We start from the raw sequence: 243,793 nt of genomic DNA, 5'->3' as shown, positions 1-243,793 counted from the left end.
GCAAGCTCGGTCAGCGCTTCTCTGGGCTACGCAGGGACACTCTCGTTATGATTTATCGTATCTACGTTCGACCCATATTGGAGTTTGGGTGCGCTTTATTCGCTGGTAGGCCAGCATACACGATTAACCCCCTCGTTCTTCTGGAGCGAGAGGCTCTCTGGATTTGTCTTGGTTTGCCAAAATTTGTTGCTGATAATCTATTATATCAAGAAGCCCGATTACCCACACTTGTTTGCAGATTCCGCATTTTACAGTAAAAAACCTACTTAAACATTTACGCATCTTCATTGAGACGATCGCAGTATGCATTTGTTAAGGAAAGATCTGCGTTTTTGAAGAAACATGGTCTCGTCTATACAATCCGCAGGTTCTTTTTGTGCATGCACGACTAGAACCGTTAAAAATTCAGATACCCAAGATCATTCACCTAAAAAAGACGCGTACATGCTATTAGTATTGAATTTGACGACACATTTCCTTCCAACGCTAAACGCCTGCCAACTAGTTATCCAAGCGGATTATTACACGATCATTTAGCGCAATTAAAGATCGATAATGTAGTAGCGACGGATGCATCAACGTGTGAAGAGAAAGCGGGTGTAGACATTTTTTTCTGAGGTGCTATCCCGGTCGTATTCAATGCGACTTCCTGGTTTTCCACCCTTATTTCAAGCAGAATTGCTTGAATTCGTTGTCAGTGTGCACAGCACTCACCTCATGATCAAACAGTACTGTTTTGAATGAACTAGAAGCATTAATCACTTCGACCTTGCGTCTGTTGCGCTTGATATGGATACCAGGTTGTGTGGCTTGCTTTTAAATGAAATGACCGACACACTTGCACGCACATCTCCAGATGGACCAGTCCTGTATTTTCTGCCGATTTCTGCTTATATCACCTGCGGCTAGATTTAGAAAATTATCGCTTTCAAAATACTCTGCAAGACAGACATTACAAATAAAAGACTTAAACCATTAGCTGTATCTTGGAACAATCAATGGTGTCCCACATATAAACTGGAAATCTCTTTCACAAAATTATGATGCCGTATTCCACCACTAAATCTTTATCTACACAGGTCTGGCCTAGCGCTTTCCCCTCTATGTCGCTTCTGCAAGGAACCTGAAACCATTGATCATTTTTATTAACATGCCGCTGATTCGAAATATAGAGAAAGAAATACCTCGAAATTTCATTCCAACAATTAGGCATTGCTATAAACACTGAAAACATTCTCTCCTTTGGGGCATCAACGTTGAGTGTTAGCCGCAGGAGCGTATATGCAGGGCCGTACGCCAGTTCCTTGGTGACGCAAGGAGGATACCTAGTCAATTTACTGATCTATTATTTTCTGAAATTCAAGTTTACGTTAACCTACTGATTGATTATTTATTAATTGAGAAAATTATAACTATATAGATTGATTAAAATTTATTACCTCCTAGCTTAGCTTGCTCTCCTTTCAAAAACACGTTTTCCTATAACCGTCTTTCGTTTAACGGCCGGCTTCTTGGCCAATTCCCCGTAGTGGGTACGCGCCATAGTATAGAAAGCAAGCAACGTCGCTATTGGAAATGACAAATAAAAGCTTCAGCGCGATAGAAGTTACAGCTTGAGTTATATTGTGAACAAACATTAGGAAGAACTCGGAAGCAATATTTTTGTAGCTTGTTTGGACAGTAACTAGCGTATGTAATGCAGTCATGTACAAAAGGTTGGGAGCCAGAGAACGCATTTTCTTAAGGTTTGAGTAGTTGGCCGGATGATTATGTTTTGTTCTCGCAACAATGCGCGAATACCTAGACCATCAGCGTGAACAATACCGAAGACTTATGAGCTGGTACTCTCGCACCTCTGCGAAGGCGTGGATGACGGACAGGCCAATTTCTGATCCTGAGGTACTGGGGCTGGCTCGTACGTCCATCAGGAGGCAAAATGGCAGCTCTCTTATTGAAAGTGTTATAATAGAAGATGGCACAGAGAGCGGTGCGAGGCGAGATACCGAAATAATTTTTGGAACTGGTTCTCAGACGCATTCTCATCGGAAAAGATTTACAAGGCACCACTTTTGGCTGAAGAAATTTCATATTTTTGCGATAACCTACCTCAAGTGGAAGATACACAAGGCAAGAATTTATTGTCTCCAACAAATCTGCAAGAAGTTTTTGATGTTATACGATCTATGAACAGCGGATCGACATCCGGTCCAGATGGTTTACCCGTCGAATTTTACCGCTGGGAGGAAGTAAGCATGGCCTTAGTGTCACTCCTTAACGGCATTCTTGCACGGGAAGGCATTCCTAAATCGTTTAATTGGGGCCGCGTAATGCTCTTGCCAAAGCCAGACTCCAACCTTGCAAAACCCTCATCCTGGAGGCCTTTAACGCTGCTTAACACAGACTATAAGATATTGACAACCCTTCTTGTAAATCGCATGAAGATATCATTGCCGAAAATAGTCGGTGTACGTCAAACATGTTCCGTGCCTGGTCGGAGTATATTTTCGTCTTAACGAAATATATCGAAATATATATATCGCATTAACATGCGATATCATACAATACACTACAGCGCGTGAGGCTTCAGGAGTATCAGTAAGCTTGCACCAAGCCAAAGCGTTTGACCGCTTAGAACACCAGTACTTATTTGAGGCTTTATTTATTTATTTATTTATTTATTTATTTCAAGTACCTGCAGCGCCCGAAGGCATTATTTCAGCGGGGAATACACAGTGTACATAAGCTCGACAAAATACAGAAGTGGTCAACCAAAAAATAACACAATAGAAATGTTCACGCCGCTATAAGTTCAGCAGAAATGCTCTGAACGATGATTCAGTGCGACAATCAGCAATTGCCTGCGGTAGCTGATTTCACTGTGATATTGCGTGTGAAAAAAATGCATGCTTGAAGACGTTTGTTCTACAAATAAGTTCCCTTATTTTTAAAGAGTGGTCACTTCTGTGAGATACGAAATGAGGAGGTAAAAGGTAAGTTTCTCTATCTATTTTAACCATACCGAAATAAATTTTAAAAAGCTTTTCTAATCCCATGTTTTGTCTGCGTGTGCTTAATAATTCCCACCCCAAGTTATCCTTAAGTGCTGTAATACTAGAAGTAAATGCATAGTTATTACAGACAAAACGGGCTGCGCGGTTTTGTTCATGCTCGAGCATATTAGACAGAGTTTTGGTTTGTGGGTCCCAGGCCATACAGGCATACTCTAATATGGGTCTTACGTTCGAAAAATAAAGTAGTTCTTTAATTTGGGGAGGAGCTAACCGGAAGTTGCGTTTAACAAAATTTAGCGTTTTACAGGCTTTCGCTGTAACATATTCAACGTGCTTAGTCCAAGTTAAATTCGATGAGAAATAAACACCAAGATACTTATACTGAGTTAGTCGCGATAGCTGGACATTGTCTAATGTATAACGAAATAGATATTAATTTTGTTTGCGTGTAAATGACACGTGCTGACACTTACTGGGGTTCAAAGACATTTGCCACCTAACACACCAGCGTGTTATACAGTCCAAATTGCGCTGCAAGCACTCGTGGGCAGTGACAGACCTAATGCAGTGATAAATCACACAATCATCCGCATACAGACGTACTTTGCTTGACACAACCTGAGCAATGTCATTGATACAGACCAAAAACAGCAATGGCCCCAAAACAGATCCCTGGGGAACTCCCGATGTAACAGCAATATAATCAGATTGTGAGCCATTAATTACAACACGTTACATGCGTTCTTGTAGATAACACTTAATCCAATCAAGCAATGAAGGAGAGATACCGAGGGATGATAGCTTATACAACAGTAAAACATGGGGAACAGAATGAAATGCCTTTCTAAAATCCAGAAATATACAGTCAGTCTGTACACCGAGATCGAATAAATGAAAAAGATCGTGGCTGAATTCTAGGAGCTGTGTCGAACAAGATCGACCAGACCTAAAACCCTGCTGATATTCGCTAAAAAAATTATTGTTTTCTAGATGTTTTATTATGGCACTGTATACAATGTGCTCCAGTGTTTTACTACACACACTCGTTAGAGAAACTGGCCTGCAGTTGGAGACAACATTTTTGGGCCACTTTTAGGGATTGGTACGACGTTTGCAACTTTTCACTCCTTAGGTGCTATGCTATAACTTCCCTGAAGAGTTTTTAGATATCCAGCGGATGTTGTATTCGGGAACAACAGCTGAACTACTACTTAATAGCATTTCGACACATAGGTTTGATGTGACAAGGGGAGTGTGGCAGGGCTGTTCTTTGTCACCCATATTGTTTGTGCTTGTGATTGACCCGTTGTTAAGGCGTTTTAGCGAGAGCCCGCTCGTAAGGGGTCTTCCTATGCCCGGAACAGAGTGAATAAAAGTATCAGCGTATACGGATGACATCACTTTGTTCTTACGGGATGGGGACAGTCTCGTAGAGGTATTTCGTAGTTATAATCAATATGTTTCAATGTCAGGGGGCAAAATAAATATGAAGAAATGTGAAGCATGAAATTTAGGTTGCGCTGCGATAACATTACCACGAGACATTAAACAGACCGAGTATATGCATATACTAGGCATCAAATTTTTTGCAAGTGGTGTTTCACCTCACACGCGGCGAGACATTGTCAGCTCCATTACGGAACAGTCGGAAGCATTGACTGCGTCGCCACTACCGCTGGCAGAAAGGGCTTTCTTTATTAAGAACGTATTGTGCAGTAAACTGTGGTTTGCTGGAAGGGTAGCTCTCCCGCTTTCACCAACAGTACGCGTAGAAACCCACTTATTTCCTCATGGCTTTGGCTAAACAAGTCGCATTACGTAGCGCAGCAGTCTTTTCGTCTGCCAAAATCCAGCGGAGGATGGAGCTTGCCGTGCATAGTTACATTTGGTAGACTGCTGTGCATTAAGAGTACATGTGATCGACTTGATTATGATAAGTACCCGGGTAGGCCACTGCTTCTTTATTGGCTGGGCCAAGTAAGAGTTGTCGGACGATCCGACCGCTGGCATACAGTTGTAGGAGTTGTCGGACGATCTCGCCGCTGCCACCATTTGTAAGGGTTGAAGGTCGTAGAGAGGAACTAGGTGAACAGGGTTTATCTACAGTATTTACATTTTAAATAAGAGATACATCGACAGTCTAGCGTGACTCCCAAATGGAGCCCGTAAGACGAGCATACAGCAAACAAGCACACAGCTCACGAATACGATCACGAGTACATTGACGAGCACAGACGAGCACAGACGAGCACGAGCACACCGTAGCAGCGACAAACAGCTGCTTATAAACACTCCGTTCGACGTCATCGTTCGACGTCATCGTAGACGACCCGCCCTTTTGGAGGAGGAGGGCTCACACACACTCGTACGCACTTTCACTGCCCCCCCTCCAAGGGCAGACGACCTTCGCAGCACTCGGAGCTGACCTTCGCAACGCGGCCGTCGTGGTGTCCATTGTCTTGCGTCCCCGTAGCCAGGTGGTCACGCCCGGGCCCACCCGGCGCCTCTAAATTTCAGAGCTGCCTTTTTCCTGTAGTCGCCACGTGTGTCAGCAGACTGTGGCGAATCCTGGGGCCCCCGTACCGCAAAGCACCCTTTTGTCAGGGAAGCTCTTGTTGCGATTCTCCGAACTAGGCGCCTGGTGGATTGACGCTGCCGTAGTCCGCAGTTCTCTGAAGTAAGTTCATGGTTGGTTAGCGCTGTCCTCGCTGGTTCTCCGAAGGGCGCCACCACCCCGGTCGATCGGAGCACGTGCAGCGGGCTGAAATAGCTTTGCAGAGCAGTACCCCTGCAGGCCGATTCTAACAGCCATTACCGTCGAACGCTTACGCCGCAGAGTATAGGCAACTTGCTTCCGACAGCGATAACGCCAGCACCTCAGTATGCGGCGGTTGCGCGCTTGCAAAGCCAGCTTGTACAACTAAGAATTACAAAGTGGCGTGCGACGCCAATTTCCAGGCTTTGTGAGAAGTGTGAGACAGCTGTACCTCCATGGACAGCTACTACACAAACATGGACAGCCGGGCTTTCATATGATTTGCCCTCTGAAGTGAAGGATTTGCACTGGAATTATCAGTGGGGCATTCTACCTACAAGAGACAGGCTGGAACGCTGACAAATGATAAATGCATGCATTGCACGCAGAGACCAACGCGCATGTAGTAAAGGAGTGCGTTGTAGCACGCACCTTCTGGAAGCTAGTTGCAAAGATGTTTGGAATATCCATCGTGCGTCCACTACAGTGCCGTGATCGGTTTGCGAGTCTTGTCTACTACAGCGATAGCTACGTTTTGTGGGGCTTCCGCAACATTGCAGAACGATCACGGCAGTCAAATAGAGCAATGTACCCCAGAATGCGCAAACTACGGGTGATAGTATGGGGTAATCTTGAAGAACAGTTGTTTTCGCCGAGTTTCTTCGCCGCTGGTCTACGCTGTACCTAACCGTCTCCCGAGGCAAAGTCTTTCTACAGCCAAAATAACGCTCAAATTCTGTTTGCCTGAGTTGAGACTGTATTTGTATGTGCCCCGGGTGTCTTTCATAAATTCGAGGCTGACAATAATGCTTTTGCGTGTAATTGTTTTATTGTTGTTGTTGTGTGTAGCAAAGCAAGTGTCAAAGACACCATTTATTATTTCATTTGCTGATCTGTTTTGTTTATATCAAGTATGATGTATTACATGTGCTATCCCTTATATTGTACTTTACGTTCATACCACAGTTGTAAGCGTGCCTACGGATGAATCAATTTCCTTGTCAACTTTCCCGGATGTTCTCGTTTGAGTGCCCGGATAACGGCTCTGGCGTTTAGTTGAAGGTTACTTGAAGGTCGTCGACAACGGAAGATAAAAGCACTTCATGCTTAAAAAGGTGCGGCCTGCCGCGTCAGGCGAGCTGCAATGGGAGCGAACGAGGCAGCCATTTTGCATTCTCGACCGCTTGGCTGGGCCGAACGGCGCTAGCTGTTGAGGATGGGACGCGTCGGGTTCCACGGCCGAAGGCGTTCCAAGCGCGTTTTTGAGACATTTTATATGCCGATACCAGACAACAGTCCCTTACTGGTGGCGCCGCAGCGGATGACGGCGTTTTCGATGCACGTGGCAGGCCGTCGTGGTACGGGATACTCCGAGGTGGCCGGCTGTTGGGGCATCGTAGATCTGGTGGAGAAGAGTAGAACGGATGGTCGTAGGTACCACGAGCAGAAGCCCGGTGCCGTCGGTAGAGAATATTGTCACAGAGCACGAACAGCTGAAGCTACGGGTCGGAGTGATTAGAGCACATGCGATCGACGATGGACTGCAAGTTTACATCGCTGAGCTGTTGATTGCGTATGTCACACGAGTCGAAGATGGCGAGGGCGCAGGTGTCGGAATCATGGGCCGTGGAGTCGGTAGGGCCCACGGAATGACGTGACAGACAATCGGCATCCTGGTGCAGGGCGCCCGACTTGTAAAGGCCATCAAATCTGTATTCTCGAAGCTTTAGCGCCCAGCGATCAAGTTGTCCAGTTGAGGGACGAGAGCCAGCACAGCGCGTGGTGGCCTGTGATGACCGAAAAGGTACGGTGAAATATAGGCACGGTCGAAACTTTGCGACTGCCTAAACTATAGCAAGGCATTCGCGTTCAGTGATTGAGAACTTGCGTTCTGAAGGCAAGAGGAGGAGACTGGTGTAGGCGATGACACGGTCTTGGCATTGTTGCCTCTGGGCGAGGACAGCGCCGAGGCCGTGCCCGTTGGTGTTGAGAACTTCTGTAGGCACTGTGGGGTCAAAATGCGCCAAGATGGGAGGCGTAGTAAGCAAGTTGGTGAGCGCGTGGAATGCATCGGCTTGTTCAGAACCCCATGGAAATGTGATTTCCTCCTTCAGGAGCTTTGTTATCGGACGGGCAATGTCGGCGATGTTCTTGACAAAACGCCGGAAATAACACAAGCCAGCAAAGCTCCGGACGTATTTGGCAGAACGCGGCACACGGAAATGTTTCACGACACAAATTTTCTCAGGATCAAGTTGGGCGCCACGAGAACTCACATGTTCGCCTAGGACAGTAATTTCAGAATGGCCGAAGCTGCATTTCGAAGAGTTCATATGAAGGCCAGCTCGTCGGAAAACGCCAAGCACTTTCGATAGACGAGTCAGGTGACTCTCAAATGCTGGCGAAAAGAATATTGCATCATCTAGATAACAGAGGCATTCGACCAGGCACGTACAGGATATTTTTCGGTGGGGGGGGGGGGGGGGAGGGGGCAAACCAAGGTAACTTTTCTATGCAGTAGAGGGGGGAGGGTGTTAACTTTACTAGTACAGTTGTGACTAATGCCCACCGTTAGCCATAGAGACGCGTAAACCCACAAAAGAGAAATGAAATAAGGTCTATACACCTCTCATTTTCTTGACAAACAAGGAACCACATCAAATGGACTCGTGCAGGAAAGATGCGCAGGAAGAACACTGGCAAGAACAGGTAAACAAGCGAAAGCGTCAAATAAAGATTTCTAGTAGCGTTTTTTGAATTAGCTTTGGAAGAATTATATAGAAATATATATTTGCGGAACAATCACAGTTTATTTGGATCTCTCTTTTACTGCTCTACTAAGTGCCAAAACCGACTCGTATTGTTATTTGGGAAGTTGCGTAACGGTGAGTGGCCACTAGTCCCGTACAACCGCGTAGAGCGCAGAAGACTGCGGTTCTAGAGGTACTGCACTCACCGCGGAAGGTTAGAAAAACACCTACATAAGCATAACAGAGAAGTGGCTATGTCAGGCGGCCTGACCGATAACTGTAGGAGCGCCATTCAAAACACACGGACTCATTCTCCACTTCCGGCGGCGTTTTCTCTACTTCCTATTTAAATAAAAAGATGTTCATCTATAAATATTTTCACGAACAACGGTTCAATTTGTTAATTTTCGCTTTGCCTTCCTGTTTGGCTGTTGCCGCGGCTCTCTCCCTTAGTATGTCGCTTAATTTCTCAACTCCTTGCTACTCTTGTTTCCAGTTGCCAATTTTGCCCGAAAAGTGCCGTACAATTAGGGAAAAACCAGACGAGGTAACGGGTGACAGTCATATGCTTATGATTTTAAGGGTTATTGCAAGGCTTTATGATGGACACTGTCTCGCATTATTTTATTTTCGCCCTTATATAACCCATATCGCGGGCATATGGTTCCGAGGATCTGCCAGCGTCGCGGCGAGCCGTCAGTCGAGGAAATAATGAAGCAAAAGGAAAAGTTAAACGCAATTGGCGTTTTCTCCGGCAGTAACTCATTCCACGAGCATACAGACCAGATGACCACGAACCGAATCCCTTTCCTGGTCCCTGGTTCAGTCTAAGCAAAGAAGGTTCAACTAACGAAGCAACAGCGATACACGTGACCGTTGCAATAAATGGTGACAACTGAACGCACCTCGAGTTAATCGCGCGGGCACAGAATCGACGAGGAAGCTGACCTTCACAGCCCGGGTCAAGCTGCGAGCGGGCGTGCAACGTTCTGGGTTCTGGGTTCGTTCGGATCGCAACAGTGAGCTTTCGGGGTTTTGGCTAAGTGTCGGGCGGATTTAGTCCAGCTTTGTAGATACCAAGCAGGGTTTTAAGATAAATTTACATTGTCTGCTACGGCGATAGAGCCACAAATGTCTAAATGTTCTCCAGGGGACGGCTTGGGGCGATCTCCGCCCTGGTCGGCCTCGCTACCACCTGATAAAATGCCTCTTGAAGCTTTCTTTCGTAGTGGGGTGAGCAGCATTCCTGTGGCGCTGGTGCCTCTGCATGGAGGAGACATCCGGCTCAACAACCCGAAGGCAGTGCAGGCGGAACTTCAGGCGGCAACGCATCACTACTTGCACATCACTGATGTGCGACAGTTTGGCAGAGGTGGGATTGTTTGCCGTTCGCCAGACCAGGCGTGTGTGTACGACTTACTTAAGTGCTCATCATTTGGATCGATGCAAGTGAGTGCCTTCATTCCCCCGCATCCTGCCTGCACTAAGGGAATAGTTCGTGGTGTAGACTCCTCCTTAAGTCTGACAGAGACTCTAGAAAAGCTCTCCGCGACTGGAGTAATTGCTGTTTACCGGTGCAACAGAATGGTGGACAATACACGCGTCCCTACTGAGTCAGTAATTGCCACGTTTGCAGGTACGTCTTGCCCTACAGAGATAAAAGTCTGGCCTCTAATATTCAGAGTGGACCCGCTTGCCTCGCGTCCATTACAATGTCGAAATTGTTGGCGCTATGGTCACAGCATGGGTGGTTGCAAATCCAGCCTTCGTTGTTGCGTCTGCGGCGGGAGCCATTCCGCTAGTAATTGCTCGGCCGAGTCGGACTCTTGCTGCCTCTGCGGTGGAGCCCACAAAGCTGATTACTCAAACTGCCCTGCGAGAACTCAAGAAGTCCAAATAATGGAGGTTATGGACAAAAGGCGCTGCTCACGTCAAGAGGCAATTGCGGCGGTAAAAGAAAGAGCCCATGGTTATGCAAGTGTGACAGCACGAACCCAAGCTGTCGTTGATGGAAGCCTGTCGGAGGTAATCGCACAAGCTATTGAAAAGTCTATGGCTAAAATTATGGAGCGCATAGTAGAAAGCGTCACGGAATGCTTCAATGGACTGGTTACCTCAAGGTTAGAAAAATTATTACCGAGTGTTACTGCCCTGCCATCATGCTCTGACATGAATGCTTGTTTAACCCACTCTCAGGAAAATGGAGCAATTGCGTCCGCAACCAATATAGAGCATGTCAGGTCTGTCGCAGGTGCCTCAACCAAGGCAACTAATAGCCCAGACAACCCTGATCATCCAGATACCTCAAACATGGAAATTGACGTGAGGGCACATAAAAGGGGGTGTTCTCCCCTTGAGGCTACCACTTCACACTCAGTTAGTAAATCCAAGAAAATCCTCCCTGAAGTCAACCCGAAAGGTAATATATTGGAGGAGGCTGTGGCCTCTGCGGTGCTCTCATCACTGGAAGGTAGATGAGGGTATTGCAGTGGAACTGCAGATCAGTATTCGCTGGTTCTACAGACTTAAACGTTCTATCGTCTCAAATTTCTCCAGATGTAATTTTACTGCAAGAAACCTGGTTATCCCCTGAAAAACAATTTTCTCTGCGCAATTTTAGGTCCTTTCGCCTAGCTCGCCCATCGAGAGGTGGGGGACTGTTAATTATGGTCTCAAGCAAGTTTTGCCACAGGGCAAATATATCATTCCAGCTGATGTCTCCAGAGTGTGAAATTCTAGCAGTAGAAATTACTCTCCCTGGCAGTAGGCCTTTCTCATTAGTCAATATATACTTTCCCTCGGGTGTGCAGGATACACACCCACTGGACTCGGTTATGGCGAAATGCGGTAAAGATATAATTTTGGCAGGTGACTTCAACTCTCAGCATGTATCATGGGGATCCAAGACAGACCCGTGCGGAAAGCGTCTATGGGACTGGGCAATCACAAATAACTTTTTGTGTCAAAATTCGGGATCAGTTACGTTTCTTCGCGGACAGTTCAGATATGTGCTGGATCTTACATTTTCAGGTCCAGGTATTCCCACATCCGCATGGGAAACGGTGAATGTCGGGACGACAAGCGATCATTTGCCTGTTGTGTTTGAAGTGGTAGGTCCGCAGTCCACCGTGCAGGCTCGAATCCACTCTTTTGTGGATTACCGTACATGTAAAAATTGCTTGCGGACTACTTTCAAATCAATGGAAAATTCTCCATTGAAAGCCGAGGATATTTGCTCAATAATTGATACTTCGCGCAAAAGATCAGAGTTCCAGTTAAAGGCATGTAAAACACTGCTGCTACAAATTGGTGGAATGACGATTGCTCGCGGGACTACAAGCGACGCAAGGCTGCATGGAAACAACTCACGCATAACCAATCTCCGTAAAACTGGAAAAACTATAAATTTATTGCTGGAACATTTAAAAGAACGGTAGGTAAGGCAAAAGACGATTACAATGTCTGACATTTCGAATTCCTTTCGAAAGCAAATAATAAGCGTGCATTATTTCGGTTTTTAAGATCCCAAAAAATGATTCCACGCCCCTTGAACTGGGAGTCGGTAGTTTTAACCACAAGTGAAAAAGCTGACTCCCTAAATGTAATCGCGCAAGGGTTAGAGACCCGCTTCGCTGCCTCTCTTCCCTTCTCTCCTTACGCGCAGGGCACTTCAGAAAATTTCGAAGAGTTTTCCATGGCAGAATTGTCCCAAGCCGTTTCCTGTTTACCAGCTGCAGCCCCAGGTCCCGATGGAGTCACTACCAAGATGATTAAACTTCTCTTTGAAGTCGCTCCTAACGGCTTGTTAGATACCATAAATTACTCAGTACAATATGCATGGTTCTCTCCTGTGTGGAGAATTGCGAAGGTGATTCCTCTGCTGAAAGACCGAACCAAAGGGTATGTCCTAGACAATATTCGGCCTATTTCTCTAACATCAAATTTCGTAAAATTAATAGAAAGATTATTAAACGCACGTATGGTTCAGTTTGTGACCACAAGAGAATTATTGAGCCCCTGCCAAATTGGATTTAGACCAGGGATGTCCATTTGGTGCGCACATATCGACCTAGAAAGCCGAGTTCAGTTGGCTCGTTACCAAAAACAATATGCTGCCCTAGTCACATTAGACATTTCTAAAGCATACGATAGTGTGGAATACCCTTTATTAATAAAGAGGATGCAGGATATTGGATTGCCTGACTACTTCGTGACGTGGACTGCAGAGTTCTTGCAGGGCAGGGAGTTTTACTGTGCACAAAGCGGAATTTCATCGGGAAAATTCAGACAAACACGCGGGGTTCCTCAAGGGGCAGTTTTGTCCCCGCTGCTATTTAACATCCTACTCAGCTCCATTCCTCATCATCAAAATGTAAGCACGTACGTTTACGCTGATGATATAGCGTTTTTTGCATCAGCAAGTGATATTCAGTCACTGTACGATTGCTTACAGGAATACTTATGCGAGCTAGAAGCATGGCTAGACAATATTCGCTTGTCCCTTAATGTGAATAAGAGTGCCGTTCTTGTCTTTCCTCTACAAGACCCAGTTACTATATCCCTTTCATACCGTCACTCCACTATCCCACAAGTGGAAAAGGTCAAGTACCTTGGAATTATTTATGATGGTAGTCTTGATTGGCGTCAGCATATTGAACATATAACTTCAAAAGCTTCTCGTGCAATGGGGATATTACGAAGGATAAGTAATTATCGATGGGGCATGCGCAGAGACACACTCATAATGATTTACCGCATGAATATTCGACCTATACTAGAGTTCGGTTGTGTGTTATTCTCCGGCGCCGCGGCTTACAAGCTACGCCCACTAGTTTTGCTGGAACGGGAAGCGCTTCGCTTATGTCTGGGGCTACCAAAGTTTGTAGCCAACGCTGTGCTCTACAAGGAAGCACGATTACCTTCCCTTGAAATGAGATTTAAAATACTTACCGTTCAAACATTTATAAGGCTCTATGAATCCCCACTAAGAAGATCCCAGTCCATCTTCATCAAACAACGAGTCCAATTTTATGGAGTCAGATGGCCACGGTTTCACACGCCACAAGTCATTCTATCGCAATCGTTATTGAATCCGTTAGACGTAAATATAAATGATATAATCACGGAAAACAGCATCTCAAATTCACTAGTTATTACTTATGATGACCTATACCCAAATAATGCAAAGCAGCTTCCCTCGCATATTCTTAACGGCTTACTCCAGGATCACTTGAATCAACTCCACACTAACGTAATTATAGCAACGGATGCTTCGCAGAGTGAAGAAAAGGCAGGAGTTGGAATCTTCTCATCATCATTGGACTGGTCTTTTTCTATTCGGCTTCCCGACTTCACTCCAATATACCTAGCGGAATTCCTAGCTGTTGTCCTAGCTTTACGAAAGCTACAATCTTTCAGGTCAACGGCGGTAATAATCACAGATCCTTTGTCGCTGTGCACCTCACTTACTGCTCCCGGCGAGACACACATATTGAAAACTTTGTACTCACTGGCTCCAAGTCATTTGAGAAGTTTACGATTAATATGGGTACCTGGGCACAAAGGCATATTTATGAATGAGGTGGCAGACAGCTTGGCCAAGGCTTCTATCAGCGGCCCAGTGCTTCCCCTTCTTCCAACGATGGGCTTTATCACGTCCGCCAGGTTCAGAAGATACATCCTTTTAACATCTCAATCGAACCTCAAATCATCCTTGGAACTACGCCACTTACAATTCTCTTGGAGCAGGAAGTTTTGCAAAACAAGACAAACGGAAGTTACATTAACGAGAATACGTTGTCGAGTCCCAGCTCTAAATTTTTACATGCACCGATTTGGTCTGGCAATATCCCCATTGTGCCATTTTTGCAATGCATTAGAGGCGATTGAGCACCACCTATTGGAATGCCGGCGTTTCTCCTCCATGAGAAAAATGACATTAGAAATTACAGTGCGACAGCTTGGCCTGCCATTGAACACTTCGGTACTACTGTCTTTCGGAGCGTCTGTGCTTGGGCACTCACACAGGAATGTGTGCTTCGCCTTAGAAAAATTTATTATTGAATCAAACCGATTTCATTGATGACCGTATTATTCTATTCATTCCTCCTCTATTGCCTCATTGATATATTATAGATAACTATTTTTTTTCCTCTACGTAGCATGACAATCTACTGAACCGTTTCGATTTTTCCTCACATAAATTCATGTAACAAAATTTTAGATTTTTACCTCATTTTCTGAACACATAAGCAAAGTCTGCCCGACTCTTGGCCAATCCCCGCGAGTGGGTAAGCGCCAATCTCATCAAGGACATCATCATCATCATCAAATGCCGATAACTACCGCCCTCCAAAAGGAGGGAAAAAGGTAGCAAAATGTTGACCACTGAATAGCTGTGAAGTCTCAAGGTTGATTTGGCGGCGCTTTAGGAATGCGTGTGAAGAGTGGTGGCGTGCGCGGGGGAGGGGGGGGGGTTATGCCACTTAATTTTTTTTGGCTCCCCTACCCCCTGGGTACGTGCCTGCATTCGACCATTTGTAGCCATGAAGCAGAGAGTCCATCATTCTTTCAAACGTGGTGGGTGTGTTACGTAAGCCGAATGCGTAGCTTTAATTTGAAAAAGACCGTCGGGTGTAACAAATGCGGTCTTGCGGTCCAGGTCGTCGACAGAGATCTGGCAGCATATTGAGGACGATGGTTGAGAGTAGGTACAGCCGCGAAGACAGTCGAGGGCATCAACCCACGGCAGTGGGTAGACGTCCTTACGGGAGGCTTTGTTCAAGTGATGGTATATAGTCGACGCAGAAGCGCCAGCATGGCGTCCTTCGTGTTTACTAGGACGATAAGTGATGCCCAGGGACTACAGGAAGGTTCAATGGCGTTTTGGTGAGTATCTTGTCGACCTCGCGCTGGATCACTTGCCGCACAGCATGGGACACACGATAAAGACGTTGTCGGTTGGGGCTGGCGTCTCCGGTATGAATCCGATGAGTTACAACGGATGTCTGCTGGCCCAAAGGGTGGTCATCGAAGTAAAAGATGTCGCGATAGCACATCAACAGGTACCGGAGATCGGAGAACAACAACCACGAATGTGCTTTTTCGATCGTCATTTTCGTCGGGCTGCTGAGCGCCCTTTCCAGAATGCGGACATAGCCTGTCACAATACTGCATACATCCCACCCGCGTTGAGTAGAACTTGTTGCTGGGCGAGTTGGTTGGGATCTAATGAATGCATTGTTGCGCCAAAAAAAAAAAAAAGGGGGATAACAGACTTGGGAAGGAAGAGTACGAAACGACAGATTGAGCGCTGAATCTGTCGACATTGAGTCATTGAGCGCTGAACGACGTTCAGCGCTCAATCTGTCGTTTCGTACTCTTCCTTCCCAAGTCTTTTTTTATTCCTTTTTTTGGCGCAACAATGTATTCATTACATCCGACCCGCGTTTGAGTTGTCATTCTTTAAGGGAGTAACTCGCACATTCTTCTCCGATGACCTTCCCGAAAGTACTTTCTGGGGAATCCTGTGGTAGGGTCCGGGCGATTAGGACGTCGTGCGGGAATCTCGGAGTGTCACGGACCCTCGACGTACGGATATCACCCCAGTCTGGTCAACAAGAAATGGCTAGACAGACGGAGCGATTGAAGATCGGGAGTCCTTTTCCAATGAAATTTATTATTTTGTTTGTCTCTTTCCTCTACAGCGATCCATTTATGACTTGCAGAGGTTTACGCGGTAGTCCGCGAAGTTAGTACTTCACACCAATCTGTTTAAGAATTTCATCCAAAACGGACGCAATAAGGATCGAGTCTTTGTGTGGCATTAGCGGGCTCTCCTTGGCGCCTGCGGGAAAAGTAAAAAAAAATGGTTTAATTACCAGCTTTACAGTGAAAGTTTTCTGCAAGTACCTTTAGTGGTTTCTTTACGAGTTCAGAAAAGTATCTGTTTGCAAGAACAAACAGGTCAGCTTCATGCGCCTTGAAAGAGATTGGCTGTATCTAAACTAATTTATCAATGAAAGAACGCTTTGATAGCGGTGCTAAGTGTAAACAAAGTAGAAAAAAGCGATTAACTTCAATCTTTACTTAACCTCTTATTGCCTTATATAGGGAAATACATTTTACCTATATTTAATTTTTGTGTGTGTGTATGGGATTGCTGCATTTAAATTTGCTTTACATTTGCTACTCTATAGATGAAGATCGCGGGATTTCTGCGAAAAAGTGTGAAATGATATTATATTGCAGAATAATGTTCTTTTAATCTCATGGTTTCATGTCCTTGAAAAATAAAGTATAACTGTCGCTCGTCGTGAGGCAGAATGTAAAATAGTTTGTATCGCAGAAACTACGACTCCAGTTTGAGCAGCTGAAATGCTGCTGACACGCACGTTGCTTGAAGTGTCCAGCTTAGTTGAAAACTTCGTGTGCAGATCATTGTTTCCCAAGCAAGAGATGGTGACGCGCTCACATCTTTCTGCAGGACAACTATACATAATGCCAGGCACGGATTTTGTTTAGGCGTACTTTTTGTTTTATTTAGGTGCTCGTAATCTGTATGTCGTGTGATTGTGATACCCGGTTACAGGAAAGTGTTTTACCCTATAGACAACCTGATAAGTGCACGAATGAAGACAATGGACGCAAAGGAGGACTGTAATTTGACGTGAGGATCACTCATTCATTGTAAAGGAGTGCAAACAGACGGACTCAGTGTTAACACCCGGACACCACAAGCACTGCTGATACTGGTTTATTCGAACGATCATCATATACGTATATACAGGAAAAGAGCGAAGCTGCAAGGGAGTAGCTGAAAAAGAAAATGGGAAAATTGACATATGTCACGTGCCGTTAAGGAGCGAGGTTTCGCATTCTCAAAGCGATATGGATGGGCAACTCACCCATGCATCGCAGCTCTCGTTAATAATAACAATAAAAAAAACCTCAGTGCCCTTCCACTCAGCGAAGAAGCATGACCAGCGAAGCTGTGCATGTGGGCCCCTTAATGGCGAACTGCACTTCCGCCGCTGGTCAGCCCGGCACTGTACTATCTTCGGGATCGGCCCACGTATGGGGAGTTCTTACGGCTGCTTCACCCCCGCCTCGGGTAGGCCCGGTATTTCACCATCTTCGGGATGGGCCCACGTGTGGGGAGTGCTTAACACCTGCTTCACCTCCGCCGCAGGTCGGCCCGGCATAGCACCACCTTCGGTGTGGGCACACGTATGGCGAGTGCTTAACGCCTGCTTCACCCCCGCCGCGGATCAGCCCGTCATTGCACGATCTTCGGGATAGGCACACGTATGGAGAGTGCTTACGGCTGCTTCACCTCCGCCGGGGGTCGGCCCGGCATTGCACTATTTTCGGGGTCGGTCCACGTATAGAGAGCGCTTACGCCTGCTTCACCCCCGCCGCGGGTAGGCCCGGTATTTCACCATCTTCGGGATGGGCTCACGTATGGGGAGTGCTTACGGCTGCTTCACCCCCGCCGTGGGTCGGCCCGGTATTTCACCATCTTCGGGATGAGCCCACGTATGGGGAATGCTTAAACCTCCGACGCGGGTCGGCCTGGCCTAGCACCACCTTCGGCATCGGCCCATGCATGGCGAGTGCTTAACACCTGCTTCACCATCGCCGCGGGTCGGACCGGCATTGCACTATCTTCGGGTTCGGCCCACGTATGGGGAGTGCTTAACGCCTGCTTCACCTCCGCCGCGTGTCGGCCCGGTATTTCACCATCTGCGGGATGGGCCCACGTATGGTGAGTGCTTAAAAATCCGACGCGGGTCGGCCCGGCCTGGCACCACCTTCGGGATCGGCACACGTATGGCGAGTGCTTAATACCTGCTTCACCTCCGCCGCGGGTCGGCCCGGCATTGCACTGTTTTCGGTATTGGCCTACGTATGGGCAGTGCTTAACGCCTGCTTCACTTCCGCCGCGGGTCGGCCCGGCATTGCACCACCTTCGGTATGGGCACACGTATGGGGAGTGCTTAACGCCTGCTTCACCCCCGCCGCGGGTCGGCCCGGCATTGCAGCACCTTCGGGTTCGGCTCACGTATGGGGAGTGCTTAACGCCTGCTTCACCTCCGCCGCTGGTCGGCCCAGCATTGCACCACCTTCGGGATCGGCACACGTATGGGCAGGACTTAACGCCTGCTTCACCTCCGCCGCGGGTCGGCCCGGTATTGCAGCACCTTCGGGATAAGCCCACGTACGGGGAGTTTTTTGCTTACCACGCCAAGAACAAGAAAATTTCCTTGGGCGGTAGAGGTATACAGCTTCGCTGTAAAAATGGTTCAGCAACCTCCCTGCCTCTCTTGTGATTGTTAGCATACAGAACTTATGTGCACTCAAATGACGGAACACATCCACATTTTGCGCAATGTGCTTACAAATGTAATCGCAGCGCTGCTTTCAGCGCATTGCAGTGCTCGCGCAGGCGTACTATCGGCGTCAAATGAAACGCGAAAAGCAGAGTGCGTGGCTGAAGCATAACTGGGGAAGGTATATAGTCATCACCATTGACAGGCGCGCACATTCGTTTTGACAGCACTGCGCGATGATGCTGGCCCTATACTGCGATATTTTCGTTTCTTTTCCGGTTCTGTTCTATTTAAATGCTAGAAAATATAAAAAAGGCTCGGTAGTTGTTACACTCTTGTAACACAGGAAGGCGAAAGCCTGCTGTACATTTGGTAACATATGAAGTTAATCGCCTTCGACTGAACGTGGCATACAGGAACAATTATCTGTACCGCATAGGACTTACCACTAACCCATACTGTGATAACTGTCGGAACTTAGAGACAATTGAGCACATATTACTAGAATGTCCCGCGTACCGCGACGAGAGACAATTTTTTGAGCACCAAATGGACATGATTTGCCACGAACCGTTAACGTTACCGAGCATCTCAGGTCCAATGCCCGGCCCTTCAAAACAGCGACGGCTTTGGGATTTATTGTTCAAATACCTGACAGAAATTGGTCTAATAGGGAAGCTTTAGAAATTGCACGCTTCCTATACAAAAGCCTAAATTTACCCGCCATGTCACCTGTATATATTAGTATCAGGTCCACTCGGACATTTCATATTTATTTTTATCCTCTTTTTCTCCCACTCTCTTCTGGAATCTTTTAATCCCATTCCCCATCCCTATACAGAGTAGCATGCCAGCGGTTATATACGCGCCGGCAAAATTCTCTGTTTTTCTAATAAAGAGCCCTCTCTCTCTCTCTCTCTCTCTCTATACAATCGGGGTTAGACTTCTTTGTAAGACACATTCGTAATGCATTAAGGCATACTATCAGGGCTAGACTCCTTGCAAGGCATAACGAGCCGCATCGGGAAGCACACGTGCGGCACTAGCGCGACCTCCTCACGGCACGCGCTTCTTCCGCAGTGGCGTACTTGCGCGGCCGTCCTCGCGAGCCGCAAGAGCGTGCACGCTCCTGCATCGCTCGCCGCCGACAACCGCCGCCGCCGCCATTACGACTATGACGTCAATGGGCAGAGCGCACGTGCCCGCTTTTCTGCGCAACACCTGGTGCGACAGCATTTACTAAACATAAAACTTGACCGACATTGAGGACTGTTTATATGTGGTAATGCGAAAGCGTTATACCGCCTGTAGACCTTGGAACGTCATCAACGCGCTCGTTTTATACGCTCAAAGTGGCGCTACCTCCTCCGCACCGTCACGTTCACCGCCCAATTGCGCACACACTATAGTCAGCGAGATGGCTGCGACGTGACGCGTGCAATCAGGCACGCAGCAGGCACACGTTTGGCAAACCGGACTCGAGGAACAGCCGCGGTTTCAGGGAAGCGTGCGCGTCTCGCACCCCGGTGGGCCCGGGCTCGATTCCCACCGTAGACCGAAATGTACCAAATTTTCTTTTCGAAGCAATTCGTTTACATTATTTACAGGAACCTCCCTGAGAAATGTGACGTCAATCCGAGCATTTCTAACGTGTTTGTACTCTTAGCGGCATCGACCATTTTTCGTCACGGCACAGTTTCGCCAAGGGCACCGCAAATATGGTAACCTGAGGCCTTCGCCTTAATAAAAGAAAGCATAAGCTAAAATATCGCCAGTTCTTATGGCGAGTATTATTGAGAAGTGCGGCGAAAACCATATGTGCTATCGGCGTCAAATGAAACGCGAACAGCGGTGCGCCTGCTACAATTTGCGCCGTCATCTTTTCTCGCTTTCAAATACAGGAGCGCGAGAATAGAAACGAAAATATCGCAGTTTAAGGGGAGCATCATGGCGCAGTGCGGCCAAATCGGGAGTGCTGACAAGGAAATTTATTGACCCGTAGGCACGCTTACAACTGTGGTATGAACGAAAAGTACAATATAAAGTACATCACATGCAATACATCATACTTGATGAAAAACAAAACAGATTAACAAATGAAATAATAAATGGTGTCTACTTGACACTGGCTTTGCCACACACAACAACAACAACAACAAGAACAACAACAAAACTCATTACCGCATCCACGCAAAAGCATTATTGTCAGCCTCGAATTTATGAAAGGTACCCGGGGCACATACAGATACAGTATGAACTCAGGCAACAGAATTGAGCGTTATTCTGGCTGTAGAAAGACTTTGCCTCGGGAGACGGTTATGTACCGCGTAGACCAGCGGCGAAGAAACTCGGCTTCACCGAGTTTGAACAACTGTTCTTCAAGATGACCCCATATTATCACCCGTAGTTTCCGCATTCTGGGGTACATTGCTCTATTTGACTGCCGAGATCGTTCTGCGATGTTACGGAAGCACCACAAAATGTAGCTAGCGCTGTAGTAGACGAGACTCGCAAACCGATCTCGGCGCTGCGGCGGCCGCACGATGGATATTCCGAACATTCTTGCAACTAGCTTCCAAAAGGTGCGTGCTACAACGCAGTCCTTTACTACATGCGCGTTGGTCTCTGTTTGTGCGCAATATATGCATTTATCATTCGCCACCATATGCCAGCGTTCAAGCCTGTCTCTTGTAGGTAGAATGCCCCACTGATATTGCCAATGAAAATCCTTCACTTGAGAGGGCAAATCAGGTGAAAGCACAGCTGTCCATGTTTGTGTAGTAGCTGTCCGTGGAGGTACAGCTGTCTCACACAACATTTCAGAAAGCCTGGAAACTGGTGTCGCACGCCACTTTGTAATTCTTAGTTGTACAAGCTGGCTTTGCAAGCGCGCAGCCGCCGCATACTGCGGTGCTGGCGTTACCGCCGTCGGAAGCAAGTTGCCTGTACTCTGCGGCATAAGCGTTCGACGGTAATGGCCCAGCCAATAAAGGAGCAGTGGCCTACCAGGGTACTCATCATCATCAAGTAGATCACATGTACTCTTAGTGCACAACAGCCTACCGAATGTAACTATGCACGGCAAGCTCCATCCTCCGCTGGATTTTGCCAGACGCAGAAATTGCTGCGCTACGTACTGCGACTTGTTTAGCCAGAACCACGAGAAAATAAGTGAGTTTATTACTCGTACTGTTGGTGACGGCGGGAGAGCTACCCTTGCAGCAAACCACAGTTTACTGCACAATACGTTCTTAATGAAGAAAGCCCTTTCTGCCAGCGGCAGTGGCGACGCAGTCACTGCTTCTGACTGTTCTTTAATGGAGCTGACAATGTCTCGCCACGTGTGAGGTGAAACACCACTTGTACAAAATTTGATACCTAGTATTTGCATATGCTCGGTCTGTTTAATGTCCCCTGGTAGCGTTATTTCGCCGCGACCTAAATTTAATGCTTCACATTTTCTCATATTTATTTTGCCCCCTGACATTGAAGCATATTGATTATAAATACGAAATACCTCTACAAGACTGTCCCCATCCCGTAAAAACAAAGTGATGTCATCCGCATACGCCGATACTTTTATGCACCCGGATCCCGGCATAGGAAGACCTCTTATGAGCGGGCTCTCGCTAAACTGCCTTAACAACGGGTCAATCGCAAGCACAAACAATATGGGTGACAAAGGACAACCCTGCCGCACTCCCCTTGTCACATCAAATCTAGGTGTTAAAATGCTGTTAAGCAGTAGCTCAGCTGTTGTTCGCGAATACAACATCCGCAGGATGTCTACAAACTCTTCAGGGAAGTTATAGCATCGTAAAACCTCAAATAAGTACTGGTGTTCTAAGCGGTCGAACGCTTTGGCTTGGTCCAAGCTTACTAATACTCCTGAAGCTTCACGCGCTGTTGTGTATTGTATGATATCACGTGTTAAGTTGAGAGACGAAAATATACTCCGACCCGGCACGGAACATGTTTGATGTACACTGACTATTTTCGGCAATAATATCTTCATGCGATTTACGAGAAGGGTTGTCAATATTTTATAGTCTGTGTTGAGCAGCGTTATAGGCCTCCAGGATGAGGGTTCTGCAAGGTTGGAATCTGGCTTTGGCAAGAGCATTACGCGGCCCCGATTAAACGATTTAGGAATACCTTCCCGTGCAAGAATGCCGTTAAGAAGTGACACTAAGGCAGTGCCTACTTCCTCCCAGCAAGATCGGTAAAATTCGACTGGTAAGCCATCTGGACCGGGTGTTGATCCGCTGTTCATACATCGTATAACATCAAAAACTTCTTGCAGATTTGTTGGAGACAATAAATTCTGGCCTTCTGTATCTTCTACTTGAGGTAGGTTAGCGCAAAAGTCTGAAATCTCTTCACTCAATAGCTCTGCATTATAAATCTTTTCCGATGAAAATGCGTCTGAGAACCAGTTCCGAAAAATTCTTTCGATATCTCGCTTCGCACCGCTCTCTGTGCCATCTTCTATTATAACCCTTTCAATAAAAGAGCTGCCATTCTGCCTCCTGCTGGACGCACGAGCCAGCCGCAGTACCTCAGGGTCGGAAATTGGCCTGTTGGTCATCCACGCCTTTGCAGAGGTGCGAGAGTACCAGCTCATAAGTCTATGGTAGCGTTCACGCTGATGATCTAGGTATTCGCGCATTAACTGTGTTTGGGAGTTACCGTCTCGTACTATTCTTATCCTTCTCAGGCACTCACAAAGCTGTTCGGTCTCTTTTCTCTTTCTTTTCCTGCTAGCTGCTATGCATACTGACCTCCACCTTTCCTTTAATGTATCCCACGCTTCGATATTGCATTCATAATCGCAAACTGTTGTAGCTACTGACGCTTTTAGTTCGGTTAGAGTCGCCTGGTCACGCAAAGAAGCAATGTCTAGTCTCCACATGTCAGTGCGTTCACCTGGCCTTCCTTCGAGGTTCAATATGACAGCGAAAGGGCGATGATCTGAAATGTACCCGGCGTCCGCGGGGAGATCGAGGATGCTGCACTGGACAATTTGCGTTGTTAATTCAGGGGGGAAATACATTCGATCTAGACGACATTGCGATTGCCTTTGCTGCCATGTGGCGCCAAAACTTCCGCCATGCATATGGACCCAGGCATCCGATAAATTGTATTCTTTCACTATACGAGATAATTCAGTTGCGTGCGTATTGGAAGCGTATTGTCGTGGCCCTCGTGAGTCGCGCATGGGGTCGAGCACACAGTTAAAATCGCCAACGATATAGAATGGGTGGTTGTCTAACAAAAAAGGGGAGAGTCTCGCAAAGAAGTCATTGCGGTCTGACCGTACGGCGGGTCCATAGACATTCAATGCCCGAACTTTTCTCTCACCCCAGAAAAAATCAAAAGCTATTACACGACCTTCCAAGTCAAAAAGGCGGTGACTTCCATGTAGAAGCACCCTACGAAAAACTACCACTCCTACACCACGACATCTCCCGGGGCTATATGAAAGATAAGCTTTAACAGAAAATTCATCGCAAAATCTTTTAACTTCCTGCTTGTTTCTCAAGTTACACTCCTGAAGAAACAGGAGGTCGACTTTTTTCTCGCGAGCGAAATGAATTACTTCCCTCTGCTTATCTATGCTACGAAATCCTTGTGCGTTAGGTGTCATTATGTGCAAATACATGGTGAGTTAGTTGCGTACAGAAATAGACTAAGACAAATGGCTTACCACATGCTAGTTGCGAACTGAATCGGCGTCCTGCATCAGTGCAACAACCAGAACACGGCAAAGTCAGCAATTACTTAGGAGTATCACAGCGGCGAACGCGAAACGGGCACTGTTCATGTTCTTCACACAAGTTAGCCGGAAGCAAGCTGATTACTAAAATACCGAGGTTGCAGACGCTCGCACAGGGACGGGAACGTGATGTCTGCGCCAAACACCGTTCCGTCAACGCTGCCTGAGCTTCGTAGCGGGGAGTAGAGGAAAAGCAGCCCTTACGGGCAGCAGAAGCAGTGTAAGGCGCCATTGTTAGTACGTCTCCGAATCGGAGACAACGTCCATGGTAGTGGTGTCTCGTGGCATTTTCTTGCATTTCTTGGAGGGTGTCGCCATTGGTTCTGATGACGTAGAGCTCTCTGAAGAGAGCATTCTCTTGGCTTCTTCAGACGCTGTTTGCGAGCGCGTGCGTCTCTCATTCACCGCTGTACTAGTACCACTCGCAAGCGCGGTTGTTGTCTTGGCAACAGGCGTGATCCTCGACGGACCGGCCGAAACTTCGGGGAGACCGCGATGGCGTCCATCCGCGTTCTCGCTAGCGTTCGGTGTTGTAGCACATGCAAGGAGCCGTTCCCGCTGTGATAGCGTAGACTGGGCGTCTAACGTAGGCTCCTCATCATCTTCCGTGGCAGACGACGCCAATGTGGCAGGTGGCGTCTCGTTGCTCTCTTCGTCAGTAGAGGGAGAAGACGCAGCGTCGCTGGCATCGGGGGACGCAGGCGTCGGCGCCTCTGGGGCACTTCCTTTTCCTGCTTGATCTGTGGCTTGCGTCTGTACTGCGTCTTCAGATGTATTCTCTCCCAGTCGTGGCTGGGCGGGCGTCACTGGTTTCACTGCAGCAGCATACGAACGTGGCAACACACAGTCAACGGTGGCGTGCTCGCCATTACAACGTCTGCATGGCGCGTTGCACGTTGCAGTCGCATGGCCAAAAATGGCACATCGGGCGCATCGAGCTGATGTGCAGGTGGCCCCAAAATGACCTTCTTCTCCGCACTTGGAGCACACTCTCTTCATTCCTTTGTATTCCAGCATTACCCGAAAGCCAGTCACCATGATGAAATTCGGTGGGGGTTTTACCATCTCGAGCTTGACCAGGCGGCTGCCATTGCTGATGTCCGTCCTGTCCTTGAAAACAACGTCGGAAACGCCTCGGCACTTCCCATACGGTGCAAGTGCAGCAATCAGGGCGTCGTCACTGACACAGGGTGGAAGACGATAGACCGTCACATAAACCACTGGAGTGCCCATGCGTTCCAGCGGTACGACCTTGTTGGCGAGCAGCAGGGAGCCTTTTGCCGCCATCTTGGCTGCCTGAGCCGCGGAGCGAACAGCTGCCAAGAACTTGTTGCCGCCGTGATGTTGCAGATACTGCAACCCTCCGGCACCTACGACTTCTTCGATGGAGTCGATGATGGCGTCAACCGGCGTCGAAACCGGTACATTGAAGAGAAAGCACTGGGCTTTCGTTGGACGCTGAGCAGGCGCTGGTTTGTCCATAGCTGATTCACCTAAGCAACCACGACGCAATGCGTGGCGCCCAGGCTGATGACACACACGAAAAAAGCACAGACAAGTTGCGAGAACAAAATCGCTATCGGCGTCAAATGAAGCGCGAACAGCGGTGCGCCTGCTGCAGTTTGCGCCGTCATCTTTTCTCGCTTTCAAATACAGGAGCGCGAGAATAGAAACGAAAATATCGCAGTTTCAGGGGAGCATCATGGCGCAGTGCGGCCAAATCGGGAGTGCGCGCGTCTCGATGGTGGCACCAATTCAGTTGCGCTTCGGCCGCACTGTTCGCGTCTCATTTGACACCGACAGTAAACCCAAGCAGTGCGAGGTCTGCCCGATGTATACCTTATTAGAGGACAGAAGATTGCAGTAAATCACTCTGCATCAGGAGTTTGTCGACTTATGGAGTTGTCAGTCCATATCGCTTTTAGAATGCGAAATCTCGCTTCCTAAATGCACGGGGGATATGTAAAATTTTCCCCACTTGTTTTTTGTTCTCTTCCTCTCTTTCGGCTTTGCACTTTTCCTGTATATTTATTCCTCGTTCAAATAAACCAGTTTCAGTAGCGCTTGCGGTGTCTAGGTGTTATGTGTCCGTTTGTTTGTGCTCTTTTACAATGAATATGTACCAAATAGCCCAGCTTTCTACTGTTTTGCAGTGGGGATCACTGTTGGGGGCAACAAGTAGTGAGAAACGCGCAAGGAAGTCCGGAGGCAATTTACGTCAAGTGCCAGCATTATCTGTTTTCAATAAAAGCGTCAAGCACTCGTACACACGCGTTCGGCGAATAGCAATAAGCGAGTCCACCTGATCTCACCACGTGCAAAAGTAAAAAAAAAAAAAGAATATCTTATATTAGATGCAAGAATTCTAGTGAATCGCAATTTAACTAAACGCAGATCAAGCCCTGCGATCTTCTCTCCTATGCACGCACGAACTGACACGCGGATGCACAACAACGCACGTGCGTTACATATAAACCGTAATTTTACTATATGTCTTAAAGGCTTTGGGCATAAACGCCAACTTATTCAATCACTAAAAGAAAGAGAGCATTGGTGCGGGTTTAATTAATGCGTTGTTTAGACTTCTGTAAAAACATTCTGTGTGCGCTGAGTAGACCACGAAAGCTATATAAACTGCGATTTCACCTCGAAGCAAGCAGCTTCTGACTTCTTCAGCCTCGTAGCGAAGTCCCGCGCTGAATTCGTAGATTAGTGGCATGCCGACAGGCGCGAAGGGAAAGTCCATCCGTCCAGCCGGCGTCTGCATTCCTCTCGGAGACAGGCTCGGCGGATCCAACTTGAGAGCGACAAAGAGAACGACACAGGATATTCAGCACGAGAGCTCAGTGCGACGCTTGCAAGATCAGCGTCATTACTATAGCCTTCACGAAGCTCCTCTAGAAGCGGCGACTGGAATAGCCGCCAAATGTGTTCTTCGGCTGAAAGCAACCTGAATGAGCTAAGTGGCGTGTCTGCTTACAAGTGATCTATCCTAGAAGGAGGAGGGCAAGGAAGGAAGGAAAGATAGGAAGGTCAACCAGACACACGTACGGTTTTCTACCCTGCACGGGGGAACAGGTTTAAGAGAAGAAAAGAAAAAGGAGAGGGAAGGAAGAAGGCACTCTCAGTGTGAACACGGGCTGTTGTCCATCACTTCACGCCTACAATTGCATGGTCACTGAGGTCAGTTGATTTCATGAATTGTAGCAGCGCCTGCGTCGCTTTGTAAGCCTGCGACGCGTGCGGCCATGGTCCGAGAATCTTAGTCTCTGAACATGGTCTGTTCTCTAATCGGTTTAACACCCTCCGAAGAACGTTGTATTCGACTTCATAGAGGTTACAAAAACACAGCGCGTGCTCGATTGCCTCTTCACAGTTGCATGAGTCACAGATATGTGTGTCCGGCATTCTAAAAAGGAATGAGTAGGTTTTCTTAAAAGCCACCTCTAACAAGAGGCGGCACAGTAAAGTTGCATCACGGCGGGAGAAGGTCGATGGAATCTGCATCTTCAATATAAGACCCAGCCGGTGGAGAGGGCAGTTGGAGAAAATCTGGGTGTTCCACAAAGTTTCAGTGTTTTGAGCTAGTAAACGAAGACCCATCGCAGCGTCTGTCCTTAATAAGAGTATAGGAACTGTCAGGGTTTCCTTATGGGCGGACCGGGCGGCCTCATCAGCAAGGTCATTTCCGATGATGCCGCAGTCCCCCGGAAGCCATGGGAAGATGATTTCATGCCCGTTTATGAGGGCTTGGTGGAGAATCTCTCTGGTCTCAAACACCAGTTGTTCATGGGTCTTGCGTCGTAAGGCTGACTGCAGAATGATGGGCTGCCTTGGAGTCACGAAAAGCGGCCCGATTTCAAGGTTTTGCTTGTGCGGTGTAATTAACAGCGGCACGTAGGGCGGCATGTTCTGTTGCCGTAGAGGTCGTAATAAAAAAAATTATATGTGGGAAACTATAAACTTAATTGCGACTTGTCAGGCCGGGATGATAACAGTGCCTGTTGAGCTGGTGGCTGAGACAGATCTATCGGCGTATGGTATGGTATGGTATGAAGAACTTTATTTAGGTCCTGAGGGATCAGTCTGGGACTGATGCGGGCCGCTCCCACGTCGGTACAGAGAGGCCGAGCCCCTCTGCCGTCACACGGGCCCTCTGGACAGCCCTGAGTTGGTCCGCCAGCACTTCACTGTGCAGCATCCGCTGCCGCCACTGTTCACCTCGAGAACCATCACAGGCCAACGCCAAGCAGCGCCAAAGCATATGTTCTAAATCGAGCAAACCCCCACACTTACTACAATAGACTGAAACCCCGCAGTCCGGATTAATTTTATTCATGATGACCGGGTTAGGGTACGTTCGTGTTCTTTATTCAAAAGTTTTTTTCAGTGATGACCGCGTCAACTGACGTAGAACCACTGTTGAGTGACGGGCCTTCGTAATTCCCGGAATCGTGAGGCATACTTGTGGCTGTTGTAGGCACCACAGGGGTAACTGTGGTCTTGCTGCTGATGTAAAGCCCGACGGAAGGTAGTCTTAATGTGTCGAAACAAGTTTTGAAAATGTGACTTGAGGTCTTTGTGCTGGCCAATCAGCAATATAGTGACTGGGTACGCGACAAAGATGTCGAATGTGTGCTCTAAGGTTGTCAATCGTTAGAACCAAGTAGACTCTAGCAATTATGATAGTCACATGAATGGAGGCGCATTTTTGTACTCCAAGACATGTCCGTAGAGCCTGGCCTTGCAGGCTTTAGAGTGTACGAATATTGGTTTTACACGTGTTCGCCAAAACCGGCAAGCTGTGTCGTAAAAAACCCAGAAACAGTGCTCTGTACAGCTGCAGCATGGATCGTACCGACGTGCCCCCGGTTTTTCCGCACAGGAACTTCATCATATGTACAATCGAAATTAGTCTCGCCTTCAGGTAGATGCAGTGGTGGCTCCATAAAAGGTCCCTGTCAATAATCACACCTAAGAAGTGGTGAGACTTCTGGTATGTGATAGCCTGGCCATTGAGAGAAACAGGGTACAGTGCCATGGGTTTGCACGTAAACGTGATTAACGCGCATTTTTCGATGGACACACTAAGGCCTTGCTTGCGGGGATACGAACAAGTTAGGGTGGCTGCCCGCTAAATTCTTGCGCGCTCTTGAAGACGAGTCACCGCAGAAGATCCAGGAAAAATGTCATCAGCGTACATTGATGGGTGAGCTGTCTTGGGTAATATTTCAGCAAGGCCAACCATAGTTAGGTTCAAGAGAATATGACTCAATACCCCGCCCCGTGGGACCCTTCCGCACGTATGATAGTTGGCATGCGGGCCATCTTCGGTCTGCACAAAAAGGATCTACTGAAACATTCGGCCACCGATTCCAACAGCCTCCAATGACTCGAGGATCGCTTCGTGCGTGACATTATCGTACGCCCCTTTCATATAAAGAAAGAGCGCGACTAATATGAACTTGAGGCATTTTTGTTGTTGTATGAACGCTGCGAGGTCAATAACATTGTCTACTGATGACCTGCCTCGCCGAAAGCCTGTCATGGAGTCAGGATACACAATGTGGCGCTCAAGATGCCATTCTAATCGTGTAAGGATCATATTTTCCATTACGTTCCCTATGCAGCTTGCCAAGGCAGTAAGGGGGTCGAAAGGCGGCTTTCCTAGTTCGAGTAGTGGTACGAGCCTACTAATCTTCCATTGCTGAGGAACGATGCCGTCATGCCATGAGCGGTTGTAGTAATTCCGCTGTTCTTGCCTGGCCTCTTGTTCAAGATCTGCAAAAACTGCATAGGTGAGGCCGTCGGGCCCTGATGAAGATGAAAGTCGAGAAACAGCCAAAGAGGCGTCCAGTTCTTCCCTAGTAAATGGAATTTTGATTACTGGAACGCGAGACACAGGGACGACACTCCCGGCTTCGGCGTTGGCGGTGATACACACGCCAGCAATCTGCGCACAAAAATCATTCGCGTATGACAGTGATGTAGGGCTAAGGCCATGAAAGGATGCCCCTGTTGCAGAGACGAGCGCAGTCCACGAACAGTCTTCCAGATGTATGAAAGCGGTTTACGAGGGTCCAGTGATTAGCAAAAGGACTTCCAACGTTGTTCCTGCGATTGGTCCAACTGGCGCTGGATTTTATTCTGTGTTCTCCGTGCCATTCTCAGGTCACAAATTGCCTTCGTGCGCCTGTATCTCTTTAGCTCGTCGTCGAAGAGCATTTAGCCTTTCCAGCTCTGAGCAGAATTGGGAGCGGTTCGCTGTCAACGTTAGACGGCATGAAGCTTCTTTCATTGTCTCTGTGATTGTATCCTCCAGACTACGGCAATTGTCTTCTCTGCTTGCATTTTCTATGTGCAGCTTTAATTTAGTCTAGTTGATTCTTCGTACTTCATTCGACGAGGAGGAATTGTTTAGCCCACTTATCTGCAAGTATGTAGGCATATGGTCACTTCCATGTGTTTCTATGTTCGAAAACCACTCAACTTGCGAACTGAAACATCGTGATACCAAAGTGAAATCCAGGCAACTGCTGTACTTAAGGCCTCGTAGGTGTGTAGGACTGCCATCATTCATGACACAAAGTTCGTGATCAGAGGCGAACGACACCAAATTCCTGCCTCTGGAATTGATGGCAGAGGTACCCCACAGTAAGTGATGCGTGTTGAAATCTCCCGTTATAATCCAAGGACCACTGGTCTGTAACAATATGCCTTGAAGTCTATCGCGTTCAAATCTTCCTGACGGGGATAGGTAGACACCAGTGAGGGTGAATGACACTTGCTTCTTCTTACACGTAGGCAGACATTGATTGTTATCATGTGGTTGTACTGCATGGTGGGTATACGTAAAATACGTTCGCATGTACACTACAACTTTGCTGCGCTCCTCGCACGCCGCCTAAAGAAAAGGTTCGTGTCCTGACAATTTAATGTGAGTAAGTACGTTGGGTTCGCAAATAACGATTATGGCAAATCCGATTTGCGACAATATATTGACGGAAGGATGAGATGGGGAACCTCAATCCTATGGTGTTCCACTGTAAAATCAAAGCTTGTCTGACCTCAGTGCGAAATGACAGTATTGGATGAGCCATGGTGTCTACGAAAGGCTTGCGAATACTGGACTTAGAGAATCCAGTACCTGAAGTGCACTCTGAACTGATTGCGTTGTTAGCTTATTGAGGAGCACGCGAATGGCGTTCATCAGTGATTGAAGCATTACGATCACTTGTTTGTCCTCTTCAGGTAGTTTGTCGGCGGGAGGTTCATAATTCGAGGTTGCCGATGTGCACTGCGAATTTGCAGGTGGCTGTGGCTTTGACAACATCGTCCAAGCGGCATCAGCCGCAGCCTCGCTTTTTTCAGCATTCTGTGCTCACTTTCTCCCTTTCTCCTTTTTATATTCCCCTTTCCCCCACCCCCAGTGTAGGGTAGCAAACCGGATACTCTTCTGGTTGACCTCCCTGCCTTTCCTGTCCTTGCTTTCTCTCTCTCTCTCTCTCTAGTTCGTGTCAGCGGCGACCTGTCTGGGCGGCAAGGGAGGTGGAATAGTAATGCATGCGACGGACGCGGTAGAGCTAACGACTTTCTTTAACGAACGTCGGCGTCGATATCGCCGCTTTCTGATGGTTTTACCAGCCTCCAGATGAGACGAATGGTCTCTCGCCATTTTTTTAAGAGAATCAGTTCCTTTTTGATGTTTGTGCAATCCTTTGACGAAGCTTCATGAGGCCCATGACAATTCGAACATTTAAGAACAGTGACCCCGAAATCATCCGCGGAGTGGGTTTCAGCGCAGCAAGAACACACTACTGTATTCTTACACGCGCTTTTCACGTGACCAAGGTTCATGCAATTGAGGCGTTGTAGTGGCTTCGGTACGAAAGGTCGTACATGATGTCGAAAGTGGCCCAACCTTTACATATGAAGGTAGCGAGTCAGCCTTGAATACTATCTTCAAACAACTAGTGTTGCCCAAGCGGGTAACGCTCGCAATGAGAGCAGCTTCACTGGCTGGTTTTACGAGAACTTCCAAGTCGGAGCTGGGAATCGCAGCGTCTACATCGTAGATGACACCGGTGACGACGTCAGAGGCCAGTGGGATGTGGGAATGAACCTTCATTCCGTCCAGATCGGTAACGTTGCGCAGGGTATTCATCCAGCCGCATGCGTGACATCAATCGCCAGTACGTTCTCACGTGTATTCACTTTGATGTCAGTAGTTTCATTCTGCACCAATCCCTCCAGCACCTCCGAAACATTTTGCCTGTGGAGGCGTTTCGTGTTCCTGTCGGGCACAGTAGGAACGAAAAAGATGGCATTGGTCATAAGCCTCCGTTGTGGTCTTTCATTCAATGTGCTCGAGGACGAAGAGGTGCTGGTGTGACGTCTCTTGGCCTTTCGGCTCATAACAAGTTCGAAGTCATCGTTGGAGGGCTCCTCGCTGCTCAGTGAGTAGATTTTCTTTCAATCAGTATTTACTACAGACAATAACATTATTCCCTCCATTCTAACCAGACAGGGTGTAAGCATTGGCAAATTTGACATTACGGACGCTGGCATACTTAATCTTCTGCTTAATATTGACCCTAAAAAAGGCATTGGTCTTGACAACATACATAATGACTTTCTGAAAAGGTATGCGGAATGGTGCAGTAGATACCTCGGTATAATTTTTTGTAAATCACTCACGACTTCACAACTACCGAACGACTGGAAAATTGCAAAGATAATACCTATACATAAATCAGGCGACACAGCAGAAATTTCAAATTTTAGACCCGTTTCATGAACTAGTACTTCCTGTAAGCTTCTAGAGCACATAAGTTTAAAGCACATAACGGTTTTTCTAGAGAGCATTGGCTTCTTGTCTCCCTACCAACATGGCTTTCGCAGTGGTTTCTCAACAGTAACCAAACTAACAGAACTAGTCCACGATATTGCATTTACTGTCAATCATCGCGGCCAGACTGACATGATTTTACTTGACCTATCTAAGGCATTTGATTGTGTATGCCATAACAAGTTATTCGCTAAAGTTGAAAGTGTTGTTGGGAAAGGGCTCCTTTCAGCCTGGATAAAAGAATTTCTAGCCAATCGTTCACAATTTGTAGTCTACGAAAAGATGCTATCTAACACTGTTGCCGTTACTTCCGGAGTTCCCCAAGGCTCAGTTCTTGGGCCATTACTCTTCCAAATCTATATTAATGACATCACAGCTAACAATGGTTGTGATATAAGACTGTTCGCCGACAACTGCGTTATTTATAGTGAAATCACAAATTATATCTACCACATTGCACTTAATACATCCCTCAACACTCTAGCTATTTGGTTCTCTAATTGGCAGATGTCAATTAACGTAAAAAAGTCGATGGCCATGACCGTAACAAGGAAAACAAGACCATCTAAATTTACATATGAGATTAACGGCATACCACTAACTAAAGTTGAACAACATAAATACCTGGGTGTTACATTAACCTCAGACCTCAGGTGGGTTAAACATATTTCGAATATCACCGCAGGAGCATTACGTAAGTTACTCTTCCTCAAAAGAAGCCTTGCGCTCTCTACGACATCAACGAAGCTACTGTCCTACACAACGTCAGTTAGGCCAGTTCTCGAACGTGCAACCACAGTCTGGTTTCCTCATACAACGATTACATAACAATATGAGAGGCAGTACAAAAAAAGGCTATAAGGTTCATTCACAACAAATAGAAACGCGCTGACTCACCGACTAATCTTCTAACGCAGTCTGGATTTCAAACGCTATCTACCAGAGCAAAACACGCTCGCCTGAAGTTCTTGTTTCAGCTTCTTAAAAAGAACTATAAGGTAGATGTGTCCAGGTACATCTCATTTTCTGAGGATCAAAAAACACGTAACAAACATGCGTACACTTTAACAGAATACACATGCAACAACGACACGTTTAAGTATTCATTCTTCCCCCTTACAGTAGCTGAATGGAACCGACTTGATCCTGCTATTACCGCCATCGAATCGTTGTCCGAATTGACCTCACAAGTAGAATCTGCAGTGCGTAAATAAAATTATTTATCATCGCATGAATCATCGTCACAAATTTTGCATTGTGTTGCTTTCGACGTCCCATTTTTCTTTTTCCCTTTCGATTCGTTTCTTCTCACTCTCAAAGTGTATATGCTTTAAGCGCATCTCTTCACACCACTTTAACATTTCTTGACGTGTTAAGTGTTATCTTTCAGTTTGCTCCTATTTCATGTATAACTGGTTACTTGCGTATTCTTCACTGCTAGTATCATGTTAATTAATCGTCATGTGAAAACATGCATTCTTGTTCCTAAACTCGGCTTCCTTCTTATATTGCCATCCTTGGGCAATTGTTTTCTTTTTATTTTCCTTTTTTTCAATTAACTATTCTGCCTAGATGTGTGCTGATATACATGTATACTGTATCGCCCAACTGCCACGCTCTCAAATGAGAGTAGCAGTACTGTAAATAAATAAGGTTGTCCTCGCTGTCAGAGTCACTATGAGGGCCAGTCGGCTTTCTTGACGCGACCGCTGACGTCGCCGAATCTGGCAGACGCCCGAGGTGGTGCACGTCCATCGCCGATGGACAAAGAAGTGACGCCTCAGAGGTACACGTATAATTTCAAAAAAAGAAAGAAAGAAAGAAAAAAAGCAAGAGATACTCAAACAACGTTCTGCCAAGCAGACACTTCGTCGTCGTCCGATTTACCTTAAGTGACTATCGACCTGTATGAGCTTGTTCACGTTAATCGATTATTATTGAACGAATAATGGTTGATCACAGTTGTGATTTACGATGTGGACACCTTTATTACTAAAGGGAGCATCGAGGAAGGAAATACACAAGTTTCCTCAAAGTCCTTATGTTTTAGCTGTGTATGGAAGCTACGCAACGATGCAACGTACATGACAGATATATGAGAGTCATGTTCCGTAGCATTCTGGCACTGAGTTAGCGCTGTTGCGACCAGTCTGCCCACATCTTTTCATAAACCACCATCATCATTATGCTATTGCTACGGAGATTGAACGTGTTGAATGCATGTTTAGTCAAAGCATTGCAGACGTCAGAATAGCATATCTAGCCTTTCCGATTCGAGCTTCAGTTCAAACGTATCAGCAGCTTGTTTTTTTGTTATTATGGGGTTTTACGTGCCAAAACCACTTTCTGATTAGGAGGCACGCCGTAGTGGAGGACACCGGAAATTTCGACCACCTGGATTTCTTTAACGCGCACCTAAATCTAAGTACACGGGTGTTTTCGCATTTCGCCCCCATTGAAATGCGGCCGCCGTAGCCGGGATTCGACCCCGCGACCTCGTGCTCAGCAGCCTAACACCATAGCCACTGAACAACCATGGCGGGTCAGCTTGTTGTTTGCTTACTGTAATGGTTCCATTTGTTCCGACGATTTCTGCTGTCGATGGCATGTTAAAAATAGATGATATTGCGAAAGTGGCAAGGCGGCCGCCGCTGAACATCATTGTGCCGGCAACGACAGTGTCCACACCTGCGAGTACATAACAAAATGTCGGTTGCGCTTTGATGACTTGGTCACATGGTGAAGTACTTATGGCTCCTTCACACCGGCGACTTGAGGAGGTCGCACGACCATTTGCGACTCGCGATCAAAAAGCGACCGAAGGCGACTGATGTTCACACCGGCAGGCCCGGCTGAGCATGACCCGCAAGTCGCAATCCCGGAGATTATCGTTCTCAGCGAGAACTCTCGGAATCTACGCGGAATTTGCCGCGAGGCGGGAGGAGGCCGGATGTAGACGCATGAAAAACCACTTCCGGTGCGCCGCTGATTGGTTTATCAGTTTTGCGACCGTGGTCGCGCGACTGAAAAATCGAGCAGTGAGTGACTGGCCCAAAATGGTCGCTTTTCGACAAAAAATGACCATTTGCGACCATTTGTGACCATTTTAGACTGGTCGCTTTGCGACCACCTTGGTCGCGCGACCCCTGTCAGTCGCCGGTGTGAATGCGCCATTAGAGCTGGAAGTCTTGGTAACGGGAACTCTAATGTGAAAAGACGAGTGAATCAGCGTAGTTTATCGAATAGTGCTCTGACTCGTTACAGTAAAGCCCCTACATCCACGCGGCGGTGGCGCGTAGATGCAGGGGCTTTACGTTACAGTAACAGATACTCGAGGCAAGGGCTCGAGATACGCTACGTAAATTGTGGCTGGTTGCTAGCGTGTACTCTTTGTGCAGATTCCGTGACTTAAATTCTGTAATATAAATGACGTACCGCTATTGAATGCACTTTCAGCGCTACACTTTGAAGGGAAAATACTTTATTTAAAAAAAAAAAAAAACACTCATGCAGGCGCTTCACTGTTCTCGTTTCACAGTACGAAATTTCTCTAGCGTGTTGTCTCTGCAGGTGTTTGTAGATTCTGGTTATTTTTTTGTGTGTGTGGTGGAAAGGGGAGGGTTACGAAAAATGTGGAGCGGTGCTGTTGGTAAGGTTGAAAGGGCTAAGCGCTCTACACAACTTACTCCCAGTATCTTGGATCAAAGTCAACACAGATTAATATCTATAGTTGGCCAACCCAGATATTAAATTTTTTTTTTATTGCGCCTATCTCAGTTTACCAGGTAACGTATATGAAAGGGGCAAGTAATCTCGCTAATGTATGCAGCCATAAAAGGAGACGCGTTAGATTGCGTTCATTTGCATCATATGGTTCATAAGCTTTGGTTCTGCTCCTCACATTCCATGAGCTCTCAGCGTTTGTTGCGAGAACAATGGCGCGCTTTATAAGACGCACTAAGGGTCTATGCAGCTGCACCTTAGGCTGAATATAAGCAAAAGTAGTAATTTTATAAGCTGTACCCTGTCGCCGTGGAGGCGACCGCTACAGATAAATGCCAGCCTGCTCCTGGTGTGGAATGATTTCTTGAAAATCTATTTGATAAAGAGAGAGAGAGAGAAAGGAAGGAAAAGCAGGGAGGTCAACCAGATGCGCATCCGGTTTGCTACCATACAGAGGGGAAGGGGTGTTTGTAAGAAGAGGGAAATAAAACAAAGAGAGACAACACTGAAGGGTGCCGCTTCATGCGGAGGTGCACATCGACACAACAGTCTGTCGCCGAGGTCTGTAGAGGTCTGTAGAGGTCAGTTCATAGGTGCTGTTCTTTACATGGGGCTACACCGCATGGGGAACATATCTGAGATCTATGAAGATATAAGCGAGCACTTTTCTTTTGTCGCCGCACGTAGAAAGGGAAGTGCAAGGACTATTTCTAAGTGTGAACAGGCACTCGTGTTGCCTGTACTTTTTGTGCATGTGTATGTTGGCGCCTACCGTCCATTTAGCAGTACTTCTTGCTCGCAGAGACTCATTGCCTGTCAGTATTCCTGTTGGACGGTATTTATGATTTCCCAAGATGATAAATGGTGGTGGTGGCTGATGTTAAGAAAAATATTGGGGGTGTCAGGCTTCTCCTATAGGGAAGTACAAGGGTGGGGCGTCGGGGGCTGGTTGGGGTGTTATGGGGCTGCGTATATAAACCTCTGTGTCTCTGTGTTGCTGCCAACCACGCACCTTCATCGGTGAAGTCTCCGCTTGCGGTAATTTTAACCGGAAACTCCGGACCAAAAGCCTGCAGGATGAGGTTTGTGGTGTACATGCCCATGGTCAGCACTGCGGAGCCGCCTAAATCCTTGCGGAACACCCGTTGCAGCCCTTGCATCGGGTAGCCTGCGGTCACGTGAACGTAGCGTGGCTCGCCGATAGAACCTCGCTCCAGCTCTTCCTGCAAACGCCGGTACGTCGGCAGGAAACGGCTCCACAGCGCCTGCGATTCGTACGTCGCAACATACGATCTCATAGCGGCTTGATTTTGCCCTTCGACATATGCGCACGTTATAAATCAATTCTTTAGTGTACAATGTCAGAAGAAGTTGCGTACAAAACTATTTGGACCAATAGCCTTTTCGGCTAATATCTGGATATTGTTAGCGAACGGCACAACGCTTAAAACGTATGAGATGTCAGTGGTATTTCCTGTCAGATTAAACCGTGACATGGCACAGATTACGGCAACGTAGTATAGGAAGCGCTTTGCATTACCTCGGAATCACGACTTTGACCGCTCGAGAAAACGGGCGCTCGCTCGCCTATATCCGTACGCAGCAATGCTGCCCTGGAAAGCGTTCGACAGAATGAATTGCGCCTCACCTCCATGAGGAAGAGCCCCTTCTCCTTGGCCACCTCGCATAAGGCTTCGGTGTCTTTTCGGCTGCTGGTCAGCGGCTTCTCGCAGAGCACGTGCTTGCCGCTCTCCAGCAGCATGCGCGAAGTTGCATAGTGGTCGGGGTGCAGGCTGCCCACGTACGCCACCTCTGCCCAAGGCGAATTATGCGGCTGATAACCATGATATGAATATGCGCAGTGGCGTAGCCAGGGAAGGGGGAGCAAGGCACGTGCCCTCCCTCCGTCCCCGGTAAAGTGCGTGCCCAGCCCCACCTTCTCACTCCCACCCCCCAAATTCCTGGCTATGCCACTGAATGTGCGCACTGCATGGGCATGCGGGCAAGTTGTTTATTCACAGTGGACACGTCACAAGCCTCGCTTAACAAACCAGCTGATAGCTCTCGATAACGGCTTGGAAGAACGGGCGATCCTTAATCACATTATCGAACGAGATATAGCGCGGGCGCCAGCAAATGACAGATGATTTTTCTGAATCAAGGACGCTGGGGATACGGTCCCTGGTTTTCTATGTCTACAACAGGGGTCGCAGAGGAGCTGGCTCATTCTAACTGGACACATCCTCACATCCTGCTCAACGGGCCTGTTTCGTTGCAGGTCACACTACGCCGAAGCATGCGGCGCACAAATTTGAATAAACCGCATTAGCAGTCATTGCCCCTCGCGTTGGTGTGGCTCGTGGCATTATACGAATCACGATCGGCTGCCAAAAGCCCCATTGCGTTTACCGCACATTTCAAGTGTCACGTGAGAACAGCTGGAGCCTGCGAGAACTTGATTGCGCTGGCGTTTGCTCTGCAGAACTTTAAACAGGAGGCTTTGGCTCAGTGCAGTTGGCGCTATCTGCACACTGCTGGAACGCACGTATACGAAAAAGTCAAGGCTTTGTTGGCTTTCACAAGTGGCGACGACGTGCTGGCAACTGTGCGGAAGTAGCCAGGGTATATTTCGCAGATGTGCTTATTAAAACGTGAGTTCGATATATATATATATATATATATATATATATATATATATATATATATATATATATATATATATATATATATATATATATATATATATATATATATATATTCACATCGTAAGAAGCCAACAAACACTGACACCAAGGACAACATAGGGGAAATTACGTGTGCTTAATAAATGAAACGATAAATTAATGGAAATTAAAGTGGATGAAAAAACAACTTGGCATTTCGCGAAGGTTGTGGTAGCTCAAGTGGTAGAGCATCGCACGCGAAATGTGAAGGTTGTGGGTTCGGTTCCCACCTGCAGCAAGTTGTTTTTTCATCCACTTTAATTTCCATTCATTTATCGTTTCATTTATTAAGCACAAGTAATTTCCCCTATGTTGTCCATGGTGTCAGTGTTTGTTGGCTTCTTATGATATGCCTAATAAAAATCGGGCCCCTCGGTTAACCCCCTTTTCTTCTCGTTGTATATATATATATATCAATTTTGGAAGTCTTTAGTGCGGCGAAAAGGGCCAAGCAATCGGCTCAGGCCCACGGCATCATGGACGAGGGACGTCGCCCACCTCGGACGATTCCCCCGTCGGCTCATTTACACAAATAAAGTTTATTCCTCCCCCTCTTCCTGTGTGGGAGAAATAGATACCAAGTTCTTACCAACGTCCGGGTCTAACGCCAGCTCTTCGTAGCTGGAGTACGCTTTGCTGATGCTGTGGAGGTCTGCAAACTGTTTAGCCTTCTCGAAGTTCCTTCCTGCAACAGCTACAACCTGGTGGGCGTAGACGGGAATACAATGACTGACATGCTTCAAGCTATTATTGATTGGCACTCGCTGTGCAGCTCCCTGTTCATTCCCGTTATCGAGCACGAAAACCTACGTTAGGACAGCGTGGTCAGTTGTCAGGCAGCACAAGAAAGTCGTGCCTTACTTCTACACGGGCGCTGTCACTCTGAATTGTACATCGAGATGCACAAGTTTGATTTGATTTCTTGATGAATATTCAGATAGGACATTAAGATAAAAAAAGATATAGATAGGCATACACATTATAAGACAAATGAGTCCCTTTGTGGGTTTGCCCATCGCCAATAATGGTCATCTGTCTCGCGTCATCTAAACATTTATAACGATAACTTGACTCCGAAGTAGAGATGAGATAGCATGAGTCACACACACACACACACACACACACACACACACACACACACACACACACACACACACACACACACACACACACACACACACACACACACACACACACACACACACACACACACACACACACACACACACACACACACACACACACACACACACACACACACACACACACACACACACACACACACACACACACACACACACACACACACACACACACACACACACACACACACACACACACACACACACACACACACACACACACACACACACACACACACACACACACACACACACACATACACACACACACACACACACACACACGCACGCACGCACGCACGCACGCACACACACACACACGCACGCACGCACGCACGCACGCACACACACACACACACACACACACACACACACACACGCGCACGCACGCGCACACACGCGCACACACGCGCACACACACACACACACACACACACACACACACACACACACACACACACACACACACACACACACACACACACACACACACACACACACGCACGCACGCACGCACGCACACACACACACACACACACGCGCACGCACGCACGCACTATAGACTAACACTTGAACACATTAGAATAGAAGCAGAAATTATTGAGAAGGCCTGTCCGTTTACTCAGTGCCTTGAGTATGTTTCTCACGACAACATGAGTTTGTAATTAGCGCTCTTCCGGTGCTAGATTCCGCATTTACATTCTTTCTAATGCACATGCGTGTCTAAATTCTCGAATCTTCGCTACCATATCTTGCCCTGATGGGTGTTATCGGCTCACTTTAGTCGTCCGCCGCCGTCCGTCACCGGAATCGTTTGTGAGATATTTATAAGGAAACGAAGCCACAGAACTACAGACTCGCAGAAGGTTGCGAAAGTTGCGGGATCGTTCCCCACCTGCGGCCAGTTGTTTTTCATCCACTTTGATTTCCATTAATTTATCGTTTCTTTGTTTCATTTATGAAGCACAAGTAATTTCCCCTATGTTGTCCTTGGTGTCAGTGTTTGTTGGCTTCTTATGATAGGACTCACAGATTGCCACTCGAAGATTCTTGACTCAGCCACTACGTCTTTGCTACAGCGTGCATTGATTACGGCGCCTGTAGAGCGCGCCCGCGTGTCTACGATTGGCTGACGCCCGCTTCGCTTCTCCTCCTCTCTACTAGATGGAGCTGGAGTCAGCGCCTTCTGTATTTTATGTCAAGTACTGGGCATTTGAAAGTGTGAATGAACAACCCAGAGTCATCAAATAGGAAGTGTCAGAAAAAGAGACGGCAAGCTGAATGAAAAGGATGGACACGAAAAAGACCACGGAGATTTACAAACACGAGAAGAAATAAATCAGGAGGGAAGATCTGTATGATAACGCAAACGGCCTTGCTATTTGAAGCATGAGCTGTCTGTCCGAGGACAAAAAAGCACCTGAGCAAATATTCGCAACAAAATATGGCAGGTGTCTCCTGCACAATAGTCCGGAAAGGACTCGGCACATCGTAAGGAATGCTAAGGTATTCACCCGGCGAAACTTGTAGGGAACTAAGGTGACTGTTTGTGCATGTTGGTAGGACATGAATGCAGCTTCTTGCGACGAGGACGTGCTCGTCCTGTGCGCAAAAAGCTGCATTCTGTAGCGAACGTCCACTTTCCAGAAGCGCCGGGATCCAAAGGGAATAGAAGCGTCAACTGGTTGGCAGTCAAGCTAAGCAAGATGCGCTTGTAGCGGTCATGAAAAAAGATATAGCAGGGAATAGAGTGATAAAAACTGAGTCGCTACATGCACAGGTAACTGCAGAATATAGAGATAGAAGTTTTAATGAAGAATGAAAAGATGAAGGTGAGATAGGCAAAACGCCAGACTGCGCTAGATCTAGTAAAACCCGATTAAATCAAGCAGGCTCGGTGATTATACACGCCATACACTCAAAGTTCTTCGATCGACCAGTCGCGCGGCAATTTCGCGTGCATTTGCGGGCTTCTTTCACGCTCGGAAAAACACTTTTATGTAGCACGTATAGAGAAACAGAAAACTATATCGGGAGTTTTTCATGTCGCTTTACAATTTTCTCATTGACACTTTTCATCTCACTATAATGTTTGAAAAGCTGATTAAGTAATTCAGACTAATTATCTAATTAGGCGGAAGGAAAAAAATAAGTTGAGTATCTCCAAGCAACGGCAAACAGCATTACTTTGGTTCTGTGCAGCTACGTGGCATTCGCATATTTTTAAACTCTAACTAAAGTTAGCTGGGACACCCTGTATATTCAACAATTACCCACCAACGACATGAGAGATTGCTGATGGCATTAACGTCGCCAATCATCCATGAAGAATGGATACACCACCATTTTCTTTGTCAGTCACAACCGTACATGAAGAAACAGACAACAAAGCCCGACAAAGCCAGAGCTGAGGCTTCAATTATAACGCCTGCTTTGTTAAATTCAGTTTTACATTGCAGCAATATGAAGCATTGCGGTGAAGGACTACCGTGCATGCACTACAGGCGCCGCCTAACTTGTTTACTTGTAGTATTGCCACACATTTAGCAGTTTAAAAGGCACTGCGGCAGCGTATGGCGCGCTTTGCAGGAGAAGGCTATGGAAAGGGCGTATACCTTGTGCTCTTCTGGCGACATGCTACGCAGGCAGACAACGAAATCGTGGCTGATACGACCAGCTCCAACAACACCCCATCGAGTCGGATTACTCATGATTTCTTCCGTTCACACTACACTGTGCTCCTTTGCGAAGCAAAATACGCGAGACGTCGATGTTTCGCAACAGGGTCTCTGCGGTTGTTGCAGGCGGTACAGTAATATGGACGCAAGCGAAGCGCCTGATAACTTTATCAGCATGGGCTGATAGCACTACAGAGGTGCTTCCAGTAAAAAAAATGCATGGAACTAAAACTGTTTATTTGCACTGTTATGCCTTTAGCGCTGCTCTTATCAAGTGCATACCTTCGTGTCTCCTTGCCAACGGCACTCGGAACGACTTCTCCAACGTTACAGGCTAACTTTAAAGGCGCGTACACAAACACACGCACAATCACACGAAGCAAGGAGAGGCATGGATTGTTATTTTAAATGCGTGCGTGTTACATTTCATTTTCACATAACTCTACAGCTCCCGGATTTGTCTCATTACGCGTTCGTTTACCGAAAATACTGTAGAAGAAACGGGGATATATTTCGTATTTTTCTGAGCACTTGTACTCCGACCTAATACGGCATTATTATTGTGAAGAGGGAATTATGGGACACTGGCCCATACCGACTTAGCACAGAGCGCGTTGAACAAGTTGTCGCACACATGCGGACTGACTGAGAAATTTGAGCGCTTTCTAAAGCGTGTCTGTTCTCATGTTTCTTTTATTTCTTTTTAAATTTCAACTCAATTTTTATCGTATTTCATTGCCACTTCATCACAGTACGGGGGGCTCAGCAGGACCTTTACTTGGCTTGATCCTCGCGTTTCTCCCACAGCACACGTCATCAAGGCACCGTTATCTGCAAGGCGCAAAGAGGTACCCTTCCTACCCCAGCCTGCATCCACCTTCACTGAGGTCTTGCAGACTGCATACACTGCGCCGACCGCTCGAGCACTTATCATATCCTGTAAATACGCCACCCTCCACCTCCTGCACTATATTCCACCTCCATATCCTTAACCCCCCCCCCTCAACTCTGCGCGGCTGACTACGGCCGCCACACTCCAGGAGCAAGAATACCCTGCAGCGTACATCTCATGGAGTACGCTGATGAAGTTCGCCGGGACCGAGGGCGCCTGCTCATTAATCTGATGAGCAATGAAAAAGTTTTATTCCTCTCTTGCTTGTCATTTGAGATTGAAGTGAGATCTTTCTAAAATCACGATATTTTCTCCACCTGCCGTCTTTTCCAAGTAAAGATATTGCTACGGGGATGTTGGGAGTATAGCTACACTGTATTTACAATATATATATACGGTGCAATATATATAATTGTGGTAATTTCAGGAAGTAAACAGATTTCCGGTTTTTCGAGTGTGTAGTTTGCGCGCGAGGTCGAGGGCTGCGGTGGTAAAGAATGCTGGCTCTAATGCGACTATGCAACACAGACTTCATGCCAACTTATACCACGCACACCAGATCAGAAAACTGTCCTGTAAAGAAGTGACGAGGGCAGTCACTTCGGCTACCAATGCTAGATGTAGTGGACGCGTTGAACTTCTTCGGAATGCGGCAAGAATACACTCAGACTCACCGATAAATTGTGCTTTACGAAGATAAGAGGAACACTGTAATTATGGTTCAGTAAAAACGTCAGACATTACGCACAGCGCAAGCAACTTGAGAACAACGCTTCATTTAACTGAAATATTCAAGAAATTAAGATATTGCATATTGCGCACGTTTATTCACACAAAGGCTAAAAAAATATACTGCACAGTAAGCTAAACATTTATAGCAAAGCACATCGCCGTAATTGGGCTTAGAGCAGATAGGTACGAGAGCATCTCTATACACCACACGTAAACAACAGTAAAACCTATTATTACAGATACGCTACAATGTACCTGTGATTAAGCAAAAAGGTAGAGAAATGTTCGCGAAATCATTGTTGTAAATGTTTCTTGTGTCGAATCGAGAACGGCATGTGTGAACGACAGAGTGAGAAATACAATGTAAGGAAGGAAGGAAGGAAGGAAAAAGTGGAGAAGGAAGGCAGGGAGGTTAACCAGTTTTGCCTAACCGGTTTGCTACCCTACACATGGGAGGGGGATGGGGGGGATGAAAGATGGGGAGAAGAGATAGAGGGCACATAACACGGCACACACATCGTTGGTTACAGTCTGTCACTCTTGTGTGGTACGTGACATCACTGTCACAGTCGCTTGTCCAAGCCCGTATCCTTCATAAACCGAAGTAGTCCCTTCGTCGCCTTCAGCTGCGATGTCTTCAGTCGGCGATATGTGAAAATGGTTGCAACTGACAATGGTCTACTGTCAAGGTGCGCTAGAACGGACGCCATGGACTGTCTCTGAACATTATATTCAGGACAGTCGCACAGAATGTGTTCCAGCGTCTCCTCGCAAAGACAGGCATTGCAGAGAGCGTTGTCGGCCATTCCAATGCGAAACGAGTAAGATTTCGTGAAGGCCACCCCTAGCCATAAGCGATAAAGCAGGGTGGCCTCACTTCGGCGGAGTCCGGTTGGCATACAGAGATGCATCAAGGAGGGCAGGTCGTGTGGATGATCGCTGCGGTTGGTCTGGCTGCTTGGTGTGCACCATAGAGAGAGCGTGATCTCCTGTGCAAGCACTTGAAGTCTGCTGGCTGCGTCGGAACGTGAAAGTGGTATGGCCTCTTCCTGTGTGTCTTCAAGAGCTGTCCGAGCGGCTTTATCGGCGTCTTCATTTCCGATGACGCCGCAGTGACTTGGCAGCCACTGAAACGTCACGTGATGTCCTTTCTCATGTGATGTATGAAGTAGGCATCTAATATCGAATACGAGCTGTTCAGATGGCCCGCGACGCAGAGCTGATAGTACAGATTGTAGGGCTGCCTTTGAGTCGCTGAAAATTGACCATTGTCGAGGTGGTTCCCGATTGACAAAACAAAGTGCAGCTCGAAGAGCAGCTAGTTCCGCAGATGTAGATGTCGTTGGGTGGTCAGTCCTAAAGCTGATGGTAATACCTCTTTCTGGGACGACTGCAGCACCGGACGAACACTGGATGTTTGTGGAACCGTCAGTATAAATATGTGCACTGTCTGCGTACCTCTCGTGCAGAAGAAGCAGAGACAGTTGTTTCAGCACAGGCGACGACAGCTCAGACTTTTTCCCGATTCCTGGCACGTTGAGATGGACTGTGGGGCTGACAAGGCACCAAGGGGGCATCGATGGTTTAGATGCAGCGGTGAAGCCCGAGGGAAGTTTGTCGTTGTACTTGACAATAGTTTTTGAGAATGATGCTTGGTGCCTGTCTGAAGGTAGTGTTGCAAGGTGGTGATAGGGGGCCCGTGCCAAATGTCTGATATGCGTTCTCAGGGTTTCCACCGTGATGTGAGTCTGCATTGGATGGTCCCGAGCAATCGCAATAGTTGCCTCAGTTGACGTGCATCTCGGCAAACCAAGACAAACTCTGAGTGCTTGAGCTTGCGCTGCTTGCAGAACACGAATATTTGTCTTGCAGGTGTTGTTCAGTACAGGTAGACTGTATCTTAAAAAACCGAGAAAGAGAGCTCTGTAGAGTCTCAGCATTGCGTCTACTGACATCCCCCACGTCTTTCCTGTCAGGTATTTAAACAACTGGGAGGTTGCTGTTAGGCGTCGTTTCATGTAAGCCACGTGCGGGCTCCAACAGAGGTCTCGGTCGATAATTACGCCTAGAAATCTGTAGGTTCTGACATAGGAAATGGTCCGCCCGTCGATTGAGATGACATAAGGCGTCATTGGTTTGCGAGTAAACGCCACTAGGGCGCATTTTTCTGGCGATATGCTGAGACCTTGTTCACACAAGTAGCTCGCTGTCAAAGTAGCCGCTCTCTGAAGCCGTGCACGTATCTGAGGACGTGTGACTGCCGAAGTCCAGAGACAGATGTCGTCTGCGTATACTGAAATTTTGGTGGTAGTTGGCAAGTGTTCAGCAAGCCCAATAAGAGCGAGGTTGAATAGCGTCGGGCTGAGAGCACCGCCTTGAGGAACGCCCTTGCTGGTATAGCGTCGCGTAGTTGGGCCATCGTCAGTTAATACATAGAATGATCTTGCAGATAGGTAACTTGCAATCCATAAAAATACTCGGCCACCTAGGCCAACCGTCACAAGAGCGTCGAGAATAGCCTCATGCAATACGTTATCGTATGCCCCTTTCACATCTAAGAATAAAGCTGCAGATAAACGTTTACGGGATCTTTCGTGCTGGACATATGAAACGAGATCAACTACATTGTCGATGGAAGAGCGGTCACGTCGGAAACCAGCCATGGAACTCGGATAAATCTTGTAGTGTTCAAGGTACCATTCCAGGCGGCCAAGGATCATCCGTTCCATTATCTTTCCTACACAGCTGGCCAACGCTATCGGGCGGTAAGAGCTGAGCTCTAGTGGGGATTTGCCCTGCTTCAATATTGGCACCAGGCGGCTCACTTTCCATTCGTCAGGAACGTTTCCCTCCTGCCATGAGGTGTTGTAGAGACTCAATAGTGCTGTCCGTGCGGATTCTCCGAGGTAGCACAAGGCTCGGTATGATATACCATCTGGACCCGGAGATGATGAGCGCCTGCAGAGAGCTAGTGCCGCCTCGAGCTCCTCCATTGTAAAAGGAAGGTCCATGCGGCAATCTCGGGAATGGGGGACATCATCTCGGGCTGGAGGATCTGGGCGTGTCGCTTGGTCTGCCATTCGCACACAAAAGTCTTCTGCGACATCGATGTCTTGCCGCCCTTGGAAAAGCGCGAGTGCCTTGAATGGAAAACGCTGTTCCGGAAGGCAACGCAGACCTTGCACCGTTTTCCAAATGTGAGACAGCGGCTTGCGGGGGTCGAGTGTTTGGCAAAACGTTGCCCAACGTTCCGACGCTAATCTATTCATTCGACGCTGAATCTTCTTTTGTATCCTCCTGGCTGCCCTAAGGTCATGGATTGATCTTGTACGCCGATATCGACGTTCCGCCCGGCGACGAAGTGCGCGAAGTCGCTCTAATTCTATGTCGAAGTCGTTTCGCGTGTGAGAGATCGTCAGTATGCGAGTGGCGTTCCGCATCGTATTTTTAATTGTTTGTTCTAACCCAGAGGGCAGGCCCTCGCTGCAGGCATCTTCCATATCAGATTTGAAGTTGGCCCATTGAATCGTCCGAATGGTATTCCGTGGGCCAGATCTAGACATCAAGCCTTTGATGTTCAGATAGGTGGGAATGTGATCACTCCCATGGGTCTCAATATCTGGAAACCACTTCACATATCTGGCGAGAGAGTTGGAGACAAAAGCAAGGTCGAGGCAGCTGCCGTAGGTCACGCCTCGAAGAAAGGTGGGGCTACCATCGTTCAAGAGAGTAAGGCCATAGTTGTAGGCGATGCTTGATAATCTTCGTCCTCTTGCATTTGTCTTTGTACTTCCCCATGCTGGATGGTGTGCATTGAAATCTCCTATGATGACCCATGGAGCGGGGCAAACACTCAAGATATCCGCTAATCTTTTAGTGTCGAAATTGTTGGAAGGCGATATATACACGCCTATGAGAGTAAACAAGAGTTTGTTCTTTTTAACTGTGACGCATATATACTGATTGTCGTCGTGGGGCGCAATCGGTTGCAAAACATAGGTGAGTTCCCGACGAACAAAAATGATGATTTTGCTGCATGCACTATTTGTTGATGACATGAAACATTCGTACCCTGACAGTCTGATTGGTTTCGACAAGTTGGGCTCACAAATGACGATGAGTGGAAACACATTGGTGTACACATACTGACGGAAATCTGAAATTCGTGATTTTAGCCCTCTGGCGTTCCACTGCATGACGGACGCTGCCTTGACTTCTTTTCGGAAGGATGGGGTATGGGTAGCCATCTTTCTAGTTGAGGGATTCAAGCACTGGGCTTAAGGCGTCCAGCACTTTAAGTGCGCTTCGAGCAGACGGTGTCCCCATCTCAACTAAAATCGTTCGGATGGCCTCCATGAGGGAACGTAGCACCGAGATGACTTGATCTGTTTTAGGTGAATCATCAATGGCCGGAGAATGCTCCGGTGGCGCCGTGACCTTCTGAGGTTCCTTAGCAAGGGAGCGGCTCGGTAGCGTAGGCCATTCCTCTAAAGAAAGAGTCTTATCTGATGCCCTCGTGGAAGTGGTGGGCCCTATCGCGTCGCGACTAAGTGGTACCGTAGTGGAGCGGGTACTATCGCTTCGCTCATGCGCCTTCTTTGAAGACTTACGACGGTGCCGACGTCGACGCCGACGCCGCACTACTTCGGCTGCCTCCCTGTGGGCCGAATTGTCTCTGGCCATTTGCTTCAGAACCGCGCGCTCCCTCTTGATGCGGGGGCAGTCTTTCGACGAGGCTGCGTGAGGGCCGCTACAGTTGGCGCACTTCAGAACTGTGGCACCGCAGGTCACTTCTGCATGAGGTTCAGCGCAACGGGGACACAGAAGCGAGTTCGGACACACGCCCTTTACGTGTCCTAGCCTGAAGCACTGATGGCATTGAAGCGGCTTCTGGATGAATGGTCGAACTGGATGTCGAAAATGTCCGACTTTAACGTGGGAGGGTATGCAATCCCCCTTGAAGATTACTTTTACGCAGCGCGTATTCCCAAGACGGCGCACTTGCGTAATGATCGTGCCCTCGTTTGCCGGCTTGATGAGGCTAGGTAAATCTTCATTGGGAATGGCAATGTCAATGTCGTAAATTACACCGGCTATCGATGTGTCGTCGATCGGGATGAAGGGGCGCATTTTGATTCCGCCAAGCTCCGTGATATCTTGAAGTGTTCCAAGCGCACTCGCGTTGTACACGTCTATGGCGAGTATATTCTTGCGTGGGTTTATTCTGATGTCTTTAATTTGATCCGGCACCGCACGTTCCAGAAAAATGGATAGGGCTTGCCTGTTCAGCAACCGTAGGTTGCTTGACGGTTCTTCCGGCATAAAGATGATGACGTGTGGCCAGCGCGCAGGCCTTGACTTCATAGTCGTAGTGCTCGCAGGAGGTGACGGCGCTGTGTTGGCGATCTTTCTCTTCGCCCTCTTACTCCGGACGGGTATGAAGCCGTCGTCGGATGAGTCGTCTTCCGACATAGAGTACAGCTCGGTGTCCTCGGTGTCGCTGGGGGAGCCAACTCGCTTCCTTGCGGTTGACAGCCGTGATGACTTCTGGCCAGGAGGGCCTGTGGCATGCTCCGCGTCCATGGTCGCAAGACGGGGAGGTAAGGCACCCCGAAAGGCAAAGAGTTCACCAAAAATGCAGAGAGCACAGAAACAAGCGTTCTGTCAAGAAGACACTTCGTCGTCTTCTTCCAATACAATGTAATATTTCTGAAGGAACTAAGGCCTTGGTAGGCTTATGCCTCGCCCAGCATTTGACGTGATGCACGGGAAGCGGCTGCCATAGTTTTTAAAGCTTTCATGGGGAGGCGGGGGGTGGCCCACCCGGGAAGTCGCAAACAGCCACGATGAGCGACAAAGATGCTACTGAAGTTCCTTCGGTCAAATGACCTAGATGAACGGTTCTGACACTACCGTGTACTTTTATGTCTATGGATGTGTACGTCTTCTTTAAATATGTCTTTCTACGTTCAGATATCATTTTCATCTTTCTGCCTCTCCTTCGCGGCGGGAGGAAAAGCGCTTTGCGCCATTATTTTTTATTTACAATCCTGTAAGCCTTGTAGGGCTGTTACGGTAGCGGGGAGAGCAGTACTACAATATACAGAATAACATATGCAGAACTTTGTTCCCCCAAAAGCTAGGTTGTCACGCGCCAGAAAATATTTTTTGTTGGTTCTGTGAGAACAACGACCCTAAACTTTTAGCTAGGAGTGTAGGAAAATGCAAAAATGACTCTCTCACCGTTTTGTTCAGGGTAAGAACGCCCAAATCGGACATTCTTTTTAGGGCTATAGTTAGCGAACGTGGCACTTGGCAACTTGAGTTCAGTACGTTTACATTAAAGCACCTTAAGTATTTAGAAGTTAACGATTCTTTCTTTGGGGCCTACTCTGATGAAATCACAAGTTTTTTTTCATGGCAATCATAATATTGGCGTTGCCTTCTCTTTTGACGTAAACGGTTTGTTTTATTCCATCCCACATCGCGAATTGCTTGTTGCCTTCAAGTCACGTATCGATACGAGAGGTAAATCTGACTTTTCTGTTAGTCTGAGCGCTGATTATTCTGTGACTTTACTGTATGCTTGTCCGAATAGCACTTTTATCTTTTTTGACGACCAGCTGTTTTTCCAAAAGTCGGCATATGCATCAGTTCGTGCGTAGTACCTCTGTTTTTGTGACCTATTTTTTTCTGAAATGGACAGAACTCTTGACGACTGCTTTCGAAGGCACACGTTTTTAGCTATGTGGACGGTTTTTTATTTCTTGTCAACTGACACCTCTTTTAACTGATTATGATGCGATTCCGAAGGCATCAAATCTTTTTCGGCTTCACGACAATGGCCTGTCTTTCACACATTAGCTTCCGGCTTACTTGAACTCGATCCCTCAGCCACCTCCCCTCTTCCCCTTTTCAATAAAGTTTATCACCACCACCACTGCTTGACAACTAGCCTGCAGTGTCTAGAGTAAAATATGAAGCTTTTAAACAAACATGTTTGCTAGTGTTATTCACCGAATGCGAGAAAAAAGCTTTTGTCCTATGACTCCGTCCGCTCTAAGACTGTGAAAAAGAGGCATTGCAGCGATCAACTCAGAATTCGCACTTAGAGCATCGTGTATTCACCATCTAAAGATTAGCTTTGATAAACAGCTCCAGCGACCTTTAAAGCTTTCCTTGCTTGGTGCTGACGTCAATGGCGGAAACCTTGCTACAGGAGCTCAGAGAGAGCAAGATACCCGACAACGGCTTAGAATTCAAACGCAATACTCGAAAAAAAGAGCGGGAAGCGATGAAAAAGAGCCGAGTAAAAGGGCCATAAGAACGGCGTGCACTCAGCAGCCAAGGTCACGTAAACGAATGCTACAATAAATGTAGCGAGCTGAAAAGCCTGCCTTCTCACGTTCCACCCTGGGAAAATGAGCTCGTGGCAGGCACGGAGCCCTTGCCAGGTAAGGCGAACCGACGAATGCACTTGCACCAACGGCGAATCGGACATGTATGACTTCGAATGCCGAAGATCCTGCACTCCGCGTGTACGTGTACGTTGACAGTTCTTGGAGCCCCTGTACCTAAACGGCGGTGGTCGCGGATTGCTGCGAAAGCACGCTGTACGAGAGTGATGGACTGAAAACATGACCCAGTGACGACAGAACTGGAACTTCACACAATTTCGGAAGGCACTCATCTGGCTCGGTCAATCATCAACAGAGGATAAGTGCCTGTGCAGAAATATTATCCTCTACTAGGACAACACTGTAACAGTGCGCGATAAAAAGATACCTAATATAAAGGTTATAAGGATACGAAGGATGTAAAGGCACCACGGCCTACCGCATCAAGATCGTATGCAGGCGTATTTTAAAGAGCACAGAGAGCAAGAATGCCATAAAGTGTGTGCCAAACCCTGCTGAAAACCCCGACATCGAGCGGGCCCGCGAGCTGGTGAGCCGTGGTTCGACTTACTCGCAGCTCCGAACTGATCTGCTCATACCCGGATACTCAAGAGCAAGGTCCGGAAGAGGACCTCCACAAACGCCCCAGAGAACACCTTCTGGCTGCGATTCCCTATCTAAACGACCGTCTTCCTAGAGGACCCTCTCAGGAGCCCAAGTACTTATAAACAAGACAAGAGCAGGTTACGCCATGACAGACGACATCATCGCCTTATAGCAGTGGCGGCGACAGTGCGATGACCCCGACCGCGCGCAATCACCTTCGCAAGTAAAATGTTATGTAGGTTCATGGAAGGTAACTGCAAATGATCATCACCTCGTGTGGGGATGTGAAGGACTAAAGTAATTCCAGGATATGTACCGACCTAAGCAGGTGACATCGTTCAAGGACTAATTACGACCATGGGCCAACGTCGAACAGTCACTGAACTCACCATGAGCCGTACTTGGGGAACCAGGAACCATAAAGAGTGGGCCATACTTAGTCCTGTCCCATTTACTTACTTCCCCAAATGGGCCTATAGAACCATCATTTCGATAAATTATTATATTTCTCTCTCTTTTGAAGTGAAAATCCTGGACAGAAATAAAGATAAAACTGCGCGGAAACTGTGAACAGCATTTAACCTTAAAATCACAGGTCAAGATTGTGCCAACCAAACCTCAGTTTCTTTATGTAATGGCGAAATGAGATTCTTAAGTTCCTTGCACTGATACCTTCTTCTGCTCTTTGTAGCCGCTTCTTACCGCGCGTTCGCTGTTGTTATTGTAAACGAGGCATTGTTAGCTTCGCAAAAAAAAAGAGTTCTAAGTGCAGCGCCTGTCTCTCTGGCGGCTGTTCCATTTCGCTCGTTCTTCTTTTTTTCTAAAATTTTAGACTACAAGAGTGTGGCGTTACAGTAAACACCAACATACCCAAGAAAAGTTATATTGCTTGGCATGGCTGGCTTGGCAATGCGAAGTTTGCGTTTCATTGCCGGTCATGTGGGTGCAGCGTAAAATTCAATGAAGTCACCATCATTAAGAGACACGCAGTTCGGCGAGCACGCGAGGTGATCGTGTCCTTTACCATTCTCAAGCGCGGCCCTTCTTGCGTCAGTGTAGCATCTATTCAATTATCGGACAAAAAATGACCAACCCTTCCCCTGCTGGAAAAGGGGGTAAGCGAAGCTTGTCCTGCGTGCACCTGAACTTTGTCACTGTTGAGTTACCCACAGGTAACGGTGACGGATTGCTTTGGCCTTTCGCTCCCTCACCTTGGAATCTTCTCGTTGCTGTCGGATTGTCTGGGCTTGGGCGGCTCTAACGGCTGGATCTGCGTGCCGACGGCGAGGCCTTTGACGGTCGAGTTCCCGCCGCGCTCGTCGAACGCTGCCCGTTCCTCCGGCGAACGCACAACGTGTGGCCGTCCCATCCGTTCCATCGTGCGCAGTGCGCGCGAAACCCTTTCCTGGCCTTTCCCTCCCCGGTGGAAGCGAAACGGTTCTGATTGGTTGCGCGCGTAGCGTGAGCACGCGCCTATGCAGCTGGAATCCTTGCTATTGACTCATGCTCTGGCGCCGACGCAGCTGTCGACTCGTCAAACGACCCTTTCCCGCAGCTGCTCTGCTATGGGAGCAACAGGGTTTTTGCGTGACCACGACAACACCATTTGTGAGCCAATACAAGCTTCGCTTGAAAAAAAATCGAATATCCGGATGATTACCCCTCCCTCCCTCCACCATAAAAAAAGTTCACAAAAGCGGCTGCATATTCTTTCGGCAATGAACTATTCGAGGCGGGGATGGGGGTTCAGGAACTAATAAGACCTTTATTTACTCGTGTTGACTAACGAAGAAATATTTCGCTTCAGTTAACTATAACGCTGTGGTGTTTCGACTGTATCACATCCCTGGAGTGACATAATTGCGTCACCTTGACAGCCATCCTAGGCGACTTGCTGTGTTGAGCACGCTTATTTAGAATGCAAATACTGTGTTTGAGCCGTACTAACCTTTTTCATGACACAAAATTGCAAAATCAAATTCTAGGACCCTCCCACAAGCTTGGATAATCTAAAGCGAAACTTCAGCACAAGCTGTATGCCTGATCTTCACTACTTCATTGAGCACAGTAATTTGTACTACATTAAAAAATTTTAAACCTTGGATTGTAGAGCTGTCATTTGTGAGGAAGAAAAAGAAAAAAAGAAAGTTGGAAACATTTGTTGCAGCTGCATATCTATATCACTTTCTCTCGAAAATATACTTTTTTTCATGATCATCGTCATCATCACACCCTCTCTTTTTGTTTCCCTTCCCGATTATCCCAACACTTAGTAGCAGGCTCAACAGTAGCAACACAGTGGTTCGGAACGACATCTCAAATGTTCAAGACAAAGGCTTTCTTGCAAATTAACCACACTTCTCCGTATCGGGTATGTTTCTAGCTTCTTTTGTGGGCCGATTCCGGAGATAGTGAAATCTAAAAGTGTGCACCCATCCCGTAGATCTGGTACCGGTGGTATCGGCGCTCCCGGTAGTGTCGGAACCTATGGTACCATCGTGCGGTGCTGGTGGCATTGGTACCAGTAGTACCACCACGTGGTACGGGTGGTACCGGTGGTACATGTGGTATGCATTCTGGCATTCTTCCCTCGTGGCAGCCACCGTTTTGATATTGTTGTAGAGAAGCTGTGCCTCTGGTCGAAGAAGCAGACGCTGTCGTATGAGATGCTGCGGGTCTCTCGGAATAAAATATATGGTTCACACACCCCACTCTCACCCTCAACTCGCTCATCGACTTCAACTGTAAAAATAACTTAGCAAGGGAAAAGCTTGGGCCAGGTGATTTATCATCCTAAAATCCTTACAGCGCGAGACCATAGAGAATAAATACCACGGACAGCGCTGACTTCCGACTGAATACAAGATTACGCTTTCGTGCCGCAAATACTACGTGCCGCAGAGCTGGAATGGCCGCCTGCGGGAGCATAACAATAGTGTGATGCAAGGCGCAAAAGGGCACTTGGCAGTACACAACAGGAAGTGTGGTTGCGGACCGGCTGCGTAATTGCAGGCAAGAATGGCGCAAGAAATGGCGCAAGAGGGACGGCAGTACAGCAGCGATCATGTCGTTCAATCATGCCTAGATTATTCTGCAGATGGTGCCGCTACTGATGGCTACCGAAGGAGGAAGCGACGGACTTCCAGTGTTGCCTGATTAATGCCCGTGCCCCGTGCATAGGGGGCACGTTAAAGATTCCGTGGGGGTCAAAATTAATACGGAGTACCCCATTACGGCCTGCCTCAAAATCAAATCGAGGTTTCGGTACGTAACAGCCCAGAATTCAATTCAGTCTTGCTTGATTCATCGTTCCCAGGACACTACCACATCACCGACAGTAGCCCGTGGGAACGCCTAAACCGAGGCACGTCATCCGGCACAGTGGAAGCGACCCTTTTTGAACTCGTATTCAGTGGGAAGGGGCAGTGCAGCAGCGATTATGTCGTTCAGGCATGCCTGATTATCTTGCAGGTTGGATATTACATTCCTGTATCATATTCTCGCTCAAATAATGTTTTCCTTCTTATACTGTCGTTCCCTGTAATTATTTTCGGAATGTTTAGCGTTTCGTGGTCGCATTTCTCTATTCTACCTTCAGGGGACGTCGAGACCAATCCGGGACCATCAAAGGAACAGCTAATGCAACTAATCCTGGATAAGCAAACGCAGATGGAGGCGAAACTGTCAGGTATCGAGGGCAAGCTTGAATCTCTTCCTGAGCTAACCGCTAAGCTAACAACCCTTGAATGTACGGTCCAATGCTTTCAGCGTACAGTTGAACAGCAACAGCAAAGACTGACTGATATGAAAGACAGAGGTCGAAGAAATAGCCTTGTTGTTTTCGGCGTCCCCGAGGGCAATAACAAAATAAGAAAAGGTATTAAAAAAATGTGTTGGAAGAAATATTCTCTGATACCTTTGGCGTCACCGTGTCCTTGGTAAATTCACCGGATTGGTCAATTGAAGAAAAAGAATAGGACATAGGCCAGTAATTATGAGGCTCTATCAGTACAAAGAAAAAATATTTATATTCAATAATTGCAGCAAACAAAAAACTGATTTTAGTGTATCCGACGACTACTCACCTGAAACACTTAAATAAAGAAAGTTGCTTTGGCGCTCTGCGCAGGAGGTTAAAAACAATGCTGCCAAGGTAAAGCTAAACCGCGACAAACTTTATATGAACCGCCTTGCTTACACATGGAATTCGCGGGTTAAGATTGCAAGCAGTTATAACGATGCTTCCTCCTACCTTGCGTGACGTCAAAAGCCGTGTGAGATCACACTAATCAACGTTAATGCACGAAGCATTATGACAGTTTGGTATTACTACATGAACCTTATCTGACTGCTATTACTGAGACCTGGTTGTCTCCTGACGTAGCGGACGCCGATGTGTTTCCTCCTTCGTACAACGTACTTCGCAGGACGGGCAGACGAGGGGCGGTGGCGCTGCATTACTAATTAGAAGAACACTGAATTATGAGCCACTACTAAGCTCCCACGGATGTGAAAATGTGTGGTGCCGATTATTCATTAATGAAATACCGTTAATTGTTGGCGCTATTTACAGGCATCCAGGAATCTCATTGGAGGTATTTGATAAACTTGATGGCCACTTATCAAATGTCACGAACAGCAGAAGTAAAATAATTTAGTAAGGGATTTTAACCTACCTGGCATGGACTGGGGTGCTCGAATTCCAGGATATTTGATAAGCTGCATGCTGTAAGCATGTTCGAAACAATGTCGAAGTACGACTAATTACAGACTGGTTAACAGCCAACACGAGTTCAGGGGCCCCGTCAGTCACTACTTGGCTCACTGTTTTTATCCCAAGGATCCTTTCGGCATGAAAACAGCGTCGAACAAGGGATCTCGGACCGAAAACTTATCTTAACTACCCTGAAACTCAATAACAAGCGTTTGGTGCGCTACCCGATCACAAAAGTATACAATTTCTATGGTGCTGACGACACGTCCATTTTAGATTGCTTAGAGATAGCGCTTGACGCAATTCCTACAACAAATGATATCGAACAGCGTTGGAATTACTTCGAATCTACCGCACAAGATTGTTTATCGCGTTTCTTCCCCCAAAGAACAAAGCGCTTAGAAAAAAAGAACTAACCCGTGGGTAACGCGGAACATGTCCATCTCAAACGGCGACTGCGCCGTGCGCATAAGAATAAATTTCAACGTTGCCATTTGTTGGGCGTGTTGGTAAACTGACTTGGAAAGCATATTTAGCGCCAGCGAACAAGAACAGACGGGAGGCGCCACCACAATGCGCCACCGAGTCATTTTACCAACACGCCCAACATAGCGCATTGTGGTGTCGTCTTCCTTCTCTCCTTGTTCGTTGGCGCTAAAAATGCTTTCCAAGGCATAAGAATAAGCCAAGAAATACTGCAGTGACTGCAAACTTAAGTTCTCAGATGAGAAGTGAGCTAAACAAGGCTCGGATGTTATTTGTGACTAATACTTTATCCACATGTATGGCAACGTCACCGCAGAAGTTTTGGCGGCCCATGAGTGATTCCAAAAGTGCGGTAAAAAACGTACTATTGAAACGTGTAGTGAACCTCAACTGGGTAAAGAAGCATTTAACCTGTGCTTCACATCTGTTTTCATTCCATAAATTAAAAATGCTTCAGAGCTAACTAGACACTCGGGTGATAAAAGCAACCTCGGTATTTCAAAAGAAGGTATAATGGCACTGCTTCTCAAATTAGACACTGTTAAGAATGGCCCGCTGAGGTGCAAGTTTTGTCAACCAGTTGCGACAGCGGCGTCGACTTTTCCTGGAAAGCCACCGTCATACTCTAGCCAAACGGCGTCACTAAGTATACTGTGTACCAAGGACAATGTGCCGCGTCCGCCACTCTGCGTCGTGGCATTGCCGAAATGAGTTCGATGAACCAGGCTTTGCGACGGAACACGCCACCGCCGACCCGGTCTGCTGTGAGCAAGGGAGCTCCCGAGGGAACGTAGTTGCAGGCTTCTTCCCACGCACCGTTCCTGAAGTAAGCCCGGGTTTTGCGAAGACCGTCTGGCCTCGGTTGGGGACCGTGAACCTGTGCGGAAGTGTGTAGCCCTCTCGCAAAAAGGCGGCTCGTCTACTAGTCGAACGCTACCCTCACCTAGGGATCGAGGGAGGACCGAGTGTTTATAAACCGCTGCTGTGCGGCTGCTCAGGGTACTTTCTCTAGCAGTCATGCTAGACTGATGAACTGCAACGTCCTTATGTAGATACTGTAAATAAACCCATATTCCTCGTTCTCGATGAGAAGCAGTCCTTCCCTTCAACAACGTCCTCGGCGTGGATAAGTTGGACGACGGCATAAGCCAGATACCATCTAATTCATGCCCGACTCCAATCTTGACAACTGGTTACGAGCGGTGGGATTGACCTACCAATCCTCACAACACCAAGTAATCCCCAGGTCCAGATATGATACCGAATGAATGAAACGCTACTGTGACTGGGTATCAAAGTTGTTGGCTAAGATTTTGACTTGTCACTCCGCGAAGGAAAAGTATCATGCGACTGGCTACTAGCGAGAGTGGTGCCTGTCTTAAAAACAGGTAATAAGCTCCTTGTGGATAATTATCGTCCCATTTCAATAACTTGTACGGCATGTAAAATTCTGGAACGTGTGATTGCAAAGCACTTAGAATATATATAGAATATATAGAATATATAGAATATATAGAATATATGGAAAATAACGTGTTTTGCAGCAGACAACACGGATTTAGGAAGGGCTTGTCGACAGTAACCCAACTGTTTGAAACACTACATAGCTTTGCAACAGCCTTTAATTCCCGGCAGCAAATAGATTGAATAGACTTCTCAAATGCTTTCGACAGGGTGTGCCATGTCAAGCTGATTGAAAAACTATGTGACCTTGGTGTTGATTCTCAGGTAATTAAATGGGTTCAAGCTCACTGCAATACCTCTATCAATTTGTGGAAATATGTGGAAGCCATTCATCAACATTGCCCGTGTTGTCGGTGTGCCGCAGGGATCAGTTTTGGGACCTGTGCTAATTTTATTGTATATTAAGGTTATTGCAGTTGATGTCCATCCATTGGTTGACGTGAGATTGTTCGCGGATGGCTGCGTTTTGTTTTGTTGCGTGAGAAGTGTCGGTGACCAAATAATTTTGAATGAGTCTTTCAAAGCTATCAGCGACTGGTACCCGGCGTGGTTGCTTAGTGGCTATGGTGCTGGGCTGCTGAGCACGAGGTCGCGCAATTGAATACCGGGAACGGCGGCCGCATTTCGACGGGGACGAAATGCGAAAACACCGGTGTACTTATATTTAGGTGCACATTAAAGAACCCCAGCTGCTCCAAATTTCCGGAGTCCCTCAATACGGCGTGCCTCATAATCAGGTTCTGATACATAAAATCCCATAATTCAGTTTTTAATCAACGTCTGGTGTACTGCACGTGAGACGAAAATAATTTTCAAAGACTACCTGTATGAAAATTACAAATAACAAATTCCTCCTGCATTATTCATATACTATTAATGAGAAAGAAATCAAGCGTACAAAGCATGTAAAATATTTGGGAGTCACTATTAACGATAATTCGTGGTGGGACAAACGTATTGAGTACATTTACGGATCCGCCCGACGTAAGCTTTGTTTCCTAAAAAGAAGGCTACAGAAGGCTACTCCTTAGGTCAGACTCGCGGCATACAAAACTGTATTAACGCCAGCGCTAGACATGCAGGTATAATTTGGGACCCTAACAGTCGAACGGAAATGAGTTAATTGGAAAGAATCCAGAGGTTAGCGGCCAGGTTAATTTTTTTTCTTGCTACGACAGTAAACAGTCTGTGACTGCACTCCTTGACAGGACCGTTCTTACACCGTTGTCTCAACGAAGAAAAATAGCGCGGCTGAAATTCCCGTACGAGCGTTATAATAGGAACTTGAAAATCAATCCAGACGTATATCTACGATGTCCAATACGAGTATCAGCTCGTACCAATCACCCTCGTGCCATTCAGTCTTACACACCAAGGGTTGACAAATTCAAATGTTCATGTCTCATTCGAACTATTGGTGAATGGAGCAGACTCAACACCAATGTGTTCACAGGATGTCACTCAGCCGAACTGTTTCGCAGAGGCTGGAAATGCTCTTCGTGTAAATATCTCTGAAATATTTTTTTCTCCCGCTCTAAGAATAATAAATAAATAACCACTAGAGATAATTGATGCTGCCAAGGTGATGCTATGTGCTATGTGATGCTTAACACATTCATTGGCTGAGCGTCTGATTCGAGACATTGGCGCTACTCGTAGTATTTTGTCGAAAAAAAAAGCGTGTCTTGCAACTTCTGGACAAATCTACGTGAAATGCCAGTGTATTTCTTTGTATATGTGGGGAAAACAGGGGAAAGCGGGATATGGAAATTCAAGGCGATGAGCAAAACGAGAACAAGGTGAAAGCACGAGCCGGCGTTTCGACAAGTGCTTTCCTCGGCACGGTATATAGGGGTAGAGTTCGCCTAAAGGGGAGAAGGGGTAAAGCGGGTGGGTGCGGCAACGAGTGAAACTGTGTCAACGGCGAGGGCGTAGGATTGAGAATAAAGGAGTGCTGTGTACAAGGCCGGTGACAGAGCCGTCTGTCAGTCACATGTGAGTGGCCGTGTGTCTGTCGGCGTGTCAACGGCGTGCGGTCAACCTGTGCAACTTGTGGAATGGAACAACTTGTGGTCGTCGGCTATCTTATATGTGAAAGAGATAATAGAACGACGGAAAATGAGCGCTGAGGAAGACACACACGAACAGCCAGAAAGACACAGTACAGGCACTTATTGTCTTTCTCGGCTGTTCGTGTGTGTCTTCCTGTGCGCTTATTTCCCGTCGATCTGCAATGCACCATCTAGCCCGTCTGCAGGTGGAGATAATAGAAGGAGTGGCAGAAACTGGTGCTCGTGAAACAAATATAAACAAAAATATTGAGAGGAATAAATAAATAAATAAATAAATAAATAAATAAATAAATAAATAAAAGAAAAAAAGGCAGGAAGGCAGAAGAAAACAAAACAAAACGAAAAAAAACATTAAGCAACCAAACTAAGTATTAAGTGTTGTTGCTTATAGCTTGAAATTGAGCATAGCGAATAGATTCTAATGTACCCTTTGAAACGTTTATGCCTATTGGTTGCAATGTCTTGAACTTATGGATGAGGTATGATTCTCTGTATTTTCTTTCTCGTTCAGAACGGAAATTTGACTGTAAGATGTAGAGTTTAAGTTGATCAAAGTTATGACCTGGTTGGTTGAAATGCTCGGCGACGGCTTTAAAAACCTTTTTAGCTGTGTCCGCACGATGTCCGTCTAATCTGACGTTCATTGATTGTCCCGTTTCGCCGATATATTGTTTCTTACAGAAGGAACATTCAAACACATAAATGACATCGGAACTGTAGTGTAAGTAAAGCTATTTTTCACTTCATGTGTATAACTATTTGCTGGGCTTTTAATTTTAATGGCACTTTAAAGGTGCCTAAAGGTTCTGCGCCTGCGGCGACAACATGCTTTTGTGGCGACAACATGCTTCGCTGGTTGTCGCACGCATTCGATTTACCCCCTGTTCCCTTTAGAGAAAGCCTACCGATATATACTGTGCCGAGGAAAGCATATGTCGCCTCGAAAAAGACATGTCCACTTGTCGAAACGCCGGCTCGCGCTTTCACCTCGTTGTCATTTTGCTCATCGTTTTGTACATGTTGGGTAGATTATGTTTCGTTCATGAGAAAGAGATTTGTTGGTAGTGAGAACTCGCAATATTTCTCGCGAACCGCTGTTCAGATATCATATAGCAGCGATACTGATACCAAAGGCAGGGTGTAGTTGGTTGCCAAATATTCAAATCAAAGTCTGCAAGCGGATATCATCTTTAGAAACAAACGCAACCAACCGCTTGTATCGTTGTTTAAAAGCAGCCCGAAACCTTCGACCCGAAAATCCTACGCAAGAAACCTGGCCCGCTCGAAGGAAAAATGCAGTTCCCAGATGATATTCTGACATAAGTTTTCAGAAATGGCTGAGTTTGGGGAAACCAATCAATTTTTGTTATTATACATGACCTTGACCTAAGCAATGGCTATTCTAATAACCTTTAGCTCACTTTCCTGGTCTTGCGAACAAGGGTTGCACATCAAAACAAGTCCGTGGCGCCTTGAACATTCAGCATGGGCTGGACAAATGAAGGCAAAAATATACATCAAGCTCGTTTTTATAAAGAAAAAAAAAAGAGTAACGTAGGTATCAACAAACGCAAGACACCAAGATTGGGAACTGTAATCTTGCAATCGACTCGTCGAAGGTATCAGGCGGAACAAGTCACCGTGGTGTGCCCCATTGATGTGCGTATGCCTGCTGGGCGGGAGCGGCGCTTGATCGACATCTCGAAAGCGGCAACACCACCACCTTTGCTGAGCCGTATGTGTAGTTTTGTTTAAAATCATTGAATCGATTCGACACTTTTTCTTTGGTCATCTCCGGTGGAAATAGTTACTTGTTTTATTTGGAACCGAGTCCTACAGCGCGCTCGAGCCAATCGGGTGCATGCTGCTAAAAATAACGCGTAATCGCGTGCCTGCGAGACACTTCGTGACGAACACCGATTTGACCGTTGCCGCGGTAGAGTGTCGCCATGGGCTGTTCAGGCGCATCAGACGTGGCGTGCGGGCCTTTGCGGACGGGAAGGCCACTGCGGAGGTGGCGGCGATGGGCTGCGCAGCGCTGGCGGTGCCGTGTGGCGCTCGTCGCCGGCGGACCGGCCCCGCGGTCGACGTCGCCGTCGGCAGCGAAGTAAGAGCGGCTGTCGCGTTGCCTTCCGAGAAGAGGCTCATCCTTGTCTTTGGTGAGCGAGCTTGGGCAGTTTATACTGACGCTTGCTACTGCAATCATTTATTACCGCTAGATCGCTATGCGGCCAAATTTGACTGATCTCGAATTGTTCACTTCCAGAAAAAAAAAAAAAAAAAAAACGCGGACACGATTGAAACTATAGAAGTGTTTTTCATGTAAAAATTCGTAGGCAGACTGCTTCAGAAGTATACCGTCGTAATATAAGCCCGTCTGCAGGTGTAGATGTTGCAAATTCTTCATACGTGAAAATGTTGAATGTATGCGGTATGAGCACAGAACGTATAATTTATTTGCGCATACGATACCGCTGTTTGAGTTGGCAATGTAAGGCGGTCTTCGAATGGTCTCGAAATTAGAAACATTTGGTACAGGCTTGCTCACTGCGCCGCTGCACGGAACATCGGGACCTTTATGATTCAACATTTTTGTGATAACACAAACACGGACGTCCCGCTCCCCATGGAAATACTAATAACGTTATTGTACGCGCAATTCTCTCTACGCTTCCACTCTCGGCAATTCCCAGTTGCCGTGATTAAACGAGGCTGTATATAGTTTGTAAATGCGGTTTCTAAATGTATAAAGGGAAATTCGAAAGCAATGTTAACGTTTAGAACGTGTATGCGAATTCAAGATAACGTACGAGAGAGTGATTCAACAAGGTGATTGCTAGAGTTGGTTGGTAGCGCATTTTTGTACACGCGTGATTCATCCATACTTTAGGTCTTGCTTCTAGGTGACGTAAACGTGTGCGATAAAATATTGATACATATTTATATCGACCGCCCACTAACGCGAATTAAACACTTATTTAATTCGCACTTCGTACAGCGTTGTCTTAGTCGCCTCACGTTTGCTGCCGACGCTCGCCCATCTTGCCATTGCGCAGGAGGCCCCGGCTCCCGCAAAGGCCAAATAGTGAACGACTTGGCGAACTGCTTCGGCTTCGAGATGGTCAGTGCCGAGAGGCTGGTTCTGGCATACTTTGCCCGCCACCTGCACTTGGACGAGGAGACATCGGGGCCCGTAGAATCGACTCAGCACGTCGAGGAAATGCTAAAGGTACGTGCTCGAGCACATGAGCGACATTGATTTCTACCGGTTGCAAGTTTATGTTTATGTAATTTCGAAACTGCTTCCCGCGCGCCACCACGGCTGTAAAAAGTACATTTGTTGTCTTCGCGAAAAAATATTACCGGTTCCCCAAAGACAAAACCACATCACAGGTATTTCCGATGTATTGACAGCGTCGCGTAATCCGGCGCCGGCGCATCCTGCTTAGGCTGCGCGGTGATCTCGGGCGAGAAGTGCTCTGAATCGGACGCTTCGGGGCAGCCAAGTGCGCTTGGATAACAGCGTGACTATTAGGTGGCGTATGATCAGCGCACTGACGCTGCGTTTCGTCATTGCGAAATTACCGCGCTAATAAGCTCAACTCAGTAGCCGCATAACTCTATAGATGAGTACGTGCCGTTAATTTGATCTCGGATAATTCAACTTTCTGCTTAATTACAACTCAGTAAAAAGCGCCGCTGAGAAACCACGCATTGCTATGAAAAAAAAAAAAAAAAAAAACTCGTTCAGTTTGAATTGAAAGCATGCCGTTTCGGTTAGCTCGATCCACACCGACCCCTCCGGCGTCCCCTCAGCCGCGTAGCGATTGCTATAAGATTGAAAACACAAGAAATTCAGCAGAAGATGCTACTGTTTATATAGGCGTGAATCTGTTTTATATAAATTTATTTTTAACTTATATTTGCCGACGCTCCTACTGCTTGTGAAGCAACCCGTTACCGCACCCCGTGACAATTTACAAAGACATCACCCAAATGTACAGAGGCGGCAGATGCTTCCCCGTCCGCATCCGCAACTCAGCCGAAGGCAGCAAACGATCGTGCGACGCGCGCAAGCGGGGTCGCTAGCGCATCCCATGCTCTTGCACAAGATGTTCCCAGCAGAGCATGACACTTCATGCCCGTTTTGCAGACGATCGGAAGGCACTCTAGCACGCATCCTTGCAGAGTGCACTAAGCATTCACATAGACTTTACCTAATTGTTAGCCTAAGACGTTTCGACGGCTTGCGCTGCTACTTCGTGCACCAACAAAGAGCAGACAAGAGATAAGAGAAATTCGGCGCGCCTCGTACGCACGCTGCTCTTCAGGAGTCTTCACTGTATACGTGACCTTCCCATAGCACTGTCACAGTACAAATCACTCGCTAGGGGGGTTCTTCTTTTACACATGAAAGTGTAGTTACGTTCCTCCCTGCTTCATATGCTACATCAAGTTGCCGTCGCCGTGACAGTTTGCTCAACACTAATCTTTACCTAGAAACATATGCGGGGAGCGCTACGTGCTTCGCATTGCATGTAGGCACAGGTGCGCCTTATCATCAATTGTGTGGTTCGGATGCTTGTTTTGAGCTTGTTCTTTATTGAAACGTATGCTGTTCTGTATATTGTAAGCGTGATTCCAAAGAAACGTGTGTACTGTTCGATTCACTTTGCTCAGTGAGTGAGTGTAGCCTCTGCCTTAAGGGGGTATGAGCCATTGCATTTGGGAGTATGAGCCACGTCGACGTTACGCCATGAGAAAATCCCGAGGTCCTAGCCATAGACAGCTTCGCTGTAAAAAAAAAAAATCATCAACGATTACGATACTCCCTAACGCGAAATTTGAGCGCAGCTCTCTACGTGTTTTCATTTCGTCATATATTGGCTGGCGCAGACAATCTGTCTCGTGCGGCACATTGCAAATGGAATGAAGAGTGGCGCGACTGCTTCGCCAATCGGCAGATCGCGAGAAGCAGCCCGTGGGTGACGCGTGGGCGCGATTCACAACAGCCGCCGCAGCCAGACCTCCGCTCATGCCGTGCTTTGTTTCCATATATGGTATCGCTGAACAAACGACGCACGCTACTTTGGCGCCATCTCGTAGCTGTCGTCTCCGCAGAGCCCGTCTTGTGCGGTACTGCAATTTTCTTCTCACGCTTTCGCCGTAACCTCCTCCTTCGTCTTGCTCCTCGCGCTCTCTTCACTACGCAGTCTTCCATCTTCCCGTTGCGCCTTCGCTCTTTCATGCTTCGCTGTGCTCGTTCGCTCGTTCGCTCGCCGACGTAGGACGTGGAAGCCGACGCCGGCAAAAAATGCAGAAACGGGCGCCTAAGAGCTGCGCTCTAAAAGTTTAAAAGCATGGTGCAAGATACGATCCCAAAAGTCACGATGTTCAGTCGTCACGCCTCTGACAACCTAACACCGCAGGCGTTATAATTGTATCTGGCACCGCGTTTTCTTAATCTTTGGTTTCGTTGAGCAGCCTGGCTAACGTTAGCTGGGACATATGGTAGATTAAAAATGCGTTTTTATAGATTGGGTTGACTTGAGCTCGCGGTGCTGATGCGTGCCACATGTGCTCCGCACTTCCGGAGCACAGGTGTTCCTTACACATATATCACCGCGACTGTTAGAGCAGTGAATTCAACACCATAGGGAGTCATTAGGGAGAGCGAGTGATTAACTTGTGTCTGAAACTAAGCGAAAATGCATTGAATGAGTTTATTAGCAAGACATAAATATTTGAAGAGCATGTAACGCAAAGGCACTATTTCTAAAGAAAGCTTTCTTTGCTGCGAAACTGATCTATTTCAAACGCTTAATGCACGTGCAGTTTTATGCGCAATTTTTAAGGGAATGCATTGGTTATTTGTGATAAAATTTTCTAGGTATGAGGAGGTGTGACATATGCCCACGTTTATATCACTAAATGTGGTATGTGTCTTGGTTTTCACTATAGTTAGCGCTTCCCATATTTACTCATTCTCCGTCCTGGTGCTTTTCTTTATAAGCATCTAAGCATGTTACAAGTGCATGAGTTAGACATCACCATGCAGCCGGTCGTCAGTTGCAGGTGCACCCGAAAAGAACAGCATATGATTCACGTGTAGTACCTCCCATATAGAATAGAACTTTCGAAAATGCTCCTTGCACGAATTTCGCTGACTATCCAGGGTGACCCGAATCTTGTGAGCTTGTGGCTTCTACTGGAACTGCTGGGCCAGGAATTAGATTCGCGCTGGCAACCAGGCACTGTGTTCCTGGCCGATCCGGTGCCAAACCTTCGATACATGCTGCCCAGCAAAAGCCAATTGCGACGCTGCCAACGTGACATCCAGCTCTTCGAGAAACAGGCACGTGTGACGGCGTGCATTGGCGTGTCTTGCCTGATACCCCAGTTGGTGGCACACAACCCCGAAAGCATGTTGCCTCCTTGATTTCATTCATGTGGCAGTAATGCTAGTTTTGAATGCGAAAGCATTATATGCCCCATTACGTGAAAATCCGTCGTAGTCGGCGTGACCGAAAGATGGTACCAAAAATGGTCGACGGCGCAAAGCGTAAAAATACGTCAGAAAATGCTCGGATTGTCGTCAATTTTCTCAGGGAGGTTGCTGTAAACAAAGTAAATTATTGACTTTGAAAAGAAAATTCGGCACGTTTCTGTCTTGGTGGGAATCGAGCTCGGGTCTCTGGGGTGCGAGACGAGCACGCTTTCCCGACACCATGGCGGCTCCATGGTTGTGTCCGACTAATGGTGTGCCTAGTGCGTGCGTCATTGCCACGTCACGTCGCACTGACTAAGGGTGTGGCCTAGTGCGCGCGTCCTTGGGCATATCATGGTGCAGCCAATGGGAAGAACGTGGCGCCACGTCATCAGTGTATAAAATGCGCGCGTTCATGACGTTCGGAGGTCTACAAACGATATAATGCTTTCGCATTGCCACATGTAAGCGGTCTTAACTATATCTGCCAAATGTTTTGTTTGCTGCATACTTTTGTGTGTCTGTTAAGGAAGTAATGATCGAGAAGAAGAGGAATCGAGGTGCTTGAATTTTCATTCAACCAGTCAAACCTTTCTTTCAATTTTTAAAGGGACAAAAAAACAACCGTTGTTAAAATAAAAAGCAACTCTTGTCGACCATTTGAGAGGCCTCATCAACCTATTGCAACAGGAGCGACGCCGTGTAACTTCTCGAAACTTGCCGCCAGTGCAGGGAGCTTAAACCGCACCTTATACATGGTATGATGCAGGGTGTGGGCTCGGCTCCCGCCAGGGTTAAGTTGTTTTCTCGCTTATTTTTATTTCGATTTATTTCTCGCATATATGCCTTCCTTGGCTTGATTTTCTGTTACTGCTCCGTATTCTGCCCGACCTTCCACGACGTTACTGCACCATTCTAGTCCGTCTATGGCTTGGAGTCGCATGTTCAAATGCGTACTCTTTCTTATCGGAATGGCCAACAGCCCGCTTTGTGACTTTTGCGGGTGCAATGAAACAATCGCGCACCTTTTTTGTGAGTGCCCTCGTTTCAACCCGAAAAGAGCAATCCTCTCAGCCACCCTAGACAAACTGGGCAAGCGCCCAATAACATAAAACAACATCCTTGGAAACTGGCCTACGCGAACATCAGCGCGATCCGCTATGAAGGCGCTGTTGCGGTACTTAAAAGACACGGGGCTTTCTGACAAATTGTGAATGTACATTTTGTGGCGTAGGATTGTACGGTGACACTGCGTAGCACTAGGAACGCCTTCGCAGACTGCATGACAGTGCCCACACACAGAAACAGTTAGTCTGTATCGTGTGTACGTGTGTGTTTATGTTGTGTCACTTATGTTGTTGTTTTGTTGTGTCACGATCCACCCGGGTTCGTGAACAAGGGAGGGCTTGAGGCACCCTCCGTTAGACGGACGCTCCGCAGCGTGGTGGTGTTGAATGATGACTGACCCCGAGCAGCCGTGCTCGTCGGTGTTTATTGCGGTGGGGTGACCAATGTTGCCTGCCGAGCTTGGCAGGCCACCGAGCCTGGCGGCGAACGAACATTATGCCTGAGGGGGAGTCACATGCTTGCTGCATGTTGTTGGGATTTTTTTCAGTTTTTTGCTTTTCTCTATCTCACCTATCGCATCCCCTTGCCCCTCCCCCAGTACAGGGTGGCCAACCGGAGATAATCTCGGGTTGACCTCCCTGTCTTTCCTTTGCCTTTATCTCTCTGTTTCTCTCTCTCTTTCTCCAGTGTACCTCGACGCAAGTACATTTATTGTGATGCAGGGCGTGTGTCCTCTCACAGATTTTCCGTTCTGTTCGAACATTCTTGAGTTCTTGAACGGCCGCTAAAGAATCAGTGAATATCTCCCAGCGTCTCAGTTTAGGCAGCCTATAGAGGTAACATCCTGCACAGCGTCGTGGATGGCTTGAAGTGCCTTTACTAAAGCGCTGGCCTCTGTAGATATGTAACGCTGGCAATTTCTGATGAAATCGTGCGTAGGGCTAAGAAATGATGTCCCTTCGCCGTCTGCTAAGGTAGCAGCATCCGTATAGACGCGGCAGGAATCAGCCCATTCTGGGTTGATGATGATACGTTTACCGGGGACATCTCTATCGCTACTTCGAAACTTTTTTTTTTTTTTTTTTTGTATTGACGACGGGGAAATTTTAAAGGAAGCGTTGGCTCGGGCTGATTGCCCATTCGAAGGCCATGTTGACATTGTGAATGCAGCGCAGCGACAGCTAAGACAAGTTGCTTCTTTTAGATCGCGCGCTATTTCACGCCCAACACGAATTTTATCACTGTGCGGTAAAATAAACATGATATTCTGAGTATGTGCTTTGTAAAGTCGGGCGGGATTTTGGGTAATCGGTGCATTGAGACCTCTGTGCATGCATTGTGCAGTGGCCGTGCCTGTTCGCTCTGAGTCTGTGTGTTCCGGAGACCCGGCTGCGCCCACCTGCCTCTCATTCCCGTGCGCCCAAGCTAGGTGACGAGAAGGACGTCGCAAGGACAAAGGTCAAGAAGGGTCACATTGGCTCCTTGCATCCCCGCTGTCTTTCGGGCACAGATTGCAGGAGACGTACCTGATTATAGTGGCCTTGTGGACATGCCTCCTTCAAAGGAAAAATCGAGTGCATGCGCGGGCGTGTAGATGAAAAGCTAGAAACGGCAATACGATATTCTTGCAAACGGCCCAAAGCAGCAGTCGCTCTGCCTATAAGCTCCCTCCCCCCATCTCATCTCCCATTTTCCCCAGCCGCGTGACAGTTCAGGTGCCCGCGCAAACACGAGACAGTTACGATGCCCACGGCCTTTTTCTTCGCACTCAGCAAACAATAAACATTTGTATACTTCGAACGTCTGGACATTACCGCCTATGGTCTGGCTTAACGCAAGCGCAATGAATAAAACAATCTCGTAACCAGTGAATAAACCAACATTGTAATAATTGCACTTAGTAGGGGCTTAAAAACGCCGAGTCTTTTACTCGTTGTATCCGTCTGTGCTCCCGTGCATTGCTGCCTGTTTCTGAATTGTGACGAAATCCAGGCAAGGTGGCACACGCTTGTTCCCCTCACCGCTGCTTTTGGGGGCTTTTCATAGAGCATGCCTTTATTGCGCCTTGTGGAGTGAGTTGGTGTGCGTTGCACAGGTTATCTTCGGCGCAACACAAACGAACACAAAGACGATGACAAGACAGTGCACATTGTGTTGTCTTTCTATTCGTCCTTGTAGCTAATACGAGCATACCTTCATTCGCCTTTTCCATGTATTCGCTTTTGTCAGAAACCCAGAACGAGTTCATGTAAATGAAACGTGCATTACATCAAAGCAGGTCATACCATAGGCGGACAATTTTCATTTTTCCGGGGGGGGGGGGGTAGGTGGGGCCCGAACCCCCATATGTATATATATATATATATATATATATATATATATATATATACATATATATATGTTAGTCATATCATGAGAAGTCAACAAACACTGACACCAAGGACAACATAGGGGAAATTACTTGTTCTTAATAAATGGAATGAAGAAACGATGAATTAATGGAAATTAAAGTGGATGAAAAAACAACTTGTCGCAGGTGGGAACCGAACCCACAACCTTCGTTGACAGCTTCGTGTGACCTCGAAGAATTGTGCACTGAAGTGACGGCCTTATACGAGAATTTACAAGACCTCATAGTAGGAGACAGCTTAATTTACAGTCTGAGTCCTCTCCCACCACCAAGAATCTGGCGTCTCTCGGTGGTGGAATCTTCCTTCTTGTAATTGTCTTATACTTAGCTATGACTAATGCTCCTTCGCCTTCCCGGCGAAACTGCAGCCTCTCTATATGCTTTTTTCTTCTTCTGCGGGTCCGAAAATAAGCGCGCCTGCGCATGACTACTGTTGATTCCGACTTCAAGTGAATCCTGCTTGGCCTCATTTCGGTTACTGAGTGAATTATACAGGGTGCCCCAACTATCATGCACCAAGACTTAAAAAAAGAGCAGTTACTCGAAGAAAACTTAGTGCACATTGTTTCCAGTACAGCGGAGTATCCGCCAGTAATTCTTTCGTTCTTTAAATTTAATTAAACAATGGGAATTAATTATCTAATTCAAGAAGTACTGCCCTAATTATGTAAGTGTCAACGAGGCATATGTGGGGACCCACAAATGGCATCTAACTGGTGTGTTTTCAGCGACGAATTTTTTTCTGACTGGCAAACAAACCTCGCGAAATATGAAAATACCACGTGACTGCGCCCCCCCCCCCCCCCACCGCATCGTAAAGCAGCGCCCTCAAATAAGTTGATGGAGAGCAACCATTTAGCCTGTCTCAAGCCCACAGCGCATCACGCTGATAACGGTACGGAAGGAGCACCAACGGCAGGTTTCCCGGCTTTGCAGCTATTCCTTCTTCTCTACGTCATGCTTACTATCCGTCTCTCAAGGCCGACTGATCACATTGATAAAATATCCCCTTGATATTTCTCTAGCGCCGGTCCCCTAGCGCCGGTCTGACCACGCACGAAATGCGAAAAGCAATGTGCTAGGCATAGCATGTTTCAAAAGCCTGGCTTTGCTCGCACCGTATCGACAGAGTGCGACAGAGGCGAGAAATTTGCTTCCGATCAAAGCCAAATTAAAGTGACGGTTTTAGTTTTCGTGAGAATGCATACGTGTTGAAAAAACACGCACACACGCGCACACACACACACACACACACACACACACACACACACACACACACACACACACACACACACACACACACACACACACACACACACACACACACACACACGCACACGCACACGCACACGCACACGCACACGCACGCACGCGCACGCGCAGACACACAAAAACAAAAAAAAAACGCTTCGCAGTTCTTTGGAGGACGACGCGACGACAGTAAAAAAAACATGGTTGTTTCACTAGTACACTTCACCGTGTAAAACACGGCATGAGGCGGACGACATGTACAGTCTCTGCGCGTGGTAAACGGCGCTTGGGCGATGGCAGGTCTCCGTCTGGAATCACTTCATAGTTCACGTCGCTTACACGCCTTAGTACTGTGTATGGTCCGAAGTACTTGCTCAGGAGTTTCGCGCTGAGACCTCGCCGTCTAATGGGTGTCCAAACCCAAACTTGGTCACCAAGCTCATAGGTAACTTGTCGATGGTGGAGATTATACTTTATTGCATCTGTACACTGCTGCTGTCTTATGTGCACACGGGCCAGTTGACGCGCTTCCTCGGCGCGCTGAATGTACTCCTCGACGTCAGGAGCTAACTGGTCGAGCTGGTCGGTATCTTCATATGGAATCATGGCGTCTAGCATAGTTTGGGCATCTCGACCATAAACGAGGCGGAATGGCGTGAAGCGTGTAGTTTCCTGCGTGGCAGCGTTGTACGCAAACGTTACCTACGGTAGGATTTCGTCCCACGTTTTGTGCTGCACATCTACGTACATAGCGATCATGTCTGCCAGTGTTTTGTTTAGTCTTTCTGTCAAGCCGTTAGTCAGAGGGTGGCATGCAGTGGCCTTTCGATGACTCGTGTAACTCAGCTTGAAGATGTTGTCCAGAAGCTTCGCCGTAAATGCCGTCCCTCGGTCAGTGTTGCTGAATGACGGTGCGTCATGCCGAAGCACAATGTGATGCATAAAAAACTGGGCAACTTCAGATGCTGTCCCGCGTGGTAGTGCCTTCGTCTCAGCGTAACGCGTCAAGTAGTCATTTGCGACAATGATCCACTTATTGCCGGAGGAAGCCAAGGGAAATGGTCCAAGAAGGTCCATTCCAACTTGATCAAACGGGGTACGCGGAGGGTCGATGGGTTGTAGACGGCCTGCAGGCTTGAAGGGTGGTGACTTACGGCGCTGGCATTCACGGCATCCTTTCACGTAGCGTTTGAAGCAAGCAGTCAGTCTAGGCCAGTAGTATAGTTGCCGTACCCTGTCCAGAGTCCTTGAGTGGCCCAAGTGACCAGATGTCGGCTCGTCGTGGCAGGCTAGTAGGATGTCGTCGCGAAGGGCTTGAGGTACTACTAGAAGATGTGGTTTGTCGCCGGCACCTGTGTTTCTTTTGTATAAGATGCTCCCTCGTAGGCAAAATGACTACAACCGTCGCGAAATAGGGTGAGGAATGGACGCGATGCCGCCTTCTAAGTGATCGATGATGGGTCTTAACTCAGCGTCCGATCGCTGTTTAGCGAGCAGATCTGGCCCGCTGAGGGCTCCCAGAAAGGCGCTGTCGTCTTCCTCGTCAGGATTCTGAGATTCAACAGGTGCTCGTGATAACGTGTCAGCATCTTCGTGTTTTCTGCCTGACTTGTAAACGATGGTGATGTCAAATTCCTGGAGTCGCAGACTCCAACGTGCCAATCGTCCAGAAGGGTCTCGGAGGTTGGTCAACCAGCACAAAGCGTGATGGTCGGTCACAACTTTAAATGGCCGCCCGTAGAGATACCGCCTATACTTTGCGGTAGCCCAAATAACCGCGAGGCACTCCTTCTCTGTGGTGGAATAATTGGACTCTGCGCGTGACAGAATGCGGCTCGCGTAGGCGATAACTCGTTCAGTCCCGTCTTGCCGTTGCCCCAGGATAGCTCCGAGACCGATATTGCTGGCGTCAGTGCGTACTTCTGTGTCAGCATCCTCATCAAAATGACCGAGCACGGGAGGAGAAGACAATCGACGTTGTAGCTTCGTAAAGGCGGTCTGTTGTTCATCAGTCCAGAGGAATGGCGTATCGTCACGCGTAAGGTGAAATAGCGAATCTGCAATCTTCGAAAAATTTTCAATGAAGCGTCGATAATATGCACACAAGCCCAAAAATCGTCAGACACTTTTCTTATCGGTTGGAGCGAGAAAAGCTGCTACGGCAGCAGTCTTCTCGGGATCGGGCCGAACACCTGCCGCGCTTACGACGTGACCAAGGAACTCCAGTTCCTCGTAACCGAAATGGCATTTTTCTGGCTTGAGTGTAAGGTCAGCCGATCGAATGGCTTCGAGTACATTCCGAAGGCGTCGCAGGTGCTCGTCAAAAGTTTCCGAAAAGACAACGACATCATCGAGATAGACGAGGCAGCTTTTCCATTTGAGGTCAGCGAGAACGGTATCCATCATTCGCTGGAATGTGGCTGGAGCGGAACAGAGGCCGAAAGGGAGTACTCTAAATTCGTAAAGGTCGTCCGGAGTTACGAAAGCAGTTTTCTCGTAGTCACGCTCATCTATTTCAATTTGCCAGTAGCCACTTTTCAGATCGATAGAGGAGAAATACTTCGCGTGCCTCAGCCTGTCCAGAGAATCGTCGACACGAGGCAACGGGTACACGTCCTTCTTTGTGAGGTTGTTTAGCTTCCGGTAGTCAAGACAAAATCGAGGCGTGCCATCTTTCTTTTTAACAAGAACGACTGGCGATGACCAGGGACTGCATGAAGGCTGGATTACGCCGTCTTGAAGCATTTCCTTCACCTGCGCTTGAAACGCATGTCGTTCGGTCGGGGAAACACGATAAGGCTGTTGCCGTATGGGGGGCACGTCGTCATAGGTGGTGATACGGTGTTTCGTAATCGATGTTTGACGTATCTTCGACGACCGTGCGAAGCAAGAGTGGAACTCAAGCAACAGCTCGCGCAGGGGTTGTCTGTTCTTTTCAGGAAGCGTTGGACTAATGTCGACGTTGCGTAGAGGTGCTTCAGCAGTGCCGATTGCCTCGGAAACAAAACACTCAGTGACATCGGCGATCGGGCCGGCGTAGTCGATGACAGTACCGGGGAAAAGGTGCCGGTGTTCGTAGCTGAAGTTGGTGACAAGAACCTCACAGTGGCCATCGTGGAGATCGACAAGGCTTCTTGCTACGCAAACACCACGAGAAAGCAGGAGAGAGCGATTGCTTTCTGCGACCGCTTCACCGTGTACGAGCCTGTCACATGCCACTTGAACCACGACACTTGCACGCGGTGGTAACGTGACAGCGTCATCGATGACACGAAGAGATGCTCGAGGGTGGATGGTGTTGGTCGTCGCTGTGGCGCTCTTTGTCGAGAACGTGACGAGGCGTTGTCGAATGTTGATGATAGCTCCGTGCTCCCTGAGAAAGTCCATGCCGATGATTAGGTCTCGAGAACACTGAGGGAGAATGCTCAAACTGACAACAAACGTAGAGCCGCGAATCTGTATTCGTGCCGTGCACATGCCGAGTGGCGTGACGATGTGCCCGCCAGTTGTACGAACTGGCGTTTGATTCCAAAGCGTGGTCACTTTCTTCAGAAGGGTAGCCAGTTTTTCGCTGATTATAGAATAATCCGGTCCAGTGTCCACTAAAGCAGTCAATTCACGACCGTCGAGCAGTACAGGAATGTCCAAAGACATTCTTCTTCCGTAATCAGCAGGTACTGTCGTCGTCAATGTATCGTCGGTCCGTGTACGCGTCAGTAGGGGTCCTTGAGCACGTCCAGACTGAGCGGCCTCGACCCCAAAGGTCGCTGTGGTTAGTTTTCCTGTCGTGGACTGGGCGACCGACCCTGCACCACGCTTGAATACGTACGGCGAGTCGGAGAAAATCGCCGCGGCGAAGGGGAGCATGACTGGTGTCGAGCTGATGGAGATCCGCACTGCTGGGCAACGCAGTCTTCAATTTCAGGAGGACGCTGGCCGAACCTAGGTCGCGGCGAGTTCGCTGAGAATCCGCGTAGTCTGAGCTCTCGATAGGAGCACTGTCGGTAGACATGCCCAGCTTCGCCACAGTGAAAGCAAAGGGGACGGCGATCAGGTGCCCGCCACACGTCTGATTTCCTTGGGGCCTGTCGGTGGTCCTGGCAATACGAGGCAGCTTGGACGGGCTCTAGCATGGCCGGGCGCGCGGCACGAAGCGGGGAGGGAGGTGGGGCAGGTTTCCTCAAGGCTTGCGAATATGACATACGGGGGCTGTCATTTCTTAGCGGTCGAGCTTCTGTGTTGAAGGGTGGTTCTCTTAGCGCATGCTGGAATTCGTCACGGGGAACGCTGGACAAGGAGCTGAGCGTCGGCTGTGAAGGTACCGACAGTTTCTGGAGTTCTTCGCGGATCACGGAACGAATGAGCTCTTGAAAGAAATCGACGTAACCCCCGAGAGCTCCGAAGAAGTCCGTAGGTGAGGCAGTGTTCACTTGGCGTTCGTATGATGGTGTCCGCTGGCGAAGAGTCTGCTCCATGGTGATGGCCTCGGAAAGAAATTTTGACACAGTCTTAAGAGGACTGCGCACGAGACCGCCGAACAGCTGCTCTTTCACTCCGCGCATCAGGTACCGCACCTTCTTTTCTTCCGACATGCTGGGGTCGGCTCGTCGAAAGAGACGCGTCATGTCCTCGACTTACATTGCGACACCTTCGTTCGGCATTTGTATACGGGACTGGAGATCACGCTCAGCTCGCTCTCGCCCATCAGGGCTCGCATACGTCTCAAGAATCCGGCGTTTGAATTCTGCCCATGAAGTTAGGGCATCTGCACGGTTCTCATACCAAACACGTGCGCCATCGTTAAGGCTGAAATATACGTTTTTCAGTTTGTCTGGGTCATCCCACTTGTTGAACGCGGCAACACGTTCATAGTGCACCAGCCAATCTTCAACGTCCTCATGTATGGCACCGTGAAAGGGATTCGGCGTTCGCGGATTGAGTAGCGTACAATGAATCGGCGTTGTGCCTTCCATACCGGTTGGGGTGGTCGGAGCTGCCATTTTCTCTGGGAGGAGTCCAAACTCGGGGACTTGTCCACGGGTCCTTCTGCTGGCGCGGTGTACAGGCGTAACCACCGGTACGGGGCTGGAGCTCCTGCTGCCCGGAGGGGTTTGGTGCATAGATTAGATTATCCCGCACCTCCACCAGTTTGTCACGCGCTAAGGCAAGAGTAAGCAGCAGTATCAGCAGCCAGACACGAAAATGTCAGACACAAAAAAAGGACGGTTCTTGTCTTGTCTTGTCTTGTGTCCTAGACAGTGGCGCGTACCCACTATGGGGGATTGGCCAAGAAGCAGGCGGTTTTCCGTATGGTTAGAGGTCGAGAGAAACTAGATTTGTATAGTGGAGCTTGGGACGATAGCACTGTAATTTAGAAGTGTAATTAAATGTTGTTAGGAATTCCGATAAAATAAGTAAACGTAAGGAAATGACATAATATAAATTATGGATAATTTTAGAAATTCAGCAAGGTACTCTTTTTGAGTCTCTAATAAAGTTGTAAACTGCCAGAAAAGCATCCCTGTGGTTGGATCCCAGTGAAGTCGCCCCAAAAGAAAGAATGGTTGGCGAGGTTAGCGAGATGCCAAGTTTGGTAAATGAGTATTCTAATAGTTTTCTTTGTCTTAGAAAGCGGCGGCACGAGAGAAAGTAATGTTCTATAGTTTCAGGTTCACTGCAAAAAGAACAGAGGGGACACTGCGAGACCAGACCTGCGTAAGTAAAACTTTAGAGGAGGTATGCGACCTCTCAATTTTGTAAAAGAAACTTCCAGTTGCCTTGAAGGACACCAATTAGTATTCCATGGGAAGCCAAGATGGTGGAAATCAGAAGACGGTGTTAGCATGGATATTGCAGAGTTTTGAGATATAGCGAAATTTCTGTACCTAGCCGCGGTGACATAAGCTGATGTCGGCAAAACAGATATGATAGGGCCGTTCAGGGAAGCTCGTGCGAGTGAATCAGCCGTTTCATTCAAGTGCAACCCATGATGTTCCGGTACCCAAAGTAAACGTGCTTTTCGTAAGTACGGAGGCACCATCGAACGAAATGTTCTTTCAATTGCTGAATTTAAAGATGCAGTTAGTGCTATGCATACAGATAGCGAGTCGATCACAGTAACAGCTAATGGGTCATTTTGGGGCAGTTTTCGTAATGCTAATATAATCGCTAATAATTCTGCCTGAAATATAGGTGTGAAGTTGGGAAGGCGAAGGGAGTAAGACCACTGAAGAGATTCAGAGAAGATCCCAACTCCTGCCTTCTCATTGCACAGAAGCGTCCGTAGCTATTACATTGTCAGTGGTTAGCTGCATGGTGTAAATGGCCGTTTAAGATATTAATTAAATCACGCCTTGGTAATAATTTAGCATGATTTGGAAATATGTTATCGAGCTGAATTTTGAGGTCTGGTGAGGCATCATTTGAATGGGAAACATGGCGTAGGGACACATCCAATTTTTGTTCTTGTACGAATATTACCTGAGGACTGTGGAATCTCGACCACGATACTTGGAAAATCTCAGAAGGTTCAGTGATAAATATATATTGCGTACGCCTTTTTAAATAGTCATAAATTTTTAAAAATGTCTGAACCGTAAGTATGCGGAACCTGCAATCTAGGGTGGGTTTATGAGCTTTCTGATAAATAACAACGTTGGCAACAAATTGAGGTAGCCCAAGGCATGACCGTAGAGCTTCTCTTTCTAAAAGTATCAGAGGTTTAATTTTGTAGGCGGGGCTACCGGAAAGTATTACGCAGCCGAATTCTAATATGGGCCGAATATACATTTTATAGATCATCAGTAAGGTATCCTTGCGTAGTCCAGAGCGTCGGTGGCTGAGCCGGCGGAGCATAGCTCCAGCTGGCGCGAGATCTTTGACTTCATCGTCTTCAATCGCCGTTCTTGCTGGGCACACAACGCTGGCTCAAAACACCAGGTGGCAATATCATTCACGTGCATTTCACACGTCGTCGATAAAAGACTGCCGAAGGGGTCATTAAGTCTACAAGTTTTTTTTCAGGGTCAAAAAAGTACGCAAAGCATTTTGAAGTGAGGTGAACATACAGCAACGTATTCATTCTCTAGGTATCAGTTATCCATACTTTTAGAAATCATTGTTAATTGGTTACCTCCTTCCTTTTAGAAATATAATAAACTTTGTCCTGTGTGTGCATATAATTGTATTGTGTATGTGCATGGTGTTTACAGTGTAAATTTAAAACAATGTTGAAGTGAGAAAATACGGATGAGACAGCCGCCGCTAGTGCTTCTAATGCGCTTGTCCACCTATTGTCGGGATTTGCAGAAATAAAGCAAAGTATGAATTAAAATCCGTGCACGTTCGTGACAACAATGATGCAGTAAGCTATTAGCCACAATAAAATTGTAAGTGAAAACGTCTAAGCAAGTCAAAACAAACCTCAAATGATGTGGGTGACAAAATTCTGGCAATGACACGTTAGGTGGTGAGGGGCTAGGCATCGGCATCCCCGGGAGGGGGGAGCAGCGCCCCCCCCCTCCTCTCCGGCAGATTTTGGAGGGGTCCTCGGGCCCCGGATCCCCTCCGTAGTCGGCGCTATGCGTCGTACTATGATTTCTGCGCGCAGGAGGAACAAGGGGAGCCGAGTGACTCGATTTTCGTTAGTTGCTACCATATGAAACAAACATACAGCAAACAGGGAGTGACGCTGGCTAACGCTCCCAAGACTAATCTCGCACACATACACAAATACCCAAGAAAGTTTACAGGAAGATGGTCGCCGCGGTATAACTTAATAGTAAAACACCGCAGGCGTAATGCGGAAGATGTGCGTTCGATCCTCACGCACCCGCGGCAAGTTGTCTTTTGAGCCACTTTAATTTCTGTATTTCCCTAAAGAATAGCTTTTAATTTCCCTCGTGCTTTCCCTGGCTTCATTGTATGTCGCGCTCTTGTAACTATGAGTTATGTGTTGATCGTTCTTGTAGAAGCGGTACCAGGAGTACACGGAGAGTGTGCACGACCTGCTGCAATACTTCAGGGATGCCAACCGTCTCGTCACAGCGGACGTGCCTCACGACGCGAGCCTTGTTTCGGAGCGACTAGTCGAGTTCCTGGCTTCGCTCGGATTCGTACCTCGCTGCACTCTTGACCCTAACCTCGTCTTCTTACCCGGTACTGCAACAAGTGTGTCACGAACGAGACTTGTCGCGTTAGAAAAATCAAGTGCTTGTCAAAATATCGCTCGGTTCTTTGAACATGCTCGCGTGGCACTAGGTCAACTACTGTTTTGTTTATCTTTACCTGAAACTATAGGGGGAAGGAAAAAAGGTTATTTGTATTGACATTGATTATTCATTGGTTAAATTCCTAACACAAATTTACTAATCCATTTAAAATGGGAAATACAACAAGCAATCTCTGCGAAAAAATAATATTATATGCTCTTTTATAATTAGGCAGCTCGCCTTAGTATTCTTGAAAACTGCTGGCTTCCACTGAGACACAGTTTGTCTTGACATTCTTGTTTACGCTTTGTCTTAAAGCGAAATGCGAGAACACCCATGTAAATTGATTTAGGTACACGTCAAAAAACCCCCGAGTAGTCCAAATTTCCGGAGTTTCCCACTGCAGTGTGCTTCATAATCAGATTGTGGTTTTAGCAAGTAAAACTCCGTAATTTATTCTAATTTAAATTTTAATTTTTCTTAAAGCGCCGTAACTGAGTTGTGTGGAAATCCGCAAGGTCAGCAAGTGGAGTCAAAATGGTTGTAATTGGAGAGCCTTGCTGGACTTCCTGTACGATGCAGGGTTGCATTCGCATTTTCTTTCTTGCTTTGTTTTGATACTGTAAGGCAGCCATTCTCAAAATAAAATTAAGGTGTAAAAACCCGCAAGGTTGGTAGATAGCTTATTGAAAAGATAAATTGTAAGCTCCTCGGTTTTCAGAATGTTCTTTTTAGACCAGCTTTCGTGGTGCGTGTCTTACACGCGACCGCTCAATTGCCGCGCAGTGGCAAAGAGAAAACGGCGGCACAGTCGCTCGAGTGTCATCCTTTATGGCAGCCCTAAGCAAGGTGCCGCATCACCGGTGGGTTCCCCAGGTGAGTGTGCGCGGTGGTGTGCCATTCCCTTGATTGTCCACGCAGTACGCCTTGTTGTTGCTACTAAGTGTGATCTATCCGATGTTCCATCGATGACTGCATCGGCCATCGCTTGTCAGTAGTACAGTGAACATGTACGCTTACAGATGCGCTAGTGTTGGTTTCTGTATAATTGGCTGGAATGTCAAACGACTTAGGTTCTTCATGAATTATACAGCATAGCCTGCCTCCCAAAGTACGTGCCATGCTAAGCTGCTGCGTAAATCTATTGGCACTCTTATTAATACATCATCAAACATAGAAAGGAAGCAAGAAAATGAAAGCCACGCACACAATGAAGGACAGAAAAAAATTTTTGTTGTTCATCACCTGCTACAACAAAACATAGGAAGCTATCTGCTTGTAATCAGTTTGCATATTCATACATTCAAATTTTGTTTATTTTGCAAGATTAGATTGGAGAAAGTGCATTGCTTTCACCCAAACTCTATTGGGTGTGACTAAATGCGTGGCCACAGGAGTCATTCCTAAGACGTTAAACAGAGAGCACGACAATTCACAAAGTACTTTTCAAACTTGCTGACTGATTTATGGTTAGCGTGTTCAATCGCTTCTGTATGTCAGTGGAGAAAATTAAAAAAATTCCTACGTCTGGGGTTGCACAGTTACTTTAACGTATATGCTTCATGCTGGACGCAGCTCATTCCAAATGTCTAATTAAGCTGTTACGAAGCGCTTAAAATAATATTGATAATTATTGCACTTTATCCAACGTGCAGTGTCACGGTAGCTAAAACCTGTCTTGTTTTTAAATTGCAGTCGACCGGGCTGAACCTCAAGGCTGCAAGTGCCTCGACGTCATTCACGCCGCCAGCAAGGTAGGTTTTCTGTGGCCAAGCCACCTAATGATTGCTTTGTACCAGAGCTCTGGGCCAACAGCAAACCTTGTGAAATGTTGGAGCTTTATTCGGATGTCCACAGGAGACGCCAAAAGACGATAAATATGGCCATTGAATTACAAACAAAAGGTGCTCGCACGTGCACAGAAGTGTTTGTAGTGACGCTCCGAGTAGCCGGTTGTATAAGGCAACAATTTGGATTGTTAATAATGATGAAATGACTGATATGCCGTTTATGCCATTTCAAGCTATCGCAATTGTTTAATAGGCAGCTATGTAGACGTCACATGTGTAACTGCCGCGTCTTAGATGTTTCGTCAGTCGCCAATTACACGTCTCACAACTATAGGCTTCTGAGATGCGGCCAGCTTGTTCGTTATTCTAGAATGCTTGGTTTTGGCGCGTGCCGATCGATATATAATTTTTTTCGTGCTTCAGTTGATTCTTTTTGTGAAGCTTACGGGAAGTAAGCTTCACAAGAACGACTTCCCATTTCGGACGTTGTACGTGTATACGCTCGTCCCATACTTCAGCGCTCTCCGCTGCAAATATGATTCTGTACCGGCTAGCTTGAATTTATTCTCTCATATGTGAAGCTCACTTGGTCTTCAAACGAGGAAACGCGAAATTCGGAGTGGCAAGGTATGTATTATTGGACCGTACGGTTACCGCATGGTTCAGCGAACAGCGCATCGTGTGGCGGAAGTTTCAAGTGTGCACAGGAAGCCAACGGTGCGTTTGAGAAAACTGCTGAGCACACAGCGCGATGAGCATCTTCTGTTTGACGGAGCTTACATTCCTCAAGAAAATATATGAGGACACCTAAGGACTTCTTATGAGTAGTGAATGCGAAAACATTAATGTCCAATTGGACGCGTTGAGCGACGCTTCGAGTTATGAACTCCTCGCGGGAAAGCGAGTGCGCTGAGATACTTGGCCAACTCCTCCTAGATAGCACAAGGCCGGCGCACTTCGATCCGTGACGTCATGCTACCTTGCCTGACTTCCATATAACCTAATGGGGCTCCCGAGTAAGCCGCGGTGATTTTGGCGGCACCGTTTTAGTCGCGCCGGGCTTGGCAACGGAAATTTCGGCCCAACCGACCTGGGAAGCGACTACATGATCGTAAAAATACACGTCCCGACGCCGGACAAGGAAGGCGCAGGGCGGTAAGCAAAAATTCAAATGGACCGAATGGATGGATGGATGGATGCAAAACTTTAATAAGGTCCTGAGGTACGAATGGGAACATTTTAGAAAGAAACGAGACCAACAACAGTCTTAAGGAGATACGATCACTTACATCGAAGCCTGGACCCGCTCGCTAGTCGCGGACCCCAAAGCGACAACGAAGACTGCCAAAACCGAGGTCGAACCTCACAAGATGGACAGCCACCTGGCGCATCTCATCGAGGCGAAGAGTTCGGTCCTGGCCAGAGGGAAGGGACCGAGACTCAATGGGAGACTTAGAAAGAAAACAGCGGAGATCAACCGCAACATCGAGGAACACTGCCGAACGCACAATCGCCCGCAATGGAACGAATTATGCAATGTCTTCTGTCGGCGGCATGTGAAAATCGTGTCAACAGACAATGGTTTAGGGTCAAGGTGTGCTAGAACGGATGCCAGCGACTGTTGCTGAACATTATATTCAGGACAGTCGCACAGAATGCGTTCCAGCGTCTCCTCGCAAAAACAGGCATTGCAGAGAGCGTTGTCGGCCATTCCAATGCGAAATGAGTAAGATTTCGTGAAAGCCACCCCCAGCCATAAGCGATAAAGCAGAGTCGCCTCTCTTCGGCGGAGTCCAGTTGGCATATAGAGATGCATCAAAGAGGGCAGGTGGTATTGACGGTTGCTCCGGTTGGTCTGACTGTTTGGTGTGCACCATAGAGAGAGCGTGATTTCCTGTGCAAGCACTCGAAGTCTGCTAGCTGCGTCGGACCGTGAAAGTGGTATGGCCTCTTCTTGTGCGTCCCTCTTCAAGAGCTGCCCGAGCGGCATTATCGGCGTCTTCGTTTCCTATGACGCCGCAGTGACTTGGCAGCCACTGAAACGTCACGTGGTGTCCTTTCTCCTGTGATGTATGGAGTAGGCATCTAATATCGAATACGAGCTGTTGGAATGGCCCGCGACGCAGAGCTGATAGCACAGATTGTAGGGCTGCCTTTGAGTCGCTAAAGATTCACCGTTGTCGAGGTGGCTCCCGATTGACGAAACAAAGTGCAGCGCGAAGAGCAGCTAATTCAGCAGATGTCGATGTTGTTGGTTGGTCAGGGGGTCACTTGGGTGGGAATGCTGCGACTACCAGGCGAGAATACGAAGAGATCAGACTACGGACGAGAAACAGAGCAACCACCCGATAGTGCAGAGAATAAGGGTCCTCGGCATGATAATCGAGGCAAACGGCGTCAACGGTGAGACAATTACTAAATTAAAGCACAACGCGGCTAACGCCATGAGAATTCTCAAGAGGGTCACTAGCAGAAGAAACAGGATGAGGGAGGCGTCTCACACGACTCATACACTCTTTCTTCATGTGCCATATTGCGTACGTTGCGGCATTCCACAACTGGTACAAAGTAGAAGAAGTCAAAATCAACGCCGGCCTCATCCGCAGGGTGTACAAGATAGCACTGGGTCTACCCGAGTCTACCAGCACGCACCGCATGCTCCAGCTCGGGCTTCACGACACGCTTAGCGAAATCGCCGAGGCACAGCGCACTTCACAACTGGAAAGATTAGCGGGCACGAGAGCGGGACGCCAGATCATGGAAAACCTCGGCATCCGTTACCACGCACAACAAGGCCAGAAAGTCGCCGTTCCAGACGCGACCAGACAAACGCTAAATGTCGACTCGATTCCACAGAACGTCCACCCAGAACACAACCCGGGAAGAAGAGTGGCCAGGGCCAGAGCTCTTCTTCACACCCTCGCAGACGAAATGGGGACATGGTTTGTTGGCGCCGCGGAATACGCAGAACGCTCGTGATTCACGGTTGCGGTCGTCGGTTCGAGAGGCAAAGCGCGCATATCGGCAAGTGTAGCGTGCGAGCGCGCAGAAGAAGTGGAGGAAGTGGCGGTGGCACTCGCCCTCACGGGTCGCCCTCACGTGCGCGATAGTTCTCTGCGACTCGAGACAAGCGGTGAGAAACTTTGCCAAAGGATGGATCTCACGAAGAGCGGCCCGAGTCCTGAGCAATCGCTAAGTCTAGTGGGAGGTAGAACTTCAAACCAGAATCCAGTGGTTCCCGGCGAACATGGGAGAAGTATCGGAGACACGTTGTAACCGAAACGAGACGCACAGGCCAAGGAGCGCGAGCTCACGAACCGCGCCGGCCACCGTCGTGCCGCCACCGTCGTCCATGGGACATCACCAAAGACTGCTTGACGAGCTACAACGAAATTACGAAGGCCCTCTGCCTGACCCTCCGAACCTTCCCTCTGCCCAGCGACAAGCTGGACAAGGCGCAGGCAGCGGCCCTCAGACAACTGCAGACGCTCACGTACCCTAACCCGGCACAGTACCACGGGCGCTACCCCGGTAGAGAGAGAGAGAGATGCAAATGAGAGAAAGGCAGGGAGGTTAACCAGACTTAAAACCTCCGGTTTGCTATCCTGCACTAGGGGAAGGGAAAGGGGAAGTAAAGACGGAAAGAAGAGCGTAACAAAAATAATAGCGTGAGAAAAAAAATATGAAAAGGGATGAAATGGGGTCATTATAGTCTTTCTAATAGGCCACTGTTACGTAGAAAAGTCAACAAAGCCTTGACAGACTTTTGCTACGACGACAGTTCACGTCGGCATTCCAAAACTGACTGTTCTGAAAGTGGCCTGTCGTTAAAGCGTGCCAACGCGGTCGCTAGTGACAGCCGGTGCGCGCTGTATTGAGGACAGTGGCAAAGCACGTGTTCGATGGTTTCCTCGCCGCCGCAGTGTCTGCAAGCCGCGCTGTCGTCCATACCGACTCGGAAGGCGAAGGATCTTGTGTAGGCGACACCAAGCCACAGTCGGCAAAGTACTGCTGTTTCGAGTCGAGAGAGTCCAGATGGGGGTCGAAGTCGAAGGGATGGATCCAGTCGGTGTAGACGTGTATGCTTTAAGCTTGGTGTGTTCCATAAAGTTTTGATGGCTTCATTTGCAAGCACACGAATTTTCGTTGCAGCGTCTGTTCTTGAGAACGGAATGGAGTCTTGCACGCCCCCCTCATGTGCAGATCGTGCTGCTGCGTCGGCATGTTCATTGCCCATTATGCCACAGTGGCTTGGAATCCACTGCAACGTGATGTCGTGTCCTTGCTCGACGAGGTGGTGAAGCAGCAGTCTGATTTCTAGAACTAGTTGTTCGTGGGGTCCTCGGCGTAAGGCAGAGACCAAACAATGAAGAGCAGCCTTGGAGTCAGTGAACACGCTCCATTTCTTGGGTAGTTCTTCAGAAATTACACGAAGTGCACAACGAATAGCAGCAAGCTCCGCGGCAGTCGATGTAGTCTGGTGAGAGAGTCGAATCTTTATGGTGGAAGGTATTGCAGGAAAGATCACCGATCCTGCAGAACCATTCACCGTGGTTGAAGCGTCAGTATACAGATGATGATGCTCGTTGTACGCCTCGTACAGCAAGAGCAGTGAAAGCTGCTTGAGTGCTGGAGACGAGAGTTGGGCTTTTGTTCGTATTCCTGGTACTATTAGTCGAACCTTTTTTTGCTTGAGCCAAGCACCATGGTGGAAACGGAACTTTCGCTGGAGCTGTATAACCTGATGGAAGCTATGCACGATAGGGCAGGACTGTTTCACAAAAGGAAGCACGTGGTCGATCCTCTGGCACTGGGGCTAGATGATGGGCAGGGGCTCGAGCAAGGTGTCTTACGTGTGCTCTGAGCGCTTCCATGACTATATGGGTCTTGGCTGGGAAATCGTGTGCAATGGCAATGGTTTCAGCCGTTGACGAACACACCGCGGCAATCCAAGACACACTCTAAGTGCCTGGGCCTGGACGCTTTCGAGTGTACGGATATTACTTCTGCAGGTGTTGGTCTGCACAGGCAAGCTGTATCGCAAATAACCAAGAAAGAGCGTCCTGTACAGTTGCGTCATTGCATGTACTGAAGTACCCCAGACATTTCCTCCAAGAAACTTAAACACATTAGAGATATCCGTCAGGCGCTTCTTTAGGTAGGCCACATGAGGACTCCAGCAGAGGGCGCGATCAATGATTACGCCTAAGAATCGGTGCGTCCTGACATAAGGTATGTTTTGACCGTCGATAGAGACATCGTATGATCTCATTGGCTTTCGGCTAAACGCGACCAATGCGCATTTTTCTGGCGAGATCTTGAGGCCTTGTTCATTTAAGTACGCCGATGTTGACGTGGCAGCTTTTTGAAGCCTGGCGCGTACTTGCGGCCGTGTCACACCAGATGCCCAGACGCAGATATCATCGGCATACATTGATATTTTAACTGTGTTCGGAAGTCGTTCCACGAGACCAATGAGTACAAGGTTGAAAAGCGTGGGACTCAAGACACCGCCTTGTGGAACTCCATGGTGCGTATAATATTGCGAGGTTGGGCCATCTTCAGTGTTAAGAAATAGAGACCGCCTATGTAAATAACTGCGAGTCCAACGATATAATGGACCGCCTAGGCCCACCGATTCCAATGCTTCAAGTATGGCGTCATGAAGAACGTTGTCGTAGGCTCCTTTTAGATCTAAGAACATTGCGACAGATAACCTCTTCAGGTCTTTTGGTGTTGAACATAGGTTACCAGATTGATAACGTTGTCGATAGAACATCGGTGACGTCGAAAACCAGCCATGGCGTCCGGGTAGATTTCATAATGTTCAAGATACCACTCAAGTCTGGCGAGGATCATTCGCTCCATTACCTTCCCAACGCAACTTGCCAGCGCAATTGGTCGGTATGAAGTAATCTCTAAGGGAGACTTGCCAGGCTTAAGAAGCGGTACCAGGCGGCTGATCTTCCAATCTTGAGGAACTTTGCCCTCTTGCCAGGACTCGTTATAGATATTAAGGAGCGCATTTCGTGCTCGTTCACCAAGGTGACATAGCATGCGGTAAGATAGGTCATCCGGACCAGGCGACGACGTCCGATTACATAGGGCGAGCGCCGCGTCAAGCTCTTGCGTCGTGAAAGGCAGATCCATGCGTGAATCTCGTGAATCTGGAATACGGTTCAATGTAAGCGAACCTGTGCGAGTTGGCTGGCCCGCAATCATAGCACAGAAGTCTTGCGCCAGATCAATGTCTTGTCGACGCTGGAATAGTGCTAGGGCCTTAAACGGGAAACGCTGTTCCGGAACAGAACGTAGACCTCGCACAGTTCTCCATATTTGAGATAGCGGTTTGCGGGGATCTAGCGACGCACAAAATTTCGACCAACGCTGAGCCTCTAGTTTATCCATGCGGCGTTGTATCTTCTTTTGCATTCGCCTGGCTGTTCTTAGATCCTGAATTGACTTAGTGCGTCGATATCTTCTTTCGGCATGACGGCGAATCGCACGAAGCCGCTCCAATTCCAGGTCGAATTCAGAATACCTTGGAGAACACGTGAGTGTGCGCGTGGCTGTCTGTGCCGTTTTCTTAATAGCTTGTTGAAGTCCACAAGAGAGGCCTTTGTGACAAGCGTCCTCAATCTGGGATTTAAAGACAGTCCAATCTATTCTTCTTATTGTGGTGGACGTATACGTGTTAGACATTCCCTTGATCTTGAGGTAAGTGGGGATGTGGTCACTTCCGTGCGTTTCAATGTCCAAAAACCACTTAACATGTGTGGCGAGGCGGTGGGAGACGAAAGTCAAATCGAGGCAGCTGCTGTACGTTATTCCCCGCAGGAATGTTGGACTCGCGTCATTCAGCATGTAGAGACCATTGCTGGAAACTAATGAAGCTAGTCGTCTTCCCGTCGCGTTAACCTTTGAGCTTTCCCAAATGGTATGGTGAGCGTTGAAGTCCCCGGTGATAATCCATGGACCAGGTTGTGTTTTCAAGATGTCTTCTAGCCTTTTGGTGTCAAATCGACTTGATGGAGACAGATACACCCCCAAGAGTGCAAACGTGACTTTCCTATTTTTAACAGTCATGCACACATACTGATTGTCGTCATAAATACGACGACCTTGCTACTTTTGATGTCGCTTAATGAGAATATTGTCTCGTAGCCGGATAGTCTAATTGGATGGGATAATCTTGGTTCACAGATGACAATGATTGGAAATCGGTTAGTGAGAACAAATCGACGAAAATCGGCGATGCGAGATCTTAGACCTCAGCGCGTCGAGCACTTGTAGTCCACTTCGAGCAGATGGAGTGTCAATGCTTGTCAGCATGGCCCTGATGACATTCACAATGGATCGCAGCACCGGGATCATTTGGCAGTCGACTGTTGAAGCCTCACCAACAGAAGCGGGCTTCGATGGGAGCATCAAGCGTGGAGGCTCCTTAGAAGACTGATAGCTTGCAAGCGCCGGCCACTCTTCCACGGGGGCAGCCTTTCCCGTCTGAGGCCTCCTTGTGCTCTCGGGCGTTCTATTTGAAGATGATGGCGTTGGCGCAAGCGGCGCACAAGCTCCACCCTGTCTTGAGCGTTTCCGTCGATGACGACGTCGACGCCGGATCTTTTCTTAGGCTTCTCTATGGGTTGAGTTATCCCTGACCATTTGCTTCAGAACTTCGAAATCCTTTTTGATTCTTGGGCATTCTTTAGGCGTCGCTTCATGGGTGCATTCACAGTTGCACCTATAGTTTGTTGCACGGCAGACATCTACCGTGTGTGACTCCGCGCACCGGGGGCACATTGGGGAGTTTGCGCAGGCGCCCTTAACATGCCCGATCTTAAAGCACTTGTGGCATTGAAGCGGCTTTGGGACAAACCGTTGTAAGACATGTCGGAAGTGACCGACCTTTACGTGCGACCGACCTTGCCGAGTCGGCATACGTGCGTGATGACCACTCCTTCGTATGCCGGTTTGATCAGAATAGGCAGGTCCGAGTTCAAAATAGCCAAGTCAACATCGTAGATCACACCTGCAGTGCAGGCCCCATCCATAGGTATGACCGGTCATACTTTTATGTTGCCCAAATCTGTTATCTGTCGTAGCGTCTCCAGCGTGGTTCCACGGGTTGTGTCGACAGCTAGAACATTCTTTCGTGTGTTCAGCCGGACTTCCTTGATTTCGTTTGGCGCCTTTCCCTCAAGAAAAACAGAGAGCGCTTGCCTGTTCAATACTGGAAGGTTGACGGAAGAATCCACTGGCATGAAAAGGATGGTGTGCGGCCAGCGTTCACTACCTGCCTGCATGGTTGACGTACTCGCTGGTGACGACGCCTTGATAAGCCTCCTTTTAGCCCTTCGGCTCCTCACCGACACGAAGCTTTCATCGGATGAGTCGTCACCTGTGATTGAGTAGACCTCTGTGTCTTCGCTGGTGCTGGACCAGGTGCCTCGTTTTCTTGAGGAACTTGTCAATGTAGTGATCGGGCCAGACGGACCGGCAATAGGCTCTGAATCCATGGCCACAGGAGTAGGAGTCTCTCTTGAGCGTTCACTGGTGGTTGACCAGGTGCCTTGACTCATAGAAGAGATTGCAGTTGCAGACTTCTGGCAGCACCAGCCTGCGGAACGTTCCGCGTCTATCGCCTCAAGCTAGGACGCGGAAAGCGCCCCAAAGACTGATGAAAATTTGACGAAAACTGGCTAGCTAGGACAGGTGCGTTCTAGCACTGAGTAACTTCGTCGTCGTCCACCCCGGTACATACCCGACAAATATATGCAAGCTCTGCCACACTAATATAGCCACTTTAACTCGCATTCTCTGGGACTGTAACAAAAATCCGCATGGTGCCAACTCCGGAACCCTTCCGCCGCGGAGGGCCGCTGCCTTGCGCAGCCCGAGCCTCGGCGACCGACTCTGGACCGTCCAGCAGGCCCGCGAGGCGGCGGCGAGGCAACACCTCATGACCTGACGTGGGAGACCTAAGGCCCCGTCGGCGAAAGCTCTGCAGGACAATAAATAAAGTTGTTACCAAGTGGTATGATGTCACAAAGCAGAGTGCACAGGCCTGATATCTAGGAGGCGCTGGTTTACCCCGCTAGGTAAGACACTGCTTCTGAGCGTAGGATCGTAAGTTCTAAAACTCGCTTCCACCAACGTTTCTTCTTTCGAATTTATTCTGTTTTCATACATTAAGTACTTTATAGCGATTACCAAGACTAAGTAGAACGCTTGCGCTGACAAGGAACGCGCGGATAACACACTCCTCCGAGAGCGAGGGTGACGCGGCATAGCTGCGACGCCCTCTCTCCTCACGCAACACCTGGAGCGCCAGAGCGGCAGCAGGCGTACCCTTTCGCCCGCTCTGCTCTGTCGAGGCGCGCATGTGACGTCGCGTCGCAGCCAATGAGAATTTAGGTGCCACTTCTCTACTACAGACGCCGGCTTTTTCGCTCAATGGACCAGTTGATGTTTTCGCATCAATATTCGTTTGAAGCTTTGATCATAATATAATCAATACAATTTATTTCAGTCTTGATCACATAACATGTGCGAAAATCGCTGTCACAAATATTTACGCACTGTAAGAGCAAGATACAAGCAAATGTCGCAATTGGCGAGCTCACGGCGGACGGGGGACGGAAAGGAACGTCCGCTTGCACTATGAATTATTCAATGATTGCACATTCAGTATCTCGTTTACGCGTCTTGACGGGGTAAACACGAAAGCAGTGGTGTGGTAGGAGTTGGAAGCGCTTTAATGTTTAATTTTCGCAGTGTTTTTCCTAATAACTGAAAAACGTTTAAAAAGACGGAGATACACCGTGGGCATTGCCTTATTCTCTTGCACTGTTGTCTGGTTCACATGCCATGGACAGTGCCTGGGCATGCGGCACTGTGCGCTGACGCAATGGTTGCTGCTTACTGCAAGAACCTGGTTTCTGTACGGTGCTTGCACGAAGCTGGACATTCAGTCCATGAGTCAGGCCCGGCGTGGTAGCTTCAGAGGCTATGGCGTTGCGCTGCTGAGCTCGACGTCGTGGTTTCTATCCTGGTCGTGGGGGAGGAATGAAGAAACGGTCGTATGGTTACACTTAAGTGCACGTTGAAGAACTCCAGGTGGTCAAAATAAATCTGGAGTCCCAACTACTGCGTGTCTCATAATCAGATTTTGATACTGGCACGTAAAACCCCGGAACTTAAGAGGAAGCTTTGGCTCGGGTGCTCCTATCCAAATACATGTAAAAGGAGAATTCGTTTTTCTCGGCAACCACTGCACCAAATTTCACGAGGTTTGTTGCATTTAAAAAAATACTTAAAATCTAGTGACTGTTGGTTCCTAATTTTCCATTTAGGTCGTCAATTTTTTATTAAATATTGGCAAAAATCGCATATTTTCAGAAAACGAAGCTATCAAGTTTACAGCTCTTTAACTCAGCAATGAAAAATGATATCACCATTCTGGGAACTGCATATTATAGTATATCTAAAGCGCACACAATCGATATGTTACACATGAATCTAAAAAAATTTGGTAATATGAAAATAAAGCTTTTGCAGACCCCTTGTACACAACGTAACGAATTCACATAAGCAATAAATTGACATATCGAATTTGTCCGCTTTGAATGATCTAATGGATGCCATTTACAGAATCGCGATATCTGTTCTTGATGCAGAGCTATTAATCTGTAAATTTTCTGCTTCTTCTTTTTTCGAGCTTTAGAATTTTCGAAAATCCTTTTTAAAACTTCAGACGTTAAATCGAAATTCCGCTTCCAAGAGTCACTAGAATTCAACTTTTTCTTTCAAACGCAACAAATTTAATTAAAATCGGTCCAGGGATTATCTCAGAAAAACGTTTTTGCATTTTACATGTATTTGAATAGGCCGCGTCGGAGTTGGGCCCGAGCGAAAGCTTCCTCTTAATACATTTTTAGCCGGTTACTATGCATCGAATGTTAACACGTGTCATACAGATACATACTAGTAGTTAGGAAGGATTGAAGTAGAAGTGACCGTATGTATTGTAGGAAGGGCAGCAGGGACTTCTGGGAAGACCGATGCGGCTGGCGAACGAGCCAAACCGGCGTTTCTTCACGGTGTGCTGGAATCGGGAGAAGCCGGCCGACGACGGCGGGAGAAAAGAGCGTCAGGTACGTTATGCAACTTGGGAGTGAACTCTTAAGGCAAACGCGCTTTATGGTGTCAGTTCTCGCTTTCTTTTCATCAGAAGTTCGAAGAGGAACTTACGGCACCGCTGACGAACGTGTGATTAACGTGCTATTTTGATTGTTGTATTGTGATAGTCGTGAGGCTTCCCAGAAAGGCTGCTAATAAACAAATCGTCCTTCTAATTCATTACTGGATAAGTGAGAAGAAATGTGGGCATATGTGAAAAACAAACAAACAAAGAAACACAGAGAAATAACAATGACGTACAATGCGACGTTTCAGCAGAAGAAGCTTGGAACACGTGAATCATGAATATTGGGTGCACTACTTGTCTACAAGTATTCGATCGAGTGACACCCACTGACACATCACTTGCGCCAAGCAAATCAATTAAATCACGTGACTAACATTTCGATTCTATTAATCAAGCATGCATTCAACTAACAATCCCAGCTCATGAAATTACGAGTTACTGTCAAAGATACCCAAATCAGTAATATAGGCCTTTCCTACTATAATAATAATTATTGTGCAAATTTGACAAAGGAATTTGCAGGAAGCCAAAAGGAGCGGTATACTTCGAGGGGAGAATTTTTCAGCGAGTATGCGGGCAGTGCGAGCGACTATATAGAACGCTGTTTTAACTTTACAGTTCAGTGCCATTGATATCAAACAAACGCATTCAATAAGAATTTATAATATGCCAATGATATTATTTATTTATTCAAATACCTTACAGGCACATTGGAGGCATTGAAAAGGGGAGTAACAGTTTCTACAGAATAGAAAAGCGTTAGCACCAAATAAAGAGGTAACAAAACAAAGGTTGTGCATAGTACAGTGGAACATCACAATACAATATTATGAAATAACGTATTCAGGTTATCACAAAAGTTTTCGCAGCTTGACATGGATGCCATGTGGTCCAGAAGATTGTTTCCATGTGCAATAGCACGAGGCAGTCATGATGAGTTAAATGAAGGTGTTTGACCATGTGTGCGCATGAAACTGAGTGTCTTGCGAAGGCCTTGTGACGTGCTCACAGGCACATGAATCGGCGAACAATGATATTTATTGATATAAATATACCCATGAAGGAGACATAGAAGAGCGATCACGCGACGAGCTTGCAATGACTTAAATGAAATGCCTTTATTTTTATTCGGGTGTGATTGAAAGATGATCGTAATTAGCGAGATGAATCTGGCTGCTCTATTCTGAACAGCTTCCCACATGCTGATAAGGCACTCCTGATATGGTGACCATGTGAATGAAATGAATTCTAGTTGTGGACGAACATAGGTTAGATATGCTAATTTCCGTGGAATAGAAGATGTGCTACGCAAGTTTCTACGCAGATAACCGAGAGACTTAAAAGCCTTAGAAAGGATGGTTGCTACATGCGTAGCTCAGGAAAAATCAGGTGTAAGGTGGACGCCAAGATATTTGTACGATGGCATATTAGGAATTATTGTATTATTAATGGAATAGCGAAGCCCTCAGCTAGTGCATTTACGGCTAGAAGGAATTAACTTACGTTCAGAGACGTAAAGGGACATCTGCCAAGCTTTTCATCAATTATAGGTTAGGCCAAGGTGATTTTGGAGGGTAGAATGGTCATCGAAATATTTAATAGTGCGGTATGTAATGCAGTCATCAGCGAACAACCTGATTGATGATGATCTGTTAGCGGGTAAGTCAGTAATGTATATTAAAAAGAGTAGTGGACGGAGGACGCGGCCTTGAGGGCCACCGGACGTGAGGCACGCCGCCGTGTTCCCGCGCCGGCGCTCGCCGCCGAATGTTCATCAAGTAAGTTCGCTCCATGTGGGTCGGCCTTAAGCGAAAGCAAAAAGTGGCAGTCAGTTTGTTCGCTAGCGTTCATGTTAAACTGTAGGTCGGTCGTGAATTCAAATAACAGCGTGTCACATGAGTAACCTTTCCTCAAACCATGCCAACAAGAGAAGAAAAGTAATTGGATTCAAGGTGACTGCAGGAGGAGGATGAAGAAGAAGGAAGGAAGGAAAGGTAGGGAGTTGAACCAGACGCACATCCGGTTTGCTACCCTACACAGGGCAAGGGGGTTTTAGGGAGGAAAAGAACGGAGAGGAACGGAAGAAGGTACTATCGCTGTGAATACGTGCGGATGTCCATAATTTCCCGCCTATAAGCGGTCATTGAGTACAGTCGGTTTCATGAAACGTAGCAGTGCCCGCGTCGCTTTGTAAGCCTGCGACGCGTGGGGCCATGGTCCGAGAATCTCAGTCTCTGAAAATGGTCTCTTATCTAATCGGTTTAACACCCTCCTAAGAACGTCGTGTTGGTTAGCATAAAGGTTACAAAAACACAACACGTGCTCGATCGTCTCTTCACAGTTGTACGAGTCACAGATCGGTGTGTCGGACATTCCAATAAGGAATGAGTACGCTTTCGTAAAAGCCACCCCTAACCAGAGGCGGCACCGTAAAGTTGCATCACGGCGGGAGAAGTTCGATGGAATCTGCAGCTTCAATGTAGGATCCAGCCGGTGGAGACGGCAGTTGGAGAAAATCGGGATGTTCCACAAAGTTTCAGTCTTGGTTTGAACAAGTAAACGAAGACACCTCGCAGCATTTGTCCTTGATAAGGGTATAGGAAGTGTCAGGGTTTCTTTATGGGCTGACCGGGCGGCATCATCAGCAAGGTCATTTCCGACGATGCCACAGTGCCCCGGAAGCCATCGGAAGATGATGCCATGTCCGCTTATGAGGGCTTGATGGAGAACCTCTCTGGTCTCAAACACTTGTTGTTCATGGGACTTGCGTCGTAAGGCTGACTGCTGCCTAGGATCACAATAAATGACCCACTTTCGAGTTTTGACTTGTGCGATGTAATTAACAGCGGCACGTAGAGCAGCAAGTTCTGTTGCCGTAGAGGTCGTAAAATGGGACACGTTTAACGTAATTGTGACTTGTAAGGCTGGGTTAATAACATCGGTGTAAATGTGCGTTTTTTGTTCATATGCCTCGTTCAGTAATGACAGTGTGAACTGACGTAGAGCCGCTGTTGAATGACGGGTCTTCGTAATTCCCGGAATCGTGAGACGTACTTGCGGTGTCGTAGGAACCACAGTGGTAACAGTGGTCTTGCTGCTGGTGTAAAACCCGACGGAAGGTAGCTTTGATGTTTCGCAACAAGTTTGGAAAATGTGGCTTTTGCCACAGCTTGCCAGCACAAAGACCTCTTAGTGCTGGCAAATCAGCAATGTAGTGACTGGGTACGCGACACAGAGCTCGAATGTGCACTCTAAGGTTGTCAATAGTCATATATGTTGCAACCAAGTAGTCTCTAGCAATCATGATTGTTGCGTGAGTAGAGGCGCATTGGGGTAGTTCAAGACATGTCCGTGTAGAGCCTGGCCTTGCAAACTTTTGAGGGAAGGAATGTTTGTTTCACATGTGCTCACCAAAACCGGCAAGCTGTACCGTAAAAAGCCAAGAAACAGTGCTCTGTACAGCTGCAGCATGGGCCGTACCGACGTGCCCCAGGTTTTGCCGCACAGGAACTTCATTATATATGCAATCGAAATCAGTCTCCGCTTCAGGTAGAGGCCGTGGGGACTCCATGAAAGGTCCCTGTCACTAATCACACCTAAGGAGTGGTGAGACTTCTGGTATTTGATAACCTGGCCATTGAGAGAAACAGGGTACAGTGCCATGGGTTTGCGCGTAAATGCCATCAGAGCGCATTTTATTTTTTGATGGACATATTAAGGCCTTGTTTGCAGAGATACGAACAGGTCAGTTTGCGGAGATACGAACAGGTTAGGGTGGCTGCCCGATGAATTCTTGCGTGCACTTAAAGATTAGTCACCGCAGAAGACGAAAGACAAATATCGTTAGTGTACATTGATAGGTGAATTGTCTTGGGTAATATTTCAGCAAGGCCAACCATAGCTAAAAGAGAATAGGGCTCAATATACCCCGCCTTATGGGACGCCACCGTGTGTAAAATAGTTGGCAGTCGAGCCAACTTCGGTCAGCACAAAGAAGGACCTTCTGGTGAAATAGTCGCGGATCCACTGAAACATTAGGCCACCGATTCCAACAGCCTCCAATGACTCGAGGATCGCTTCATGTGTGAGATTATCGTACGCCCCTTTCACATCAAGAAAGAGCGCCACTGATATGCGCTTGAGGTATTTTTGTTGTTGTATGAATGTTGCGAGGTCAATAACATTGTCGATTGATGACCTGCGTCACCGAAAACCTATCATGGAGTCAGGGTACACATTCTGGCGTCCAAGATACCATTCCAGGCGTGTAAGAATCATCTTTTCCATATCTTTCCCTATGCAACTTGCCAGGACAATAGGCCGATATGACGACAGGTCGAAAGGCGACTTTCCTTGTTTGAGTAGCGGTACGAGCCTACCAATCTTCGATTGCTGAGGAACAATGCCTTCATGCCATGCGTGGTTGTAGTAATTCAACAGGTCTTGCCTGGCCTCTTGTGCAAGATGGTCAAGGGCTGCATAGGTGATGCCGTTGGGCCCTGGTGAAGATGAGCGTCGAGAAGCAGTGTTCCATAAAAACGGAATTTCCATTTCTGGGACACGAGACACAGGGTCGACACTCACGTATTCGACGTTGTGGATGACACATACGCCAGCGACCCGCGCACAAAAATCATTCGCCACCTCAAGTTGCGTCAGGCATTGATGTAGGGCTAAGGCCATGAAAGGATGTCGCTGTTGCGGAGACGAGCGCAGGCCACGAACAGTCCTTTTGTGAATCACTGGACTCACGCAAACCACTTGCATACATCTGAAGGGGACCGTAGATATGAGAAACTATAACATGTTCAGGTAATTTGCAGCATATGCATGCTAGTGAAATATGTCGATAATTACTTGGTGTTCGCCTGTCACCAGATTTGAAAAGAGGAACTACCTTAGCGATCTTCCAGTCCTTAGGTAGTTCACCAGATGATAATGATTGGTAAGAAAATGGGACATAGTTTATGTTATCAATACCAGATCAAGAAAGAGCTTTGACTGGCAATCAGGTTAGAGATTCCTTCGGTAATGTCATGTGATTCCTTTTGCAGTGTGGTTATAATGTTCTCCCAGTGCGATCGCTCGGGGCGATAAACGTTCTACCTGAAGTATAGAGTCTGGCGGTAGGTCAGGCCATGGCATGCGTGCTGCCCCTTAACGCTATATACTTAGAAACCTCTCATAACAGATTGGTTTGTTTAATGTTCCTTCGTTCGCACACAAGGAGAAACTTACAAAGTTCTCATTATAGAAAAATTGATTGTTGGGCTAGTTGACTTTGCACAGCTGAACAAATAAATTAGCGCAATAAAAGACACAGACACAGGAAAGGGAGACAAAGACAATCGCTTGTCTTTGTTTTCCTTTCTTGTGTTTGTGTCTTTTATGCCGCCAATTTACTTGTTCAGCTCTCATTATAGATTTGTTCGTTTAATATTTTTTTCGTTCGCTCACAAAGAAAAAGAACAAGGGCGAAGTGAAAGTCAGTAAATGAAAAGAAACATCACAGACAGTGCCGGCGCTAAATTATATGAGCCCCTCTTCTGGCAGTCTTCTAATAACTCCCTCCTAGTAGAGAAGTCATGGGGTCGCCTAAGGCTATTTTGTTATTGTAAAGGCACTTGTGGACACAGGTACGAACACCTAGCGAGACAAGCACGAGCGCTCGTATTTTGGTGCACGTGTCCATAAGTGCGCTGCCTTCCTGAGCCGGAATAGCGTAACGATTCTTTTCGCTCAATTGTATCTCCCTCTTATCGTCCACCGTTAGCGACCGGCTTACACCAGTGATAACGTGGGCAGGGCGACGCTCTAACCATTGACGAAGCGCGAAGTCACCACCTCCCTGTCCCGTCGTGGGCGGAGCCACCAACTTCATTGCGGAGCCTTCGATTCCCCCAAATCAAGTTTCTCAGGACACTTTAATAAAGTTGTTGTCACTGTCAATCGGTACATTATTCTGGTATTAGTGTCTTTCGCCTTATACGCGTGATTTCATTGCTCTTTAACATTTTATGCCACTGAGACTGCACTCAGTAACATTTTTTTTTTTTACAGCGACGCTGTATACCTCTACCGTACACGCAAATTTTCGTTTCGTTGTGGTAAGCGAAAAACTCCCCATACGTGGGCCCATCCCGGAGATCGTGCAATGCCGGGCCGAGCCGCGGCGGAGGTGAAGCAGGCGTTAAGCACTCCCCATACGGGGGCCGATCCCGGAGATAGTGCAATGCCGGGTCGATCCGCGGCGGAGGTGAAGTTTGCCATTAAGGGGCCCACATACACAGCTTTGCTGGTCATCCTTCTTTATATAGTGGAAGGGCACTGAGTTTTTTTTTAATTCGCCATAGTTCTTGTACTTCGCCATTGATTCGTACAGAGTAGCGTGCCTGTTACTGTGAGATGAGATTCATAGTGGGACAGATGATAAGAAATATGTAAAATCTGACGAAAAGAATCCTTATAAGATTCTGTTTTGCGCTAAGACTTGCCGTTTTGATTGTGGGCAAGAAAGTTTCTCGTTTCCAGAAGTGTCTGAAGCATTCTATCGCACCATATATGGTGTCCCAGCTAACGTTAGCCAAGCTGTCTGAAGAAAAAAAAATGTTCAACAAAACGTCGTGCAAGGTACGGTTTTAAAAACCACTGTGAGTGCCGCCCCCATCGATCACTTATACCTTGCCACAGCCCTCCGTGGACTATTTGGGGATACTTGCCCATATTAATAATCTCGAACGTCCGCGGCTACAACCAAAAACCTGTTGTGGACATGTTCTGGGCTAAAACAGATCCGACGGCAGCACCTACAAACAGTGGGCCTTCGTACCACGAGACCCCTGCACTATGATTTTTGGCTCTATGGGGGCAAGCACTATTGATGTGCCTCGCCTAAACCAGCATATTTAGTAGCTTATGCTGTTGGGCAAGCTTTCGTAATTATTTAGTAAAAAAAAACTACCTGCGGTATTTGGTCGTCAGACGTCTCAAAACTTGCTGCAAGTTTTATAATCGTATTTTGTACAGTGATTATCAAATATATTTTTTTCTTTAAAGAGCTTGACTAATGTTAGCTGGGGCACAGGGCGTGATGCCAAGCTGACAGTACTGTCTGTTGTGACAATGTGGCAGGTGCTGTTCAGCGGATTTGAGAAACTGGGCGGAGACACGGCAGCGCGTGCCGTGGCCACAGCGCTGGGCGAGACTTACCTGTTTCCCGAGGACACGGAATTGAATGCCTGCCGTCAGGTGGCGCTTCTGTGCTCAAAACACCTGCGCTGGCAGTGCATCGCCGGTGATCACCAGAACGGAGCAGGCGTCAATCAGTCCTGAATCTGTGCCTTTTCGTTAACACATGAAAGGACTGCTGTTCTGATATGCCGCTGCTGGCGAAGCTCTGACGGAGGTCATGCTACATTTTTTAGGTGGACAAAGAAGGCAATGAAGTGGTTTTGGTAGAATAAAATAAGTTTGCACAACTACCAAGAAAAGGTTTGTTCAGCGCAAGTACCTACACTACAAGTACGCATCATACATAACTCGTTTCGACGGTGGCAAACGTTGTGTCACTATAGTGGGTGTTTCAGCTAACACTTCCGAAAATCTTTAAAAATTGCCTGTGGTAGATAGCATAATTCTAGTCCATGAGCTGGTCTGCTCGTACAGGTGCACATTACTTGCACAGAAAATTGAAATGCATATTCAACTAATGAAAGAAGTCAAAAATTTAGTTCTTAATTACATTATGGCACACATTGCAACTTACAAATTCTAGTCGGAGAGTTGACAAGGCGGATCCACTTGGAACGAATTCTCAGGATGACACCAGTTTCGAGATATTAATTCCCGAACTTTGCGGAGAAATGCATTGGCGTTCCAGTTACCTTTGTGTTTCAATGCATAAAATGACATTTTGTTAAAAAGTGAGTGGAACGACAGTGCGTTTTTACCGCAAGTTTGACGGCGAATATCTCGTGAATGGTGTCGTCCACATAATTCTTTTCAAGTGGATATCCCTTGCAGTCTCACCAGCTACAATTTGTAATTTCCAATATGTGCCATAAGGTGATTAGTCACAACTTAATTAGTCAATTTCTGTTAATTAGCCGATTATATGTTTCATTTCTTGTTTTGCTAGTAATGTCCGCCTCGTTGAGTAGACTAGCTGACGGACTAGAATAGTACTATCTTCCACTGCCAATTTTAAACAAATTTTGAAAATGTTTGCTGAAACATCCGATATAATGATTCACTGATGAACGCATTACCGTCGACAGTCTTCGTGAGGTGGGTTCTCCCGAACTGTTTTGTTTGTCGTCGGAGAGGCGGTATGTGTGTGCATTGTACTGACGAGGATGCTGCCATCCCTGCCCAGGGTTTGTTTTGTGTTAACTCATTCGGCCCGTCGGATTCCTCGAACAAGCGGCAGGTCGGCGCAGGCGTCTTCGGTGACACTGTTATATATGTGACGCGATTCTTGTGGGGCGTTGGAATTCAGTGAAGATGGCTAACAGTGTTGTATGGTTCTGTGGGGCATCGTGCCTTTGGAGGAGGCTTTGTTGTAGCTCCACGCGGGTTGAGCCGCATTAAAGTGTCCAATGACGACGAGGCTGTGATGTTTAACCGTGGTGATTGTTTCAGTAAATAGGTGGTGGAAGGGTGCCTTTGGCGTCTCTGAAGGGGTAGGCGGTTGGGGATGAGGAGTTCTAAATGTTGAGTATAAGCAGGCTTTGTGAACCTTTCTTGCTCGGCAGAATTTCGAATACATAGCGATCAATATTGCTGCCGTCTATTCTCTATAGCTGTATGTTATCGTTGTCAGTGTCTTGAAGGCGAGTGCCGCGACAGGCTGTCGGGCGTTGGTTGGCGCGTGTAATAGCCCGACTGTGTGGGCACTGCTCCCATCTCTTACGGCGGATCGGGTGGAGTCTAGGTGTTCCCTGTTTGCGTTTGTTCCTGCGGCGATCCCATTACCAGACGGTGAATGTATGTTTCGTTCTTTTATTAGAATTTCCCTTAATTCATCTTTGCTGAAACAGAGATCTGAACGGGCTTTCAGGGTACGCACTCTCGGTAGTGTGAGGTCAGCGTCACTTGTTTTCGTGAACGGGAAAAAAGCCGCTAACACGAAGTCGCGTTGCTCCGCTTGATACTCGTGGACACGTCGGTCGCTGTCTCAGAGGTGTGGCGGGGTGCTCTTTGATAAACGTAATTAAAGCACTTTGACGTGAGTGAAGCTCTTTGATAAACGTGTTTTTTTGTGCCACTGTCGTGTCGTATCACTATTAGTTCATAATTTCAGAGAAACAAATATATATATATATATATATATATATATATATATATATATATATATATATATATATATATATATATATATATATATATATATAAGCCGCGGTCCGCAGTGCTCTACGACATCTTACCCTCCTTAAGCGTATCTCGCTAATAATGAATTTTCGCGCCTTAGTAGTGGAGGTGAGTCACTGAAATGTAATGTGCATGATCATGACTGATAAGAGCCATAAACCTGGCACGCTTCAAGCGTAATTACGTTTCTTATCAAGATACAAGCAGTAAAGTAATAAGTTGAGTCCGGACGTGGTCATGGACTCAGCGCAAGGAGTGCCATTATTCTTGCAGGACAACCGAGAAACAACAGTGATGTGGTTGCGCCAGTGACGGGTAGCCGCAATAACAACAGGCACTACACTGCACTTGTGATTTTCCAATGCACCACTTTTGTTACGAATATTAGTCAATTCAAATACAAAGTTGTGTGGATAATAGCGCCGAGAAAAAAAGAAGACAGACAGAATTGGTCTGGGCGTGACGACACCGACGGAAGAAAACTTCAAGTTCACTGGCAACGTGAAAGTATCCAGGTAAGGTTCAATTTGTTTTTGTGTCATGGTGATATAATGAAGATTGCATACCATGAAATAATAAAATAAGAAATTTAGTTAACAAATACTCAGAGTTTGCAGTTATAGTAAGCTTTACCATACAATGGAAAATTAACCGCCTCCTAGCTTTGATGCAAGCTCCCCGTCGGACGTATCCTACTGGTCCTTTTTAACAGTGAAACTGTTAGCCTCTCAGGGGTCGGCATTTTTCGTGTCCGTCCGTGAACAAAAATTATCATTAGCAGCAATGACTCATACCCCCCCCCCCCCTTAAGCAAGCATAAATGGAATGACTCATCATCCTCGTAATGCAGAGGCTACAAGAACAGCGTATATAATGATTGGAATCGCGCATACAACGTACGAAACTGCGTACGTTGCAATAAAGAACAAGCTCAAATCAAGCATCTGTAGTCAGCAGCAGTGGCTCATGCCCATGTAAGCCAGCAGAAATGCAATGGGTCATACCCCCGCAAGCAATGGCTCATACCCCGTAAGCAAGCAAAAAATGCAGTGGCTGATACCTCCGCAAGGCAGATGCCACAAGCGCTCAGCAAAGGAAGCTAACACATTCGCTGAAATCACCCATACAGCACCCAGAACAGCATACTTTCAATAAAGCCCCAGCTCAATACAAGCAAGCATCCGAGCCACCAATGAAGCATCGCACAGCCCCCTCAGCAGTCATAGTGATAGGAGTCAACAATATTTTTCGGCACTAAATTACGAAATCAACACGTATTTTACATAGCGATGTTTACTTAAGATAAGCTGGAGTATGGAAGCTACTTTTGCGTGATAGTTGCTTTTGTTCTCACAAGCCTTATACTTCCAGGCATTCGCCAAACATCTCTTGAAAAACTGGACAACATTCCAAAACTGCGTAGGGAAGTGACGGTGCGTCCCGCACCGTGATAACTAATAGAGATGTTTTCAAATTCATAATATTTCAAGTTTATTGTACTTCACACTACGCTTTACCTCTGGAGGTGCCACATATCTATGTGGAGCTGACGAAGCAATTCATCAGGACCGATTAATAAATGAATGGCTGGAGAACCATGAACCACGAATAAAAAAAGAAATCGCACAAGAACGAGGAAATCGCTTAAGCGAGTACGCTATCGCCCGTTGCACTGAACTGGGAGAGGAGAGAGTGAAACAAACGATTATGGTCAGACAGACGCGATCTGTATGTGCTTTCTGGTGCTATATATATGTGAATAGAGAGTTAATTTCTCCAGTTCATTCGGATAAAAGGGCCTCTTGTTCTCCTAAGCACATAGATGCACGTTACATCAATACATACATACATAGATACAATATTACATGGCGGTTCATCATTTTCACTTTTCATCCTTAATTACCTCGTCCACTGGTGGCATTTGACATTTACAACGCATTCGTTTTTCGTCGCCGCTGACGAGTATAGCAGTGCATCTCACAAAAAGTATCAATTTTCTTGAAAACCAGTGGCAAGTTTCTGCTCTGTTCTGTTATACAAAGAAAGAGAGAGAAAGAGAGGAGAATGATAAATAAAAGGCAGGGAAGTTAGCCGGAACTGAGCCCGGTTGCCTACCCTTCACTGAGAGAAGGGTGTACGAAAGGGGAGAATAAGAGAAAGACCACTGATCGCAGTCAAGCGACGGGCGCTTAGTCCGGTAGCCTCCAGCAGAAGTCGCTGCCGTTGCTGTGGAGAGATTGAGGTAAATAGTATCTCAGCTATTCCATTTCTCGAAGCTATGCACCTGGAAATAAAGCAATAAATATTAATGCTAACATAGATAAAGGAATATGTCACACGCTTGAGATACATAGCGTCGCATCTAGCTTTATGCTACAGCATATTATTTTAGCTTATGGTTCATGTTTTAGCTTTGAAAATGATGAAAGCTGCTCTCCACGGTGTTGTAGACATGATCTGAATAGGGTAAACAATGCTAGTCATACGCAAGAATCTCTTGTCGCCATCGCCGCCCTGTAACTATCGTACATTTACCCAAGAAGTTTAAAACGCTCGAATGAGCATCGTTGTTCTGATTAGTGCAGTAAGTAAGGAGAATCTGAAACACATGCATCCGCCATTAAGACGTCATCTGAAGACGACGGCAATAGAGCTGTAACAAAATTCATTGCGGAAAAACTTTTACGACGTATGTGCGAGAGCCTTGTGGCATGACATATGACGCTCTGTTCAGCTGTTTTCGCCGGCTTGGCTGCGTGAGATGTGCGCGCAGTCAAGGAAAAAACAAAAAGCAGCTGCGCTTTTAGGGCCACATTCCAAAACAGGCTAGAACATATTCCGTGCACCGTGCACGCGAGTGCATACTAGCCACCGCTGAGCGGCTGGCTTTGCTCGGGAGTCGATTGGGATGGCGAACGGCGTGGAGGAAGCTGCTGCGCACAGTACTCCAAAGGTTGTATCGCAAGAGAGCTTCACTGCGATGTCCACACCCGATCATTGAACAGTTCAAATGAGATTTTTCATGCTACCTCGCTTGGTATGCGGCTAGAAGCCAGCATGCACCTTTAAATCACACCCACTGTATTTTCTTTAAGTTTACGTAGAAGCGTCGGTAATAATAATAATAATAATAATAATAATAATAATAATAATAATAATAATAATAATAATAATAATAATAATAATAATAATAATAATAATAATAATAATAATAATAATAATAATAATAATAATGTTTTATGTCCACTGCGGGACGAATTTCCTAATTTCATCGCTCCACCTAGTCTTCTGCCGTCCTCGACTGCGTTTCCCTTCTCTTGGTACCCATTCTGTAACCCGAATGTTCCAACGGCTATCTAACCGGCGCATTACATGACCTGCCCAGCTTCATCTTTTTTTCTCTTGATGTCAATTAGAATATCGTCTAAACCCGTCTGCTCTCTGATCCAAACCGCGCTCTTTCTCTCTCTTAACGGTATGCCTAGCAATCTTCGTTCCATCGCTCTTTGCGCGGTCCTTAACTTATTCTCAAGTTTCTTTATCAGTCTCCCAGTCTCTGCCCCATATGTCAGCACTGGTAAAATACACTCATTGTACACCTTCCTTTTCAATGATAATGGTAAGCTGCCAGTCAGGAGCTGACAATGTCTGCCGTGTGCGATCCAACCCATTTTTATTCTTCTATGAATTTCCTTCTCATGATCAGGGTTCCCTGTGATTAATTGACCTAGGTAAACATACTCCTTCACAGACTCTAGAGGCTGAGTGGCGATCCTGAACTCTTGTTCCTTTGCCCGGCTATTCATCATTATCCTTGTTTTCTGCATATTAATCTTCAACCCAACTCTTACACTCTCTTTGTTAAGGTCCTCAATCATTTGTTCGGTAATAGCTTTGTAAATTGATTCCTGCATCTTAGAAAATTTGACACTGGTTGTACTGAACCATTGTCATCAAAAGAAGGCTTTAAGTAACTTTGTTACTGCGAAGTTATTTGCTTTTTTGCGCTGATAATTTATTAAGTATGTCCCACCATCTTTATTTTCAACCCGTACATGCATTTTGCATCAGCCCTTCGGTATACGAAACTATAGAACAGTGTTTATAAAGTTCGATTTGTAGGCACCCCAAAAGATACGAGAGAGAGAAGGGAAGAAGGAAAAGCAGGGAGGTTAACCAGACTGAGTTCAGCTTGCTACCCTACATGTAGGGAGGGGAATGGGGAGTGAAATAGAGAGAGAGAGGGAATACATGAGTCTACATCGCACTTTCACATGCACCAAGGTAGGGGCAGGATGTCTATAGCCGGGCACTCAAATCTGTTGCCTTCAGGTACCGAAGAAGGATACATTATCTCTTAACCTAATGCGCTTAAAAGATTTCAATTTTGGCCCATGTCGTTGGATCAATGCCACTGTATGTGAATATACAGTGTCGTACCGCTTTGATAGTAGTACTTGTTACTAGTAGCTAAAATGTCGTTTGCAGTGTTCTGAAAGCGCCCGAAGTTCTGACTGACAGCTGACCAAGTTGCATTGGCTTAGTCCAACGAAATATCGTCCATGCTTGACATCCGTAATGTTGCTGTTCCTGCTGGAAATTCTAATTGAAGAGAGAATGTAATGGCAATGTAAAGGGATGCAATGGACGGTAATGATAAATAAATGATTGTGTTCAACGTTTCGAGAGTAGTTCGATTGAATTCATTTCTTATGCTTTAGAAATGAGTTGGCTTGCACCATTTCGTAGGCAGGGGTAAACATAGCTGTTCTTACATTGAGATGCGAATCGCTCAGCCACACAATATCTGTTACAAAAGAAAGGCTGTCGCTTCGAACATGACGGCACAAACCGAAGTGGCTGAGAACGAGTTCGCACATTCGACGCTCTTGCGCGGCAGCCGCATTCTGATGGTGGTGGAATGCAAGAGCGCGCACGATTCGAGAATGCGCTGAAGTAGCTGAACTGATCAAAGTTAGGCCGGCGGGACATGAGCTACGGCGTTACGTACACCCGAGGCCTAATTTTGGTGCCAAAACTGGTTCGATCAATGTCTAAAGACTACACAACCAAGTTGTCTATTTGAGATTTTCAGCCTTCCGGGCGAAACGGCTGTTTAAATACCGGAACGTATTCGAGGACTCTGTTCTCGAGTAAGCGTCGCTGGCAGTTGTGGTTTCGCTTTTGGTTCGCACATGCCCTGAGTTTGAACATTTCTTTCGCTTCATCAGGAGCGCGTGTCTGTGATACCGTAGTCACTGTTGCGAAATGTTCTGATTTCGCGAAATTTTCAATAAGCTAGGTGTCCATAGGATCGCGTAGCTTTGCAGCGTCGTCGTAAATTTTTTTTTTCCGAATGAAAGTACGTGCAACAATGGGTGCTCTCGAGGCGTCGGCGTGCGTTACGCAATCGCATGCCACTAAAAATGCGTGAAGGCGTAATTAAATACGAGCAGCCGGTACATTAGTCGCCCAAGGTTGGCGGCTGCAGCGACAGCGGCGGCCTCAGACTTTGGAAATGCTGGAAAGACGTGCTGTTTCACAATGCTGATTTTCAGATTAGTTTTGAAGCTTAGATCATTGCTAGTGGTTTGAAAATTTTAACCTAGACTACTGAGCACTACAAGTCTTTTCGAAATTGAAATGAAACCCGAACGCATGCCTCTGGCGAGGTAAGCACCTTTGTTGCCACCGTCATAAAATTTATGGCTTGAAAAAGAGAGTAATGGCGTGTTTCTTATACCGGAGTTTATGGGAAGATTTGTCCTCTCAGTTGCATGAAAGATAAGCTCTTCGAGTGTGTCAGGGTTGGATGACTTGGTAGTGCAGGCATGATGTCGCTGCAAACTTCGTATGCATCTCCCTAACAGTTGGCGTTGAAAGTAAGCAGTTTAGTTTGGAAAGTACATTGTTTGTTGCTGTGTGGACAAAAGAACTCACCAATTTGTTAAGAGTGACCATGACAGAACCTACTTTTCTTGTATGCAAATCGTTGTGCATTTGGCACCGCGACGGCACCTTAAGCGCATGGTTGAAACTCGGATGATAGCTTTCAGTACCCGAAGGTAGTCGAATCAATATTTATTGCAAATGTTTTAAAGACCGGCAGGATAAAAAGATGTAGCGCGGGAAAGCGACTTCTGACCTATTGCAGCAGTGCAGAATGTCCTGTTGCAGAATCGCAAAAGCTGATTCAAGAAATGTGCGTCCTGACATTGCTACGCATATTTTGCGCACGTCCATCACAGCTTCTGGAGAAGTTCCATAATGAAGAGAAGTCCCGCTGGAACTTTAATGGAATATGGCTGACGATATGTTCAGTTTATTTGCATACAATGAGTCTTCTGAAATTTGGTTGTTGCATAAAGATTTAGGCTTGACGCCCGAATTTGGCCGTTTAATTTGTCGCTCAGTTTTTGTGTTATGTAATGTGTTTCTGTGTTTGCCTGCCTGCTGTGCCTGGGACTGCTCGCTATGCCGGTGGCCAGAAGCTAAGTGCATGTCTCTACTTTATATCTCACCGTTACACTACACAAGTGGAAAAAAAATTCTTTTTTTTTCCTTCTTCGTATTATTATTACAGACGCAAGTGCAACAGATACTATCACGCGTACATTGTCTAGCTTTCTTACGGTTACTACAATGCGAGAATATACCTGCCTGGCAACTGGCATAAGCTGTGCAATATATACCGCGTTTTTCATGAAGCCATGCCAGGATCATATAGAAAAACAACCACATCATCGCTCCATATGCTTTCTGTAGACAGGTGCACGACCAGCATTTTCCTGTTCGGCTATCCACAGACTTCGTGGCGCAGCTATTTAGAGCGAAAAAAACAAAAGACAAAAGAAGACGTGGAGACAGAAAGGGGTGACGAATACAAGCGCTACCTGCAACAGCAAGTGTTTTACATATAGACGTGAAGGTCCCAGACGTTAAGTATATTCAGAACTGAAAACAGGTTATTTGGGCTATTCTGCGGTCCACTTCAGGATATAAATTGTAAGGCTTTTTTGTGAAGTACGCATATTGGTGACAAGGGAGTGTTGTGAGTACTTCGCGATGTAACGGCGCAGCAACTAAAATGAGTCTAAATGAAGCTGTAGTATAGGTTAACAAAAATATTCCTATTAAACGAGCACCAACAAGTGAATACGTGTATACCGAATTAGGCTTTCTTTGCTATTAAACGTGCATCTTGAACAAGTTTTAGGCTACTGTCCACGATAACGCCTACAAACGTGTGTTACAATTGAATTCTTGTGCGATTGTTGTATTTCATAAGGAGTACTGAGATAATCTTATTCTGTGCAAATGAAGCATAATACCGTCTTATTTGGCCTCAGTCGTTCATTTTTTTCTGCGCACCTTCTAAGTATGTTATTAACTAAATCAAGTTTTACGTTAATTAACTTTATTAGCTTTATGATATATCTTATTCACGCCTCCTTGTGAGCGCTCAGATAGAGTTCTTTTTCCCGTACGCTTATCTGCGTTCCAGTGGCGTAGCCAGCAACTTCGTTCGGGGGGGGGGGGGGGGGGGGGGACGCTCACGTTGCAGCTCTGCCTCCTCCTTATAGAACGTGTCAAGGGATCAAATACATTATCAATAAATGAATTGCCGTTGCCAAAGATGCTGCAAACGAATTCTTGAACGCTATGCACTGTCAAGACAAGTAAAATATGTATTTTTTCATAAAATAATATACTAGCATGTTTGAAAAATTGTAACCGAAATAACTGATCTCAATGCTTCCATGTCTTCTGTCTATTTAATAAGTAAAGAAAGTATCACACAAACCTTAGAACTATATCAGTTCGAAACTGTCAAAGCTGCATGCCGCTGATATGAAAAATGTAAAGGCCATGAAATGTACAAGTTGAGGACGAATATATTAATGAAGCCTTGTTAACCTCCCTGCCTTTCTCTCATTTGCATCTCTCTCTCTCTCTCTCTGTGTGTGTGTCATTCAACAGCCTCGTTTACATTTTCGTACATATGCAACGACCAGGGAAAAATCGCAATGAAGCTGTTCTTTGTTACAATGTATTGCGCAGGACTGGCTGTCACCGGTCATGTATTGTAATTGCACCGAAATTATAGTCGCAACAGAGAGCACATATAAAAAGCAGGAGTTCGGCAAAATATACTAGGGCGAGTGAAATGAAAGTGAGTCAATGCGAATATATGAGAAACGGGATACTTTATTTAAAAGTAGTCTCCATGAGCATTTAGGCATTTGTCCCACTGATTAACAAGTCGCGTGATTCCCGTCTTATGAAACGCCTTGGGTTGCTGTTTCAAAAAGTCTGTAACTGACCCTTTCCCGTTATCACATGACGCGAATCTAGTTCCCCTGAGCTGTTCTTTTTTTTTTCAGATGCTCCAAAATGTGGAAGTCGCAAGGCGACAGCTCTGGGCTGTATGGCGGATGGTACAGCGTTTCCACTTGAACTTTGCCAGTTTTGTATTAAGTACATCAGCGACATGGGGACGGGTATTGTCGAGGAGCGAGATGACCCCATCCCTCAATTTTCCACGTCGTTTATTCTTGATTGCAACACGCAGCCTATCCGACATTTCACTCTCGCCCTCGTACATTAAAAATGCGACGTTACAACGGAATCTATAAATGCGAGGATACAGCTTGATAAAGGACAAGAAAGTGTCACTGGAAACAAAGTTCGCTGCACGTATACACAAAACTTCGCAACAAGATATTTAAATATACGTATAAGTCTCCAATAAATCTACTTATCTAAGAAAAAGTCACTGTATATAATGCGTCAAACAAGGCAAAGAGACATGTTGCGCAAACACAGATTCACAGATCACAGCCCGCCCCCTCTCCCTCCACTCCCCCTGATGTATCGCGCGCGACAGGAGGTGGCGAGCTTTCTCCTCGCTTTTCTCCCTTGCGCACACAAGACTGAGCCACCATCGTCGGCTCACCCAACAGCATTAAACCAACTAAGTTCCGGAATGGAAAATCTAAAGCACGGCTTTGGAAATGTCAATGCACCTTTCGCATCAAACGTTTATGAGAACTTTATAGCCATAAAGTTTTAGTATTGAAATCCGCGAGATGCCGCGACGAGCCCGCTTGCCATCAAAACGCCCTTGAAACTGTGCTCGGACGGGGCTCCTTGCCTTACGATATGTGACTCCCGGTGCATGGGCGTTGCCGCGAAATCCAGCCCGATTTCGCAATGTTCGCGCTGAAATGTCTTTTCGAGCATGCAAAGCACATTCTAGAGAGAATCCATCATGCTTTCCGGCGCCGGGGGTTGTTTTGGTCGGCGGCGCATGACAACACGTAAAAAATTTCGAAGGAGGGGGGGGGGGGGGGCTGTAGCCCCATAACCCCTCCCCCCCCATGGTTACGCCTCGGCTGTGTGCCTTACTCTGTCCTTGTCTTCAAAACGCACCTCTGCGCAGTTTCCTTTTCTTCTCTCTCTTCTTTTTTTGTTTTCATACTTTTCTCCAGTGATTCATCTTAAGATGCCAAATAGGATTGTTGTTCCGTTACAGTCTTTTTTTTTTCCTACTTCACCCTAATTTGTTCGCTATCTCTCGCAAAACGCGCTGCCTCGTGTCCTCAACGCATCTGTGTTGCAGCATCTGAGACATGCTGTTCGAAGAGGCTCTGCAGCTTGTCGGTGAATTCGGCGTGTTCCAATGGCTGCTCATCGTGTACCTCGTGGTGTTCGTGGCTCCGATGCGAGTGATACCACTGTTCGCACACATCTTCACGCTGCTGGAGCCACCGCACTGGTGCCGCCAGCCTGAACTCGAAGACCTGTTCAACTTGACGCGCGAGGAAGCTCGAGAGCTGGGTGTGCCTCGCGAGTCTGACGGAAGCTGGAGCAAGTGCTCCATGTACGAGCTCAACCTGACAACACTCGAACCCTGGACGGTGGGACAGAAGCTGAATACAAGCTTGCACGCAAGAGACCTGCTGCCCGTTGTGCCTTGCCAGTTCGGTTGGCACTACGACCACTCCGTCATCTATCCAACCATCGTGTCCGAGGTATATAATATTTCTTTCCTGACACTTCATGCTGAATTGGAAAGCGCTGCAGAGAACGAGGGTATTGTGAACATAAACCGGCTGAAGGTACACACATCTGCTCAGTTTATTTTTCTATAGAAAAAATGATAAAAAGGACCTTTCGATCGCAGCTAGAAATAAACATGTAAGCCACATGAAAAAAAGGCTAAGTTTTAGTTTCTTTCCTATGCTACTTTCTCAGAAGTCTGCTCAATAAGTTTCTTTAGGTGTGGTGGGTACTATAAGTATTCGTACCAGACGGCAAAGCTGTCCATAAACTCCAACTCACTTTGTAACTGCTTTTAATGAAGAAGAAGTGAAAAGGTCACTAAAGAAACGAAAGTTGAGTGCTTTTTTGTGCTAGTGATTTTAGCTTGCCTAGTCATCGCGATTCCGTGAATTTGCTTGCGGTGCAGGTATAATGATGGCGAGAAAGCGTTGCGCTGCTTAGAAATAGGATAATATGCTAGTTTATACAGATAGGAAGAAATAAAAGTGATCGATATGGGTGAAGCAGATGCTTTTTTTACAATAATAAGGTTTAAAGCCTGATAATTTTACAACAAAGAACCTCCAAGAGTTCAGTTAAAGTGGCACAAGGAATCCCTAGAAAATCATAGAAAGAACTGATTGAAATATTTTGAACATTTGAATAGGCAGAAGTATACCTAGATCCAGGATTAGAAGAGTTCAAAGGATTGAAATTATTTCCGTTTATTTATGTGTGACTTACTATGAGAAATAGTGTAATTGAAAAAAAAAAGATATCCAAGCTTTTGTCGTCAATAACTTTTTTAAAACTACTATCACCGTACTGTCGTCTCGAGAACGATTTCATTTTCTATTTCCCAAGATGAATTGGGTGTGTGGCCAGACCTGGAAAGCGTACATCTCAAACTCGATCTTTTTTGGCGCCATGTCCATAGGGGTGATTGGGATCGGCGCCATAAGCGACAAGTAAGTTGGACTTTCATTTTTCGTCCTCGTAGCTATCTGTAGTATTTGATCTCTATTACAGCACATGGCTTACTGGAAAATGACACAAGGAATTGTTTACGTCGCAGTTTGGCAAGAGGGTGAGGCGGAGGGACAACGTAGTCGCAGTGCGGCGACGGTGAAGAAGCAGAAGCACTACTAGAATTAATAATACGGAATCCAACTTACAGTTGGCAAATTTATGCCTGGAAAGGGAAGCAAAGCTAAAGTGACAAAAATAGCAGAGAGCACGATCGGCGGTCGTCGAGCCTAATCCCACCGCACAAGTCGATCCGCTATTTGTACTTGTGTTTGTGCACATTCCAGAAGAACTGGTGCTCTTGCAGACACGAGAGTGCATCACGTTATTAGCGTCGCGCGTCCGGTATGATTAGAAACGCCTGCTTCGCTTGATCACAACGCTCATCAAATTTCGGCACAGCAAGCACCTTTTGCGCTGAATGATTAGCTGATAATAGCGATAAAATTTAGTGAGAACTACTACCGCAAAAAGAAAAGCAGCGTAAACGTGACAATATTTGCCCTCTACAGTTCTACTATATCAACTCAATGGAAGGATATTTTGGTCAAAGAAGCCGAGAAGAAAAATACGGGGAATAAGCTAAAAGAAGTAAACATCAGCTTGCTATATAATTTATTCAGATGACGCATGTCGATTTCTTTTTGTGCAATAAGCTTTGAGCTGTCTACTTCATTATATTTTAATTGCGATTTTTCTTGTCTGTTCCAAGGGTGTCCGGGAGCCTTTCCTTCCTACTGAATAAAACTTTATGTCGTGTAACCCCTATATGCAATAATGCAATTTGAGAACGTTGGCTCCAATATTCAGAGTTGTGTGTTGCTATAAATTATATTGTGTTATCGGGTGTGGTAGTTAAGGGGCATGTGGCTTTTTTTCTTTTCGATAAGGCTGTCCTTCATTATGATATCTTATAGTTGCGAAGCAACGATTACTTGGGAAACACTATTCTGTCATTACAGTTAGCTTCAGTAGTAACAGTAATGTAAAAAAAAATGTTATACCATTGCTTGAGATATGCCACAAGAGCTCTGTGTTCACAGGTCGCACAAAAAATTGGAAGAAGACGATTTTCTTAGTCATGTCGGCATGCGTTCTGTTGTGTTTCATATTTCTGTTGTTGCTGATGTTTTGCCATTTTTGGAGCCATCACCTATAATGATAACAATAAAAGAAAATTATGCATAAAAATGAGAGCACATTGGCATGAGGTTTTCACTTTCCTTGCAGATGCTAGCAGAAAAAGAAATTAAATTACAACGTTAAGCTCCTGTGCGCCTTTACTATCTAGATGCACATGGTGATTGTACTACATAACCTTTCATACTCACCCAGCTTCTCTTTGATAAGGCAATGAATTCACACAATGATACAGTCAGTGAGTCAGCATGTAAGTGAATCAATCTCCTGGCAGAATCGGCCGCATTCCCGTGATGATTGCCATCTACATCCTGGCAGGGGTGGGCGCAGTGACCACCTACTTTACGCAAGACTTCTATCTTTTCCTGGTCACTCGGATCGTCCAAGGAGGTGTTATCCTGTCCATCAGCATTATCCCTTTCGTACTGGGTGAGTCCAGTGCCTAGTTAAGGGCTTTTTCATCTTGCGTCCAGAAAACTGGGTGTAAGCTGACTGGGTTGGTACTGGCATGGTACCGCGCAGAGGTACCGTACCGTTGTTAAACAAAGTGCGGCGATGTAGAAGAAGGCGGGGGAACTGGAAGTAAACTCTGAGAACTAGATCATTTTTATTTGTTGAGCGAGGGCAGTGTTTTGGGATCAAGCCCCTCTCACTTTCTCAACATACTTGCAAAATGTGGAAATAGATCCGCCCGCCTATCCCGTAGGAATTGGAAAGAGAAATAAGGGGAAGAAACCCCAGAAATTGCTACTCTAATTAATTAGCGAGACGTGGCACTGTAACCGCTGTTAAAGATGAACTTGACTATTTCCTTCATTTATTTTATTTAGTCTAGCCTTTTCCAAAAGCGCAACTACATCTTTCGAAGTGTTTCTTTTTCTAACTGCGCAGAAATTTATGCACACCAGTGGAGCGATATGCTCTATCTATTTTAGAATATTGCCAAAAAAAGCTTGTACAGCCTAATTAGGCTTCTTTTTGGAAGGCTATTTACTTTTAAGTGACAGTGAAACGCATGTGCACATTGTGGCCCTGACGCAAGTGCTTCTTTTGTGCTATGTCGGCTGCTTTGCATTCTGAAGCTCCTAATATGAAACAAGGCTGTCAACGCGGGCCGAGTCTGGTACGACCACCGAGTAACTTGTTCTTAGGCGAAGGTAGTGCTATCTAACATGCTTTTGACCCTAGAAACGTAAGGAAAGGATCTGGGCCACTAATCCCGAAAGAGGTGGTATGCCACAATGAGTAACATCAGATGGAAGCCACCAGCGCTGCTGGACATGGTATTATCGAAGGCGGCCGTTCAACGCCAAGCAGCGCTTACGAACGAAACTCTTTTGTTAATTCGGCCCCTGAAAATTGATGTAAAATCAGATTGTTGTTCATGGCTGAAAAATATTTGAAGCATGAGTGATGTCATTAAAACAAGCAAAGTTGAGCGATTTGATTTCGAATTTTCTGACACTTGTTTAAGAGATGAAGCTACAAGTTGCTACTTGAGCAAAACGTCGGATAATCAATCTTGTGATTATATTGCGGGACAATGACGGAAAGATGTGCGTGGGCTCTGTTGCAGCGCTGGAATATGTGCCTGCGCAGAAGCGGATGCTGGTTCTGAGTGCCTTCCGGTTCGCCTACCCTGTGTTGGGAGTTTGTATGCCCTGGGTGGCGTACGCGCTAGCCCACTGGCGCCTCCTGAACGCTATCGTCGTACTACCGTGCCTCGTCGGACCCGTGGTTTCCATGTAAATATCGCCCCTTCACCACAATATTATGGCATAAGTTTAATCGACCTGAAATGACTTGCATTGGGAAGAAATGTAGGGTAGCGTGTAGAGCGACCGAGTGACGGAGATGTGCCATCGAAGGCGTCACATTTTTTTACAAGGTAGAGTAGCTTTTTGCTATGATATTTCTTCACTTGTAAGCTAGCGTTCGTTGTTAACGCCTGCAGTATAACGTTGCTTTGGTAACGCGCTGAATTAACCGACACTTAAATCTAGTTGACCTCGTTTTAATGATGTTCGCTGATGAAATAACTTAGGAGTACGCATTTATGTCTCTTTATTTCGACAGGACCCCACCTCTGCAACGCTGTTACGTACAGAGTTTTCTTAGCGACATTTTAGACGCTTGCCAAGACCTAGGGCCGTATAAGGTAAAACTATTCCAATATGTTTTTATTCCAATCTCCCGATGTCAAATTTGCGTAACCGCCGACACGCAAGCATCGGGCGGTCATTCGCAGGGTTGTCTGAACAAACCAATGAAATGCTCCCCTCGTTCATAGGAGGTCGCTTTTGATTGCTTGAAAAACGAACAACATTGCTTGCACTGAGCGGCTTGTCTTATCTAATTGGCTCACAAGAGGCGAGGAGTATGCTCAAGTGGAGAGGAATTCGATGGGGCCGAGCCACTGCACTGAATATCGATAACCGGTTGAAGAGGGCGGTGCCGGCGTCTGCGGTCCCCTTTCGCTTACTTGGCTTGCGGTGGCTCGTCGACAATCGCGGCGGCATGCAACGGAAGCTTAAGAATCACGCTAAAACGGATACTCAGCACAGAAGAGTTGGCAGAACAAGGTCGTAAACGTGCCGAAAGTGCTCGAAAACGTTACACAGCCACGCAAGAAGCTTTATTACACGCAAATAAACCCATGCTCTCCAGTAGGGGCGAGTAGCCAGTGCCGGAGCGATCGGTGGCAGCCATCTTTTATTCCTTTCGGAACGGGGCAGCTTGCGGCTATTCAGAAGAAAATTCAATTTTGTTCGGCATATTAATGCATTTTTAACGCGTACACGTCACTTTGACGCGGTAAGTTTTTGCGGTTTTGTGCCGTCGCGTGAGAGGCAGGTGAAGTGGGTGCAGCCCGAAAACTTTTGGCCAACAGCCTAGGGCTAATGGCGAAAAGGCGTCGAATCAGAAATAACTATTTTTTTTGTTCGATCAAATTATGCATAATCACTGTGTACACGTCATATCAGATGGGGGAGGTATCGCGGTTTTCGTGACGTCACGTGACAGACAGCTGAAGTGGGGGTGGTCCAAAAAGTTTTTCACCAATCGCGGTAGGCTGATTGCAGAATTCGAATAGAAAGGTTTGGAATAGTTTTAGGTTATATCGCCTATATGTTCGCAACACGCATGAATATTGTATATAGAATGTACCGTTTGTAGACCTCGGAACGTGAAGAACGCGCTCAGTTTATACACCCATGACGTGGCGCCACCTCCTCCCCATTGGCTGTGCCGTGCCCATTGACGCACGCACTAGGCCACACCTTCCACCGCGGCCAGAACGGTTGAGCCGCCGTGGCGTCGAGGAAGCGTGTTCGGCTCCCATCCAGACCGAAATGTATCAAATTTTATTTTCAAGGCCATTAATTTACTTCGTTGGTAGAAACCACGATGACGAACTTGACCTCAGCCTGAACATTTTTTATATGTTTTTACTCTATGCTCCGTCGGCCGTTTCCGGCACCATCTTTCGATAACGCTGATGCCGACGGATTTTCGCGTAATGGGGCAAATAATGCTTTAGCATTAAAAAGGCTAACCAAGCACTCAAATATTTCATAGGCTAAAGTTAATCAACAAGAATGGGCAGTAACCTGTGTTCAACAGTTGTGCGGAACGCCCAAGAAAGAGTGTAGTGTCTTACTATTAGTATAGGAAGGATCAACAACGTTAATTATTTGACGCCGTTAGCATCTACATGTATGTCGCTGACTTCTAGATGTATTACTTCGAACCTCAATAACGTCATGAAAAGACACTAGTATTCTCAATATTTAAATGACCAGTGGAGAAACAAGCGCGAAAAAAAAAAGAACAAACAGGCGACGAGCTCGCGCTATGTAATGAGACAATTTTAAGTACTTCCGAGTGCAGAAGGTTGTTTGCCCAAATTTCAAGCAGGCCACCTTGTTGCGCAGTCCCGGCTACTTCCTGTGGCTTTGCGGAAAATTTGCATAAGTCATTTCAATCGAATGCCACGGGTAACAATTCGCTTTGTTTGTTATTGTGCTTCTCGAAGTTTCATACCGGAGTCCACCAGGTGGTTACTGTCGAAAGGACGGACCGACAGAGCGAAAAAAATCCTGCTTAGCGTCGCCCGTGTGAACGGCAAGCAAGTGGAAGGTTCGGCACTCGACTCTCTCCAGGTGAATGGTTTATTCGATGAGTTTGGAAATGCTGGGAAACGTCGTCCCCGGTTTTCCCGCAACATTTCAATTGATAGATGGATGCAAAACTTTAATAGCAACATTTCAATGCCTAATGAATATACAAAAATGACACAAAGAACTTAGCAAACGAGAACATACGGTCACACAGAAACACAACGATTTGGTGGGTGCATTAAATTGACGAGCAGTGTAGTGGGCACCCCTAGACGTTTGGTACATGTGTACATAAGCGTTCAGGTACAGAAAAGAGGCAAATGAAGAAAACAGTGGAATATGCGACGTAACAATGAACCACAGATGTAGGGACACTGACACAACGAATGTGGAAATGGCAAGCAAGTGCAAGTTATGCATACTTAAAGATACGTCTAAAAAATAGTAAAAGGTACGTTCTTGCTCTTGGCGCTATGAACGACTTCACCAGGTAGGTGGGGAGGGGGTTACATGGACGATTACGAAAGACAATAATGCTTATAAGCATTATTATAAGATTAGAAGTTTGTTTATTAGCATGAGCTAAAGAATGTAGAATAATTACAACGCACAGAACTCCACGATGGCTCGAGATATCACACATTAAATGACAGAAAAGTGCGTTGCAGAGGTGACGTTGTCAGTTGTAGAAAAAGAGGGTACACGAAAAATTAAAATAAAAGCAAAGCACTACAGTAGCCCAGAACCATCTGCTGAAACATATCACATGAGCAACAGCGACCTTTCCGGGCTTTTTATGAAAAATCCAATCGTGGGTGTTTCTTCATAAGCTTACTACTGAGTGCACATATGGTTTAAATGTACTGTAGTGGTGGAAATTTATAATCATTACGACACCCTGGATTGCACTCGAAATCTGTGTTTTCAATACATCATGTATATCGGTTGATCATTTTTATGTTTTACAGAATTTTTATAAATAACCTGTTGCATATCGCCTAATTCCATTCCTCGAGCAGAAATATTCAGACTGGGACATGCAAAAGAAATCGAAACACATATTTGACTAATTAATGTAAATTCACTATTTAGCTTACTAAAGGATTACTTTACGGCACATTTACTTTACGATAGTGAGTTTGCAAGGCGTGTCTAGTTAGAATGAATTTTCAGTATGGCACCAGTTTCGAGGTAATTGTTGCCAAAGTGTGCGACTAAATACATGGGCGTTCCAGTTACATTTGGGCTTCAATGCATAAAAAAGCGTTTTCTTTAAAACAGTAATTCGAACACCAATGCATTTTTAGGACGAGATTGATGGCGGATATGTCGAAATCCGCGCCATTCTCAAAATTTGCTTGGCGACGTGCCTTTCAATCTAACCGGCTACAATTAGTAAGTTACAATATGTGCCGTAAGGTAATTAATTAAAAGTTAATTAGTTATTTTTGTCAATTAGTTGAACATTTGTATCGATTTATTGTGTAAGGACTGTCCGCCTCCTTGAATATTTCTGCTTGAGGAATAGAATTTTGCTATCTGCCACAAATTATGCTTAAACATTCTGTAAAACTTGAAAATGATTACCCCGTATGTCTAATCGTACAGCATACGTTAATCTCGCAAAATTAATGAATTCACGTCTATAATTACGGTTTGACTATAGCAGGACGATTTCGAGGAAACATAGAGCTAGCACAAGGCGCCAGTGTATATCAAATGACAAGAAATAGACAATGAGAGACGAGATATTTCTTATGAAGGATGACTTGCTGGGAAAGTTCGTGCTCTGTTTATATCGTGCTTGCGCGCTTTGCTCATAACCCTTTATGGACGTTAGATATGAATGTTATGGAACCATGTCGTGACCTAGGACGACTACACGCTATCTTAGCCCTCCGTAGCCAGGGCTACGTTCACAGTCGATAACATTGGGCGACGGTTTGCCTCTTTGGTTTTGTTGCCTTAACGTCCAGGGGCACTCCCCAACGCGCAGCGATGGGTGCTCGTTTGTGTCACGACGTGTCTGCTAGTTACCCGGATATATGCATTTTGACGAGCACGTGACGTGAACAGCGTTCAGAGGACGTATGCCTGCCAAGAACTTTCCTTTCCTGGCGACCTCCATCGTCTACAGGCCACTTCAACTTTATTGATACTCAGGACTTTTCGGAGGACGTTTGTTGCTCTTCTAAACAAGTCAAATGGTCACTGTACAACTTGGATTCTGCGCGCCCGCTTGTCTCAACCAGATTTTTAACTCGACATTTTTTCGGAATCTACAAGAACTGGGCAATGTGGCACGCAGGTTACCCACCAGAAGAAAAACATTCAATGTGTGCAAATTAAGTGTAGACGAACAGTAGATTAACACTAGACTGATGTTGCACTTCTGCATATCAGTGCACGACTTCCTCATTGTAGCGCAAGAGCAATGTTGGCTGTGGAGGCAGGGCGCAAACCGAAGGCATGCAGTATTGTCGAAAAAGAGTGAAAACAGGAAGTATGTGAGCGCCTGCTTCATGAAAAGGTCGCTGAATTTTCGCGTGGCGTCGAAACGCTAAGCCTATTTTGTGCAAAGCTTTGAATTTAGAGAACAGTATTTTGAGCTGTCATTAGAATAATTATCACACATTAACCTACAAAAAAGTAGGCCTAAGCTAGCACCGTTCTAGGCTTTCTGCGTCCGCGTTGTTTGTGCTTGGCATGTTGCACACCTGTGAGATATTAATTTATATATTATTGGGACAACGACATGGGTGCAATTTCCGACATTAAATAAACGAAGAACTAGTCAGAATTTGTGGTCTACCTTAGAATATCTTGGACTGACTCTATGTATACAGATTATAGTTGTCGAAAATCTCCAGGTGCATTTTGCATGAAGGTGGGAGAGCTTTCAAAGAATAGAAAGGGACCTTCGTGACAAAACTATTCTAATGCTTGATGCACCAGCACATTCGGGCGCCTCGAGTGCAATCGCATTTAACTTAATTTTCATTGTGACGTATATCTGTGCTTCAATGCCGCAGCTGCCGAACAAGACCGACGCCTCCAAAAGGTCGTCAACAACGGACGTCTTCCGGTACCCTACACTTCGCAGGAGTTTCCTTATAACACTTTTTCTTTGGTGAGTGAAGACAAAGAAAGTCGCAGTTTCGGCCGAAAGGCGAAGCATAGAAAACATGGTTACCAGGTTTTCTAAGTTTTCTATGTTACCAAACCACATGCCTCTTAGCAAATTAGTGGACAGCAACACGAAGTAAGGATAGTAGCTTTATCGGCCATATAAACTTGTAAACATAGGTAAACCAACTAAATTAACAAGCATGGGGTCACGCGCGTGCAAGCAAACAGGGACACATCTCACTCAATTACCGCGGAAACACGCTGTCAAAATGCTGAAGCGAGGAAACGCAGCAGCAGCAGCGAGCGAATTTACCTTCGTGCTGCGTCTCGCATCAACGCGAACTAAGCCGCGGAAACACAGCGCGTGGCGGGCTGTGTCTCCGTCGCAGATGGCTTCCAAAATGCAGGGGCCCGGGCGCGCGCGCGCGGGGCCGCCCGGAGTCTCAACAGAGTCAGCTTCAGACTCAACTTCAGTTGATAGCTTCGTAATGCGGCGCATTACAGGATGGTTCTGACGAATCATATAACTGTTCATCAGAGAACAGTTAATGCGTTTGCAACGTATTCAAGATTGATGCGGAGATGCAGCGCATGTCGTTAGCAATTGCGATGGCCACCCTTGCCAGCGGTGTCATGGTGACCCAGGTTGAGCTGATCGCTCAGATGTGTCGTGATACCCAGTGACCCACGTTCGTGTCAAAGAGGTTTCTTGCAGAGCAGCACGTATCCAGAGGCACGTAGCGATCAGCCCACATTTTTAGAATGCACAATCTTCGGGATCGCTCTAGGAAAAGAGCCAGGTAGTCACCAGATAGTCGCCAGATAGTCGTTACAGAAAATTGGGTTGAACTCACCAAGAATGCTTCACATTAATACTGCTTACAAAATGCTTTCATGCATCTTGAACGTTACTCTGAGGAATTCAGTACTTGCGTATTACAATGTCTCTTATCGAGCCACTTTGCTGGGCAAGAAGCGCACCGACGGACAGACAAACAATCTTGGGAGGTGTCGGCAAACAAATGTTTGCGTTAGTATCTCGACGCGGCTGCACAGTAATACGCTAGCAAATCGCCTCATTTTAGGCTGCTTTAGGCCCCTAACGATTAGCGTCTCGCCACAGCGCATGCGCCGAACCTAAACGGTATCTCTGCGTCTGTGGTTTCGCATGCCCGTAACGCTAAGTTTCGAAAATAGCGTGGGTGCCCGAAATTCCCCAAACTTGCTTTTTGTCGTCTCAACGTCGCCGCGAACATCTCAAAAACGCTTCAACGCTTTCTCCTTGAAAATAATAAACTCTCTGGTATACTTTTCATTCTGTCGAATATTACGAATGACATTATTTCATGTTTTTTTCGCTGGCATTATGTTCTCATTTTCATTCGGCGTGCAGGGAGGGCGCTGCAATCACGTGACGCTAACGCAAGCCAGTAACGCTGTTCTAAAATACCTTCGCGGCGGGGCAGACCGAGAAGACAAAGCGGCCGCTTGTTGGAGTGTACCCTGAGCTCTTAGTCCTGTATTCTAAACTTCTCTATTTCCATGCGCCGTTGTACTGCTTTTTGCGGATGTCAATTTTCACCGGGTTATCACTGTTATCAACAACTGGCTCGGCGCACAACGGATCTACAGTATCCGTCGAACGCTATCCGTCGCCGATTCTACTGGAAAGGAAGCGTGTATGGTCAGTGTGCTCTCAGCAGTGGTTTCGTACATCCTGAAGTATGCGCGGTCGCCAGCAATACTTTGGAATGCACAGCGAGGCAAGTGAAAAAGCGGATACACTTGAACCGTGAGACTAGATTCGACGACCGTAGCCACCGCCGTTGCTGTGATTTCAATGTTGCCCGTCTATCTGGGAGCAAGTTCGCTCAATAGTTAGACTTTTAGCTCGCACTTTTTACAATATTGCTCGTTCTTCACCATCGCTTCAGTGTGATGATATGTAACTATAAATGTATTCTGTTTACATGTTTGAAAATAGCCCTTTGTTTGTGTCACGCGTCATGCCTCCTTTCATGCCTCGTGCCTTGGCGTTACCCTTACTAATCCCTTGTCTCGGAGCGCACATGTTACTAATCCATCTCGTCTTCTAATAAATCTCTCGGTTTTTTAAAACGAAACCTAAAGCAAGCTCCCAAGCGCAAGTGATATTGCAAGCCTATCAAGCCATAATCAGACCTAAACTCGCATACACATTCGCCGTATGGAGCCCTCACCAAGTATATCTAACCCGCGTGCTTGAATCAGTGCAAAACCGTGCGATAAAGTTCATGCATTCAACTTACTCTTATGATGTCAACATGTCGTCATTGAATAAAGAATCCGGTTTGGTTACCCTTGCTAATTGTCGTCGCATCTCAACTCTCTCCCTGTTTGATAAGTTTTATCATACTGCACTTAATCAACGACCGTACATTATTCCCACTTCCCGCATATCACAACGCACTCGGCACATGTGTCAAGTTGGCCGCCTTGGCGCTCAGACTACCGCTTTTTCAGGCTCATTCTCTTTTCGCGCGCCAACAGATTGAAACAACCTGCCCCGCCAAATTGCCGCCATTACTTGTACACTTATATTCTTGCAAAAGATAACAAATCATCTTCCAGAATAAAAAAAAAAAGTACGGGATATGCTTTCACATTCATTTTTTGCGTACTTGATAGAATTATGTTCCTATTTCATTCACGTATGTCGCCTTTAAAACTTCACTCGTGCTCTGTGATCCTTACCTACCGTGTAATGAATACATGCACATCCACCTCTTATGTATGCCCCTATGAGGTATGTAGGGCAATAAAATGAGATGAAACGCCTCAAGGAGAGGATAAAGGCACAAGCGAATTTCACACGAAAAAATGATACATAAATGTTGAAACAGTGTATGAGTGCATGCGAGTAGTTAGGAGGGTGGTGGGAAGAAAATGATTCAGAATAGCTACTAAAATAGATTTAAATACTTGGAAGTTTAGCATTACAGCAACCTCTTCATTGCTTTGATAGTTTAAGCAGCGTGTCAATGCTGCTTTTTATTTTTCCTACGAATGGGCGTCCGTTTACCTCCCTGAGAAACATGATGGGCTTCGCCCAAATTGCATCCAGCGGACAGTGCAGTGACTCGACATCTACAACAAATGCTTAAAAGAAACTAAGCACTACACGAGTAGGCTACGCGACATCTATTTTCCCACTAGCTCTGACCTATATGTCAAGACCAATCGTTGTTTGAAAACTAATTATATGTTCTTTTTTATTTCTTCACGGTACCTCTGAAGATGGTTCTTAAGCGACGGTTCACTGAAGCTTTCTGTTAGCGGATGAGTCATGGCGCGAGCATTATTTTCAGCGTCGCATCGCGTGCCGGGACGCAGGTTGATGTCGTGTCTGACGTACTCGGCCGGCCAGCTGTACGCTGCCACTGCAACCGACGACCCATTCGTGATGACGTCGACGACCAACGCCATGGACATATTGGCCACGGTGCTGGCTCTTCCACTAGCCGACAGGTGGGGTCGCCGACCGAGCATGGTGTGCGCGTACGGCCTGGCTGCTCTCTGCTATTTGGGCGTGGCAGGCTTCTATGGTGAGCTGGGCTAGACCCTTGTTGCTACTGGCGGCTGCTGCCTGGGCTTCCGCGAAACGAGGAAACAATGCTGTGCCACTTATGCTTGGGCGTCGCATTAACCAATGCATATACGTGTTTGATTGGAATGGCTGATGGCGCAGAGTGCAATGCCTGCGCTGTCGAGGAGACTATAGAACATCTACTGTGCTACTGCCCATGTTTTGAAAGCGAAATACACGACCTCTGCACAGCTCTAAATCAGTTAGATAAAAAACCGTTCACCCTGAACAAGATCTTGGGACCATGGCCTCGCATATCGCAGCTACAAAAGGACACAAAAGCGCTGCTTCGATATTTGAAAGCTATCAGATTGTCACCGTCTGTGATTGACCAATAATAGGCCCATTAGCTTACTTCCAGTATTATATAAAATATTCACCAAGATAACTTCCAATAGAATAAGGGCAACACTGAAATACAGTCAACTAAGAGAACAGACTGGCTTCAGGAAGGAATACTCTACAAGGAATGATATCTATGTCATCAATCAGGTAATCGGGAAATCCGCAGTGTACAATCAGCCTCTCTATATAGCTTTCATAGATTACGAAAAGGCATTTGATTCAGTAGATATCCCAGCAGTCATTGAGGCATTACGTAATCAAGGAGTACAGGAGGCTTACATAAATATCTTGGAAAAGATCCACAAAGATTCCACAGCTACCTTAATTATCCACAAGAAAAGTAGAAAGGTACCTATAAAGAAAGAGGTTAGACCAGGAGACACAACCTCTCCAATGTTATTCACTGCATGCTTGGAAGGAGTATTCAAGCTATTAAACTGGGAAGGCTTAGGATTAAGGGTCCACGGCGAATATCTCAGCTACCTTCGGTTTGCAGATGACATTGTCCTGTTCAGCAACGCCGAGGACGAACTACAAGAAATTATTGAGGACCTTAACAAAGAGAATGTAAGAGTGGGTTTGAATATTAATATGCAGAAAACAAAGATAATGATCAATAGTCTGGCAAGGGAACAAGAGTTCAGGATCGTCAGTTAGATTCTAGAGTCTGTGAAGGAGTACGTTTACCTAGGTAAATTATTCGCAGGGAACACTGATCATGAGAAGGAATTTCACGGAAGAATAAAAATGGGTTTGAGCGCATACGGCAGACAAAGTCAGATCCTGAGTAGAAGCGTACCGTTATCATTGAAGAGAAAAGGTGTACAATGAGTACATTCCACAGGTGCTAACATATGGGGCAGAAACTTGGTGACTGACAAACAAGCTCGGGGACAAGTTAAGGTCCGTGCAAAGAGCGATAGAACGAGGAATGTTAGGCGTAACGTTAATAGACAGGAAGATAGCGGTGTCATCGGAGAGCAAACCGGGACAGCCGATATTCTAATTGACATTAAGATGAAAAAATGGAGCTGGGCAGGTCATGCAATGCGTCGGTTATGTAACCGGTGAACCATTAGGGTTGCAGAATGGGTGCCAAGAGAAGGGAAGTGCAGTCGAAGACGGCAGAAGGCTATGTGGGGTGATGAAATTAAGAAATTCGCAGGCGCTAGTTGAAATTGGTCGGCGCAGGACAGGGTTAATTGGAGATTGCGGGGAGAGGCCTTCGTCCTGCAGTGGAAAAAAAAATGGGCTGATGATGATGATGGTGATGATGATGATGATGATGATGATGATGACGACGACGATTGCAGTTGATTTTGGAAATTTCGTAATTTCGTCATCCCATCTAACTTTGTGCCGTCCTCGCCGGCGCTTCCCGTCCGTTGGCACATTTTCTGTAACTCTAATGGACCACCGGTTAACTACCGCACGCCGGGTATATCGCACCTTATGACTGTCGCGGACTACTGACCGCACGCAGCTGTTTTTTATGCTGTGCCTAGTTGTCTGTCGGCCCCAATCGGATATTAATTTGTCAAAGAAACATTGTTGTCTTTTGGTTTTAGCAATACGAGCTCTTGAAGTAAAAGGCTACACAGCCAACCTTGTATTTCAGGGAAATCAGCTGCAATATTCGCCATCATGATGGTGGGCCGATTCGCTCTCACCACTGCCTACAACGTGGGCTACCTTTTCGCTGCTGAGATATACCCGACTGAGATACGGTCGCAAGCGCTATCAATAAGACAAGCCTTCGGCTCACTTGGAAAGTTCCTCAGCGCTCAAGTCGTACAGCTGGTGAGCTAGTCTATCTCTGTAGCGTTTGATTTCTTTTAGAATGTCGTGAACCGAGTACACGTGCCGTATCTCGTTCATTTCTCTCGCTTACTTCTCTGTGTAGGCGTTCTACGGCCGCTTCCTGCCTCTATTCGTACTGGGCGGGCTGTCTTGTGCGTCGGCGCTCATAACGCTGCCTCTCCCGGAGACCAACAACCAGCGGCTGCCGGAAACACTGCAAGAGGGCGAGGCGATGCGAGAGCTGCCCAAGCCCTGGTTCCCGTGCCTGGCAGAGAAGAAGCGCGAGCGAAGCGGCACGGCCACTCGAGGGCGCAGCATGTCCACCATGTCTGCCGCTACTATCGATAGTGTCAGTCCGCACTAGAAGGGCGCGACTGTTTACGAGATCATTCATGCTGTTGAAAGAAAAAATTACTGTCATGGCTAGGGTTGACGCAGGAAGGGAAGTAATGACGCTGCTAGCGGTCGGGCAAAATGGCGGAGAACTAAGCGGCGACAATGCCGTTGAGTCCAGGAATAGCGTGGCTACTGTTGCCAAGAGCTTGTAGCTCGATGAGCCACTGTTAACACCAGAATAAAGTAATGCTTTAGAAACCCGCATTAGCGATAGTTCAACGTCGTGTAAACTTACAATGAATTACATGCGTCGCCAAACCACGTCTGACAAACCTAAACGCTGATTTTTGTATGAGGTAATCTGTTTTGGTGTTTTACACTGTTAATGTGCTGAATGTACTCATGCTATCTTGGTGTGCTGAGTGGACCCAGGCCCGAGTGCCCGCACCTCTGAGTTCATCTCGCAGTCTAAGACAGTGTATTTTATATATGTAATCACTGTTGACTGCACCTAATGTGTCGTGGATTTAGGTCACTGTGAACTCGAATGGTTGTCACATGTATGAACTTGCAATGACAAATTTTGATAAGCATAAAACAGCAGAACCCAGACAATACACGCAAAATATACCACATATCTTACTGTGTTTTTTTTTTTTTGCTCTGCTGGCGTCGCAGATATTATATACGGCTACAGAGTTACTCTAATCTCTTTTTTCGTGTAAAGGGGATGCAAGGTGTACCACCACCACGGGACAATATATTTGGGATAATTATTTGGGCGAGATGGTCTGAGCTCTTGGCGTGAATGCTGCGCAAAGCACCACTAGTGCGGGAAAAGGTGGTTAGCGGTAACTGGTCTGAACCAGAAGCGTTCTTGTTAGTACATGTTTCCGCTAACCACTTCGCGCCCTTCAGTGCATTGTGCTGCAATCCCACCCCGACGGTTCACTGGCTGACACTCGAATGCGACCAAGAATTCCTAAAAGGTAAACGCAAAATTCTCCGTTGTTCTGTGGGCACCCTGTGTCCGAATTCAAAAAGGTTTTCATTCCTAAAAATGGTTTTGTTATTCATGCACAAATAGCGAAAACGGAAAACACAAGCCGACAGAAAAACGGGGACAGAGTGGCGCTAACAGCTGAGGGTTTTATTGCACGTTATTGGTACATACGTATGTCATCGCACAACAATATGAAAAGAGAAAAGGAGCGTATACAGAATAACCCTGCAATCCACCGTTCTTAAATCACAATCGAAAAAGAAAATTGACAGTCACTCAATTATCCTTACGTGATTTGAATGCGAGTACATAATGACTTCTCTAAGTTATCACGTACCTTACATTAAAACTCTACCATAATACACCTTGCTTTAGTTTGTACCAACCTCAATCCACTTTAATTCACCTTAATCCACCGTAATTAATCTTAATCCACTTTAATCCATCTTTAATACAGTTTTGGGATTGGGGCAAGTCGGTTTTTTTTTGTTTGTGCGCCACAGCCTCCACATGACGCCGTGGCTGTTCGCCGTCGAATTTCGCAGTGCGAGCCGCTGCAGCACATTGCACTGCAAGAGGGTGGTGTGTTCCGGGAGGATGCGTGGCTGAGGCTGAGACGTCACTAGGTGGGGCCACCGCAGCGTGGGCTGCATACGAAAGCCGCCGTGTTTCCCCCGACACGCTCTGCAGTGACGGCTCGTTGCAGCGGTTGCTCTGCGAATGCTTGCAACTTTTTTCTTTTATGCGAGGTCCTCACATGCTACGAGGTGGATATTGCGTGAGCGGGCCTAAGAAAGGCTAAACATATAGAGAATGAGAGGGAGCCAATCCTTACATAAGGTTTGCAGTATGAAATCAGGTGTTATACAATAGTGAGCCGTAGAAGTCACAATTGTTACTTATATATCGTAAGGCTGCAAAAGTCAACTGTGGAAATGCACATGAAATTCTTACAATTTCATGTCAAACATGAAAAAAATTTATTGATGAAACCTCCTCCATGGACGTTCTGTAAAGAGACTGGCTGCTCAATTTATAAAAGAGCCAGGATCAAAACAGTATTGGAGGTAACAAAATTAAAACCAACATTATTATTTACATAATCGCTCAATTATTTAGTTAATATGAGTAAGTCAAACCAACAGCACACATTGCATTATTAATTAATTAATTGGGTGATTAATTGAAATGAAATTATTTATTCTGTAATTATTCATTCAATAATTAGAAGTTTCGCTTACATGATTTATTTCAGAGCTGGATAATTAAAACTTATTCATTGGTGTATATGAGATTCAGATCTTTATATTGCGGTGACAACCGCTGCGTATAATTTAAACTGGAGCACCTCAGGGAAAAGCAAGCCTTTATTTTAAACGAAATGCGTCGTTTGAACTACATAAACTCCAAAAAAATTGCCTGAAACACAAACTTTAACGCACACGCTTGCAGCGCACAACCAACCCAACTGACAACAGCAGGAATGAACGACGGGAAACCCCATGCAATGGATGTTGGCGGCGGCGCTGCTGTCGCATGACTGGCATCCAAGTGCCGGGCCTTTCCACACTTTCCGCCTCACGGCAATGCATGGCGCATGCCACCCCTGAACACACTACCCTCTTCTAGCACGCTGTAGCTGCAGGTCCAGCGCCGGGAACGTGACGTCATCACTTAGCCACGTGGGTTTTGGTAGCATTGGATGTTAACGCCGGACGGACGCCTCATTTTTCGCTTCATGGGGCATATAAAGCCTTTCGCCTTAAAAAAACAAAAACAAAATGAAACAAACAAATTCAGAGCCATTCCACTCTGTAACGGTGGATGACCAGCGGAGCTATATATATCGTGATAAATATGTTGATGATAAATACGTTGATTGGAAATAAAAGACACATACCACAATGAATTTCGGTTTTTCACAACTTCTTGCTGTTTTATTAAATTGCACACTCAATGTTTTTTGGATTTATTATTTGGTCACCAAGGGGGCTGTCGCTTTATGATTGCTATGATATACGGCCCGTGGTTCTGTGACGACACTGGAAAGGTTTTTGGTCAACGTGAGGTCTATATATACACCACCGACGACGCGTCGTGGGCCCATTGATGTTTGTGTAACATTGAATGCCGAACCTTTCCAAGAGAGACACACAAACTACTTTCCGTCTGGCCGAGACACGTCTATGTTTAAATCACCCACAATTACTATGGGAGTGGAGTCGGTGGGGTGATCGAACCAAAGGTGCATACACTTGGCGTTTGCGGCGCGATCTTCGTCCGTATTACGCGCCGCCCGCCGTCGCCGCGCACATTCCCGCTTCTGCTCGCGACGGTGTTCTTTCTTAGGGACGATTTACGCTCGAGCCGCCCATCGCCGCAAGCCGCACCGCACGCGTGCGGTCGCGCGAAAGATTGGACGCATCAAACACTTTTTCACAAATTTCAGTTTACAATGTGTAAGGTATACACTGTGCACACAGTGTAAATGGTAATTTGTGCATAAATGCTGGATGCGTGCAATTTTTCGCGCGACCGCAAGCGTGCGGTGCGGCTTGCGGAGATGGGCGGCTCGAGCGTAAATCGGCCCTTAGGCGCGCTGTTCCTCCGCAGTCCACACCGCACACGGCCTACCATTGCACGGGTGGAAGGGAACTGAGATGAGGTTACGTGGTTTGCCTATAGAGCCCGTGACGTCAAACCGGCATTCATACTAAACAATGTCTATTCCGGTTTTACTTTTTCATTACTATATTTTTTGTCACCAAGCGTTTTGACACTTCTCGCGATTAAACTCAGCCGGGGCATACCCTGCGATACGCTTTGTCTTTATGCTTTAGCTCTTTTAGCTCTGAGGTGGCGGCCATATTTTTTGCCTACGCACACAAACCGCCAAAACCTAGCGTAAAAAGATTACTTTTTCTGACAGAGATACAGACTGGCAACTGACGGTATTATCACTAAGGTTAATCTCAGTGGCTTTTACCATTTCCCTAGTACTCTGATCAGCGTTCTTGGCCAGTGCTTGTGTGTTACTGAGCAAAGGCGTGCTGCAGATGTAAGCCTTTGCTTATGCGTATGACAAATGTATGTACTTATATCCATCACATGCAATGGAACCCTCAGCTGTTAGTAGCACCGTGTCCCCGTCTTTCTGTCGCCTTGTGTGATCCGTTTGCGCTACGTACACTGTACATGATACAATAGTAATTAGTCCATCAGTATATTCTTTTCATATTTTTATTGATTGGCTATCTTCTCTAGTCATTGACGAGCTATATATAGCCAATGGGACTCTTTTTTTTTTTTTTGCGAATCACTGCAGCTTGGGAACTGCAGCGATTGAACTTGAACTGCATGCAACAGGCCTAAGGCCTGTATGCCCAAAGCAGTTCATACTCTAGAACCGCTAATAAGAAGATATACCAGCCACTTGTGTAGCCAGGGGACCCAGATAATGTATTCAGGAAGCAATTATTATGTCATGGCTGTTCGCAAGAGCAAGCACCAGCCAGCGGTAATGGTTAACATCACGTTTGCGAAGGCGTACGGTCGATGAAAAGACTGTTTTCCGTTCTTGTTTCTTGTCCTCCGCTGATCTGTTTTAACAGTGCCGTACACTTTGTAGCGTCACAACATTTTAAAACGAACACAGTGCGTAATGAGCTACAAGAACAAAACCGCTGCTTGCCTTAAGTCATACTAGCGTTGAATCCTTCGGAGAAATATGTTGCTGTACACCGTATGTAGGCACGATCGAAGAACGTCTATTGCTGGTTCACTCAGGTATAATGTCGGTGCGTCTTATGCAGTGTGCACTGCCATACTGCGAATGCACGTCAGCCGAGAACAGTGCGCGTTGATGAAAGTTTGCGCCGTACGTCGAAGGCCACTGGTCCGAAATAACATGCGCTGAGCGAGTGGTGACATTAGGGCTAGCCACCGCTGCGATATATCCCTTTACTGCTGGCTCAACCCTGAATGCAGCCGCCACTGCATGGAGGGACTTTATTTCTTTTAGAGTGGGGGCGAGCCTTTAGTTGAGGACACCATTGGCTCTATGTGCCTGTATACGATGAGCTGTCGCTACTCTGAGCCGGTTAGCAAAGTCTCCCAGGATGAAGTTGTGGGCAGTGCAACGGGGGTCAGCGCCCCTAGCGGTGCCCTGGTTATCAGGCGGAGCTGGCTCTGAAGTAAAGTTAATTTATTTAGCGACCTCCCGTAGTTGGCGCAGACAAAATCTGCTACACAGTGTTCTTTCTCGCTAGAACAATCTGCCGGGAACTGTGGACAGTTTTCAAGGGACTGGATGTGCTCTCTCCACTCTATAACAGTATTTAGTATACTGATATATAACTAACTATTGTATAACTATACTGTTATATATAATAATGTTATGACACCTCAACCCGCCGCGATAGGCCAGTGGCTATGGCGTTGCGCTGCTGAGATCGCGGGTTCGCTCCTGGCCGCATGCGATGGGTGCGCAGCGAGAGACTTCCGTGTGCTTGGATTTTTATGGGTGCACGTTAGGCAACTTCAGGTGATCGAAATTAATCCGGAGTCCTTTACTGCGGCGTCTCTCATAACGAGATCTGGGTTTCGGCTCAAAAACTGCTGCATTTTTTAAAAATCCCCTGCACCTCGACTCAAGAAGAAGGCAGCGGCACTTTGGCTAAAATGGTGACCGCGCTTCTGTTATGCTCCTAGGCAAGTTCTCTGCGTCAGGTTTTTAACCTAGCACTCCAAGCGTCCCTGCAGACGAAGGCATCGTAGCAAAACAGAGCCCCTGGCGACGACTCCTTTCGGCAGGAATCGCCGAGTGGCTCAGTGCCTTATTCGCTCTACGGGCGGCGGCTTGCTTTAGCGAGCAGAGTGGAGCAGAGTAAATCAGAAATTAATGGTAGTTTTTGAATGTACCGGTTAGTGTGACGTGTACTGTTATTCAAAGGGGCAGAATTTCGTAAAATACTCCCTAATTTAATTTTATGCTGTTTAGCGCAGTTAGTGGCACAAAAAAAATTTTTTTTCTTCTTTGAGTTAACTTGTGACGATGCTAAGAAGAAGTACTTCTGCTCTTATATTTATTTCTGGTAATGCACAAACTTCTTGCTGCAAGCTTAGTTGCTAATAGCGTAGCAAGGTGTTGCTTACCTGAATAAAGATATAGTATACACTTCAACTGAAATTTTGATATGTCGCTTGTTTCGTGGAGAAAACGAGCGCCCTACACCTATAATATTCTCTTTCTTGCAATTTGGACCAAGAGGTTGCCGGTAAAAAGGAAGCATCACCTTCGGTGACTAAAGCACTATATTATCGGCGACATTGAGCCTAATAGACTAATAAATATTCATCTCTGGCAACGGAGAGATCGCCTGTGATACCGAGGGGTCCACCAGTAGTTCATGTGACACTCCCAACTGACACACAGGTATCTACTCCGTGAGTACCGCATATACTCGTGTATAACCCGCCCCCGTGTAAAGCCCGCACCCCCCACTTTGGGACGCAAAATTTGAAGAAAAAGAAGAACGTGCCAGAAATGCGCCTAGCCCCACAAAGTGCTACACCGCATACCATCATCGTTGCAAGCCGACCTAACAGACCGAGTGAAGGCTCGGCTAGCCAACTGCCGAATGGGCTTGGCCGTTATTTCTGGGGGCTTGACAAGCGTGCTGCAACCGCTTGATGTTTGCATAAACCGGCCATTCAAGACGGAATTTCGGTGGTCACGAAACAACTCCGACAGGGCGACTGAAGCGAGCGTCTCTTCAGCAAGTGTGTGGTTGGATTCTGGAAGCGTGGCGTTACGTATGAGTGGACACCATTGCCAAAAGCTTTAGAGTCATGGGGATATCAAACGCCATGGACGGCACAGAGGACGGCCAGCTTTGGGAGCTAGCGCGCCGATGAGGCGAGCTCGTCCGAGAGTGATTGGCTTGAAAGCGGCGATAAATAGTGCAATAAAATACTGATATCGGTCACCAGTTGTGTTTAATTATCTGACACAGTCGCAGTGGCACTACAGTGTGTTAAACTGTAGCTATAATCTTGATTCGTGTATAACCCGCACCTGAGAGAATTCGATAAAAGGAAGGGCGGCTTATGCACGAGTATATATAGTATATCGCTACCACTCCTTCTTTTTTTAAACGTTTCTTTATGCAACATTGCGATAATTTCAGGTTCATCACGGAAATGAGAAATTCGATACAAAGGCAAAACTTAGCAGGCTGTTCTTTCTGCAATGCTTCCTGCAACAGTTGTTCGTTTCATCTGCGCGAATGACGTTCAGTGAGATATTGGCGATACCGAATTCATGTATAGCGTGACACACGAATGGAAGCTCAAAGGTGCTCCTTGGAGAAAACGAGCAGCAGAGCTTTTCAGCATTGCACCGGACGGCTCAGTTTATTGATGTCCAACGTTCTATGTGTGATCAATAAAAATTTTGTTGTACTATATATTTGTTATTGTTTAGCCAAAATAGGTTCAGCTGTATTAGTTTGGTGCTTGGCTGTGGCTGCCGTCATAAGCCTGTCCATGGTTGTACAAAATGTGGGGGTGATGGACGACAAATAATATTAACAAATAAGAAAAAAAGACTTCGCCAGAGCCTTAATTTGTTTAAAAACACTAATGCTGTACATTGATGTCACCATCCTAATATCCTTTACTTGTTCCTCTCTATAACCGGTTTACCTCGGCCATCCTCTCTAAATAAAGGAACATTTTAGAAACATTATTCAGTGAAGATATTTGTAAGCCATGCCAACAAGCTGAGTTCAGACTCTATTAAATTGTATTTCTAAGGTTATTGCATCTCAAGATAAGCAAGAATTCGCAATGAGTGGTTTAGCTTGCAAGTCGTTCGAGGAGACGAGTTTAGGTATTCATAATTTTATTTAGAGGCGCAAATTCGAACTGTACAAAATAAATGATTAATATGTTCCACTGCATCTAAGCTTAGTCGTCTGCGTACAGACAGAACTGCCATTCAAGTTCCGGTGCTGCGGCAATATAATTACAGATCACGATTAACTATTTACCTCGTTTATTACATGCTAGCAAAACGCTACACAAAAGAGGGCCGTAAACTAACGAGAATAGAGCTTATATGCATCCAATATATTTCTTTTAACATCCCAAACTTTAATCACCTTTTCAAACATCATGGACTTGTCGAACCGTTTTATCTACAACTCAAAACTATTAAGTGGCTCCTGGAAATCGACGCGCCTCAATACTCTCGCTGTTTTCTTCTTCGCCTCATGCACATTTTGAAAGCGCTTTCCTTTAAAGGGCCCCTCACCAGGTCTGGCCATTTCGAGCTTGCAAGCGCAGAGCATACATTGAGCGATAACGATCGTGTCTGCAAAGTATTACATCGCTACGCGATGCGGAACGATCTGAAATTTCAAACCGAATACCGTTTTTTCTTCTCCTCGCGGCCGCCGCGCTCCAAACCGGAGGATGACGTACTCGTGTGCCTGCGCCTACGTAGTCGTGTCCGCAGTGTGACGTCGCTCGTGGTGGCACGTGACCTCGAGAATTATTCCAGACATCTGTTATCTGTGCGATCTGTTGCTTGAATTGACAAATTGGAGTTTAGAGAAATATTAAAACACACAAACGGAATGTCGGCATGTTTTTTGTTTTACTTCGCACCGAAACAAGAGAAATGTACTTCCGTTCCGTCTGCTTATTCCCACGGTCGTGCGGTCAAGTGCGCAGATCCCGATCCGAACTGCGAAAGCAGCAACGCGACGAAGCGAGACGGCAACGTAGAGAGGAGGCCGAAACTCCCAGACAACGGCTTGCCACACGATTACTTCGCGCTGCGGCTCGTTATGTCTTGCAAGAAGTGCGACCCTTCCTATTGCATAACGTAAGGCATTACCAAGTGTGCAGCAGGCTTTCGCCATCACGTGTTACAGGAGTCTAACTTGCTGGCGAACTTAACAGTACCTGCAAGGTTTATTCTGTTGTGAATTTCCTCCTTTACACTTTGCTTCATTTTCGTTGCTTTACAAAATGCAAACACTACTAATACAGCCACGCAGAACGAAATACAGAAATAATTAAAGGCCGGCTGGAACTTGCAACCCATCGTCGTATATTATAGCGATTAACATTCTTCGGGAACTCCACCCAGTTTGCAGCATGTGTATAACCAGGAGACAACACCGGCTACCGTGTATACGCCACTGGGTATGTGCGCGAGCGGATAACTTGGGGACTGCGTATGGGATGTCTGTACGCGTTCATTTCTTCGCCAGTCCCCCAGAATGAATGTGCCTATGGGTGGCGCAAAGAGTATGTTACCCTAATAAGTGCCGTGGACGAGTGTTTCTCGGTTACAATTTTTTTTTAGATATGTGACAACGACAACACTGTCTCGTCCACCTATTTGATCGCTCTCTCTAAATGCCAGAAACGGGCCGAGCTGGTCTAATTCATTTTGATGTTTTGGCGAGTTCCCTCTTTAGCTCTTAAGGTGCCTACATTCTGCGTTGATAGGAAGTTGATTACATGGGATAGGAAGAGATTACATGTGATTCCTTATTGGCACAGGGTGTTCCACAACCTCAAGAAGGTGGCGCAAAGGTACAGTGTTAATATTCTCTCCAATGCACCGTGTAAGTTGGCCAAGATATGCCCTATGCTGACAAAGGCAAAACCCGAACCACGCTTTAAGAAACATGCAGTACAGTACACGGCTTGCAAAAGTAATGCCGTATATGAGATACGCCTAAGTTGCCAACAGGTTTATATCGGTCAAACCGGACGGTGTTTTAATGAAAGGGCGCGTGAGCACAATTGGGCCGTAAATAACAATGCGGGGGGCCATCTGGCAGAACTCTGTAAACGTCACAATTGCCGTCCGTATCTTCGTGACACCAGGTTTCTGGCACGGTCTAGAGGTAGACTAGAACGGGAGATATTAGAAGCTTTCTACATTGCAAAGGCCGAGCGCACGTGCATGAGCTGCCCTTCAGTGACGCTTACCGAAAAAGGGATAGCTTCTCTAATGAGATAGGGAGGTCGTGATGTCACGATGGGCCATTCTAGGTTGTATCTATTTAAAATCCTGTTTCTTCAAAAACACATTTAGTTGGAAGTAGCGCCTTGTCTGTCGTACATGTTCCTCTTTTAGTCCGCGTCTTCGTAGCGCTCTTTTCTTCAAGTGTGCTATAGACACATTTAGTGAGTTTGATGTCATCGACTACGACGATAGTATTGATACGGCGTGGCAATGAACGAAGTTAGATGAACGGAACTTTATACCAGCGCCTCCTTGATTTAAGTTTGTGTATTTTTGGACACAAGTTGTGAATTTATTATCCCCATGTCACATATATTTCGAAACTGCAAAAAAAAGAAAGAATGCTTTTCAGATGTGCAATAAGAATAAATGTCCTTTCCTGAACGAATTTATGGACTTTCTTCCGGCCCTTAAAGGGTTAAATATGTTAAAGCGATAACGCCGCGTCTGCAACAGACACCGCCGCGTCAAGCACGGCTGCTTGATGAATAGCCTCTTCAACGAAGTTGCAGCACTAGCTGAGGATTGACCTGTAGAGTGCTGTGATTACAACGAGCTGCACTATGTCGTGGCCCGCCGTGGTTGCTTAGTTGCTATGGTGTAGGGTTTCTAAGCGCGAAATCGAGCCCCGGCCACGGCGGCCGCATATCGATGGGGGCGAAATGCGGAGGCAACCGTGTACTTAGATTAGGCGCAGCTTAGAGAACACCTGGTGGTCCCAATTATTCCGGAGCCCCCCCCCCCCCCCTACAACGTGCCTCATAAACAAATCTTCGTTATTGCACGTAAAAAAGCTCCATAATCTCTATACGATGTCGTGGTATGATTCGATATTGTGGTTCGCAGCGAAAGTGCCACTTCGTATGCTTGCTGATGAGTCCGTAAGGTTCCGTGGTTTATGAATGGCATGGAGATTTGCCAGGGGAATACAATATTTATCATTATAATAATCACAACATAAAAACATATCGTCACCGATTACACACTTAATCATATGGAAGATTACCAAGGGTATTAATGTCACTAATAATCCCCAAAGGATGAATGTGCCCTTCATTTTCTTACCGACGCAAGTTAAAACAAAACTGACTACGATCGACTGTCGTTTTGCCGTTAAAGCATATCATTCAAATGTGGTGAATACTGGAACGTTCTATCTTTAGGCGCTCATCAATTAAGCTTTAAGAAATGTGTGCTTCAAGCGCTCATTCTTGCGTCTACTATGAAGAAATGCCAAATAGATAGGGAGGAGAAATATTAGGCAAGCTAGATTTGTAGGCTAGATATTTCAATTTGAAAACAGGTCATTCTGACTCTGAATGAGAGCCAGGTACGCCAGAATATGCTTGGTGATTTACAAGCCTCTCTTATCGACACTGTATTTTTGCATACAAGTTTATCGTGCTTTTATCGCTTATAGGTTCAGGAATGCACTGTCGAAATTCAGGTCAAGTGTTTAAGGCAAACTGTAAAAGAAATGTGACTAAACAGGCTGTGGTATGAAAAAGGCGCTGGGAACGCCGACAGAATTCTGCTAGCAAACGAGGTTTCGGAGGCAGGCATGGGAATGACAAACGACCACTTCTGGGTTCTTCAAAACCTGGGAATAATTGTAACCCTGAAACTCTCACTCTCTCACTGATGCATTACTCTAACACAAACGGGATCTAAACTAGCCGATATTTCGCTGACCGAAATGAAAGTTTAACTCGAGGTCAACTCTCATTTAAAATAAACTGATTATTAAAAAAATAAACTGATTTGATTTGATTTTCACATTCAAATGCAAGCGAAAAATAGAAATGTTCTGTTTGGGCCCCCGCAGTATGATTGTAAGAACTTTAGTATCGCCGCATACAAGAGAGATAGCGAATTCACTGACGACTGTGCACATAATATTGGCTGAGAATTTAAGAGCCCTTACGACCCTTGCCGAAAGTGGTGTATTAAAAGAACTAACCCTAATAACTAACTTCACAATATGCTAACTTCACTCCAGAGAAGAGATATTGTAATTTCTCAAACTGCGTCTCTCAGAAACCCCAGCAAGTAAATATTATACATTATTTTGTAGAATATCTTATAACGTCAAAATGTTCGCGCTTCTTTTACAGAAGTCCTGTATATAAATCAATGTTATGTTGTGGTGCTCTATATCAGATCACTTAACTCCACTTTTGACATATTAAGTATACAGTATTTGGCTGTTTCCCTTACGGCATTATATTACAAACCGGGCGCTTCATTCATTTCCCGAAGTATGGAATTAAAAGAGATATTATTCAATATTGTTCATGCCATTCAATATGAGGTTCACAGACAAAGCTAATTCCGACAAAAAGAAGAAAAAGATTCACCAACGGTTACGATACCCCCTACTGCGAAACTTGAGCGCAGATCTGTGCGTGTTTTAATTTCGCGATATATTGGCTGACGCGGACAACATGTTTCGGGCGGCACATTGCAAATGGAGCGAAGGGTGGCGCGACTGCCTTGCTAATCGGAAGATCGCGAGATGCACAGCATGAGCGTGATTCATAGCAGCCGCTGCAGACAGACCTCTGCTCATACAGCGCTTTGTTTAGATTTATGGTGTGGATGGACGCGCTCGCCACGTGCGCTCGGTGAACAGACGATGGCGCGCTACTCTGGTACCACCTCGTAGCGGTTGTCGCCGCAGAGCCCATCTTGTGCGGCACTACGCTTCTCACGCTTTCGCCATATCCTCTTCCTCCACTTTCTGCCGCATGGTTCCACTGCACCCTCCTCCTCCTCCGCTTTCCTCCTCGCGCTCTCTTGGCTGTCGCCGTCTTTCATTCCTCGCTGTGCTAGTTCGCTCGGTTACGCCGAGGGACGACATCGACGCGAAACGCAGGTATGGGCGCCCAAGAGCTGCACTCTAAAAGCTTGCACGTTGTATAATGTGGTAATCGCCATGAAGTCCAAGATAGCAGAACTACTACTTTTCGGAGAGCCTTAATTGGCCGACGCTGACTACGGACTTTTCTAACCGATGCATAGCTACGTCTTTGACTCCTGATGCTAGAACGAACAGACGGGCATTGCGCCGCTATTTTTGAAAGCTACTTGCTTTGCGGTAACAGAGGGGCAGGCTCTCTATCTCTTCCTTTAACCTCACGTGTTGCTATTTGGAACATTATCGTTACATGAATGCATGGAGATCTTCTTCTCTTAGTGCATTGCATTACGTTTCTTTCTCTTGCCGTGGTAACGTCTTCAAACTGTGATAGTGCATAAGGAAGGAAAGAGAAAACTTTATTAAAGGTCAGCACTAAGGCCTAGTAAAGAAGAGCGCTTGCTCCGCTAAGGCCCGTTGTTGATCCGCCGCGCCAGAGTGACGTCAAGCACTCCAGGAAGGAGGGGGAGGTTAAGGGAAATAAGGAGACGTAATGGCAGTGTTACATGAGTACATAACGTGTTGTGTATCTGCCCTTATTTCCGTAGAGTTGGGGCAGTGAGCTGTGCTACGCCGTCTGAAGTTGTAGAGCATTAGTGGGGGCAGGAGCGTGTTAGCTTGAACTTTGCGAAGGACATGTGTTTGTACCAGAAGGAATGTCTAACACTCCTGTCATTGTTCTGTAAGATCATTGTTCGCAGGGCATTTGATCCATGTCTATACACACGTGCGTGATAACGAGGTTTGCCTATTGGCCTCGAGATCGAACAGAGTCGGCTCCTAGCGGCGAGGTGACGAAGCTCCTAAGTGTGGGTGCCGGTGGCCCGTCGCCGCTCCAGCCGCAGTGTGCAGCGTTCGTAGTTCGCGATTTCACGATGGATGTTGACGAGGACGGTTTGTTCGATGGTGAGTAACCTCTCAACCTGTTATTCTTTCATTTTTGTAACAGAAATTCGTAAAGTAAATCGCTGTACGGTTTTAGTGTACTGATGCGAAAAGCATTTGCTTAACGCGACCACACCATGTCCGCTCGTCTCCTTTCAACGTGTTGTGAGGTTAACATGCGTTCTTTTTCTGTTTTACAGTACCCTTGCCTCTAAGCACAATTCTCAACCATGTTGGGGATGGTGTCAGGTGTCTCGTCGAAGGCGACGAAGTTGTTGCGGCGGGCCACATCATTGAGTGTAGTGCCGTCGCTTCCACCTGCTGCTCTGACGGTCCTGTGCACGTTATCGCATTCGTGCTGCAGTCGTCCGTGCTTAGTAAAGACCCACACCGAGTCGACCTCAGTTGACCGACGAGACAAAAATAGCAGAATTGAACTGCACATGCCCTGCAGGGTAAAGTATTTCCTCAAGTTGTTCGGATGTAGAAGGTCGCGGCGCGTATCGCGATTTGTTTACATTACATAATACTAAGCTGACTCGCGGATTTGCGATGTGTTTACGTTATGCGATAAATTTAGAGTGCTTACGTTGCTTTATCAATTTTTGTTTTTAGCCAGACCTACGAAATCACGAGTTAGTTTCAGAGTGTTACTACCATTGTGAAATGCTTTCGAGTCGCTTTATAACCAGTTGCAACCGGTACATGAAGCTCAAATAAAGCATGCAACGTTTAATTTATGTTGTATCATAATCATTAGATCCCTTTAATTACTTTCGCATGCAGGCACTTGAATTCGCAGTGGTGCTTACGGTAAATCCCCACAATATAGTCATTAAGATGACATTTAATTAGTAAGATGGCTATTTTTTGACTAGCTTAATATAGTGGCTCTTGTTTCCAGAGCTTTTATAAGATCAGTTACGGACCGATCACATGTGGTGGCATCATTTATTTACTATATCTGACAATCAAGTGTTTCAGCAGTATGTAAAATCAATGCACCTGGTGAGTATAAACGATGCACCTTGGAATAATTTGCACATTTTGTTTTTCTTTCAGCACCTCTCACAAGTACAAGCATTGTATTGCTGTGCTTTTGCATATTAACAAAGTACGGCAATTCACCCTTCTGTCATCAACTCACTTACCCCAGTCATGGGGACAAAACGCCAAGTATACTGTAAAACAGAAATATGGACCCACCCCCATAACTGAACTACCATGCTGCCCCAAGGTATGCATATTGGTTTGGCTGCCTAAATATTGTGTTATCCCTAAAGTGATTGGCAGATTTTTTTAAGCTACAGCTCATTAATAATGGTGATACAGGAAAGACGGGCACGAAACCGGACTACATGCTTACATTTAATTCCCTTGAAACGCTATGCCATGTGGCAACCCAAGTGTTAAAAAAAAACATTAATTTGCTTTCACAGTGCTCGGGCATACAAGTGTACTCTTGATTTTTAAGTTGCCTGAGGCGAAACACAATTGCACATCGACCTAAGCAGTATTGTAACATGACTTTATGGTGTAAGTCGGTGTAAGCAGAGGACGCATGATACCATGAAAGACGTGTGTTGGCTTATTCTATTGCTTGTTCTAAAGCTTGCTTCCATTGAGTTTGCTATAAGAAACTTTGTAATTCTGCGATGCAGCTTTTCATACATTTTTACAATGGAATGTAGATCAATATTGGATAACTACAAGCTTGGAAGAGAGGCTTTAGCTTGTCTTGCTCATGTACATGTACACAGCAACATCCAGAATGACTACTATATTTTTTCAATTTATTCGAAAGTAATTCCCTATTTTTAGAGAATATTTAGCTTTCTTACAGAAATGTTCAAGAAAATGGCATATGTTTGCTCGCAACCAAGTAACCTTGCTAATGAATTGTCTAGTTGCCATTTGATTTAAGCTCTTGAGTACTTCCGTCAATCAATTTATTTATATTTGATGCTTTGCCCTGGCATGCCCAACACGTTTGCTGCATTTATTTTGTACACTGTTACAATTAGGTCATCGAAATTTTGAGCGAATACGTTAACCATCGTTAACCATTGTGAATTTAATGGAGGTTTGTATCTAGTTTCAGGAGCCTGCAGTTTCTCGGCCACAGGAAGGAGTACTAAAAAGGCTCATGCGTGGCTTGCCATATGCTTGCTCAGCCGAAATGCACGTCACAAAAAAGCCAGACGAGGTGCCAACTTCATTCGTTCATTTTCGAATACCTGGCTTCATACACCTGCGAGGCTAAACTATTGTTCTATAGTGACAGAACGCTTGTTTTCAGGGGCATGTGTATCGACAGAAATTCATACATATGGTATTTGATTCTTCAACTTGTCATGACAAAACAAATGCCTTTCTGCATCCGCAGGACTCTCCGCTCTCGACAAGCGTGCCAACAACACTGCAACTAACAAAGCAGACAAACCCTGCACAATGCTCGAGCTCATAAGAAAGTCGCAGAAGCCAGATTTCAGTTCCTTCGTGGAAGAGGTGCAACAAGCATTTAATGAAAACGCAATTAGTGAAATAGAGAGGCTCACGGTGTCCCAATCTGCTAGTGATGATTGGCACAGCTATCGCAAGGGTGTTGTCACCAGCACAATCTGTCACACGTTCAAAACAAAAGCAAATAAGCTCAAGTCAGAGCCACGGCCCCACAACCTGTCAGGTCTATTCAAGGCAGTTTTGAAAAGCTCAACATTTCAGACAAAGGCCATGAAGGCTGGTAGCGAAAGAGAAAGCGAAGCAAGGGAAAGATATACAGCGATAATGAATGCCGATGGGCACACCGTCACTGTGAAGCAGACTGGGTTTATAGTCTATAAAGATTTTCCTGTGATCGGTTGTTCCCCTGATGGGATTGTGAATTTTGCATGCGAATGCTGCTCAGGAAAGACAAGTATGCTCGCGATAAAGTGACCTCAAAAAATTTCTAATGCTTTCAGTAAGGAAAACCCCAAGCCAGCATACTTAACTCAAATTCAGGTGCAAATGGGTGTGCTGGGAATCCACTCATGCGACTTCTTTGCATATGAGAGTGCAGATGTCTGGAAGTTACTACACGTAGCATTCGACAAGGAATACTTTGAACAATGCTGTACTTCTGTGAGGCTAATTTATAGCAAATACCTTTTTACTGCGCTTAGGGCACCTTAGTATATGTTGAACTTTAAAACAATGAATACCTGCTCATTTTCTGCTGCTCAGAACAAAGTTCGTTAAACAAGATGTTAAACTGGCTGCAAACTCATGTTTTCGCGTTTCTTTGTTTATGTTATAGCCAACTCATTCATCGTTAGAAATTTACCACTGCGGTGGGATAATTATTTAAAATGTTACAACTGCTGGGGCTGCGCTGAAAGACACACTTTCCAGTTTAAAAAATGTCGCTCGAGGTTGGGGGAAGGGGACAGTCTCTGCTGCAGACACCGTAACTGTTTCGCTCAAGGCTGACACCTGAACTGGAAGAGGTCTTCGTCCGAAGTGCTGGTCGAGCGCTGTGCTACTTAGCTTCAGCGATCGTGACAGTCTACACTCTTGCAGCAGGGCGTGGCCGATCGCCCACTCTAATCAGAATGTTGGTTTTGAGTTTTCCTTTGTTTCAAATTATTCAGTGTTGCAAAGGATCTGGAATGAATATTGTTAAACGAACGATAGATTAGGCACTAGCCTATTTACAAGGTATATTTACAAAAACAACTGCAGTGCTGGCCAGTTCAGCCGACAGCTCGAGACTCAGGAGCAGTCTTCGTCGGGGCACCCGTGCACATTGTACAGAAGAAACACACAATATGCATGTAGCAACATTTCGAACGTTTATTCCTGAAAGCATTGTGCAATAAATAAGCGAATAGGGCGAAAGGCAATTTTCAAAATTATTTGTTGATGTCATCACTTTGTTTATCTTTGTGCTTTCTGCACTATAGTGACCACTGTACATATTGATATGGCGACAATATAACACACCTGGTATTATTTCGCGTTTCTTTCAACTTTGTGCACTGTTTAGATATTTGGTAGAAACTTGTCTTCACCCAAAATTGGCTTTGATAAGTTCACTATGCTAGCAAGCAACAAGATGACTTTGTCAAACACAGGAAGGAGCTGAATGGGGTACCTCTGTTGAACAATTTTGAAGGCTTTGACACGTTGAATGGCTCTTTCAGCATGTACTCTTGCTCTTGCAATCGCTTGATTTTTGTTTGCTTCATGTTCTTCAAGCTGTTGCCTTTTCTTTAAGAAAGGGGGCCTGTCCATACTAACCCTGGCTTCGTCGCAAAGGTTCTCTATAAGGAAACCTTTGTCAACCATAACACGGTCGACATAGGCCGCGCATTTGTTGAGTACATTTGAGTGGGCTGTGAGTTGCGTGTCTGAAGCGCGACCTCCGAACGCTTTCCCAACTAATGTTATCATGCCGCTTGGAGCAACGCCAATCAATACTTTTATTGCGTACTGGCGTTTGTATTGGCTGTAGGTAAGCAGCCGCGATGTCAAGTCACCTGGCCTTTCAAGGGCCACCTCTGTGCAGTCTAATACGATGCGAGTTTCCTTGTAGTCCTTGAAATAAATTGTCAAGTTTTCCAGGACTGACTCTTTGCAAGGGAAAAACACCGCCTCTCCAAGTACATTTGCAAGAATGCATATGGCATTCTTCAAAATATTCGATGCAGTTGTTCTGTGTATAGAAAAAAGAACAGATAAAAAGCTGAAACTTATGTTGTGGTAGAGTTTCACAAAAACCATCAGCACGGTATCTTCGTCACCTGATGCAAAACCTCTCGGAATGGATACTCTGCGCAAGGCAGCGAACTCATCAATTATATTCCTCAACAGCTGCAGACATGGCAATCCTGTGAGCACTTTGATGGTGTCGTCTGTCTGCCCAACCGCACATGAAAGGAGAGGCTTGGGGCGGCCAATGAGTGGGAGAGGACTCGCTTGTACACAGGCATCCCGTAGTGTGCCAGCTTGTGCACACACAATCTCGGCGAACTGTTCCAGGATATCATCTTGTGGCACTGTAACGAATGCACAATAGATCTGACGTCACTAGTACAGTAAACTCGTATGTGTGGAACTATACTCAATGTGTATTCGTTGTGCCAAGTATGCTTTCTTGTCATGCCAAGTCAGAATGCTAGCTAGCAAAAATAGTAGCCAATTTGGTAATCTCACAGAAGCATACCTTCGTACGCAGTCTCCTCAGCAGGATTTTCTTCATGAACAGAGGCATGACCTGCACCATACACCAGGCAGTGGATTACTTCGAAAACGCAAAACCATTGCGCTCGCAGAAGTTATCCAAAGGCTACTACGAGGCACATAATGCCGGAAAAACTCTGGCTCAACATTTAAATTAGTTTTGTAATCCTCTTGGGCACATAATGAGGGATAAATGAAATTTCTAACTCACCTGCAACATCGTCGGCTATGCTTCCTGGCATCCTTGATTGCCTTGAAACAGGGGCTCTCTTTGCTATTAGAAAAAAAAAAAGAAGAAGAAAAAGGGTATTGGGGGGTTGCGCATTATTGAATACGATTGTCCCACGTGCATTTGGGTACTTTCATCGAAAAACAACCGCGAGTGTGCATATCAGCTGTCGGGCAACTGCATAGGATTACAAAAAATTCGTTCGCTGCAGAAATGAAGCAACAGCTTGTGTGGATAAAAAGCATCGAAAGAACGCCTGTCGGCAGCATCACTTACCCGGTGGCTTGCGAGGCAGCTTTTGCTTGTCAAATCTGCGCTGCGGCAAGTTCAATGTTGGCAGTGCATCAGGCTTCCATTTTTTCCGCCCCCCTATAAAAGAGAGAAAAAAAATATATCAATATGAGCAGTAGCAATAAATTCGCTCGCGTATGTTCGTTCATCGCTTAATGGACCATCAGCTGTTGGCTCGCGAAACGACACTGTTTAATCTGTACGAGATCATGCGTACACACTTGCCGTGTTTCGGTGCTCGTATTTACACTTCGGAACACTGAGAACAGTTCCCGTGGCTGAGTAAAGACAACGGCAAACGTGACAGCTAGTCACGCTCGGAGACGGTCGTTTAAACGGACTCGCAGCTGAGCGCGAACCTTGCATTCACTGCGCAGGCGGCGCATGAAGGATATAAAATAAATTGCATGCGTGGAGACACGGGTAATTTAGTTGCGGAAGCATATGAAAGCACAGGCAACTCATTACTGGCATCCCAGGCCACGCCGCCACGAACTTTCGCGGACTGCAACGATCTTCACACGAACAGTAACTACGCAGCAACTACGCATGCAGCAAACATTAATGCCCAGATTGCCGATTAGGATTCCCAAACGTGATATCAGATTTGACTACTCACCATCCTTTTTCGTCAGCGAACGCTTGAACGCACCATCGTCGAAATGCTTACTGCACACCATCGCATATTTGGAAGGCGCCTTGCCGTTCCGAAGCCTGACGAGCCATTCTCGGCGAAGTGCCGCGTCAACGGGATAGTACTGAAAGCTTATCCCTGGCTCTGTGCAATATGTGCTGCATTGCGGAACCGAACAAAATCTCACCATGGTAAATGAAGCGTTTTCTGCGGGCACGGAGCAGAGTATCGAGAAATGAAAACAGTCGCCCCGTACACTTCCACACACCGCACGGGCGACGCATCCACACTAACGGGGCGACGGTGCTGCCACCTATAGGTTGATCTCGCGGCCAATAGATGGTTGTGAAAGAGATGTTTGGAAAAAGGACGACGGGTAAGTATGAGGAACAAAGCAGATGCATTCGAACAATAAATTGTCAAAAAGAGAAGTAAAGCCAATCTTAATGCACTCTTCGGCATGCACCAAACCTGCACCTACGGGACTATCGCAAACATTGTGACGCTGCAGAAGCGTGCTTTTGCGATGAGACTCGTATCCCGGTGATTGTCGCCTTCGTGAGACGTTCTTCGTGTCGATCTGTTTAGAGAGAAAGCTCTACAACGCCCTGCCTCTCAAGGTCATTCATTGCGTCGCAGTGACCTTGAGCCGCCGGAGCGCGAGTGGGGCAGGTGTGACGTCACGCCACGTGATCCGTTGCGGGAAGGCGTCGCAGCTGCGCTCGCCCTGAGCCTCTCCGCTGTGGTACCATGAGACTAGGTGAGGTTTAGAGGGTTAAATATAGTCAGACGTACAGTGAGTGCGCACACATGTTACGTCACGTTGGCGAGAACAGCGTCTATAACGCAGTGCACCGCCTATAGGTGCGCCAATGATAGCCACCAACCCGCGCTTCAAATAGTGCGTTCGGGAGCAGTAGCAGACTACAACCCTTTGCAGCAAGAATGGCTAAATTTCGCGGCTGCGATTTCTCCCTTGTTCGGGTGCCACACTGCTTCTTTTGCTGTGACAGCTGTAGCGAAGACGCTGGCCTGTGTGTGAGCGGGTTTGCACACGATGTTACCAGTGTTTGGGACAACCCGGTCCACATACGTGCCAGGTACGTACCGCAGACAAACGCCATGAACCCCATTTACACGGAGTGGAGCTCGTGTTAACTAGCGGCTAAATCTTGTTGGGTAATGCGATGTCTAGATCGTTTCTCTTAGTTCTACCCTTGCCGCAATGCTGCTTCTGTACCTCAATAATAAGCACCCGTCGCTAATGCAGACTTATATCTCAAACAAATCCGCACGGTGCGATGTCTGCACGTGCCGTTGTGATCTTTCTGTCGATAAATACATGCGACATCGCCGAATAAGTGCAGTCAAAGTTGCCTCAAGAAGAGTAATTGCGAATTTATTGATGGAAACGCGTGCACTAGTCAACGAAGTCGCCAAACACAAAGGTTAATAAGAACGCCTGTTAGCGCTGTACCGCCGACGCAATACTGCTGCATACGCCGATGAAGTGCTGTTCCGCTGCAGTTTTTTGAAATTTCAAATTCCCCAAGGGAGCTGCTTCGAAACGCACAAAGCTAAAGTCTGACCAACTTCTCAGTACTTTTTTCAATTTTACTAGAGGGATGCCACATGATATATATAAAGGCAGATCAGCGCCAGTCAAAGTAGATGAGCGCTGGCGGCAATGCCGGGTTTAGTACTCTGCTGCGTAAGCATAATAAGAAAGAACTCAGTTGTATACAAAATTCACATACAAAAAAAAATTAAAAATTAAATTATGGGGTTTAACGTGCCAAAACCACTTTCTGATTATGAGGCACGCCGTAGTGGAGGACTCCGGAAATTTCGACCACCTGGGGATCTTTAACGTGCACTTAAATCTAAGTTCACGGGTGTTTTCGCATTTCGCCCCCATCGAAATGCGGCCGCCGTGGCCGGGATTCGATCCCGCGACCTCGTGCTCAGCAGCCCAACACCATAGCCACTGAGCAACCACGGCGGGTCACATACAAAAAAAAAAAAAGGGACTTACGTTGTGAAACAAACAATTGACTCGACGTGGTATGTCTGCTCAGACAGCATCGAGGTGTATGACTTCCCAAACGTGACGCGGAATTTTGAGTGAAAATGGAACAACAATACCATTAGCAATTCTCGCCCTGAACTACCTATTTTCTAAACACATCCCCCCCCCCCCCAAAAAAAAAAAAACAATATTTAAGATGCCCTAGGGCGAAAAGACTAAATCTGTTAAAGAAGCACTTGCTTGGTATCATTCCGATAAGCCACAGCCACAGCCCTTCGCAAACAAGGCAGGGTGAAAACCTCGCATCTAAAAAAAAAAAAAAAAAAAAAAAAAAATATCGACGACAGTTTTGCATGAAGCACCAGTTTAACATGCCCGAAGCCACACATAAAATAAATGCAAAACCATGAAGTGCGCAACAGCTGGTGCGAAGATTTACCGGGTGGCATAAAACCAACAATATCAGTTCTTGCAAGCTTAAGTAGCTTTAACAAACAACACAATGCGCTCGTGCAGTCGTGTTGCCTAGCTAGCGCAACGTGGTAAAGAAGCAGCAAACAGTAGAAGCGGCAAACGGCATTCAGAACTTTTGAATCACCCCGTTCAAGTCCGTTTCTCCTCTAGACTAGAACGGCACAGGGGCCAGGCTACTGGCGTCAGTATGGATTTATGTATTGGCGTACTGGTCGAAGTGCGCAAGCACCGGTGGCGACTGCATGCGTCGTTTGAGTTCTTCAAATGCGTCGGCATGCGGCATTTCCAACTTGAACTCGACATCACATTTGGTTAGACGTGTCAACGGCTCAGCGATGCATGAAAAGTCCTTGACAAAGCGCTTGTAGTAGGCACACATGGCAAGGAATCTACGCACTGCCTTGTTGTCGACGGGCTGCTGGAACTTTGAGATGGCGGCTGTCTTCTGTGGGTCGGGGTGGACTCCAGATTCGCTGATGACGTGGCCCAGGAACAGACACTCATTGTAGGCGAAGCGGCACTTTTCCGGCTTCAGAGTGAGCCATGATGACTTGATGGCGTTTAGTGCCGTCGCAGGCCGCCTAAGGTGATTGTCGAAATTTCCGGTGAAGACGACGACGTCATCCAAGTAAACAAGACAGGTCTGCCCCTTGAACCCTGCTAACACCGTTCATCATGCCGCGCTGGAACGTTGCAGGCGCCGAACACAGTCCGAATGGGATGACCTTGAACTCGTAGAGGCCGTCTGGCGTGATGAAGGCGGTTTTTTCGCGATCTATCTCGTCGACTTCTATTTGCCAGTATCCAGACTTGAGATCCATCGACGAGAAATATTTAGCCTGGTGTTAACAGCGCAAAACGTAGACGGGACACGAGACAAGAAGACGACACCACAAGCGCTGACTTTCAACAACGCTTATGTTGTTTCCACAACGTTTCCAGGATGGAAAACCAACAAGCCCAAGCTGCTATTCTAGCGAAATATTTAGCGCTGCAGAGCCGATACAATGCGTCGTCTATCCATGGGAGGGAGTCCATCTTCGTCCTTCTTCGTGATCTTGTTAAGTCGATGATAATCGACGCAGAAACGTAGGGTTCCGTCCTTTTTCTTCACCAAGATTACAGGATATGCCCACGGCCTTTCGACGGCTGGATGATGTCGCGCAGCATTTCGTCGACTTGTTGCCTGATAGCTTCACGTTCTCGCGTCGAAACTCGGTAAGGGCTATGTCGGAGTGGTCGAACGGAGTATTCGGATATTATGCGATGCTTTGCGACTAGTATTTCTCGAATCCTCGGTGACGTCGAAAAGCAGTCTTTGTATAGTCGAAGCAGACTACTGAGCTGTTGCTGCTTAATCATGGGGAGACTTGGATTTATGTCGAAGTCTGGTTCGGGAACTAAGTTCGTCAGAGTAGTTGCGGCAGAATCCGAGAGGATAAACGCATTGCTGGTTTCCAAAATGTCCTATTTGTATGCGATCGTAGTGCCTTTGTTGATGTGCTTGAACTCCTGCGTGAAGTTTGTCAGCAACACTTCCGTTTTTCCTCCGTGCAGTCGAGCGATCCCTCTTGCCACGCAAATTTCACGGTCGAGCAGTAGATGTTGGTCGCCCTCGATGACGCCTTCTACGTCAGCGGGTGTTTTGGTGCCGACGAAAATAATAATGCTGGAGTGCTGCGGGATGCTCACTTGATCTTCGAGTTCACTCAAGGCGTGGTGACTACGAGAGTTCTCCGGCGGTGTCACTTGATCTTACGACAGCGTTATCGATTTCGACTTCAGGTCGATGATTGCACGGTGTTGGTTCAGGAAGTGCATGCCGAGAGTGACGTCTCGTGAACACTGTTGGAGGATAACGAAAGTGGCAGGGTAAGCCCAGTCATAAGCGGTAATTCTTGCCGTGCACATTCCAGTCGGCGTAATGAGGTGTCCTCCAGCGGTCCGAATTTAAGGGCCTTCCCTTGCAGTTTTAACTTTCTTCAACTGGGCGGCGATGTGTCCGCTCATGACGGAGTAATCGGCCCCTGTGTCCACTAAGACGGTGACTGCGTGGCCGTCGAGAAGCACGTCGAGTTCGGTGGTTCTTTATCTTGCTTTGCAGTTAGGTTTTGGCGTCGGATCACGGCTGCGTCGCGTTGACATGTGGCTGGTACGGCGTGTTGTTGTTATGTCGTCGAGATAGCTTCTTCGGGGTCTTCGTCGGCGACGGAAGATCTTCGTCAGTTCGACGAACAGCAACCGCACCTCCATCGGTTGCTGCTTTTAGTTTTCCGGATATGGGCTCGCAGAGCGGCCCCGGGCTGGGCCAGTGTGTGGACGGCTTCCTCCGTCTTCCTCGGGTGAACCCTCGTAGTCCAATTTCTCGGTTTGGACATCGGCGGTAGACATGTCCAGCTTCCACGCAGTGATAGCAGCGCGGGCAGTGGTCGGGGGCGCCAAATGTCCGTCTTCCTCGGGTGGCTGTGCTGGTCGACGGGCGGACGTACTGGCGGTGGAGGCGGTGGACGACGGAATTGCGGCGCTACAGGGCCCTGGCGCGGTCGCGGAGGGGGGCATTGGCGACGGGCGACGGTGACGTAGGTCATCACTTCCGGCACAGGAAGCGATGATTCGGGCATCAGTTCGGTAACGCCCAGTGACCATCGAAGGTCGTCCTTGATGATTTCAGTGACTGAATACACCCGAGGTTCCGACGAAGGAAACATATTGCACAGTTCTTCGCGCACAAGGGCCCTGGTGGTCTCTTCGAGATCACCGGAGCCCAATGCTTGCATGGCGCACTGCGGCGTGAGCACTTGGCGGTTATATTGCCTAGTGCCCATTTCTAGAGTGGCCTGGTGATGGTGAACGGGATGGTCGTTGAGAGCTCCACTGAGTAGCGGCGAGGTAGTCAGCGATATTGCGAGGGTGTTCACCTTGCTGCGGGCACGGAGCGTTGACGGCGAACCCTCGTAGTCCAATTTCTCGGTTTGGACATCGGCGGTAGACATGTCCAGCTTCCACGCAGTGATAGCAGCGCGGGCAGTGGTCGGGGGCGCCAAATGTCCGTCTTCCTCGGGTGGCTGTGCTGGTCGACGGGCGGACGTACTGGCGGTGGAGGCGGTGGACGACGGAATTGCGGCGCTACAGGGCCCTGGCGCGGTCGCGGAGGGGGGCATTGGCGACGGGCGACGGCGACGTAGGTCATCACTTCCGGCACAGGAAGCGATGATTCGGGCATCAGTTCGGTAACGCCCAGTGACCATCGAAGGTCGTCCTTGATGATTTCAGTGACTGAATACACCCGAGGTTCCGACGAAGGAAACATATTGCACAGTTCTTCGCGCACAAGGGCCCTGGTGGTCTCTTCGAGATCACCGGAGCCCAATGCTTGCATGGCGCACTGCGGCGTGAGCACTTGGCGGTTATATTGCCTAGTGCCCATTTCTAGAGTTTTCTCAATCGTCGTTGCCTCTGCCAAGAATTCAGCTACGGTCTTCGGTGGGTTGCGGATCAGTCCGGCGAAAAGTTCAAGCTTTACGCCTCGCATCAAGAAGCGCACTTTCTTCTCTTCGGACATTTCCGGGTCGGCGTGCCGGAACAGGCGCGTCATCTCCTCAGTGAAGATCGCTATGGTCTGGTAGGGTAGTTGTACTCGGGCTTCTAGCATAGCTTCGGCCCTTTCCTTGCGCACGATGCTTGTAAATATTCGCAGGTAGCCGCTACAGAACAGGTCCCATGTAGTCAGGGTCGGCTCCCGGTTCTCCACACCAAGTTCTGGCGGCGTCTTTTAATGCCGCAGCTTGTCATCGGAGTCCCAGTTGTTGAAAGTCGCGATTCATTCATAGGTCTCCAGCCAGGTTTCTGGGTCTTCAGACGATGATCCATGGAAAGTCGGTGCCTCCCTGGGCTGTTGCAGAACGATGGCGGACGCTGCGGCTGCCATTTGGGTTGTCTTGGCCACAATCTTCTTGATCTTCTCAGGTCGAAGTCCGTACTCCGGGGGCAACTGTTGTAGTAGGCGGCTTGCTCAATGGCCCGGGACTATGTTGGTGTTCTCTTTGCGGTCCGGGGTCGGATCACGGCTTGTCGGGGGCGTCTGGTACATGAACGAAAAGCACCTCCACCAGATGTCACGTGGTAGTGACGTAGAAATAACACAGTAGCGATGCTGTGAAAGACGAAACTAACATTTATTGGGCGAACCTGAGCCCACAAAAACAGGCTACACTTAAAGGGAAGCTGTAGAGTTTTCCAGAAAAAATTAGTGAAGAGCTGTACGTAATGGTTTTCGACCCTCCGAATCCGAATATCGCATCGAAATTGCGCGAAAAGAAGCGCAAACAGATTTTATTTCGACGAAAAGTGCAGCAGCAGTCTCGGGGCAGCTCGCGCGCCTCGTTTCCGCCTGTGATTGGTCGGGTGTCTCGTGACGTCAACAATGGCGTTCGTCTAGACCGACCGCTGCCGCCACACATGAAGCACGGTGCAAGGTGGTTTGGCGCTGTGGTTTGGTGAGACGGTAATGGTAAATTTCGAGAGCTTGCGTTTATCTGAGGAGTTCGACGTTGCTCCCGACATGTACGCAGCGCACCTCTCCAAGAAACAAAAGATGCTGGTAGCAAGCAGTGCTTTCTACGCGAACGAAAGCGAAGTGTTAGCATCTCCTCGTGTTAGAAATGTTCCTTGGTGAGCATGTTTTTTGCAAAGCTGTATTCAGCGATCCAGTGAGTTCGTTTCCGGGCAAACAACTGTACTGTTATGTCCCTGCATGCCTCCTCGTGGAACGTAAGCGGGGATGCGATCGTCGGCATTTGTGCGCTGCCCCAAACCCATCGGCAATCTACACAGACGATTTACATGCGGGAAGAGTTTCCCGGCTCTTGTAGCACGTGTAGTGACCTTCATCAGCGGCCCATCCACACCATACTCGTAACCGGAGCCGTAAAGGCAGTGAATTCCGTCGGCTACATGGGACAGCCGGTTTCTCTATGTGCGCGAGGGGGAGCGCAGCGTCCTGGCGTGCGCCGGCTTTCAAACACACGCAAACTTCACACTTGCACTACGTTATGGTAGCTGCATCTAGGCTGTTTCATAACACACGTGCGAATAGAAAATTAACGACGGTTTGCGACGAAACCTGCGTCAATTGGGTGGGAGATAAACATGTACCTTCCGTTCAGCGTGCTAACACGAAGGAGCTAGCAGTAAATCAAAATCCAGGTTTGGACGAGTTCGTGTATTCATAAGGTCTTCCAAGGCCAGTTACCATCCGTCCACCCGCACCCGTCCCGCCTTTGTGCGTTCGTTGCCCCGAACTTCTCGCGCTGCGTTTAGAAAGCCTACTAGCAGCAAGTCATACTCTCACTCATTCACGCATTATTGATAAACTCTGATAGTAATCGTCGTCACGGAAGTGGTTAGAGCACAGTACTATTGTTCTTGAGCGCTTGAAATTCTTTCGATTCACAGCAGCCTCCCACTTAGCTGCAAGCTTCTTGTCTTGCGGGAAGTAATGGAACATCGTCGCGGCCGCTGGTGTGCATGCAACCGTAGGCACAGAACGCCGACATGATCGACCCACCACTTCAACTGATGCTGCGCACGTCAGCTACCACTCTACATACATACAAACAAAGGAATGCAGGGTCGAGAAGCAGATTATGATGGCACGCACGCAGAAACAAGCGCCGTCAGGCACGATCGCGGAGACTGCGATGGAACGGAGCACCAGTGCCGACGTCACTACGCCGCGGTTTCCTGTGTCCGCTCGCATCGTCAGCGTCAGCAGCAGAGCACGGTGCTCGACAGGGGGCGGAGCGACAGCGCAATTTTAACCGGCGATTACGTCGCTCCTAAGTGAAAAATCCCGCCCAAAATTTTACATGTTTGGTTTATAACGTTCCCGCATCCGTATATGAGCGTCTTATTGAATTCGACAGACTCTTCAGCTTCCCTTTAAAGAACGGCGGGAGCGGCGAACACAGTCGGTGATCGTAAAAATCTGATCAGTTGGTCAAGCGCGTCGGCTTCTTGGCATCAGTCGTCGAATGTTCCAGAGTAATCGCTATGACCCGCATGTCTTCCACAAAGTTTTACACTATTCGCGTCGCGCATACATGCAATAGATTACACAAGGTTCGGTGACAGACCGCGGAAGGAACCATCGATAACATTCCAGAAACTTCCGATACATGCAGGCGTGTCTTGCGCTGTGCGATAACATTTGTTAGGCGGTGAAACGTGGTCGCTCGATAAAGATAAACAAGTACACGTGTCAGTATAATTTATTTGCGATAAAACAACACAGCTCGCGCCCGCTAGAAGCGCCGGTTATTATTTCTACAGTTACTAAATTTGGAGAAACAGGAGAGCAGGTTCTCGTCTTTCCTTACCGAACAGGGCTTCACCAAAAGCGTTTCTAGCACGTTCTTAATGCGGATTAGAGAATGTTATGCTCAAGCAATAGGAGCAGGCGGACAGCGCTTTTATCTTAAACAGAATTATACGGTGCAAAAACGAGACACGGCCTCCTCTATCTGTGTCTCATATATGTGGAATTATTCTGTCATGTACGAATAAGGCCAAACTGTTGTTTATACGTGTCAACTTCCATTTTCATCATTTTACTAAAACAATAGCGTTAGCTCAGGGCTCTAGTTGAGCGTCGTGGTTCTCCCAGAAAATACCAGAATGGTGCCTGGTCTTGTTATTGTCGAGTTTTGCATGGTTCTGCCAGGTCTTTCGATTGTGCAGGACCTGCAGCTGAACGGAATGTGTGCCGCACGAGCAGGAACACGCAGTTGAATGTGGGCCAATCGCCTGAGGATGAGAACAGCACAGTTGATCAGTTGATCAGTGAAGACCAATTAACTGCTGAAGTTGAAGTTGAAGAGCACAAGAGAAGCCGGAACCAAATCCTCAAACCTTTTCGTTCAAGTTTGGGATTGGATGGTGCTCTATGATTGTCCAGCGGCCCGCTCTCATGAACCTCTCTTACTTATGAAGTGCTTTGTTAGTACGGCTCCTGTGGTTTTGTTAAACAAGAAATGAAGCACTGATGCGGTGAAAGTAAAAAACGAAAACTCACAAGCATGAAGGGTCGAGTGGTTGTTCGTGTGTTCTAAATGGCACAACCCATACTGGGCGATCGACCAGAAATCCCGTGGTACGGGGGTTCAAGAAAATAAACTAACATTGAGGAAAATATTTTCAAAGAACGTTATGAACGGGAAAATTTAAAAATTAAGCGTAAATGATTCAGATATAAAAGGAATAATGACTGGTGAAGGAGGATGATAATATAAAAAGAAGAAAATTTGACGTGCGACTCATAAGAACCCATAGAAGAAGAAGAAGACGAAGAACAAGGTCATGACTGTGGAAAGCCCAAGTAAGAGAACGCGAGAAATCTGCAAGACGACGAGCGCTGTGCCGACCAGCGTCGTCCTTATTCTCTTTCTCAGCGGTGGAGGGTACGCCGGTAAGTTTCTGCAGCCGGAGCAGCTGACTCATTGTGAAAGTGCAGCTGGCCGTTTCACTGCGGCACAGATGAATGAGGCGGGTGATGAGGAAGCAGCTCGGGAGCTACGATGGACGCCGCATTGGAGGGTCTTGGAGTAGTTTTGACCAACTGCACCTTTCACCCAACACTCGGTACACGACTGTTCTTGTATTCTTTCCGGGGCATTGAAGTAAACCGAGTATCACAATAAAAATGTTAATATACCTTTTTGTGGCATTCAATATTGCATCGCAAGAACAGCTATCTGGTGAATCAACGAGGTAGTCAAAAGGTGGCCACTGCAATAAACAAAACTGGGAAGCCGTAGGAAATCTAGTCCGTCATTTCTCACAACCAAAAGAACATTGTTTTGAAAAGGTACACTAGTGAATAACCACATCATCGCACGCAGAGGAACTTGGCCCTTTCATCCGGAACTACGAGTTGCTATCATATGAAACCCAGCAACCGAGCAACGACAGCGTCCGAAGGTTCAAGCGTGCTGCAGACGAGTGGTCCGGCGCTGCGCGTGTTCGTTTCAAGGCCCTTGGAAGGTGAGATATCCTAGAGAGAAAGAAGCCAAGCATTAAACGTTCTTGAAGTGATCCGGCTAGCAATTATGAGGGGCGTAAAACAATATGGCAGTAAATAAAGAAAAGCGCAATGACCCCAGCGACAGATTTTACCCACCTACCTTGTTTTTATCATTACATTAAGCGTTAGAATGCGCCACAGGCTTTTATGATACTCGTAATATAAACCGCAAGAGATATCAGTTCACACCTTGACGTCAGGCCTTATTGTCAGGCGCGTTCGGGTTAATTAAATTCCTCTGCTTCAAGGGCTCAAAGATAGCAAAATGTAATGCAACCTTAAGTCACTATGTAGTCAAGAAACACCCGCGGTGGTTGCTGAGTGGCTATGGTGTTAGGCTGCTGAGCACGCGGTCGCAGGTTCGAATCCCGGCCACGGCGGCCGCATTTCGATAGGGGCGAAATGCGAAAACACCCGTGGTACTTAGGTTTAGGTGCGCGCTAAAGAACACCAGGTGGTCGAAATTTCAGGAGTCCCCCACTACGGCGTGCCTCATAATCAGAAAGTGGTTTTGGCACGTAAAACCCCGTAATTTAATTTTTTTTTTGTAGACAAGAAACAACACTATTTATTGCTTTGAGAAAAGTGTTTGCTTGGAGTTGAATAAACACAAGAAAGATACCATACATTCCTCGGCTTCAGCGTAATATGTTCAAATTCTTTATTCAAACAAAGAAACTCGTATCATCAATTAACAGAGTCGTAGCCATCCTTCTGAGGACGGAGGCGTGAATCGCAAAAGACATCGCCTGGAATGAAACATGTTATCTAATATTTGTCAGCGCACTGTAGAAATCGATGTGAAACTATTTTTTGGTCCGTTATAAAAGAAGTATATTATTACGCACGAATGAGGGAATACAGAAGGAAAACAGGTACTGAACATCTGGCTTCATAGAATACATGGCAGAAAGTACGCGAAAATTAACTGTGCATTATTTTAGGCGACGGTGTAGGATGCGCTTCTCTGTACGCTGACTTATTCGCTAATAGTACGAAGCTACAACTTTATTGGTACAACCTTGGTTAGCGTGTATGACAGCATCAATTCATTTTCGCACATATAAGACAGTGAATGCAAGTGTTGAAAAACTGGACGTATAACAGACATGTACTATTTCTTATGACAGGAGGCACACACAACTCAGACAAACGATTCGAGCGAAAATAAATGCTTGTGGATGTGCTTTGTAGATTTCCGATCAAATTTCGTTACGTTAGGCCAAACAGGGAAGAAATAAGATCTTGCTGGGGAAGGGTGGGTGAAACATAGATCAATAAATGTAGGTCATGATCAGCAATGCCATTACATGTATTCGAGGGTCCTTTTTGAACACTTATACGCACGGTGCGTATAACTGCGAAACGCGTCCGTCAGTACAAGTCGACGACCATCAAGGTTGATTTTATCTCATAGCATACATGCGTAGTTGAAGGCAATCTTCTCTGCCCACCGAATATTGCACAGATTCTCTTTGACTTGGATGTAATAAACATCACCGAATGCCACTACCTTTTATAATGTTGATTTCACTGGCATAATTGGCACACTAATAATTATAAAAGCAGTTATGAACGTAACCCCAAAGTTGTATACAACACCATTGTAACACGCCAAGTTTTATATCCACGCCCTTTCGACATTTATTTCCAGAGAGTTTCGCCTCCTACTGCACCCTGATCTATCCTCGTTTTCCGACGACTTTGTCATGACCACGGCGAGAGGCGCCGTGGACGTCGACCTTTCGCACATCGTCTCCGGTCACGTGGAAGGTGGGTCCGAACTTCGTGCGGATGTTACGGGAGATGGGATTGGGAGACGCAGAGCAGCACAGCAAACAGATTTTAATTGCTCCAAACTCAGAATAAAACTCACTTAAGCTAAAACACAATGAAGAAATACTAACACTTATGCTATACCTACTTAATGATCGCTAAACATGTCCTTATTGCCGGCTACGTTAGTCCTTGGCGATTGCTACGCGAAAGTCAGGCCGCCCTAGTCTATGACTGCGACGCTACCAGAAAGGATCGTTCTTACTGACTTTTGTCGTCACACGTATCTTAGGAGTCCGAAGCGTGTCGGATCTTCATCATAGTAGGTGTTCTCGCCGATTCCATAAATGTTGCTGCCTTGGTGTTGACCAGTCAACTCGTCCGTCTCTGATGCCGGTATCCCGAACTCCGTCGGTGACGTAGCACTCCGGCCTCACCGGTTAGGCCTAGCTCCGGGTTCCGCCGCTACTTCTTCGAGTGCCGGCGAGACGCCCCGGGGACTATCGTACGTGTTGGTCTGCCTCTGAAGGGGGATCCTTCCTGGAGTGCCCGGCACTGCCGTGAGCGGCTGCAGCAGGTCCAAGGAGCCTCGCTCGAACGTCGCCGAGGTCGATGGCCACACCCCGGAGCGCCAGCGTCACGCACTTGACCAACCCTCCATGGCTCCCGTGGCCAGTGCGATGCTGACGCTACAACCTTCTTGGCCCAGAGTCCCGTTGATAATCCCAGCTCGACGCCGCTTCACCCTCGATCACAGCTCGGGTCACGCGCCTCGAGGGCTCGTGCCGTTCGGACCGATATGTGCAGATCGTCCTCTTCTTCCTTTCTGCGCCGCATGCCTCTTACATATGACAAACGCCTTGTTTATTTGTTCCTAAACTAGTTGCCAGCAGTTATGTCGTAAGTTGGGGCGCGGGGTTCGATTACAGAGCGTGCAAGGGAACTGCAGAAAAACACTTAAAGAGTAGAAATCAAAGAAGCATTTCAATGTAGCACAAGTTAAAGCGGAAACAACAAGGATTCATGCCGGACGACAAACTATATTAAGTTAAAACACCGATCAATAATATAGGCTATCAAAAAAAAAAAAGCAGAGGGAAGCAAGAACAGCGCATGTTATGACATGGCAACGTGTGTTCGGTGTATAGACTGCTAGAAAATGTTTTTAGTGCGCGATGCTTTCGACAGCTTAGCCATGTATGCACAGCATTTTTTGGTGATCGTTATAATGCGTGCACCACATAAAAAAATCTGCTTTAGTGGAAGCAGCCAGGGAACGTAGACCAAATCATGACACTTTGTGACTTTACACATATACTTACACTCCTGTCAGGTATAAAAAATTGCTTTGGATAGTTTAAGTCTACAAGCACGCAGCCATGCTCATCTTCTATCAACGCATTGAGACCGGTGTCAAAGTTCAAGGGAAAGCCCTCAATAACTGGGACGTCTCCAGCTGGTCGCCTCACCACCATTGTTGAATGTCTTTCTGAGTAATCAAAGCTTATGTCTTCATCATGGGGATAGAGTGACCCGGAGGCCGTTCCTATAAGCTCACGCATTGAATTTTTTTTCATAGATATTGCTCGCAAGGTCGACTGATTGGGCTTAATGTGGGGAAGCTACTCTTGGCAACGATGTATGCCATTGCCGGAGTAATATATGTTTACCGTGAAGTAACGATTGTACGCATCGACAGCCCAGCAAGTGATCACCGGATAGAAGATGACGACGTTCCGCCTGGGCCATCTATCCGCGATTAATGTTGCTCGTGTGCCTGCATATATATCTCGTAAATAGCCCTTAATACTTTTTTCTTCACCTCCGACCTCCGTCACACTTTGGTGGAGGTGCGGGATATTGATAGCTGCAACTTCAGCCCGCCTCCGTCACAATAAGTTTGTACGACAAACCACAGCGAATGTTTCCATTCTCCACTAATTGCGCGCATTTCTTTTGTTATCGCTATTTTCTTTATCTTTCTTTCTGTGTATTTGATTGGTTGGCAGTCGCTTTGATCTATCTAAACTGTCTGCCTCCATACAGCTTGATGCTGTTTGTGCTCTACTTCGCTGTAGGCGATCCGGGCAGTAGAGTGCTTGGTTCTGTCGTCCACGGCGTATTCCATGGACGCATCAGCATAGGAAACGGGAGCGTCTTCTACGCCGAGCCGGCATGGATGTACCCACTGCTTCAGAACAAGGGACACACCGTCTTCTACTCTGCCAAAGACGTGCGCTGGCCGCCACAGCTCGGACCGCATGGTGGATGCGGTCTTGACAAGCTGCAAGCGTATCCGCACAAGCAGAACGCCACACTGGGAGCTCGCAACAGTCCCCCGCACTTCGAGCAACCTCCGCGGAAGAAGACACTGGTACGAGCCCTCTTCTTGGGCGAGGCGAACTGCTGGGGTCGCTGTAGTCACACTACTAAAAATTCTCACATTAAAACATATATTTAGTTCATTCTGCGGTACTGGTCGTATACACGAGTCAATTTACGCGCTCACCCGCCGTGGTTGTTCAGTGGCTATGGTGTTAGGCTGCTGAGCACGAGGTCGCGGGATCGAATCCCGGCCATGGCGGCCGCGTTTCGATGGGGGCGAAATGCGAAAACACCCGTGTACTTAGGTCTAGGTGCACGTTAAAGAACCCCAGGTGGTCGAAATTTCCGGAGTCCACCACTACGGCGTGCCTCCTAATCAGAAAGTGGTTTTGGCACGTAAAACCCCATAATTTCATTAATTTACGCACTCGGCTTTCCCTCCTATTGCTTAGCCTTACAGCTTTTCTTTACGCAGCTGCCATGAATGGGAATATCAGAGCACAAGGACATTGCATGGCTATTGAAGACTTTTTTTTAAGATAGCCGAGAAACGAGCATTATACGGCCTATACTTGAAATCTTATGAGATAAGGTTATTGCCTGCTCTCGATCAAAATTTGTTTGGTGCTTGTGAAAAATAAAGTTTCCTTTCGTTTGTGCTTGTAATAAAAGACTAGGATACCAAAACGTAATAATAGTGCTTATCTTTTGAAGAAAATTGTTACTGCTTATATGCACTTATCACTGTATATTTTATTTCATTTTGTTTAAAGAAACAAGTTTACATGAGTAAACCTCCCTTGAGTAACCATGAGTAAACAACCTTGACGCCACCTATGGGCACACACACATAGGACGACCACACGGATGCAAGGACCGAAACCTAAAACGTGAGTCCGAATCAGCTGAGCGCTACTCGTTGCCCTCAGTAAGATGTGTTATACGTCTCTAATATGCTGCCGTAGCCTTTAGTGAAAGACGATGAAGATGTCTGCATCCGTAGAACATAAAGAAATCTTCGTAATTGCTGTGCGAAGATAAGAAACGCAAGCCCTTGCCACAAGCCGCAAAGTATGCTCACAATTAATGAATTGCTCGGGGCATTTGCGCAGGCTTATCAATGGCGCCGCCCCTTCCAAGATGGCAGGAAGCGGCGCGTTCGGCGTTCACCCGACTACGCCGATCCGCCGCCTGGCGGTAGGCGCAAGCCACAATCGCGCTCTGGCCGTCGCACAAGTTCACGCAAGGACCCCACTCGGCGAGTGTGCCACATGCAGGTAAGAACTGGCATGGTCACTGTGATCCAAAGGTTGGTTGACAGCGACCATGCCCCAGCGCGTTTAGGCTGCCAAATCACACTTGTCGTCGACAGTTGTAAAACGCAAAACGTAGGAACATTTATCGTAAATATTTTTGCTTGCTTCTATCGTAAATGCCATTTGACAGACCACTTTAGGTATAACACGGCAAGCGTCGGAGAATAAAATGTTTCCGGTACTTCATTTTTCAAAGTATCACCTGGGCACTTTCTGTAGCCCGACTGGCCTTTCTTGAGGACCAATTTATTGCAGAGGCCGCAGTTAACAATACGCGCTGCAGCGGGCGAGCAAACGAAGCACGAAGCAGTTGTTCCGAGGCTGACTCATCAATAAAATAGCAGGGGAATTGCAGGGGGGAGTTATTAGTAGAGTTTGCGGAACAGAATAATATGAGGATAATGAATACTTTCTTCCGCAAGCGGGATAGCCGAAAGTGGACGTGGAGGAGACCGAACGGCGAGACTAGAAATGAAATAGACTTCATACTCTGCGCTAACCCTGGCATCATACAAGATGTGGACGTGCTAGGCAAGGTGCGCTGCAGTGACCACAGGATGGTAAGAACTCGAATTAGCCTAGACCTGAGGAGGGAACGGAAGAAACTGGTACATAAGAAGCCGATGAATGAGTTAGCGGTAAGAGGGAAAATAGAGGAATTCCAGATCAAACTGCAGAACAGGTATTCGGCTTTAACTCAGGAAGAGGACCTTAGTGTTGAAGCAATGAACGACAATCTTGTGGGCATCATTAAGAAGTGTGCAATGGAAGTCGGTGGTAACTCGGTTAGGCAAGATACCAGTAAACTGTCGCAGGAGACGAAAGATCTGACCAAAAAACGCCAATGTATGAAAGCCTCTAACCCTACAGCTAGAATAGAACTGGCAGAACTTTCGAAGTTAATCAACAAGCGTAAGACAGCTGACATAAGGAAGTATAATATGGATAGAATTGAACATGCTCTCAGGAATGGCGGAAGCCTAAAAACAGTGAAGAAGAAACTAGGAATTGGCAAGAATCAGATGTATGCGTTAAGAGACAAAGCCGGCAATATCATTACTAATATGGATGAGATAGTTCAAGTGGCTGAGGAGTTCTATAGAGATTTATACAGTACCAGTGGCACCCACGACGATAATGGAAGAGAAAATAGTCTAGAGGAATTCGAAGTCCCAAAGGTAACGCCGGAAGAAGTAAAGAAAGCCTTGGGAGATATGCAAAGGGGGAAGGCAGCTGGGGAGGATCAGGTAACAGCAGATTTGTTGAAGGATGGTGGGCAGATTGTTCTAGAGAAACTGGCCACCCTGTATACGCAATGCCTCATGACGTCGAGCGTACCGGAATCTTGGAAGAACGCTAACATAATCCTAATCCATAAGAAAGGGGACGCCAAAGACTTGAAAAATTATAGACCGATCAGCTTACTGTCCGTTGCCTACAAAATATTTACTAAGGTAATCGCAAATAGAATCAGGAACACCTTAGACTTCTGTCAAGCAAAGGACCAGGCAGGATTCCGTAAAGGCTACTCAACAATAGATCATATTCACACTATCAATCAGGTGATAGAGAAATGTGCGGAATATAACCAACCCTTATATATAGCTTTCATTGATTACGAGAAAGCGTTTGATTCTGTCGAAACCTCAGCAGTCATGGAGGCATTACGGAATCAGGGTGTAGACGAGCCGTATGTAAAAATACTGAAAGATATCTATAGCGGCTCCACAGCCACCGTAGTCCTCCATAAAGAAAGCAACAAAATCCCAATAAAGAAAGGCGTCAGGCAGGGAGATACGATCTCTCCAATGCTATTCACAGCGTGTTTACAGGAGGTATTCAGAGGCCTGGATTGGGAAGAATTGGGGATAAGAGTAAATGGAGAATACCTTAGTAACTTGCGCTTCGCTGATGATATTGCCTTGCTCAGTAACTCAGGGGACCAACTGCAATGCATGCTCACTGACCTGGAGAGGCAGAGCAGAAGGGTGGGACTAAAAATTAATCTGCAGAAAACTAAAGTAATGTTTAACAGTCTCGGAAGGGAACAGCAGTTTACGATAGATAGCGAGGCACTGGAAGTGGTAAGGGAATACATCTACTTAGGACAGGTAGTGACTGCTGATCCGGATCATGAGACTGAAATAATCAGAAGAATAAGAATGGGCTGGGGTGCGTTAGGCAGACATTCGCAGATTATGAACAGCAGGTTGCCATTATCCCTCAAGAGAAAAGTGTATAACAGCTGTGTCTTACCAGTACTCACGTACGGGGCAGAAACCTGGAGGCTTACGAAAAGGGTTCTACTCAAATTGAGGACGACGCAACGAGCTATGGAAAGAAGAATGATAGGTGTAACGTTAAGGGATAAGAAAAGAGCAGATTGGGTGAGGAAACAAACGCGAGTTAATGACATCTTAGTTGAAGTCAAGAAAAAGAAATGGGCATGGGCAGGACATGTACTGAGGAGGGATGATAACCGATGGTCATTAATGGTTACGGACTGGATCCCAAGGGAAGGGAAGCGTAGCAGGGGGCGGCAGAAAGTTAGGTGGGCGGATGAGATTAAGTTTGCAGGGACAGCATGGCCGCAATTTGTGCATGACCGGGGTTGTTGGAGAAGTATGGGAGAGGCCTTTGCCCTGCAGTGGGCGTAACCAGGCTGATGATGATGATGATGGCTCATCACTTAAAATGTATTGTGATCTTTTTTCTGAGAAAATGAAGGGAGGCCGGTTTGCAGCGCGTACACCATACGTTCGGTTCTTTTCGTCTCGTAGATCGTCGTGGACCACATGCTATACGACTTCTTCGCCAAAGATACGGACGACAAGGTGGCCCACGAGCGCATCACTTCTATGGTTGGCACGCACATGGCGTCCACGAACATAATCTACTCCGCCACCGACTTCCAAGGCGTCGTCGGCATGCGATTTGTGATACAAGACCTCAGGGTGAGCCCGCCTTCCGTCATCACAATAAGAAAGAGAAACGCGCTGTGTCAGATTCTCGTTTGTAAAGCAGTTTGTAGACTATAGTCGGATACCACTTTAGAAAAAAAGGGGGCGTTTACTCCTCCGAGGCGGATGCACATGAGCATCCACCAATGGGCGCGCACTCTGGACTAACGTCATCAGCCGGACGGCCGGTGACTCCGCCGACGGAGAAGATGGCCGCCCGCGCTTCGAACTGGGCGAGGTCGCGTCAGCTGTGTGCTCGTCAGAGTGAATTGCAGAACTGTTTGTGATGGTCTATCATGCCGGAAATATTACTGCGGGCTTACGATGCGGCATTTGTGCCGCGTGCGTTTATTCTGAGCCGTGATCTGGCGAAGGAACATTGCAGCGAGCATCGCTGGCGCTGCGCTACGCTTTGCTTGAAAACAGGATCCCGCGGCGACCACTACTAACACGCATCCTGCGTGCTTATTCCATGTTGTTTTATTTCACTCCCGAGTGAAGTTACGACGAGAAAAGTTTTCCAAAGATTGGTGCCTACTGTTAGCGGCGGGTGTGTTCGTGTACTGAGTCGCTGCGTTTTTCGTCGGACAAGGTGAAGTGATGGAGCAAAACCATTCTCAGGAGAAATCAGAAAAGTGTGTGCGCATGAAGCAAATTTACGAGTGCCTCAACAGAAAATATTTGCAGAAGAAGCCTTCAATGCAAAGATTTGTCACCGTCAACTTAGCGTGAACGATCATTGTCAGCAGTGAGATTGCCGAGCGTCTAACGATGGTGTTCGAGCGTTGTGTAGCACCGTCAATTGATTGCTGTCCACCAGTTCTCACTGCACGCGCAAGCTGTTGAATGCGTGCTGTGAAATTATGAAAACACAAAACCAAAATATAAAAATTTTGTGCGATTTAAAACCAAGAGTATTTAGGTAAAATAATTAATGAAACATTTTTGCACCTTCCTGCCTCGACCGTATTCTCGCCCCAGGTTGGTTGCGATAAATGCATTGTTTTATATAAGTACTTTTTCAATAGCAACTGATTCATTTTAAGCTTGGAAAACGAGTAGTAGATACGCCGTGTACATGTGAACAAGCGCAAAAGCCTTGCAGTGCTGCTCTTTCTACTTTTGTCACTTGCAATGAAGCTAAAGAGCAGACGACGGGCAGCGTTGTAGAAGGCACGGTGTTATTCTTATCTCGCGATCCGGCATGTGCTGTAGCACATGAGAGCTCTGCTAAACCAGTCATCAAAATACAAAAGTCTTTATTTATAACGAGAATTACGCGTTTCAGGAGCACTATTTTTCGAGCGGGACTATTTTAGTCGCGGAGGCAATCGGCTGTCGCGCTTCGGTCATCTGGGCGGGGCCTCCCCTTTTTTCTAAAGTTGTATCCGACTATAGAGTGCGTGGTTATCAAGAAAACAAGCTGGTAAATCGTGGTGGCAAGCCTACTTTTAGTGAGCAAGGTTGACGAATGAGAAACAGGTGTGAAAAAAGAAAGTATTGGTATTCAGGCTTCAAGCGCCACATTGTAGCATATAGGATTCTTTGTCAGTATGCACGTTATTCTAGTCAGAGGCACAAGTTATTCCTATTCTTTAATTTTATATTGCTTTTTGGTAAATTGCCTTTTATTTCAGCCACATAGTGTGCGACGCCACGAATGATGGGATAGTGCCTCCATTGCGCAGATCAACGACACCAGCGCCTGTGAAGGCGGGGAAGCGGCGAATAACCCGTTCTGCCGCAATGATTTAGACGCCAACCTGATGCTCCAGCTGTTCGCTTTGGAGGAGCGCAACGACTTTTGCCTTTCGTACGCCTGGACCAACCGCGACTTGGGCGAAGGAACTCTGGGACTGGCATATCTGGCCTACGCTAGTGGTAACCAGCGCATGGCCCCTCTCACACGTGCAGCCACGCATGTGCTAAAGCACGCGCGCATAAGATGTGTACTGTTGTGTGGGTGAAGGCACTGGTAGTAACCATGCGAATAATGTTTGTTATACGTTGAAACATCATAGTAGATCCACTTCTCAAAACTTATACCCAAAGCACAAACGAGGAATAAGGCGAGCAGAACGCCTTCAAAACGTAAGCACACTGGGGATGTAGAGTTCGACTTCAATGGCGATAGCTGTGGCCAGTGAGACGGCGGCACTGCAGCTTGGAAAAACAGGGTGCTGACAAAGCACAACGGGAAAAGGCTTGGTGTCTAGGGCTACTACAAAACGGTTGCATTCAACGTGAGAGGAATCGTCATATTACGTGGCAGTTGCGGTAAATTCTATATCAGAAACGCTGGACATAGAAACGTTATCCCGAAATGCCGTCTATCTGCTCGCTGTCACTTGAGAGAAAACTATAGCTCGGGCCCGTCTCTGATGCCGCCTTTTGAAATACGTCTAAAACGCGGAAACGCTTTTTCCGGGATAACCGCTAGGCCGATTTTAATTAAATTTGTTGCAGTTGAGAGAAAAAGGTACGTTATAGTGACTGTTGGAAGCGAATTTTGATTTAGGGCCTGAATATCTTAAAATAAAGTTTCAATGATTGGCAATTTGAAGAATATATATAAGCAAGAAGTTTAGCGATTTGTAGCTTTACACCAAGATTGTAACGCCCAGTGACGCCGCTACGCGTGGACGCTAAAGGTCGACGCTCAGGGTCGGCAGTGCAAGAAAGATGAGGGGGACGAAGTCGGGGGCGGGTTCCGAGAGAGCCTGCGACGCTGGTCCGCTGCCAGCCCTCGGTACCCGACAAGAGGTCGCAGTTCTGCAAGCAGCATCCGTTAGACCATCCAAAGCGTACAAATGTTAAAATTCTAGCATATCAATTTACATCTTACCTGACTTTGTTGCATTACTTAGAGGTGTTTCGCAAAAGTCCTAGTCACATATTAGTGGTTTATTTTTGAGAATATATAAAACAATAAATTTGTCCGCTTAGATGTACTGGTAAATGCAATTTACAGAACTGCGATCTCAATTTTCATTGCGGATTGACAGAGACATATACTTGATAGTTCTGTTTTCTGAAAATTTGCAATTCTCAGCAATGTTTTATGAAAAAATTTACAGCCTAAAGGGAAATAATGCGGATCCCGTGCTGTGTGAGTTAATGTAAGTGAAGCTTTCTGTGGTGTTTGCTTTGACTAACGGTAATTAGCGGTTGTTGACTGCAAATATTTAATTTCTTCAGAGTTTATTGCAACACGAAAGTAGTGAGTTGGTGGTAAATGTGGCCGTGCGTACACCACTGCTGTTTCTCTGCGTCGTACACAGAACACACAAGGAGACGTGTTTCCTTTTGGCGTTGTTGTGTGCCATTGTTTGTAACCTATGAGAGGGCTGAGCATTGTCATCGCCCCACACGGCACATTGCATCGCGGCAGAAATGTTGGCAGAATTATGGGGCTGTACGTGCCAAAACTCCAATCGCATTATGAGTCATGCCATAGTGACGGACTCCGGATTAACTTTCATACCCTGGTGTTCCTTAACGTGCACCGAAATCTAAGTGCAACACCTTTCTTGTATTTTGCTCCCATTGAAATTCGGCAGGCGCGGTTGGAACAGTTGCTGCGGTGGGACAGAAGTGTTGATTTGACGTGTGACCGCTTCCGCAGTGTCGCCTAAACCCTACAGTGATTTAATACGGCCTTGCGTGTGCGCGCCCGGCGTCAATTGTCCACTTGACAAATTTTCATGGTGTTTATTTTTGAGAAATAGAAGAAACGTACAGTACCGCACGTTCAGTTCGCCCTCAATCGCTATATCGTGTCGTGTATATAGTAGTAGCGTTTTCTTGTCTAATCACTTCACCTTTTCCCTGTCACGGCCTCCCCCCCTCCTTTTTTTGTGCGAAGTGCGAGCGAATAGCGGCAAGACTGTTCGACATTCGTTTCCCGACTGCGCTAGTTCAGCTTATTTTGTGCCTCTTCTCCCTGCCCCCTCTCTACCATTTTATCAACCTCTCCTCAGGACTTGTACGTTAGTAGAAGGGTAAGCGCTGCAGTTTCTGCAAAGCTTTTGCGGGAATCACGGATAATTACAGCTGTCAAGAACCTAATGTGACGACGTCCAGGGAGCTCCAGAGGGCAGTGTGCATATGCGATGGAAAGGTCCAAACGAGTTTCTCGCGACGCATTTCGTCTCTGTTACGCTCCTCCCATGTATATGCATGCTCTAGAACCACCCCCGGACGCGGCGTGCAAGACAACAGCAGAAGCAGCAGTGGAAAGGTCGAAGGAAGGTGCAAAAAAAGATTCGCTTCAAAATTCACTACCAACAGTCACTAGATTATAACTTTTTCTTCTTAAATGCAGCAAACATCATCAAATTTGGTGCAGCGGTTGCCGAGAAAAATGATTTCTCCTTTCCCACGTATTTATGTAGGAGCCCCCTAGCTACAACTTCCTCTTGTTTCTTTCACGGGATCGTGAGAGAAGTGCGCCACTACGCTTGCGCTGTTCATTCATACGTGCCAAATAAACTCCGAAGACTTCTCCGAGCACCAGCTTGTTGGGTAGTTCGTCCTGAATTCTCCTGAATAGTGTTGCAGGTCTTAGCAGTCAGCGTGCCCTGAGACGACATTAGCTTCCAGTGAAGGATGGCTACTGCCTCCCTGGCTGGACGCGGGCAGACGCCGCGCGGTATATGTCTGATCCTATTTGGAGACTTGAAGGCTTTAAAATAATTAAAAAGGCGGTCATTCCTTTTATCCCTGCGTAGAACAAAAACGAGGTAAGCGGACTGCTCGGGTGAGGTGACATAGTTATATATTTTTCTTTGTGCCCTACAACATGTCTACATGCTCAGGACAAAGCAAACAGTTCTTGCGATCACTCTCAGTAACACGCAAAGGACTTGCGCCTCTGTTTATGGTATGCGCACTGCTCATGTGCAGACAAGCTCGGAGGTGCGTGCGAGAAATTCCGGTCAGTGAACACTCGGGAGGGCATCCGACGCATGGCGCTGAACACGGGCGTCATAACGTTGTACCTGCACGGCGGACCGGTTGCCCTGGCCGTCAGTGAAGTCACAGTGGCCCACGAGATTGGCCACAGCTTCGGCGCCTTGGTAAGTTATTCAATAATTGCTTAAAATTTTACCCTACATTGGAGAACAAGCTTTACTTCTTCATTGTAGCAAATAAAATGAATTTAGACTTGATAACAAACGGCTCTTTTTGGACGCAAAAGCTGGTTGTTGCTGCTTGGAGTAGCGTTTAGGCCAGGAATCCACCCGTCCCGCAGGGGCGTCTGCGTCAGCAGGCGTTTGGTGTGTTGTGACACCACGTACCCGAGCACACGAGAGTTAGTTGCCTTTTCGGTAGTTGCCTTTTCCTGTCTCTCTCTCCCTCCAGCCTTCGTCTTTCTCTCACTTTACATCTTTCCTGTCTTCTCCTAGCTTCCGCTTACTTCCAGTTTTTCCAGGCAGCAAGGGTTAACCTTGTGTGAATAGCCAACATAGGTTATCTCATATTTGGTTATAGTGATAACGTACAGCTGGCCTTTGCAGGACCTGTTTTTATAGTCCCTGTAGCATCCCCTTGTAGGGCTCCACGGTGGGTGGCTGGCGTTATTGCCGAAAATTACATTCGTCTATGGCAAGCTCCTTTCCTCCCCTCCCAGATCGCCCTCATAAAAGAGGGCGCACCGAAGATGTATTTCAGTTCTTTGGACGTCAAAGACCCAACTTCCCACGATTTCACGTCATTAACTCGCAAAAATCAGATAAACAAGTACGCACAATCTCCCCATTTCTAGTTTCAAAGTCTTCAACTGATGTCCTTGGTCCAGGCTACAAGGCATCAACGATGGAAAGCGGTGATCTCCTCTTAGAACTGCATGACCAGAAACAATATGAAAAATTGTCCAGTCTAGCGCCATTTGGGGATGTTCCCGTGACAGTAACTCCACACCGTACTTTGAACACCACCCGCGGCGTTGTCTCGGATGATGATTTGCTCCAGCTGACAGAGGCTGAGCTCCCGGAGGGTTTCAGTGAGCAGAATGTTGTCAATGTCAAGAGAATTAAGCTGAGGCGGGATGGTAAAGAAATTGCGACCAAACACCTAATACTCACAATCGGCTCAAGTATTCTGCCCGAGTCTGTAGAGGCCGGGTACATCAAGCTCCGTGTTAGACCATATGTGCCAAATCCCCTCAGATGTTTCAAACGCCAACGTTTTGGCCACAGCTCGCAGAGCTGCCGAGGGCGCCAAAGATGTGCGAAATGCAGTGCCCATGAACACACGTCTGAAGCTTGCGAGAACTCTTTGCATTGTGTAAACTGTGATGGAGAGCACGCCGCGTACTCGCGGTCGTGCCCGTCTTGGAAAAAAGGAAAAGAAATTGTCACGATCAAAGTGAAAGAAAATATATCGTTCAAGGAGGCATGTAGGCGGGTGTCATACCTGCCTAAGAGCAGCTTTGCCGAAGTGGCACGTCAGGGGGCAACGCCACAACGGTCTCCGGCGGCTGTCCGACCCACACCCAGTGAGGCGGCAGTGACGCCATCCCCCCCCCCTCCCCCCCCCCCCCTCGGCGGCTGCAGCTAGCGCTGCTACGCCAACCCAGCAAACGGGGCCGTCTACCTCCAGGCAGGTGGCATCAAAGGTCTCGTCCAACGTGCCGAGGCCTTCACGTCAAACAAAGCGCTCCGAAGAGCGCATGTCCAGCGCCTCGCAAGAGGCGATGGACACAGCGACGAGCCAGACAGCGCCACCAGCGCCTAAGGAGCGGCGAGCATCTTTAGACCGCTCCAAAAAAGACAAAACTCCCGTCACGGGGCCTCGAAAGTGCCCGTGAGCTAATCCTTATCTCTTAAACACACAGCACCCAACACATTTACCATAATGGAGACACAAGTGCTACAAGGGAACGTTAGAGGTCTTCTTCATAACCTTGACGACATTAGATAACTAATACACAAACACAATTCCAAGTTGCTGTGTTCAAGAGACACATCTCAAACCTACTAACACAGATTTTCTTCGGAACTACACAATCTTCCGAAAAGACCGTGACGAGGCACATGCCTCCGGCGGTGTAACAGTAGTAGCCGACAAGCCGGTAGCTTGCCGACACGTCGCCCTTCAGACACCCCTTGATGCAGTGTCAGTTCGGGCCATTTTGTTTAATAAGTTGGTCACTGTATGTACCATTTATATACCCCCGAGCCATCATCTCGAAAATGCAGTCTTTTATAATCTCATTGACCAGCTCCCCGAGCCTTATATATTCGTGGGAGATTTTAACGCTCATAACACGATGTGGAGAGACTCACGATGCGACGCGAGAGGTCGACTCATTGAAAATCTCCTTTTAACCTCCGGTGCGTGCCTCTTTAATGAGAAAGAACGTGAAAGGCGTGAAACCGGCATGGCGGCAACAGTGCACTTCACGATGTTTCTACTGCTTCTGCAGGTCGCTGGCGCTTCTTCTACGCGACAATGTGCCAGGAAAACACCGGCGTTTCTTACAACGTTGGAGGGAGCCATTTCGCAAGGACTACGAGCGCCGACAACCCTTGAATCCGACATGGCACTTGATGACGACAGCGGGATGACATCGGCTGACGATCCGGATTTCGGCGCATGTGCGATTCTCGCCAACAACCAATTGAGTGATTACCGGCTGGACGGTATCAGTCTGCTTCATAAAGCAGCTCCCTTCAGTGCACCGACGGGGCGTGAAACCGGCATGGCGGCAACAGTGCACTTCACGATGTTTCTACTGCTTCTGCAGGTCGCTGGCGCTTCTTCTACGCGACAATGTGCCAGGAAAACACCGGCGTTTCTTCCAACGTTGGAGGGAGCCATTTCGCAAGGACTGCGAGCGCCGACAACCCTTGAATCCGACATGGCACTTGATGACGACAGCGGGATGACATCGGCTGACGATATGGAATTCGGCGCATGTGCGATTCTCGCCAACAACCAATTGAGTGATTGCCGGCTGGACGGTATCAGTCTGCTTCATAAAGCAGCTCCCTTCAGGGCACCGACGGGGCGTGAAACCGGCATGGCGGCAACAGTGCACTTCACGATGTTTCTACTGCTTCTGCAGGTTGGTAATAAGGAATCCTCTTATTTTTTTCCGTTGTTTATCTTGCCTGTTTCACCCCAGAAATTGTTTCAATATGTTCTGTCGCACTCATGTACGCAACACCGTTCAAGGAAACAGTTTCGCCTGTTTCGCCGCTTCTCGTTTTATTTGCTGCTTTTAATATTATGTGGCGACGTTGAACTGAATCCCGGACCTTCAACTGAGGGGACTTTGCAGCAGCTCTTGGCAGGCCAGAATTTGATTAAGGAGAAATTAAACAGTATTGAATCTGTACAGGCTGCAAACGGGCTCGCTATAGACGAACTAGGTGGTCGTATCAAATCTCTTGAAGCAATGTTAACCAAAGTTGATGAAATAAAATCGTCCGTGACGGAGTGCTCCCGACAATACGAGACTCAGGGTCGAGCTTTGAGGTCTTTAACGTCAAAGGTGGACGATCTTGAGAACCGTAGTAGAAGGGGCAATCTAATTTTTCATGGCATACCCGACCAGCAGGCTAATGAGACAAATGTCGACTCGGAGAGACAGGTCTTGGTTATATGTTCTTCGAAGTTGGGCATTTCCACTGTTGAAATAGAAAGGGCTCACCGGTTAGGACGCTTTCACGCTGGGAAGAGTAGACCTATTATTGCGAAATTTGCCTCGTTTAAAGAAAAACAGCGCGTGCTAAGTAACGCAAAAAAGTTAAAGGGTACTGCAATTGCTATTTCTGAAGACTTTTCGGAAGCAATGCGAAAGAAAAGAAAGATTTTATGGGACTATGCAAAGATACATAAACGGGACGGCGATAAGGCTACCCTTAGGTATGATTACCTACTTTTGAACGGGCAGAAATTTGTTTGCGATGATGTAACAATGCAGGTAACCTCACAGAAGTGACGATGCCAGTCTAGCGCTATTAACCTTACTTTTCTTTTACTCAATTGTAGGAGTATAAAAATGAAAAAGATGAATTGTGTGCACTCATAGACGCAGTAAAGCCTTCAGTCATTCTTGGCACAGAATCCTGGTTAGAACGAAACATTAGTGATCAGGAGGTATTTCCAACAGGATACACCTGCTACAGAAAAGACAGAAATTGTCATGGAGGAGGTGTATTTATACTAATAGATAACAGCATAAGGTCTTCTCAGATTCAAGTGAATGTCGGCATATGTGAAGCCATATTGTGCAAACTAGAACTTCCGAATCGTATGATCATTACAGTATGTAGCTTTTATCGTCCTCCAAATGTATCGCCAGACGTTATCACGTGTTTTCAAGGCATAATTGATGCAGTGCATACGGATACCATGGTAATTGGGGGCGACTTCAATTTACCGGATATTAAATGGGATACATCGAATAGTATCACAGCTACTGGAATAAGCAATACAGAAATGATGGATATGGTGAATCTGTATGCACTGCACCAGCTGGTCCTCTCGCCAACGCGGGGAAACAATATTCTGGACTTGTTGCTTACGAATGGACCTGATCTTGTGGGTTCAACACTCGTGATTCCTGGTATAAGTGACCACCAGGCTGTCGTGTCGACGATGTCACTAGCCTATGTTAAACCCACAACCCATGTTAACAGAAGAGTGTACAATTATAAAAAAGCAGATCTAGATTGCATTAATCAAGCGTTGGACGCCTATTTTATTGTGTTTGAAACAGAAGCCGACTGTAGGAGTGTGGAACAGTTGTGGCGGTTATTGAAGCAAAAGATACTGGAACTACGTGAGCGGTTTGTCACATCTTGGGTACTGACGACGCGAAGAAGCAAAAACAAACCTTGGTTTACGAAAAGGTTGCGCCAACTCGCGCAAAAAAGGCAGAGAATTTATCGCGCCTTTTGCAGAACACCATCAAGAGAAACAGCGGAAAAACTGAAAGAAATAACTCGAGAGGTTAAAGAAGCAACACGCACTGCTAAAGACAGTTATTCAAAAACTATTCAATCACGATTAAAAGATAAACCAAAAGAATTTTGGAGACACGTGAAAAAGAACGGAAAGGATGTAGTAAATATTCCCCCTCTCGTGTCCGGTGATGTCACAGTTCATGACGACACTGACAAAGCAGAATGCTTCAACGCCTACTTCTGTTCCGTTTTCACTCCTGCCACAATGCCTTCTGCGGACGAGCTAACGCTGCCTGAAACAAGTGACATGAATGATGTTGTAATCAATATGCATGGCATCGAATCGTTGCTTCGGGGGCTCGACACTTCTAAAGCCTGTGGTGCTGATGAGTTACCAAACTTCCTGTTCAAGCCATGCGCTGAACCGCTTTCTAAGTACTTGAAATTAATTTTTGACAAGTCGCTGCTCGAAGCCTCCCTGCCTGATGACTGGAAAACAGGTATTGTGGTCCCTGTTCATAAGTCTGGCCCTAGAAGCGACGTTTCAAACTATCGTCCAATATCATTGACATCCATCGCATGTAAAATACTAGAGCATATTCTATTCATGAGCATTGTAGCTCATTTCAATACTAATTCTGTGATTACGTCCTCCCAACACGGATTTCGTAAGGGGTTTTCTTGTATTACACAGTTGTTAGAATTCACAAATGATATTGCTTCTGCTTTGGATAAACGGCTTTCAGTTGACTGTATCTTCCTCGATTTCAGAAAGGCTTTCGACACGGTACCCCATTCATTGCTCATAGAAAAAATGCATAAATATAAAATTCACCCGCAGGTTGTCGCATGGGTTAAAGCATATCTTACCCTGCGCCGGCAGGTCGTGGTTGTAAACGGGGTTCAGTCGCGCCCGCAAGCAGTTACATCCGGTGTACCCCAGGGCTCCGTCCTGGGGCCCTTACTTTTTTTATTGTATATCAATGATATTGGCGAAGGTCTTACATCGCAGCTAAGGCTGTTTGCAGATGACTGCTTATTATATAGGGTGACTAACAACATGGATGATGCCAGTCTGATTCAGGAAGACCTCAATATAATTAGTGAATGGTGCACTAAGTGGCACATGCAGATAAACCTAACCAAAACAGTCAACATGACATTCACTCGAAAGAAGAACTTTATAAATTTCTCTTACACCTGGAATAACAAGTTAATAGCTAAATTAACACAGTTTAAATACCTAGTTGTTTGGTACACCCCAGAATTATCATGGCAGAAACAGGTTAACTATGTAACCGCTAAGGCAGGGAAAATGTTAGGTTTTCTTCGTAGGAACTCCAGGGCATTCAGCACGTCTACACGAAAGCTGCTATACAAGACGTACGTAAGGTCCGTCCTTGAGTACGCCTGTGTAGTGTGGGACCCTCTGACGGCACGTGACTATAATAAACTTGAGAGGGTACAGAATCTAGGTGTGCGGTACGTGTCAGGTCGATATAAAGTTAATTTCAGCGTTACGAGTGCTAAGGAAGAGTTTAGTTGGGATACCTTGGAGGTACGACGCAGAGGGCTGCGACTGAAGCTTTGCCACTCCATATTCTACGGTACAATTGGTATAGAAAGGGACAAATATATAATGCCCCCTCATTACCGATCACAACGCGTGGATCATGCGCTAAAGGTACGAGAAGTTCCACGCAAGACAGAACTGTATAAGAAAACATTTTTTCCAAGAACTGTAAAGAATGGAATAGGTTACCTGCCAGTGTCGTCAACGTCATGTCAAATGATGTATTTTTTGCCCTGTTGAAGTGACTCAGCTAGCCCATTTCTTTAACCTTTAGATTGAATTGCCCATGTATAACTTACCGTGTTTTGGAAATTCTGTAAGTTCTGTTGAACTTTTGTTGTTGTTTTTTCTCACGTCGGGTAAAAAAAAATCTTTTGTGAAAGTTTATAACTGTTCTGTAAAACCTCCCCCCTCCCCCCCCCCCCACTGTAATGCCTTCTGGCGCCTGTGGGTACTGAATAAATAAAGAAAATAACATATTACAAACAACATCATAACTCGTACTCATCAATAGACCTGGTGATCGGCTCCGCTTCCATCTTTCCCAATCTAGAATGGTATGTAATGAAAAACCCATTCGGAAGTGGCCACTTCATAGTAACGCTGAACTTTGTAAGCAAACTTGATTTTCCTCCACACTTCCCTCGCTAGAAACTGGCCTCAGCTGACTGGGAACGTTTTAGGGAATGCACCCACATATCATGGGATTTTATAGATAATTTTACTATAGATCATGCTGTTTCATACTTCACCGCTTTTATCATTGACGCAGCTGAAAAGTTCATTCCTCAAACAAGAGGCACCTAATCCAAAAGACGGGTCCCCTGGTGGAATGATGATTGTAGAGAGTGTCGGAAGAGACAAAATAAAGCTTGGAGCAAACTACGGGAAAGTCCTACAGCCGAAAATCTAATAGAACTTAAACAGGTTAAATCACAGGGAAGAAGTATGCGACGACAGGCAAAGAGGACAAGCTGGCAGAGGTTTCTCTCAAGTATCAATTCGTATACACAAGAGACTAAAGTATGGGATGGGCTGAAAAGGCTACATGGACAAGAAATTCATCCGTTGCCCCTAGTGAACGGTGAAACGAACCGCTTGGAAGAGCAAGCTGACGCCATTGGCGAACACTTCCAGCGTGTTTCCAGTCCTAATCATTATGCAAAAGCTTTCCTAAAAGACAAACAAGCAGCAGAACGCAAGGCTATTGACCGCAAATGCAGACAGAACGAACCCTTTAACGCGCCTTTTAACATTGCCGAGTTGAGAGCCTCTCTGACTGCATGTCATAGCTCTGCACCTGGACCCGATAGGATCAGGTACGACATGATTAAACATCTCCCCAGTGATACCCAAATTACCCTGCTAGATCTTTTTAACGCTATACGGGCTGTGGGGTACCTCCCTACCACATGGAAAGAAGCCCTTATCATTTCTATTCTGAAACAGGGCAAAGACCCCACATGAGTAACAAGTTACCGCCCAAGTGCCCTCATAAGTTGTATATGCAAACTTCTTGAAAAAATGATAAACCGTCGACTTTTACACTTCCTTGAACTAAATAAATTTCTTGATCCATATCAGTGTGGTTTTAGAGTAGGAAGATCTACAGCCGACCATCTAGTGCGCATCGAAGCAAACATTCGTGACGCCTTCGTGCATAAACAATCTCTCTTATCCGTGTTTCTCGACATGGAAAAGGCGTACGATACAAGTTGGCGCTATGGAATCCTGCGTTACCTGTCGACGTTGGGCATCCGCGTCACTATGTTGAACATTATAGAAAGCTACCTGCACAACCGTACATTCCGGGTGAAAATAGGTAATGCGCGGTCGCGTGCATTCATACAGGAAACTGGGGTACCCCAGGGAAGCGTACTGAGTTGCACGCTATTTGTCGGTAAAATGAACACGCATTGTAAAGTATTACCACCATCTATTTTTTATATCGTCTACGTAGACGACATACAAGTAGGTTTCAAATCCTCCAACCTAACAGTCTGTGAGAGACAAGTACAACAGTGCTTGAACAAAGTTTTCAAGTGGGCAGACGAAAACGGGTTCAAAGTTAACCCCAACAAAAGTTCTTGCGTTCTTTTCACCAGGAAGAAAGGGCTTGCTGCAGATCCCACTGCCGAAATATATGGGCAACAAATCCCTGTCAACAAGGAACACAAATTCTTAGGTGCCATACTTGACTCCAAGCTTACCTTCATTCCGCACATACAATATCTTAAAGCAAAATGTCTTAAAACAATGAATCTACTTAAAATCCTATCCCACACAACATGGGGTAGCGACAGGAAGTGTTTACTGAATCTTTATAGGAGCCTAGTTGGATCACGATTGGACTATGGTGCCCTGGTTTATCACTCTGCCACCCTGAGCGCGCTAAAGATGTTATACCCAGTCCACCACCTGGGTACCGCCTGGCCACTGGCGCCTTTAGAACAAGCCCTGTCGAAAGTCTATACGTAGAGTCAGAGGAGTGGTCTCTCCATTTTCAGAGAACACACATCAGCTTCACCTATTTTCTCAAAGTGCGCTCTGATAAGGAACATCCGTGTTACACGACAGTTAACGACTTGGAAATACTTTTTCATAACAGATCCTCTATGAGCCTTTCTTTGTCACTGCGTATAAGAGAACTTAGTGAAGAAATGGATGTCCCCATACTCGAACATAGCCTAATGCCTGCAACTAAGCTATTACGCTATTACAGCCCTGGGAGTGGCAGGTGATAGAATGTGACGTATCCTTTGTAAAGGTCACAAAGCACGCTCCTGAGCTTGAAATCGCTATGCATTTCCGTGAGCTATGCATTTCCGTGTCTTCAATGAACAGTGCTCATCTTATGTAACATATACTTATCACACTGACATGTAGTAATATGCTGGGTTCCTGGCCATAGAGGAATGGAGGGAAATGTGCTTGCAGACGAGATCGCCAAATCAATAGCATCGCAGGGTATTCGTTCTGCTGCAGTCCCTGCCACAGACATGAAGCTTTTCCAAAGAAACAAACTGCGAAGCCACTGGCAACGCTTGTGGGACGCAGAAACGACCAATGAGCTTCACCTAATTAAGCCCAAGTTAGGTTTCTGGCACCCAACTACGAAAACACGAACAGACGTCCTATTCACTAGACTAAGAATAGGACACACATTCGGCACTTATAACTTTCTCCTTAGCGGTAACGAACCTCCAACCTCTGGAAGATGTGGCGACAGGCTGACCGTCCTCCACGTCTTCCTGGAGTGCCGGGAAGCCGAAAGAGACCAGGAGGAAACATTTTCCATTTGCATACCGCCATCGCGTCCCTCTGCATCCGTCCATGTTTCTTGGTGAAGAACGGCTTTTTAAGACCAAAGCAGTGCTCGCTTTCTTGAAAGATGTTGTGCTACACGTTACAAGCCCATTAATTTCGTAGTACATTGTTTCCAGAGGATGCATCTACGGTAGTTTTCTTTGCATAGCACATGCCTCTAGGCCTTTGGCTTTCAAGGGCTCTGGTGAGGCAGAAATGCTCTAGACAACGTTAGCATCTCACATATTTTGTATATTGCATTATTCTTTCCCCGTGCATTTTAGTGTTCATAGTACACGTCGATATTCATGCCATAATTTTATTACGCGTAGATATTATGCAACTTACACCAACTCTTTTAGGCCCCTTTACAGCCGCATCACATTAAATTCACAGAAACCATCAGACAACGACGAACTCTGTAACACTAGCATGGCGCTCTTTGGCCATACCTGGCACTTGCACCATTAAATATCAAACATCAATCAATCAATCAGGAATCCACCCTGCACAGAGATGAGTACGGCGGATGGTAGGAATGAAGAAAAAAGGGTTTATTTTACTTTAGTTACACTGGCTACGGAAGCCACTGGCTACGGAAGTTACACTGGCTACGGAAGTTACACTGGATACGGAAGCCCACTCCATGTAGGATCATATTAAATGTCTCAGCTCACATCAGAACACGCCAGCACCTCTCACTGCACCAAAAGTCCCCGCTTTTAAAACCTTCGTCCTCCCCAGGAGACCAGATGACTGTATCTCGGCCAACCAGAATAGTCGAATCGGTCGCAAAATCGCTCCCATGACGTTGCACCGTTCCGGCGGCTCCGCCTCCTATGTTGCACCATTGCCCCCCCCCCCCCCCCATCCCCCTCATATGGCGCAACTGCGTGGTAATCTGGGAAACCGAGGTCGACACTTCACACGGTAGACCTCGCCATTGGCCCCCTTTCATCAATTAGTTCAGCTTGTCAGGGTCAGGTTCAGGCAGAGTGGTCTTCGCGGTGGTTACCGCTTCCACGGAGTACGGCGGTTGTTGTCACCTCGAAGTCAGCTCCTTTGCGCGTCAGTCTATATCGGGCCTCGGCGTCGTATGGGTGCGCGCCAGTGGCGTAGCCAGAAATTTCGTTCGGGGGGGGCTCACAATGCAGCTCGGCCACCTCTTAAGAGGAAATATTAGGTCGGATGCTCCTATCTAAATACATGTAGAAGGAAAATTCATTTTTCTCGGCAACCACTTCACCAAATTTGATGAGGTTTGTTGAATTTAAAACAAAAACTGAAATTCTAGTGATTCTTTGTTTCCAATTTTCGATTTAGGTCGTCAATATTTTATTAAAAAGTGGCAAACATCAAAAATTTTCTGAAAACGAAAGAATGAAGCTTACAACTCTGTAAATCAGCAATGAAAATTGATATCACAATTCTGCAAATTGCACATAATAGTACATCTTCAGCGGACAAAATTGATGTTACACATGAGTCTCAAAAAATTAAGTATTATGGAAATAAGGCTTTTGCAGAACCCTTGTACATAACATAACCAATTCAAATAGACATATCGAATTTGTCCGCTTTGAATGGTGTAATGGACGCCGTTTACAGAACCACGATATCTGTTCTTGATGAAGACCTATTAAATTGTAAACTTCGTGCTTCTATTTTTTTTCGGAGTTTCGAATTTTTCAAAATATTTTAAACAAAGTTCGGACCCTAAATCAAAATTCCGCTTCCGACAGACACTAGAATTTAACTTACTCTCTCAACTGCAACAAATTTCATTAAAAGCGATTCAAGAGTTATCTCAGAAAAGCGTTTCTGCGTTTTACATGTATCTGAATAGGCCGCGTCGGAGTTGGGCCCGAGCTAAAGCTTCCTCTTAAACAATTTGCCTAGGGATCAAATACATGAATAATAACTGTATTGTCATTACCAAAGATGCTGCAAACGAATTCTTGAACGCTACGCACTGTCAATACAAGCAAACTATGTATTTTTTCATTGAATATTATACTCGTATGTGCCAAAAATTGTGCCCAACATAACTGATGTCGATGCTTCCATGTTTCTGTCTACTTAGTAAGTAAAGAAAATATCACACGAACTTTAGAACTACATCAGTTCGAAACCAGCAAAGCAGTGCATGCCACTGATATGAAAAATGTAAAGCCCATGAAATGAACAAGTTGAGGACAAATATGGTAATGAAACTTTGTCATTCAAGATCCTTGTTTACATTCTTGTACATATGCAAGGGCCTGTGAAAAATCTCAATGACGCTGTCATTTGTTCCAATGTATTACGCCGGAGCAGCTGTCACCGGTCATGTATCATGAGTAATTGCAACGAAATTATAGTCGCAACAGAGAGCACGTATAAAAAGCAGGAGTTCTGCAGAATATACGAGGGCCAGTCAAATGAAAGTGAGCCAATGCGAATATATGACAGACGGGATACTTTATTTAAAAGTAGCCTCCATGAGCATTCAGACATTTGGCCCATTGACTAACGAGTCGCGTAATTCCCGTCTCATAAACCTCCTTGGGTTGTTGCTTCAAAACGTCTGCAACTGACTTTCACGTCATCATCCGAGAGGAATCTGGTTCTCTTGAGCTGTTTTTTCGGCTGCCCCAAATTGTGGAAGTCGCAAGGCGACAGGTCTGAGCTGTATGGCGGATGTTGCAGCGTTTTCCGCTTGAACTTTGCCAGTCTTGTGTTAACCACATCAGCGACGTGTGGACGGGCATTGTCATTGAATGAACCCATTCGTCAATTTTTCACGTAGTTTGTTCTTGATTGCAACACGCAGCCGATCCGGCGTTTGACAATATCTGAAACAATTGATAGTCCCTCAAGATTTAGCAAATTCTATCAGTAATGGTCCATGACAAGCGAAAAATAAGTCAGCAACATCTTTCCGGCGGAAATGACGGCATTTGCTTTCTTTGGGGGTGGTGAATTCGAATGTTTCCATTGTAAGCTTTGCCGTCGTGTTTCAGGCTCGTAGTAGTGGCATGATGGTTCGTCTCCGATCACAATTGCAGACAAGAAATCGTCACCCTTATTGTGATACCGGATCAGAGAGTAAAGGCAGCGCCGAACTTCTCCGTACTCTGGCGGTGGTTCAAAATCTTTGACATCCATAGCGTACATAAGAGCTGATAACCGAGATGTTCATGAATTATGGCGTGAACGGTGACGGTGAACCGAACCAGGACTGATGTTCACACGCTCTGCCAGTTCATCGATGCTTATCCTCCGTTCTTGTGTCATCAGCTCATCAACCTTTTCAGTTTTGTTAGGAGTGATTGCACGATGGCTTTGGTGCGGTCTGGGATCGTCTTTGCAACTTTCACGTCCTTCTTTGAACCGTTTGTTCTAACGCTTGACAGTGGCCAATGAAACGCAATGTTCAATGTTCAATAGGACTTAGTCAAGCTGCTGACGCAGCTTTCTTCCTCAAGACCTGTCCATATTCAAATGTATATTGTATATGGGAAATAAAGCACTTACTTACTTTACTTTCTTTACTTACTTACTTTACTTACTTTACTTGCTTGCTTGCTTGCAATGTACACGGCAGCCATACGGTCACTAATTTCTTTTTGGGAAACACCTTCAGCTGTCAAAAACATCACGGCACCACGCTACTCGACTTCTGGAGCGTCCGTTACCTCTCGCAACCATGTTCAACCCAGTGTATGTGCGCATTAAAGAACATTCATCCTCACACCTGCGTGTCACTTTTGTAAATGAGAGATGCCTGTGTGCTACGCGCAGGCCTTGCAGATAATTAACAGAACCGTAATTGCGCAGGATGGGTGGGCTCACTTTCATTTCACTCGCCTTCGTACAATAGAAACGCGAAGATACAATGGAATATACAAATGCCAAGATACAGCTTGATAAAGGGCAAGAAAGTGCCACTGGAAACAAAGTACTGCATACTTGCATACTGCACGTATGCACAAAACCTCGCAACATGATATCTAAACGTACCTATAAGTCTCCAATAAATCTACGTATCTAAGAAAAAGTCGCGGTATATGATGAGTCAAACAAGGCAAATAAACATGTTGCGCAATCACAGATTTACAGAATCCTAGATCCCTCCCCCATTCCATCCACTCCCCCCCGATGTATCGCGCGCGACGGAAAGCGGCGCGCTTGCTCCTCACTTTTCTCCCTTGCGCACACAAGACTGAGCCACCATCGTCGGCTCATCCATTGCAGCCCCCCCTCCCCCTCCTTACGTGAATCGCACATACAGCATGCGGTGCGCGGTTAGGATGTTATCGCGCTTGGACTTTATGCGGAACATGAGGGCGACGGCAAAGGTAGGAATGCGCCTAGAGTGTCGATATAATTGCTATCGCAATAATATAATAAGAGTATCCGGCAGCTGAAGCATCCCATGGCCCATTACTTTCCGCAAAAGAAGAAACAACGAAATCGAACTTTCACCATGCGACAATTCGCTGTGCTACAACAATGTCCTTTTCCTTTTGTGGGGCGGGGGCACCGAAATGCAGAAACGCAAAGGAAAGTATTTTCACAATCGAATGCCTACTTTGGGCACCTAATTTGGCTACCGAAAGAATATCGAAGAAATCGTGAGACGTTTGGTCCACCTAGAACCATAGGCAAACTGCTCGGTATTCTACACCGGCTAGACAAGACTTTCTGGAGAGGTTGCGCTCAGGCGAACGCGGTGAAATCCATCGAGTCCCCACAGTGATGGCGGCCAGCGACCATTGTTTCTTTTTTTCGTCTTCTAGCTAGAAAGCGTCCAAAACTCGGCCAGGCGAAAATGCACTCGGCCAGAGAAAACCGAACGCGCACCGAAGTGCGCCGCGCGGTGGTCGGGGCAACACGAGAAAGACGCATGCGCTCTGGCTGGCTCTGGCAGCCCGCGCATAGGGGAGAGAGAAAAAAATTGAAGAGGCTCAATGTGTCCTCGCGATTAAAAGTCAAAGTTGAAAAAATTAATAAGAACGTAGTTACCTTGGCTGGCTTTAGTACTAGTCTTCACTGGATGCTTTGGCGCAGGTGGAAAAAAATGTTCATATTTTTTTTATGTGGCATGACGGCACGAATGAACCACCACAACGATTCTTCTCATCGGGCCTCGCTGCGGGCTTTGTCAACTTGTCTGATAGTGTGTTGATTTGGCTTGTCTCGTTGTATGGCCCGATGTACGACTTTGAAAAAGTTAATGAACCTTTGGCGTCAAATATTTATGGGAACATTAAACTTACAAAGTTCCGCAATTGAAATCTAAAGCACACGTTTGGAAATGTCAATGCACCTTCCACATCAAAAGTTTATGAGAACTTTATACCCATAAAGTTTCGGAATTGACATCCACGCGCTCCGTAGATACCATGATACAGTGTAGATTCCGCGGCCTCTGCGAAACGCCCGGCTAGCCCGTTCGCCATCAAAATGTCCTTGAAACTTTGTGCTCGGATGGGGCTGCTTGCGCTATGTGACTCCCGGTGCATGGGCGTTGCCGCGAAATCCAGCCCGAGTTCGCAATTTTTGCGGTGAAATGGCTTTTCGAGCGTGAAAAAGACGTTCTAGACAAAATCCAGAATGATTTCCGGCGCCGGTGTTTGCTTTGGTCGGCGGTGCATGGACAGCACGAAAAAATTTCGGGGGGGGCTGAAGCCCCATAAGCCCCCCCCCTGGCTACGCCCCTGGTGCGCGCTGATGAAAGAACTGCCCTGTGGGAAACGTCGAAGGAATGCTCATCACCGTATTAAGACGTAACACGGTGATGACGAAGCACGTGCTGGCGAACACATGCGTGCACAAACTGGCATACAAACAGCACGTGTGCAGAAAGGCTACGTACATGCTTTGGCAAAGTGTTTCGCTTGCATGGCTCATCGTAAATGTTAAACAAGAAGTGTGGAAACAGAATGGAAGTATTACGCATAAATCCAACAATGTAAGAACTATAGCAGGGAGATTCTGAATTCTGTCACAGTATATGTAATGAAGACCGCATCAACGATCGCCATAAAAATATTTCGGACGTAAAAAAAGAAAGACACTCATTCGTTATCATTCGTTAGAAGACGATGTCATGACGATTATTATTTCCAATGACATCCACTTTGAACAGAGGAGGCTACAAATAGTCACTTAGCCTGCTTGCTCTAGTCACGCTGTACTAGATCGATTGCAGTCTAGCATTTGTACTGTCTCTGTTTTAGATGTATTTTCTGTAACTTTAGCTGAAATATGTTTTCTAAGTGCAAGGAATATATACAGAATGCCACACGTGAATAAACCCACGCCACCAATAAGTTTCAGTTGAAAGACAGCGCTTGTCTTCGTTTTTCTAACCGTGCTTTGTCTGCTTCTGCGCTGTTGAAACAACATGGTTCACCAACTCGATAAACAGGGGTTTATTCATTGTGTGCGGTCTATGCCTGGCCTGTGAAGTTGTATACTGATAACGGCCTACCTTTCAAAAGCTGAAATTTCAGATTTTCTGAGCGCCTTAAGCGTTGTTCGCATCATGTCTAGCCCACACCACGGGCTCTCCGATGGCATGGCGAAATGAGAGATCAAGGAGGCCAAGAAGCTGATAAACTAAATTGAAGAGTTTCAAATGGTTTCGCTTGTTTGGGGCAGTACCCTATGTCCTCCAGTCGCCTGTGCAGAGGACGATGGGATGCCATGCTAGGACCCCACTCTCGATGCGTCCTATAAACTTGGAACCACAGGAAATACCCGGCATCGTGGTTCGCCATCAACTTCACGATGTGTACCAACACCGAAGGATATCCAACCACGGAAGCAGAAACCTGCGCAAGCGACGCCAGGCCAGCAGGCCACCGTGTATGGCGGAAGCCAGCGGCTCTGGTTTCCAGCTGTCTTTCTTAGATCTGCTGTTGAACCTTGCTCAGCGAGTGCGGAAGAGGCCACGAAGTTGACGCTCTGGCGAGCATCTGCGAGACGTATATCCGCAGCCTGAGGCCAATTCTGTCTACCAAGACAAGCACTTCCCAGAGACCTGCTCATAGAGCTGCACCAAAGCACAAAGCAGTCACGCGAGCACTGTCGGTACTCCCCAACACGAGCGGCGCTGAAATTGACCATTCGGCCTCTATATAATAAGTAGGATGCAGCAGAGCTGAGTAAGTATCACGCCGCATGGTACTGTACGATCTGCGCGTGCCTCATCACGCCGGACCTCTTTATGTTTTATACTGGAATAAAAGTTTTTAATCGCCCGGCTGCCGACACGCGCTTACTTTATCTTGCAAAGCAGGCAGTTCTCGTGACCATGCACTTAATTATTAAAGGCGAAGTAAAAGTTCGCGCGCTAAAACGACGACATGATTTGAGGCATGCCGTAGTTGAGGCCGCCGGACTAATTTGGCCCCAGTGGTTGGTCAACGGGCATCGTGTGCAATATAATAGCAAGACGTAACAATGTCGATGGTGCTTCGAAATCAATAATAAAATGGTAATTATTTTATTTTTGTAAAATGGGGACATGGAGATTCTCACATTTCAAAGATATGGAATGATTACTGATTTTTGCAACATAGCGACTATGGCTCGTTTCCCAGCTGGTGTGACTAAGATGCTGTCTGACTGCTGTAAACTTTCTACAGCATGACGAGACACCCGAGTGTGCCCCAGGTGGCTCCTATGGCAACTACATCATGTTCGCCCGGGCGACGACGGGTCTTCAACCGTTCAACCGGAAATTTTCCCCCTGCAGCTTACGCAGCATTAGCGCCGTCCTCTACGCCATCATCAACGGCCTCTACGATAAGGAGAACTGCTTTCTGTGTACGGCTTTAATCATATCGGGAGAAATTTGCGCTGTCATAGTGATTATTGCTGCTGCAACCGTCTCGTATGTTGATAGCATGCAAGTAATTAAACACCTGTTTTCGCGATCTGCTAGGTTATGATGCCTAATCACTCATACGGCCAAAAGCATTTTTAGATTATGCATGTGAGTACAGGCGCCGCTAGTGTTTCTGCATATGGCTCTCCAGCCATATACAGTGACATTATAGGCGTTGTAGGCTGTCAGCGTCACCATGCGATATTCGTCGGACACGACGCACGATGATACAAGACCAGAGCGTTCAGTGGTCGCTGATCAGAAGCAGCGCATTCACAGTAGACTACTGACCGATCGATTACGAGATCGAGTGGTTAAAAGAGGAAGCCCGACGTACAAACCCATATATAACTATTTACATAGGAAAAAGTTGGTGGGAAACGCGCAGGCTGGTACAAAGGTCACAGCTCTAGTAGACAGTCTACCACTTCCTCTTCGTCTCCCTCTTGCGCGCACGGTCTTGTCCAAATGCACCGTAACACTATTAGGTTAATTAGGCCCTATAACACTGATAAACCATGCGTAAGCGTCCCATAGGGCGCAATATTCCTCCCGGCAAGTGAGAGGAAATACCCGCTTCTTATTATAGCGCTTGCTCGCAGGTTACCATTTGCACAGGTCACGCTGAGAGCATGGAGCGGTGTCGGCTCGCGTTTTCTCTTTCACAAAACCTTTGGTAGCATAGCAACGCTGGGCAGAGTAAGGATGTCGAGATGACGATTTGTGATCATCAGGGGAATGCAGATGCTGAGCTTCAACGTGCTCCAAACTACAATACGTGAACAGCTCACCTCATTTGCAGCTCACCAGGAGTCCTTCTGCGGCAACAACGTGCGCGAGGAAAACGAAGACTGTGACTGTGGGTACCACGAGAAAAACTGCCGCGACCTGTGCTGCTATGCGCGCAAGAATTCGCAGCGTGCTGCCGGCTGCACGCTGCGTCCGAACGCTCAGTGCAGGTGCGTCCCGTCAACGCCGATGTGGCGCAGTCACCGTGATTTTTTTCTTCTTCATTACAGTACTGCCTCTCGACAGCCAAGGCAGGAGTGTCAACACGAACTACAGATTTCCACTTTTGAGCCGTTATGAAGCCACAAGAAGTAATAAAATGCTTATTAGCGCAAACACATGCACACCCTGCAACTTGAAAAGAAAATTATATCGACGGTAGGATCACGGCTATCATATAGGCGCGTTGCACTGAATTAATTGAAAAGAAAAGCAAGGCGTTAGAGGTATACGATGAACGTACGACATATAACAAGGAAATGAGGCTAGGCATGAGTAAAATCTCCAAAATCATAAATGCTCATGCATAAGTGAAAAACGCATTAATTGTAGGTGAGTTTGCGACATTATGTGGTAACTCACATTCCTTTCGGTTATTGTCCTGAGCAAAAAAAAAAAAAAAAAAGATCGGTATGTCTTCGTTCGAGCTTGCGTGAATATAATGGTTTTATCGTGTTTTATTCTCGTTGGTTCATGTTAAACTCCGTACAAGTGCCAAATTGAAGCTGTTTATTGACAACGGTGAAAATCGTTTGCAAACGGTGTAATTTCGCCGCGATTCGGGCGCATACGGAGGCCATGTCAATTCGTGAGATAGGCCATAGATGTTTGCCGCCTATGGGTGTTGTATATGAAACAAGAATATCTTTATTCTGCATAATTTTCAGACAAGAAATGTTTGTTCTTGCAACTGCGTGTGCATGTCTGCTTAAACTAGCATTTGTTGACAGCTAAAACATCACAGGCAGCTTACGAATATCAAGAATCGGTGCGTTCTGCAGCTACATGACTGATGCTTGGAGAGTGACCCCATCACGGGAGGAACTTTAATATGTCACAATTATCGATGAAACAAAACTGATGGGCGCAGAGTTTTCAACGAAGGGGTGATCAGTGCTGGTAGCTGATACTTTAATTGATATCGAGATAAAAAAAAGGATTTCGGCAGTGCACGCAGTTCGTATGGCAGGTATCTATCAGGCTATTACAGTAACAATGGTTGCTAAGTATAGGGTAGTAGAGGGTGACAAATAAATAGTCGATGATATTAAGCCATTTGTAAGCACAGGAAAAGTTGACTGACGCAATACAGAAGTAAGTGGATGTCACTAGGAGAGTCATTCTTCCTGCATTACAGGTCAATAATATACTGATCATGACAGGTATAACGTGTCCAAAGCCAGAAGAAACGGGGTAACCGAGGGGCCCGATTTTTATTAGTCATATCATAAGAAGCCAGCAAACACTGAAACCAAGGACAACATAGGGGAAATAAATTGTGCTTTTTAAATGAAACTAAGAAATGATAAATTAATGGAAATGAAAGTGTGCGAAAAAAACAACTTGCCGCAGGTGGGGAACCACTTTCATTTCCATTAATTTATCGTTTCTTTGTTTCATTTATTAAGCACAAATAATTTCCCCTACGTTGTCTTTGGTGTCAGTGTTTGTTGGCTTATTATGATATGACTAATAAAAATCGGGCGCTCGGTTAACCCCGTTTATAACTTAACGAGGGTCTCGAATCCGGTAACAGTGATACCTTCAGGTAGCATGTGTGGGTTTATGACCGATTGCCTTCACCCCAAAAAAATCACGTTTTCGCGACGCCTGTGGCAGAAAGGATGTTCCACATTCGCCGCCAAGGTTTGTGAGTGGTGGCGCTGCCTAACACTCCCAGGGTTCTACTGGGAAACATAAATACCCAAGAAAGTGGATGGGAAAACGGTGCCGTGGTAATTGGTAGAGCATCGCACACGAAATGCGAAGGTTGTGGGATCGTTCCCCACCTGTGGCAAGTTGTTCTTTCATCCACTTTCATTTTCATCAATTTATTAATTATTTATTAATAATTAAATTATTTAAATTACTTAATAAATGATTGTATCAATTGTTAATTATACTTTACTAATTTATTAAGTGCACGTAATTTCCCCTATGTTGTCCTTGGTGTCAATGTTTGTTGGCGTCTTATGATGCGTCCAAAACCAGTCTCCCGAGTAAAGAGTACCCCGCTGATGCCATACATCACCATCATCATAATCATCACCATCATCCTGGCTACGCCCACTGCAGGGCAAAGGCCTCTCCCTACTTCTCCAACTACCCCGGTCATGTGCTAATTATGGCCATGCTGTCCCTGCAAACTCCTTAATCTCATCCGTCCATGGGCGATACATATTTCATGTTATCTCTACGCAGCCCGTCTGCTGGAAGCTGCTGCAGCACAGACTGCCACTACGTCAGGGCAAATCAGCGCTGCTCAGCGGAGAATGAATGCAACCATGCTTCCTTCTGCAGATATCCTTCACTAAATGCTTGTTTACTCTGCGTACACCGACGCAGTAAATAATCGTGTTCCGCCATGAACCGCTGTGTGTTTTGAAGTAACATACACGATGTAAAACACAGGGCCTCCTTGAAATCGCATACTTCTTGTTAGCACGTATAATTGAGAGGAGTTGAGCATTTTTCAGTTTTCATGTCTCGAAAATTCAGCATGCTTTCTCGTCAAGTTACAAAGTGTACAACGTATACGACGCGTTGTATAAGTGCAGATGCGGCAATTGAACACTTTAGTTGCATCCAATAAAGAATAACAGTTTGTGAGACGCAGTCCAGCGACGGCAAAACATCATACGGTGATGTGACTATGAAGAAATTAAGGGGAGCTCACTTTTTATTCTGACAAATATAAAGTATGACATTGCAGTATTGTGCGTGTACAGACCTTCAGCGACATAGAACACGACTAAGTACACACGTCGCGACGTTATCATCAGTGAACTTGCCGTCACTCACTTGTACGTCACTTATCCAACGCTGCGGCTGTAGTGTAGAACTGTAAGCACTTCGGCCAGGGTCCTTCGACCCCGCAGCTTACCCCCTCCTTGCTTCTAGCGCTCGTCGCACCGGCAAATAAAATGGACGCAAATAAAGAAATCCGTAGACACTATAAGCACTTCCTTATGAGTTGTAAATGCGAAAGCATTAATGTCCAACAGAACGTCGCTGAGTTGTCCTTCGAGTTTTGCGCTGCTGGTAATGTTTTCGAGTTTTGCTGTGGTGTATGATATCGAACTTTGCAATTCAATTGGTGCGGCTTATCTGTTCTAAGTCTCTTTTTTTTTTGTACAGCCAACGTTAACACGCTGGCTGTAGACCAGAATCCTTTGGACGATATCGCTGAGAAATAAAGGACGCCGCATGCCACCGACGTTCTGCGCGACGAGACCGAGAAAGCAGCAGCGGCCACCAAGGCCGGCAGGCGCGCGCAGCAGCTAAGCCCAGCGGGAGTGAGTGAGTGAGAGAGAAAGAGAGAGAGAGAGATACGGACCGCGCGCCGGCTTCCGAGAGAGACACCCATACGCGCGCGTCACGCGACTGCCTCGCCGACTACAGCCCGTCGCGCCCCGCCGCGTTGCGTCGCCGAATATTCTCCGTCAAGGTATGCTGGTGACGTGACGTCGTGGCGATGCCTTCTTCTCTCACGCAACACCTGACGCGCTATTGCAGCAGGAGGTCTTCCGATTCGTCCACTCTACCCCAACGTGGCGTCGCAGCCTGTGGGAAATTATGCGCCGTCTCGCTGCTGGAGGCACCGCCGGCTTTTTCACCGAATGAGCCATTTCATTCTTTTGCATCAGAAAGTGAATATTGCTTGGGTGGCATGGGCTGTCGCGTTACCTTGAGGTTGCCAGACTACTTGCACCCGAGTACATCTATAGTCGCAGCTGAGCGCTGATCCCTTCCTGTAAATTTGCTTTCACTAGCCCTTTTCGGTTGAAGCCGCCATTCCTGAACAAAAATGTGTACCCTTCTTGGCTTTTTTCTTACTGTTTAAACCGAAAACGCTGAACCCTATGCATGAGGTAAGCCGGTAATGTATATACGCACATGTCAGGCTACAGCTCCTTCTAGCGGCCGCTGGGCTGAATATTCCCCCGAGAGCAGGATTATTTACCTAATAACACACACGACTCGTCAGCTTCTGTCAGCGTGCGTCAAAGCCCTTGACGCACGGTGATCACCGGCGTGGCAGCGCAGTGCCCCGAACCCCGGCACAAGGCCAACCTGTCCGAGTGCAATAATGGCACACAGGTGTGTCAGGCAGGCCGCTGCGAGGGCTCCATCTGCCAGAAGTACGGCTTCGAGGACTGCCAACGCAGCAGCACTGGATCGCCGCACAGCCCCGTGGACATGTGCCTCGTGGACTGCAAGCACGGCGGTGAGCGATCGTTGCTTGTGACTGGCCTCAGTAACGCTATTCGGAGTGCTCTGACGTGTTCCGAAATTCGGCTTTATATAAATTGTTTGAATAGGAGTGTTCAAAGCGCATTCGGCTGCCTCTGTAAGCGCCATCATTTTCGAGACAAACCGAAATCACGCAGTTCTCCTATGTCATTTTTGCTGCTAGTATAAAAACCTTATTGATGGATTTGTAGAACATTAAGCCTACAAACTTGTATCGTAAACGTCAGAACATGCGCATCATATGTGACGCGTTGTACTAGCTAACATAGTTGTTGCCTTTGTGTAGCCGTGTGATGAAACAAAGCGGTAAAGCCGGGTTTATGTAGCCACGCTGGGGCTGCGATTAACAAGCATGGAATACATGCCTTGTTAGAGCATTGTCCCACAAAATGTGTAGATGTTATAATAAGCAGAACGCAAATCCATTGACTGACAGGTACGCGTAGATGGTATTGCCCCTGAAAGTTATAGATAAGAAAATTACGCATATCGGACGGACATGTTGGGATCTTTGTGAAATGAAACTTTCTTGAAGCGGTTAATTAAGTGCTATACAATAAGAGGCGGTGCATACAATTGTTTGCTCTTATCCTATGCAACGTGCGACCGCACGCAATGCTTGTGTGTGCTCCACGAAGTTCACACCTTAATCGCACGCGACTTCTTGCAATTGCACAACAGTTTTCACAAGACATGCCAAAATGCCAGCACCCAATCAATCAGGCGGGCGCAGAGTGTCGCATGTTTATCCACAGCAATGTCAGGAACACGAAGACGATGTAGGCTGCTTGTTGTGGGAGGAATGGTAGTGCCAGGTGCACGCGCACAGAGAGAAGTGTGACACACATCTGTAGCTACATGTGAGAATTATGCACCTCTTGTGTCACAGTGGCACATACCCGTTCCGGACGATCGGCCAAGAAAGGCAAACACCTATAATACAGGTGCCAATGAGCGGACGTTATATGTGGAGAGGTTCTACGTATTTACTATTAGTTTATTGCGCAGAATAGAGGTGAACTTATTGGCACTACTTTGTCGATGCCCTGATAAACACAAGAGCAGTGAGCATGGAAGGTGACTAAACGGGACTCAACACGAGAGAATACGCCACTCATGCATTAATTACGCAGTTGTTTCCCCTCCGTTGCATATGACGGTATCAACGCGTTGATGATGACATGCCGGGTATCAGGCACACAAATCAATACCTCCTTGAACAGGAACTGTAGAAATTTGTAGCGTTATATGGTGGTCAGCGTCAGGCGGAATGTATATCTTCGTCAATGTAAATATGTGCACCTCTGGGCCTATACTGCTCTTGCATATATAAAGAATAACGCATACTACACTAGCATAATCCTCACACATACCATTAGCACGCATAACACATCCCGCACCACGCCGACCGCCATATAATGCTACGCACATCTTGGACAGTTCCCGTTCAGGGAGGTCCCTGCTAAGGCGCTACTGTACCTGAAATGTTCGCAAATGTTGTCAAAGGTCAGAGCTACCATAGTAGCAATAATAAGATTAATAATAATAATAATAATAATAATAATAATAATAATAATAATAATTTTGTTGGGATCTTGAGTTTGTACATTGGGATATCGGGTCTGTCAAAGCCAGAGTGAGGCTTGCGCGACCGGACCCCACAACATCGGGAACGGAAGAAATCGTGAGATACATTGAACAAGATTGAAATCCCACGGCACTACCTAGTGAACGAAATCAAAATAAAAGCAGAAAATTATCTAATAATATTCAGAGAAATGAGGTAACAGTCGTCAAAAAGAAAAAAAGACGAAAGCCGGAATACACGACTCAAAGACGATTTAACGTATTCCGCAGTGTGCGCTTTGAGGTCGCAGTGAGTATATCGGTTGGGAGTTCATTGAACATTTGGGGAATATAAACATACCTTCTAGCTTTGCCATATCTTGTAGCGCAACGGAGCGCAATAAAACGAAGTCTTCTGAGTAATGGAGGTGCAGTGTAGCACGCCTGAAACCGGAGTTTGAAAAATGGCGCGAGACAACAGTTTGGAACATCAATCAATCAATCAATCAATCAATCAATCAATCAATCAATCAATCAATCAATCAATCAATCAATCAATCAATCAATCAATCAATCAATCAATCAATCAATCAATCAATCAATCAATCAATCAATCAATCAATCAATCAATCAATCAATCAATCAATCAATCAATCAAATCGCGTTTATTTAACGTGCCCAGGAATAACCATAAGGTCTGAGGGCTGGCGCATGCATACATTAAAATCCAAAAACAAAAACAAGAACATTGCAGGGGTACATAATTTAAAAAGATGCAATGAATAAAAAAACAATTGTGAAAAGAGAGTAAATACAACAAAGCGCAGTGTAAATACAAAAGGAAAAAGAAGAGAAGGGCAGTTTAACAATGCATGAAACTATGAGACAAAAAGGCAAAGCTCGGAAAGGAACGATGACAGTGAGCAATAAAGACTATCAAGATCATGAAAATAAGCGTTATAAAGACACTATATTCTGTGGACGAGTGTTTGTTGTTGATGACAGGCAGGGACATGGAACGGTCCATGTTTTCTGGTGATCTTGCGCGGAATACGAAGCATGATACAACTGAGGAGTCAGGGACAGCGATGCGTAGTGGTAGAGCATCCGCCTCGCGTGCAAGAGGACAGTGGTTCGGATCCCGGTGCCGCGCAGTTTTGCACCACATTAAAAAACATTAAAAAAAAATCCGCGTGTTGATAAAATTGCATAAACAGGGCTGGAGGGCGGCCTGATCCCGGTGACCAGAACCGGTAACGCACTCCCTCAGCAGAGCAGGATTGGCCACCCTGGTGCAGTAGTTGGCCACAACCTCGTATATGAGTACAACAATCAAACCCCGGCCCTCAGTCCCCAGCAGCTGCGAAGCAACTGACCACGGCGGCAGTCAGACCTGTGACGCAGCAGAGGCTGCTAAGAATCTCTGGATCCGGACAGGCCATCATTGGAATCTGAACCTGGCAACGTTTAACGCTAGAACGTTATCTAGTGAGGCGAGTCAAGCAGTGCTCTTGGAGTAATTAGCGGGCATTAAATGGGACATAATAGGCATCCGTAAGGTTAGAAGGACAAATGAGGCATATACAGTGCTAAAAAGCGGGCACGTCCTGTGCTACCGGGCTTAGCGGAGAGACGAGAACTAGGAGTCGGATTCCTGATTTATAAGGATATAGCTGGTAACATACAAGAATGCTATAGCATTAGCGTGAGGTTGGCAGGTCTTGTGAAACATAATAAGAGGTACAAATTGAAGGTCGTACAGGTCTACGTGCCTACATCCAGTCATGATGACCAGCAAGTCGAAAGCTTCTATGAAGACGTGGAATAGGCGATCGGTAAAGTCAAAGCAAAATACACTGTATTGATGGGCGACATCAATGCCAGGGTAGGCAAGAAGCAGGCTGGAGACAAGTCAGTGGGGGAATATGGCATATGTTCTAAGAATAGCAGGGGAAAGTTATTAGTAGAGTTGGCAGAACGGGATAATTTGCGGTTAATGAATACCTTCTTCCGCAAGCGGGATAGCCGAAAGTGGACGTGGAGGAGCCCGAATGGCGAGACTAGAAATAAATAGCCTTTATACTCTGCGCTAACCCTGGCATCATACAAGATGTGGACGTGCTCGGCAAGGTGCGCTGCAGTGACCGTGGGATGGTAAGATATCGAATTAGCCTAGACTTTAGGAGGGAACTGAAGAAACTGGTACATAAGAAGCAGATCAATGAGTTAGCCGTAAGAGGGAAAATAGAGGAATTCCGGATCAAGATACAGAACAGGTATTCGGCTTTAAATCAGGAAGAGGACCTTAGCGTTGAAGCAATGAACGACAATCTTATGGGCATCATTAAGGAGTGTGCAATAGAAGTCGCTGGTAACTTCGTTAGACAGGATACCGGTAAGCTATCGCAGGAGACGAAAGATCTGATCAAGAAACGCCAATGTATGTAAGCCTCTAACCCTACAGCTAGAACAGAACTGGCAGAACTTTCCAAGTTCATCAACAAGCGTAAGATAGCTGGCATAAGGAAGTATAATATGGATAGAATTGAACATGCTCTCGGGAACGGAGGAAGCCTAAAAGCAGTGAAGAAGAAACTAGGAATAGGCAAGAATCAGATGTATGCGTTAAGAGGCAAAGCCGGCAATATCATTACAAATATGGATGAAATCGTTCAAGTGACTGAGGAGTTCTATAGAGATTTATACAGTACCAGGGGCACCCACGACGATAATGGAAGAGAGAATAGTCTAGAGGAATTTGAAATCCCACAAGTAACGCCGGAAGAAGTAAAGAAACCCCGGGAGCTATGCAAAGGGGGAAGGCAGCTGGGGAGGATCAGGTAACCGCAGATTTGTTGAAGGATGGTTGGCAGATTCTTCGAGAAAAACTGGCCGCGCTGTATACGCAATGCCTCATGACCTCGAGCGTATCGGAATCTTGGAAGAACGCCAACATATTCTTAATCCATAAGAAAGGGGACGCCAAAGACTCGAGAAATTTTATACTGACAACGTATTTACTAAGGTAATTGTAAATAGAATCAGGAACACCTTAAATTTCGGGCAACCAAAGGACGAGGCAGGATTTCTTAAAGGCTACACAACAATAGACCGTATTTACACTATCAATCAAGGGATGGAGAAATGTGCGAAATATAACCAACCCTTATATGTAGCTTTCATTGATTACGCGAAAGCGTTTGATTCAGTCGAAACCTCAGCAGTCATGCAGGCATTACGGAATCAGGGTGTAGACGAGCCGTATGTAAAAATACTGAAAGACATCTATAGCGGCTCCACAGCCACCGCAGTCCTCCATAAAGACAGCAACAAAATCCCAATAAAGAAGGGCGTCAGGCAGGGAGATACAATCTCTCCAATGCTATTCACAGCGTGTTTACAGGAGGTATTCAGAGACCTGCATTGGGAAGAATTGGGTATAAGAGTTGACGGAGAATACATTAGTAACTTGCGATTCGCTGATGGTATTGCCTTGCTTTGCAACTCGGGGCAACAATTGCAATGGATGCTAACTGGCCTGGAGAGGCAAAGCAGAAGGATGGTTCTAAAATTAATCTGCAGAAAACTAAAGTAATGTTGAACAGTCTCGGAAGAGAACAGCAGTTTACGATAGGTAGCGAGGCACTGGAAGTGGTAAGGGAATACATCTACTTAGGGCAGGTAGTGACCGCGGATCCGGATCATGAGACTGAAATAATCAGAATAATAAGAATGGGCTGGGGTGCGTTTGGCAGGCATTCTCAGATCACGAACAGCAGGTTGCCATTATCCCTCAAGAGAAAAGTGTATAACAGCTGTGTCTTACGAGTACTCACCTACGGGGCAGAAACCTGGAGGCTTACGAAAAGGGTTCTACTTAAATTGAGGACGACGCAACGAGCTATGGAAAGAAGAATGATGGGTGTAATGTTTAAGGGGGATAAGAAAAGAGCACATTGGGTGAGGGGTCAAATGCGAGTTAATGACATCTTAGTTGAAATCAAGAAAAAGAAATGGGCATGGACAGGGCATGTAGGGAAGAGGGAAGATAACCAATGGTCATTAAGGGCTACGGATTGGATTCCAAGAGAAGGGTAGTGTAGCAGCGGGCGGCAGAAAGTTAGGTGGACGGATGAGATTAAGAAGTTTGCAGGGACAACATGGCCACAATTAGCACATGACAGGGGTAGTTGGAGAAGTATGGGAGAGGCATTTGCCCTGCAGTGGGTGTAGCCAGACTGATGATGATGAGGAGGATACTGTGAAGGAGTTTGAAGAGAAACTGAAGGTCAGCGCGATTACGTTGGGAGCCAAGTAAGGACAATGACAATAGTCAAACAGTGTTAGAACAAGGTCCAGTGTCAGTGTTTGAAAGCAGTGGTGAAATGTGCTTATAACTTTTTCTGGACCACATCTAAAACCTCACTGTTGGATATGGAAAAGCCGTTCCGGAAGACCGACGAATATTCAAGTTCAGGAAGACAGAGTTACGTACAACTTGCGGAACGGAGCAGGAGACTCGAATTCCCTCGATAGTCTGCGTACAGATCCAAGAGAGCGCATACCCCGCATAGTAACGCGTTTAGTGTGTGCAGAAAATTGTAAGGTTGCACCAAAAAGTACACCGAGATTATTTTTCTCACAGACCTTACACAACGGTAGAGAATTACAGAATAAGAAAAAGAAATGTTTGCTGTATTCGCGTGAGAAAGTCATGAGTTTGGTCTTTGCTGCATTCAAGGAGAGGTTATTATCTTTGCACCATTTAGTGAAGGAAAGCAGTTCCGACTGCAGGGTGCGACAATCATAAATATTGTGAATTTCCTCTAAAATTTTGATGTCATGGGCATATAGAAGGAAAGAGTGCGGAATAACGGAAGGAACGTCATTAATAAAAATTAAAGCAAGGAGTGGTCCTAATACTGATCCTTAAGGAACGCCGCTAGTTGCCATGTAAAAGGAAGACATTTGGCCATTGACGTTAACATAACATGGTCTATCAAGAAGATAACTGTGCAAGAGATAACAGTACGCAAGCTTGAGCAGAAGCAGCGAGTGGCAGAACACATCAAAGGCTTTGCTCAGGTCACACTAAACGTTGTCAACTTGCCCCTTTGATGTCATGAAACTAGCGAGATTTGCTATAGTGGAGCGACCGGTGAGAAATCCATGCTGATTCAGAATGAGTGAGTTCTTCACAGTAAAAGACAATATGTCGCGAAGAGCAAGCACCAAAATCTTAGACCAGGCACAGAGAAGAAAAATCGGGCGATAATTCGAGATATCGGTTTTACAGCCACACTTAAATTAAGGAAAAATGTGAGCAGATTCTCACATGTGAGGGGAACTTGAAGTAGTCAAATGTTGCTCAATACGGATGTCAATACTGGAGCTAATATACTGCCGTAAGATCTTAGAACTGTGGAGGGGATGCCATCGGGGCTGCAGAATACGGAAGGCTTCAAGCGCATAAGGCATTAGTAGTTAGCTTTTCATCAAAAACAGAGTACTAGATGCAGGAACCGTCGTGTGCTGCTCATTGATTCCAGCGCTGAGACCTGCAACTTTTTATAATGATGACAAATTGGCAGCAAGAGAATTCACGGCTGGTTCAACTTCTACTCCTCCAGAGTCAAGCAGACGAAAGCACTCTCCACGTATATTAGGGCGCTTATGGATGTACTTGCAAGATTCTGCTGGTGGGTCCGAGGCGCTCTTTTCCAAGAATGTAATATTGAGTCTGGATCCCACTTATGTAGGCGTTAACAGAGAGCCAGAAAAAAAGAGTCCTTGTATTTACTCATTAGGCAGACGAATTCTAGATTTTCGCTGTGTGCGATCTTGATGCTTTAGGGCAATTATGAGTTCAGACGAGAACCAGTGGGGATATTTAGAGCGTTTAGGTCTGTAGTGGGGATGTATTTGCGCATACTCCTCAAAACAAACACCGTCAACTGATCAACTTGGTCAACAATACTGGTTTTGTTTGTAACCAGTTAGCAACCGGTGGTAGACAAGAAAAGATATAAACCAAGATAATCACCACGCTTTAAAGCAAAGCGGAAGGATTCATTTATGCCATTGCAGGAACTTTCCCTCAAGGCCCACGCAGAGACAGTTATCTTAAGAGATGGATGGAACCTATCGGGATGCACAAGGGGCATGTCAGCACGAGAGACATGTAACACTATAGCATTCGAGATGCAAAGGTCCAAAACGTTGCCGCATGAATTGGCGTTCAAGTTATGCTGCTGAGGGGAGCCGGAGGACAGAAAGTCCAACAGGCTACATTTCTTCTCTATGTAATGATTGTAATGAGAATATCTAAGCGTGTTCCAATCAATTCCAGGTGTATTAAAATCACCAAGAATGATTACCCTGTGCTTGCAATGGGAAAATAAGACACTTTAAGCACAAGAGATGACCTCGTCAAACAAAACAGAGGAAGCGTTTGGCTGTACGTAGAAAGAGCCAATCAACAATTTTTTTACACCGCGCTAGACTGATTTCTAGCCAAATCATTTCCTGTACACTTTCAACGAAGCCCGCGAATACACGCAAAGTGCTTCGAGTGGCCAGTCGCGCGGCAATTTTGCGTCCATTTGGGGGCTTTCCATCTCAGAAAAAAACACTTTTATGTAGCACGCCTTGAGCAACAGAAAGCTGTATCGGGTGTCTTTGATGTCGCTGTACAACTTTCTCATTGACAGATTTATATATATTGAAAGGGGGTTTATTGCAGCTCGTACGCGGGATTGCAAGTAGTGCTTGATCGCTAGTCCTAGGCGTTTGCATCAGCAGCCCGAGCTCGGGTTTCGCGCCGCAGCGGTGGCAGTCCGCACAGCGCCACATGCATATTACCCACTACAATATATATATATATATATATATATATATATATATATATATATATATATATATATATATATATAAGTTGATTAATTCATAAGACTAATTATCGAATTAGACGAAATGAAAACAATAATGTGAGTATGCTTAAGCGACGGCAAACAACATTACCTTGGTTATGTCCAGCTACGTGGCATTCGTATATTTTTAGACTCTGGCTAAAATTAGCTGAGACACCCTGTATATGAGCACATGCCACCATTTCTATAGTAGGGAAAATAATTGTTGGCTTTTTGGACTATTGTACAGTTTTGACGTTATCGTGGGCTGAGCTTATTTTGATATTGTGCCTGCTTTTATATACTGCACACGTGAACTTCATTATTGAAATTACGCATTGCGTTGTTTTAGCGCGAGTGCGTTAAGGGCCCCGTGTTGCAAAAAAATCCGGTATCGGCGTGCAGCGTCCGGCGCCGGCCATCTTGTGAACAAATGATCATTTCCAACCACGCATGCCGAATCACGCGGTCCCTCAGCGTGGCGCACATGCGTTACTGAACTAATTGAATTTCTCAAAGTAAGAAGCGTTAGAAAAATTGTAAAGTACGACTTACACACAACCTACAGACATGATAGCGCCGGACTGTAATTTGAATATACGAGAAAACATAATTCTGTTAGGCGAAAACTCAAGTACAAACCTCTTTTGCAGCGTTAATTCTACCATGCATAGAGCGGCACGCCCCGCTCGGTTAATTGCAACAACACCATCCATATGACGCTGGCCTCCGCAGCGATGCGCGGAGGCAAAGGAGGAGAAAAAAGGAACCCCAAAGCTCGCATTCGTGCATAGCGTTCGCCGCGAGCTTTTCCAGGAAAACATTGGGATTACATAAGCGCTAGTTGCCGGGAAGTGTGAGAAGCAGTCAGGGATCTCTGAATTCTTTCGCGTTCCACTTTTAAAGGGCCCCTCACCAGGTCTGGCCATATTGAGCTGACAAGCGCAGAACATACTATGCGCGGTAACGATCGCGTCTGCAAAGTATTACATCGCCACGCGACCCGGAAAGATTTGAAAATCCAAGCCCAACGCCGTTTTCCCTTCTCGCGGCCGCCGCGCTCCAAGCCGGAGGATGACGTACACGTGCTAGTGCGCCTACGTGCACGCGTTCGCGGTGTGACGTCGCTCGTGGTGACACTTGACTTCGAGAACTATTCAAGACAACATCTGTTATTTCTGTAATCTGATGCTTGAACAGGCGAATTAAAGTTTAGAGAAATAATAAAACACACAAACAGAATGTCTGCATGTTTTTGTTTTACTTCGCACCGGAGCAAGAGAGATGTACTTCCTTTTAGTCTGCTTGTTCTCACGTCGTGCAGTCGCACGCTCAGACACCGAAACTATGTCATATTCGTCGGTGTTCCAGCGCGTGATCATGCTCTGTGATCCGTTTGTGTCTGTCTCAGTGTTCGCGTAGCACTGACTTATACTGCTAGCCAGGTGTCCTCGTGCACAGCTCGCAGTATCGTGCGCTACACGAAACGAAATAATCACAACAGCTCGCGCGTGACGCCATCAGCGGAAGTGCGCCTCGCCGCAGAAAAAGCAAGGAGAAAAAAAAATTGGAGGACGCTTAAGCTTCGCCTTCAAAGTGGACCGCGATAGCGTTATCGCACCTTGTTGGCACCACCCACTCATTCGCTCGGCATGCTCTTGAGTCACACAAAGACGAAACGTGCGCCTGATTAAGCGGAACGAACCAAAGAACTCGGTGTCTCGGAGGGAGAAACGATCTACGTGACCCAAACGTCGTGATCGGCACGGACAGCCGGGCCGCGACGCGCCATGAAGGCGGACGCGATCATGGGGCTGACGCCTCGATGGTATCGTCCTCTGCCTCGCTTCGGAGCACCACGCAGACGCATGACTCCTTGCCAGCAGCACGGCAGACATCGCAGGGGACGCTTTCCCACCAGACGCGCTACGGTGCAGCGATCACGTCAGAGGCGTCCCGCTTCTGACGCTGCACCTAGGAATCGCGCTGTGAGCGGAAAGAGGAGCTGCGTCTCCTAAACACGATGGTTCGAGTGACGCACGCTGGAAGTTGGAAGCAGAGAGAGCGAGAAAACTTATTAAACGCAAGGGTATTGGGGCATCCTTGCACCGGTCCCCGCACGGCCCCAACGCGCTCAAACGAGACGAAGGGGAGAAGCGGGCGAGGGGCGCGCCACCTGCCGGAGCAGCGCCGTACATTGCGAGGAAGGGGTCTTCTGTGTTTGCCGCAAGATGGCTCTGCATGTGCGCCAAGCGCAGAAGAAATGCAGCGGAAACGTACTTCGCTACGGGTTAAACTGCGACTACTGTAATTTACATGCTCATAATTACCGATATACAACGCAGTATAACTTTCTACGGCACTTTTCTAAGGCAACACCGCATTCACTAGAGGCGCTTTTGTCGCCCTTTGAACCATCGAACTCATGGCTGAGTGGTAGCGTCTCCGTCTCACACTCCGGAGACCCTGGTTCGATTCCCACCCAGCCTATCTTGCAAGGTGTTTTAACGCGGCAGCGTTAAAAAGCTCGTGTCGCAGAAAAGCCGGTGTCGTCGGCGCTGTTGGCCGTGAGCGAAAAATGGCGGAAGGCAATTCATAAATAATGTTCTTTCTTTATTAATACTGTTAACCCTCGCTTGAGGGTTGTTACAGGGAGGGAAAATAGTACAACACAAGCAAATTTCACATTTCATAGCATCAGGTTGGGTGTTCACGATACAAAATATCAATCAAGCATTCAAATTTGTGCACATCCGTCTGATCGACAACAACATCAGGTAAGGCATTCCACATTTCAATTGCATCCGGGAAAAAAGAATAACGAAAAACATCAACACGTGTGTTATAAGGCTTGACGGCTCTGCTGTGGTTTATTCTCTCGCTACGATTTGCAGGGAACTGGACATATATTTCCTTTTTTATCTTCAGAACCCTTTGAAGTATCTGAAAAAAATCTTAAGGCTGGCTTTCTTCCTTCGGGTTTCCAGCAACTCAAGCCCACACGAACGCAGAATTGTTGTTACCGAGTCAGTCCTTCGATACCTTGAAGCAATAAAACGAGCAGCCATTCTCTGAATTCTTTCTAGTTTGTCTATTCAGACTTTTTGGTGGGGGCTCCAGACAACGCAAGCGTATTCTAAAGATGGACGTATGAGAGTTTTATAAGCAATTAATTTAGCATCTTTCGTTGCATGTTCCAACTTTTTCTTCAGTGAACACAGTTTTTGTGAAGCCGTCGAGCACAGGTTATCGATATGTTTACGCCAGTCTAAGTTATGTGAAATTGTGATCCCTAAATACTTGAATGTATCTACATTTCTTAGTTTGTTGCTTGCAATATTATAAAAATAGTATTTAATAATTGAGTGTGTAGATGAGCCTGAAAGACAGTATTTGGTGCCTTTATATGCCTGAAATGACCTCTTTATTGCGTCTTATAGGTACGGAAAAAAGAATTTTTAACCGGTTAAGCATTAGGTCTCTACTAATAACACACTGACTTCCAGCTTGAGCTACGGGAGGGGAGGGGTGGCTTTTATTTGCACATGATATTTAGCAGTTATTTGTAAAATCTTGTCCCTACTCTGGATGCTGCAGGCCAGATGGATATTGCTTTTGTCGACCCCATTAAAGTGTTTTATCGGGCTTCTCATGATAAATTTGTCGGTAAACTACACGATATTGGTCGCGCTCATTGCGATATATAATTAGACGGATAAAATCGTAACTGTTCGGTCGCACCATATTTGTTGACGCTGCTGGTTTCCGTTCTCGCTCTCTGCCTGTGACATCCAGCGTGTCCTCGGGTAAGGTCCTCAGACCCATTACTCTTTAAATATGTGTGACCCGCCGTGGTTGCTCAGTGGCTATGGTGTTGGGCTGCTGAGCACGAGATCACGGAATGGAATCCCGGCCACGGCGGCCGCATTTAGATGGGGGCGAAATGCGAAAACACCTGTGTACTCAGATTTAGGTGCACCTCAAAGAACACCAGGCGGTCGAAATTTCCGGAGTCCTCCACTAGGGCGTTCCTCATAATCAGAAAGTAGTTTTGGCATGTAAAACGCCATAAATAAATAAATAAATAAATAAATAAATAAATAAATAAATAAATAAATAAATAAATAAATAAATAAATAAATAAATAAATAAATAAATAAATTATAATATATGTGAATGGCGTTGTGACGGTGGCGCTACCAGATATTATTTGACTGTTTGCAGACAATTGCGTTCTCTGCAAAAGAATAACTTTCAAGACAACCAAATGAGCACTAATAACATTCACGCACGTCAATGGATGGTGCACAAAGTGGTCAATGACATTAAATTCCGACAAAACTGCTTTCTTAGTGGTTACAGTGAAAACGAAGTATTTTGTATATTCTTACACTGATAATGACTCATCGATAGACGATGTTGAAGAGCACAAACACTAGGGTGTTAAAATCATGAACACGCAGTCCTGGTCAAATTATATTGTCGACGCCTGCTTATCAACTATGCGCGAGCTTGCGCTCATGAGGCATAAACTAACATCGAAACCTGCTGACGCTAAACATTTAGCCTTTGAAACATTTATCAATTCTAAATGGGAATAAGCTTTTATCACGTGGGACCCCTTTCGTTTGAAAGGCGTATGCTAATTGGAAATGGTCCACAGGTGCACTGTGCGCTTTAGCTTCGATAAGCGTACGTGAACCAATTCGCCAAGGAGTATTACGCGGGAGCACAACATTCGTGTATTAAGACATGGAAAAACGTGGGCCAATTGGAAATCAGCGCGCATGACTGCATCTCTTCCGGGCATCCCGACACCGCGACATGCGCGCTACATGCGTTGACATATTTAAAAATTATTTATTCGTATTTATTCTCCCGTAGTATTACAGAACGGAATGCGTGGGTTATGTTCTTACAAGTCAGTCAGAAAGTGGTTTCGGATATGTACTTCCGTCACTGTTGCAGTGACGCTTATTCACCGAGTCATCCATTCACTGAGTCATTCACTTTTATGCCACGTATGCAATACCCTGCTGTTTCTGACATGACAAATGTATCAACTGTGGTTACTTTGGTCTACGAACATTTCTGTTTACTGCGCAAATTTATTGTGGCGCTTTCTTGTTTTCGTTTGCACTCTTGCCGTCCAGCTTGGTTTTCCTGTAGACAACAGCACGTACATGAATAAATAAATAAAGAAACAAAAAGCTTCACTGTAACAACTGTCAATCGTCAGGTTTAGTGTGTTCACCGCAGAGTGTGCTTGAACAGACGCGCATGAGTGATCCAAGGCATGCGGAGCCTCCATATATATATACATATATTGAATTGAGTTTATTTCCATATTGAATGAGGGAAATTCCGAACTAAAAAGTGAAAGTTAATTCACTTGATAGAGGTTCGGACCCCCTTTACAAGGCATACAGTAGGATAAACCAGTGATATTCCTAACAATTCAAACATGATTTCAATATCATAATTTCAAACATGCATTTCAATATCAAAATTTCAGGCACGAACTACTGTTTCACATATTCTCTGTAGGAAAAGAAAATACAGAGAATTGCAGGGTTATATGCATGAAATAAAATGCCCATAATGAAATCCATATTAGTTTTTAGACAAGCACATCCACGTAGAACAAATGGTATCATGAATCCGTCACAAAGATCGAGCGCAGTGTATTTTTGCTGTCAGTTGTGATATCGATCTCTCATTCATGAAAAAAAATTTAGAAATGCAGGTATGCTGTGTTGAAGCATTTGTTCTCCATATTTCGTTCGACAAAAGAGGACTTTCCAATACTCTTTGATACGTGTGTTGTATATAGGCGTTTCAATCTTCAAGTGCGATAACGACGTTATGATGTCTTCCCTAGTATTCATGCTACGTTTGCCTCGTATGGCCATATTATATGAATAAAGATTATGAACAAGTACTACATTGCACCGCCTGAAAAGTTGCTGTGTATATGCATTGAAGGGCACGTCAGCAATTTGTCCAAGGGCTTTTTTCTGAAGTACACACAATGTTGTATATTGGATGACGCGTTTTGCCCCATACAAGAAAGCAGTAGTTCAAGTTGGGCAAAAATAACGCGTTGTATATCAGAAACTTAATATTGGGTGGTAAAAAAAAAAAAAAAAACGTGATCTAGCCAAAATGCCGCAAGTCCTCGAAAGTTTAGTAATAATGTGTTTAATATGCCTGTCCCAGGATATATATATATATATATATATATATATATATATATATATATATATATATATATATATATATATATATTGCTACGGGGTTAAAAACAGTCAGACGTATATTTACAGGATATTTACAATAATCGTAGCGGCTGACAAGATGGTAGACAGCGCGCGAAGTCCAGAGCATCGTCTTCTTCCGACCAAGCTGACACCTTCTTCGTCAGCGTGTCACATGATCCCCGGCGGCGGAAGCACCGACGCGGTGCTGGTTAGGAGGCGGGCGAGTGATACAACTTAAGACGCGCGACATGGACCACGTCGGAGCGATGCTGAGCCACGGTTGGCTCAAGAGAGGCGACTTCGTACGTGACGTCAGTTACCTTACGCTAGACACGGTAAGGGCCAGAGTAGCGTGAAAGTAACTTCTCCGAGAGGCCAACGCGTCGCGACGGCCACCAAAGGAGAACCAGGGTGCCCGGTGTGTAATGGACGTCACGATGGCGGGCGTCATATAAGCGCCGCTGATTGTCCTGCGACTCCACAAGTCGACGTGGGGCAATATGGCGTGCTTCTTGAGCTTTGAGTATGGCTTCACGGGCGTACTCGGACGTGGAATTCAGGATAGCAGGCAGAATGGTGTCGAAAGGTAGCGTAGGGTGGCGGCCAAACTAGAGGCAGAATAGAGAGAAGCCGGCGGCTACATGGCGAGACAAATTATAGGTGAAAGTAACGAAAGGCAGCGCAACGTCCCAGTCGCGATGGTCAGTGGAGACATACATGGACAGCATGTCAGTAAGGGTGCGGTTAAGGCGCTCGGTGAGACCGTTCGTTTGTGGATGGTAAGCAGCAGCAAGTTTGGTGTTTAGTCGCGCACGAGTGCAGAATGTCGTTGACACCAGTAGCGGCCGCGGTCGGTGAGGAGCTGTCGAGGGGCGCCGTGGTGAAGGATGACGTTCTCTAGGAGGAAGTTGGCGACATCGGTTGCACAGCTTGTCGGAAAACCCGTGTGATTGCATATCGGGTGGCGTAATCTGTTGCTACAGCAATCCACTTGTTTCCCGAATCAGACGTAGGAAAAGGGCCTACAAGATCAACACCTACACCGAAGAATGGTTCTGATAGTACGTCAAGTGGTTGAAGGCGACCAGCAGAGAGTGTGGTCGGCTTTTTGCGTCGTTGACAAAGGTCACACGCAGCGACATAATGGCAGACGTCACGGTATAGACCAGGCCAATAGAAGCGCCGACGAACGCGGTCATAGGTCCGTGACACGCCAAGGTGACCGGCAGTCGGGACATCATGAAGCTGGGCGAGAACAGTCTGACGCAGATGCTCAGACACAACGAAGAGTCGGGCAGGGCCGTCCAGGCGCATGTTAGAGCAGTACAATATACCATCTTGAAGTTCAAACATGCGAAGGGAAGGATCTGGCGTCGTTGAAGTGAGCCGTTGAATAAAGTCTTGTAAGGAGGCGTCCCGGCGCTGTTCGGCTCCAATGTCGCGAAAAGTAGCCAGAGAGAGAACGGTGACAGGTATGCCGGCCGCAGAAACGTCAGGAGGGTCGACAGGACGGCGCGACAAGCAGTCCGCATCTTGATGTAACCGGCCGGTCTTGTATACAACTGAATAGTTGTGTTCTTGAAGGCGCAGAGCCCAGCGGCCAAGGCGCCCTGAAGGATCTTTGAGGGACGAAAGCCAACGCAGAGCGTGGTGATCAGCGATGACTGTGAATTGGCGGCGTACAAATAGGGGCGGAATTTACCCACTGCCCAAACGAGAGCCAGACACTCGCGTTCGGTGATAGAATAATTGCGCTCAGCAGAGGAAAGAAGGCGGCCGGCGTAGGCAAAACACGTTCTCGCCCTTGTTTCTGTGCCAAGATAGCGCCATTACCGTGGCCACTGGCATCGGTACGGACTTCTGCTGGAGCTGACGCATCAAAGTGAGCGACAATAGGCGGGGACGTAAGCAGCCCAATCAGCTCGGTGAAAGCACCAGCTTGCTCAGGGCCCCAAATGAATGCGGCGTCTTTCTTGCGGAGCTGATTGAGAGGACGCGCAACGTTCGCAAAATTTCGGACAATCCGACGGAAGTAGGAGCAAAGGCCCAAGAAGCTGCGAACATCCTTGGCGCATGTTGGCACGGGAAAGTCTTTCATTGCCCGTATTTTATAGGGCTCAGGGCGTACACCAGAAGAATCGACGAGATGCCCGAGCACAGAGATTTCCCGACGACCGAAGTGGCCCTTGGACGAATTTAATTGTAGCCCCGCCTGACGGAAAACAGATAGGATCGTCGATAGGCGTTCGAGGTGTGTCGCAAAAGTCGGAGTAAAAACGGTTACGTCGTCCAAGTAACAGAGGCAGATGGACCACCTGAAACCATGTAGGAGGGTGTCCATCATTCGTTCAAATGTGGCCGGGGCATTACATAAACCGAAAGGCATCACTTTGAACTGATACAGGCCATCGGGAGTAATAAATGCTGTCTTATCGCGGTGCATGTCATCGACGGCAATTTGCCAGTAGCCGGAGCGAAGGTCGATGGACGAAAAATATTGTGCTCCATGCAGGCAATCCAGGGCATCGTGAATGCATGGTAGCAGATAAACGTCCCTCTTGGTTACCTTGTTGACGTGTCGATAATCCACGCAAAATCGCTAACTGTTGTCCGTTTTAACTAGTACAACAGGGGATGCACATGGGCTGAAAGAAGGTTCGATGATGTCTCGAGAAAGCATCTTGTCAACTTCTTGTTGGATGATTTGTCGCTCAGTAGGTGAGACGCGGTAGGGTCGTTATGCGAGAGCAGGACATCCGGATTAGGGGATACGATGTAGTCACCGTCTGGTATAGGTGGAACGGGGTAGACACCTATGTAGGTAACGGCACGGTGTGGGAGGCGAATATGCTCTGTGGAACATAGCCGTATCGGCGCACCATCGGGAGGGTCAATAGCAGCAGGTAGAGCGAGTTGCACAACCCCAGCAGAACAGTCTATCAAAGCGGAATGTGTAGACAGAATGTCAAGGCCCAGAATGAGGTCGTGAGGGCAATGCTCTAGAACATAAAATAAAACAGAAGTATGATGTCCGGCGACACTCACGCGAGCCGGACACATGCCAATAACGGCCGGTGTTCCACAGTCGGCGACTTGGACCACAGGCGACGGGGCAGGAGTAAGGATTTTCTTGAGACGATTCCGAAGCTGAGCATTCATCACAAATATGTGCGCGCCAGTGTCAATCAGAGCCGTAGCAGGTACACGTTCACTCCACATCCACGTTCACTTTAATGAGGTTCCGATGTGTGGGCAAGGTCAGAAGTCGGGTCGGGTCGGTTTGGCAGCATCACCTCCAGGTGCTGCACCCGTTAGTTTTCCGGAAGGGTGCGCCGAAAGGAGCCAGGGGACGGTGATCGGCGAGATCGGGGCGATCGGGAGAAGCGGCGACGTGGCGAATGAGAGCGGCTAGAGCGGGTAGGCAGAGAAGTGTCGCCAGAATGTACTGGCTGCGTTTGCAGGGGGAACCGAGGAGCAGCATGAGGGCCGTGGGAAGGGAGGTAGGGCCAGGGGGTCGAAATCCACGAAGACTGGCAGTGGCGTGAAATATGGCCGATACGGCCACAAGTGAAGCATATAGGCTTGTCGTCTGGAGTGCGCCATTCGGCCGGATTGCGATACCGCGTTGGGGCATTCAGGCTGCGGGTGCGTATGACAGTGCTGGATGGATTGTAGTCAGGTCGATTAACTGAGCAGACGTTGGTCAAGCCAATGTTGGCCAATTCCTGGTGCACGACGGTCTGTATCAGTGAGACGGTCGCCTGGCAATTTTCGGTGCCATGGGTTGGGGTTGTGACAAGAGATGCGGCTTCTATTTCACGTCGGATGATATCTAGGACGTCATCAGAGCGATCGGGCGTGGATCATAAGGATGATAAGGATTGATGAGGGGTTATCTGGGTCTTAGCGCGGTTGATAATGGTTCGAAGCAGATGGATAAAGTGATAAAAAGAGGGCATTAATGGTCGGAGCAATTCTGATAGGGTTGATAAGGGTCGAATCAAGTCCGATAAGGTTGATAAGGGTCACATACATTCCGATACGGTTGATAACGGACGAGAAAGGTTCATAAGGGTTTATACTGGTCGCATAAAGACTCAGAACAGATTACAGCCAATGAAACATAAATTTACTGAACCGTCTATTGCTTCGTCAATCGCAGTAAAGAACATACGTCGCATCGCATTCGTGGAGATAAGCAAGTGGAACGCTACTTACGTATACTCAGACAACTCCAGTGGAGTTTTTCCATACTTACTTCTCTATGTCTCGCTGTTGCTCCTGCGCGCTTCGCTGCATTCACTTCAACACAGTTAACACTGACTCGCAAGGGCGTTTATTAAACGAATAGCTTACTAGAACTTGCCCGGGCCAATTGCATTGTTGAACAAGAAAATAAGGGTACTGATCAATGCACATTTCTTTTAAGGTAAAGTCCTTGCGTATCCGGTGCCGTGTTAGCTGAATGGAGCGGGGCTTCTGCGTAGCCCCGCTCTAGAAAAGCAAATCCTGGCCGTCCGGCGTGCCCGCGACCGGGCCGGTGGGCTAGACCTGCCGGTCCCGACGTGGGACTAGCCGGGTGCGCGACGAGTTCGCGTCCTCGCCGGACCTGTACTAAAGTTTATTCACTCACTCACTCATGCAACCATGTGAGGTTGAGCTTCTCGCAGCGACATTGCGGACGCTTACGTATTCGCCGTGCCGGATGGTAATCGTCTACGGTGACGCAGGCACTGACGGGCATTGCGTGGACACCTGCAAGGAGCCCGCGCTGGTGTCTCTCTGCGGCCTAAGACGCCAGCGTGGAGCTGCGTGCAACCAAAACCGCGGATACTGCGACGTGTTTCACCGCTGCCGCATCGTCGACGAAGGAGGGCCGCTGGCACGCCTCGAACAGTTGCTCGTGCCCAATAAGTTGCGCGAGTGGTTCAAGGTAAGATCAGCGCTTGTGGCAGGCTCCCGGGCCCTGTGGCCATACTAACAAAACTTACATTGCGTGTTTTTTGTGAACTTAAACTGCGCTAGGGACCAGACACCGAGGTAGATGAAAACAGGACGAACGCAGGCTAACAACTGGTGTATTGAAATCACACAATGCTGCCTCTTCGAACCGCGTGATCATTCAACACTCCCTAGGCAAGCTCCTATCTACACCAAAAAACCAAGCTTTTTCTTGACAAGATACACTGACGGTTCGCTGACGCACCTATCTGGGTCATGTCATGCTAACAAGGAAGTTTCAAAGATTTCACGTGCCCTTTCGTCCTTTGCTCGCCCTAAGACCTTCGCTTTATCAGACATCGGCTTGCGCTTCTTCGCACATGACCTAGAATGCACTGGCAGATGCTTTCATCTGCCATCTTTTAATGAGATCGAGTGCTCCATTAAACGATTGTTAATACATCTTCCAGTTTGCCCCACGTAGAACATTCCACAGGTCAGCAGAAACTCATACACCACCTCTGTTCTACCTGGTACATACGTGCGTCTGTGTTTTATGACACAACCATCACTCTTGGGTTTATCTAGGTGAGAAAGGGTGCATAAACGCGACAACTTGCAGAGCGCTGAAAACACATCAACAGCGATTTTCCCGGTCACCTTCTTCATTCCATGCGAAACCTAATGGGCATATGAGATGAAGAGGGTGGCCGGAAAATTCAGTGTTGATGTGATTTTTTCAGCGCCCTGCAAGTTGTCGCCTTTATGCGCCCTTTCTAACGTAGGCAAACCTAATAGTGATGGTTGTGGCATAAAACGCAGACGCACGTATACGTACCATGTAGAACAGAAGCGGTGTACGAGTTTCTGCGGACCTGTGGAATGTTCTCCGTGGGGCAAACCGGAAGAAGTATTAATAATCGTTTAATGCAGCACTCTAATTCATTAAAAGATGGCAGCGGAAAGCAGCTGTCAGTTTATTGTACATAGTTCGAAGAGGCAGCATTATGTGATTTCAATAAACCAGGTGTTAGTCTGCGTTCGCCCTGTCTTCATCTGCCTCGGTGTCTCGCCCCTAACGCAGTTTAAGTTCACAAAAAATGTCTTACCCACTAGCCTCCCAACAAACTCTCCTCGATTATATTGCGTGATTGCCGTCGCGAATGACCATCGCCGCGCCAATAGTTATCATTATCATTCCGATCGCTATCATGTGTAAAGGGTACTGGAGCTACAGCCAGCGAGAAAGCGAATACGGGTCCTGGAGTCTATTTCGGCAAAATGCGAGTACAACTGCGTCATCATAAACACTTCATTCTGCTTCGCTGCACCTGCATACTTGAAGAAATGGAACTGCATTGGTATGTCTTTAGCAGCAGACCTTGCTGAGGAAAAAGGCTGTTCTGTGCGCCAAGGTAGAGATATGCTTCCGCTATGTCGTCTTCTACATGGAATCAATTTATGTGCCACTTCATAAGGCTTAAATAATACTAGTTTTTCACAAATCTGCAACTGCGCAGCCGAACTTCGGATAGCTGCAATGTCTTACACTGGCACTATACTGCCGGGGGAGTGTTAACGTTTGTGGGTAGCAGGTTCACTGAAGATCTCAGAAACTCAAATAAACTCGGAGACTAAGAGAGACGCAGCGAATTACACAATTATATTAAAGTTGATAATCCATATAACAATTCAACTTACGCTCGTCGGTACCTGTCATTCTGATTCTTCACTAGCAAACTACTTTACCCAAGTTGGTCCATGTGCTACCAAACAAAACCATTTTGTCGTCTTCCTCACGTAGCAAGCCGCAAGTAAAGGAAAGACTATATGCTTGGGCCGTGTTGCGGAACGCGAGAGTTGATCGAAACATTGTGAAATTTGTTATTTATGCGAAGGAAAAGATGTTTCACGGTGTTTTTCTTTCTTTGATGTTTTATTTATTTTCAGTAGCCTTGGTGGATATAACGTAATTTCACCAACAGCTATGTTCAATATTGCGATTCGCCAGTGGCCCGAAAGGCGCTCAGCGTCCGTTATCACCAACACGGGCCGATCGCGGGCTGCAGATGATTTAAAAAAAAGTATGCAGATCCCATTCACTATGGGAATCACCGTCATGCGAATCATTCTGAACGTAGCTTGCTAGCCTCGTTTGCAAACCTATTTTGGGGTCACGCAAAGTGTTACCGGCGACGGCGACGGCACGGCGACTGACATTGAATCCCAATTAAGTCACCACGTGGAGGCCGATCCCAAAGGCCGTGCACGCGGGTTTATTGAAATGGGGTGAAAAGCTGGGCTTGTCGGTGGTTGTTGCGGCGATCGCAGAGGTTATGGTCGCGTACCGTGACCGTGCCAGAAGCGCAGACATGCCAAAACCGCAGAGAAGAGGCAAATGAAGCTTCTTTTTAAGATAATGGCGCAAAACACACATTCAAAACACGTGCCGGCCCTCATTTGACAGCGTTACACGTGGCTGGTCGCGCTACTTGGGGTGCTCTTCCTGAGCGGCGTGATCCTGTTCATTCGTTGCTGCGCCGTGCTGACGCCCACGAACAACCCGGGGCTCCCGAAGGCTAAGACGTTGAGGGAGAGTGTGCGACGACCGATGGACATCTTCACGGTAGGGGCCTCTGTGCTCGCCTTCTTTCACAATGCTTGCTTCAGTTTTAAGGTTTAAGAGACAGGCGTATCTCCAAAGACGTAATTTATATATTCAGTGCAAAACAAATAGAAAATAGCAATACTCGAGATAAAGACCCAAGGTAGACACCGTCGAGGGACACCTCGTTTATTCCGACAGTTAATACTAGCACATATATCTTAAGAGCAAAGAGCAAAAATACTAAATTATAATGAACTGAACGTTTTCTACTAAGCAGTTCTTGCAAAGAACTTGAGTACTACAGTTCGCAGTGTACACTAAACCACAGCTTTCAATAGGCCCACGATAAACGCCATAACATCACTGAGCGTTGTTCAAAAACCAAAAATTCGGGTTATGAACTGATAAGTAAGGTTAATGGAGAGAGAAAAAAAAACAAGATGATTGTGACGTGCTGCTATACAGAATGCAAAGCAGCAGCATTCACAGAGCTTTGCCGTCGTAAGTGCTGGGCGCCATTGGCCATCCGCTTTCATTAATGATATGTCCAGCACCAAGGTCCGGCTGGAAATTGCTCTAACAAAGAATTATAGCGTAAGAAAATTTTATGATAATGGCGCAAAATTTTGAGCGCTGCACTTGGTCGATTTTTAAATTTTTGGCCATCCTGGCTTTGCGTGAGAAATGCACGCTGGAACCAATAGAATCGCTTAGCCAGCAGACGTTTTGTCGGCACAACGCCAACAGTATAGCTTTGTATGTGTTTGCTCGGTCGTGCTCATCGCAAGCGTATCTTGTACAGAAGGACAGAGAACCGAGCTTGTTGGTACATTACGAGAACACTTAGGAACAGCGTACTTGAAAAGACTGCCCTGTGTTGTCTGCGCCCTGCGCTGTCTATGCTTGTCCAGCATTTCAGCACTGTGCCCAGGTATTCTTGTTGCTTGAACTGTTTCCTTCATTTAATGATTATGACCAATAAATCACGGTAACTTTCAAACGTAATATTTTTGTGCGCGTTTCAGGCTGCTCCTACATAACCGAGCAACATCTCAGCGTATTTATCTCAAGCGGATGCGTCCAAATAATCTCAAATGCACGATTCATAAGGACCATAAATGTGTTTTTTTCTAAAAAAACGAATTTCAGTAACGACCACTTCCGGCTTTCGACAAGAAGCTGTTTAAATATAAAGCGTTTACAATAATGACAATAAAGAAATCTCCTCATGCTTTTACTGTGATGCTGATAGAATAAACTGTTATAAGTGAGGAATTTATTTTGTTAATAGGCTAATATCATATATATTAAGTGAGCAATGCCACTTCTCGTGCACTTACCTTTAGTTGAATTTGTTTGTGCCCTATTTATTATTTATGCAGCAAGTACTTGCGTTACTGTACACACAAGCCCGAATAAGATGACTGTAAGTTGAGGATGATGGAAGCAACATGGTGGAACCGCTCAAAATGTGGAACAATACTCAATCGCTTCATTACTGGTGTCTGGCAGAAGCTCTCCAAATGTTTCCATTGGTGGAACTGCCCGTTGTGGTTTCATTGCGATATGACATTATGTTGCTGAAAACCAGGTTACGGGTTCTATTACGTCTACGGGGAAACATTCCGATGGGAGCAGAATAGTCATATTCGTCCTACTAAGACATCCCCCGTCGATGCAAATTTGGGACATTGAAAGGAACCACATATTCCATTGTTTGAGCCAGTCGTTCCAATTCACAATAAATGAAGTTTTATGATCTAGTTTAAACAAAAACTGGGTCATGCGAGGCGCCACAATGAATGTTTCGGGTCTACTTTTGACTACAGTAGTCCGGCGCGAACAGATGCCCAGAACGATCAACGATCGTTATAGCGACAGCAAATCAACTGGCATACAACGTAGGACCTGCAGCACTCCACCTTTGGAAAGTGGTTCTCCAGCCTGCAGCACTACGACAGCATCTAAGTACCTGTGCTGACAGTAGCAATAGTTCAACCTTTAACGATAAGATTTAACTATCGATGACAGGTGTATCGAGATGAACATCCTAAGCCATAAGCAATTCCGTTTCCTAGTGACCGAAGTATTCGCCTATGAAATAATTTGATTTCAATGACGGGATGTACCATAGATGCGTCACTCAGTCAACTGCACCGCGTGCGTCTCTCGAGGGACGGGCGCCGTCCCTCCCCCGGCGATTGCGCCTGGCTGTGTTGATCAGCGCGGCAATCTCTTGCGCAAATATGACTTGCAAGTTGTCTTAGTGTAATTAGTGCTTCATTCACACAATTATATATGTAAAGCCTGGTTTACGTATCCAGAGTCCAGCCATCAAAACGTGTCATGGTTGTGACATATCAGCTGTCCTCCAATTTTTATTCCGTCAAAAGTATGAGCCATTAAGCTATATATATATATATATATATATATATATATATATATATATATATACACACACACACATGCAGGGCTTGTATATTCAGTGCGCTCCTGAACAACTCCTCGCAATGTGGTGAACGCAGTAGTTTAACGCTTGGATCCGGAACCTCACAGCCATGTGACGGTATGCTAACGCATTTCACTCGGGTTTACCGCTAAAAACATTTCACGCAATTCGCTGGGGAATATAACTGGTGACCTCATAATGTTACCGCGGCGGTCTAGTAATTCGACTGTGTCACGGCATGTTATCCCTTTTAAGCAATGACGACTGCGTCGTCAATTGCAGGGCCGGCAAAGAAGCAGCAAAGAGAAAAACACAAGAGAGCGTGGTAAAACTCAAAATTGGCACTTAGAAATACGCTAGTATGTATTCATTCTTCATGATCAAAATTATATACGTTGGCGCTCGGTTACGCTGCGCGGTCCTCGTGAGAAGTACTTCTCACGAGGATTGCCGTGTTTTTGAGGACGCTGAAATCCGGTGTGTCAGCTGTCTCCTCGCGAGTGGATCCTGGACTACGCGGCCGCACCTCGTCGTCTTCCAACGGGGCCTAAACGGTGGTCGCCCTGTGCTTGGTTCTCGCGAGGGAAGCCCGCTCCGCCCACCAGGTCGACGGGCTCCACGTCCAAGGATGCCGCCAGCGCCAGTGCACGTGTCTGTTCGGCAAACAGACGAACGAGAAGACGAGAAATTGAAGCTTTGGCAATGGCTACGGAGGTGAACAAGGATTTGCGCGGGAACGTAACGCCGCCACATCTGGATTTATTTGCACCGGGATTTGCATCGGATTGTAGAAACGTAGGTGCTGGGTTGGCGCTCCACGATTGGTGTGATACGGAGCATGCATGTCTGGCCATGTTCGGGTTGCAAAAACTAACAGGCACGGTCATGTGAGGCAATCTTCACTGGCGGCCTGACGTTTAGTTTAGGAGGATTACTGATACGGCACCTGCTGTTTCAAGAAGTGTGCCTTCAGATCTGTACAAAGCCGCGCACAAACTGCCTACAAACTAATGCTGCGTACAAGAGCCGCCTTGCGAATCCTTCGCCTGAGTGCATATCTAAGTGAGTTCAGACACTGCGGATATATTAGGATTTACTAAGAATTGTCACACATAAAATAAAGTGCCTGCTCACGATGCAGGCTGCAGCTTAGCAATTACATACTTTAAACTTGGTAACATTCATAATGGTGCACATCATCACAATTTAAAGGCAACCAGCGCTTTATGGTAAATACTGGGACAATCAACTGGAGTTTGGACTTGATGTAAACCTAAAGATTAGTTACATGAAACCACCACAAATAATTTCGGTGCCAGTTGTCATGTTGCAGCATTTGCAACATAGACACTGATGCGGAACTTGTTTATATTGTCCTTGTAACATCAAGCCCACCTTGAAACCTAGCAGAAAATAAAAAGACACAGGCGTCCAAGTGTATGGTAAGTAGCGCTGGCTACTTTTAAATTGTGAAAATATGCACATTTGTAAACGTTACCGTGCATTGCAACACTTTTTGTGTCAGAAGGGCAAGAATAGAACAAAACATTCACGAAAGTACAACTGTCCGTTCATTTTGTCCACCTAATGGGTCGTGTGCCAAACAGTTCCCTGATATTTTCTTCTTAGATTGGATTTCTCCATTTTACAAAATGTTTATATTCAAGAACCCCTCGTGCCTCATGGCTTTGTTAGTTACCGAGAAATGAATAAAATTTTGTCTGAGCTCGATATCAAAACAGCAGGCTATCGAGAGAACAATTAGTGTTCACGAACTTTGACTTATAGTTCGAGAACAAACAAGCACGTAACACAAAATGATGTACAGTATGATGCCATTCGTGACTTACAAGGATGAATCCAATGGTGACCAGCGCCACCAGGGCCAGTGTTCCAGCCAGCAAGAACACGATGAGCATCTCCATGTACAGAAACAGCTCTGTTGGCAAAATGTGACATGTGGCAAGATGGCGAATATTTGGGGTGAATTTCTACAACGCTGTACCGTTATTGTTTACACAAGTGCTGCGCCGCTAAAAGGACATCGGAGTTTAAACGACACCTCACCGTTTTCGGTCAGGGCCAACAGATAATTGGGGTGCATAGAGGACGCCATGACGATCGTGTCTGTAAGGTCATAAGGTGTAAGGTGCAAGTATAGAGGGGAGGGTAAACTATGTAGATAATCGATTTCTTTGTCGAGTAACTGAATGAATGCCAACATAAATCAGGCAGGAATTAGCCGGGGAAGAGGGTTGCAACAAAAGAGGAGATGAATGATCGGCTACCAGCATGGGGGAAGGCAGGAGAGCAACATCGCTCGCGGGATGTTACTGGTTGAGGCAAAGGGAGAGAGCCTCTGCGCGGGAATGGTAGCACCCCTGCTTGAACCACTATTTTACAACTTTTACTTATATTTCTTTCACCTGCTAAACACCTTGTGAAATTTTTACTTTATAATGTTTCTCAGAGAACTCCCGAAAAATCAGTACATGAAAAAATTCCGACGGGTCCTGGTGGTAGCCGTGCTTCATGTTAACTCAGTGTGGTTGAAACAAGGCTTGTGGGGAAATGATATGGCAACAGCAAAAGCCAACTGCGCATATAACTTGAATGGGAAACATTGTAAGCCAGGATGTGATCTTCGTGTTGAATGTGGTTTGGCTGTTGAAGTGAAAGTACTAGCATGGATAATTGTGGTATTGAAAGTACCAGTACAATATATTCCGTGCAATATCTTGCGCAAATATTAGCGCCGATGCATTTGTATGTTGTGAAATTACAAGTAACAGAGCAAACAGTTCAATGTCAAAACTCAGCATGAGGGCAAACGCTTAACGCGATGAATTGGACTAAGCCAATCATAGCGTGTGCCGCTAGTGTGCGCTCTATATAGCTTGAGCACAGTGACGGGCAAACGTTTATTACCAAAGCTGAGCCAGTCCTTCCGTGAGGCAATGGATGGCGCGCTGTAGAGCAAATCCGAGACGTTAGGGTCACCCTTGTACGATCGCACTTTGTACCTATACCTGCGAGGCATCGTAATATCAGTCATGCAGTATCAGATGAGCAGATGAGTACACGCACGCTTTACTTCAATCCTTATATATTATTACGATATGATTCCGCGAGAGACGAGCCGCCGCGAGAACGACGAAGAAGTTGGTCGGTGCCCTCGGCACGAGCGAGTGTCAGCCTGGCTGCCTGGCTCCATTGTAAATAGCCTGTAAATAGCATCTCTCGTCTGTGTCTTTCCACACGTAACATTTCTGGTGGAGGTCAGCGATCCCCGTCTTCACCACGGAACTCCGAAGTGGTCGGCACACCGAGCTTGTCACCATGCCTCCCGGTGACGAACCCGCCTCCGCAACGGCTTCGGCTCGTCCGACCGCTCCAGTCGTCACGGTTGCCCCACATCGTGACCCAGGTGTGTTCTCTGGCCTGGAGGGACAGGATGTCGACGACTGGATCAAGCTCTACGAACATGCCAGCGCTAATAACAGGTGGGACCCAGCGATTATGCTCGCCAATGTTATCTTTTATCTCGGCGGCACCCCACGCGTGTGGCACCAAACACATGATGACGAAATAACCAGTTGGGACAGTTTCAAAGAAAAACTGCGGGAACTGTTCGGCGACCCCATTGGGCGCAAGGCTGCCGCGAGAAAGGCTCTTGCGTCTCGTGTTCAGTCACCTACAGAGCCATACGTTTCCTACATCCTCGACGTCTTGGCTCTATGCCGTAAAGCTGACGATCATATGTCCGAAGGAGATAAAGTGGCACATGTGCTAAAAGGCATCGCCGACGACGCTTTCAATTTGCTTGTTTTCGGCAACGTGTCGACTATCGACGCCATTATAAAAGAATGCCGTCGCCTTGAACAGGCTAAGAGCCGCCGTCTCTCAAACCACATTGCGCGCCTACCCAACACTGCTGCTACGTCGACATGTGAGGGTCCACCTCGTCAGACCACCACCTGTGACGACGTCACCCGCATTGTTCGCCGCGAACTCGAGGCCGCCTCTTTGCCAGCCTTCTCCTCGCCGCATCCCGATCCGCCAGCAACCACCATTGCGATGATTCAGGCTGTCGTCAGACAGGAATTTGAAAACATGGGTCTTAACACCGTGTGTTCCACGTCTCGACCCAGCGTTCCCCAGTTATCTAGCGGCCCTCCTCGTCCCCGGCAGTCCTTTTCTGCCACATCTCGCCGCAACCCATCCGAATGGCGTACACCTGATGACAGGCCGATCTGCTTCCACTGCTGTCGCATCGGCCACGTCGCCCGTCACTGCCGCAACCGATGGCCACCACCTCCTCGGACTTACGCCCCCACTTATTCCCGCACCTTTGGACCTTCTGTACCCTATGGCAACCGCCATGAACCTACTACTGCTGATGTCCCCGCTCCGAACCTTCGCTACAGCCGCTCGCCCTCACCTCGACGCTACCAGTCTCGTTCGCCCCAACCCCGCCGCTTTTCTTCGCCGCCTATCGCCTCCCGCACCCAGCCGGTAAACTAGGCACTGCAGCTTCTGGAGGTGAAGCTGCGTTGTCGACCCTGCCCTCAAATCCTCTGCTCACGTTACCTACTAACCGAAACCTTCTTGACGTTGACGTTGACGGCTATCCTGTCACGGCACTCATCGATACAGGAGCACATCTTTCTATTATGAGTGCTGCCTTCCGACGACGACTGAACAAGCTCCTCACCCCAGCGTCGGCACGCGTCGTCCGCGTTGCGGATGGCGGTACTGTGCCTATCATCGACATGTGTACGGCACGTGCCAGCATCGCCGGCCGCCACATTCCTGTACTCTTCACCGTAATTGCTCATTGCCCCCACGACCTTATTCTCGGCCTCGATTTTCTCTCCGCCCATTCTGCCCTAATTGACTGCTCTTCCAGTACCCTTCGCCTCGAGTTGCCGATGCTCGCAGAACCTTCTGACGCACCCCACTGCCGCTTACGCTCCACCGGCTTTCTTCGCCTGCCGCCAAAGTCCATAGCCTACATTGAACTGTTGTCTTTCCCACCAGTTCCTGATGGCGAGTACCTCGTCACTCCTCTGCCCGACATCCCAATCCAGTATGACGTCACCGTGCCTCACAGTATAGTTACTATTACTGCGAACCACACTCGCATGCCTGTCAGTAACTTTTGATTGGCAAAGCAAATTCTACCGCAAGGTATTTGCCTTGCCACCATTGATTGTCTCGGCGACCAATACGTGGCAGCGTTATCGACCGATGGTTCTCGCGACCTTAGCATGCCCATCGCGCCAGCCTCGGGCGTCGATCCCAACATAAAGAAAATGGTTGCGACGGACCTGTCCTCTACGCAGGCTGAAGACCTTTGCGAAGTATTATCGTCCTACCGCGATATTTTCGACTTTGACGATCGCCCTTTAGGCCAGACGCTCGCGGTCAAGCATCGCATTCTTACTGGCGATGCTGTGCCTATTCACCGACGACCGTATCGAGTTTCTGTGTCGGAACGCCGAGTAATTCAAGATGAAGTGAACAAAATGCTCGATAAAAACATCATTGAGCCTTCATCGAGTCCCTGGGCGTCACCTGTGGTGTTGGTTAAGAAGAAGGACGGCACTTGGCGCTTCTGTGTTGATTACCGTCACCTGAACAGCATTACAAAAAAGGACGTCTACCCGCTCCCACGTATAGACGACGCCCTTGATTGCCTGCACGGTTCCAGATATTTCTCGTCTATTGATCTTCGTTCGGTATATTGGCAGATTGCTGTTGACGATATGGACAAAGAAAAAGCCGCGTTCATCACACCTGATGGCCTATACCAATTTAAAGTAATGCCGTTTGGATTATGCAACGCCCCTGCCACCTTTGAGCGTATGATGGACTCCTTGCTCCAAGGTTTCAAATGGTCCACATGCCTCTGCTACCTCGACGACGTCATCGTCTTCTCGCCAACGTTCGACACTCACCTTGAGCGTCTCACAACTATACTTGATGTATTTCGAAAGGCGAAGCTGCAACTTAACTCGTCCAAATGTCGTTTTGGCCACAGACAAATTACTCTTCTGGGCCATCTAGTTGACGCTTCTGGAGTACAGCCTGACCCCGACAAAACTCGCGCTGTCCGAGAGTTTCCGGTTCCGAAGACAGCCGCAGATGTTCGAAGTTTTGTAGGGCTGTGCTCATACTTTCGTCGTTTTGTTCCAGATTTTGTGACAATTGCTAGGCCCCTAACTAATCTTTTGAAGAAAGGCGTACAATTCTCGTGGGGTACTGCAGAAGCCGCCGCCTTCTATCGTCTCGTCACTCTTCTAACCTCACCACCCATTCTCGCCCACTTCGACCCTGATGCCCCTACAGAATTACGTACAGATGCCAGCGGTCATGGCGTAGGTGCCGTCTTAGCCCAGCGTCAGCGTGGCAAGGATCGCGTTATTGCTTATGCGAGCCGCCTGCTAGCACCATCGGAGCGCAACTATTCCATTACGGAACGCGAATGCCTTGCTGTTGTCTGGGCGGTTGCAAAGTTCCGTCCTTACCTTTACGGTCGCCCTTTTTCCGTAGTCACTGACCATCATGCTCTTTGCTGGCTCTCATCGCTAAAAGATCCTACAGGCCGGCTTGGTCGATGGGCTTTGAGGCTACAGGAATTTCCATATTCTGTGGTGTACAAGTCTGGCCGCCTGCACCAAGACGCTGACAGTTTGTCGCGTTACCCTGTGGACGACTCTGACTCCTCCAATATTGCCAGCGCTCCTTGCGTATTCTCGGTGTCCCAGCTGCTTCATTTCGCCGACGAGCAACGCCGTGACGCCTACATCAGAGCACTCATCGACCGTTTTGAACACTCTCCGGCCGATGCTACTCTACGCCTCTTCGTCCTCCGCGACGGTACTCTGTACCGTCGTAACCTTCATCCAGACGGCTCTGAGTTCCTGCTTGTAGTACCTAAACACCTCCGCTCCACCGTTCTAGAAGAGCTTCACGACGCACCAACGGCAGGACACCTCGGCGTATCTCGAACCTGTGACCGTGTACGTCGCCGTTTTTTCTGGCCGGGCCTTGCCCGTTCCGTACGACGTTACGTCGCCGCTTGTGAACTTTGCCAACGACGCAAGAAGCCTTCCCAGCTCCCCGCTGGTTACCTGCAGCCGCTCGACATCCCTGCCGAGCCCTTCCATCGTGTCGGCTTGGACCTTCTAGGCCAATTTCCGGAATCTACATCAGGAAACAAGTGGGTTGCAGTCGCGGTGGACTACGCGACCCGCTACGCCGTAACCCGTGCTCTTCCGACCAGTTGTGCAACTGATGTTGCGGACTTCCTGCTACATGATATCATATTGATGCATGGTGCTCCGCGTCAATTGCTTACAGACCGCGGCCGCACCTTTTTGGCCAAAGTCATTGACGACATCATGCGTGCCTGCTCAATACAGCACAAATTTACCACCTCCTACCACCCCCAAACGAACGGCCTCACTGAGCGTTTGAACCGCACCCTTACAGACATGCTATCCAAATACGTTTCCGACGACCACCGTGACTGGGACCTGGCTCTACCTTACATTACCTTTGCATATAACTCTTCCCGTCTCGAAACTGCTGGCTTTTCCCCGTTTTACCTCTTGTATGGCCGCGAACCGACGCTACCACTGGACACTGTGCTTCCGTCCGCCACAGCTTCAACTAGCGATTATGCCCGTGATACAATCGCCCATGCTGACCATGCTCGCCAACTTGCGCGCGCTCGTCTACAAGTGTCTCAAGACAAGCAGAAACAACGCTACGACCTCCGTCACCGTGATGTCCATTTTGTGCGCGGAGCCCTCGTGTTGCTTTGGTCACCATCGCGTAAAGTCGGCCTTTGTGAAAAACTGCTTTTCTGTTACACAGGCCCATATCGCGTGATACGCAAAGTGACCGATGTCACCTATGAAATCGTTCTAGCCACGCCCACGACGTCCTCCGCTGTGACAGCCAGTGACATTGTCCACGTTGCCCGACTCAAGCCCTACAACTCTCCATGCCCCTTGGATATTTAACAGCACCGTGACGGTGCTTTTGCCGCCGGGGGGTAATATTACGATATGATTCCGCGAGAGACGAGCCGCCGCGAGAACGACGAAGAAGTTGGTCGGTGCCCTCGGTACGAGCGAGTGTCAGCCTGGCTGCCTGGCTCCAGTGTAAATAGCCTGTAAATAGCATCTCTCGTCTGTGTCTTTCCACACGTAACAATATGTAGGCGGACGCCAGTCTGCAGAGCTGGTGAGTATGTCCTGAACTGTTCGGAGTGATAAAGTGGTTGACTTAGAAGGGCGTTCGCGCCATTTGCCAGAATCTGCTGCGACTAGACAATATGTGTCTTAGTAAACCTTGCCTGACGGGCAGTTGGGGGCTATAGTCTGGCTTTCTTGACTATGCAGCTGAATACTGCTGCTTTTGGTGAAATGCTGAGTATGGCTATACCACATGCCGTCATTATGCAGCATTGTGACTGCTCAGGCTCATCTGAGCGAGGGTGCAAAGGCCGTATATCGGGAAAATGAATTTCATTTTCTATTACTTTTTAAGTTTTAGTCAGCGGCAAGATAGCAGCAACCTGTCTATCTGACGAAATGTTCTTGAAGTACGTCGTCGCAAACATTTAGCCTACGGTGTAAAGGGCTGAGCGCATAATTTGAGCTACTTTTGTGCTCAGTGGAAGCATCATGACCTTAAGCTTAATCATATAGCTCTTAATGTGTTCGATTTTAAGCTAACTCTGTGGGAAAGCAAGCAATCGAGGTCTTTATAGGAACACTTCGTGGCTACCTGGCTGCGTCCAGGTATGCTAATACTTCGGCATACCGTGGAGCCACTTCCACATTCTTGACCTTAAGCTTAATCATATAGCTCTTAATGTGTTCGATTTTAAGCTAACTCTGTGGGAAAGCAAGCAATCGAGGTCTCTATAGGAACACTTCGTGGCTACCTGGCTGCGTCCAGGTATGCTAATACTTCGGCATACCGTGGAGCCACTTCCACATTCTTGATATTTATACAACCTAGACGGTGGAGTATGGGGAGATACACGTAATCACATATAAGCGTCTCTGTCTCATCTGTTTGCGGAATACCGCACGTGTTATGTGAAACCAAATAGCCATATCGTATCGTAGGAGGGGCTTATGTTCGGGAGTGACGGTATGCGGGAGAAATCCAGAAACAGGAAGCCTGCCATGAGAGAGCAATATATTATAGCGCTATGCCAAGCAAGTATATGGTGTTAAAAGCAGCAGGATGGCCTGCGCCGCGTATTCCAGTTTTGCCGATAGTGGAAACACCACTCGACATTCAATTTTCGTAAATATTAAGCCGGGCGTTAGACAGTCGGACTCGGAGCTTCGTTAGTTCGGGATGTTGTGTGCCGTGGCTACATGTCAATTAACAGCCAGTGCGTATTTCTGTGATGAGGATCGGAAAGGGATATATTCTACAAAACACACTGCACACGTTGTGCTCACATCCCACCTGAGAAACGGCGTGAGTCCCATGAGAACGACGGAGGACACGTTGGGTGGCAGGTAGAGTGTAGAGCAGGCGCGAGGAAGCATGCTGTCGGAACGGCACCAAGACACCTGGGGTCAGAAAACAAGTGCGGTCACGTATTTGGTACAGTACTGCAAATAAGCATTGCATAGGAAGCGCGCAACTTTCTTCCTGCACTTATTCGTTTCGATGACCACGCTTCGAACATTAAGAAATGCTATTTGGTCCTACTGTTGCAAGGAAGAATATGTAGAGGAGGTATATACAGAGAGAATGCGTAGTGCTATAACACTGAAGCCATCAATCGATGCCAGCGTCACTTTATCTTCCTTTTTGCCTCAAAACGTCTTTTCGTCTGGGCACAAAATACAACGTAACACTACGCAACAACTTGGAATCCTATAATAGACTTAGATGGGCTAGTTGGTTGCTGGCTTGATGGAACATGGTTATACTGGCGTGTTTTGAGGACAGGACACAGAAAGAATGCACACAGGACAGTCATTCTCTGTGCATTCTTTCTGTGTCCTGTCCTCAAAACACGCCGCTATAACCATGTTTCGTAAGAAGCCTATGTTGATTGCGTCCTAATGGTTGCGTCCAATACCTGCGTGAAGACCTATGTCGTGGTTCTTCCATACAATAATTCTAACCGTTGTTTAAGTGATATTTTACTAATGTGCTGTGCTCGACATCGAACGTTGAAAAGCATGCTGTAAATGTGAGTAGCCATACTTTCTGATTTGCGCAAGCCTCCGTCGCCAGTCAAGTATGGTGCAGCCTTCGTCCACAGAACTGCGGGAACGCTGTCTTGATCAACATTTATAGAACTTCTAATTTGAGGACGCGGCAGTTGAACTGCGCGCATCAGTGCATCTTTACCGCAGTTGCCAGCTTGATTGTTGCAAAGCTTGGCGGCTGGGCGTTCCGGCTATGGCATGACGCCACCACTGCTGGGAGTCAGCTTCACTCGGTGACATTTTGGGTACGGCGGCGTTGACGGGTGGAAAGCTCAGAAAGCGATGGACAGCGCAAACCATCGGACAAAGTGAGCTGTGCTGTTTATATTATATCATATATCATGGTGCGGCTGAAAGGACTCTTTTGGTCTCAATAGCATAAATTATGGTACTCAGGTGTGGCACCATGGAAGTTATACCCAGCCAAAAAAAGAATAAGAATGATAAACAGTGCCAACAAAAATAGAGGCTGATGATTCATGTAATAATAACAAAGCAACAGGTCTGGGTAGATTTCATCCTCTATATTTACAGAGTTGAGCCCCAACATGAAGGTGTGCTCGTGCTCTATGCTTCAATTTGTATTTCAAGATCGAAAGTTTTATACTGCCCATCGAAGCACCGGCCATGCGTACATATATTTTATGGCACCTCCCCTTTCCCGACACTTTCTTTTGATTCCTCTGCAATTCTTTCGTTTCTAACAAGAATATATTGCTTAGACACTGTGTTCTTTCGTTTCTAACAAGAATATATTGCTTAGACACTGTGACTGCAACACTTCAGGAAATAGCACGCACTTTCACAAAAATGGCTGCTATGAAGAACAACCTCAACAAAAAATGACTTATGTTCTTTCTTGGCACATTTTTTCTCTACAAAAAAAAAGCAAGGAAAAGAAAAGAGAAAAAGAAACTTCATACACGGCAAACGCCTTTGCATTACATAGGGGTAACCAATTTTATGTTCAGCTTTGGAACTTGATTAGCGGACTCTGTGTTAGGGCGTGGGAGAAAAAAAAATCTGCAGAGTTATCAAAGTCTTACCACATGGTTTTGCGAATTGTCAGGCATTAATATACCTACAGAAAGGTACTTTAGAAAGTGCGCGGAGACGAACACTGGCGCATTGTTCGCTCGTATTTTTATGACCCTTAATTTAGTGCTGATGAAGGTACCTCGGAAGCGACAACCGGTACCTCAAAGCCGTCAAGTCGCGCATGGGGCCACGTCTTCCAGTTCAGCCGCACCATGGACCAACCCACTGTATGGACGGTGACGTCACAGGGGGGGCTGGGCTCTGTGCACCAGAAAAGAAGGTGAACGGTGGGAACGCCTAACTTCGGCACGTCTATTTTCTTCGTCTAATTAATACGCAACTACCTACATTGAAACTATGGACAAATAACCAGAAGGCGTACTGTAGATCACTGCGAAACAAAATTTGTTCGCAATCTTTTGTGCGTAATCTGTTGCGCACATTTCGGCTTCGCGCAAGATAACCAAAATGAGACATTAAGTAGATGCACACGCTATTGCTGCAGTGCATATTTACAATTGTATACTGGGTGTTTCTATGAAGAACTTGAGTTATATTTAGAAATAGCTGTTTCGAATTAAAAGGACGGTTCCTCCGTATGCGTACTGTCAGTGAGGGGGACCACGGCGCGACGGGTGATACGTGGTAATTTGTGGCTAATTAACAAACGTACGTCATTTAACTTTTAATCTATTAGTTTCAGCGGGCCTATCGTAATCGCGAACTTGAAGCGAGCTCTTCGGGGTAGTCATATGAATTTTTGGATCAAGAAAAGTGCGATTACCCGAGGAACTGTGGCACGACGAATTTCGGCTATCAGAGCGCGCCAAACCGGAACTGGGAGGCTGCAGCGAGCGCAAAGCCGCGCCCCTGAAGCAGGCGTTCTCTTAGGCGGCCCAGCAGCGGGCAGTGCCAGCGAGGAGCCCGCTGTCAGCCGCCATTTGTATTTCTAACGGGCGCAGGACGCGGCTTCCATACCGTGTCTCAAATGTAATACAAACGGCGCGTTCCCGTTGATTCTAATCGCGTCGCACCTTTATAATTGCGGAGGTTCGCCACTGCCGCTGCTCATGCCAATGACATCCACACTGGATGGTGCGCTGCTCTGATCGCAAGGCAGGTTCATACGGACGCCACGCAGCTGCTGAAATTTAGAAGAAAAATGAAAGAAGCACCTATTTGCTTCCTGTGGAAGGTGGCTCTGAAGAACGGTGGTCCTTTCTGGCCCCGGTTACGCACCCGCAGCTGTACGCTGCCGCTGTACAGGTCAGCTGGCACGCTGAACGAGCCGGAGTTGCCCGCCAGTTTCACGTGCTCTTCCGGGCTGCACCGAAGCTTGCATGGCTGGTTTTCCTGGGAGTGAGCGGCGCCAAACTTCACCTCGACACCCAAAGTTACTGACTGGTCGAACAACTTCTGAAAGGCGACGAGAGATACCATAGCTCTCTACGAATCCTGACCACCTGGGGTAGTTTAACGTGCACTTATATATGTTAGCGCATGCCAGAGCGCTTATGTATACCGCCCGTAACGCAGTTAGGGCCTCCGCGGTCACCAATGCAACACATAAATTCTGGCTTAGCACTTGAATGCTAGTGGGCTACAGCGCTGCCTATGATATCAGAAGCAGTCACCATACTAGACCTGAACGTTTGAAGCTGCACGGTTCTGGGTGGCGGCTTCTGAATGCAGCTGATTCTTCGCACTGTGCAAGTAGCTGTCGAGCTTGAAGAAGGCCGGGAGAATGAAGCGTAAATCACATACAAAACTATAAGGCCCGAACGGATAAGTGTTTTATTGAATCTTGTTGGTGTGCTGCTCAGCACGCGACATTTTACAAGACAAGAGCACTAAAATTAAGTCGGTGTTAACAGAAAAGGACATAATAGAGTGATTGTTTGATATGGACTGGTTAACTGAATGATAAATAATTCACTGTCTTTTACGTATTGAGGCGGCAGTGTTAAGGATGTAGAGCTGTTAGAGATGCAGTGGTGTGAATAACCAGGATTCTAGAGTAGACGGATAGACTTGCACTTAAACTGCATGGCAGCGGCATAGTTACTTACCGCGCTCTTCAGGGCGCGTACTCAAAACCCATTCCTGCGCTAGAGCTACTCTTCAACGCAGATGCCAACCATTCGTGATGTTGGGCATATTATTAGTGATGGTTGCCGCCAATAGGAAACAATCTTTGTGAATGTGATCCTTGGATCTGAATATCGTAGCAGGTGATTTCAATTTCAACTCTGACATTATTCGTCCTCCTCTAGCCAGTTGATCGAGCCAAGTCGTATTTGGTTATCGCCATGGTCACCAAGAAATTTCTTCAGATGACAAGAAGTGAAGAAAACTAACGAAGAGTATTGGTAAAAATGGTTTGAACCGACACAATATGCTGTGATTTCGCTGGCTCAAAGCAATTCGCCACTATGCCGTGCATAATTTTGGTGCCAGCATGGCCGCTTCTCTCTGAGCACTCACCCACGACCAACAGGTGGTGACTCCGAGACGGTATTCACGTGCGGAGGAGTCGCGAAGCTTCGACTCGAGGGGAGGCACGGCCAGAATGCGTCTCCATTCGATTCCGACCGAGAAAGGAGAGTACTCGACGGCTCGCAGCGGGACATCTTCACACAGCGTGGAGTGCGTAGAAGTATTAGAAAAAATATGCATGCGCTAACACTAGAGGACGTGGCGAAGGCAGGGGAACGCACCAGGGCACAGCGCTGGTTTATACAACAAACGCTTTATTCACCAAATGGTAGACATAGAGACAATGATAAAGGAAATAGTCAATCATAATGTATAGCAGCAACCAAGGTCCAACACGAGTACCTAAGGAAAAAGCTTAGCTGTTCAAGAAATAATTGTCCTGATCCGGGGATGAAATTCAGCAGTACCGCCTTTCCAAGACAGTCAGATTTATAAGACGGATGCCGCTGATGCTAATGATGATGTGAGTACACTCGTTAGTCGAGGTTTGATTTCAAGAAATGTGCAAGAAAATATAGCCTAAGCTGATTTTGTGAAAAATGCGAAGGGTCGCAGCTGGTACATCGACATTTTATTCGGCGGACATATCGACACGCACTCCGCCTGTATTATTTTGAACTGGCTACCTACATGCCATGAATCATATATTTTTTCAATCATGCATGTAATGGAACTGTAAGCAATTGTAATACTTAGTAGAGGGGCATACCTCAAAAGGCAATAATGAAGCGTTGTAAACCCCAGACCTCAGAGCGTTTTTTAAGCATTTAGAAAGAGCGCGCATGGATTTCTTTTGTCTTCTCCGTGGTTTAGACAATATTTATGCAACGTATCTTAAAGGACTTGAGTGTTGTGGGACTGCAGCGGCACGTTTTCGCCTTGAAGTATGCTTCGTTTCTAGAAGTACTTCACTCACCGATTCCCGATCCCGGCTGCACCCGCGCGCCAAACGCGCAGGTCAGGTACAGCTGCGAAGCGTCCCGCACATGCCACGGCTAGTCTTGCTCTTGCTCACCGCCAGCAATTCTCTTGGCGCCTGATGTGGAAAAAAATATACACTGCGCGGTTTAATGCCACGAATCTGCACAATAAACTATATCAGGGGCGCCGAGGCAGAGAGCTCCGAAAGAATTATGGCCACCTAAATGTTGTTAACGCGCCCCGAAGACCGCTACACGTCCATTTGGAGCGTGACCGCAGCGGCTGCAGAAACCGTGGAACCATTAAGGGAAATCGTTACAGTGTTGAAGATGTTACATAGAAGGCCTCTCGTTCTCTTTGCACATCATATTGTCTGGTCATTAACTATGTCGTGCGTAACAGCGAAACGCAGCAAGTACTGAGGAAGGGCAAGAGGGTAGATGCGTTTATTTAGGGCTACCTCTATTTCTAGGATGGTGGCCAAATAAGCCGCAGTGGGGTAGCCCTTTAGCACATCTCATAATAAAACGGTGCCGTTAAGTAGTACTGCCACTTTCTGTATGCGAAAACTAGTGCTGTAGCATTTTTGCTCGGATTGAGGCACAACTTGGTCTTCTTGTAACGTTTCGACAAGCAAATCAGTCATCGTTAAGGTCATCCCTTCACTTGCCCGATTATAGAACATTTCTGGGATTTCCATGCGAATTTGCAAGCTACTTTTTGTGTCTGTCCTCCTGGGTTTGCCTTCGTTTCTCGTATTGCATGACTACTACAAATAATCGGCTGACCACACTCTCAGCGCTATTACAGCCAATATACCAAACAGCTGACAGAAGTAGAAAGCTGGGCCGTATTGAAGCTGTCCAGCCGGGGCTTTGTGACGCCAACTTGTTCTTCTAGTTTTCTCTGTTGCCAACAATTGCAGCACGCTGTATATAGTAGCTCACAGCATGACGTGCCGTGAGTGCGTGATAAATGCCACTTCTCGCTGACCGACCACCATAACCCTATGCCGTCTTAGCGCGTATGTACCCTTGCCGAAGCACTGGAGTCCAGGCGGCCGACGGACTCGACCGCAGGGCGTGCTGCGCCGACGGCAGCGCAGCAGTCCGGGCTCGGCAGCCGCGCAGCGCAGTCCCTCGCTTTCAGGGCGCGCTGTCTCGGGGCTATGGTCGCCCTTGCTGCTGCAGCGTAAAAAATAGCGTACGAAAAAGCGCCTCAACAAAATAACGAACTGGGAAAGCCAGTGTAGATTCGTGGTTAGGATTGCGTAAAAAAAAAACAAATGCAACTTAAGAGCACAGGAAGTTTTCGTGCTGTGCTCTTCAGTCATCTTTGTCCCTTCGCGCTATCCTAACCATAAAGTTAGTGCACGCAATCTCTACGAATATTCCATGGACTCACTGACTGCTCTAGACGAGGGCTAGTTAGCACGTGTGTACATTGCTGCGTGTAAATATCAAGCAAGCAAAGCCGAGTACAGTATATGCCAAAGACAACATGTGACTTGGAAATACGGGTGCTTGACTGCATGAAGAAAAAAACAACAACAAACAAACAACCACGTACTTTCGCATGTTGTGTGCAAATACATGTATTTGTGGTAATGCCGAATATTTTAAAACTACCGAATTTGAGTACCGTCGCAACTGGCTCTATTTCAGCGCCAAATACGGTGTGCAACTCTGTGCAATGCGAATGAGCGATTTACTGAGCAATAAGAATGCAATGCCGCGTACCTTGGGAGCTTGACGAAGCAGACGCAGTGTGCCGCAGGAGCCGGGGACGCGCCATATGAGAGTGGCAGCAGCTGAAGCAGGCCAAGCCAGAAAGCGGCCATCTGCGTCTGCCGTTGTATTGGAGGCAGCGCAAGTCGCACTGTGCGCAGGCAGGTCTTCCTGCGCCGACTGCTTTTCGCCGCGGGGCCTTCGTTGCTGTCGTTGTTGTTGTTGTTGTTGTTGTCCTATGTGGCCGTGGCACATACCCACAGTGGGGGATTGGCCAAGAATCAGGCGGTTTAATTAGGTGCCTAAAAATAATAATGATAACAAGGCAGTTAACAATTTGGGCGTGTGAGCTTAAAAGTAAACGTTTTGTGTCTGGAGAAAAAAAAAATAGATAATCAGATGAAAACCGGGTATAAGAAAATAATAATAATAATAACAATAATAATTAATAATAGATAAGAAATAAAAGAAAGCTATGGTAGGGAGGGAGAACGATCAATCTAACATGGAAAACGATTGGTTTCAATTAGGTAATTTTGGATCGCCAAGCAAACATTTCTGTGGCTGAACCCAACAATGGAGGCTCCAAAAGATAGGATCACAGGCACTGATAAAGTTAGACCAATAGAGCGAAGCGGCATTTCGAGTAGTCGTTTTCTTATGATAGAAAAACGTCTGCAAGACAACAAGAAATGGTCGATTGTCTCCGCTTCGCCACAGAATGAGCATAATGGTGAGGGGACCAGACCAGACCTGTGGAGGTAGAAGTTCAATGCAGGTATACGTCGTTGCGATGGCTCACTGAGCGCCGTGGACTTGATCTTCTTCATCTTTAGTGGCTCGATTGCTTGTTCTTCAAACAATGGCACTTACCGACGGTCAAAAAGGCCTTCGGTAAGTGGAAACAAAACGACAAAAGCTAGAAAATAGAAAGTGGCACGAATAATAATGAAAACGTACTAATTAAATAAAAACTGGTACAAGAAAGGTAATATCGGTAACTGTAGAAGTTATTTCAGTAGCAATTATGAATCTTAGATTATGATTTTCACATACGTCTACCATTTGATGGGACCATTGCAAGAGCAAAAAAATGAAGGCCTCTCTATAGACAAGTGCTCAAAGTCTGCAATTCAAAACTTACAGAAGGAACCATGGAAAGTACTCTATCATTGTCTAAAATCCCATCCAGAGTAAGTACGCAAAGTTATCAGGTAGTCTATTGTAGTGTCAAATAGAACTAAAAGGAAATATTTAATCGCGAGAAGTGTCAAAACGTATGGCGATAAAAAATATATTAATAAAAAGTAAAACCGGAATAGACACTGTTTAGTATGAATTGCGATTTGACGTCACGGGCTCTATAGGCAAACCGCGCCACCTGTTCTCAGTTCCCTTCCAGCCGTGCCATGGGTAGGCCGCGTGTGGTGTGGACTGTGGAGGAACAGCGCGTCTAAGAAAGAACACCGTCGCGAGCAGAAGCGTTGATGTGCGCGGCGACGGCGCGCGGCACGTCATACGGACGAGGATCGCGCCGCAAACGCCAAGTGTATGCAACTTTGGTCGGATCACCCCACCGACTCCACTCCCATGGTAATTGTGGGTGATGTAAACATAGACGTGACTCGGCCAAACGGGAACCCGTTCGTGGCGTTTCGCTTGGAAAGGTTCGGCATTCAATGTAACACAAACATCAGTGGGCCCACGCCGGGTCACCCATCGTGTATAGAGGTCACATTGGCCAAGAACCTTTCCACTGTCGTCACAGAGCCACGGGCCGTATATCATAGCGATCATATAGCGATGCTCACCTCGGTGACCAAATAATAAATAAAAAAAAAGCAAACAAATAAAGGTTAAAATGAAAAACAAAAAAGCATTGAGTGCGCAATTAAATAAAACAACAAAGGAGTTGTGAAAAAACAAAGTTCTTCATGGTATATGTCCTTTATGTTCAATCAACACATTTATTATCAGCATAATTATCACCATATATACAGCTCAGCTGGTCATCCACCTTCGCAGAGTGGCATGGCTCTGAATTTTTGTGCTTCAGACCTTCAACCAAACAGAAAAACAAACAACTTTCAAATGTTACTTCGGTCATTATACGTTTGAGTGAAAGACGCGTGGAAGATGTAATACCAACCATAATTTGTGGCGAACAAAACATAAAACAAACTATAATGGGCATTGTTTAATACAGAGATTACAATGAATATGGACCACTGTGGAATACTCAGAAAATGGCTCGATTTAATATTTCCCCTCTTTATTTTTCATGACACTTACAACAACAACTTACAGAAATTGTTGTCAGTTTCAACTTATTCTATATATGAATGAGGGGGGGGGGGGGTTAGCAATGTTTCTGTTTTATTCAACCGGCTGCTCATGCAATCGAATGATGCAGATAATCTTAGGCCTGCTCGTAAGCTGTGCTCTCCACGTTATCCCGTTCGCCCTGCTGCGGGGCACACTGACCCGCCGTGGTTGCTCAGTGGCTATGGTGTTGGGCTGCTGAGCAGGAGGCCGCGGGATCGAGTGCTGGCCACGGCGGCCGCATTTCGATGGGGGCGAAATGCGAAAGCACCTGCGTACTTAGATTTAGGTGCACGTTAAAGAACCCCTGGCGGTCCGAATTTCCGGAGTCCACCACTACGGCTTGCCTAATAATCAGAAAGTGGTTTTGGCGTGTAAAAGCCAATAATTTAGTTTTTTTTGTGTGTGTGTGTGGGGGGGGCACACCGACGCTTGAGATGACCATGTAACTATCGAGATGACCATTCGAGATGTAACTATCGAGATGTAACTATCGAGATGACCATTCGACTATCGAGTGTAACTCTGCACTCGATAGTCGAAGCACCGAATCAAAGGCTAACGGGAATGGCCGGATCCATGCCAGTTTTCTAGAAGAGAACTGAAGAGATTTCTCTCGCAATGTAGTGAAGCAGTGGCATGACAAAGAAGCTATCTACTCCTTCATCCTAACTCCAAAAAAGAAGATGCACAGTGAGGAATGCATCAGGCTAGACCTGCGATCTAGTCAAAATCTTGAGACGGAATCAGAGAACGTAGTTTTGTGAGTGATACATCAAGCCTTCTCGCATTGAAAAATTAACAATGTCAGGGATATAACAGGTGCCGATAATTCGTAGGAGCAGTCAATATGAGGTCAGATAAAGTTCACTCAAAGGGCCCCACACCAGTCCCCATAGCAAATTTCGGATATACACTGGAAGTTCTTACGTGCCCTCTAGGAAGAGTTCTGCCACAAAAAAATTTTCAAATCGGCTCATTAATAGCCGAGATAAAAGTATTTCAGTGCCGCGAACCCATTATTTCAGGAGGCGAGTTCCACTGCTAAGCGAGACACTCTCTCCACCCGCCCCGTCTAGCCTCCGCAAGCGGAATGCCCAGCGTTCTCCCATACCAGACCTAGAGGATCGCGTGACGCATACGTCACGGGCCCCGCCTTCTTTTTTTATTTCTTTCTCCTCGCTTTTTTTCTTTTTCGGTGCTGCGCGCGAGCTCTTGCGGCCTTCTGGTTTCGCACAGCGAACGATTTTGAGTGCTGTGTGCAAGGACACATGACTAGAAGTATAATTCAGTGCTACACGAATACTGAGTCGGAACAAGCGGATCGCAGAGCATGATCACGCACTGGAGCACGGTAGAAAATGGCGTAGTTTCGGTACCTGCGCAGATCACTGCACGACCATGAGAACAAGCAGACGAAGCGGAAGTACATCTCTCTTGCTTCAGTGCGAAGTGTAAAAAAAAAAGAAAAAAAAAAACGCGCAGACAGTCCGCTTGTGTGTTTTATTATTTCTCTAAACTTCAGTTCGTCAATTCAAGCAACAGATCACACAAACAACAGATGGTGCCTTGAGTAATCCTCGAAGTCACGTGTCACCACGAGCGACGTCACACTGCGGGCCCGAGTACGTAGGCGCTGGGACGCGAGTAGGCCACCGTCTGGTTTGGAGAGCGGTCGGAGCGAGGGAAAGGAAAAATGGCGTTCGGATTGAAATTTACCACCTTTCTGCGGCGCGTAGCGATGTAATTCTTTGCAAACACTGTCATTGGCGCGCAAGGTATGCTCTGCGCTTGTCAGCTCAATATGTCCAGACCTGGTGAGGGGCCCTTTAACAGCAAGCGCCCGGAATTTAACCGCAGTGAACTAAATAGACAATGGTATCGCAGGAAGGACAGGGTCGTCAAGGGACGCCTTGGTCAGCGAGTCTACAATCTCATTCAGAAATAAACCCTTAATTATGACCAAGCCACCCGAATTTATCGAACAGATTGCAAATGAACAGGGACTACGTATAATGTAATAGTCTTAACTGGTAATAGTTTCTGGATGTAGAAATGGAATAATGCGCGGATAGAGAATTTAACAAATGTGGCTTAATATTTGATGGCCGGATTTACGCAAGTACTGCTATGAACTGTGCCAAAAAATTGGCATGGAATCTAGCAGTAGAAGAGAAAAAGACCAATAAAGCTTAAATTGAAAAATTCCATACGCCCGATTTCTTTTACACTGTCATGACAATATTGGTTGAAATGGGGATCAAAATATCTTGAAGGAGTCCACTTGGAGTGTTGTATTGGAGCAGCTTAGCTTTGTTTGGGAAAAATATCACCGAATATCATTTCCATAGAATCACAATAATCCTTACTGCGAATTATATCTTAAAGTTTCACATTTAGTGGATACCCGCCGCGGTTGCTTAGTGTCTTTGTTGTTCCGCTGCTAAGCACGAGATCGCGAGATCAAATCCCGGCCACGGCGGTCGCATTTCGATGGGGCGAAATGCGAAAACTCCCGGGTACTTAGATTTAGGTGTACGTCAAAGAACCCTAGGTGGTCAAAATTTTCGAAGTCTCCCACTACAGCGTACCTCGGAAGCGAAACGGGATTTCGGCACCTAAAACCCCATAAATTTTTATCATTTAGTGGATCTAGTAAAATTTGCACAAGATCGTATATAATTCAGGCGAATTAACGCAAAAAAAGATATGGTAGAAAGGTGAAAGCCATTTGCGGGTGATGAAATACAAATCATCCAAAAGCGTTAAAAAAAGCATTGTACAACGCATTCTACCATTGTTAGTGTAGAAGAAGAAGTTTCCTAACTGGAGAGGTGATTCGTTAGAATATCCTTCGACTCGACATTCCTGCAACTTTTAAGGTGGGCATTTGAGTCCTTAATATCGACGTAGTCGTAATGATGGTGCGTTCAATGCTATTGTAACAGTCAGGTGACAATTAAGGTGTCCTTGTCCCATATTTCTCGGAACGCATAAACCATCGGTGCGGTTCCCGTTGCCGACTCATGTCCGCCCCTCACCGCCTGCTTTCTCCCGCAAGTGGGCGTGAATTAGCAGCACTGAACGTCTCCTCCTTACGCGTCTTTCAGAATCTTGTTGCAGCAACCGTTAAAAATAATAAAATCGGATGGCCACTCGGCATGTTGCGCACATTTCAGAGAAGTACTTAAATTGCTTACAGTGGCAGTAGTTCGTCTTCACCGTGGTGCCTTGGCGTGTCAGGTGGTTTTTCATTCGTTTACTTTGTACCTCGTCTTCAAGCTTTTAAGTTCGATACCTTCTGTGGGAGACGCCTGCACTACTTTGGGACTTCCGCAAACAGACGTCTCACAGCCGCAAACGAATTCGCCATCAATTCCTGTGAAACCCGTTTTTATTGATAAAATCTGCTCCAAGAAAGCTTTTTCGGGAGTCGGCATACATGAGCTTATTCAGTCGTGCGTCTCGTAGTTTTTCGCAAACGGAAAAAAATTAACTGAAGCTGCCGCTCGTCGCCGTAGGTTGTCATGCGTCGAGAGCATCGTTGCCACACCCACGAGCCCCGACGGCAGTCAGATGCGCCCGACCAGCAGGCGCCAGCTCCGCCAAAGGGGCCCGTGCCCGCTGTAGCCGCGGGCGCCGTCCCCGCGGGTCTCGCTGGGAAGGCTACGGAAGATGCGGCGCAGCTGGACGCGGGAAAAGACGGCACCAAA

At 46.7% G+C, this 243,793-nt stretch overlaps 5 protein-coding genes and 1 long non-coding RNA gene across 10 annotated transcripts; 4 read left to right on the top strand and 2 right to left on the bottom strand.

Moving 5' to 3' along the window:
• Positions 1-16,174: 16,174 nt before the first annotated feature.
• Positions 16,175-43,870, bottom strand: LOC126531829 (trans-1,2-dihydrobenzene-1,2-diol dehydrogenase-like). 2 transcript variants are annotated; one of them, XM_055071503.1, is made up of 7 exons: positions 43,675-43,870; positions 40,507-40,618; positions 38,843-39,006; positions 38,174-38,459; positions 36,035-36,159; positions 27,270-27,420; positions 16,175-16,362 (listed from the first exon to the last, which is right to left on the bottom strand). In XM_055071503.1, the coding sequence occupies exons 1-7, from the start codon at positions 43,768-43,770 to the stop codon at positions 16,268-16,270; spliced, it is 1,029 nt and encodes a 342-aa protein (XP_054927478.1). In that variant the 5' UTR covers positions 43,771-43,870; the 3' UTR covers positions 16,175-16,267. The 2 variants fall into 2 exon arrangements, with proteins under 2 accessions (XP_054927478.1, XP_050035525.1); XM_050179568.2 differs by having other exon boundaries at positions 38,207-38,459; positions 43,675-43,868.
• A 19,862-nt stretch (positions 43,871-63,732) lies between these two features.
• On the top strand, positions 63,733-102,012 carry LOC126531827 (uncharacterized). 3 transcript variants are annotated; one of them, XM_050179564.3, is made up of 9 exons: positions 63,733-64,259; positions 65,157-65,329; positions 68,276-68,455; positions 71,000-71,113; positions 81,287-81,473; positions 82,313-82,402; positions 83,222-83,280; positions 94,347-94,469; positions 101,654-102,012. In XM_050179564.3, the coding sequence occupies exons 1-9, from the start codon at positions 63,962-63,964 to the stop codon at positions 101,852-101,854; spliced, it is 1,425 nt and encodes a 474-aa protein (XP_050035521.1). In that variant the 5' UTR covers positions 63,733-63,961; the 3' UTR covers positions 101,855-102,012. The 3 variants fall into 3 exon arrangements, with proteins under 3 accessions (XP_050035521.1, XP_050035522.1, XP_054927477.1); XM_050179565.3 differs by lacking the exon at positions 68,276-68,455; XM_055071502.2 differs by lacking the exon at positions 82,313-82,402.
• Positions 102,013-104,179: 2,167 nt separating this feature from the next.
• On the top strand, positions 104,180-132,422 carry LOC126531824 (beta-alanine transporter-like). The gene is made up of 10 exons (XM_050179561.3): positions 104,180-104,406; positions 113,514-113,925; positions 114,800-114,903; positions 116,376-116,530; positions 117,678-117,846; positions 120,138-120,264; positions 123,255-123,352; positions 126,724-126,935; positions 128,940-129,121; positions 129,225-132,422. Exons 2-10 carry the CDS (start codon positions 113,524-113,526, stop codon positions 129,483-129,485), a joined length of 1,710 nt encoding a protein of 569 aa, XP_050035518.1. The 5' UTR covers positions 104,180-104,406; positions 113,514-113,523; the 3' UTR covers positions 129,486-132,422.
• A 15,519-nt stretch (positions 132,423-147,941) lies between these two features.
• Positions 147,942-150,320, bottom strand: LOC126531830 (uncharacterized). Its single transcript, XR_011894682.1, has 3 exons — positions 148,746-150,320; positions 148,518-148,568; positions 147,942-148,350 (listed from the first exon to the last, which is right to left on the bottom strand). It is a non-coding gene; the product is annotated as an uncharacterized lncRNA (long non-coding RNA).
• A 425-nt stretch (positions 150,321-150,745) lies between these two features.
• LOC126532250 (disintegrin and metalloproteinase domain-containing protein 10-like) lies at positions 150,746-175,703 on the top strand. Its single transcript, XM_050179911.1, has 10 exons — positions 150,746-150,788; positions 158,930-159,112; positions 160,090-160,231; positions 161,926-162,044; positions 164,126-164,421; positions 165,485-165,649; positions 168,469-168,642; positions 170,337-170,529; positions 173,554-173,726; positions 175,638-175,703. Exons 1-10 carry the CDS (start codon positions 150,746-150,748, stop codon positions 175,701-175,703), a joined length of 1,554 nt encoding a protein of 517 aa, XP_050035868.1.
• Positions 175,704-176,444: 741 nt separating this feature from the next.
• Positions 176,445-193,505, top strand: LOC129384847 (disintegrin and metalloproteinase domain-containing protein 10-like). 2 transcript variants are annotated; one of them, XM_055070426.2, is made up of 4 exons: positions 176,445-176,719; positions 191,082-191,262; positions 192,126-192,282; positions 192,343-193,505. In XM_055070426.2, the coding sequence occupies exons 1-4, from the start codon at positions 176,513-176,515 to the stop codon at positions 192,410-192,412; spliced, it is 615 nt and encodes a 204-aa protein (XP_054926401.1). In that variant the 5' UTR covers positions 176,445-176,512; the 3' UTR covers positions 192,413-193,505. The 2 variants fall into 2 exon arrangements, 1 of the variants encoding a protein (XP_054926401.1); XR_011894681.1 differs by lacking the exon at positions 191,082-191,262 and having other exon boundaries at positions 192,343-193,498.
• The last annotated feature ends 50,288 nt before the right edge of the window (positions 193,506-243,793 follow it).

Source organism: Dermacentor andersoni, chromosome 5 (assembly GCF_023375885.2).
Source record: "Dermacentor andersoni chromosome 5, qqDerAnde1_hic_scaffold, whole genome shotgun sequence".
NCBI classification, from domain to species: Eukaryota; Metazoa; Arthropoda; class Arachnida; order Ixodida; family Ixodidae; genus Dermacentor; species Dermacentor andersoni.
Note: the sequence above shows the minus strand (reverse complement) of the source record. Positions and strands in the feature narration are given on the sequence as shown.

Coding starts and splice junctions, on each gene's coding strand:
- LOC129384847 (XM_055070426.2), top strand. CDS start 176,513: ATGGCACTTGATGACGACAGCGGGATGACATCGGCTGACGATATGGAA. Junction 176,720..191,081: donor TGTTTCTACTGCTTCTGCAG/GTTGGTAATAAG, acceptor AACTTTCTACAG/CATGACGAGACACCCGAGTG. Junction 192,283..192,342: donor CGTCCGAACGCTCAGTGCAG/GTGCGTCCCGTC, acceptor TCTTCATTACAG/TACTGCCTCTCGACAGCCAA.
- LOC126531824 (XM_050179561.3), top strand. CDS start 113,524: ATGCTGTTCGAAGAGGCTCTGCAGCTTGTCGGTGAATTCGGCGTGTTC. Junction 116,531..117,677: donor CATTATCCCTTTCGTACTGG/GTGAGTCCAGTG, acceptor GCTCTGTTGCAG/CGCTGGAATATGTGCCTGCG. Junction 117,847..120,137: donor GTCGGACCCGTGGTTTCCAT/GTAAATATCGCC, acceptor TGCTTCTCGAAG/TTTCATACCGGAGTCCACCA.
- LOC126531827 (XM_050179564.3), top strand. CDS start 63,962: ATGCTGCTAAAAATAACGCGTAATCGCGTGCCTGCGAGACACTTCGTG. Junction 64,260..65,156: donor GAGGCTCATCCTTGTCTTTG/GTGAGCGAGCTT, acceptor GCCATTGCGCAG/GAGGCCCCGGCTCCCGCAAA. Junction 65,330..68,275: donor ACGTCGAGGAAATGCTAAAG/GTACGTGCTCGA, acceptor CTGACTATCCAG/GGTGACCCGAATCTTGTGAG.
- LOC126532250 (XM_050179911.1), top strand. CDS start 150,746: ATGTTACCAGTGTTTGGGACAACCCGGTCCACATACGTGCCAG. Junction 164,422..165,484: donor CTCCGCGGAAGAAGACACTG/GTACGAGCCCTC, acceptor GCATTTGCGCAG/GCTTATCAATGGCGCCGCCC. Junction 165,650..168,468: donor GGCGAGTGTGCCACATGCAG/GTAAGAACTGGC, acceptor TTCGTCTCGTAG/ATCGTCGTGGACCACATGCT.
- LOC126531829 (XM_055071503.1), bottom strand. CDS start 43,770: ATGAGTAATCCGACTCGATGGGGTGTTGTTGGAGCTGGTCGTATCAGC. Junction 38,460..38,842: donor AGGGGCTCTTCCTCATGGAG/GTGAGGCGCAAT, acceptor TACGAATCGCAG/GCGCTGTGGAGCCGTTTCCT. Junction 16,363..27,269: donor CAGAAGCTGCTTGCTTCGAG/GTGAAATCGCAG, acceptor CTTTTCCCGCAG/GCGCCAAGGAGAGCCCGCTA.